Raw genomic sequence first — 212,037 nt, forward strand, 5'->3', positions numbered from 1 at the left:
GAGTGAACTTTGGGATTGTTGCTAGATTGTGATAGGAATGTGCATTTTGCTAATTTAGTTATAATCAGGGTTTCTGGCTTTGATTTCTTTTTGCATGTGACTTTTATTGCAGAAAGCTTCTCTCAGCCTGTTCTCATTAAATCCCAAATTAAGAAAGAATCCCAGCAGGAAGAGAACAGCTCCAGGAGACCAGGCCTCACTCGTTCACACTGTGTGCGCAGTGGGGTGTGTTTATTTGATTTAATCTGTGTGTGTGTGTGTGTGTGTGTGTGTGTCCGTCCGTGTGTCCCCTTTTGAGAAAACTTAAAAATAACTTTCTGCCAAAGATGTGGGTACTCAGGGTTGCGTTGCCGAGCAGACATCCTCCTCCCATCGTGGTCTGCTGCTCTGCTGATGTGGCCAAGCTGACGTGAGCAGTGCATCTGCCTGCAGAAGCCCAGCCCTTCCTTTAATGTGTTTTCCAAGAGGAAAGGCCCAGGAAGCCTTAGGGAGGGAGAGGCTGCCTGGGGGACAGAGCGGGCTGGCTTTGCATAGTTTCACTTGGGAACCCGGGGTGTGGATCCAAGTTGCTCAGGGATGCCTGCAGGAAGCCCAGAGAGCATACCCCAGACAGGGCATCATTATGCCCATTTCACACACAGGAAGACCAAGAAGCAAAGAGTGGAATGGATGGACGAGTTACATTACATGCCAGGTTTAGAGTTAGACTGGCATGTGTCTAGAACCAAATACCTGTGGGCCCCAGTGGGGAGATATTTTATTGTGACCTGTTCACCCACTGCTGTCTCTCCATCCTCTCTCTAACATTTACGAGGCTCCCTATACAATAAAATTAAGTGGGGTCATAGTTTGGGAGTGATTTTTACATGTTTTTTTTAGTCCACATTTCTGTTTATTCATGTATTCCACAAGTATCCATTGAGAACTTATCAGTCTTCTAGGCTCTGGGGATACAGCAGTGAGGAAAGCACCCAGGATCTGGGCCCTGGTGAAGCGTGTGTCCCAGTGGGGGAGACAGGTTAATCACACAACCACACACCTATGTGGCTGCCAGCTACGCTGTGTGGACTTGACACGCTTTCCTAACGTGGGACCTGACCTGACTGCCCTGGGACCAGAGCCTGTGTCGAGTATTTCCAACCAGCCATTTTGTACTTGGCAGTCGTTTAATTTTTGTTTTTGAGCCTGTGTAGGAACTTAAAATTGTTTTTTTTTTTTTTTTATCCTCACCCGAGGACATTTTTCCATTTTTTGCTCAGGTAGAGTGGGAGGGAGAGAGAGGAACAGAGAGAGAGAGAAAAACATCGATGTGAAAGGGACACATCGAGTGGCTGCCACCCGCACAACCGACCAGGGCCGGGGACAAACTGCAACCGAGGTATGCGCCCTTAGCGGGAACCGAACCTGGGTCTCTCAGGACCGCAGGCCGACGCTCTAACCGCTGAGCCAAACCGGCCAGGGCTAAAATTGTTTTTTTAAACGTCCTCTCAAGCTCTGGTCCCCTTTGCTGGTCTTTCAGGGTTGTATTTAACATCCAACATGGTAGCTGTTCCTATTTGCTTAGCATAACCCACAGATTCCACAAACACACCTTCCACAATGTTGTCCAAATCAAATGACTTTCCCGTCCTGTTGTCCATTACCAGAGACCTCCATGTAAGACTTAGATCCGAGTTACCTCCATTCCTCACTGGTGAACAGCATTGTTTTTATTCTTTCTTCCTTCATTAGCCATAAAATATTCAAATAGCTACTATGTTCAAGGTCTTTCAAAATCTGTGTGTATATTTAGTTCTTGGCCAAGAACTTAATTGACTTGAAGGTGCTGTCTTCATCAATGTCTGTTTCAGGCTTCAAATCTCTCTGGTCTATGCTTGTTCTTTGTAAGAAAAGATGGGATCAAATAAGGTATTGATTCACCCTCTTCCCCACCTGTCCCTCAAAGCTGTACATTACTACTCTCAAAAGACCACTTTTCTCTCCCACCTGTGTATTTTCAGGAGAACAGAAGTGAGGCAGATAGTGACCAGGAGAGTGGGGGATAGACTAAAGCAACACTTCTCAAAGTGTGCCCTGGGGACCCTTGGGGGTCCTTAAGACTTTTTCAGAGGCTATGAGGTCCAAATCATTTTTGTAATAAAATATTTGCCTTTTTCACTCACCTTCTCTCTTCAGTATACAGTAGAGTTTTCTAGCAGCTACAGATACTAATACTGTGATATCACAACAGACTGGATACAGAAACAGATATGAAAATTTAGATGTCTTCTATTCAGCCAGACCTTAAAGAATTTGCAAAACTGAACAACTCTTCTTACTTTTTTGTTGTTATAGAAAGTATATTTTTCTTTTTAAATTAACATCTAATGGGCTTATTGATGCTTTTGAGTGGACTAATATTTTTTGTTTTAATTTCTAATACAGTAAATATTGATAGCAATAACTTACAAACAAAAGTTCTTTGGGACTCCCTCCCCCCCCCCAATAATTTTTAGGAGCACAAAGGGGCTCTGAGATCAAGAAGTTTGAGAATGGTTGAGTTAGAGGGTAAGAGGTCACCTAGATGTTATGAGAATTCCAGTTACTCAAGAATCAGACATGAACCAAAAGAGAAGCTTAAATTCATGTCATTGCCAATTCAGATATTCGCAGCCTGTCCCAAGGTGTGAGTTGCATAGGATGAGAGATTCCTCTGGAATTAGGGATGTCCTTCTGTCCCTTGGAGGAGAGGCATTGGGCTAGGCATCCACTTGCTACCACACTTTAGAGGTACCCTCCAAGGACTGCTCCTGACTCCCCAGAGGTCAGGACCAGTGCTGTTGGGTCCTCTGCACAGTGTGAACACAGTCTGTGGAGCTTGGTTGACATCTCAGCCCAGATTCCCTAACCCAGTCAGCCTGGAGTTTCCCTGTCCGTCTGCTCTCTGGGTTTGCCTCCCACTCAAGGGATCATACACCGGGCTTCCTCAGTTTAAGGAGGAAGGAGCTGGGTCTCAGGAGGCAGCTGTCCCATGAGCTCTGGGTAATTCTAGGCCAGATGTGCCAAGGGGTGAGTAGTACTCCAGACCAGATGTAGAATTGGGGGGGTGCCCAGCCTCCTCCAGGGCTCAGCTGTCTGCTTGACAGCATCCTCCCTTTGCTCCACACTCAGACTGGAATCTGCAGCTCTGTGAAAACCCATGAGCTTCCACCCCTGGTTTCCCCAGGACTCCACTGAGAGCGGCTGCTGTTGGCAGCCAGGGGTTTCAAAGGTCGTCCCCGCTGGGCGGATTAGAACAACAGATCTCCCTGACCCGGTGAAGCTCGCTGCCCAGCGGAAGGCAAGTTGCAACATCTTCGAGCAAAGTCAGACTCCTCTGAACTTTTTCAGTCTGGTCCTGGGCTCTGCGGCGTCCCTGGCTCTCCTTCCCTCTCTTCCTTCTCGGACGGACCTTGGACAGGAATCTCTGCAGTACAGTGGTAGAGTGTGGCGTCCCGACTCATGTGAGAGCTGCCCGGGGAAGAGGCCACGGTAAGGCGTGTCCATTCTTCGGTGTGTGGCCCTGCTCCACTGTTTGCTCCCCTGGGTCACAGCAAGTCAGCCCGGACAGCCCACAGCGGAGGGGCGATCCGTTCAGGGATTAGCAGCAATCAGGGAATTTGTCAGGATTTGGGTCCTGCAGAGAGAGGATTAAGAAGGGGAGAGTGGAGCTGTCATTGCCTGGGTGGTTTGCTGCCTCTGACATGTGCTGTGGCCTGTAGGTGGGTTCGCGGCTGACAGTCAGGCTTCCAGTTCAGAGCCTGCCGGCAGCCCTTCCCTACGGAGAGGGCATGGGATTTCCAGGATGCCCTGCTGACTGGCCAGGTGCTTAAAGATCTCGATCATTTCAGATGAGTGCACTTTGGGCAGGAAAGGGGACAGCTGGTTTCTCTAAACCTGTCCTGCCATGGAACTTGATCCCTGATTTTACTGAGTCTTTTTGCCTCAGAGTTGCACTGCTTTGGCCGTAGTTGAAAGTATTCTTTTCTGGGTTCAAGAGACAATTTATAGTGCTTTTGATCAAATTAAAGTCAAATTAAGTTAGTGTTGCTTTGAATGACTAACACATTCTGTTACTTGTGGAAACCTTATTGGGAGGTGAGCTTTGGCCCAAGCATTGTGTGTGTGTGTGTGTGTGTGTGTGTGTGTGTGTGTGTATGCACACATTGTGGGGTAGGGGGCTGCTTCCGGCTCTTAAACCAATGCTCTTTTTGACCCCCTCCATTGTTTTCTCTTCTTCTTTCTCTTTCTTTTAATCATTATTGAATAAAACTCTCTAGTTGGTTTGTTTGATTCTAGCCACTGAGCACTCCTTTGCTGACAGAGAAGATATTACTCGTGTTCTTGTTGGGGATGTGGTCACCAGGCTGGACGAGGGATTAGAAGGGAATGAGAATGGTTTAGTTTGAATTTTATTTTTTATTTTTGTAGAGCATTCCAAATATGTCAGTAGCCATTCATTGGCAGTGTGGACGGAATCTGTTTATGTGTTGATGGCAGTGGGCAGGGCGATGGGCTGAGCAGAGCTGTTTGGTGTATCTGGCCGGCCTGGGACTGGGCTCTGGTCCTGCTTGCACGATAGTTAAACTATCCTTGCAGGGGACTGGATATCTTCTGGCTGTATTGACTTGCCTGTTCTGTTTCTAACCATGAAGCCAAACCTCCCCTAGGGATGGATGGCTTTTGTCTTCTGTGTTCTTGAGGCCAAGTACGTTCCTGTTGATGATAGTCTCTGAGGCCTTCGGGAGGTTCAGGTGGACCTCGGCAGGTCTTGGATCAAGAGGATTTGCAGAGAGGGTCCTGAGCCTGGTGTCACCACTCCTAGTTTTCAGCTCCTCTGAAAGCAGAAGCACAAGAGTTTTGTGTCTTCCAAAGCCAGGCCTGAGAGCAAAGGGGAGGCACATTTCTCTCTACAACTGCCAGTATTCCTCTCTGCCACAGCCTGTGCCAGTTGCATCTCCCGTCTCTGGGAATAGCAGGAAATTCTTCATCTGGGTCGTGGGCTCAGGGTATGACTGCAGTCAGACTTTGGCTTGGTTTCCACTTCTTAGCTATGTGACCTTGGACACGTGTGGTTGGCTTTCTGAGCCTTGGTGTCTTTTATAAAAAGAGCATAGTCAGAACTGCCTTGTAGGACTGTGGGGACTAGAATGGTGCCCAGCACGATGTCGGAGGCACATACCCTGCCCATTAAACGGTGCTATAGAACAGACATGACAGTCCTTCTTCCCCATCTTTTCACAAAGTTCTGCCATCTGCCTCCTGCTACTGTTATGCAGATGCAGTAATCCTAGTCAGCTACCCTTATCCTGAAGACAATCGGGCTGGCCTGGGCATCTTGTTGTCCTTGGTGAAAAGTGTCCTGTAGGCTAGATAAACTGGTGTTCTTTTGGGAGCCGATGATGGTGTCGACAGCTACCACTTATTGAATCCCTTTTATGCGACACTATGTGTTTTACATACACTCTATTCAAATCCTTTCTTAAACCTTGTGAGGTTGACATTATCATTCCCATTTTATAGAAAAGGAGATTGGAGTCAAGAGAGTTTAAATATCTTGCCCAGCTCACAGTTAGAGAGTAGCAGTGCCCGTGGATTGTGGCAGGGTCTGACCCTCGAGATACCTACCCCCAACTCCACCCCACTCCCCCACCCCTCTGGTGCTGACAGCACAGAGTGTATCTGTCATTTCACCTCACTGGCAGTGGGGGAGGGCAGAGGGAGCAGTGTCCCTTCTGGGGTATGGTCCTAGGTAGCTCTGCTGGATACAGGACCCCTTTCGTTCCCTACCCATGTTACTCCATTCACCACAACACATAAGTGTTCATTGCCTGGCACCTAGCTTTGCACGTGGTAGATGTTCAGTAGGTTTTCTAAAAAATGTTTAATTTGTCAATTACAGTTGACATTCAATATTATATTAGTTTCAGGTGTACAGTATAGTAGTTAGGCATTTATATAACTTACAAAGTGATCCCCAATAAGCCTGGTACCTACCTGGCACCATATATATTTATTATAATATTATTGACTATATTCCTTATGCTCTACTTTAATTCCTGTAACTATTTTGTAACTACTACTTAATCCCTTCAACTTTTTCACTCAATCCCCCAACCCACCTCCCCTCTGGCAACTATCAGTTTTGTTCTCTGTATCTGTGAGTTTGTTTCTGTTTTGATTGTTTATTTTGTTCTTTGGATCCCACACGTAAGTGAAGTTATATGGTATTTGTCTTTGTCTGGCTTATTTCACTTAGCGTAATACCTGTAGTCTAGATCCATCTGTGTTGTTGCAAACTGTAAGATTTCGTTCTTTTATGGCTGAGGAATATTCCATTGTATGTATACCACATCTTCTTTATCCAATCATCTATTAATGGACACTTAGGTTGCTTTCATATCTTGGCTACTGTATATGAAATGTCCTTGGTCTCTTGCTATAGTCTTTGTTTAAAGTCTATTTTGTCTGATATAAGTATTGCTATTCAGCTTTTTTCTTTCTTTTCTATCATTCACTTTCAGTCTGTGTGTGTCTTTTGATCTGAAGTAGGTCTCTTGTGGGCAGCATATGTATGGGTCTTGTTTTCTTATCCATTCAGCCACCCTATGTCTTTAGATTGGAGCATTTAATCCATTTACACTTAAAGTAATTATTGATAGGTATGTAGTTTTGGCTATTTTATTATTCATATTTTTTATCTTCTTCTTAAAGAAATCCCTTTAACATTTCTTATAATACTGGTTTGGTGGTGATGGACTCCTTTAGCTTTTTCTTGTCTTGGAATCAATAAATATGCTTTAATTGAGTGAATAAATATATCATGATTCTTGCCATTAAAATGATATCACAGTTATTTTGAAATGGTTCTGCGAACACACAAACACAATGATATAAATATGACAAAATGCTAATGGTTGAATCTAGGAGATGGGTATTTGAGGTACTCATTTTATCATTCTACTTTTATGTATCTGAAATTTTGCATAATAAAACTTATATTTAGTTTAAAATTTCTATCATTATTTTCCTTGTAAGTATATACTCATATAACTGCCTGATAGTCTACTGTATTTAACCTGTCTCACTGTTAGATATTTGATCTTTTTTAAATTTCTATTTAACTGAGTTATTTTTCTGTTTCTTTTGCTAAAAATAATGTGATTAACATTTTTATATATAAATTTTGGGCTGCATCTCTGATTGTTTCTTTTTCTTTTTTTTTTTTTTTTTTTTATCCTCACCCGAGGATATTTTTCCATTTTTTTTTTTTGTACAGATAGAGGGGGAGGGAGAGAGAGAGAGAGAGAGAGAAACATCGACGTGAAGGGACACATCGAGTGGCTGCCACCCGCACAACCAACCAGGGCCGGGGACAAACTGCAACCGAAGTACGTGCCCTTAGCGGGAACCGAACCCGGGTCTCTCCGGACCGCAGGCCGACGCTCTAACCGCTGAGCCAAACTGGCCAGGGCTCTGATTGTTTCTCAATCACACATTTCTAAATGTAGGGTTACTGGGGAATGGAGATAGACATTTTGTTCAGAATCCTTTTGCCAAATTGCTTTCCAGGAAGATCACACCAGTTTATATTCCCCTGGGTGGGTATGAGGATGGCCACCTCACCACAGTCTCACTGGCATTTTGTTATCTTTCCTTTTAAATAGCAGTTGGGTTAGTTTTCTAAGATAATAGCTTGTTCTTAACTTGCACTCTTGGGTTTTTATTGTAGCTAGGCAGTGTCCATGTGTAGTGGTCGTATGTCTATCTTCTATGAACCGTCCATAGCCTCTTCCTACTTATCTGTCAGGCTGTTTTCTTTTCTTTTCTTTTTTTTTATCCTCACCCAAGGACATTTTTCCATTTTTTTGTTCAGATAGAGTGGGAGGGAGAGAGAGAAAGAGAAACATTGACGTGAAAGGGACACATCGAGTGGTTACCATCCGCACGAACCAACCAGGGCCAGGGACAAACTGTAACCGAGGTACCTTCTCTGTGAGGTATGTGCCCCTAGCGGGAACCGAAGACGGGTCTCTCTGCACCGCAGGACAACACTCTAACCGCTGAGCCAAACCGGCCAGGGCTAGACTGTTTTCTTATATGTAAATTGTCCTACTCCTTCATTTAAAAAAACATTTTTATATTGATTTTTTTGAGAGAGAGGAAGGGAGAGGGAGAGATAGAAACATTAATGAGAGACCATCAATCAGCTGCCTCCTGCCCCCTAGTGGGGGTTGAGCTCACAACCCAGCCATGTTCCCTAACAGGGAATCGAACCGGTGACCTCTTGGTACATCAACCCAGGTGTAGTCCTTTATTTTTATTGTAAACGTTTTATCCAAGATTATCATCCATCTTTTAATGTTGTTGGGAGTATGTTTTGACATGCAGAAAACTTAATACTTATGTATGTGTTAGCGGCTTTCAACTTTCTCCCTTGTTATACCAACCTCACACCCCCTTCCCACCAGCCAACTCTGACTGCTTACAAGAGTTGAGGGGCCCAGTGGTTAAGAATAGGGGCTCTGGCTCCAGACTCCCAGGTTCAAATGCCAGTTCTGCCCCCTATTAAATGCCATGACCTTGAAAAAATTTCTTAATCTCTCTGTGCCTTGGTTTCTAGTCCATAAAGTGCGGGTGATGAGATTATCTATCTCATAGTGTTGTGAGGAGCAAATGAGCTATTGTTTATAAAGTGCTTAGAACAGTTCCTGGTGTACACAAAGTACTACATGAGGTTTGCTTTCATCACCTACTGCAGTAAACCTGAGTCTTATCATTTGGAAGGGATTTTGTTTGCAGAGCTAGTAGCTTATTAGTGAAAGAGAAGGTTGACTTTGTCAAGCAGGGATGTACCCTGTTAAACAAATCTAGGTTTTTGTTATTTTAACTTTAACTTCAAAATATTATCTCCATTTTATTTTTGTCAGATGTTATTAAAGTCAAACAAACAAATCACATGCTCACCCCACTCACAGCATGGGGATTTAAATGTGTGGCGAAATATCCCAAGAAAGTGAACAGACAATAAAAACTAGGACTATTGCTCCTTTTCAGTTTAACAGATGTTTGTCAGATGCCTGCAATAGGCAGGAGCCATGGATTCTGTAGAGAATGAGAGGTGGTCCCCAACCTGGAGCCATCCCTGCCTGGTGAGGCTTCCCACCTGGACTTGGAACGTGGAGCAGGGACTTAGGACCTATTCTAGGTAGTGGTTGCGGGCGTCCAGTGACACTGGCAGGGATCTGACCACACAGCTTTGGTCACTGCTATCTGTTTTCCCAGCCTGGTTCTCCAGCCTTTCCTATGGATTTAGGGAGCCCCCCTCCAACTCCATCTTTCAAATAGATCCCTTCTCTCTTTATGAGAGCCAGAGTCAGTTTCTGTAGTTTGCAACCAAGAACTCAGATTCATACCTGTTATTAATCCCACTTCTGGAATCAATCCTTAGTCCCTGTGTTCCAGCTAACTTTGCCAGTCCCACGATAGACATCTGGCCTAGTCCCAGCTAGGCCCTGGACCAGGGGTCAGGACCCTGAAACATTCTTCCCGTGATGCCATCATTTTGCTTTGTCTGTGGACAAGTGACTCACCCTTCTGGGCCTCAGTTATAAATGAAGGAGTTCACCTAGATCATCTTAAAACACTCACTTTTCTGAGGTCCTGTGACCTCTGAGGCTTTTTCACAATCTAGTCCTCAGCAGTAGGATGTCCTCCCTAGTCTGCCTTCCCTTCCTCCAGCCAACCACACACACTCACCGCTCCCAGGATTCTTGTTGTGTTAATCCTGAACTACTTTCTTCCTTGGAGTATGGAGCCCTTTTTTCGTGAACCTGTGAGTTCCCACAGAGCAGGCAAAGCAGCTTTTGCTTTCTGCCCCAAGTGCCTAATGAAGACAGTGGTTCTGAAGGGTCGATGACTAACAGATACTGATTTTAGATACCCATTGAAAAACTCAGAGGACCATTTGGTTTCTCTGTTCTTACCCCAGCTGCCCCTTTCCTGGAAGTTCTCCGTGGAGATTCTCGGAGGCTGGGGCATGACCCTGAGAGCTGGCACCTGGGACCAGCTGGGCCTCACCCTGGGCCTCACACAGCCTTGAGTGTGGAGGACACAGAGCCTCTTGTTCCCAGAGAAGCTCCAGGTGGACCCTGACCTGGGACACACCGGGGCCCGACAAGCACCCGGGGCCTGCTGCTGCCTGAGGGGAAGCAGGGCTGTACTGTGTCTCCTCTGACCTGGCCTTCCTTCCTGTTTGCAGACGATGGGGGATGTGAAGCTGGCGGCCTCGGCACACAGTTCCAGAACATCCCTCAGTGTGGATCACTCGCGAGTCGGCTCCATGCCCCTGACTGAGGCTCCTGCTTTCATTTTGCCCCCTCGGAACCTGTGCATCAAAGAGGGGGCCACCGCCAAATTTGAAGGGAGGGTAAGAAGTGTGGCTGGACGGGAGGCTTGGGGAGCTGGGAGGGGGTCGTCGTTCCTGCTGGAGCACTCTCCTCATCAGGATGGACCTGCTGGAGGACCTGGTTTGCTTTGGACCCACATATAAAGTGAATATATGCCAATTTGCCCTATTAATTTTGTTTATGGTTGACTTTGGTCTGTACTGGAGGACTCAGGGTGGGGGTGGGGAGGGACACCAAGATGTTTTGCTGTTACTATAGGTCACGTCTGGGTATGCGCTGCCTGATTACAGAACACGTAGGCTGGTGGCAGGAGTCATACAGCTTGGGTTTAAATACGTGCCTTGGAATATGAACAAGTAAAAACTGACTATAATTTTTCTTTCACTTCCTCCCTGGAAGGAATGTTCAGTTAACTAACCTTCTCGTGTATCCACTTGGTATCCCCAGTGCAGTGGGATGGGAGGTAGGACCCCTTATCGGTGTGGTTACCTTCTGCTAATGAGTATTGGTTTCTTTCCCTTACTGGGTCTCCATTTCTTCTTCTGCACATGGGCATGAGAATTCCTTGTCCATCCTGTGCTAGAAGGGAGAAGAAGATAGGAACTTTGAAGACTAGCTATCAGAATATCTGGCATGATGCCCAATTGAAGAGACTTTCAGTATGCTGCTAGCTCAGACCACTAGGAAGTCAAATCGTCAACCAGGCATGGAGATGCATGTGGAAGTCAGGGGGTTTGCAGGTAGTAGTTGTCCTGGGATTAAACACGGGGGTCTACCCCAGGAAATGCTTTAGAAGTTAGAGGACTTTGATCTGAGCAAAAGACAACTGAGGTGGTGGGAAATTCGTAAGTTGCATGGTGAATCCCAGTGGACCCTTGAACAACACGGGACTGAACTGCACAGGTCCACTTATACATGTTTTTTTTCAATAAATGTACATTTAGCCTTCCATAGCCCCAGGTTTCTTTCACATTGCGGATTCAACCAACCATTGATTGAAACAGTATTTTTTTTCTTCTTTTTTTGTTAATCCTCACTTGAGGATATTTCTTTCCATTGATTTTTTTCTTTTTTAGAGCAAGTGGAAGGGAGGGAGAGAAGGGAAGAGAGAAACATTGATGTGAGAGAGACGCATCAGTTGGTTGCCTCCTGCACGCACCTGGGGCTGGGGATGGAACCTGCAACCCAGGTATGTGCCCTTGACTGAGATTCGAACCCTCAACCCTTCAGTCTGAGGTCCGACACTCCAACTACTGAGCCACAATGGCCAGAGCTGAAAATAGTATTTTTGATTTGCAGTTGGGAGTCCACGGATCAGAGGGCCAAGTTAAATTACATGCGAATTTCAACTGTCTGGGGGTCAGTGCTCCTGGCCCCCATGTTGTTCAAGGGTCAATAGTACATACAGTTCAGGAGCAGGCCCCCGGAAGCTTGTAAAAAGAAAGGGTTGAGCTCATCACTCTTCCCAGATGACACTGGACCTTGCCCTTGTCCAAGTGCCAGGCTTGGCGGGGTGGCCCTCTGGAGAGTGTGCAGGGGTTGCTGCTTTGAAAATGGGCTGGGGCTGCACTGCACCGTGTGCCCTGCACGGGCCTGTCTAGATAAGACCGTTTGCTGGTGGTGTGCTGTAACAGTCCTTGTTGTATCTGCTACCTGAAGAAGATTGTGGCGAATGATGGGGATGCTGCTGAAGGGTCTGTCTCTGCTCTCTGGGCACTACCAGGATGAGGGCTCTTTTCTGCTGTCCTGACTGTGATCTCCTCACATCCCCACAGCTGGCAGGAAAGAAGCGACAGAAAGAATCCCCGTGGGTTCAGAAATGGCTTAGATAACCATAAAAAGGAAGGAGGTGTTGACACATGCTTCCACATGGATGAACCCTGAAAATATGCTAAGTGAAAGAAGCCAGACACAAAGGCCACATAGTAAATGCTTCCATGTATATGGAACGTCCAGGATAGGCAAGCCTATGGAGATAGAGTAGATTAATGGTTACCAGGGGTGGGGAGGAGTGGAGAGTGACTGCCAGTGGTACAGGGTTTCTTTTTGGGATGATGAAAATGTTCTGCAATCTTATGGTGATGTTGGTTGCACAAGGTTGTGAATATATTATGGAACACTGAATTTTCCTTTAAAAATAAAAAATTAAGCCCTGGCCAGTTTGGCACAGCGGTTAGAGCGTCGGCCTGCGGTCCGGAGAGACCCGGGTTCGGTTCCCGCTAAGGGCACGTACCTCGGTTGCAGTTTGTCCCCGGCCCTGGTTGGTCGTGTGGGTGGCAACCACTCGATGTGTCCCTTTCACGTCGATGTTTCTCTCTCTCTCTCTCTCTCTCTTCCTCTCTCCCTCCAACTCTATCTGAACAAAAAAAATGGAAAAAATATCCTCGGATGAGGATTAAAAAATAATAATAATAAATAAAATTAAAAATTAAAAATTAAAAATGAACTTTAAAAAAAAAATGGCTTTGCAAACTGATTTCATCTCTGTACCCACCCTCCTGCCCTCTGCCTCTGCGAGATGAGCTCCTTCCTCAGATGCAGACAAATGTGGAGAGGAAGAGATGCCTTCGTTTCCTTATAGCATGTTGATGCCCTTGCTTCCTTTACCTTTTACCACCTGCCTGGATTTAACCCAGAACGACACCACAGCAGCATGCTGGTGAACAGTGAAAACAGGAGGAAGACAATCGCAGAGAGATGTTAGATCGAGTGTCTGGCTCCATCTTCAAACTTGTAGAGAAATACAGAGGGAAAGCTGTCATAGAAAGTGTTCTGGCCCAGCTGGTGTGGCTCAGTGGATTGAGCTCATCCCATGCACCAATAGGTCATGGGTTTGATTCCCAGTCAGGGCACATGCCCAGGTTGCGGGCTCAATCCTCAGTAGGGGGCGTACAGGAGGCAACTGATAGATGTTTCTCTTTCATATCAATGATGTTTCTATCTCTCTCTCTCCCTCTTCCTTCCTCTCTGTCTAAACAATCAATTAAAAAACATATTAGAGCCCTGGCCGGTTTGGCTCAGCGGTTAGAGCGTCGGCCTGCGTCACAGAGAGACCCAGGTTCGGTTCCCGCTCAGGGCACGTGCCTCGGTTGCGGTTTGTCCCCAGCCCTGGTTGGTCGTGCGGGTGGCAGCCACTCGATGTGTCCCTTCACATCGATGTTTCTCTCTCTCTCTCTCTCTTCCTCTCTCTCCCTCCCGCTCTATCTGAACAAAAAATGGAAAAATGTCCTCGGGTGAGGATAAAAAAACCAAAACAAAACACTAGAAAGAAAGTGCTGTGTAAACTAGCACGTTGCAAGTGTGTGTTATCACTGTAGCAAAGGACACAAAGGGACATTTTGTATCAGAGAAAGGCCACCTCAAATGATTCCAGAAGGAGGAACCTGGTTATGTTGATACCAGAGATGAAGCTGACCAGGTGTGCTCCTGACCTGGAGCCCTCAGTGAAGGGAAGGATAAGGTGGTGCTAACCTGAAGTGACATGGGCTTTGAGCAGGAGCTGCTAGTTATGGAAGCCTGAGCTCCAAAGGGATCTCCCACTGAGCACGGTCCGTGGTTCTCTGGCTTCATTGCTGTGGCCGCTTGACCCTGCCTGCAGCTGACTCCTCCCTCCAGGCCCTGTTCTAGATGCTTATTCTACACCAGACCAGTCCTGGGTCAGGTTCACAGTGACCTCAGGATCTCAGTTTTTCAGTATCTGGGCGAATCTCTCACAAGTGAGTGACTTTTTAAAATTAAGCCTTCAAGCTACTCTTTAGGCCAGGCTGGTGCCCGCTACAGCGCCAGGAACCCTCTTCCCTGTAGTAGCCCCCAGGGGCTCTGCCTGCTTTCCTCTCCCACCCCGCCCTCCGTGCAGTTGCCACCAACAGCTTGAGCCCTGAAGCTTGGGTATGAAGGGTACTAGGATGTCCCAGCTTCTCTGAAGGGGGCACAGGGACCCTCCCATCACCGTAGAAATACAGCGGGCACCACGGATGTGAGGACGTTACAAAGGTCTCTTTCCTTCCACCTCCTGAGGCTGGTAGTCAGATGTTGGTTCAGACTGTCCTGAAGGAGGTGAAAACGATGCCTGCCCTGCCCCCATTTCCTTTTTAGGCCAAAGATGTAATGAACCCTTTTCTCCAATAAAGCCCTCTTTCAAGCAAGAAGACTTGGGTGGCATTAAGATGGGGCCACAGGTGCCCCTCGTGGTTCATGTCTTTTTCTGAGAAGCCCAGAACTGTGAGATGTTTGGCTCTGTGGGTCTCTGTCCTTCTCATCTACTAGGGTTTTTCTACTTTGTGGCAAATACTGTGGACAGCCATACCCATTACCAACCCTTCGCCCTTGCCCTTTTCCACTGTAGAGGCTGCTGCTGAGGTTTCCCTTGCAGCTAAGGGTGGGCCATTGACACATCCTGGCTGAAGTCTGCCTGGGAGTTTCTCAGGAAGTTCTTGCTTTTCTGATTTTTTTTAAAGAAAAGGTCATCACTGCTGCTCTTGTATTTCACCCCTTCCCAGTTTTCTGCCTTGAATACAGAGGTGATACCTGATGCTCAGGCAGCCACAGTAAAACCATGAGGGAACAAGCCAGATTGCTAAGGATTGGTTGGGGTGGGTGTGGGTGGGGGTTATAGCAGTGGATGGAGCATAAAGACCAGCAGCTAAGAGACAAAAATTTTAGGCTTAAAGACTTTCTCAGATAGGATCTTTGCTATGGTTATTTTTTCTTGTATTAATTAATTTTTGTTACAGATGTTTCTCCTTTTCCCCCGACTGATTCCCCCGTCCCCCTCCCTCCCCGCCCTGTCCCCAGCTTTGTTGTCCATGTCCATTGTTCATGCATACATGCATATAAGTTCTGTGGTTTATCTCTCCCCCACCACCCCTCTTCTGGGATTGTCAGTCTGTACCCCACTTCCATGTCTCTGGGACTACCCCATTCCTCAGACTGTTATGTTCATTATATTCCACAAATAAGTGAGATCATATGATACTTGTCTTTCTCTGTTTGGCTTGTTTCACTTAGGATGATACTTTTCAGGTCCCTCCATGTAGTCTCAAAGGATAAGAGATCTTTCTTTTTTACAGCTGCATAGTACCCCATTGTGTATATGTACCACAGCTTTCTTATCCATTCATCTACTGATGGACACTTGGGCTGTTTCCAGATCTTAGCTATTGTAAATAGTGCTGCTATGAACATGGGGGTACATATATTCTTTCTGATTGGTATTTCAGGCTTCTTAGGGTATATTTCTAGAAGTGGGATCACTGGGTCAAATGGAAGTTCAAGTTTTAATTTTTTGAGGTAACACCATATTGTTTTCCATAGTGACTGCACCAGTCTGCATTCCCACCAGCAGTGTACTAGAGTCCCCTTTTCTCCACACCCTCGCCAACACTTGTTGTTTGATTTGCTATGGTTATTAACACAAGAAATTTTACAAAAAGTATTCCTAACTGATAAACATCTAATAAGTTTCATGTGGAGAAGTTGTCTCTTTAAATGATGAGGATAAATAGGGAAGAAGACATAGCACAGAGAAGAACTAAAAAATGCTTTCAGACCCTTACCAAATCTACCAACAGTGAGGAGAGCGCCTTGTTCTGAGTTGAATATGGCCCTGTAATTCAAGCATTCTAGAATGATCTGTTCCTCCTTGGCTATGGCCATTGGCCAGTAGCAATATCCTCCCCCCATAATTTCTTCTCAGTTCACTTCTAGCTCAGAAGACTCAACCACTCTGAGGAGTTTGAAGGAAGTATCTGATCTGCTTTCTGTCCTCAGGAGTCTTAATGATGTGGTTCTGGAGAAAAACCTGTGCATATAAAACAGTAGGATATGCAGTGTGTAAGTCGGCTCTTGAAATCGTTCAGTAAATAGTTTGTTGTGTTATAGGAATTTAGAGGAGATTAACATGAGGCTTGGAGTGGCTAGAAAAATGGTTTCCTTCTTCCTGACTTCTGTCTGTCCAGTGTGTCCTTTCAACTGCTACGTAAATGATCCTCCTAAAATGCCTGCCTGCCGTGTCACCCCCTGCTTAATATTCTTGGACAGTGGATGGCGTTCTTCGGCACTGCCTCAAAGGCCTTTCCTCTCAGCCCCTGGCGCTCCGGCGTGGTCTGCACAGGCCGAGCCCCACTCACCCAGCCCACTCATACGTGACACAGGGACTTTGTTCTGGTATCACTTTTGTGGAGAAAGAGTAAGCAAGAAAAAATATTTTATTACCCCTATCGATCAATTTGGGGTTAGAAATGGGGGCAGGGTATGATAGGAGGGGAACTAGCATTTGTTGGTGCCCTGTTGGGGCTAGGCAACTAACCTGTCATTTTATCCTCGTGGTAAGGTGGCTTTATCCCCATTTTTATAGAGGAAGAACTTTGGGCCTCAGAATAATTACAAAACTTGCCAAGGTTACATCAGTAAGTGATGGAAGCACTTACTGGGTTTAAACTTTGTATTCCTCAAATTATACGATGCCGTCCCTTTCACACGTCTCATTGGGCTCTTTTTTTTTTTTTTTTTATCCTCACCCAAGGACATTTTTTCTATTTTTTGTTCAGATAGAGTGTGGGAGGGAGAGAGAGAGAGAAACATCGACGTGAAAGGGACACGTCGAGTGGTTGCCACCCACACGACCCAACCAGGGCCGGGGACAAACTGCAACCGAGGTACGTGCCCTTAGTGGGAACCCAACCCGGGTCTCTCAGGACCGCAGGCCGACGCTCTAACCGCTGAGCCAAACCGGCTAGGGCTCATTGGACTTCCTTGTTTATCACAGTGCCTGTCACACGATGGGCACTCAGTAGACGTTTGGTTCCCCCAAGAACCAATGTAGTGGGGTCTAAGACTCCAGATCTCTTGCATGTCAAATTCCTAGGGGTTTGGTCCCAGGCTTCTTATGAGGGTTCTCCCCTTATCCTATCCCTCTCCCTACCTTCACTCTTCCCCACCCACGTGCCTACATCCCTGCTCCCCTCTTCCTCCAGCTATGCCTTAATGTGGGGTGCCCTTCCTTCTCTCTATTCTCTCCTGCCTCAAGGTCCAGTTTAAATTTTACCTCCTTCAGGCTGCTTTCCTTAATTATGTTTTCTTTTTAAAGCATTTTATTAGAGGACAGAAGAGCCATGGTAATAGGATGTGGAATATTCCCAATAATTATATAAGATCATTCATGAGTGATAACCACAGGAAAGAGTTGACTGCTTTGGCCTTTTTAAAATGTATCATTCATTAATCATCTCTGTGCCTATAACTTTGTTATAAAGAAAAAAAAATGACTTAAATGTTAAACTATTTTTAAAACAAAAATGCAAACAATGTAAAAGTGTTCCTTGCCTTGATCCTTACTTCTGTTCTTCACAGGTAGCCACCATCAACAATTTGGGTATCCTTCTAGGAATGTTCTGTACAAAAATAAGCATATATCTATATATGATCTATAAATAGAAATATATGTACATATATATGAAAATGTATACCAGTGGACCCACATACATACGTGCATCTACAGTTCACTCTTTTTACTTAACATTTCTTGGAATTTTTTAAACATCAGAACATAATCTGCCTCAAGGATTTAATCCTGAACTTTCTAACTTTCAGTTGCTCCCTCCATATGAATACTTACATATGTGACTCATTTTGACTTTTTATCAATTTACAATTTTATCAGTTTTTGTTTATTGTCTTTTGTTTCCTCAACGAGAATGAGTTGTTCAGGGTCTAGCGTAGCACTAGCTACAGGTGGCTATTTGAATTTAAGACTAATTAAAATGAACAGTTCAGTTTCTCAACCATGCTAGCCGTGTTTTAAATGCTCAGTGGCCACGTGTAACTAATGGCTACTATGTTGGGCAGCACGGATTACTGAACATCTCTGTCATCCCAGAAAGTTCCGTTGGACAGGGCTGCTAGAAACCACTGTTACATTTAATTCAGTTCCCTCACACCAGAGAGCCCCAGCTAGAAGGTATATTAAAAACTTTTCTATTCACAGCCTTGGACGGCTTTGCTCAGCGGTTAGAGCCTCGGCCCATAGACCAGAGAGACCAGGGTTTGGTTCCCACTAAGGGCACCTACCTCAGTTGCAGTTTGTCCCTGGCCCTGGTTGGGGTCATGTGGGTGGCATCCAGTCGATGTGTCTCTCTCACATTGATGTTTCTCTCTCTCTCTCTTCCTCCCTTTCTCCCTCCCACTCTATCTGAAGATAAATGCAAAAAAATGACCTCGGTGAGGATAAAAAAAATAAAAAATAAAAAAATAATGAAAATTGTTCTATTCACAATAGAAATAAGACATTAACTTCTTGAGAATTTACTTAGGGCATAAGATTCATTCAAAGAAAAATGTAATCTCTTGATGAAAGAACCTTTGTCTTCCATTTTTGGTTGAAGATGGTAATCTTAGTATCCCAGCAAGTTTGAATGTGCTCCCAAAATTTTCACAGATGTCTGTTCCAGAAAGTCTCATGGCAGGAGACTGGTGGTGGGCTGCCCGTGTGTCAGCGTTCCTGAGTATTCCAAGCAAAAGCAGCGGAATGGGAAATGACAGGGCAAGTATTGTTGAAACTGTCGTTGTCAGCAGTTGGCAGCCACATCAGGTTCAAAATGCCGGACTAAACAGACTTATTAACTCCTCCTCCCTGCAAATGTGCCATTGCAATGAACATAAAAGGTTATAAGGAGAATGAATTCAGAGCTGCACTGAGAACAGGGAGGGGACATCAGCAGACGAGAGGTTTTCCTGGGCCGGCATCGAAGGAGGTGCCAGCACTGCCCGCCGCAGCGTGGCAGAGGCAGAGGCGCGCTCCAGCAGAGGCGAGAGCTGCATCTTTGAGATGAAAGGATTTGGAGACTAGGCCTGGGCTGCAGGGCAGAACGCAGGGTCATTGAAGGATGTTTACTTAACATCTGTGTGGAGAAAACAGAAGCTCCCCCTGTGGAATGATTCAGTGCATCTCAGAAGGAAGTCTCTTCACTTTGGCACCAGGCGAAATGTGTTGGGAGAGCTGTCTGTCAGTTGCTGTCTGCCGGAGCACTCTCAGCGAAGCCGGCCCGTAGATGTGTCCCCTGTGGTCCACGGAGCTTGCCGTCAGCCCCTCATGCAGGGAGACAGGACCACAGCCTGGATGGAAAACCCACACCAGCTACCTGCATTTGGAACCTAGTCCTTCAGTCATAGATTGTGAACAGTTAATTCATGGCCACCAGATATTTGAAGAAAATATTTATACAATATAGTATGGCTATCAAGAAAATGTTGTTGTTTTTTTAAATCAACCCATAAGACAAAGCTCAAAAGTGGTATAGTTACAGAACAGAACGTAAACTCTGTAAGCTTTGGCAGGCCAACGTAAAGGGACGGTGTGTGGTAAGGTAGAGAACACGAATGTCTTCATCTTACAGAGTGGGAAGTGAGGAGATGCCATCTAAAACAGATGGATCACATGGCAGACGTTTGAGTATGTGACTTAAAACCATAATGACAGGGGCAGAAATGGTCAGCTCAGTGGCCATATTTGGCACACAGATCTTTTGTGTTTGGCCAGTGGCGTTCCCAAAAGCTTTGAGCTAAGGTTTACAAATGAAAAGCTTACACATACAATTCACTTCTAAATGGCCTTTCACAAAAAATAAGATGTGGCAGTGTTTCCACATGGCAGCAGTTGGTCCATGGGCACTACCCTCTGTATTAAGCATGGCTCTACCAGGTTGCTTCAGTACCCCCTCCCCAGTTCCTAGTCATTGCCTCGCACCTGGACAAGCATCTATTGCCAATTATGCTTTTTGCCTACCCATGCCCATATTAGTAGTGGGAGAGCAGAAAATGGGCAGGAAGGGCATCGTGATACTTCTTGTCCCCGCCCACTTTCTATACTTGATATCATGCCCAGATGCTGTAGGTATCTGAGTTTGTGATCTTGCCAATAATGTCCAATCAAAGATTTTAAAAAAGTCAAAACAGGACTGGTGAAACGGAGACTATGTAAATCAGCAAAATTCCTTTTCATTCAGAGTGGAAATCAGTAAGTGTTGTCTAAATTCTTAAATCAAAAAATAGATACAGAGTATATTATCTGGAATTACTGATTTTAATGCTGAGAATGCAAAGATGATTTCAGTGGTTATATCTGGGAAGTGATACTATTGCAAGAGAGACGAGTAAGAAGGAAAGAAACCATTTTCCATTTAATTATACCCTCAACTTTCCCCTCTTACTTTATACACATTCTTACTGCTTGAATTTTTAACAGTAGATAGGAATTACTTCTGTAGTTTTTAAAAAGCACAATAATATTGCCTGTAAAAAGACTTAGCATGGCTATCTGAGTTCAGTGTCCAGATTCTATTTGATAAATGGTCAGAGATGAATACACAGTTTACATTGAAAAAAATATAGACGAGGTCTGGGTGTGGAAGAATCTATAGCACTGCATTAAGTACATTACACAGCCCTGGCTGGTTTTGCTCAGCGGTTAGAGCGTCGGCCTGCGGACCATTGAATCTCGGGTTTGATTCTTGTCAAGGGCACATACCTCAGTTGCCATTCGTCCCCAGCCCTGGCTGGGGTCATGCGGGAGGCAACCACTCAATGTGTCTCTCTCATGTCAATGTTTCTCTCTCTCTCTCTCTTTCTTTCTCTCTTCCTCTCTCTCCCTCTCACTCTATCTGAACAAAAATGGAAAAATATCCTCAGGTGAAGATTTTAAAAACTAAATAAATAAATACATTACACAACACTGAGAGCAGTTAAATATAAGGAAATTTAAATACCTTGAAAATACCTGAAAAACTAGCAAAATAAAAGATGCCAAGAGGCGCCCAGCTTGTGTGGCTCAGTAGATTGAGTGTGGTCCCATGGACTGAGAGGTCCCAGTTCGATTCCCAGTCAGGGCACATGCCCGGGTGTTGTGGGCTCCATCGCCAGTAGGGGGCATGCCGGGGGCAGCTGATCGATGTTTCTCTCTCACTTTGATGTCTCTCTAGAAAATCAATTGGAAAAAAAAAGAAGATACCAAGAGCCCAGTGTTGGGGCTGAGAGGAAAGAGGCAAAGGTTTTCTTTGCATTGATTGTTGATTCAGCCTTTATGGGGCTCAGACTGGCAGAATGTTACAGAGACAATAAAACCCTTGGTATACTTTGCCAAGAATTCTACCTTCAACACTATAACTCCTAAAGGAGAAGGACAAAGTAGTTGGTACAAAGATGTTCAGAGCACTATGTAAAATAACAAAAAGGGAACTAATTTCTGCTCAAAAGGAAATAATTAAATAGTTCGATATGGCGGTTGTTATATAGTCACATACTTGTCATTTTGGGAGCTACATCCATAAATGGAAATGTGTGGAATAATATGAAGTGGAAACAGAAGCAAAGCAAGAACACTGCACATGGTATGATCACCACCACATGAAAACATTGATGTGTTTGCTACCTAAAATTACAAGAGGATTTGGAACCACGTAAATAGAATGTTTTTGGTTGTGTTGATGTAAATTCTTTAAGTCTTTGTATTTATTAAATTTCACAATGATAGTTCGCCCATCAGGGTAGAGAAGGCTGGTACTATCTAAATAGACTTGTTTTTCTACTAATAAGTCCTTTAGTCTCCAATTATTTTTAATATATTTCAAATCACCTTGACTGTCTGCCTAGAAATGGAAACAAAGTTGTGTGGCAGAATGAGCAATGAGAGACAGAGACACTAGATGAGGCTTTTCTTATTTTAACCGCAGCTCCTGAGGGAAGGTATGAAGTATTAATCAGTGGGCATCTGTATATGCATGAGATATCATTAAGGTCTGGCTTATTATTTATTTATTTATTTTATTTCTCACCTGAGGATATTTTTCTATTTATCATCAGATAGAGTGGGAGGGAGGGAGGGAGAGAGAGACAGAAAGGAATATTGACATGACAGAGGCACATGGACTGGTCGCTTCCTGCATGACCCTACCAGGGCCGGGGCAAAGTGCAACCAAGGCACATGCCCTTGACTGGAATCAAACCCGCGACTCATTGGTTTATGCGCCGATGCTCTAACTGCTAAGCCAAACCGTCCAGGGCAATGTCTGGCTTATTTTTTCACATAGATATAATTTCTGCAGAACTCAAGATGTTCACATTCCTTATAATATGCAACTTCCTTCCAACTTTAAATGAAGTTAGTAGTTAGACTCTCTTTTTTTTTTTTACCTTTTATTTTTGTTACAGATGTTTCTCCTTTTTTACCCCATTGACACCCACCTCCCCCTCTCCCCCTGCCCCGTCCCTGGCTTTGTTGTCTATGTCCATTGGTTATGCATACATGCATATAAGTTCTATGGTTTATCTCTTCCCACCACCCCCCACCACTCCCTCTTCTGAGGGTTGACAGTCTGTACCCTACTTCCGTGTTTCTGGGTCTACCCTATTCCTCAGACTGTTATATTCATTATATTCCATATATAAGTGAGATTATGTGGTATTTGTCTTTTTCTGCTTGGCTTGTTTCACTTAGGGTGATACTTTCCAGGTCCCTCCATGTTGTCTCAAAGGATAAGAGATGTTTCTTTCTTACAGCTGCATAGTACTCCATTGTGTATATGTACCACTGCTTTTTTATCCATTTGTCTACTGATGGACACTTGGGTTGTTTCCAGATCTTAGCTATTGTAAATAGTGCTGCTATGAACATGGGGGTACATATATTCTTTCTGATTGGTGTTTCAGGCTTCTTAGGGTATATTCCTAGAAGTGGGATCACTGGGTCAAATGGAAGTTTAATTTTTAATTTTTTGAGGTAACACCATATTGTTTTCCATAGTGGCTGCACCAGTCTGCATTCCCACCAGCAGTGTACTAGAGTCCCCTTTTCTCCACACCCTCGCCAACACTTGTTTGATGATTTGTTGATGGCGGCCATTCTGACAGGTGTGAGGGGATACCTCATTGTTGTTTTAATTTGCATGTCTCTGATGATTAGTGATGTTGAGCATTTCTTCATATGTCTCTTGGACATTTGTATGTCCTGTTTGGAGAGGTGTCTATTCAGCTCCTCTGCCCATTTTTAGATTGGGTTCTTTGTCTTCCTTTTGTGGAGTTGTATGATTACTCTATATATTTTGGAAATTAACCCCTTATCTGATGTATCATTGGCAATGATGTTCTCCCATACAGTGGGTTGCCTTTCCATTTTGATGGTTGTTTCTTTTGCTGTGCAGAAGCTTTTTAATTTGATGTAGTCCCATGTGTTCATTTTTTCCTTTGTTTCTGTTGCCTTAGGTGATGTATCAGTGAACGTTCTGCTGTGTATGATGTCCAAAATTTTGTTGCCTACATTTTCTTCTAGAATTTTTATGGATTCACGGGTCACACTTAAGTCTTTTATCCATTTTGAGTTTATTTTTGTGTATGGTGTAAGTTAATGGTCTAGTTTCATTTTTCTGCATGTAGCTGTCCAATTTTCCCAACACCATTTATTAAGAGGCTGTCTTTACTCCATTGTATGCTCTTGCCACCTTTGTCAAATATTAATTGAGCATTTTGCCTTGGGTCCATTTCTGGGTTCTCTGTTCTGTTCCACTGCTCTATATGCCTGTTCTTGTGCCAGTACCAGGCTGTTGTGATTAGAGTCGCTTTGTACTATAACCTGATATCTGGTATTGTGATCCCACCTACTTTGTCCTTCTTTTTCAAAATTGCTGTGGCTATTCGGGGTCTTTTTTGGTTCCATATGAACTTTTGAAGTATTTGTTTTAGTTCTGTGAAATATGTCGTTGGTATTATGATGGCATTGAATCTATAGGTTGCTTTGGGTAATATGGACATTTTAATGATGTTAATTCTTCCAATCCATGAGCAAGGTATGTGCTTCCACTTTTTTATATCTTCCTGTATTTCTTTTTTCGATGTTCTGTAGTTTTCTGCAAATAGGTCCTTTACTTCTTGGGTTAAGTTTATTCCTAGGTATCTTAATTTTTTTTTGCAGTGTTGGTAAATGAGATTGTTTTTTCAGTTTCTCTTTCTGTGAGTTCATCATTGGTGTATAAGAATGCCGTCAATTTCTTGACATTAATTATGTATCCTGCTACTTTGCTAAATTCATTTATTAAGTCTAGTAGATTTTTGATGGAGTCTTTAGGGTTTTCTATGTATAATATCATGTCATCTGCAAATAATGACAGTTTCACTTCCTTTTTTTCAATTTGGATCCCTTTTATTTTTTCTTCATGTCTGATTGCTGTGGCTAAGACTTCCAGTACAATGGTAAATAAAAGTGGTGAAAGTGGACATCCCTGTCTTGTTCCTTTTCTTAAGGGAAATGTTTTTAGTTTCTGTCCATTGAGTATGATGTTGGTTGTAAGTCTTTCATATATGGCCTTTATTATGTCGAGATATGATCCCTCTATTCCCACATTGCTGAGTGTTTTCATCAGAAATAGATGCTGGATTTTGGCGAATGCTTTTTCAGCATCATTTGATATGATCATGTGGTTTTTTATTCTTAATTTTGTTTATGTGGTGTATCACATTTATTGATTTGCGAATATTGTACCAGCCTTGCATCCCTGGGATGAATCCCACTTGGTCACGGTGAATAATTTTTTTGATGTATTGCTGGATCCAATTTGCTAGTATTTTGTTCAGGATTTTGGCATCTATGTTCATCAGGGATATTGGCCTGTACTTTTCTTTCTTTGTAGTGTCTTTTTCTGGTTTTGGAATTAGAATTATGCTGGCCTCATAAAACAAGTTGGGAAGTCTTCCTTCTTCTTGAATTTTTTGGAATAGTTTGAGGAGAATGGGTGTTAGTTCTTTTTTGAATGTTTGGTAAAACTCCCCCATGAAGCCATCTGGGCCTGGGCTTTTGTTTGCTGGGAGAGTCTTGATTACCTCTTCAATTTCCTTAGTTGTTATTGGTCTGTTCAAGTTTTCTATCTCTTCCCGGTCCAGTTATGGGAGACTGTGTGTTTCTAGAAATTTGTCGCCATATAATTGTTCATAGTAGCTGTTAACAATCTTTTGTATTTCTGTGGTGTCAGTTGTTACTTCTCCTCTTTCATTTCTGATTTTGTGTATTTCGGTTGTCTCTCTTTGTTTCTTGTTGAGTCTAGCTAAGGGTCCATCAATCTTGTTTATCTTTTCGAAAATCCAGCTCTTTGTTTCATTGATCCTTTAAATTGTTTTTTTTTTTTTTTTTGGTCTCTATGTCATTTATTTCTGCTCTGATCTTTATTATTTCCTTCTTTCTACTTGCTCTGGGGTTTCTTCTTGTTTGCTTTCTAATTCTTTAAGTTGTGAGGTTAGACAGTCAATTAGAAATTTGTCTTGTTTCTTGAGGTAGGCCTGTAGTGCTATGAACTTCCCTTTCAGAACTGCTTTTGCTGCATCCCATAGATTTTGTGTTGTTGTGTGTTCATTTTCATTGGTTTCCAGGAAGTTTTTATTTCTTCCTTGATCTCCTCGGTAACCCATTCATTGTTTAATAATGCTATTTAGCCTCCATGTGTTCAAATGTCTTTGAATATTCTTGTTGCAATTGATTTCTAGTTTCATGCCATTGTGATCTGAGAAGATGCTTGATATGATTTCAATCTTCTTGAACTTGTAGAGATTTAGTTTGTGTCCTACAATGTGGTCTATCTTTGAGAATGTCCCATGTGCACTTGAGAAGAATGTGAATTCTGTAGTTTTGGGGTATAATTCTCTGCAGATATCTATTAAATCCAATTGGTCTAGTGCTTCATTTAGAGTCTCTGTTTCCTTGCTAATTTTTTGTCTACAGTATCTATCCAGTGATGTCAACGGGGTGTTGAAGTCCCCTGCTAGGATTGTATTGCTGTCGATTTCTCCTTTGAAGCCCTCCAGAAGATTTTTAATATATTTTGGTGCTCCTATATTGGGTGCATATATGTTTATCAAGGTTATATCTTCCTGTTGGATAGATCTTTTCAATATTATGTAGTGGCCTTCTTTGTCTCTAGTTATCGTCTTCATTGTGAAATCTATTTTATCAAATATGAGTATTGCTACCCCAGCTTTTTTTTGCTTTCCGTTTGCTTGGAAGATTTTTTTCCATCCCTTCACTTTCAACCTATGTGAGTCTTTTGTTGTGAGGTGGGTCTCTTGTAAACAACGTATAGATGAGTCATGCTTTCTTATCCAATCAGCTACTCTGTGTCTTTTTATAGGAGCATTCAGTCCATTTACATTTAAGGTGATTATTAATATGTACTTATTTATTGCCATTTTTGTTTAGTGTGGTTATATTTTTCTTCCTATTTCTTCTACTAATTACAGCAGTCCTTTTAACATTTCTTGCAGTGCTGGCTTGGTGCTAATGTATTCCTTTTGCTTTTTGTGGTCTGGGAAGCTCTTTATTCGACCTTCTATTTTGAATGACAGCCTTGCTGGGTAGAGTATTCTTGGATTCAGATCCTTGTTTTTATGACCTTGATTACTTCGTGTCATTCCCTTCTGGCCTGTAGTGTTTCTGGGGGGAAGTCAGCTGAGAGCCTATGGCGTTTCCTTTGTAGGTAACCTGTTGCTTATCTCTTGCTGCTTTTAGGATTCTGTCTTTGTCTTTAATTTTTGGCATTTTAATTACTTATCTTGGTGTGGGCCTGTTTAGGTTCTTCTTCCTTGGGGCTCTCTGTGCTTCTTGAACTTGAATGCCTTCTTCCTTCACCAAATTAGGGAAGTTTTCTGTCACTATTTCTTTGAATATATTCTCTAACCCTTGCTCATTTTCTTCTTCTTTGGGGACTCTTATGATGCATATATTATTATGTTTCCAGTTGTCCCACAGTTCTCTTAAGCTGTCTTTCTGTTTTTAATCATTTTTTCCTTTTGGTTTTCTGATTGGTTGATTTTTTTCTACCCTGTCTTCTAATTCACTGATCTGGTCCTCAGCTTCCTCTACTCTGCTCTTTAGACCTTCCAATGTGTTCTTTATTTCTGATATGTCACTCTTGATCTCTTCTTGGTGGTTTTTAATTTCCAGTTGGTTTATTTTCAGCATCTCTATGTCCTTACTCATGCTGTTGCACTTCCTCAAGATCATGGCTCTGAATTCTAGCTCTGTTAACATGCCTAACTGGTCCACATTGATCTCATCTTTGGTGGAGGTCTCTTGTATTTTTTTTTATCCTCACCCGAGGATTTTTTTCCATTTTTTGTACAGATAGAGTGGGAGGGAGAGAGAGGAAGGGAGAGAGAGAGAGAAACATCGACGTGAAGAGACACATCGAGTGGCTGCCACCCACACAACCAACCAGGGCCGGGGACAAATTGCAACCAAAGTACGTGCCCTTAGCGGGAACCGAACCCGGGTCTCTCCAGACCGCAGGCCGACGCTCTAACCGCTGAGCCAAACTGGCCAGGGCAGGTCTCTTGTATTTTCATTTGGCTTTTGTTTCTGTGTTTCACCATTTTGGCTATCACAGTGGGCTTTGGAGCCTGCCTAGTTTTCCCTGTGGGTATTGGTGTTCTGCTGTTTGTGGCTTCCTCTCCTGAGTTTAGATGAGCAAGGGAGGACCCACATTAAACACCACTGTCAAGTCTTACTTTCCTGGTTAGAGTTGCTAGTCAAGGAATTGTACTGTTATCCTCCAGCTTTTTGCCTGAGGCTAGCAGTCCAGGTTACTTGAAGAGTTTTTGGTTGTCAGTTGATTGAAAAACTCCTTCAGGTGCTCAGCATAAGGGGATTTTCTGAGGGTGGGGCAGATGCTGGTTGTTAGTGAGCCTCAATTTGCATTTCAATGGCCCACAGAGTGTGGTTGAGTCTCTGAGGGAGGGGCTGCTGCCTCTCCCCAGAACCCTGGGAAGGAGCAATATGGCCACCGTCCTGTGTGGTTACAACTCAGTAAAAGCTTTGAGTGCCCTCCAGATTCCGAGTGTCCCCACAGAGTTCCAGTCCAGTCTGCCCTCCCTCTGCTGGGTGCCAAGGTGAGTGACTGTGGCTATTTTAGCCTCTGTCCTGGCTCTGGGCTGTGAGGCCGCTTGGGAGTGTAACCCGAGGGCGCTGCTCACAGCTAAGGCTGCTGCTGAGCTGCCGACCGTGGGCTCCCAGCCCCCATCTTGCACCTTCGCAACCCTACCAGGATCGAGTCAGTGTCCCTGGTGATATGGTCCTCACAAGCTGCTTTTCTGTTGCTTTTTCCTGTCGATTCATCTGTGTTTTAGTTGTAATTTCAGTTTGTTACTGGGAGACGGTCTGTATAGCTTCCATTCACTCCGCTGCCATTTTGGAATCCCCAGACTCTCTTAAATGTTGACCAATATGAGTAGCTTTTCCTCTGTGCTCTAGAAACTGGGACAAAAAATAAAAATAAAACGTGATTCTCATCATCAGTGATCTTGCAACTAATGGATTGTCATTTTTGGTAACTGAAAATTAAACTTTTCCTCCTCTCTGAAGCCTTTGCAGCTCTTCCAGTTTATTTTATTCTTTTCCATTGCCACATTGTAGGAGGGGTCTATTTTGCATTGTACATTTTAAAATTTAATTAGGTGATTGACATAATATGTGGAAAGAACACTGGCCTGGGGTTCTAGTTCCTACAAAGTTACCTTAAAACTTTTGACAAACCACTAAACCTCCCTGGATCTCAGCTTCCTTTTTATAAAAATCATGATTTAGATGGCACAAAAGCCCTTTGTGATGTGAGGTTCAGTGGTTTATATTGTAGTGTGTGTTCCCAATTTCATATGTCAAATTTTTATTTAATTTAAAAAAATTAAAAGTTGCATCATTGTTTTTATTGATTTTTTAGAGAGAGAGGAAGGGAGAGAGAAATAGAAACATCAATATGAGAGAGAAACATGGGTCGGCTGCCTCATGCATGCCCCCTACTGGTGAGCAAGCCCACAACCCGGGCATGCGCCCTTTCCAAGAGTCGAACCGGGACCTCTCAGTCCATGGGACTATGCTCAGTCCACTGAGCCACACTGGCCGGGCTCACATGTCAAATTTTTAAAAACACACCTCAGTTCCAACTCCTGGTAGGGGTCCAGTAAAGAGAGATTATTTGTTCAATCTGTGAATTTTCTAAATTTTAATCTCTTGCATCATTAAAAAAAAGTAATGTTCTACTTTTATTTAAGGTAGATTTTGAGTGTTGGATTTGATTCATTCGACCAGTGTTTATTGAGCACTTTACCCATGAGCCAGGTACTGTTAATTTTTTAGAACTAAACATGTTTTTGTTTTTTTAATTAATTAATTTTTTATTAATTAATTTTTGTTACAGATGTTTCTCCTTTTCCCCCCACTGATTCCCCCCTCACCCTCCCTCCCTGCCCTGTCCCCAGTTTGTTGTCCATGTCCACTGTTCATTCATACATGCATATAAGTTCTGTGGTTTGTCTCTCCCCCACCACCCCCTTTTCTGGGGATTGTCAAGGACTAAACATGTTTAAGGAGTGCTGGACCATCATGTATGAGGACTTTAGTATTGGAGATCCATAAATCAGATTGGGAATTGGACAGATTATCTTGATTAGTTGTTTCCATATTTAACATTTTATTATTTTATTCGGTTCCAACATCTTGGTAATGGAGTTTTCTTTGCATTTTGTTTTGATTGCATCTTATTTTAAACAATGTACTATACATTTGTGTAGCAGTTTATAGTGTACAAAGCTTTCTATATTTGTTAGAGGGTCGAAAGTGTCAATTACCTTGTCTCCCGTTTCTAAGCGCTTGGGGAATGATAGGCAGGGTTAAATGGAGTGACATGTATGAATGGAGAGCTGGGGACTCCCAGAGCACAGTGCTCTCAGGGACCAGATTGAAGAATGAGGCTGGACTTCTGGTCACCTTCCCTGAGATAAATCTGCCCATCCACTAGTGGGCAGCACTGCGGAAGAATGGCCTCACCTGGGGGAGTGAGATCCCACCCATGCGGCTGAGCTAACCTGGCAAGGCTCTCTGGAGCTCCTCCCTCAGGTCTTTCCAGGCTTCATCTGCTGCAAGGTTCTTCTTTAAGCAGCTCTTCTCTGCCCAGAAGCCTTCCATGGTTTTGAGTCCAGGCTCCCTGCCTGGCATTTAGTGTTCTTCACAATTTGGGCCAGTCCTCTGGACTAGTGCTCTCCCCAACTGCCCTGCAACCTGGGCCCCGCCATCCATTCCTGAACAGGGCCTGGGCTTTGTCATCTTTCTTCCTGGAGGCTGCACCCTAAAACTACCCAAGCTCTTGCAAATGTCACCTCTATTAGAGACCCCATCCTGCTGCTGCTTCTTGCCAGTTACAGTCTCCGCCCTCTGAATCAGGGCTTGCTTAGTCTGTCTTATCTTTGGCTTTATGCGCCAGTTATTTATGTAGTTGTCACTAGAATGAGAGCCCCTTGAACACAATTTCTTACTCATTCTTGTGTTTTCCTCAGCATCTAGGATGGTGCCCGACCCGTGGTAGATTTTAAGTAAGGCCTGTTTGGGTTGTAGCTGACAAGGATGGGTTTAAATACACTGCTGTCAATTGTGTCCTTTGCAGATGTTTTTGCTTGGCAGTTTGCTCGTTATTATGGGGACCTGGCTGCTCTTAGGGCCAATGGTGTGACCTTAGAAGGAGGGCTGGGCTGGTGGTCGTGTGCCTGGCCTTTGCCTCTAACTCTCTCCGACTTCAGGGCTTTAGTTTCCGCGTCTATAAATTAGGAGGTTGGACCAGATGACTGACGCCTCTTCCTGCTCTAACATTCCACGATTCCATAAAAATCAAATCCAAGCGAGACTTTGGAGTAGAGACCTGGTGGTTTTATTCATGTGCCTACCAGCTGACCCCAGCACTACATGAATGTGTGACAGCCCGGAAGGCTGACTGGAGTGGGTGGTTTACAGGTTAACCCCGTTCCGCAGACATTCGCTAATGCAGGATGTTTGGCACACCTGGAATGAAAAGATGACAGAGGACCCAGAGAGTGTCCCTGAATTCAAGGGATTCACATTCTCAAACAGCTGAGGCGGTGCGTCCTCCCCTTCACACCCATCCACACACCAGCCCTGAGTGCTGAGACGATGTCTGGGAGGTCGGATGTGAGTTCTGAGGCCAAGCGTCCGTCAGACCTGATGGCTCCTTCAGGCTCAGTTCCTGTCCCCTGCCTCTGCTCAGGAACACTTTGCATTGAAAGCGGGTTGGGGGCACAGTGATGGTGAAGAAGATACCCGTGTCCCGACAGAGCTGGCTGAGTGGGGGAGAAGATGAAATAGACGCACTCATTTTCTTTCCTCTGCTGCATGCCGAGCGGCTCCTGAGAGGCAGGTCCGTCCCTCTCAGAACTCCCGCAGGGTTTGGGGCGGTGAGGGCGCTGGGAGCAGGGCGGGAGCCTGTTGAGAGCTGGAGTTTAGGTGGCGGGCACAGGGCCTGGGAGGAGGGTTGTCTGCGAAGTGTGAAGAACTTGGCTCACTTGGCCCCCAAACCCTGGGAAGCTTGACAGGGGAGTGAAAAATGAGCCTGGAAGAGTTGGAGCCAGGAAGGCGAGGAAAAGCAAATCAAATCTGGATCCTGATTTAAAAGGCATTAGGCTGAGGGAGCCAGGCACCTGAGCATTCTTTCCACAGCCTGTCATGCTGGACCTGAGTCACCCGTGAGCACTGAGGGGAAGTTGAGGCCGCTCAGGGGCAGACACCACCCCACTAAATGTCATGCTCTGCTGGGCCAAAGGACAGGGAGACCCGCTGCAGTAAGTCCAGAATGAAGAGGGGAGACACTGGTGTCTGGAAGCGGGGAACACAGTGACCTAGTGCTGGTCAGTCCCACACGCGTATACCGTAAACTGGTGCTTGATTAATGGATTATCTGAGGCAAAGCTTCTTTATAATAAAATCACATCAATCACTACTCCACCCTGGTGCCCGAGTCATCTGTGGAGACACTGTGTAGAGTGTTTCTCATAGTGGGATCCACCAGAATCCACGGGGGCACTTGTAGGTTCCTGCTCCCCCCAGACCCACCGAGGTGAGACCAAGGAATCTGCATTTGAACACATCACTCCTACTCTGGTTATTCTTTAAGCCACGGAAGAGAGACTTGGTTTCAAGAGATGAAAGCAAATGTCATGGCTGCAGGTTCCGCTGCAGCTGGGGGAGGGTGAGAGAATGGTGAGGTGGTGGAGGGGAGGGGGCTGGACCTCTGCGTCTTGTGTCATTTTACTTCTGGGGATGATGTGCCGGAACCTTGTGTCAGGGGAAGGACCGCCAAGCACATGATTGACTCACATTGACCAGTGGTTCTCAAAGATGTGCTTGGTATCTGTTTATGTACTAAATGTATATTTATATGTGTACTTTATACATAACAAGTAAAAGTTATTTTCCTCCTCCTCCTGAGCCAATTTTCACCCCCTTAGGGGTGACATTACCCTGTATTGTTAAATTTTATTAGGCTTAAAATTCTCTGCTGGAGTTGAGGTGAGGGACCAGAAACGAGCAGCATGGGGGGAATAATAGACATGGGGTCAGAACAGCACACAGAAGTGCGTGCTGCACAGTCTTTCTCAGCTGCTAGAGACAGGCTACAAATTTGACTGTAAGCTTCCAGAAAACCATGGCCAGGTACAAGGAGCATTCTGGCCTTAAAAAGGAGATGCAGTCACAAGATACACCCAGTGGGAGCTCTCCAGATGATGTGTACTGTGGAATGTACACATTTCTGTGCTGTCCAGTTAGGAAAGGCAGTGAGAGAAGGATGCTATTGGAAAAGAACAGTGGAGGACCCTGCTCTCTCATTGTCCTCTGCTTTGTGGTCCTCTGCTCTCCAGAACTCAGTCACCACTGTCGTCTGCCCTTCCTTATTACTGGGCTGGCTCAGGCCCCTGCCAGCTTTTCCTCCTCTCATCTCCCTTGTGGCCCTAAGGCTCTCTGTTCCATGCTCGGTCGTGCTCCCTGAGCCTCTCGGTGCCCTCAGCCAGGTGAGAGGCATGATCATTCCAAAGTTTCAGGGATTGGTGGTGGTGTGGGGGGAAGGGATGGGACACTAGCTGTGACAGAATGTGAGTAAACACCTCTGGGAGGCCTAGTTCACCTTGACTTCTTCAGGGAGCAGTGACCAGCCCTGTGCCTATAAACATGTGCTCGTCAGAGCTCAAATGGCTGTAAGCGGTCAGGGCCGGGAGCCAAGAACCTCCATGCAGTGGGATGGTAGGAAGAGTAGAAAGAGCACAAGCTTTGCAGCCAGGAGATCTGGGTTTACATGTCTTCTGCTTAGTTCTCTAAGCTGCATAGCTGAGCTGGGAATAATAATTCCTACCTTACAGCATTACGGGGGGGAAGGGTGAGTTGATGCAATAGCAGAGGTGTGCTAGCACATAGTGGTTGCTTCATAAAATGGTAGGCATTGTATTAGTAATAAGATCAGGATGACTGATCTTTCCATAACACCACTCTAAAAATCTTCCTTTAACAATGTTTTAGCCCTGACCGGTTTGGTTCAGCGGTTAGAGCGTCGGCCTGCGGTCCAGAGAGACCCGGGTTCGGATCCCGCTAAGGGCGCGTACCTCGGTTGCAGTTTGTCCCCGGCCCTGGTCGGTTGTGCGGGTGGCAGCCACTCGATGTGTTCCTTTCACGTCGATGTTTCTCTCTCTCTCTGTTCCTCTCTCTCCCTCCCACTCTACCTGAACAAAAAATGGAAAAATGTCCTCAGGTGAGGATAAAAAAAAAAAAAAAAAAAAAGAATGTTTTAAAGTAAAAATACAATATGCTACTTAAGAAAGCTTAGAAAAGCAAACGTGGAAAGAAGGTTAAACTACCCATGGTTCTTTTTTGCTATATAGTCACTATTATAATTTTGTTTGATAGTTCTGTCTTGTGTTTCTTTGCTAAGCTGGGGGTTTCTTTTGCTGTCAGTGTAGGGATAGTTGTAGTATTTAAAGGGGCAGGTGGCTTGCTGGAGGACGGCAGGCTTGGAGTCTGATTTGATTTGAATTCAGCCACAGCCTTTACTGGCTGTGATCTTGAGTAATTTGCCTACTAATTCTTTAAGTCACTTTCCTGTCTATCAAGTAGATAGATTACCTGCATTATGGCATTGTTTAAATAAATTGTCTCTGCTACATGTGCAATATAAGTGCTTAGTAACTTCTACTCATAATTAAAATAGTTCATACTGTTTTGTATATTTTTTTCACCCAGCATATTTTTTTCAAATTACCGTCAATAATAATTTTAATGGTTAATATTGCATTAAATTTGATATCCTACCATTTACTGAATCACTCTTCCATTTGTAGTTATTTAGGTGGTTTCCAGTATTTCCTTTTATAAATTAAATTCTGATGAACATCTTTATAGGTGAAGCTTTCCATTCCATACTTACTTTTATTTCCTTGGGTTGATTAGTTTACCTAACAGGGATTGCTAGGACGCGGGCTCTGGGCACCTTTGAGCCGGAGCGCGTTCCTCACACTGCCGGCAGTCAGGGACGAGGCGGAGCACCGACTGCCGTGGCCCATGTGCTCCCTGGTCGGTCAGATGCAAACTCATGTCTTGTATCTTGGAGCACCCCTCCACCAGCTCTTCCCGCCTTGGCTTGGCTTCCAGTCTGGTTCTTCCCTGTATCTGCTCTCCGAGCTGAAACCTTTCACTAGACCCCGTCTCTGTCTGCTCTCCAGATGAACTTCCTGGTGCCGGCTTCCTCATCCTGGTGTCAGACACTGACTTTCAAGCTTGGCGACTCCTCTAGTCACTCAGGGTCAAGTCTTGAACAACAATTTGTTCTTCTTTTTCTCTTATCTTCTTCACATGTCAGATCCTGGCCCACATATTCATTAATTTTAATCTTTCCATTGTAATTATATCCTTATCCAGAGTATATTTGTTCATGTGTCTTCATTGGGTACTAGATGAGGAGTCCTTATGGGTGGATGCTGTCTCTCCCAATAGAGAGAAAGCTTCCTAAGGTAGGGGCCATGCCTACTGCACTGACTTTAATATAGGTGTGCAGCAGGTACCCACTGGGCTGGGTCCTAGGAGATGTGAAACACTGAACACTCCGATTTGTTCACTAAGCTCTGATGCAGCCTGATGGAGGTGGTAAAATGCATGCACACACTTCCACCTGACATACTTACTTTATCAGATCTATGTTAACTGTCTTCTCCATCTCCCCCCTAAGAGTAGGTGCTCCCTGCGTGGAGGTTGGTCCTTAATTATCTTTGTATCTCCTACAAATATCTAGCGCAGTACTGGGAAGGGTGCTCTATTAGCCTTGATGGAGTGAGTGAAAGAACAAACACTGATGAACGAGACCCTTTGCTCTATGGTCAGAGACTAAATACTATAAAATGTGCAAGAAGCATTCAGAAGACCTCATGGAGAAGGTGGGATCCATCCTAGGGCATTATAGGTATCATTAATTTATGTAATTACAAAATAAGTACGTGGCACTTAACTGTCCTCTTGAGAATACTCCCTGGTGATGGGTGCACTGCAGTGTCTTGCCAGAAGATAGGTGGTCTTGGAATAGGTTTTTTGATATCTGGAACTTTCTTGCCCATGATTCTAATTTGACTTCCTTATAAGGCTGTAGTGGAAAAAGCATGAATTCAGAGACCTTGTACAAATTACTTAACTTCTTTGAACTTTATTTTTCTTTCCTGTAAAATTAGCATGTTAATGCTGACCTTCTAAGATATTGGGAGGATTTAAATGAAATGAGGTACATAATGTGGCGTGTATGTAATGAGGCCAAATGTCTAACCCCTCTCCCCTGTGTAGCAGGGGGAGGGCCTTGGCGGCCTGTGCTGTGGTCTCTGCTGACCCTGCAGAAGCCTTGTAACCCCAGCCTGACCTGCTTGTAGGTTGCTTAGGAGAGGAGCTGAGAAGTGAAAGGAAAAAGGTTTCATGTGCAGTTCATGAGTTAAGAGAATATTAGTTAAGTGTGGGTTTGATGGAAAACATTATGTGAAGTTGGTTCAGATCTTTCCAGAGGTCTGCCAGCAACCTCAAAAGTGGAGCCTTATTGAAAACAGCTGGGGAGGAGGTTGGCGCCCAGCCTTGCTTTGCTTTTCCATGCCCCAGAGCTGTCTCACTCTGTGGACGGAGCCCAGCCCCAGGACTCTGCCAGGGCCCTGGCAGCCTCAGCTGGGACTAGCGGTGACTCTGCCTAGCTCCAGGCTCCAGTTCAAAGGTTGAAACCAGTTAAACCTGAGAGAGGATTTGGCCAGGACTACCAGTCAGTATTGCTTTCAGGGCTTGGAGTTAACTACTGACATGAGTCCTTGCAGGATGAGTTACCCAATGCACAGCTCTCTAAGCAAGGGTGTGGCTGTCTGCTGGGCAAGTGATGATGGACTTCATTGTCCTTTGAAGTCTTCTCAGCAGTCCTGCTGGCCACCAGCCAGGGCATGAGGACACTGTTCAAAGCACCCACTTAGAAGCCTTACTTACCGCCCCTGCTGCAAAGGACCTTCCATGGAGCACGCTGCTAACTCTGCTGCCACAGAAGCACAGTTAGTCTTGTTTCAAGTGATCATAGGCCATGCCTATTTCAGTCAAAATTTGTTCTTAAAAAACTTTTTCAAAATTTGATTTACTGATTTTCGAGGGGGGGGGGTGTGGGGAGGAGAGAGAGAAAGCGAAATATTGATTTGTTGTTCCACTTATTTATGCATTCACTGGTTGATTCTTGTATGTGCCCTGATCAGGGATTGAACCCGAAACCTTGGTGTATCAGGACGACTCTCTAACCAACTGAGCTACCCAGCCAGGGCTCAGCCAGAATTTCTCACAGACAAGTGTGGTGTCCATTTCCTCAGTCTTCTGTTCTGAGGGGACTTTTAGTCACAGGCATTCTTTTTTAAATTTGCTTTCCTAAAAATGTGCTGGTAACAAATTTACATAATTTTAACTTCAATAAGTTAAGTTTAAAAAAGTAAAATATATTCATTGTAAAAATAATTAGAAATACAGAAAAGAAAATCCCACCACCCAGAGATGACAGCTATTTACTTTTTTATAGGTTTCCTTTGAATTTTTTCTTTTATAACAGGGAGACTATATATAGTTATTAAATATCATATTATAAAATAACTATAGTTTGTCAACTGCCTTTTTACTTAATAGTTAAACATTTTCTCATATGCCTCAAGATTATAATTTTTAATTGTTGTATAGAATGTTATTTTTTTGTTCTACCATAATTATTTTAAATGGACTATGTTTTGGGCATTTGAATTTCTAATATTTGATCTTTTAAATAACTTAAACTTATATCCATCACCATGGACATCTTTAATATTTTCAAAGGCAGATACCAAACTTATTGAATCTTTTTAAGTCTTTTCATAGCTATTTCTAAATTGTTAAGATAGCCATTAAGATCAACATTACTATGCAACCTTATAGGTAAGAAAGATGAAGATTAAATCGCTATTCTTGCATCAGCTTTGTTTAAGAATTTGTAATCACTAGTAATCACTTTACCTATTAAATTAACAAATGTTAATGAAAGACATTACATTTTATTTTAATTTGTTTGATTACTTATAAATGAAACATTTTTATGTGTTTGTCTAGTTTATGATCTTCTTATTCATATCCTTTACGTTTTTATGTGTTCCTTTTATTTAGCCATACAAAGTTTTTATATATTAAGATCTTTCACCTTTGCTTTTGTACATAATTAAAATAGTTTTAGTTTGTTTAACTTTTAATTTTGGTCATAATTTTACTTTTGTACAATGTTTAAAATGTAAGTGGCCACATATCTTTATTGTCTCTGCCACAGTGTCATGTTTGGGATCCTAAGATTATATCTGCATTTCTTCTAGGTTTTTTTTTTTTTTTTTTTTTTACTTTTAACATTTTAATCAAAATGGATGTTTTTGTGTATAATTTAAGATAGAGATTCTAAATGTGACCCCCCCAAAATTAGCTGTACTTACTAAATAATTTATTCTTTCCTCATTTGTTTGAAGTCACTTTTATCATGTACTAAAATCTTATGTATAGGGTTTGTTTTAGGATTTTTATGGGCCATTTTATTAATCAGTATGTATATTTTTGTATGAGAACCAAAATGATTTAATTATAAACTTTTTACCATTGCCATATCTAATAGTAGAATCCCATTGATTACTTTTAATCCAAGGACAAAGTATTCCTCCTCATTTATTCAAGACCTCATGTTATTTAGAAAGTTTTGAAATTTTCATTATATGGGACCTTTGTGCTTTTTAAGTTTCCTCCCAGATAAGGTGCATGTGTGTGTTTGCTTTTTCTAACTGGTAATAGCTACTAGATATGAAAACAATTTTATTTTTTGAGTAGTTTATAAGCGGCTAAAGCCAGTATCAGAGGTATATGCATAGCCTTTCATACTTTTGTTATTGAACAAAAAATATTAAAAATTAATGAACCAAGCATTCACCTCACAAAATCAAAGAGTAGAACAAACTAGTGAAAGCAGGAGCAAGATGTTGACAGAAAAGCAGAAATTAGTCCATTACAAGATAGAGAACAATATTAATGAATAAGTTTAAGGACTAGTCTTGAAATAGTAAAACCCAGCTGGACCAATCATAAAAGATAGAAAATACACTTAAAATTTAGAAATGAGACTCTGACCTCTGATTCGGAGTTGAAAAAATTAGATTTTTATGTTCAATTCTGATAATACATTTGGAAATCTTGAAAGAAAGAAATGTTTTAAAAGAAACTAGGAACTTTCAAAATTGACCAAAAAAGAAGTTGAAAACCTGAAAAGTTTAATGAAAGGAACAGGAAAGGTTGAGGAAATACCTACTGAAAATATGCTGGATCCAGATAGTTTTGTGGGTAGTTCATTAAACCCTTCAAGGAACAGATCATTCCAAGCTCTGATTTCTAGCACAAAGGTTACTTAAAGTATAAATGGAGTACTCCTTTCATGTTCTCTCTCACTTGTAGGCTTTCAGCTCTGATAAATTCTTAGAAAACTAAGATTAGGGTTGGAGGACACTGTACAGGGTCTGAAGTCTTGCCTTGACAACATCCAGCCTCCCTGTGAACACTTCTGAAGGTGGGGATCTACTGTGCTACATTTGGTCCCTTTGCTTAGTTAGGCATTGTTATCCTCCTTGTAGGAGCCTAAATCTGCCTCCTGAGATTTTGGACCCATTCACTCCTGTTCTGTCTTCTGGAGCTACACAACACATAGACTCTTTTATACAAAAGCTCCTCACATACTTGAAGACAGATATATCCTTCTTTTATTGTGTTTTAGTCTAGGCTAAATACACTTACTTCCATAAGTTAGTCTTTCTGTCCTTCAGTAAACATCTTTTGAGCACCTGTAGGGTGCCATTTGGGCAGTGGGCATTGTCATCTCCTCACAGATCATGAGCCCCTTCATCAGTGCCCTATTAACATGTGGCACGTGTGCCTGGAAGCATCCTGTCAGTGGTAGTCAGGCAGAATGGGACGGCCCTCTCCTTGTTCGGACACCATGCTCTGTTAAAACAGCTGAAGACTAAAGTTTAGGAGACTCTTAACCCAGCTCCTTTTATTTTTTATTTTTTTTATCCTCACCTGAGGACATTTTTCCATTTTTTGTTCAGATAGAGTGGGAGGGAGAGAGAGGAAGAGAGAGAAAGAGAAACATCGATGTGAAGGGACACATCGAGTGGCTGCCACCCGCACGACCAACCAGGGCCGGGGACAAACTGCAACCGAGGCACATGCCCTTAGCGGGAACCGAACCCGGGTCTCTCGGGACCGCAGGCCGATGCTCCAACCGCTGAGCCAAACTGGCCAGGGCAACCCAGCTCCTTTTATACATGAGCTGTCCCAACTCCGATTTTGTCCAGGTGGGTTAGAGCCTTCACAGACTTGTTCTTTCCTAAGTTTCTTTTTATTTGGAACTTTGTTTATTTTGACTGTTTATTCGGTTATGCCCTCAATATTGATGCCAACTTTAGTTCTCATGAGCAACCTTGCTGTCTTAATTCAAGTAATTAATAAAAATGTTAATGTAAAGGAGAAATATAGAGTCCTTGGACCTAGTAGAGAGACCACGTAATTAATATAAAAATGCTTATTGATCACCTACTATGTGCCAAGCTGTGTGCTAAGAGCTGGTGATTCATTGGTGAGCCAAACCATTGCAGTTCCTTCTGCAGGCGGTTACAGCCTAGTGCTGTGAGACAGGTGAGAATAACCGTGCATACAGGTGAGTTATAAACTTTGATGAGACCCACTGAAGGACGAATGCAAGGTGCCACAAGAGCAGAACAGCGTGACTTAGTTTGGGAAATCAAGAAAGGTGTCTCTGAAAATACACGAGCTGGGACATAAAGATCGGAGAGGAGAGACATCAGTCAACCATCCACTGAGTAGTGCCTTTAGTAGCCATGCTGGGCATGGAGAGAACTTTAAAATAGGTGTAATGTCTACTTCCCTATCTTGTGTAATTCATAGTCTTATAGGGAGTTGTGCCAATTGTGTCTGAAATAAACAAAAGCATAACTTGTGTTACTGGTATAGAAACTCTCACCTCAGATTGTTGTGAGACATTCTGCTTTAGAATATTCTCATTTTTTCCAGTAAAGTAATCCAAATATCCTTGGACTTCCAATATTTTAATGTTGAGACTTATAGCACCAACTCCTTCTTGCACCTGGAGGCTGCCCATAAATCTCTTGTCAGATAATGTGTCCTGATTTTTTTTTAATGGAAAATATGGTCACTGTGCTCGCTGTAGGGCAGAAAGAAATATGAAAGGTGATGTAATGGTGATTAGTTGCTTCAGATTTTCTGGGACAGGCCTGATTTTAAACAGTCTGCACTGTGATCAGATAAATGTCTGCTGGTTTAAAAATGTGGTCACTTAGACAATGGTGTTGGTGCTGAAAGTGGAGGTAGGAGAGGTCAGAGGGGGCGGAATAATTGCGGAGGCCCTCTGGAAGGGAAGTGAGTAGCCTAGAGAAGTGGGCAGTGAAGGGAAGGGTGTGGCATCTCGGGATTGTTTCTTGCTTGGTTCTGCTAGCCATGCACATTTCTAGGGTGTCTGTCTTGTTCGCCTAACAGTGTATGACGAGCATTTAGAAAAGAACATTAGGAGAGGAAGCCGAGGTACGAAATAGCCTGTGGACAAATAGAAACAGAGCTGCAGTGATCTTCCGCGGCAGGGAGAGAAGTGAGAATTGGTGGTATTGGCATTTAGCCCTGGCTTTGCAATATTTTTTTTCCAGCTTTATTAATAAATACTACCTGCTTAGGAATGGAACTCTCTCCCCAGTACCCAATATGCAGGTATGTTTAGAAACTAGGCCCTCTTGTCGCCAGGAGGCAGGAGCCTGAGCCCTGAGTGGTGGTAGGGTCTTTACCAGAGAGAAGGCCTGGATGAGTCAGATGGGTCAGTGTTGCCCTGTTCCAGGGCTCTTCCCCTCAGGTGACTCAGCTGGACAGTCGAAGCTGAGAATTCTGACTCTGCCATGGCCTGCACTGTGGCTAATATATCTACTCTGGTGGTGGCAGATCCTGCCAGGGGCAGCAAAATCAATTCAGAAGAGGCTGAGGCCTCACACCTGTCAGAATGGCCGCCATCAACAAATCATCAAACAAGTGTTGGCGAGGGTGTGGAGAAAAGGGGACTCTAATACACTGCTGGTGGGAATGCAGACTGGTGCAGCCACTATGGAAAACAATATGGTGTTACCTCAAAAAATTAAAAATTAAACTGTCATTTGACCCAGTGATCCCACTTCTAGGAATATACCCTAAGAAGCCTGAAACACTTCTTAGGGTATATGTACCCCCATGTTCATAGCAGCACTATTTACAATAGCTAAGATCTGGAAACAGCCCAAGTGTCCATCAGTAGACAAATGGATAAAAAAGCTGTGTTACATATGCACAATGGAGTACTATGCAGCTGTAAGAAAGAAAGATCTCTTATCCTTTGAGACTACATGGAGGGACCTGGAAAGTATTATCCTAAGCGAAACAAGCCAAGCAGAAAAAGACAAATACCACATGATCTCACTTATTTGTGCAATATAATGAACATAACAGTCTGAGGAATAAAATAGACCCAGAGACGTGGAAGTAGGGTACAGACTGACAACCCTCAGAAGAGGGGGTGGAGGGAGGAGGGTAGAGATAAACCACAGAACTTATATGCATGTATGCATAACCAATGGACATGGACAACAAAGCCGGGGACGGGGACGGGGCGGGGGTGGGTGGGTGGGTGTCAATGGGATAAAAAAAGAGAAACATCTGTAACTAAAAAAAAAAAGAAGAAGAAGAAGCTAAGGGCTTGTCTGGCTGGTGTGGCTCAGTGGTTGAACATCGACCTATGCACCGAGAGGTCACCGGTTCGGTTCCCAGTCAGGGCACATGCCCAGGTTGTGGGCTCAATCCCCAGTGAGGGGCATGCAGGAGGCAGCCAGTTGATGTTCTCTCTCATTGATGTTTCTATCTCTCTTTCCCTCTCACTTCCTCTTTCTGTAAAATCAATGAAGGAAAAAAACACACACACAAAAAACAAAAGCTGAGAGCTTACCTGGCTGATGTGGCCCAGTGGTTGAGCATCGACCCATCACCAAGAGGTCACCGGTTCAGTTCCCAGTCAGGGCACATGCCCAGGTTGTGGGCCCGATCCTCAGTGGGGGACATGCAGGAGGTGGCCAATCGATGTTCTCTCCCATCGATACTTCTGTCTCTCTTTCTCCCTTCCCCTCTTCTCTCTAAAATCAATAAAGAAAAAAAATTAAATAACAAGAAGAAGCCAAGGGCCAAGCAGCTTTAGTTTTTCCCTCTTTTCCCTGTCCAGCAAGAGGGAGGGAGAAACACCGACATTGCAGATGAGAGCCTGGCCCTGGACCTGACTGCAAGGCTTCTAAGATTTAAAATGACTTTGAAATAGAAATGTGCTCTCACACTGTGTCCTGCCGCTGAGGACGAGGGCTCGTAGGCCCCAGGCAGGCCCATTCTCCTGGGCTGCAGGCGGGCCTGGCTCCCCTTGGCTTCTGTGGGGGCACCAGTGTCAGCGAAGTGGCTCCTGTGCGGAGCTGCTGGCGAGCGGCAGGGGGCGTTCCAGCATTCCGAGTCTAGGGGCTGCTCCCTGAGTGCGGAGTAGTGGTGGTAGATGTTAAGCTCTTCTGGGCTAAGTGGGCTCTCTAAGGTCATAACAGATTTACAGATCCTTCCGATTCCCAGAGTACAAACCAGGCTATTTCCCAGGAGCCACCAGGGCCTCTCCCAGCAGCCCGATCTGCTGAAAGCACCCCACAGGCACCCCACAGCACCACCCCTCACTATGAATAGGTTCTCCCAAGCTGCTTTCTGATACTCCCATGGGACTGACACCCACCCACTCTTCCTCTTCCTCACCCCTCAGGCCTGGAGGTGACAATAGCTGATTTGCTTAATTCAGTAAGACCCTGCTTAGGGTGACCCTGGCGCCGCTGGCACGTCCACTCCTTCTCAACAGCAGCTCAGGCTGCACCTGGAGCTCTGAGCTGGGTGGTCTGAGCAGTTTACCCACGCTGAGGCGGAGGCCGAGCCCCGCCCACGGGCTCCTCAGACCAGATTAGTTACGGAGAGCTTTAATCTCACAGTGGCAATTGTTTAATTTCTTATAGTCTGTGTCTGCAAAAGGAGTGCAGATGCCCAGGCTTTCTGCCTGTTTACCCGCCTTTCACTGGGGATACCCTAGGGGTGGGGGAAGGGCTATTGGGCTGCAAAGCTCCCAACACAAGAAGCCCTAGAGCATCTCTTGTAACTCTGGGGAATTGGCTGGCTCTGAATCCCCCTCTACCAGCCAGGGGTGGTCAGGCTGAGGCTGTGCCCACTAACCTGGTGTTGGGGAGTGGGGAGGCACTGCAGCTGCTGTTTTAGGGCCAGCCCTCTGGGATGAAGATGCTATGTGCCAGCTCAGCTGGGCCCCAGCCCCCTGGATCCCTGAAAGGGACATTGGCAGGAGGGGGAAAGGAAAATTTGAGTTTTGTTTTTACTAAATAACTGGGCAGCTTTTCCCTCCATTTTTCCAGATGCTTCTTCAAAAAAGAAATTTTGATGGCTTACCCTAGAATGTCTAAATCTGCTTTAAATGTGTGTTTTGTTTTGCACTAGGACTCAAACCCCCTTGGGCATTCCCCTGCCCCCAACACACCACCACCAAACATCCAGAGGAGCACCATGCACAGGCTCGCTCATAATAGGATTATTTGAGGGTCATTGCCATTTATTCCTTCTGTCTTTTCTGTGTCACCTGGAGCCCTGCCCTAAAATCCCTGAACAGTAGTTTGTGCAAGAACTGGGACTGGAGTGGCCGGAGCAGTGAGTCAGCAGAAGCGGCTGAAGAGAACTGCTCCAGTGCGCTTGGAACCGGCGGTGGACAGGGGGTGGAGGAGAAGACGAGCCCCAGGGCTCCTCCTGCTGTGCTTGTGGAGTCCTTCCCGGTCCACCTCTCCTGGAGCCCATCCCAGTGTGGGGTCCCTGAGCCGCTGACATAAGGTCGGCAACCTCTTGTCCTCTCAGCCAGGCCTGCCCAGCTCCCCGGGGCAGAGCAAACCCAGTCCTCTCAGCCAGGCCAGCCCAGCTCCCCGGGGCAGAGCAAACCCAGTCCTCTCAGCCAGGCCAGCCCGGCTCCCCGGGGCAGAGCAAACCCAGTCCCCTCAGCCAGGCCTGCCCAGCTCCCCGGGGCAGAGCAAACCCAGTCCTCTCAGCCAGGCCAGCCCAGCTCCCCGGGGCAGAGCAAACCCAGTCCTCTCAGCCAGGCCTGCCCAGCTCCCCGGGGCAGAGCAAACCCAGTCCTCTCAGCCAGGCCTGCCCAGCTCCCCGGGGCAGAGCAAACCCAGTCCTCTCAGCCAGGCCAGCCCAGCTCCCCGGGGCAGAGCACTGTAGTGGGAAGTGGGCTGGGACTCCTGCTCAGCTCTGAACGCACTGAGCTTCTCCCCACCCTGGTCTGTGTGCCGGCAGCACTAACTGTATGTGCTCTGGTTGATGGCATACCCCTGTCATCCAGCAGACTGGCAGCCACTCGGGCGGAGACCCTGCTGTCCTCACCCTATCTCCTGCCCAGAGAGAAGCACCGTGTGGCAGGAGTACGGTGGGCAAGGACAGAGCGAGAGGGAAATAGCAGGGCCAGGTTTCACAGGGCCTTGTGAGCCATGCTAACTGGATTTATTCTTAGTGCATAAAAGCTATTAGAAAATGTTTAAATCAAAGTGACTTTGATTTGTTTTATATTTCTTCAGACTTCTTTATCTTCATTTGAATACTTAACATAAAGCTACAGTACTAAACGCAATGTAGTATATGGCAAATGGAGAAATTACAGACAATTGAGATAAAACAGCATTCAGAAATAGATCCACACATATATATGGTTTATCAATTTCTTTTATTGCATCAAATATCCATAGCATAAAACTGACCATTTTAACTATGTTTAAGTGTACACTTCAGTGGTATTAAATACATTTACATTGTTGTAAAATTATCACCACCACCCATTTCCCAAGCTTTTTTCATCTTACAAAACTGAAACGTTGTACCCATTAAACACTAACTCTCTGTTTCCCTGCTTCTACAGCCCCTGGCAACCACCATTCTATTTTTTGTCTCATGAATTTGACTACTTCAGGTAGCTCATATAAGTGTAGTCATACAGCATTTGTCCTTTTGTGATTGGCTTATTTCACTCCTAATAATGTCTTCAAGGTTCATTTATGTTGTAGCATGTATCAGAAGTTCCTTCTTTTTTAAGGTTGAATAATATTCTATTATATGTGTATGTTACATTCTGTTTATCCATTCATTTGTTGATGGACACTTGGGTTGCTTCCCCCTTATGCTATTGTGACTAATGCTAGTAAGAACGTGGGTGTACATATTCCTTTTCGAGTCTCTGTTTTCCATCCTTTGGGGTATTTACATAGAGGTGAAAATTGCTGGGTCATATGGGAATCCTGTGTTTAATTTTTGAGGAAACATGACACTGGTTTCCATAGCAGCCGCACCATTTCACATTCTCACCCGCAGCGCACAGAGGTTCCAGTTTCTCCACATCCTTGCCAACATGTTATTTTCTGAGGGTTTTTTTTTAAACAATAAACATCCTTAAAATAAGTTTTTATAAAAACGTATAAACCCATGAGGACAGATAGAATGGGAGAGAGACAACAGCAGTTAAGAGATGTCAACAAACTGATGAATGATGGAGAGCTCATAGATGATTGGCTGACTTGGGTTCCAGCTCTCTGTGTTGCACTCTGCCTGTGTTAAGGGAGTGGGCAACAAGAAGAAGGGAGCCTGCGTGTGCCAGGAAATTCCTGAAGAGGCTAGGGAACTGGAGACATCAAGGATTTGCAGAGCCTGGGCTGTGGAGTGAAGCTGGAGGATTGGTGAAAGTGTATGTGCAATAAGCAGCAATCGGGCCCAGATCCCCTTCCAGACCTCGTGTGCCAAGCCACTGCTCCTCCTCTGGCCCGAAAGGATTGAGTTTCTCTGTACTCGACCAGCTCTCAACTCCTGGACACAAGACACAGCGGAGGCAGGGGTGAGGTGTTGTATTCAAAAGGGAGAGGGGCTAAGTGCAAGGCAGCATATTGAAATAAGACCCTGCACCGCCTTCCCTCAGAATCCTCAATGCCGGTGGACAGGCCTTGTGTCCCCACCACCAACACCACAGCAGGAAACTGGAAGAGTACATATCGTTTCTTTGTGGAAACCGATCATCTCAGGGAAGGAGATCCACAGATACCGACAACCAAGGGGTTCTGCCTATTCACTCTGCCAGAGATCTGACAAGTTGACAAGTCCCCACCTGTGTGCATGGAATTTTTAATTTCTTCACTCACATATATGAAAAGTTGATGAAGAGTCATCAGATGTCCAAGGGAAGCCTCGGTTATGAAACAGACAAAAAGAACCAAAAAGGCACTAAGTAGACCAGACTACAGAAAATGGAAAACTTCAAAGAAATGACCTCAGAGGTAAAATGTGGCTTCCACTAAACAAGAAGAGGAGATTATTCAAAATGGTTTTGAAAAACTGAAAAAGAAAGGGTTTTGTTTTAAGTTAATGATAGCCACAATAATAACTAACTTCAAAAGACTGATTGGAAGATAAAATCGAGGAAATCTGGAAAGAACAACAAGATGGGGTGGAAAATAAGTGAGAAAAAAAATGTAGAGGGTCAGTCTAGTGAGTCTAATCTCCAACTCACAGGCGTTCTACAAAGAGAACATAGTAAAAAACAATGGAGAAAAAGTTGTCAAAACACAAAAACTCCTCAAAATGGAATGACATGCAATACTAATAATGAAAAGACCTATTTCCAAGGGTCTAACACAATGAATGAACAAGGACCCACACGAAGGCAAATCATCATGAAATTTTAGACCGTCACGGAGGAATGAGAGATTCTAAAAGTTTGAAAGGAACACACACACACACACACACACACACACACACACACACACACACACACACAGAGGTCAGGATCAGCATGGCATTCATTATACCTCTCAACAGCAACAGCGGATTCCAGGAGCGCTGCCTTCAAATGTCACAAAGTAATGCCTTGCCTTCAAAATTCTGAAGAAAAAAAAAATTTTTCATCTATAATCCCATTCTTAGATAAACTATCAGTTGGGTCTTGAGGTAGGATATCGACACATTCATAAATTCCAGAGTTAAAATTTTAGCTTTCTATTCATTTATTCTTAAGAAACCACTGGAGGAGGAGATGTTCGACCAAAATGGTGTATACACCAAGAAATTCCAAGAGGAGGGTGAAAAAGTCCCTGCATCGAGCCGAGAAAGCATCCAGTGTCTACTGGAGGAGGATAATAGAATGCTTCAGGGATATTTCCAAAGGAGAGAAAAGTAAAAGCCACTAATGAACTCATTATCTGATGCACTGGACCATTGCTGAGAAGAATTTTATAGTTCTCTTGAGAAGTTGGAGTTCTTTAAAAAAAACAAAAAACAAGAAAACTCAAATCATGACTGTTATTAACTCCATGAATAATGAAAAGTTCAAGAAATTTAATTGTTGTGTACTATACAGCTAGTCAGTTAAAATGAAGCAAACACTGACACATTGACACAAATTATGATGTAATTATTGGGGGGTAGTGCAAGGGTTTATGTGGAGGGAGATTTGAGAGTTAAAAGCTCATATCTATGCAGAGAGTTAAGAAATAATGTCTAAAATTTTTAAGATTAAAACAGTAGTTGTGAAAAGCTCTTGTTTAGAAATATGGAAGAGAACAGCAGATCAAGTGGCTTGAAGAGTCGAAGATGATGGTCTCAAGGAAGTAGAAGTTGGGGTGGGGTGGGTGGGACAGAGACCTGCTTTTGTTGTTATTTTATAACTTACTGTATCAGTTGACCATGTATATCTGTTGTCTTGGTGAGAATAAAAACAACTTAAGAAATCCTGTTTGTGCTTCCCAGCCTGGTGGACAGTCAGACACTGACATTGCACAAACAGCAACTGTGGACTCCTTGTCTGGTACGGTTCTCCATGCAGATCAGGGGGCCTTTGGGCAGCTAGGGTCTGGGGAAATCATTCTGCCATAAAGTAATAAACTCACATGGCTGCTTTCTTCCCTTGTGCCAGGTACTTTCTGCCAGCATCCCAGAGATGCTCAAGTAGTGGAAGAGTCCAAGCCCCACCTGCCCACACCCCCTCCGTCTTAGCCTGCCACCTGGGACATTCCAAGCAGAACGCACGCTTTGTGTGGGGATGCACATGTGGAGCAGGTGTTAGGTCAGAGGACAGCCTGGAAAGACCAAAAATCAGAATTTAAGACAAGGGGACCAAGTCGAGATGTTCTTGGATTGTTGGGACCCTTGGGTTACTTATACCCACCTCTACTTTTTAAACAGACTTACCTTCTGGTCTCAGAGAGTCCTCCTAGGACAGGACCTTCCCAGTACAAGCTGTGCCCAGTTTCAGAGTGGTATCTGGACTGTGCTGTGTGAGGGTGAGGAGGCAGGGCCAAATGGTCTGTGTGTTGTTTGGGGAGGAGCCCTCTGCTCCATCCCTCCTGCCTGTGAGGTATGTCTCTCTTTTCAGGTCCAACTATGACTGGCTAGGAATTTCAGATTTATTGCCCCAGATTGATTTCCTCTCCAACACTCACTCACGCCCTTGAAATTCTGTGGCTGCATTAGTCAGTGAGGCAGAAATCAAGGGATAGTCTCTGTCTCAAAGGTGCACATGGTGGTATAGGATTGGAATGATGGTGCCGTCCAAACTACAGACTGAATGTTTGTTTTAAATTGTTCTTTGTGATGTTACATAAAAACAGTGATTACTTTTCAAATGGGGTTTACTCTTTAAATAAAAATAATAAGCCAGTTACTTCTGCTAAAGCAGAAGTTGTTCTCAAAGTGGTTGGTTTTGCCCTGGCCAGTTTGGCTCAGCAGTTAGAGTGTCAGCCCACTAAGGGAATGTACCTTGGTTGCAGTTTGTCCCCAGCCCCAGTTGGGGTCGTGTGGGTGGCGACCAGTTGATGTGTCTGTCTCACATCGATGTTTCTCTCTCTGTCTTCCCCCCTTTCTCCCTCCCGCTCTATCTGAAGATAAATGCAAAAAAAAAAAAAAAAAAGTGGTTGAATTTGATCGAAGAGCGTGGTGTCTTGAAGTCGTCTATAAGAATGTGAGTTGTGTAAGATGAGACTCAGCAAACCCAGAAGTTCACCAGTACTGATATTTCTTAGGGTACCAACAGTTTCACGCTGTTAACAAAGCTGGGAGCTGAATGGATTCTTGGGTACCTGATTTTAAAGTGTTGTTGATTTTGAAGAAAAGAGACACATCTCACCTTTAGAATTTATTAACGTGCAGTTGTACACGTGCTATCTCCTTTGATCATAAACTTTTCCATGGGTATCATACCATCTTACAGTTGTGAAAACTGAGGGCCAGATAGATACGTTAAGTAACTTTCCCAAGGTCAGGCAGTGAGTGATAGTGCAGCCAGGATCCACACGCAAGTCTGACTTCAGAGACCGTATACCTTCCTGAATTAGAACTCTTGTTTGCAAGTGAGAGAAGCCAGCTTCATCTGCGTAAGCAATAGAGATCCGTTGCCTCATGTAACAGAGGATCTGGGGTCCGCCGCGGCTCTGTCAGGCAGTGCCTCCGCCTCTTCTCTTTGTCACTGTGTATGCCGCGTCTTATTTTGTAGATGGCTTCCTCTTCTTGGGTGTGGGCAAGAAAATGGGGGGCAGGGATGGGAGAAGATGGCTGCAGACAGCTTCAGGTTTATGTCTTTCCAGCTTGGGATCCCTGTGAAAATAGACAGTTTGGTTTCTCTTTATTCTCATTTAAAATTGCCAGGGAGAGCTCTGATTAGTCGCCTTGGATCACATGCTCATTTTTGGAGCCCCGGTACTTTGGCCAGAAGGCAGCTGCCCCGGTCACACCCCACCAGACTCACTGTGGTGTAGAGAGGGGCAGGAGCTGCCCCTCAAAGGAGGGTGTGCAGCTTACACTGGGAAAGGTGGGCAGAGGACCCTGAGAGAATTAAAAAGACAAACCAAACCCAAGCCACAGCACTTAATTTATTAAATGTCTGTGATGCCACACACCTCTTATTAATATTTTAATATATTTGAGAGTATATCTCAACTTGGTAGTAGAAATGGGAGAGCGAGCTCCTGGGCCAGCCTTACCAGCTGAGGGTGCTGTGTCCTTGGAAGCATCGGTGAGAGGGTAGAGCCAGAACCCCAGGAATTTGTGCAGAGAGGTTCCTGGTGAGGCTGGAATCCCACCATCGCCCACAGGGACTGGACATCCCAACATAAGGACACTGGTTTCTATATGAAAACTATGAGTTTGGAAGAACTAAGAAAATGTCTATGTGAGACCTTCCCTGTTACACATCGAATTCTGTTTCTCTGTTGGACTGCTTTAAAGGCTTTTAGGTGCTTGTATCATTAAGAATTTAAAAAGTTACATGTGCCCTGGCTGATTTGGCTCAGCAGTTAGAGTGTCAGCCAGTGGACCAGAGAGTCCCGGGTTTGGTTCCTGCTAAGGGCATGTACCTCAGTTGCGGTCTGTCCTGACCCCTATTGGGGTTGTGTGGGTGGCAACCAGTCGATGTGTCTCTCACATTGATGTTTCTCTCTCTCTCTTCCCCCCTCTCTCCTTCCCACTCTATCTGAAGATAAGTGCAAAAATGTCCTTGAGTGAGGATAAAAAAATAAAAATAAATAAAAAGTTATATGCATTGATAAGCTTAATCTAAATAAAAGGAAATAGATCTTTTTAAAAAATTTTTTTTCTTTATTGATTTTAGAGAGAAAGGAAGGGAAAGGGAGAGAGAGAGAGAGAGAAACATCAATGAGAGAGAACATCGATTGGCTGCCTCCTGCATGCCGACCACTGGGGATTTGGCCCACAACCTGGGCATGTGCCCTGACCAGGACCTGAACCGGTGACCTGTTGGTGCATGGGTTGATGCTCAGCCACTGAGCCACACCAGCCAGGCAGTTCTTTTTTGTTTATAACCTGCCTTATGCTCTTAGTGGGAGAAACCAGACGTTCTCAGACTTGCAGATGTCACGGTGTGGGGGTATCTGTGTCTCGAGCCACAGGAAAAGAAAACTTGCCCTAAAAAGTGAGAGTGGCTGATTACAGAGAGACGTCCAGTGTCTGTCCCTGAAGATGTCGGTGGCATTTTAGGCCAGTTGGAGGAATGGGTCTCGATATTCTGAATTTGTTTTCTGTGGAGCCACTTCCGTGCTCACTGTTTCACAAGTTGGACTAGAGGCAGGGAGCATCCAGCAGTTTAAGCCTCTTACTAATTGCTGTTTTTAGCTAGTATGATCTCTTTCTGCTGGATTCTGTGGGTTCATTTAAGGCTTTTGACGGTTGGCAACAGGATTATTCAAAGCCTTGATTAAGTTCCTGCCTGTCCAGTGGGCAGTGTGCCAGCTGCTGACACAGACACCGACCCTAAGCTTGATCATGTCATGCCCATGGCTCACCCTTCACTCTTCGCTCTTCTACTGTATCCGTGATGTAAGTTTTATAGGCATTTTTTTTTTTTTTTGCGATCTAATTTGTTTGGGGCTGTTAATGTTTTAATTCTCCTTTCTGTGCCTCCACGACCATGTATTATGTGGGTGAGCCTATACTCAGACATGGGACTGAGAATTCTTTGTCAGCTAATTCCGCAGCACCACCACTGGTTTATTCCCTATTGTTTTTTAGGTTTTAAATCGCCAGCTCTGTTTGAGTCATTTATCACACAACGCAGTTATCATAGAAGAAGCTGCCTTGAAGCGGGAAGAGTCCAGAGTAAGGTGCTACGGGCAGGCAGGGGCCGTCAGCATGCGGACAGTCATGTTGCAGCATCAGCTTTGTCTAGCTGGGGGGAGACATCTGTCCAACAGGCCTTCTTGTCCCCTCCTCCAGGCTCAGCCTTCCCCAGCATCCATTCAATTACTCAACAAGATTCAAATAAATACTTAACGACAGCCTCTCAGAGTCTGTTGTTCCTGCCTAAGGATTTCTCAGCTCCCTGCTGATACTTTCTTTGTGTAGCTTCCCAACTCCCCAGTGTCCCAGAGAGCCGCCTGTTTTCCCCCCAGCCTCAGCGCAATTCTGCTTTCTCTCCTTTTGGTCTCCCTCCATCCCTCAGTGGCACCTCCTGCCCAGCTGGGCACTGCAGCTGTGTGTGCTTACAGTGTGTACAGGGCAGGCCCACCCAGGAACAAAAGGCACGAAGAGCATGAAAAACAGCATAATCACCCGCTTTTTCCCCTCACCAAGCTCAGAAGATGGCAGCCGTGTTGCTCTGAGCAGGGGCTGTGGAGACAGCCTGGCACTAGCCTGGGCCCCAGTTCTGGTGGCCTGTCCTGAACAACTTGGACCTGGCTGAAAGCCCTTTACACGTGTCAGAGAAATATCAAGAGGCTTAGTGCCCTTAAGAATGTCTCACTTTTAGTCATTAAGTAAACCTCAAGACAGCACCAGGCTCAGAAGAACTGTCCCGCAAGTACGACAGGTAGGTGTAAGGTAGCAACAACAGCTGCCCGCCTGCCTCCCAGCTCCCTCCTCACCATCCACCGCACACAAAACGAGCCCTCATTCCTTTTAAAGGCCTTCTGAGGCCATAAAGGTTTTTGAGGACATTTTATAGAGCTGGAGCACAGCTTTACTATTTTAAATTATTATAAGGGTTATGGTTACTATATCTTTATTTTTATGACAAGTTGTCGGCATGCCCTTGATTTATTTGATCCTGGGCTTTTGTTCAAGAACACAACCTCCAATTAAATGTGGTTACTGTGGCAAAAACATGATTCTCCTTAAAATGACCCTCTTTGGGGCAGTTTCCAAAAACTCATGGTGGTGAAAAGTCAGGGCTGCCTATTCATGCTCACGGGCATTTCTCCTTGTGGTCACTTGGTTTTCCCATATGGAGGATTAGAGGGCACTGAGGCTGTGGGCTGGACCCAGAGGAGTCTGGAAGGAGAGGAAAGAATCTTCCAATGGAAGCTAAGTGGGTCACTATTTAGAACCCTACTACTTCAGAGATGGGAGACCTTAGCCCGAAGAGGCTAGGAAGCCCCTCCAGAGCCCAGGACTCCGGCCCCAGCCCCTCTCTGTACCACACTGGCTCTCCTAAGGGTGTCTTAGGCACACACGTCACGCCAGTCCTGACTGTCTTAGAGCATTTGGGTATTTCTGCTGTAACAGAAATATCATAGAGTGGGTGGCTTAAGCAACAGAAATTTATTTCTCAGTTCTGAGGCTGGAAGTCCAAAATCAAAGCACCAGCAGATGCAGTGTCTGGTGAGGTCCCTCGTCCCGGTTCGCAGAGGGCTGTCTTCTCACTGTGTCCTCACGGGGTAGAAGGGGTAGGGGGCTCTCCAGGGTCCCTTTTACAAGGGCACTAACCCCATTCATAAAGGCTGCGCTGTCAAGATCTGATCCCCTCCTGAAAGTCTCGTCCTAATACATCCTGATTTCAGCACATTGGGGGTTAGGTTTCAACATATAGATTTTGGAGAAACACACACATTCAGTCTATAGCACTGGCCTGTTGCTCTGAGAAACAAGTAAGCGAGTCTATGGCCAAGACTTGCGTGTGTCCTGGCCATATCTTCTGTGAACCCTTTGCTTTTTCCCAAAGTGGGGAGCAGATACTGCTTTAACCAAGAAGAGATTTAGGGTCTGGTAGAGATAGACACTTACCAGTGCTTTGGATTCTACCGTAGTTGTCTCACCAAAAGCATGTACAGTGAGGCCCAGGGAGACAACCACTCAACTTGGAGCCCGATGCTGTTGCCACACTCTGCCACTGAACCTGCCCATGTGAGACCACTGGCAAATCATCTACTTCTCAGGCCTCTGGGGTTAATCATGTGATTGGCTTTGTGTGCTGCCACAGATGCTGCTGGTGCCCCCACCTGACCCCCTCACCAGGCAGGTACACCCATTTCCAGCTGCTGTGATTTTTGGCTAAGGCTTTGCAGTTAGAGTTCCCTGAATCCCACTTTCAGGCTCTGCTTCTGGGGAACCCAATCCAAGACCCCTTTCTCGTGGTGTTCTAAGAAGCAAGGTTCTGTATATGGAGGCCCTGTGAAAACTAAAGCATCAGTGGAATTTTAGTGGGATCGTGAACCAGCCTGTAAAAATACCAGCTGCAGCTTCTTGGCTGAAGGCCTGTGATGAAGGCAGATAAGGCACCCAGGGAGGGCAGGGCTGTTGTCATGCATCCCAGTGATGTGGACCCAGGCTTCTCTTCCTTCCCCACCCAGGAGCCCAGGAGAGTAGGCAGACAGTAAAAATGGGTTTACTGGAAGTTGAATAATTTTTACGTAATGTTAAGTAGTGGTTGAACAAGTATTTTCCATATTGGGAGAATAAGAACTGGAGCTGCAAATCATTCAGACCTTGAAGCAGAGCAAGGTCACAGAAACTCCTGCCTTTGCTTCAGATGCAAAGTGAACAGAAGTCCCAGTGCAAACAACAGCTTTCTGAGAGATGCCAGTTTCAGCATATTTAAAATCCCTAAATATGCATTTTAACAGGACATCTCAGATGTAAACGTGTGCGTGTGTGTGTGACATGAGAGGAAAATTGGAAGGGAAAGAGGGAGCTGTGTCCCTGAGGTCTAGAACACTGATAATGTCCCCGGTTAATCATTGATGCCTCAGGGACTGATGGGCCACTAGAGTTGGCACTGCTGCGGGGCGGGTAGGGCAGAGTACTTGCTAATGGAATGCTAAGGATGCCTTTGGCACAGTTAATGATTTACCTGTGCCCCGTTACAGTGCTCTAGCTCACAGAAGGCTGGGTGATCCTCTTCTGGAGGTTAGGCTGGCCCTGCCTGATGGGGTGGAGGAGATAATGATGATTTGCAAATTCACTACATGACCAGACTCATCAAGGGCTTCCTTCTATAGCTGTTCCCTGTAAATATGCTTTACCAGAAGAGAATTGTGCTTTAACAGAATAATTGTTGTCTGACATTCCTTTGCATGAACATTTGTGCCAAGAGAGTGCCACAAGGTGACATGATAGTATTTAGGTACATGACATTTGTCACCTTCAAACATGCATGTTTATTTGTGTAGTGTTATTTCCATTGCTAGATTTAAGTACCTTGAGGGCCTCCACAAGTTAGTGAATGTTTGTGCTATACATTCATTATGTAGACACACTAATATAAAAGGAGCACATTTTCATTTAAATTATTTTTCTGTTTTACAAAAGTCAGGTGTGTTGTTTGCAGAAATGTCAGAGAATAACAGTTAAGGAAAAGAGAAGAGAAGAGACCCAGAGACAACTATAGTTAGTACTTCGTTTCATATTATAATAGATGTGAGAACTGATGTGCTCCCCTCAGCCTGAGATGGGACACAAGAGCTCTGGTGAGGCTGCAGTGGCTTCCAACAATGCCGTCTGGCCCTGGGGTAGGGGCTTCAGCGTAAGCATCCTCTCACTGGCCGGCGTTCTCCATCGTGAGTGTAGCTTAGATTTGGATGGGAAAGAGACGTTTGCTTATTTCCAGAATTATGAATAAGATGGGTGATAACGATCTGGAGTTTTGTTTTGTTTTGTTTTTCATTGAGGCCTGACTACAGATTAGTGAGGATTGGAGACAGACCTGTGAGATTCGTAAAAAGGCACAGGGCGTGACTGAAAGTAACCAAAGGGGATCGTTTACTTTGGGGATTGTTTACCTCCTTTCCTAGGAAGGCATCTGCATCCTGGCTACTGAGAAATGAGTCTAAGGATGAGTTGGGGGCTGCACACCTGGGAAGGGAAGCGACCACAGCCCAAAGATGACCACTGCTGCGTCTAGCATAGTTGTTCCTTCCTGCGCTGCTTGGGGAACTACCTGTGTTAGGATGCCCAGGCCTGCATGCACACGCCACCTCCCTCTGCCTTTCTTCTGCATGCTGATACAGCATCCGGTCTGGCCTTTCTGGGGCTTGTGTGGAGGGTTATTGCGACAGGTCACTGAGGACTTTCATTGTGAATGCAGTTTGAGGTCATCCAGTGAACTTTGGCTTTGCTTCACCCATAGTCATCCTCTCTCGTCTTGGCGTGGACACATGGATAAAAGCTGTTGCTACCGTATTTTGTAACACAAATGTCGTTTATCTCAAGAGGTTTCTGTGATGTCTTCTGTGCATTTCCACTATTAAAATGCCCCAGTTCTGGGTCCAAGGCAGTGTATCTATGGGCCAGTCTGAGCCCTGCTCCTCTGAAGATTAATCCATTGTGAAGGGCCTGTTGAGTTTCAGGGGTTTGAGGGCCTTTGGGGAACTTCCTCTGAAACTCAAAGTGATTTCTTTCCTTAGAATTTATCTCTCTGTACATTTCTCTCTCTTTGGGAGAATATCCTTTCTCTGAATAAGTCAATATGAGGCTTAGATGCATCAAGTACTTAGAAAAGTGCTTACTTCGAATACGTACTTAGTGCTCACCCTGTCCAGTGCGGCTCAGTGGTTAGAATGTCAGCCCTCAGACTGAAGGGTCAAGGGTTTGATTCCTAGTCAAGAGCACGTACCTGGGTTGAAGGTTTGATCCCTGTGCAGGAGACAACCAATCAATGTCTCTCTCTCTCTCTCTCCCTCCCTCCCTTTCCATTCTATCTAAAAATCAATGGAAACATATTCTTGGGTGAGGATTAACCAAAAAGGTTAGAGGTTAGGTGCTTACTATTATTAGGGAAAGACAGAGGGGTCTAGAGCAACACTGCCCAATGGAAACGCCATGCAAGGCACATATGTAACTTATCTAGGAGCCACATTAAAAAGTAAAAATAAAAATGAGAAACATCTGTAACAAAAACAATAAATAAAAAATTAAAATAAAATAAAATTTTATTCAACATAAAAAATGTAAGAATAAACAGTTGAAATCAATTTTAACAATATATTTTCTTTAACCCAACATGTCAAAAATGCTATCTTTTCACCATGTAATCAATATTTTAAAATTGAGATATTTTACTTTCTTTTTTCATACTAAGTCTGCAAAACGCAGTGTATACTTTATGCTTGCAGTGTAACTCAGGATGAGCCACATTTCGAGTGCTCCTACCCCCCCACCCCCACCCCACCCCCGTGTGGCGAGTGGTGCTGGACTGGGCAGCTCGGGTCTAGAACCTTCTCCTCATCTAGAGCTTGTCTGAGCTGCAGAATCTCAGGTCTCACCCAAGACCTATAGAAGCAGAATCCGCTTTTACAATTTTTTTTTTGTTTTTACTGATTTTAGAGAGAGAGGAAGGGAGAGAAAGAAAGAGAAACATCGATGAGAGAGACCATCAACTGGCTGCCTCCTGCATGTCCCCACTGGGGATTGGGCCCACAACACGGGCCTGTGCCCTGACCAGGAATCGAACTAGTGACCTCTTGGTGCATGGGTCGCCACTCAACCACTGAGCCACACTGGCAGGGCAGAATCTGCATTTTAAAAAGTTTCATTTGCATATTAGAGTGGGAAGCACTGATCCAGATGTCCCATGCTTATGCCGCCCTTTGGGATTCCGATACGGATCCAAGGTAGGGCCTAGGCACTTGTGTTTTTCAGAGCCCCCCAGTCAATTCTAATGTGCAGGCAGGCTTGAGAGTTACTTGTGTAGTGCCTGACTCTGTTACTTTCTACCTTTAAAACCTTGGGAAATCTACCCAAACTCTCTGATCCTCAATTTCCTCATCTCTAAAATGGAGATGAAAATAGTACCTGCCTCAAGGGTTACTGAGAGGATAAATGAGTTAACACATGTAAAGGACTCAGAGCAGCACCGGGCATATAGGAAGTACTCCTTACATATAAGCTCTCACCCTTTCTTCTTTTTCTTGAAGGTCCGGGGCTACCCAGAGCCCCAGGTGACGTGGCACCGAAATGGGCAACCCATCACCGGTGGGGGCCGCTTTCTGCTGGATTGTGGTATCCGGGGGAGTTTCAGCCTTGTGATTCATGCTGTCCGTGAGGAGGACAAGGGGAAGTATACCTGTGAAGCCTCCAATGGTGGTGGTGCCCGCCAGGTGACAGTGGAGTTGACGGTAGAAGGTGAGTCCCAGGAGGTGAGAGGCCCTGTGGGAGCTGTCCGCTTCCCCAAGGCCCACAGCTCCTGCTCCAGCCCTCTCTTGGGGAAGGAACCCACAGGAGGAAGTACCTCCATCCCTGAACTCAGGAGACCTTTTCATCTAATGGGGGAAATGTGGTCCCTGTGAATAAGGGAGGCCTCCCAGGAGACAGTGTTCGTCAGACTGCACATCACCTCACTCTCCCGCTCCAGTCTTCCCATGGCTTCCCCTCACACGGAGACAGGACCAGACTCCTTACAAAGCCCCGCCGGTCTGGCCTCTGCCTGGCTCTGCAGGCCATCTCCCGCCTCCTCGCCTGCTCACCCACTGGGTCACGCTGGCCCTCTCTTCCTGGGCGAGGCCTCCGTGCCTGCACCCTGCACTTCCTGTCTCAAGGAAGAGCTCTTTCCATAGCCCTTCACCCGGCTCCTCACTTCCTTCAGGTCTCTGCGCAGATGTCGCCTTCTTAGAAAACCCTTTCTGACCATCCTAGCCCCAGGACTCTCCATCTTCTCACTCCACCCGACTTTTCCCCTCTAGGACTCACATTCTATGACCTCTTCCATCCTCCACTGCTAAATGGAAGCTCTAGGAGGAAGGGGCCTTTATCTAGTTCCCTGCTGTGTCTCCAGCATCTGGAGCACCTCCTGGCTCATGACAGATGCTGAAATATTGAGAGAATGAGTGAACAGTATTTGTTATCATCATTATAAAGTAATACATGCCCAATATAAAAAAATTTTAAACTAAAAAAAAAAAAAAAAGTGAGATAAACACACCAATGTGCTAACACTGATTTGTTATTTTGTCTTTTTTTTTTTTTTTCCTTCTTTATACTTAAAATTCTATTCACTTTAAAACTTCCAGGGAAAATACATTTGGCTGTGAGTAAAGCTGTTTCTTTTGCTGTTGTGCATCCCCCACGTGCTGAAGGGCCTCATGGTGAGGACATGTCCGGTTCAGGCTGCCGGCTGATGCTCGAAGACCTGGTGTCTGAGGACACGGGCGTTTGTCAGACCCTCAGATGACGACGAGGTTCCCTCAACCCTTCCAGGCCTTTTTAAGGGTTTATACACCAGAGGGTCAGACTCACTTTCTCCTCTCTCAGAAGACATTCCTCCCAACCTAGATTTCAGGGAACATTGTATGTGAGGATTAAGGAAGCCAGGGAAGATTCTAGAAGGTGGCAAGGGGCACCTGAGCTAATAATTTTCCTGTTTCCCTACATCTTAGGAGGACAGACTGTTTCACGGAACAGAACATGCATACTTTGGAGTTTCCCCAAATTCTTTAAATGAGTGACTTGTTCCTTTCAATGACCTTCAAGTGCCTGTGGGCTAGGGCATTCCACATGGAAAGTGGCCCCCGTCAGTCTCTGAGTGGCCCTCGTCTCGGCTCATTCTGGTGTTCTTTCCCCTACACTGTGCACTTTTTAGTGCCCAAACTTTGAGTTGAGGCCCACAAATAAAAGTTACTTCATTACTTCAACCTCTTGAATTAGTCAGCTTGGGCCGCCAGAACAGAATGCATGGCTTAAATAACAACAATTAAGTTTTTCACAGTTGTGGAGGCTAGAAGTCCAAGAGCAAATCATAGGAGGATTTGGTTTCTGGTGAAGACTCTCTTCCTGGTTTGCAGAGAGCTGTGTCTATGATCATTTGCTGTGTAAGGGCACCAGCTCTATTGGATGAGGGCCCTGACTTTATGACCTCATTGAACCTTTATCACCTCCTCACAGGCCCTGTCTCCAAATATAGTCACAGTGGGCGGGGGTTGGGAGATGTTGGTTAGGGCTTCAACATCATGGATTTGGGTGGGACACAAACATTTAGCCTATAACAAACACCCCACTTCTGATATTCTGTTTGGAGCTGGGAAAATGGGTAATTATGAATCAGGGATCCAAGATTCTGGTCCCACCTTTTACCAATCAGATGTGTGACTTTCAACCCCTGGACCTCTGTCTCTGCAGAATAAAGTGTTTTAATCAGTGGTCTCTACAACCTGGGCTAGCCCTGGTTTTCTGTGATCATTTTGAAAGGAGTGGAGTATGTTAGGAGTGCAGGGGAGTATATAAAATCCAGGTAATATGAAACCTTTTTTCCAATTCCCATTGTTGAGGAAGTTAGATCTGATATCTCAACTAAGAAAGAAAAATTTCAGTAGGTCGTGATACTCAGGACAGGGGGCAGAAACGAGGCAGGAGAGGCATAGCAAAATGACAAGGCTGAGGCTCTCAACCCTCCCCCACCCCTTTGATTTTCATTTGGGAAGACTAAGGCCCAGACAATTTCAGATGTTGTGTGTTTTCTAGGAGATAGAGAGAATGGCCTAAAGGCTGCAGCCTCTTTAAACGTGAATGGCCTTGTACACATTCTGCTTCTGTATCAAAGGCCAGTATTTCAGCTGATGTGTGGTTTGGGACCACCCGATAGACCGTAGGCCTAGAAAGGTCCACTCTGGTCCCTTCTTCCATGGACAACTTGTTACAGTGCCAGGCTAGTCCAAACTCTCACAAAGGGAATCTATCAGCCCACCTGCCTTCTTGCCAACTCTCTGCTATGCTTCTTACTTGGAAAGAGCAGAGGTCCTGGAATTAAGAGTATATTTCACTTGCCCAGCCAGTGTGGCTCAGTGGTTAAGCATCGACCTATGCACCAAAGGGTCACTGGTTCAATTCCTGGTCAGGACACACGCCCAGGTTGTGGGCCCAATCCCCAGTGAGGGGCATGCAGGAGGCGGCCAATCGATGTTCTCTCTCATTGATGTTTCTATCTCTCTCTGCCTCTCCCTTCCTCTCTCTCTAAAATCAATAAAGAAAAATAAAAAGAGTATAATTCACATGTGCAGTCTTTTGACCCCCTAGTGATCAACTTTAGAAAGCAGTGTTGTCAAATGGGCTTTGATTTGAGCTCCACAAATTTCTAACCTTTGGAATCTTATTTCCTTTTCTGTAAGCTGGAGCTAATGGCCTACCCCACAGGGTTGTATTAGTATCATTGCAGTCTGACAGAGAGTAGGCACCCAGTAAATGGTAGCCTTGTAATATTTGGACCTGGAATTAACATCCTGAGAACTACTTCCAGTGGGAAATCCTTGCATGGAGAGTAGAGGAGGAAGCTTCCTCATCTGATTTCCAATTTGGTAACCAGGGCCAAGAATCCTGTGATATCCTCCATGAGGACAAGCATCTTAAAGACAGGGCCATTCGTGACCTTATGCAGTGAGATGCTCCCTAGTCTAAACCCTGGAAAGACTCTCTGAAGCCAGTCCTGACACTACCAACCTCCAGAGGATTGGTCGCAGAGAAGGGAGAGACATGGTACCTGCCCTCTGGGAGCTGTCTCTCTAATGAAGGGGCCACAGAACTGTTCTCCAGCACACCATGGTCCATAGAAACATAATGTGAGCTACATATGTAATCTTAAATTTTCTAGTAACCACATTAAAAAACAGGTGAAATCAATTTTAATAAATTTAACCCTATATACCCAAGATGCTATCATTTCAACATATAATAAATATAGAAAGTACTAATGAGATACTATACATTTTTCAACATTTGGGTATATTTTATACTTACTGTCTATGCTTTCTTTTAGGATTTTTATGGTTTCATGACTTACATTTAAGTCTTTAATCCATTTTGAGTTTATTCTTGTGGATGGTGTAAGTTGATGGTCTAGTTTCATTTTTTGGCATGTATCTGTCCAATTTTCCCAACACCATTTATTGAAGACATTGTCTTTACCCCATTGTATGTTCTTGCCTCCTTTGTCAAATATTAATTGACCATAAAGGCATGGGGTTATTTCTGTGCTCTCTATTCTGTTCCATTGATCTATATGCCTGTTCTTATGCCAATATCATGCTGTTTTAGTTACCATGGCCTTGTAGTATAGTTCGATATGAGGTAGTGTGATACTTCCAACGTTGTTCTTCTTTCTTAAGATTTCTGAGGCCATTCGAGGTCTTTTGTGGGTCCATATCAATTTTTGGAATATTTGCTCCAGATTTGTGAGATATGCCATTAGTATTTTAATAGGAATTGCATTGAATTTGTAGATTGCTTTGGGTAGTATGGACATTCAAATTATGTTAATTCTTCCTATCCATGAACATGGCATGTGCTTCTACTTATATGTATCTTTCTCACTTTCTTTCTTCAGTGTCTTATAATTTTTCAAGTACAGGTCTTTTACCTCCTTGGTTAAATTTATTCCTAGTACCTTATTTTTTGTTGTTGCAATAGTAAATGGGATTATTTTAATTTCTCTTTCTGATACTTTATTATTATGTATAAAAATACCACCAATTTCTGAATATTAATTTTGTATCCTGCTACTTTGTCAAATTCATTTATTAGACCTAGTATTTTTTTGGTGGAGTTTTTAGGGTTTTCTGTGTACAATATGATGTCATCTGCGAATAATGTCAGTTTTACATCCTCCTTTCCAATTTGGATGCCTTTATTTCTTCATCTTGTCTTATTGCTGTGGCTAGTATTTCTAGTACTATGTTGAGTAACAATAGTAAAAGAAAACGTTCCTGTCTGGTTCCTGATCTTAAGGGAAACACTTTAATTTAATTTTTTTCCCATTGAGTATGATGTTGGCTGTGGGTTTGTCATATATGGCCTTTATTATATTGAGATATGATCTCTCTGTTCCCACTTTGCTGAGAGTTTTTATTGTAAATGAGCACTGAATTTTATTGAATGTTTTTTCTGCATTTATTGATATGATCATGTGGGGTTTATCCTTCATTTAGTTTATGTGAGGTATCACATTTATTGACTTGTGAATATTGTACCAACCTTGCATCCCAGGAATAAATGCCACTTGATCATGGTATATGATTTTTTTAATGTATTGCTGAATCTTATTTGCTAATATTTTGTTGAGGAGTTTAGCATCTATGTTCATTGGGGATTTTGGCCTATAATTTTTTTCTTTGTAGTGTCTTTATCTAGTTTTGGATTAGGATAATGCTAGCCTCATAAAATGAGTTTAGAAATCTTCCCTCCTCTTAAATTTTTTGGAATAGTTTGAAAAGGATAGATGTTAGTTCTTCTTAGAATGTTTGGTAAAATTTGCCTGTGAAGCCCTCTGGTCCAGGACTTTTGTTTGGTGGGAGTTTTCTTTTTATTACTGCTTCAATTTCATTAGTTGTAATTGGTCTATTCAGATTTTCTAATTCTTCCTGATTCAGGTTTGGAAGATTGTATGTTTAAAGGAACGTATTCATTTCACCCATGTTCTTCAATTTGTTGGCATATAGTTGTTCATAGTATTTTTTTTTACAATCCTCCATATTTCTGTGGTTCAATTGCTACTTCTCCTCTTTCATTTCTGATTTTATTTATTTGTGTCCTCTTTCTTTTTTTCTTGATGAGTCTGATTAAAGGTTTGTCAATCTTCTTTATTTTTTTCAAACAGCCAGCTGTTGGTTTCACTGATCTTTTGTATTGTTTTTATAGTCTCTCTGTCATTTATTCTGCTCTGATCTTTTTTTTTTTATTATTGATTTTAGAGAGGTAGGGAGAGGGAGAGAGAGATAAAAACATTGATGAGAGAGAACATCAATTGGCCACCTCCTACATGCCCCCCACTGGGGATTGGGCCCACAACCTGGGCATGTGCCCAGACCAGGAATGGAACCAACAACCTCTTGGTGCATAAGTCAATGCTTAACCAGTGAGCCACACTGGCTACGCATGCTCTGACCTTTATTATTTCCTTCATTCTATTTACTCTGGTCTTTGTTTGTTGTTCTCTTTCTAGTTCTTTTAGGTGTAGGCTTAGATTGTTTATTTGAGATTTCTTTTGTTTTTTGAGGAAGGCCTATAGTGCTATGAACTTCCATCAGGACTACTTTTACTGTGTCCCATAGATTTGGGGTGTTTTGTGTTCATTTTCATTTGTTTTTAGGTAACTTTTGATTTTTTCCTTGATCTCATTGTTAACCCATTCATTGATTAATAACATGTTATTTAGCCTCCATGTGTTTAAATGTTTTTGAGGTTTTTTTTTAATTTAAATTATTGTAATTGATTTCTAATTTCATACCATTGTGGTCAGAGAGGATGCTTTATATGATTTTAATCTTTTTTAAATTTATTAAGACTTATTTTGTGTCTCATAACATGTGGTCTGTCTTTGAAAATGTTCCATGTATACTTGAGAAAAATATATATTCTGCTGCTTTTGGATGAAATGTTCTGTAAATATTAATTAAATCCATCTGGTCTAGCGTGTCATTTAAGGTCACTCTTGCCTTGTTGATTTTTTTTGTCTGGAAGATCTATCCATTGATGTCAGTAGGGTGTTAAAATCCCCTCCTGGGACTCTATTGTTGTCAATCTCTCCCTTAATTTCCATCAACATTTTCTTTTTAAATTTTTTTTTTCTTTATTGCTTTTAGAGAGAGAGGAAGGGAGAGAGAAATAGAAACATCCATGAGAGAGAACATCGATTGGCCACCTCCTGTATGCCCCCCACTGGGGATTGGGCCCACAACCTGTGCATGTGCCCTGACCTAGAATCAAGCTGGCAACCTCTTGGTGCACAGGTCAATGCTCAACCACTGAGCCACACCGGCCGGGCTCAATATTTTCTTTATACATGTAGGTTCTCCTATGTTGGGTGCATATATGTTTACAAGGGTTATAGCCTCTTGTTGGGTAGATCCTTTTAGTATTATGTAGTGACCTTGTTTGTCTCTTGTTGTAGCCTTTGCTTTGAAGTCTATTTTGTCAGATACAAGTATTGCTACCTCTGCTTTATTATTTTATATGTTTTTATTGATTTTTTTGTTTTAGAGAGAGAGAAAGGGAGAGAGAGAAAGAAACATTGATGTGAGAGAGAAACATCGATTGGCTGCTTCCTGCATGCCCTCTACTGGGGATCAAGCCCACAACCCAGTAATGTGCCCTGCCCAGGAATTAAACTGGGACCTCTCTTGCCCTGGCCGGTTTGGCTCAGCGGTTGGAGCGTCGGCCTGCGGTACAGAGAGACCCGGGTTCGGTTCCCGCTAAGGGCACGTACTTCGGTTGCAGTTTGTCCCCGGCCCTGGTTGGTCGTGCGGGTGGCAGCCACTCGATGTGTCCCTTCACGTCGATGTTTCTCTCTCTCTCTTTCTCTCCCTTCCTCTCTCTCCCTACCACTCTATCTGTACAAAAAATGGAAAAATGTCCTTGGGTGAGGATAAAAAAAACAACTGGGACCTCTCAAGTCCATGGGACAATGCTCAATCCACTGAACCACACCAGCTAGCACCCCTGCTGTTTTGTTGGTTTTTTTTTTTTCCTTTTCATTTGCATGGAAAATTTTTTTTTCCATCCGTTCACTTTCATCCTGTATGAGTCTTTTGTTCTGAGGTAGGTCTCTTGGTACTGCATGTTTTCTTATCCATTCAGCTACCCTATGTCTTTTGATTGGAACATTTAATCCATTTACATTTAAGGTTATTTTTAATAGGTACTTATTTATTGCCATTTTATTCTATATATATTCTTTATTGATTTTAGAGAGAGAGGAAGGGAGAGGGAGAGAGAGATAGAAACATCAATAAGAGAGAACATCAATTGACCACCTCCTGCATGCCCCCTACTGGGGATTTGGCCCACAACCTGGGCATGTGCCCTGACCGGGAATCAAACAAGCAACTTCTTGGTGCATGGGTCGATGCTCAACCTCTGAGCCACACTGGCTGGGCTGCCATTTTATTCTTTATACTTGTGTTCCTCTATTTCTTTTTTTCTTTCTTCTTAAAGAAGGCTCTTTAACATTATTTGCAATACTGGTTTGATGATAGTGAACTCTTAGCTTTTTTTTTTTTTTTGGTCTGGGAAGCTCTTTAATTTGCCTTCAATTTTAAATAAGAGTGGTGAAAGTGGGCATCCTTGTCTTGTTCCTGTTCTTAAGGGAAATGCTTTTAGTTTTTGCCCGTTGAGTATGATGTTGGCTGTAGGTCTTCCATATATGGCCTTTATTATGTCGAGATATGATTCTTCTGTTCCCAGATTGCTGAGTGTTTTTATCAGGAATGGGTGCTGGATTTTGTCAAATGCTTTTTCAGCATCTATTGATATGATCATATGATTTTTATCTTTCATTTTGTTTATGTGGTGTATCACATTTATTGATATGTAAATATTGTACCAGCCTTGCATCCCTGGGATGAAGCCCACTTGGTCATGGTGAATAATTTTTTTGATATTTTGCTGTATTCGATTTGCTAGTATTTTGTTCAGGATTTTGGCATCTGTGTTCATCAGGGATATTGGTCTGTAGTTTTCTTTCTTTGTAGTGTCTTTTTCTGGTTTTGGAATTAGAATTATGCTGACCTCATAAAATGAGTTTGGAAGTCTTCCTTCTTCTTGAATTTTTTAAAATAGTTTGAGGAGAATGGGTACTAGTTCTTCTTTGAATGTTCAGAAAAAATTCCCCCATGAAGCCAAGATGTGGAAGTGGGGTACAGACTGACAATCCCCAGAAGATGGGGTGGTGGGAGAGAGATAAACCACAGAACTTATATTCATGTATGCATGAACTATGGACATGGACAACAAAGCTGGGGACAGGGCGGAGGGGGGGGGGGAAATCAGTGGAGGAAAAAGAAACATCTGTAACAAAAATAAATTAATTAATTTAAAAAAGTTTTAAATGATAGCCTTGCTCGATAAAATAGTCTTGGTTGTAGGTCCTTGCTTTTCATCAGGGGCCCTTGAATATTTATGGTTAGGACTGGTAGCCCTGGGAAGACATAGCTGAAACCTTGACAGGTGACAACACACGTCTCCTTGGGCAGGAGCGCAGCCAAGTCACCTCATTTATCCTCAAGTGCTCCCTTCCCTTCCCCAGTCAGACACCAAATCCTACTGTGCAGTTCTCTTTCGTCCCCCTGCCACCGTCCTGGTCCTGGCTGCCATCATCCTGTCCTGTTGAGTAAATTCCCACCTGGTCTCCTCAGTTCCTCTCATACCCCACTTTAATCTCCACATTGCTGTTCACAATACCTTTTAACTTTTTCAGATGGGATTTTATTACTCTGTCTCTTTCAATCCTCCAGTGATCTGTTGTTGCCTTTAAATTAAAACTCAGAATCTTCAACAGGCCCAGCACCGAGATACCCCTTCTCCCAGCTCGGAAGCACTTTGCCTCTCTCTTAAGGTTCAGATTTTATTATAACTTTTATTATGCACATCAGTCTACTTGTTGGAGCTCTGGCCAGTGCCTTATTTATAATAGGGACCGAATCAGTATTTTAGTACAGATGAGGTCTCAAAGATCCTATGTCACAAAGTAGAAAATTGTTTTGACACCGCACTTACGGTCTTTTTTTTTCTTTTCTTTTTCTTCAGTGGTCTATAACTTGTCTTGCTAAGTTATCTTCTTTTAAGGTTATTTCAGTCTTTCTTTTTTATATAATATGTCTGCTCTGTTATTTATCCCAACAGTACTTACTTTTTTACTATATAATTTTTTCTTTTTTTCTTTTTCTCCCTTTATTGAGATATAATTGACAGATAACATTGCTAACCACTACTTTTTATTTTTTTAGGTGTCCGCCTATATACCTGTGCTCTCTCATTTTCCTGTGCTACATGTTCAGTATGTTTTTTGATCATTCACTTTGAAATCCAAACATCATATTAGTTGGTGCAAACACCTGACCATTTCATTATGTCTTCTAATGTGCCTGAGCATTTACATATTGAAATTGTCATGCTTGAACATTTACATATTGAAATAAATATTATTATAGCTTACTTTCTGTTTATTTCTCTTTAATAGTTTAGGTAGGGCTTTACATTTATTTTCTTTCCATATATGGGTGGTCAGCAGCAAACTTCAGTTCAGGGGGCATTGCTAAATATCTGTTATAAAAGGTGGTCATTTGTTAGGATTAAGTGGAGAACGCTATTTTAAGTAATCCTTAAAATCCATTTTGAATTTTTCTACTAGTGGGATGACCGGTTTGCCTGGAACTGTCTTGGTTTAATCTTATTTCCCTGACAGAATGACTAATGATGTCCCTTCTGTTGCTGAGAGTCCCTGTTTGGATGATAATTTTGTAGAGGCATTTCTTCTCCTTACCATCTTGATTATGTTCTTCCCCTTTTCCGCAGCATTCTCTGTCTCGACTCAGTCTTTCTATGTCCTTTGACAAAAAGTGCTAGGTCCCACTCCTGTTGAACTTTCACTGCTAAAAGCTGCCAGCATTCTTTCTGTTTTACTTGTCCTTGAAAAAAAATCAAAGATGGCCCGGCTCAGTAGTTGAGTGTCGACCCATGCACCAGGAGGTTGCTGGTTTGATTCCCGGTCAGGGCACATGCCCAAGTTGTGGGCCAAATCCCCAGTGGGGAGCATGCAGGAGGCGGCCAATCAGTGTTCTCTCTCTTCTATGTTTCTATCTCTCTCTCCCTCTCCCTTCCTCTCTCCATAAAAATGAAAAAGAAAAAAGAGATTACTGTTTAAATACCTTTAGTGCCTTGGCCTTTTTCCCCTCATTAATTGGATCCTGTATTCACCCATGCTCTTAACTTTTCTATTTTTGGCATTTCTACCTTAATCCCCTTTGCACTTAGTTTTCTACACAGACTTGCTGTTCTGCCAGATTTTCATGCTTTCACAAAATAAATTTTGCCTTATCTGACAATTTGCAACTTCAAATTTTTGCCTATAAATAGACTCCATTAGTTATTTTAGCCCAGAGTCTCTTTTGGTTTTGATGTAAACTCTCTGGTGTTAACTCACATTAAAATAAGCATTCCTCAATTTCATCTTTAGTTGAATGCTTTATGTGTTACCTTTGGATCATACCATTAACTGCTCTTGTTCTGATATGGAAGTACCTCCAAACAGCATTCTTTTGCTATTTTTTGAGGAACTGCCATATTTTTGCTCTATTTTATTTTGTAAGGAATACAGGAATTTTAGCCTTTGGATTAAGATGTTTAGTTCCCAAGAGTTTTAGAGATTCTTAGTCTAATATTTTTTATTTCGGTAAATACATATAACTTAAACTTTACCATTTCAACCACTTTAAAGTATACAGTTCAGTGGCAGTAAGTATATTTACAGTGTTGTGCAATATCCACTATCTAGTTCCAGAACATTTTTTTTATCCTCACCTGAGGACATTTTTGCATTTATCTTCAGATAGAGCAGGAGAGAGAGAGGGAGAAAGAGATAGAAACATTGATGTGAGAGAGACACATCGAGTGGTTACCTCTGGATGTTGGAATCTTCTTCCTTTTTAAATTTTATTTCTCCCCCCACCAACTTTTTTTTTCATGTTTTAAATAACTAGATTGTTTTTGTTTGTTTGTTTTTTAAGAGAGAGAGGAAGGGAGAGAGAAAACATCAATGTGAGAAATATCAAACAGCTGCCTCCTGCACGCCCTCCTACTAGGGATCAAGCCCAAAACCCAGGCATGTGCCCTGACCAGGAATCGAATTGGGACCTCTCAGTCCATGGGACAACACTCAATCCACTGAGCCACACTGGCTGGCCTATGTTTTCTTTACCATTATATTTATAGGTTTTAGAAAATACAACTGAATAAAATTGTTCATAGTTCCACCACTCAAAAGCAACATTTTGATATATTTTCTTCTGGTCATTTTCCTATGTTTGGGTATTTTATTTTTATCTAATTATCACACTGAACAGAAAATTTTGTGTGCTGCTCTTTTTTCATAAAATTTATTTAATAAATATTTGAATATCTACAATGTGTGGGCACTGTTCTGGACACCTCTGATGAATTAGTTAAGAAGTACTGGTGGGCCCTGGCTGGGTTGGCTCAGCGGTTAGAGCTTCGGCCTGCGGACCAAAGAGTCCTGGGTTTGATTCCGGCCAAGGGCACATATCTCGGTTGCGGTTCATCCCCAGCCCCATTTGGGGTCATGCAAATGGCAACCAATCGATGTTTCTTTCTCTCTCTCTCTCTCTCTCCTTCCCACTGTCTGAAGATAAATGTAAAAATATCCTTAAGGTGAGGATTTAAAAAAAAAAGAAGAAGTACTGTTGGGATGTGGCTTGGGAGTCATCAGCTTATAGATGATATGTAAAGTCGTGGGACTGTCTAAGACCTCCTGGGGAAGAGCCAGCGGTGCTGAGGAGAGGACCCCGGATCAGCCTGGGCATGTCCACTGCGGAGGTCGAGAGAGAAGGAGATCAAGAAGGAAGGGCTGCCTGGAGAGTCTGAAAGCAGGAGATTCTGGAGGAGAGAGGCCTTTGAAGGGAGAGGCCCCTCGTGGCAGGTGGAAGAGGATTACTTGTTGGGTTTAGCAAGATGGTGGTCCAGATGGAGCTCATAGGTGGAGAGGACCACAGGCCAGGAGTGTGCTGAGGAGCAAACGATAGAATATTTTAACGTACTTCTATGTTTCACATATTCTTAAACATAATTTGATGGCAGAATAAGAGGCCAATTGTACATTTTACTTAACCACTTAGTGTCTTCCTACTGTGTGACATTTACATTGTTTCCAACTTTCACTATTACAAACAGGACCAAAGTGAACAGCTTTGTAAACTTGCTTTTCTACATGTAGCATCATTTCCTTTGACTGGAGGCACAGAAAGAAAAGCGCTGGTCTAAGAGGACAGTAATTTTAAAGCTTATGATTCTCATGTGCTCATGTCCTTTCTGAAAGGACTGGCTGGTCTCCAGCCGTGTCTGAGGGGCCCCTGCACCTCGACTACAATTGTAGTGGGGTTTTCCCAGAGCAGGTCTCTTCTATCAAGGTTCTTTTAACCTTGAAGGTAATTGAATGACAAGAACAAAGCCCACATTATGGAATGAAAACTATACACAGCTCATAGTTATGTTAAAAAGGGTGCATATACAGTAATTGCCAGTCCATATGGAGCCACACTTAAATGTGATGCTGGTGTTGTTATTAATAATTTTTCACTAAGGTTCTGGTGAGACCTTAGACCAGATATGGCCAAGGGAAATACTCAACCATGATCTTCATCTTCGGTTCCTATGGATTCCTATAGATGTGATCAATGCTAGAATTTAAGGGAATTTCCCTTTTTCATTGCAGCCGCCGACTGATAATGGAATGACATCTGCCCTTTCCATGTGTGCCTTCGGTGGGGTTTCACAAACATTCCCAGCTTGTGGCCAAGAGAACCACTTCCAGGCGGATCACTATCTCAAAAATGCCCTCCCCTCCTCCTCCTATTCCTTAAAAACACCTCACCACTTTATAGTCATCCGTGCTCACGTTATACAGTGTCCCCACAGTAGCCGCTGGATTAAAGGAGCTGACCCCAGCTGCCTTGCTCGGTTTGCTGTTTAACTGCTGGCTCCACAGTAGCTCATCTCTAGTCATGGGCTTCATTCCAGCAGGATGGGCATTGCCATTTGCTGGGCCTTAAGTGGGAAGATGGAGTGTTGTGTCCAATGAATAGATGTGGTAAGAGAGGTGCCCGTGCCTCTCCCTCCCTCCCACTGCGTCATTTCCTGGAGCAGTCATGGCTCACCATAGATGATGCTCAAAGCGGAAGCTCCAGCGACAGACACAGATCAGAGCTGGTTGGGTGTTCTAGGACAGGCAGACCTGGATGCATGCCTGAACTCTTACTGGCTCTGAGGCTTGAGTGGGCGACTTCTCTAACTCTCATTTTTCTCATCTGTTTAAAAACTAGATCGAGAGTTGTCCACTCTGGCCGGTGTGGTTCAGTGGTTGGGGCACTGGCCCGAGCACCGGGGGGTCGCAGGTGCATGCCTGAGTTGCAGATCTGATCCCCATGTGTTGGGGCAGCCGGTCGATGTATCCCTCTTGCACTGATGTTGCTCTCTTTCTCTCCCTCCCTCCATCCCTTTCACTCTCTCTAAAAATCAATGGAAGAAATACCCTTGGGTAAGGATTAACAACAACAACAAAAAGCAAACTAGAAGGATGATGTAATACCAGCCACTTTAATTATTGCAGGGAATCATGCGATGGTATGTAAGGTACCCACCATAGTGCCTGACCCATAGGGGCTCAGTCAGGGTGAATTGTTTTCTTTATTATCCCATCCACCCTTGTTGACTCTCTCTGACTCATTGCTCCAAATTGGTGGCTTCGACTCGACTCCTCAGGCCTCTTTTTCTGTTTCCTACTTGCAGGGGGCTTTGTGAAGAAGCATGGCCAGCCTGTTTCCAAAACCTTGGGGTAAGTTCTGAGATGTTCAAGCCAGGGTAAGGGCTGAATTAGCTTTTCCGGCTGACTTGACAGAACAGATCTAGGCAGCACATCTTCTTGGGCATCCTGGGTCATGATAACTGAGGTGGGAGCCTATTGTGATGTGATGGGTCATTCACGCAGTGCCTCCTGACCTGGCCTCCTCTGTGGATAGCCCCCCTTAACTGGTCCAGCTGCTAAATGCTGAGGAAGGGGGCTATGTGGCCATATAGTCTGCAGGGATGTCTAACAATCAAGGCAATATTTGAAAGACTTAAGCAGACTTAGAAGAGGCAATCTATGTGACACTTCTTATGGAAAGTGAACCTATAGTGGTAAGGGTAACAGTAGCTGCTGTAACAAACAAGCCCCCTAATTGCAATGGCTTAACACAAGAAAAGTTTATTTCTTACTTAAGCAAAACCAATTCAGATATTCTTGAACAGGGAGAGAACCTTCCTATTATTTTTCAGGGATCCAGCTTCTTTACATTCTGTGGCTCCATTATCTCCTAGTCCTTGGAGCCTCTGCTGTGCATGTAGCCAGAAGAGTGGGCAAGAGAGAGTGTGGAGAATCTCACTGGAGGTTTCATGGGTCCTGCCAGAAGTGGCAGAAGCACTTCTGCTTGCAGTGTGTTAGCCCAGCCCACGCTCTTGGCCAGAGCTCAGTAGAATTCAGTTGTACCCTCCTTAAAGGGAGCCTAGTAAATGAGGTCTAGCCACATGCCAAGACGTAGAGGAAATAGGTTTTGGTGCCACAGATTTTTCCAGGGGCTGCATCAGAAGTGTGTTTGAGGATTAGAGTTGGGAAGGCTGCCCTTTACTGGTTCCTGGCCCCAACTTAAGTGATTTGAGGGGGTCAGAGAGAAGACCTGAATTGCTGCAGGGCCTGGGGCTCGAGTCTCTGCTGATTTCTTTCCAGGGGCAGATTCACTTCCCCTGCAGTGGAGACCCGTCCTGGCATCTGGGGAGAGTGCCCACCAAAGTTTGCTACCAAGCTGGGCCGTGCGGTGGTCAGAGAAGGACAGATGGGACGATTCTCCTGCAAGATCACTGGCCGGCCCCAGCCACAGGTCACCTGGCTGAAGGTGAGCTTTCTGTCTGCCCCGACTCTGGCCACGCCTGGGGACCCTGAAAGTTTAGGGTTAGACCCCTGGACTGGGGGAGTGTCTTTCTGATCAGTCCCTTCTGTCTCCTGCATAGGTGGCTCTCGGGGTTTCTCTGTGTGTCCCCTCGCCGCGCTTGCTCTTGGCCTCTTTGCATGCTCTCCCTCTGTCCCTCAGTCCACGGTGTCCTCAAATCCACACGCAAAACAGCATGACTTCTGAGCCACACAGACCTGGCCGTCTCCAGAGAGTAGATTTGAAATCACAGGACTAGGTTTGAAGCCACAGCTCCCTGGTTCACAAAGTATGTGATAGTAGGAAGTCACTTAATCTCTGAGAACCCTGATTTTCTCATCTGTGAGGCGGAGCTATCCTGTCTACCTCGAAACACTCAACATGGAAGTGCCTTATAAGCCCTTCAGGTCTGGGTGACACGAAGGCAGAGGTGGAGGAGGAGGCGGAAGGGGAAGAGGAGTGGATGTTAAACAGGGCACTGAGGAGCTGTGGGGAGAACGTGGGGTCAAGGCCAGGGAGAGCAGGTTTTCCACAGATGGAACTCATGGGTTAAAATGAGCGATGGAGCCCTGGCCGGTTTGGCTCAGCGGTTAGAGAGTCGGCCCACGGACCAATGAGTCTTGAGTTCGATTCTGACCAAGGGCAAGTACTTCGGTTGTGGTTTGTCCCGGCCCTGGTTGGGTCATGCGGGAGGCAACCAGTTGATGTATCTCTCTCACATCGATGTTTCTCTCCCTCTCTCTCCCCCTCCCTCCTTCCCACTCTATCTGATGATAAATAGGAAAATATCCTCGGGTGAGGAATAAAAATAAAATAAAACAAAATGAGCGATAGATGATGTTTCACCTATTTCCAGTTTCTCCTGAACTGACCCTGAGGAAAGAATAAAAGGAAAGAGGAGGCAAAGGAGAACTACAATGAGGAACATAGGATTTCCCACCTCAAACTAGGGCTCCACTGAAACATGTTCCATACGTCTGCTCTGCTCAGTCAGACACCGCGCTGCGTACCCAGACCTCAGGTCAGGGCAGCGGGCAGTTCAGAGACTGAGCGGGCACAGCATGGGGCGTGCAGTCAGTACTGCAGAAAGCATGCACGATGCCAGACGGGTGCCAGACCTCCTGGGGTGAGCACTTTGCAAGGCACATAAATGTTTAATCTCTATGTTATACACTTGAAACTACTATTATAGTGTATGTCAACTGTAATTGAAAAATAATTTTTTAAAGCTTGTTTTCTAAGCATATTGACAGAGCCAGAAGCAGAGGGCTCTGCGGCCCGTGCCTCGTGCCTGTCCCACTGGGGCCGGCTGGAGGGAGGACACAGAGCCAGCAGGTGAGCAGGTTCCTCTGACTACGCTACCCTGTTGCCGTCCCAGGGAGATGTCCCCCTGCAGCCGAGTGCCCGTGTGTCTATGTCTGAGAAGAACGGGATGCAGGTTCTGGAGATCCATGAGGTCAGCCAAGACGACGTGGCAGTGTACACGTGCCTGGTGGAGAACGGGTCAGGGAAGGCCTCCATGTCGGCTGAGCTCTCCATCCAAGGTGGGGCTGGCGGGGGCTGGTGTGCACCATCCCCCTGGTGCCCGTGCTCTCCTAGCTAGTTCCTTACGATCTGTGTGTCACTCAGAGGCAGGGTCTTGAACCTGAGGAAGGAGTGGGAGGGCAGCACAGACACGGCCACGGAGGGAGATGCTTCGCTTGTGTCCTCCCCTCCGCCCCACCGCTGTGTCCTCAGCCTTTCCTTTTTTATGTCTCTACGTGCCAATTGGAAGAGTGGACGTTGCTAATGTCTTGCCGTCATCACAAATATAACCTGCCTAAAATTGAACTTGTCATCCGCTCTTCACTCTGTCCCTCAGATCAGCTTAAGTCTGTCTATCCAGGATCCTCCTTCTCCCTCTGCCCAGACTGGACATTCCGGCCTCACCTTTCACCCGGCCTGCTCCTTGCTGTCGTCATCAGCCCCTGTCAGTTCTTCCTCTGAAGTACCTTTGAATGTCTCCTTCCTGTATTCTCCTTGTCCATCAAGTCCAGCCTGGGAAAGTCAGAGTGTGGAGCAGGAACCTTGAGCAAGGTGGGATTTGGGGGTTCAAGGAAGAAAATAACCTTCACCTCTCTTCCTCCTTCCTTACCTCCTTTCTGCTGTGATTTTTCTTTTCACATTTCCTTCCTTCCCCAGAAACCATTCCTCCTTACTCTCTCTACCATTTTTGGCCCAAGCACTTATCACAACCCACAGAAAGAAACGTATTCTGCATTACAACCCAGGACATACACCTGTATATAAACACTGAGCCGAAACAAGTTTCATGGAACAGCCCTGAGTTGTGCTGGTCAGTACATGCTGGTCTGTTCTGTTCCGTTCTCCGCCGTCCGTCCTGACCACAGCGTGGCGGCACCGCTCCCCAGGTCAGGACCTGCTGCCAGGCATGAAGAGGGCTGTTTCGGTCACTCACCCGTCACTGGCCGTAGCATTCAGTTCAAGACCTGTTTCCTTCAGAAATACTTAGTGACACAATGCTTTCATCTGGGATTTGTTTTAAAACACTCCCAGCCCGGCCGGTGTGGCTCAGTGGTTGAGCATCGACCCATGCACCGCAAGGTCGCCGGTTCGATTCCCAGTCAGGGCACATGGCCAGGTTGTGGGCCCGGTCCCCATTGGGGGCATGCAGGAGGCGGCCAGTAAATGTTCTCTCTCATCGATGTTTCTCTCTCTCTCTCTCTCTCCCTCTCTCTCCCTCTTTCTCTCTCTCTCTAAAATCAATAAAGAGAAAAAAAGTTTTTTAAAAACCACAACACTGTAAAAAATAAAACACTCCCAGAAAAAGCTCCATGAAACAACACAAAGGGATAGATAAGACTGGCAAAATATTGATATTTCCTTCATCTGGGTGATGGCTTATGGCTTTGAGGATTTGTTATGTCCTTCCCTCTTCTATTTTAGATTTTAAATTTTCCCATGATAAATTTTTAAAACATAATGTGGCAGGAAAAAAAATTTTTTTCCTTTGAGTAACTAATTAAAAATACACTTTCCCTTAACAGTTTATAGCAGGTGTTTGTCAAAAACGACTGTTGGGGGCTATATGTAAGTTGAACTGTGTGGGTTTGAAACATTCAGTGTTTGTTTATTTTTTGTTCCTCTGTTGGTTTGGTGCCTGCAGGGGCAGGAGAGCAGACAGGTGCCCAGCGGCAGGGTGCTGGCAGAGGCCACCGGCAGCCAGGCACCGTGGGAGTGCTGGCAGGGTCCCAGAGCGCGGAGGAGCTGGTCAGGGTCACCCAGGAAGTTCAGGCCCAGGGAAGCTGAAGGAGTGAGGCAGGGGGGACCGTGGGTGGGGGGACCATGGGTGCGGGGACAGTGGGCGCTTAGGAAGCAAAGACTCTGAAACAAATGGAAGAGATTGTCGTCTCATCACATTCTCCTCTTGATGTATAAAGTGTCCCACTAACCGTGTTTCTGTCCTCTCCCCTTTTCCAGGTTTGGACAGTGCCAACAGGTATGTCTGGGCTTTGTGATTATCATGTTTCCATCTTGAATTGCCCTGATTTCTGAGTCATCGGGGGAGGGAGAACTGCGTGTGGGGTGCTGTTTTATTTGGGGCGTTTGGTTTTGTTCTGTTGTAATCTGCCGTCCGGGTTCTGTGTCAGACGTGCGTCAGTAGTGAGACTCACGAAGACAGCGCCGTCGCTCTCCGTGTCTGCTCAGTACTCTCCAGTCAGCGGCATTAGGAAGGGCTCTCCGCTGTGAAGAGGATGCCTTCCATGTGCCAGGCCAGCCCGCTGCTCCTCTGCCTCCTCTTCCTCGGGGCTTCCTCCCGTGCGAGGCTCAGCGGCTCTGGGTGTGCGGAGTGGGCCCATGTCTAGTGTTGAGAAGGGCTTTAAACAGAGCCGCACAGACACACAGCTACCGACTGTGATCAGTCTGAGAGGAGTAACAGAGACACGCTCTGGGTTAGAGGGTCGGAGACACCCTTCCCGAAACGTGATGTCTGAGCCCAGGCCTGTGAAGAGTAACATTAGCTGGTGAAGGAAAGCTCAGGAGGAAGTGTTCCAAACGGAGGGGTAGTGCGTGTGGAAGCCGTGAGGTGAGGTGAGCGCCGGGGTCACCCGTGGGGCTGCAGCCTGGGAGGCAATGTAGATGGTGTCTTGCAAGGTCTTAGAGGCAGCCAGAGCCAGTGCACAAAGGGGCACCCTGGTAGGCCATCTCGGGAGCTCAGTTTTTTTTTTGTTTTTTTTGGTGTTTTTTTTTATCCTCACCCGAGGACATTTTTCCACTTTTTGTTCAGGTAGAGTGGGAGGGAGAGAGAGGAACAGAGAGAGAGAGAGAGAAACATCGATGTGAAGGGAACACATCGAGTGGCTGCCACCCGCACAACCGACCAGGGCCGGGGACAAACTGCAACCAAGGTACATGCCCTTAGCGGGAACCGAACCCGGGTCTCTCCGGACCGCAGGCCGACGCTCTAACCGCTGAGCCAAACCGGCCAGGGCACTCAGTTTTGTTCTTAATATCACAGAAAATCTTTAAGCTTGACATGACATGATGCAGTTTCTGTTTTTGAAAGATTGACTAGCTATATGGGACGTGGATTAGAGAGGGCCGGCGTGGACAAGGGGAAATGGTGTGGTTGGAACTGGGGAGGTTCTCATGGAGGAGAGAAAACAGGCAGACTTAATAAGAGTGGAAAGAATAGGCTCTGGACGGGGGACGAGGGACAGGGAAGTGTTGAGAGTCACTGCTTGTTTTCTGGCTTGGGAAATTGAGAAAACTGTAGAGACTTTTGTTCTCACTTTCTCTTAATTTGTGGGCTTCTGTGATCCCTGGAATCTGTGCGTGTGATGAGTAATGCTTGTGAGTAAACACACGATCATGCTGTTCCTTCTCCCCACCCGCCCACCCCCACCAACAGGTCATTTTTGAGGGGAGCAAAGGCAGCCAACTCAGATATCAGGAAGGAGGCGGCCAATGGACTCATGCCGGTGCCAAGACTGGACATCCCGCAAAGTGCAGCCGAAAGTAGCGGCTGCTCCAGCACCCAGAGAGGCGGCTCCCCAGCCTGGGCCACAGGTAGCCAGCCTCAGCCCCTGAGGGAGGCCAAGCTGGAGCTGTCTGGGGACTCACCCAGGAAGACCCCGAGGGCCCCCGTCCTGCAGAAGACTTCCAGCACCATCACCCTGCAGGCCACCAGGGTCCAGCCGGGACCTAGAGCACCAGGGTCGGGCGCCCTCTTGCCTTCCGGAGAAGAGCAGGCGAGGCCCGCTGCTACCCCTCCGGCCACGCTCCCCACCAGGCCGTCTGGCCTGGGAGCCCAGGAAGCTGTGAGCAAGGTTGCTACCAGGAAAATCCCCATGGAGAGCCAGAGGGATTCAACATTCCCCAAGTTCAAGAGCAAGCCCCAGAGCCAGGAAGTCTGTGAAGATCAAACAGTCAAGTTCAGATGTGAGGGTGAGTAGAACTGAGGTCACTGGCCCCCACCCCCCATGGAGCCCTGGGTGGGCACTCCCTTCTTTCAGCACAGTGGTCTGAGCCTCCTGAACCTACCCTTCTCCTTGGAAACTGCACCCCAGAAACCACTTTACAGGGGTCTTCCTCAGGAATGACTCAGTCTGGTAATGCCCAGCAGTGTCCCGATGCTCACCATTGGGTAGAGCATCACCGTGTACCTCCAGGGTAAGAACCACCCTGGAGGGCAGAACTGATCATCGCCATCACCAACAAAAACCAGCCACAGGGTCTCCTCTTCCTCCTTCTGCTGGCTTTGGCTCACCGGAGACTTAGCTGTCCCCCTGCCCCCTCCCCCACAAGAACCCTGCCTCTGTCTCGGCTTGTTTACGTTTGTGACATGGAGGGCTGAGGGGTAAGAAAGTGGACTCAAGCAGGAGGCAGCACACACCAGACTGAGCTCTTCCCTCGGCTTCAGCCTGCCACCCCCAGCTCAGTGTGCTCTCCGGGACCTCACAGCCTTCACCTGTCCCTGTAGTTTCAGGGATCCCGAAGCCCCAAGTGACCTGGTTTCTGGAAGGTGCCCCTGTGAGGAGACGAGAAGGCACCAACGAGATGTATGAGAACGGCGGGGTCCACTACCTCTGCCTGCTGAGAGCCCGGCTGAGGGACAGCGGGAACTACAGCTGTACCGCCTCCAATGTCCGAGGCCAGGTGTCCTGCGCCTGGACCCTCCTGGTGAAAAGTGAGTGCCTTGCTCCAGGTCACCCTGCGTTCTTGGTGGGGAGGCTTCGTACACTGCACACCGTCATCGCCCACGCCCCCCCCCCCCCAGGGAGGACCACCCCACAGAAGCGTTGTCCCCACACACATACCCAGGCCAAAGCCATGGCTCCAGGACAGTGGTTCCCCATCAGGAGTTCATCAGAATCACCCCAAAGTAAACACGCCCAGGCCCCGAGACCAGCCCAGCTGCCAGCTGCCTTGTTTAGGTTCCTCAGCTGTCTGAGGAGCGCCATGACTCAGCATTGCAACCACAAGGAACCGACTAAACACACGTGTTTCAAGTAACGTGAGATGATGTGGCTCCCTCGTCTTTTGTGTTGATGTAGTATCTGTTTATAAAAGGAGTGCGTGTCCCCCGTGGGGAATTTAAACAATATATGATCTTATGACTCAAATAAGTGAGATTTTAATTTTTTAAAACATAATCAACATTGTGCTGTTCGTATACTGCTTTCTGTTCTGATTTGCTCATGTTACATGAGCATCTTTCTACACTATGTCTTTCTAGATTATCTACTAGTATTTGAAAACAATGTTTAATGGCCACATGATGTTCCATAGACTAATGTGCCTAATTTAGGCATGGTCTTGTTATCCAGTTTTTAGATTGCTTCGTGTTTTCACTCGTCACAAAACTGTGATAATGCGTGTGTCCATCTATCTTTCTGTAAGATTTCCACCTCTTTCTCTTTCTGTCAATGCAGATAAGCTGTCTGTTTCCCTCAGGGAGACTTCTCTTTCCATCATTTCCCTCTCCACAAAGATTATAACCAATAGTGACCGACTTTCCCACCGATCTCTCTCCCCTCCCTGTATCTCTAGGCCTCTGTCCTTGTCCTGCAGGCATGCTCTGGTCTTCCCTGTTCTGGAAAGGAAAGGTCTTCTGCCTGACTGCCCCTTTAGCTCCTACTGTCTGTCTCCACTCTCTCTCATCCTTCAACTTGCTGCCAAGTATAGAGTCTCTATGCACAGCTTCTACTTGATTATAACAGCTAACACGCCAGTGAAGGCCTGTCTAGTGTATCAGGGTTGGTGTTCATGTTTCACTTACATTGTTCCATTTACTTATCCCGACCATCTTACAAACCAAGTCTAGTGACACCCAGTACTGAGTTGGAGAGAGGTTAAGTGACTTGTCCAAGGTCAGATGCTTTGTAAAAGTAGCCTACTTCTAGCCCACATTGGTCAGACATGGAAGACCATGTTGTTCTCAGTGGCTCACAGAGTAATTGAGAATTTGATGCTGATGGGGAAGAAGTGGAGGGGTGCCTCCCCACACCCCTTGCAGCGGTCTGTCTACCCCTCCCTCGGGACCATCACCAGATGCCCACCACCGGCCCCCGTTGCTCTCCCACTGCCTACCTTCCCCGTCAGGGAGCTCTGCTCGAGTGGAGGAAGTGTGGATGTCGGGCCAGAGAGCTGGGCAGGAAGCCGCACTTCGCCATCGGGCCCGGCTGTGGGAAATGATGGCCGGCATCTGCAAAGTGAGCTCAAAACAGCAAACGCACGGCCTTGTCACGGTCACTCTGGAAAAGTGCCTGGCACGTAGTAAGCCCTCAAATGTTAGTTTTTGCCCTTAAACCCTGCGCTATAGTAACACGTCTAGCCTTTCATCACTGGACTGAATAGCAGCTCTTGAAAAGCACAGGTGAAATATGTTCTAATCATCAAGTCCAGTTACCTTTTCTCAGCTGTCCGCCACCTTGGCATTTCTGCAGCGTGTTCTGATTGTTACAGAAGAGGTTATCTATCCCTATTGCTCTTAATTAAGGTCCCCAAAGGCTTCTTGGAAGCGCAGCTGGGTGGCCCTCCACCAGAATGTACATCAGCATCACGAGGGAGCATAGTCACGCACAGTCCAGCCCCAGTGGCTCTGAGCCATTGGCCTGGGGTGGAAAACTAGATCACATGAGTTTGTCACTTGATTCAGTCTTGGAATTGGGAAGAATAATTCTAATAATATTATAATAATTAAATGTCCTTACCAGTGGTCTCTCCATGTAAAAAGACATTCACAAGACTGTGCAGTCACCAGTGGGACACAAAGGAGATAAGAGACGCCAGAAAGTCAAGTAGGACCAAGAAGGGCAGGAAGCAGGAGCTCTGGGGATGCTCCTGGATAGCAGAGGTCAAGACAAGACAGGAGGTGCTGAGACCCAGGGGAGAGGAGGCTGGGCCTGAGCACGCCGAGACCCCCGGGTGTTAGTGACGGTAGACGGCCCTGCCAGTTACCGTGCCTCAGGCTCCAGGTCTCTGCACTGGAAGTGTGCCCGCTTCCAAGTGTGAGGCCTCCAAGGAAGCCCTGGGTGCCCAGGGCAGTGAGGCGTCTGCCTGCAAGACTTGGGATGACTGTAGTCAGTCACCAGAATGGGCCAGCTGTGATCTGAGATGGCCCGTCTGTTCTTTGCCCTTGCAGGACTGGCCACGATGGAGGTGGCCCCCTCGTTCTCCAGGGTCCTGAGGGACTGCACCGTCATCGAGGGCCAGGACTTCATGCTGCAGTGCTCGGTGCAGGGGACCCCAGTGCCCCGAATCACGTGGCTGCTAAATGGTGAGCCCCCGTCCCAGTGCCCAACCCCACTGCCCTGCCCCAGCCTGCTGGCCCCTTGGCCCTGCTTGCATTCTCACTGGGCTCCCCATTTATCACTCTGAACCACATATGCATAAGAAGGAAGCACGGGGTACAGAGAGGGACTGCCCTGAGAGTGCTCCCGCCTGGCGGGGGGCTGGGCAAGTCTCCTGTGAGCCTCGAGGTCCTCACCTGCAGGGCAGAAACAATGCGGCTGCCCTGGAGCCGCTGTGAAATCATCGCAGATCCTTCACATCAAACAGTTAACGAGGTGCCTGGCCCGCGGGTGCACAGCCGTCTAGTTCCTCTTTATGTGGCCAGACTCATAACAGGCCCGCAATAAGTATTTGTGGAGTCAGTGAGTGAACAAGTACACCAAATTAATGAACCATGCTAGAAGTTACTCAGAAGACCTCGTCTTTTATATAGAGGCAGGTGGTTTGGGTGTTCATAGACCAGTAATTCTTTTTAATGTTATAGTCCTACGGAGACATGCCAACTTTTAAAAAATTTTATATATTGATTTTTAGAGAGTGATGAGAAGGGGGAGAGAGGGAGAGAAATACTGACTTGTTGTTCCAATTATTTGTGCACTTATTGGTTGATTCTTGTATGTGCCCTGACCAGGGGTGGAACCTACAACCTTGGCATATGGGGACAGCGCTCTAACCAACTGAGCTACCCAGCCAGAGCACTGACTTTTTATTCTCTTTTTTCTTTTTTTAATCCTCACCTGAGGATACTTTTTCAAATATCTTCAGATAGAGTGGGAGGGGGAGAGAGAGAGAGAAACATTGACATGAGAGAGACACATCAACTGGTCACCTCCTGCACGACCCCGACCAGGGCCAGGAGCAGACTACAACTGAGGGACATGCCCTTGGTCAGAATCAAACTCATGACTCTTTGGTCTGCAGGCCAACACTCTAACTGCTGAGCCAGACCGGCCAGGGCAGCACCAACTTTTTTGTGTGTCAAGTAATGTGCTTTGAAAAAATTATCATATGTTATCACCCCTCTCTTTTAAAAAGGCCTGTAAATCCAAAAGTATGGAAGAACTCTAATTTTAGAACTGAGAATAGTTCATAAAACTGATGAAATTGAGGAAGGTCTGCTTTGGAGATCAATAGGGGAGGAAGGAACAGTCGCCAAGAGTCAGGAGACGAGGCATGTGTCCTTCTCTGCCATCAGTCATGGGTTGGGTGACCTTGGACACCCACTCTGCCTCTCTGGGCATCAGCTTCTTCGTCTGTGAGGAGACAGGCTGGAACAGAAGGTTCGGGGTAGCAGCCAGCTCTCGTGACTGATGGGATAGGTTCCTGAAGGGAGCAGCGGCACCGTCTCCTGTGCACCAAATAGTCCACAGCGTTTCTGCACCACTGATGTATTTGTTACCTTGAACCTTCCTAGTTGTGTAGTTTGTTAGGCTTTGATAGAAGTCGTTTTCGGTCCATGAGAGAAGGTTCCATGGAGTTCTCCTGTGTGTTATCTACTTGGTAGATAAATGAGCTCTCCCTTCCCTCCACCCTCAGTAAGAACAGAGCTTCTGGCCCTGGCCAGTTTGGCTCAGCAGTTGAAGTGTCAGCCTGCAGACCAGAGAGACTGGGATTCTGTTCCCACTAAGGGCATATACTTTGGTTGCAGTTTGTCCCCGGCTCCATTTGGGGTCATGTGGGTGGCAACCAGCCGATATCTCTCTCTCTCTCTGTCTTCCTCCTTCTCTCCCTCCCACTCTATCTGGAGATGAATGCAAAAATGTCCTCGGGTGAGGATTAAAAAAAAAAGAAGAAAAGAACAGAGCTTCAGCCCAGCCGGTGTGGCTTGGTGGTTGAGCGTCAACCCGTGCACCAAGAGGTCACCGGTTCCATTCCTGGTCAGGGCACATGCCTGGGTTGTGGGCCAAATCCCCAGAGAAGGACATGCAGGAGGTGGCCAATCGATGTTCTCTCTCCCTCTCTCTTCCTTTCCCTCTAAAATCAATTTTTTTTAAAAATTAAAAGAAAAAGAACAAAGCTTCTGTTGGATCCCGTGATTAACTGCAAGGAGGCGGCCTCCTTGTGGCTGGAACAGAACATGGACACTGAGGACTAGTGATGGATCTGAGTAAGACAGTTTCACTTCCATCTGGCTCGCAGTCCAAGCCAGAGGGCAAGAAAGTTCTATGAAGGGCCGGCTAGCATTTTCAGCTTTGTGGGCGATATCGTCTCTGTCCCAACTACTGAACACTGCTGTTGTGGCACAAAAGCAGCCAAAGATAATATGTAAATGAGCAAGTGTGTCCATGTTGCAGTAAAACTTTATTTATGGGCACTGAAATGTGTATCTCATGGGATTTTCATGTCATGAGATAGTTTTCCTTTAATTTTTTTCAACCATTTAAAATATGTAAACACTATTCTTAGGTTTCAGGCTGCACAAAAGCAGGCTGCAGGTCAGATCTGGCCCATGAGGGGTAGTTTGCTGACCCTGATCTACACCCCTCGGGACTGAAAAGCAACCCCCACCTTCTTATTCCTGGTGCGCCTCAGCATTTCCACACTAGCACCACCAGAGGGCAATCGTGCTCAACGTGGGTTCTGTTGGCAGCTAACTGGGTCTTACTTAACCTTGGAGCTGGGAGAGTTCTGTCTCCCACTCCTGAGCGCCTCTTTCCTGGGGCCACCATTTCACCCCATCCTGTGAGGACAAGACGAGTGATGCTCCAGTAAAAGGAGAGCTCTCAAGCACCTTGTCAGCTCATGTTTTGACAGCAGAGGCCCTTTGATGGCAGTCAGTCACGGGATGTACTGGTAAACTCAAAAAAGAGAGATTTTAAGGTGTCATTTTCACAAAAAATAAAAACCAAGAGCAGCGTTCAATCCTCTCGGTAGCAGGACGCTGGCCCCTGCCTTTCCCAGCCCATTTTTATGCAGTGCAGTGAGTTGGGCAGAACTTCCTCCCTCAGGTCCTGTGGCACATTGGCAGCCTCTGCCAGGCTGTTGTAGAGACACAGTGTTGTGTGCAGAAGAAAACACGGCATGGCAGGGACAGCGCTTCTCCCTGTACTCCCTCCCTCCCTCCCCAACCACCCACCCTTAGTTTTATGAAGTGCAACCCAGGACCCTGCGGCCTGGCAAGGAGAGAAACTGACAGTTGCTTCCTATACGGTGAAGGGACACATTCCTGCTCTAAAGCCAGAGTCTTCAGTCATGAGATTTCTTTTTTCCTGAAATGAAAGCTCACATCCTGGGATGATAAAGTCCCAGGAACATATAGCATTAAGGAACCGACTGATGTTCATATGCAGGATTTCATTGTGGAAGCATCTCTGGGAAGAAGGAGCCAGAATAGTTTTTCGTTCCCCATGTTCCTTTTCATGAACCCTAAAATGCACCTAATCATGTAGAAGAAATGCACCCATTAGGTGGAGATTTCTGATACGTGCTTGCAATGGAACATGCAATCATTGTTTCTGGGGCCTTCTGAAAGCAGCCAGGAGCCCCTGTTCGGTCTGGGCGAGGTCTGTTCTGCCTAAGACCAGGCTATGGGCCAGATGACGCCAGAGGATTCTCTCTAGGCTCAGAATTCTGTGAAGTCCGAGATGTGGACTGGGGGACTCTTTATCTAAGCAGAGTGCACAGAACTCTGTCCCTTTCCCCCCTCATTCTAATTGGCTCCAGAAGCTCTCCCCCAGTCCTTCCGGCCTCAGTCTCGCTCCTCCACCGCACAGTTACTCCTCTCCTTCTCCCCAGCCCCTGCCTCTCTCCCCACCCAGAACCTCTGCCCAGGTGGCTGGGGTGGGCCTGACACGGCATGCGCTCTCAGCGACCTGAGCAGCCATGGTGAGTGTCAGTCACCCAGCAGCCCTGCTGAGGACAGGGCTCAGGTCCCCGCCGTGCTCCCTGGCCCGAGCCTTCCTGTGTTTCCCTCCACAGAGCAGCCCATCCAGTATGCTCACTCCACCTGTGAGGCTGGCGTGGCCGAGCTGCACATCCAGGACGCCCTGCCGGAAGATGATGGCACCTACACCTGTCTGGCTGAGAACCCCTTGGGGCAAGTGTCCTGCAGCGCCCAGGTCACTGTCCATGGTAGGAGCCTCTGCAAACTCATCTGCTTGGGGAAAAGGGCACTGCACCTGAGAGCAGGCAGGTGGAGGAGATGGCCTCCAGGAGTTCACAATGACAAGGGTCTGCCATGGGAGATGGACCTTCATGCCAGCCAGTCCCCACCCCCCACCCCACCAGAGCTGAGGGAAGACACAGGGGAGAGGCAAAGACTCCTTTGGCTCCGGCAGCTCCTGATCTGGTAGGAATAAACCGTGCACTGAAAGATGACCTCGGAGGAGTAACCCTACCCCTTTCAGACTTAGGGCTCTCACAAAGGGCCCCTCACATGCTGGGGAACACTAGGGAACAGAATGTCAGTATTGAGGCTTCTAAAGGGTCTGTTTCTGCTGCTCCCCGCCAACCCAGGCTTGTTTTTATACATCACCTGCGTGGTGCACAGTAATCTGATTATCATAGTCATCTAGTGATCCCCAGGTGCTTAGTCTCAGGAAGTGACAGGGCAGCTACAGAGCTGAAGACAGAGCCTGTGGGCTATGTGACCGGCGGTGGTGACTGCCAGGGAAGGGCTTCTTGGGTCTAGAGTTCAGGTAAGCCTGACTCCCCACCCTTACCCTGGCCTGGGCCCCGGCTCCGTGCATCACCAGGGCCTTGGTACTTGAACTGGGCGCTCTGTCCTCTGCCTTCCCCGTAGACCAGCAGGAGGACCATGACTTCTCCGTCCCCCAGGGCTCAAGCCTTCCAGGAGAATGTCCCTGTAACATGCGCAGCCACCTTCTGGAAGGTCGTGGGAGAGCGTTTCACTGAAAAGGGCAGGGGGAATCATGTGCGGTCACTGCATTGAATACTTCTGCCTCAGCTGTACTTCCTCATCTGGCCTCACCGGCCCTGGGCTGGGGTGCTCTCCCTGTTCTACAGAGCGTCTGGGGAAGCTAATGTGATGGCCCCAGTACACCAAGTTAGTGAGTCAAGCTCATTGCTCAAACCCAGCTTCTCATGACTCCAGTCCTGAGCCCATTTCTGTGCCTGCCTTTCCCCGAGTATGTGTCCCCTGGCCCAAAGCAGGAGGCTGTCCCCGGGGCTGGGCAGTGCCAGCCCCTTAGGGGTAAAGGAACCAGCAGTGACCAATAATGTGGCCAACACCGGCTCCCCAAGGCTCCTTGCCAAGAGGAACACGCTCCCTTGTCTCTCCATTCTCTCTGAGGTGCCTCGGCGTGGGGTCATCACCCGTGACCTGGTCTCTGTTCCTTCAGGAGACCCTCTGTGCTCTGGTCAGAGCCTGGTGCTGGCCCCTGGGCATTCGGGTTCACAGTTACCCCTGTTTCCTCACAGATCTTTCATGGCTCGCGGAGGGGCCTGGGGAAATAGTGGTAATGAGATTTAAGAGGAAACAACAATCTGAGCCTCATCTCCTTGGACCAGGGCAGCAGCTCGCCCCTTCCCACCGGGAAGCTCTCCCTGGAGGTCTGCACAGCCTGCCCCAAAGTCTGGAGATGGGAGAGAGCCAGAGTGGTGTTCAGTGGGCATGTCATTGAGATGCTCCCTCATTAGCTTCAGCCAGTGGCCCCACTAATCCAGTGCCTGCCGGGGGTTGCCATCGTTAAGATGGGATTAGGGAGACCCAGCTGAGCTGATAGTCCAGCCATAGGTGAGGGCCCCAGATAAGGATCGAGACGCCTTGAGCCATCCTCCTTGTCTCCAGGTCGGTGGCAGGAGTGGGGCCTGTGTGACGTCCATCCAAGCGTGTTTTAAAGCAGAAACAGAGCGGTCCAGGCAAGAACTCTGCCAGGCCGTTTGGACTTGCTCTGAGAGAGCCCTGTGTGAGAGAGAGCCCCCTCCCCGTGTGGGGACTTGCTGACCTGTGAAGGCCAAACAGAGGCTCAGATACCATAAATGGTGAAGGAGGCTGAGACGCAGCCACGCACTGAGGCCGGCCGCGTTGGCTGTCTGCACAGGGTTGGGGCCGGCCGGGCCTGGCACAGCGACACCCTGGCTCCATGCCCCAAGGCTCTTGGGGACCTCAAGTCCACATCCTGCACCATCCTCACTCCACAAACTGTGGAGTTTTTCTTACTTTGTTGGCAGCTCCTTTGAGGGCCACTTAGGGGATGGGAGATGACTGCAGTGGAGCACGTGTCCCCACTGTGTCTGCCGCTGTCCTGTCCTTGACCTGAGCTGCCCAGGCCGGGCCTTTCTGCTGCCCTCGGCATGGCGCTGAGCCAAGCGGGCGCGCGGATGTGGAGCCGGCTGCCTGGCGCATCCTGCTCCACCACTCACCCCCTGCAGCCCTTCAGGCCTCACCTTCCTCTTCTGTGAAATGGGGACACTGAGAGTCACCCAGTACTGTGAGGGTTGAATGAATACACATCATGTCCCCAGGACATAGGAATTGCTCAGTAAGTGTGTACTGTTATGACAATTGTCCAGCAGGGCCCTGACCTTTAAACAAAGTGAAAGTTTAAAATCTAAGGAGCCGTCTTTCCAAAGGATCAACTTTGCCACAGTGAATAATTGTCTATCTATAGGTCTGTTTTGGGTAAAGGGAAGAGAAAATCAGCATTAGAGAAGGGAGGCCAGACACTAAAGCCATGGTCTCAGGCACCCCATTCTAGGGGCTCTGACCACAAGAGGGCGCCATGCAGCAATGTATCTCCCTCCGGTTGTCTGGGTTCCAAGGGGGACTTTCTGAGGGCAGCTTCGCTTTCCCTGTAGACCAGCAGGAGGACCATGGCTCAGTGGGAGAGGTCAGCAGATACTCCACTGAAGACCAGATGTGGGGACTCTTTCTCACCTCTTTAGCCTTTTGCCAAGGTTTTGCAATCATCCAGATGTTGCTGGCCCAGCATTCTGGCATGATTTCTGCAGCCACTTTTTCCTGCTTTCTCTGCTTCTGTATCCCTTCCTCCAAAAATCCAGCTAACTCCCTTTCACATATGTCACTTCCTCTGGGAGGCCTTCTCTGATACCCCAGAATGGGTTCTCTTACCAGCTGTACCTCCCTTATTATCATTGTGCTTATATATCAGCAAGTCTTTATTGAGCATCTACTTTGTGCTCAGCTTGTTCTGGGGAAACTTCAGGGAACAGGACAGACAAGCTTGTCTGACCTTCATGGAGTTTATATGTTGATGGGGAGACGGGTAATACTCAACAGCTGGTTTAAGCAAACACTGACAAGCGCTATTAAGAAAATAAGAATAGAAGCGGGTGGAAGGCATCCTCTTTTATTTGGGTGATGAAGGAAATCTCTACAAGGAGGTGACTTTTGAGCAGAGACTTTGGAGAACTGGAGAAAGGTGCTCCAGGCAGGCAGTCCAGCAAGTGCAAAGGCCCTGAGTCAGGAACAAGATCAGCCCACTCGGAACAGTGAGGCGGCCAGTGTGGCTGGAGCACAGTGAGTGGGTGGCCAGGTGTCAGAGGGTGAGTTTCGTGACAGAGGCAGGAGCCCATCATGCGCAGGGCATCCAGGGGTAAGGCCAAAGCATTGTATTCAGTCAAATGTTACTCTAATTGCTATTTGTCTTCCCCGCTAGACTGTAAGCTGCCTCTAGGCAGAGACCGTGTTCCATTCACTATTGCAGGTAAAGCAGGGCCTGCCATGTGGGCATGTGTTCGGTGAATGAATGAAAGAGCAAAATGAGGTCCTGAGTCTCTCCAGCAGTGCAAGGCGTGGGTAGGCATACTGTCCACCTCCTCACTTGCCTGGGGAGCTCAGTCAGTGCTCACTGGAGGGGGCAGGAAATCTACAAACTAGCTCTTAAGTCATCGCCAAATATTCCTTCTTTCCTTCCCCCCAACTCAAGGGGAAAAAATCCCTAGTAGTTAACCAGGCAATGAAAGCCTTCCCTCCTGACCCAGGATGGAGCCTAAAGGATGATTAACCCAAATTCCTGCAGAGCCCAGGAAGATCTGAGGGAGAATAAATTTTCAGTGCATACGGACTGTGTCTTTGGTGGGGGCTTCCTTAGGCTAGAATATTTTAATTTATCTCCTTCTGGGCTAGAATATTTTAATTTATCTACATCTGGAGTATCTTTGTCAAGGCTAAAATTCTTAAGTGACTAGATTTATTAACCTACTAATTGCACCCATTTTGACATGGTTTTTTCAGCCTAATGGTTTATTTATTTAACTGAAGGTCTGCTGGGCTTTTTAAAGATGCCTAAGGACATAAAATGTGGGTAAGTTTTTTAAAAATGACCTCTAGAAAAAAATGAAACTTAATAACCATATTTATTAGAGTATTTGTTTTAACACAAGCGTCTAATGAAAACAAAGGGCACCCGGCGAAGTCAGCCATTCACAATGACAGCATCAGTAAAGCCCAGCTTTTCAGATGACAGACAGCCACTCAGAGTGGCAGCTTTGAGCGCTGACAGCCTCCGTAACTGGAAGACACTGGCTGCCACCTCCTCTCCTAAACCATGCTTGGGCACTTTGTCCACTCTGTGACCGTCCAGTGGGTGTCGGGTATGGACCCTACCCACCCTGAGTTTAAAAGCACTGAAAACTTCTAAAATACTTAGGTTAGCTAAAGAGAAATGTATTGAAGGAGAAGGATAAATATCGGTTTAAACTGGTCTCTTTTTTTTTAAGGACATCAAAACACATATGTCCAAAAGTTATTTAAATTCTAAGAAGGCAAGCAATTAAATGTGAAAGTACTTTAGACCAGCATTTCAGTTTTACATAGGTCGGCTATGACAGAGTTGAGACATGTGGGTCCTTCACGTCACCGAGGGACTTCCAAGTGTGTATTTGTACATTTGTGTCCATATCACAGAGCTTGAGCCTGGCGTCACTAATTAGAGATGTATACTGCACAGCACACTGTGGATCCCAGCTACCATTTACTCACTTGGAGTCGTCGGTCAGGAACGCCATCCAGAATTACGGCGTTGTGTTCCTAGTGGCAGAATGTGATCCGTGCTGTGACAGTGTGGTGAAGTGTGGTTTCCAGACACTCACTGGGACGGGACATTGGGAGGTTTGGATGCTGTGTCGTGACGTTTAGAGTTTGATGATGCTTCTCAGGCAGTAAGAAGGCCGTGGTTGCAATGATCCCAGCTTCCTATCTAGCAACCCTATCATTACTGGTCAGAGATCTCTTTCAGGATGTCATACGTCATTGTTTCCCTTCCTTCTTCTCCTGGTACACTTCTCTTCCCATTTGCTTCTTAGGCTCTGGAGCAGTCAGTGGGGGAAGGAGAGCCACAAGAGAGCAAGGCCGCGGGGGAGAATCTGTGTGCCGCAGATGTAGCTGTTCTGCTGAGTCTCCAAGTAGGTTTATTTGGTTAGGACTCCGGTTAGCAGAGAGGTCAGAGAGCTCCCTGGGACTTAGCAGCTTGCATAGAGGCCCTGCAGATGGACGGGCCTGGCCCCACGTCGGCTGGGTGACAGGGCTTTCCTCTGATGGGCCTCTGGAGCCAGCCCCGGGATTCAGGGAAGGAGGAGGCTGGTCCTGCACCCCTCAACCAGGCTGGACTGTGAGCACCAGATAAAGGATGGAGAGCGGACTGTGCTTCCAGATCTCTTTTCAGTTGGCGATTTACTGAATTTTCACAGTATAGTAGTGTTTGCAGCCAATCAGATTTGCTGTGAAATGGTATCTTGCATTCTCACAACTAAGCAAAATAGCTCAGGTTCAAAGCTTGAGGAAACTCCTTCGGAGATCTGAGAAAAAGGCAATCATTTTCCCTTCCCCTACCTTTCCAAGGGGTCTGTGCGGCTTCCTGCCTGACAAGTGTTGGGAGAGGGGGTGTGAGGACGTAGAGGAGGGCCGTTCCGAGTCCCTTTTCATTTGGTGGCCGCCTCTGAATCCAGAATGCTCTTAAGTTGCTGATGGACAGGAACTGGGACTAAGTCAATGGCCATGACAGCAGTAGGTGAAGGTCCTCTGTAGGGGTGACCCCTGGGGAGCTCCTTAGACGGTGGAGTGTTTCTTGCCAATATGCTGTCTGTTCTATATTTCTGTGTCATCTATTTGAGCACTTTAAATGTAACATTCCATAATTTTTTGTTGTAATCCAAAACAAGTTTTAAATGAGCTGGGAGACTGCAGTGGACCATTTTGAAAGGAAAACTCACTGTTCACGTGAGAACATGCGCATTGAATGCAAACTCGGATCCATAAGAAGGGGCCAGAGAGCAGCATGGAGGCCAGTGGGAGCTGGCAGCGAGCACACATCTAAGGAGAACTTCAGAGTTGTTTTTCCTGCGAAAGCCATAGAACGGAAAGGAAGGACTCCAAAGGGCAGGGCAGGAGAAGGGCTGTGGTGTAGAGGGAGACACCGAGACCACAGCCAGGCACTGGGTTCTTCATTTCAGCCCAGAAGTGCAGGTCCTTGTTCGCATCTCCAGCTCGAGGAACGGGTTTTGCAGGTCACTGTGTAATGAGAAAAGTAAAGCATACCTGCTGTGTGGGTATTTAACTCTTGCTCCAAATGAGCTTTTATAAAAAAATAAAACATCGGGTTAATACCAATTCATGTGAGTCTTTTTAACGAAGGCTACTGTGTATTAGTGTTTTTAACGGGGAACATTGTTTTGACAGAAAAGTCTAGTACGTTAAAAAGCTGGTTTAATTCCTGTAACAATTCTACTTTCCACTCTCGAACTAACTCCACTTTGTGGATGCAGGAGCGATGCTCAGAGGTTGAGTCCGCTGCCCAGCGACCAGCTCAGGCTGGCCCTGCCACTGCCCCAGCCCTGGGCCTTCCGCTCTGCTGCCCTGCGGCCCCGAGGGCCACTGCTCTGATGCTTTTGCTTCAGCAAGAATTTAATGTTTCAGTTCACGTCTAGGAAATGTCTTCAAAAAGTTTCTGATAAGTCAAAACAGAGCAAAACTGGCCAAGGAGGAAGTCAGAGGGTCAGTGGGAATAGAAAGTGATGTCTCTCTCCCTCTCCTTCCTTTCCCCCTCCATCCCTCTCCCACATTCCTTCTCTCTTCTTCCCTTTCTTATCTCCCTTTCCCTGTTCTCCCCTGTCTCCTACTGGTTCTCTTTCCTCAAGTCCTGTTGGCAGCTTTAGTCTACATGGCATCATTTTTACTTGTCAGTAAACTGCTTATACATATTCTTAATCTTAGTTAAATTCCCCGTTGGAGGACAGGCCTGATCCCTTTCCTGTCTCTCGGAATGGAACAGCACGCCAATAGCTAGCCACTCAGGTGGTGACAGAGCGAGCCAGGAAGGGAATGGAGAAGCCTTGGCCAGCTAACCAAGTACCAGGATTGCAAGAGCAACAGGTCTGTCCACGTTCAGCGTCAGGCTCGGTCCTTCCTGGAATGGAAAGGACCGGCAGGGAGAAGGCCGCCTGTGGCCGAGGTCTCAGCAGGACAGTAGGAAGCACAGCGGTGGGAAAAACCAGGGGTATATGTAGTCTGGCCCCACTTGAGCTGGGCAGCCAGCCAGTCACCGGATCCCAGGGACCCATCCCTTGCTGTCTGAGTGCCACAGCCAGGATGGTGACAGATGACAGCTGAAGTGCAACCCCAGAAGCACACATCTCTCGTAACCAGTGACCCTGGGCATGAATACAATGGTAGAAACTCCCGTGGAACCGAGCAGCTGGCCTTTGTTCTCCGGACAGCGGCGGGAGAGAGCCCAGACCAGGGCGCCACTGGCCATGTCAGCCCTGGGGTCTTAGGACAGGCCAGCTTCCTCCTCTGAGCCCCAGCTCCCTCCACTGTGAATGGGGACACAATCTCTCCCGCTTGAGAGGAAGTTAAGGATAACACTCCACAGAGTCTTAAACACCCATCCTTTCAAATCACGAAGTGCTGAACTTCGTAAGGAATTGGTACAATGTTGTCTCAGTGACAGCTGTCAACACCCTTCAGATCTCTGCCTGATTAACTGTGAATGTCCTGGATTGGGGACTTTCCTCGTGTTCTTGTCAGTTTGAGCTTCCCCACCAAAAAGGTCAGTTGGGTTATGAAAGGCACAATACATGTAATTTTATACTTGTTACCTTCCAGATGTTCTAGCTGCTTTACATGTTACTGTTTTTAATCATCTAACAATGCCGGCATTATCATGCACAATACTGATGATGTATACAGTACACTTATCATACAGTATTATCGCTGAGAATTGATGGTAGCTGCGTGATCAGCGTTTAGAGGAGCGACCACTGAGGCTTGGCTGAGGAACTTCTTTCAGCCCTCACAGCTAGAGCTACAAGTTCAGAGCGCCAGCGTCCGTCTGTCTGATTTTATCTGTGCACTGGGTGCGTGGGCAATGGCGGTCTGCAGGCCACGGAGGAGCCAGATCATGTTTGGCTCTGGGGTTACATGAAATACGGGCATGCTGCCCTTTTTACCTGGCTTGGCCCTGCTCTGCTTGAGCATGTCTACCCTGTCAAGGGTCTAGGACATGGGTCCGCAGATAATACATTTGTCCTCGTGGGGGTTCACCTTGGGCACCACTGGAGAAGGCTGGTTTCCTGGGGAGAGGCAGTCTCCAGAACATCTTGGCCTTGCTGGCAGAGGCCTGGGTACAAGCTCGAGGACTGCTTTTGCAGGCTTTGTGACCTTGGGCAAGTCATCTCACCCGAGCATGTCTCGGCCTCGCAGTCAGTAAGGCGGGGTGGTGGGGTTTCAGGGTTCTGTTAGGGCTGCTTCTCTCGTACCTCCTAAAGGAAGCTGCTTGCCCCCAAATGGAGGTCTTCCCTGGTTCCTTCATCTCAGTGCCGAGGGGTTTGTAGGGAGGGTTGGTTGGTTTTCTCACCCCGTGAAGACTTTGAAGTGGTTGAATGCTGGGGAGGACTCAGCCATTCACTAGCCTAGATTCACAGTCACTCTCATCCCATGTGACCCCAGACTGCAGGTCTGAGAACAGGTTCATGCCGCACATTTACTCCCAATCATGTCCCTGTTTCCTCTGTTCTTGTTGTGTGGCCTTGGGCTAGAAAGAGGGTCTGGTTCCCAGTTACTTTCATCCCTCTCCTGGAGGGAGTACAGTGAAAGTTTGTTCTCAATTTACTTTAGATTTATCTCAAGATATATGTATTTCCCTCACCCGAGGATATTTTTCCATTGATTTGTAGATAGAGTGGAAGTGTGTGTGTGTGGGGGGGGGAGATCAATTGTTTACCTCTCAAATGATCCTGGCCAGGGCCAGGGATTAAACCTGTAACCCAGGTACGTGGCCCTTGACTGGAATCAAATCCGTGACCCTTCAGTCTGCGGGCCAACGCTCTAACTGCTGAGCCAAACCAGCCAGGGCTCTCATGATATTTTTAAGCCGGCATTTATAGTCCTAAATAGTATTTGCTTCAGGTTGCATAAAACTGAGTCTGTAATCCTTGGGTGAGGGCCCAGCCTCCGTTTGTTCGGCTGCTGGTGGTAAACCCACCACGAAATTGAGCCTGAGTGGATAGGTGTGAGCCAGCTCCCAGCCAGCCTCACACAAGTGTTATCACTGATGGTGAGTAGTCATACACAGGATTTTCACGTTATCTCTGAAAACTCCTGAAATCCTCTGATGATACCATTACTACCATCATATACAGAATGAGGAAGGTGAGCTTCAGAAAGAGGCAGTGATTTGCCTGAGGCCAAGACCAGCTCAGATCCTAGATTTCCGGTGGCTTTCAGAGAATCAGTGAGCTGCCATGGGGGGCGGGTGTGCCCAGGCCACCTCTCAGGAGAGAGAGGCACAGATATGCTTCTAGTCTAGTCCCCACTTGTCAGCCCCAGGCCAGGACACTGGGCAGTGGGAAGACCCCAGAGAGGATGGGGGTAAGAGGGGCCACCACTGGCCTGAAGGAGAGGAAGCTGGAGTTTTGGGTGTCCCCGCAGCACGGAGGAATAGGGTATATCTGCACAGAGCTCGGTGGAGCTGGGGACTCTGGCCGAGACAGCAGAGAGGCAGGAACAGGCAGGACTCCGGACAGGCAAAAACATTTTGTCCTCAAGCCTTCTCCGTCTGTGCGTGGCAGGAAATTCCTCAACTCTCCCGAGGCAGCCTGCTTTCCTGGCCACTGAGGCCGGTCAGAGAAAGGAGATCTGGGATCCTAGGACAGGCCAGCTTCCTTCAGAGAAGGGAGAACTCTGCATTTCCAGTGCTGGCCCGGCCACCCCCGGCCGCGGCCGAGGCCGCCTGGCTGCCCGCTGTCAACGGCAGCAATGCCGCACCTGGGCAGGCGAGCGGGGTCCTGAGAGCCGTCCTCTGGTCCCGGGCCATGGCGTTACCCCTCGGCTACCGTTGCACTTCAGCTCCATGCCCTTCACGCACCTGACTTGGGGGTTTTCCTCCCAGGCCCCCCGGGCTCCTCCGTCCGCCTCCCGAGGCTGCCGGGAGAGCTCTGCAGTAGGCGGCATTGTGCTTTCCGTGCCGACAGAAAATAGTTCATGAAAAATAAGGAGCTAGGCCTTCCTCAGGTATGTAAAGCAGCCTGGAAAGGTATCCCCGTGGCTGCAAGGTTCCTGGAGACCTGTTATCTGCAGCCCTGTTTGAATAAGAACCCCAAATACCAGAGTCCCTTTTCCCCTGAGCTCAGAGTTTAAGTTAAAGATATCACAGCCCTCTCTGACCCCACCCCTGCCCCCACCAAAAGGCAAAAATAAAAACACTAACAAAAAGAATTCCTGAAGGTCAAGCCACCTGGCTGGCAGGACAGGGCGCGGTCAGAGACTGGGCAGCTGTGAGCTCCGGGGCACCCGGCTGTCCTGGTGGGAAATAGACTCGGGCTCAGCCCCTTTGCCGCCCTTCCCCTTCGGCTCCATGAGCAGGTCACAGCCCGGCTTGGGGAGGGTTCCGAGAATCATGGAAAACCCGGTTGTTAACCGATCTCCCCAGAAATCTGAATAGGGGTGAGTTGGCCAGCCCCGAACCCAAAGCGTTGTCGGAGTTGACGTCCTTGCCTAGCGGGTGCGTTCCCTCCGTCTCACAGAGAGACTCCCCCGCTGGTTTTCACTGAGGTGATATTGGCGTACCATAAACTGCATACATTTATGGTATTTAATTGAAAACCTTCACCACCCCCAAATGCTTCCTCGTGCCCCTTTACAGCCCATCCCCCAACCACTGCGTCAGGCAACCACTGATCTGCTTCTTGTCACTATTTTTACATTTTCTAGACTTTTCTGTAAATGGAATCATCCAGCATGCGCTCTTCCTTCGTCTGGGTCCCCTCTGTGTAATTTCTGTGAGATTGTCCCTGCTGTAGTGTTAAGGTCTATCCACAATCCATTCCTTTTCGCTGTGTGGTATTCCACTGTATGGCTGAATCAGCGTTTGTGTGTTGATTCACTTGCTGATAGGTGGTTTTCAGTTTGGGGCCATTAGGAATAAAGCTGTTATGAATGTTTGTGGACAAGTCTTTGAATAGGTACGTGCTTTCGTTCCTCTTGTGTAAATACCCAAGAGCAGAATCACTGGATCGTATGGTAAAGGTATGTTTAACTTTTTAAGAAACTGCCAAACTGCTTTCAGAAGGGTGTGGACCAGTTTACATCCCCACAGCGTGTGAGAGTTCCCATTGCTCCGCAGCCTCACCCACCAGGGCGCAGGATGAGCAGACGTCTCAATTTCAGCCTTTCTAATGCACGTTGTGCCTTTGGCCCCTCGGGTGCTTAGCAGCCCACGAAATGGCGATGGAGCATCACACGGCGGAGCAAAGCAATGCAGAAGCTTCAGTTCTGTTTTACCAGGGGCAGCAAGAGGTACTGCTAAGTGAAACAGCAAGACGCCAGTCCTTGTATGTACTGTGCTATCGTTGTTTTAAGAGAAGAAAATGAAAGAGTTGCCTGTTTATGTGCCTGTGTGTTATGCACATAGATCACCTCTGGCAAGATGAACAAGAAACTGAAAATGGGTTGCCTCTGGGGAGAGATACCTTTGATGGCTGGAGGACAGGGGTGGGCTGGAGACATTACATGTACTCTTTGGTACCTTTTGAATTTTGTGCCATTTGAGGGCATCACTTGTTTAGAAGAGTAAATACATTTAAGAAAAAAAACAATCTCGTAAGATGCCAAGCCCTGGCTCCCTACCACCCCTTGCCGTTCCCCTGAGGAGCCAGAGCCTGGCGTGGGCATGGCCCTGCAGAAGCCCCGTTCTTCCCCACTACCCAGCAAGAGCGCCCACCTCAGGCTGAGAAACAGGTAGCTTCATTCCCAGTGAGCTCCAGCGCCTCCCCAAACTCAGCTCTTCGGGGCCCGTTTCTGGTGGGAACCAGAACCTGGCAGTCCCGCGCCAGGGGTCATTCAGTCTGTTTGCCCAGTGAATGAATGTTCACCCCGTGTTCTGTTGTCTGCCACCCAGAAAAGAAGAGTGACGGGAAGAGTGAGTACCTTCTGCCCACGGCTCCCAGCAAGCCCGTCGCACCCCGTTTCCTGCAGGGCCTCTCGGATCTCAAGGTCATGGACGGAAGCCAGGTCACCATGACTGTCCAGGTGTCAGGTCTGCCTCTGCCTCTCTTTCCTTGGAGGGGTGTGTGTGTGTGTGTGTGTGTGTGTGTGAATGCAGGCATGTTTGCAACACGGGCATCTCTCCCTGACGCCCCACACAGATCACTGGTCCGCCAGGAAACCACATGGACTGCCCGTCAGTGGACCTAGGGATGCAGAGCCTCTTGGTCCCTCTTTCTGCTTTCTCTGGACAGGACTTTCTGAATTTAAAGTTAAGTGGTCCAGGGAAGAAGACAACCACAGCCAGAGGGCTGAGGGGTCAGTGTGAAGACGTAGCATGGCCAGTGAGGATGGGAGGTTTGGACCGTGAGCCGGAGGGTGTGAGAGCTTCCCAGCTCTCGGAAGATGTTGTCAGTCGCTCTGTTCAAATTTTAGGTGAGAAGGAGGAGCAGAGGTTCTTCTGAAAAAGGGGCTGGTGACGAGCAGCCCAGTATGAGCTGTCACCGCCCTGCTCGAGGCCAGCAAGAGGAGCAAGTGCCCCCTTCGTGCTAGAAATGGTTGCTGGCCACTGTTCAGTCCCTTTGACACTCTGGAGGTTGCCCTCCTGGGTTGTTATTTATTTTATCACAACATACATAATTGCTAGAAAAATGGGTATTACTATTTTATAAAAGGATTTTATTTATGTGTGTGTTATCTCTTTCTTTATTACAGTTTGCACGCAGTATTATTTTGTATTCGTTTCAGGTACACAGCACAGTGATCAGACAATCGTACACTTCACAGTGACCCCCCCTCACCCCCCCAGTATTTCCAAGATCCGCCTGACACTCTACAGAGTTACTACAGTAGCATATCCTATGCTGTACTTTACATCCCGTGACTGTTTTGTAACTAGCTGTCGTACTGAATTCCTTTACCTTTCTTGTCCAGCTCCCACTCCTCTCCTATCTGGCGACCATCAGTCTGTTCTCTGTGTCTGTGAGTCTGTTTCCGTTGTTTTTGTTTAGATTTTGCATATAAGTGAAATCATATATTTGTCTTTTTCTGTCTGTTTCACTTGGCCCTCCTGGGTTTCTAGTTCCTTTCAAACTGCAGAAGCACTGAAGACGGGCCGTGAGCAAACCCCTGGGCTCACCATGTTAAAGCTCCCTGCCCTGCCGGCTGGAGGTCCCAGACAGTCCGGGTGGAGGGATGCGCCCCCTCCCCTGTCTGCACTCCTCAAGTTTGCAGAAACGAGAGGTGCTGTGCTCCCAGCCTGCAGACAGGTGCTAGCGGACCCATGGGGGACAGCTGTGGTCTCCTGTCTCCTGTCTCCAGAGCCTGACACCACCCAGCCACTCGCAGCCGTCCCGCAGCCTCGCTCCTCCTGAAGCAGAGCACAGTGGCTCAGCTCTTACCCAGAGGAAACCTCGCAGACGGGCCTTGTTTTATGCCCCCCAAAATTGCTAGAAATCACCCAGGAAAGTAGACTAGTGGAATCTGAAAATGCTGTCCTGCATGAGCCATGTTTAGACATCCTGTGTGAGCTGGTGCCCTTCCTCACCCTCAGACAGCATTGCAGGGTAACAGCACGAAGCGCAATGGAGCTGCCCTCTGGGGGAAGTGGGGAGGGAGCGACCCCTGTGCGGACCTGCGGTGTGTCAGCGGCCCGGCGGGTTCACCTCACACCAGCCACCCAGTGCCATTCAGGCAGCTTGAATTCTGATTTTGAAAACCATTCTTCCTGGGTTTTCTTTTTCATTTGTGAAATCGTATTTTTTCACTTCTGGGTTCTTCTTCGTTTCCGCAAACCCTGGTGAAGTATTTAGAGGAGTGCGCATCGGATGCTTTCTGTGCTTAATGCGGTTGCAGTCTGCTGTTCCCTGGGCTGGGGGCTGGACCTCCTCCTCCCAAGGCACCCGTGAGGCCGTCAGCTAGGACGGTCCGGATAGGGACTCTGAGGCCTGGTTCAGTCACGTGTTTACTACCGTGTCCCGGGGCTGTGTGCAGAGTTGCCACACGGCTCTGGGAAGCACCTCCTTGACCAGTGCCTGACCCTCCTCCCTGTGCAGGGATTCCACCCCCTGAGGTCATCTGGCTTCACAACGGGAATGAGATCCAGGAGTCGGAGGACTTCCACTTCGAGCAGAGAGGCACTCGGCACAGCCTGTGTATCCAGGAGGTGTTCCCAGAGGACACGGGCACGTACACCTGTGAGGCCTGGAATAGCACTGGAGAGGTCCGCACCCAGGCCGTGCTCACCGTGCAAGGTGAGGCTGAGCAGCGCCAGGGCGGGGTGGGGCGGGTGCTGCCGTGGGCTCTCCAAAAGCGGTCTGGAGGTGAGGAGCCCATGTGGGCCTGCTCTGTTTCCAGCATGGACCCCGCCAGGCTGCGCTTTCCTGCCTTCTTTTTTTTTCCTATCCTCACCCAAGGACATTTTTCCATTTTCTGTTCAGACAGAGTGGGGGGGAGAGAGAGAGAGAAACATTGACGTGAAAGGTACACATTGAGTGGCTGCCACCCCCACGACCCAACCAGGGCCGGGGACAAACTGCAACCGAGATATGTGCCCTCAGCGGGAACTGATCCCGGGTCTCTCTGGACCGCAGGCCGACGCTCTAACCGCTGAGCCAAACCGGCCAGGGCTGTTTCCTGCCTTCTGGAGTCCCTGCGCTCTCTGGTCTCTGGTGACAGTAGCATAGAGTGCTAGGAGGGAAATCTCATAACACATGCCACAGGCTGGCGCTTTTGACATGGCTGCAGCTCACTGGGGTTCCTGCCTTTAGAGAGCCTCCATGTAAGCACACAGAAGGCACTCAGTCATCACATCTGATGTAGACCATTGGTGCCCAGCCCAGGGCCCCTGCACACACTGGGCTGCCTCCCCTTGCTTTGGATATACAATTTATGTTAACATTATCTTCTGAGAATGTAGCCAAGACAGATTGGCCGTGAGAAGGATATGCTGTATCAGTGTATCCAATAAAAATGATTTCCGGACAAGCTGTTATCTGGGATACATTCTGTCTTCCAACTTTCACCTCTATGGGAAGGAGTGGACCCTCTCTCCTGGAAGGCCTCCCTCTCTAACTCAACCCTTTGCCAACTTCCAGAGCCTCAGGATGGCACCCAGCCCTGGTTCATCAGCAAGCCTCGCTCGGTGACAGCCTCCCTGGGCCAGAGTGTCCTCATCTCCTGTGCCATAGCTGGTGACCCCTTCCCCACTGTGCACTGGCTTCGCGATGGCAAAGCCCTCTCCAGAGACACCGGCCACTTCGAGGTGCTGCAGAATGAGGACGTGTTCACCCTGGTTCTAAAGGATGTGCAGCCCTGGCATGCCGGCCAGTATGAAATCCTGCTCAAGTGAGTTACATGTCCTGCCCCCAAATTCCTGCCTCCTGTCCAAGTTCCCACCTGCGACGAGCCAGAGGAAGCACGATGACGTGGGGCTGGGCTCCACGGGGAAGAAGGGCAGACGCAGTGCTGCTGCCGTGCTCTCGCTTCTTCCACCACAATACAGCAGACGTCCCTGGGGACCTTCCCTCTGGGCTCCCTTCTTCACAGTCTTCTGTCTTCACAACCTGCTTCTGTCCCCACCATCTGGTGTATGGAGAACGTGAAGGAGGGAAGAATGGATTAAAATGGGAAAAACGAGGTAGACGGAATGTATCAGTTATCTCTTGCTGTGTAACAAATCGCCCCAATACTTAGCGTCTGAAACAGTAATTGTCACATAGTTTCTATGGCTCTGTAATTTGGAACAGCTTAGCTAGGTGATTTTTGGCCCAAGGTTTTGTATGAGGTTGCATCGAAGATGCGGAGGGGCTGCAGTGTCTGAAGGCTTGCCTGAGGCTGGAGAATTCACTTCCGAGATGGCTCACTCACGGGCTGTTGGCAGCAGGCTCCTGGCCGTGCAGACCTCACCAGGTGGCTGTTTGCGTGTCTTCATGACATGGCAGCTGGCTTCCCCAGAGCTAGTGATCCGAGAGAAGACGCACTGGGATCTGCGGTGTCTTTTATGACCTACCCTCAGAAGTCTCACACCATCACTTCTGCCACACTTTATGTTGGTTAGAAGTGGGTCACTAAGTACAGTTCATGCTCAAGAGGAGTAGAATTAAGTTCCTCATTTGGAGAGAGGAGTGTTGAAGGAGTCACAGACATGTTTAAAGCACAGCAGGGAAGTTAACTCTCCGCATTCCTTTTCTTGTGTTTCAAGGTCTTTCTAGGTTGCATGGGAAGGGAAGCTCCAGGAAGGCACACTGCCCCCTTGCCAATGCCTGCTCCATGTCTGGCCTGTGGCCGGCATGTGGTAGCGGTCTGTTAAATGAATGCGATCCAGAAACGTTCTTCTTCTGCTTTTAAAATGATCTCTTAAAACACCATGCCAACCCCGGGCTGATGGAGACACGCCAGCCCCTGGTTGGTGTAAGCACTGACGAAGGGCGCCTGTCTGCACCTTGACTCTGCAGACAGGATGCTGGGCCACGTCCCAGGGATGGCTGGGCCTGCCCTGGCTCAGGTGCTTGGCCACTTTGTAAGGGGCTTGCTCTCCTGAATACAGTGTTTCCCTGTGCTGAGCCCATCGTGTTTGAGGCTCTGAGCTACGACATGCCACGGCTACTGCCATGATACAGCATTGTTCCTACAATCATCACAAAACCTGGTAGGCGCCCCCTCCACGGGGGTCCTTTCTGCGCATGTGCTTTATACTCTGCTCAGCTGGCTTTCGCTGCGTAACAAACCACCCCCATACTTAGTGGCTTTGAAAAATAGCCATTATTATTTCTTAGGAGTCTGCGTATCTGCTAGGAAGTCCTGCTGAGCAGGAAGGTCTCAACAAATCTCAGCTGAGCTCATGACACATCTGTGGTCGGCTGATAAGATGGTTGTGGGCTGGCTAGTCATGCCGCTCCAAGCAGTAGTAGTATGCTCAGAGCCCACCAGTGGTCTTTGCCTCGCGCCCGAACCAGTTATTCTGAGGAAGGCCAATCTTCATCCAAAATAGGAAGAAGATATACTCTTCCTCTCTCCCAGGCCAGTACAAATTATGGAAACATTATATGTGAGAACAGCGCTGGTCTGTGTGGAAGGAGTAGTGCTTTGAGACAGTTACATCAGTCAAACCAGACATCCTAAAAGAGAGGAGCTTTGGGGGCATTTTGAGGGAAACAGGCTGAGGCTTAGCAACTACAGAACGGCTGGACGGCGGAGGGCCTGTGGGGCAGGCTGGGCAGGAGAGCGGAGGGAAGGGCACAGCACAGCTGTGGGAAGGCGGCCAGGCCAGCGCGGAGGGCTGGACCGAGGTCGGCAGGCAGACTGTCTGGGCCCAGCTGGGGACAGTCATAAAACTGAGACCGTCCCAGTTGGAAGGGACTTCAGATGTTATCTAGCCGCCTCTTCATTTAATAATGGGGGAAACTGAGGTCTCAGGGTCACGGGCTTGCTGTTGGCCACCCAAAGGCCAGCAGCAGAGCCCAGATCAGAATCCTCATCTCTGTCATTAAATCAGATGTTCTTTCATTCCTGGTTTCTCCCAGGCGCACTGGGAACTCAGGGAACCTGGGAAATCGCACTCGAGTCCCCACCCCCGCAGCCCTTGCCCCTCTTCCCGCCCCAAAGTCCAGTCTTTTCATTCCTTTGGGAGGCTGGTGCCTTGGCCTTGGCTTTGTCCCCAGCTGAGAAGGAGCAAGTCAGTGGAAAGTTCTGGGGAACGTGTGCCAGGCCTGCCGGGGCCTCGCTCCCCTCTTGCTTTTCTCATCCTGACAGAACTCGGGCCTGGAGCAGGACAGAACGCCCTTCGAAGAGGCCGGCGGGCGGGGGGCTGGGAGGAGGCAGGTGGAGGGCTGGGGCAGGGGTAACTGTGGTGGGCGCTTTCTACCTCCCCTTCTCTTCCCTAGCTCTTGTCTGCAGAACCAAAAGGGGACACATCAAGAAGTGTCCTCCATGTTCCAGCTGAAATATTTGAAAGATTTTAGCTTCCCAGGAAATTAAATCTTTAAACAAATTTTGCATATGAACTCGATTCCAGCGGTGGGTGGTTTAGAGTAGAACGGGATCTAAGGCCTTGTACCCACGGAGGGGGCTTCTTATTTGGGGGTTAGGAGGTGGCACCAAAGGGCTCTGTTGGTTTATGAAAGGTGCGGCTTACAGGGTGCCGGCCCCACATCCTCGGGGCAGCCCTGGGCCGGGCAAGGGGCGGGCCTCAGCCTCAGCCCCTGCACAGACTGAAACTGAGAATATGAAGATACCAACGTGGCCCCCAAGCCTGTTCCAGCTGCTTAGGTATCTGGTGTGTAGGTCCCAGGCAGTAGGCCTCTCTAACCTTTGCAAGCTGTGAACGAACCAGGATTTGCCTCAAAGGCCCTGCAGAGATTTAAGTTCGTGGCTGCAGAAGGCATGACCCCGAGACCACCCGTAGGGATGATTCACTTAGGGGGCCAGCCATGGAATCCCAAGTTCTCCACCTCCCATCTGCCTCGGACTGCCCGGGGGCTCTGGGTGAGGCCTGGGAGGGGCTGAGGGCAGGGAGTGGAAAATAACAGAAGCCCTCACCTGTGTCCCCCCCAGGGAGGTAGAGCTTACTCGGCCCAGGAGTCAGGACGCCCCACCATTTAAAGCTTCTGCGGAACTTGGCTGGGGTAGAGCAGGACCATCTGGTCAGTGTCTGCTCCTGGTTTCTGCCTCTGGGCTGTGTTCTGCTGGTGACAGGAGGAAACCCGGTTAAGGAGATGCTGAAAACCTGGCCCCTGGGCACCCTGTGCCCTTGCTTCACGCCAGCCCTGCGCGCCGCTCCCTGCGCCCGAGAGAAAGTGGGGAAGACTGGCCTGTTTCTGGGTGCCAGGGGCTGGGCCTCTCCCCCAAATCACCTCCCGTGCTTACTCTACAAGTGGACCCCAGTGCCATGGCCTTCTGTGTCGAGTGTTCAGGGCGTCATGAGGGCCTCTCAGCCTTCCCAGGGCCTGGCACCGAGGAGGTGCCTAACTGCTGCTGGTTGAGCAAAGGAGCACTGTGGGCTGTTGACTTTCCAGGCATGAGGCTCCCTGAACCTTGAATCTGTGCCCCCCTGAGACTCGAGCACTGAGGGAGGTGGCCAAGAGGGGACCCCACAGATTAGAGGAGGGATGGGGCAGCATAGACCAACCTCTCCTCCCTTCAAATGGTGCTAGGACCGGGGAATGAGCAGCAGCACAGAGCCCCGAGAATCATATGCGGGGCCATGGGCTGCCAGTGTCTGACCCAGGGTCGGCCCTCCACGGGGAGCAGAGCTCCATGAACGCGTGCTCAGATGTCTGTTCATGTGGGGTGACAACCACGGACCTGCAGGTGCAGGTGCCCCCAGGTCAACCTCACATACATGGGAATGCGTGCATGTGGTTGAGCTGACATACACACATAGACAGGCACAAGCACATGTCCCAGAACAGATTTGTACTGATGAGCACTGTAGGGTGGGGTAGGAAGGTCACAGGTGTTGGATTCAGGGAGACGCATGTCCCAGCCTCTTTCCCTGCTAGTTAGCTCTGTGAGTTTAGGCAAATTATTTTACCATTATAAGCCTCATTTTTCCTACCTATAAAAATGGTGCTGACCCAGCCTCCCAGAGCTGTCATATATCAACGAGATGGATTTTGTAAGGAAGCTGTCACAGAGCTTGGCACATCTGTGCTAGGAGGTAAGGCGTGCCTCAGCCCCCGGAGCGCCGGTAAGAGGGCTGTGTGCAGCGGAACGACTGGGAGACGCCACAACCCCAGCATGGCCTTGGATAAGCCCCTGAGCCTTTCCTTACCTTTCACATGGGCATAATGGTTCTCTATACCTCACTGGGCTGTTTGGGAACAAGAAAAACAACGGATGGGAAAATCTTGAAGGCTGGAGGGTGCTGTATAAAGTGGGTGGTTATCAGCATGAAGAGTTGCCCTGGGCTCTCAGACCTACTCCCTTTCCCCGTCAGAGCAGGACCTCTTGGCTGGTCAGAGCTCAGAAACACCAGCAGAGGGCAGCCTTGGGCCCCAGGGCTGCGCTGCTGCCCTATGTCCACAGCGCCCACGCTTGGAATAGCCACTCCGCTGAGCAGAGGGGCCTCAGCTGGCCAACCACCAGCTCAGGGAGACTGAACAGTGTTAACAGTGGGTTGAAGAGTCCAGAGCCTCCCCCATCTGAAGGAAGAAGAGAAAGGACCATCCTTTAGGGAGACACCTGCTAGGTTTCAATACAAAAAGTTCTGATCTGAGGGCACTAGCCAATGGGTAGGATTAGAGGTGCTTTCATTTCAGGAGGAGGCTGAGGGGAAGTAGCGGATGGGGGACCCTGTGAGGAGACTGTAGTAACCAGCCCTGTGTTAAGGGAGCACAGCGTCAAACCCAAGGTGCTGGGCAGGCTGACCGAGGCCGCACAGTCTAGACGAGCAGCTCCACCACAGCCCCATCAGGTGTGGTCGTCACTCTTCTTTCAGTGACTGAGCGACCGGTTGATTAGATTTTGTGATGTGCTTACAGAAAAGTATTTCTACTTCTGGATGCCTATCTTAGCTGTTGTCCAGAAGATTCTGGCGAGCTAAGGGGGAGGGGAGGGCGGGAGCCTGCCCTGAATCTAGATCTGCAGTGGGCATGTTGGGGGCACCGTCAGAGCAGGACCCATCTTTCCTGGAGCCAGCAGCCAGCCGGTGGTCAAGCTCCTGCTTGCCCTGCCCTCATCACAGCCCTCGGCCTAAGGAGCCCTCAGCTTGGAGAGACTCTTGATCTGAACTGATCCTTGATCTTTAGGAACCGGGTTGGCGAATGCAGTTGCCAGGTGTCACTGATGCTGCAGAGCAGCCCTACCCGAGCCCCCCTGCGGTGAGTGCCCCCCAGGAGTTGACTGGCAGGCCCCATGCCACCACCCACTAGCTTCTTCCTGGCCCCTGCAGGCCCAGCCCAGCAGCCCAGCTTGTTTGTGTCCTCCAGCTGAGGCTGACCAAGCCAAGAGGGAGCGATTGGAAGGCAAACGAGGGAGGGAAAGCTGGGGAGGAGAGAAGGGTGAATTTTTTTTTTTTTTTTGCACACACCCTTATAAGGCTACTGAAGTCATTACCGATGTAACAAACCAGCTAAGCAAGCAAGCGCCTCTCACCAATGTTCCCTTCTATAAACACAGCTTGGCCAGCCCCCACCATGCCTTCCCCCTCCCCTCTGCCCTCCCTCCCTCAGGGATTTGCTCTCCCCTGATGTTTCTTTTTCACCCGGCCCCTTTTCCTCCTGCTACTTTCCTTTTTTCCCTCACTGGCTGCAGGGGGAGGGAGCCTGCCAGCTGTGAGGGCCTTTGTGGCCGAGGAGTTGGTGCTGATGGTGCTGATGGTGGATGCTATGGGACCCTGAGGCCTAGCTGGCCAGCAAGAGGGCACGGTTGGCCAGAGGAGGAAGACGGCGAAGGGGTGCGAGGGGTGCTGAAGAGGCGTGTGGAGACCCGGCAGCACACGGAGGAGGCCATCCGCCAGCAGGAGGTGGAGCAGCTGGACTTCCGTGACCTCCTGGGGAAGAAGGTGAGTACCAAGACCGTGTTGGAAGAAGACCTGAAGGAGATCCCAGCTGAGCAGATGGATTTCCGCGCCAACCTGCAGCGGCAAGTGAAGCCAAAGACGGTGTCCGAGGAAGAGAGGAAGGTACACAGTCCCCAGCAGGTCGACTTCCGCTCCGTCTTGGCCAAGAAGGGGACTCCCAAGACCCCAGTGCCTGAGAAGGTACCGCCTGCCAAACCTGCTACCCCAGATTTTCGCTCGGTGCTGGGCAGCAAGAAAAAATTGCCAGCAGAGAATGGCAGCAACAATGCTGAGACTTTGAATGCCAAGGTGGCAGAAAGTCCCAAGGCCGTGGGCAATGCCCAACCTCTAGTGTCCTTGAAACCTGTGGGCAACACCAAGTCTGCCGAGACCCCAAAACCCATGGGCAATGCCAAGCCTGCTGAGACCCCAAAACCTGTGGGCAACGCCAAACCAGCTGAGACTGCAAAATCCATGGGCAATGCCAAGCCAGCTGAGATCCCGAAACCGTTGGGCAATGCCAAACCGGCTGAGACCCTGAAGCCTGTGGGCAATGCCAAGCCAGCTGAGATCCCAAAACCGTTGGGCAACGCCAAACTGGCCGAGACCCTGAAGCCTGTGGGCAATGCCAAGCCAGCTGAGATCCCAAAATCCTTGGGCAACGCCAAACCGGCCGAGACCCTGAAACCTGTGGGCAACGCCAAGCCAGCTGAGACCCCAAAACCAGCCGGGAAAGAAGAACTCAAGAAGGAGGTTAAGAATGATGTGAACTGCAAGAGGGGGCATTCAGGAGACACAGATATTGGGAAAAGGTCCGAGAGCCCAGGGGCAGCCCCAGTCTTCACGGAGAGACTGCGAGACGTGCATGTGGCAGAGGGCGAGAAGCTGCTGCTCCAGTGCCAGGTGTCCTCTGACCCCCCGGCCACCATCACCTGGACGCTGAATGGAAAGACACTCAAGACCACCAAGTTCATCATCCTCTCCCAAGAAGGTAATGAGGGCAGGGGCTGGAGGGCAGGGGCTTTTGCATGAGGGTCACTGTCAGCTCATGGAGGCTTGGTCTTACTGAGCACACTCATAGCCCAGAGCCTCTGTGTTCCCCTCACTCACAGGACAGGTGCCCCCCTCGGGGGATGTGGGTACCCACTCCATTCCCGGGGGTGTGGGTAGGAGTCTGGCTCTGTGGCACATGCCCAGGTCTCAGCATCAGCCCAGCAGAGCCCTCCCAGCCCTCCCAGCCCTCCCAGCAGCGGCTTCCTCGGGGCACATGGGGGCCTGCACGAACACCCCACAGCTCCAGCTTGGAGAAGACAGCTCCCCGGCTTGGAAATGGAGGCCCGGGAGCTGGAGCCCACCCAGGGTTCTGAGCTCGCAGCTGCTTCTGCAGCAACATTTTGTGTTTGGGGAAGGCTGTGAGTGATGGGATGGCACAGGACTGATTTGGGGTCAGCAACTGAAGTCTTGATAACATTGTGGGTCTGAAGGGACCTGTGGGGGAGCCCATACTCCTAACATCCCCTATGGCTCACACTCACCGCCGACAGAGCAGCTCGCTTCCTAATTTGGATGAGACTTCTGTTTGCTGCTATTTCACATTCTTGGGTGGTGGGGAGGAGAGGGGGGGTGCCCTAAGGCCTGCCATCTGGGGCCTTTCGGGGTCTGGAGTTCTGGAGAAGCGGTGGGGATAAGAGGGGTATTTTCCATAGACCCTCAATTTGGTTTGAAATGTTTTTGTGAAGCCCAAGCCTGGGAGAGAGCTCCGAGACCAGCAGCAGACTCCCTCACCCACTCTGGTGCTAGCGTGGGAGCAGTCTGGCCTGAGCTGGAGGCTGCCGCGGGGCAGGGCAGGTGCGCAGCTCCCCGGGAAGTGGCACTCCCCTTGGGGCAGCCAGCTGCCACAGCAAAGGCCCAGGAGGACAGGCCCCGTCAAAGCCAGATCAGCTGGGGTGTCAGAAGCACCCCCACACTGTGCGGCTCTCCTTCCAGTCCTACGACTGCACTTCTCCTCTCTGTCCCCGGCCCCTGGACCTGTGTCCGTCCTTCCTCCTGAAAGCCAGCCTGAAGCTTGAAGTTAGCAGCAGCCCCTCCGCTCACGGTGCAGCTCCTCTTTTCCCTCTGCATCTTAGACAGCAGACCTGGAACAGCAGAGTATTTTAATGAATCTAAATGCTGAAGCAGTAGAGGGGAAATTGGCCAGGAGAAAAAAAATGTTTTCTTTTCTGCTACTGTGTTGACAGGACGACTTTCCCACATGGATAGAGCCATACTGGTAGGGCCCTCCAGAAGTCATCTCATTCCTCCCCCTGCCGCTGCCTGGCCAGCCTGCCACACCTAGGTGGGCGTGAGGTTACCATGGTGGGCAAGGTGTCCAGGGCAGTGGATGCCACAGCCTCCGTCACCCCCATGGGCCCCTCCCAACTGGAACGTCTTTGGTAAAACCGATCCACAGCTTTGATCGGGAGCATTTCCCAGGCAGGTCGGAGGGTGGGCAGCTACCGTCCTTGGGGCATGTGTGGCACACACAGGCCTGCACGACGTGATGTCCATGGCAGCACCAGCCTCAGGGAGACTGACATTCAGATAGCTGCTCGGAGACCTGCAGGGAACCTGCAGAGCCACCAGCAGCCACTTACAAATAATCCACTCAGCTGAGCAACACAAGCAGACCTCAGCCCTGGCCTAGACACACCTGAGCCCTCAGATGTGGGCTGCTATCGCCCCGAGCGCCTGGAGTCCGTTCCGTCTCTGGCTGCTGAGAGGTACAGGGCCCAGAGGCCTGGCTCGCCAGCGTCACCTCGCCCAGAAACTCTCAGAGGGACAGTTTCGGCCCAAAGCAGAGGAAGAAGAAATGAAAAGAAGGCCAGCATAAGAAGATAGAGACTGGGAAGGGGGTGGGAGGGGATTATGGAGACAGCAAATCCAACTTTAAAAAATACTCCGAATATTTGCAATTCTCCTTTGAAAAATAAGAATAGCTGGCATTTACTGAACACTGTGTGCCCAACACTGTCCTAGACATCTTACGCTCTTCACTCATTTAACCCTCGTAACCACTGCACTGCCCATCTAACAGAGGAGGTCAGCACCTTGCTCAGGGTTGCACAGCTGGTTAGTGGCAGGGCTGCGGTTTGAATGCAGGCAGTTCTGAGACCTAAACCACCAGGACACGTTACCTCTGAGGTCATTCTCGTTAGCATATCAGCATCCTGGTGCAGCTGAGAAACCTTTCGTGATCGATCAGCTCACCTAGAGAATGGTCTCTCAAAGAAAAATACTAACGGCTCTTCCTCAGCACTGCCCACGGTGGTCAAGAGGCTGAAAGACGGGTGGTGCCCTAGGGCTTGCCAGATTTCTGGTATTTCCACTGTAATGGAAGAAGCCTGCCCTGAGACAGGCCTGTCTGTCTGGCCACGGTGGAGAGCGCCTTGTCTCAGAGTGTCAGCCCACTTCCTCCTGTCCACCACTCCCTCTGCAGCGCTTCCCTCTCCAAGTCTTCAGATCCTCGGTTGAACAGGGCGCAGCAGAAAGCCTCTCCTAGTGCGTTATCAGGGGCCACTCCAGCAGGCCCCGCCGTGGGAGTCGGGCCCTTGGAGAGATGTCAGTCAATAGAAAGAGAGGACACACTCACTGATTAAACTGTCTGTCGAGTGGCTCTGGTGAGCTTCTGGGTGCAGGAGGAGAGGGCGCCGAGTGGGGGGCCACCAGTGGAGAGAGCTGAGCCGAGATCGGAAGGCGGACGGTAGGCCAGGACCCCCAGCCCGGAAGATTGGTGTGGGTTCGCGGGCAGGGGCCCAGCAGCACCAAGCGCAGGCCTGCTCACAGCACGGTCTGGGCTGCAGAGGAGACGTGGCCGCATTCCACCTGGTGTCACACTGAGGAACAGGGAGCCATGAAAGAGTTTGAATGAGGTGCAGTGCACCCAAAGCTGGGGCTTAGGGGGCCTGATTGACTCTGTGCCCAAAGACAAGGAGCCTGCTGAGGAGGTTCGGGAGAAAGGCGGCGAGGCCTGAGCTAACACGGTAGGCCTGGGCACCACAGGACACAGCCAGTGCAGGAAGCAGGGACAGTTCACAGAACCTCGGCGTGGAAGGATGGGGTAGAGGTGTAGAGAAGAGGAGGGAGTGGAAGACCACTGAGTGTCATGTCTGGGTGACGGTCGCAGTGACGGCGTCAGTGGACATAGGAAGCTGTGGTTTGAGGTGCTTTGTAGGGAAGATGGACGGGGCGGCTCTGTGGGTCTCCCAGCCCTTTGCCCTCCACAGCATCCTCTCTGCCCCACCTCCTGACTTGGAACTTGTCTTGTTCCACTACACCGAACCCTGTGCTGTCTCCTCTCCTAAGACCAAGATTCACTTTCTCCAGGATGCCTTCCGAGACTTGTCACCACCTTCGGCCACAAGAGACTCCTGTGCTCTCCTCCCCCCACATCAACAATAGAGCAACCTGCTAGTGGATGCTCTATTTACAGGTTTCAGGGGGCTTCTCTGAACCTGTAACTTGGATAGGGCTTGTGGCCCACAGGCCCCATGAAACAGGATTATGTCCACCCCATTTAGTGCCAAGAAGAGCAGAAGAATTGTGACAGCAGCCCGGTCAGTTGGAGTGTCCATTAATTCTCAGAGGGCCATGTGGAGGTGTCCTCCTTCCTGCATCTCCCAGAGCGGCAGGACGCCTGGTGTTCTCATACAGTGCTGGGCCTGCCCCCCAGACCCAAGGGGTGGCCCGCCAGGCCCTCCTGGACCTGCAGCCTCAGCCCAGGAGTGGGAGCTCATGAGCCCAGGGGGCTTGTGCTGCCGAGAGGGACTTTCATCCTTGTGCCTTGTTCCCTGTCCCCAGGCCAGACTTCTTTCCTGGCAAACATGTCTCCCAGTCTAATAACACGGATTCATTTTTGTTGCTGTTGTCAACCAGTGATTCATTTTTAATTGCCTTCAGTGTGAGATCTTGCAAAAGCTTTCTCAAAGCCTCTGTACATTCATCCTACAAAACACAGGAATGTATGTAGCACCTTCTAGGTATGAGGCAGCATTCTGTCCCTTTTCATTGGAGGCACAATCCACTCAAGAGCTCTGAGTTAGGAAGGATTCTTTTCCTTTAAAAAACTACAGGTATGCCTTGGATGTATTGCGGGTTTGGTTCCAAAGCACTGCGAATAAGCAAGTCGTAATGCAATAAAACGAGTTGTAATCTGCTGGTGAAAGGTTGCTACCTTCAGTTTTTTTTTTAAAACATGGTGGCTCCGAAGCATGGTGAACTGGATATGCCTGTATGTTATCTTCTTCCAAGTAGGTTGTAGTTGATTCAATGCTCATGACTTCCTTTTGCATAAATCTTACCAGGTTACCTGCTGCAGAAATGTGCTTTTGTCATTCTCCGAATGGCAAATATTTTTTTTTTTTACTGTGATTGCATTCCAGGCCCAGGAAAAACATTCATAAAGTGTGGGAGACAGGCATCGGTTTCAGCAGCGGTCTTGAGAAACATGTTTTGATTAAGATGAGCTCAGGGCACGAGGTCCATCTATGGCTGAGAGAGCTTAGGAGTGACCTGGATGGCACCGTCCCTGAGGAGGTGACCTGGAGCTGAGGTGCCCTGTCCAGACATGCCAGGGGAGCCAGGGCCTGCTGGCTGAGGGCAGCCTCGGAGCAGTGTCCAGGGCTCCAGGCCGCTCCCTCTCACCGTGCACACCCCGTCCTCTCCATACCCCACACACTCGGAAAGGAGCCAGGTCGGGGTCCTCGGCTCCAGGACCATGAGAGGCTCTCCCCAAGACAGTTTAGCTGAGCCATTCATTGGTTTCCTTGTTCTGTGGTAACCATTCCCATCCCCCTCACCTCCTTCTCAAAATTCCCCGCCAGGCTGAGGCTTCTCAAAAAAAACTCTGGGAAACTGTTTGCTTCTGGAGGTCAGGAATAAACTGTCCCACAGGAAATACCAGATTCTTCAATCTGCACCAGCGGAGGCTCCAAGCCTGCCTGGGGGCCTCCCCCAGCCCAGCATGTGGCCAGGGGTCCAAGCTGCCTGTCTGCCGCTTTCCCTGGTGAGGGGCGAGGGCTGTGGTCTGAATGCTCCTCTTGTCCTGTGGTCTCACCACTGTCTTGGTTTAGGGCCGAAGACAGCTGGGGGCTGAAACCGAAAGGCAATCAAGGATTTGAGCAGGATGTGCACCGGGAGTGGGAGTCTCGGCTCCCAGAGCCTCAGTCTCCGACGGAGGGGGAATTGCACGATGGGGTCTGTTTCCTCTAAGCCTCGAGTTTGGGGGCCAGAGGTCATCTCAGCCTCTACTACCCTTCCAAATAAATGGAAATTTCTCTCCCTAGAAGAGAGTTAGCGTCATTCCTCCATTCTTGTGCCTCTGGTGAGAGTCGGGGGGTAGAAGGCCCTCTCCACCTCTCTCTGAGGTGACGAAAGACCGGCTCTGAAGGGAGGCAGGTCCAGAGTGCCCCTCTCCCAGCCCACGTTCTCAACTCAGATGCCTTTCCTGAAACACCAGCTCCAGGGGCCCAGGCCACGGTCACCTTCTCCCGACAGATCCCACAGGCCAGTGCCCCTGCTGGACAGGGATCCCACCCTCGCCACCCACCTCTTTGCTCAGAGCTCCTTTGTCTAAGATGCTTCGCAGAATCACGGCTATAAGCCGAGCAGAGCCGAGTGGCCACCGCTCCTAAAGCCGCCTGCCTCCTGCCGTCGCGCTTGGCGACGTCCCAGTGTGCACGGCCTGTGTGCCTCTGCTCTGGCCCTGTGTTAATGGCAGAGCCCATTTCTTTCCCTTCTTTGTACCTCTTCTCTGTAACGTCCTCATGAGAGAACTCTCTGGAAGGGGGTTGGGGAATAGGAGGGAGTATGTTTGCAGATCAATTATTTTGGACCTGGGTTTTCAGCAGAAAGTGCCCCAGCTTTCGTGGGGAGGCGGGTTGGTTCCCACTCCAGGGCAGGCAGTGGACCCATACCTGGTCGCTCAGCAGTTCTCCCTCTTCCTCTCCAGGCTCCCTCTGCTCCGTCTCCATCGAGAAGGCACTGCCAGAGGACAGAGGCTTATACAAGTGTGTAGCCAAGAATGGCGCCGGCCAGGCTGAGTGCTCCTGCCAAGTCACTGTGGACGGTAGGTCGTGCCCCCCATCGCCATCACACCCTCCCTTTGCACCATACCTGAAGAGAACTGCGCCCAAGGCTGCCGTCCCTACCCAAGGCATTCCTTTCGTGGGTGTCAAGCCATCTTCTCCAGAAACACAACAAGAAGGAAAGCGGGAGCCCTATTTGATGGTCCTAGTGGCCTTGCCCCACTCCTGGCTAGGGGGAGGAGGAGGGGCTCACCTTGTCGCCACCTCTCCCTAGTCCTGGCCCCGCCCTAGATCCTTGCTGAACGGGGAAGCTGGGCACAGGGCAAGAGGAAAAAAGACACACCCACAGGAAAATGCCTGCAGGGCAGAGTTTTCTACAAGCCTCAGGGAACAAGTGCCAGTGCTGGCAGGACGGCCCTGGGAGGGGCAGAAGGGGGTCTGTGTGGAGGCTTCCTGGAGGAGTGAGTTGGGCCCGTGCCTTCCAAGAGGGGACAGGCTGCGGCTGCAGGAAGGACCGCGTAAGAGTGGCGCAGCAGGGGGAGGGGAGGAGGCCTGGGCACAGGGGGCCGCCTGGTCTGCGGGAGTCTCTGGGTGATGAAGGAGCAAGACCACGCTGTGAGGGGTGGGGGTGTGTCCGGAGGAAAAGAGGTGGTGTATTTGTGGCTCCTTTCTCCCGTGTGTGCAGCTCATGGTTAGAGACTCAGAAATGGAATAAACCTGTGATGGGTCAGGCTACCGCCCTCGTTCTACAGACTAGAAAACTGAGGCCATCAGGGGGGCGTACATCCGGATGAGGTTCCCTGGCCCACTTGGGCCACACACCAGGGCCAGAATCCCAAATCAGTCCGGTACCCTTTCTTTTTATACTATTTGCTTAGAACTCGTTAAAGACATAGTTTGGGGAAAACAATGTCTTGCCCTTGAAGCGCTCGTTAGTAACCTTTAGTGATACTATTTAAAAACGTGTCCAAAGAAGGCATCTTGAAGACCAGCTCTGCGGCTCTGACTGCTGGGTATGGTCACTTGGGCTCTTAAATTCTAACCTAGTTCTTTGTCGGTCCATAAGGCGTAGAACCTCCGTCCCCATTCTGGGTGTTATCATCTGGTCACAAAAGCTGAGATCTATGACATACAATGAATGGGAGAGAAGAAAAGAGAGTCTTACAAAGAAAAGTCTTTTTAAAAAGTACCCACTATGACAACACACATCAAATTGCCACAGCCAACAGGGAAGCTGGGGCTGTCAGACTGCGCATCTCCCTAGAGTTCTGCCAGCGAACTTGCCACGGGGCTCCCAGGTTAGGAGCAGGTTTGACGGGCCAGGTGTGTGGTCAGTTCCGAGGGGGGCTTGAAACATGTTTTGAGGCTCTGAGTAGGGGCCGCTGCTGCTGCTGGTTGGCTCCTCCTGTGTGTGACACTCACCCAGGTGGATCCTGCTTCTTTTTAGATGGGTGCTGTGGTTTAAAAAAATAGTGTTTCTGGGACGTTGACCCCAGAAGCTTATCTCCGACAGCCCCACTCCTCATGTGGGACCCATGCCGGTTCCAGCCAACCTGTAAGGAAGCTGGGCTGCTCACGAGGAGCTGTGCCCTTGGACGACCCCTCTGGGAGGGCCGCTTACACTGCGAGCCGGAGGCAGGGCCGCCATTCATTCTCGTATCTGCACGGAGTCAGCACCTTTTCGAGAAACAGCGAATGGTTTGTTTTTAAAACCAGACTTTGTTTTCTAAGTAAAATTTCCTTTTCTTCTACAGAATACACTTGGGGATGCCTTTCTTTTTAAAAAGTTTTGGGGAATCCATTCTGCAATTTATGGCCCCCCCCCCCCCAAATTGGTCTCTTTCCAGTTCATTTTCTTGCTCTCTCCATTAATCTTGATGACCTTCATTATTTATCTATAGTTTCTGCAGAGAGGTCTCTGCAGGGTTTGGCCTCAGGCTGTGGGTTGGGAGCAGGGTCTTTGGAGAGGGCAGGGAAAGGGATCTAAGGTAGACCAGCTGAGCTAACAGGACTGACTCTCCATTCGTTGGGCTTTGTTTTGTTTTTATAGAGACAAAGGGTAAGCCCCTGGACAGCACTCTTTTCCCTGCTGCTGCACTTGGAGACATGTGAGTGTCCTCCATGCAGTGGGCTTCTTGCTTTATCTCTCCGTCAAGTGCCACCTCTGGGCACACGGTAAAAGACTGCCGTCTTCTGACAGCCGACCGTCCTTGGCCTGTCTCCTGCTCTGCTCAGCTCTCCCCTCTTCCCAGGGCCACAGCACCCAACTTGGAGATCCTAGCGGGGCCGTGTGCCCTTTGAAATTATGGGCACAATTTTGTGTTTGAGGATGAGAGCGATTTTGTGAAGAGAGGACCCAGAGTTTTAAATCACATTCTGAAAATGAGTCATGAATTAAGATACATTGGAGAACTGCTTGCCATATGATGTAACCATGACTAAACTTCAAGCCCAGGCTCTGTGGGGCCTTCCAGTCTCTCTCCATCTGCAGCTGCCTGCCTGGTCTCTGGAAGGGACCCGTCCTGCATTCCCCCAAGGCGCAGTGAGGTCCCTCTCCATGAGGGGTGGGGAAGGCAGCTGTTGCTGGGTCCGGCGGGCTTCCCCCGCCCAGCAGGGCCCTGCTCCCTGACAGCACTGTCACTCACAGCCTGTGCCAAACACCATTAAGACTATACATCTGTGGCCAGTGTAATGATATAGTTACTGTTTCCCTCTCATAGTGAAGTCAAGGGAGGCAGCCTTTGTGCTACAGCAGGTCTGGCTGTTTTAGTCGTGCTGTTCGAGTCTCTTCCCGGGAGAAGGGATCCTCCTGTGCACTTTCTTGGTGATGGTCACACTGCCTTTCCTCCTAAGTGTGACAGGAGGCAGTGTCAACAGGAAACTGAAGCCTAGAGCAGCTGAGGACTTGCCAGAAAACTCACTCAGGAAGAGAAAAAACTAACCTCCAAGGCCTGACTCGTGCATCTTTAGTTTATGCACTAGTTCTGCAGTGTGTCTTTCTCACTGAGGAAACTGAGGCTCAGTGAGCGTCGACAGCCTTCCCAGGTCGCGAAGATGGTGTATGCAGGACATGCAGTGTCTCGGTCTCTCTGGTCTCGACGCTCACCCTCCGAGCCACCCTGCACAGGGAGTCACAGATGAGTTACCCTGGCAGGACTTGACCCTGAGTGCGCCTGGTATGGCCTCCTGTCCAGTGAATAACATGGCAGTGTCCACTCTCCAAGAATGCCAGGTCTCCCTTAGTAACAGCCCTTCCTGCTGGGCAGTCCTTCGCATATGTGGCCTGAGTCACCCACTCCCTCTTACTCTGACCCAGCTGAGAAGTGAGGAAACAAAGCCCTTTGTAGGAATCAGAAGACACTCAGTGCCCTCACTGGCTCCTCCAGGCCTTCCGGCTCCGGCTGCCCTTCCCCAGCCAGCCTGGCCCCGGGCGTCTGGCCTCAGCTGCTGGTGAGAGCAGGGGCTTCGTGCCCGTGAGGGCGGTGCACGTGTGGTAGGAGGTAAGGTTCCGTGGGCACCCGCCCCCTCCCTGTGCCAGGTCCTGTTCCAGGATCGGGGGCTGAAAGCAGTGAAGGAAACAGAAGTTTCTACTCTCGGGCTTTACATTCTGGTGAGGGGGACAGTCATGCGATGGGCAGGAGAGTCTCAGCAATGCCACGTGTTTGAAAAAGGCAAAGTGGGGTGATGGGCGAGGGAAGGCTGCTTGGAGAGGACGGCTGTGAGGCCTCTCGGGTGACGTCTGCACAGACCCCTGGAGGAAGTGAGGGAAGAAGTCCGACGTCAGAGGAAGAGGTGCTGGTGAGAGCCGGGCCTGAGGCAAGGCCAGGCCTGAGGCATCCCCAGAAGCAGAGGAAAGGAGGAAGGGTGCTGAGCCTGAAAAGGGGCAGACTAGTGGGACACGAGGCTGACGAAGACCAGTGACCAGATCTGCCGGGCCATGTGGGCCGAACAAGGACACTGGATTTTATTCTCAGCCTGATGGGACAGCACTGAACATCTGAAGGATCACTCAGGTGGCCGTGTGGCGACCAGACCCGAGGTGTAAGGGGGGGCGTCAGGAGGACCCTCTGGGAGGTCGCTGCGATAGTCCAGCTTAGCTCCAAGGGAGAGGTGGAAGATGAGCAGATTCACAATCTATTTTGATAGTAGGGCTGATAGGATGGGCTAATGAATTGGAAATGGAAAGAAAGGGAAGTCAAAGGCAACTCTTCGTGTCTGTGGGGAGTGCCTGTGGACCAGTGGTGGTGCCACCCACTAAGATTAGAATGCAAGCGTGGGGGGAACAAGCGAGAGTCCATGCATGTGGGGTAAGATGCCTGTGAGACATCCAGGTGGGCATGTCTCATAGGCATTTAGATGGATCTGGGTTGAGGGCGGAGGCCAGGACTGGAGACAGGATATGGAGAACCGTGCACTCTGAGGCCATCGGATGCCCTGGGATCGAAGGAGGCCCCAAGGAGTGGCTGCGGCAGGAGCAGGGGAGGAGGCAGAGTCCAACACTGATAAGAAGGGCAGGACAGAGCCTGCGCAGGAGACCAGATGGAATGGTCCCGATGAGGCAGGAAGAAATCCAGGAGGGGTATCCCAGAAGCCAGTGGTGACCAGTTTGGACAAGAAAGGAATGAAGGAGATCAGTACGTCAGATGCTGCTGCCCAGGGGAATAAGAGGAGCCTGGCTTTGGCCATTGGACCTGGCAAGCGGGAGAGCGCCAGTAACCACGCAGGGCAGCGAGAGCAGACAAGCCTGATCAGAGGCACACAGAGGCCGAGTCTTTGCTGAGGGCCACACAGCTAATAACTACTGGGTGGGACTTAAACCCAGGTGTTGGCTCCTGAACACTGAGACCCCACTGCTCCTGGTGGCCTCGGTCTTGCGGATTCATAAGTCTACTCTTTTCACATTTATTCTTAATATCATCCCGGGCAACTGACGTGTATTAGTGTAACTAAATAAAATCGGTGTTTTAGTAGGTCAGAAACACTTGAATATTGGTGAATTGTATGGTTTAACATGAAACAAGCGTATAAAGCATGTGGCATGGTGCCAGGCACAGATAAGCATCCAATAAATGCCAGTTATGACTGTACGCCTCATTCACTCCTCAGCTGAGGTGGTGTTATTCCCATTTTCCTGGAGGAAAGGTCAGACTCAGAAAAGTGCAGAAACTTGCCTAAGGACTCAGTCACCAAGTGGCACAGCCAGGAAGGGGCTGCTTCCTAACTAGACCCTGGGTTTTGCCAGCATGCTGCTTGCTCTCAGGCAAAGTGAGAGGCCAGCCCCTCTGCCCCGCCCCGTCATGGGGCTTCTGGAAACTCAGACGCCTTCCCAAAAGCCTCCCTACACCTCCTTTCCCTACCTGGGGTTAGAGCTCAGGGAACCGACCTCTTGGGGGAGAGAAGCAAATATGTGCCTCTGGAGGACTGAGTCCAGAGCCAGCCTGGGAGTGGGAGGGGGGAGCAATGTCCATATAAGGACACGTTTTCCTCTCTACATGGAGGGCCCCATGCCCCCTCTGCCATCTTCGCCCCCATGCTTCTTTGGGGCACAACCAGATCAGCAGAGGACACCAGCCCTGGGGCCCAGTCCTAGAAATGGGGTTCAAGTTCATCACCAACTGATTAAAATAGACAGAAAATGCAAGCTGCTCTTAAACTTTTATTACTATTATTTTTATCCCCTGGGCAGCTGTGTGAGCCCAAAGCTGGTTTTGATTAAGCACGTGGTCCTCCCAGCCCACTCCTTGCTGCGTTCTCACGGAGCTAGTGGCTCGTGGGGCAGGCACTGCTCCCGTGGGTTGAGGGCAGGGAGCTGCAGAGGAAAGAAGGGTCCAAGTCAGGGTTGGGCCTGGTTTGAAAGGGAAAACGAGCCCCTTTCCTCATGGCCAGATAGGAAAACAAGGTGCACAGAACTTCTGAAAACAAGGCTCGGAGCACAGGACAGGGAAGTGCACTCGCTGGCCAGTGGAAAGCCAGCACCCAAGAGCTGAGGACGGACACGGAGGCTGGAAACAGGCGGTGGGGCGGGTCAGGGAGGGCTTCCTGAAGGTGGAGAGTTCTAAAGCAGATTTGAAGGAGGAGAGGAAAGGTGGACAGGAGGGATGGATTAGCAGTGAACGATCATTGCTCGCTCTCCAGAGCTCTGTTGCATGCGTTCTGTCCTTTGAGCCTCTAACACCTTCCCAGGATGCTGTCTGCTCCTCCATGGACCCTGGTGTGTGGGCCATCCACTGGGGAGACAGGACACCCGCAGTGTCAGGGACCCCCAACCCACCCTCTGGGGCTCTTCTGCTCTTGTGGAAGGTGGTAGTGAAGCAGGGAGGGGCCTGGTTGTCAGGTGTTCTCCCAGCCCCACCCCCTGTCGTATGTTTTGCTCAAAGTTCTTAGCCATTCCTGTGTTTTCATGTGCACAGCTCTGGGCTGACTCCCTGGAGACCTGTGCGCCTCGCTGCTGCTGTGAGCCTGGACAATGCCTACCTCAGGCCTCCACCCCTGCGTTTCCCAGCCAATAGGGAGGGGACGGGCATTAGTGTGGGAAGGAAGCCTGGCCAGTGTGGAGGGGCTTCTATGGGCAGATCCCGATTCTGGACCAGGAAAGAGACCAGTTCCCTCTAGAAGGAGCAGTGTATCCAGATGGGAGCACCAAGGCTCTGGGTGCCGCCCCCAGCCCTGCGCTCTCATGCCCACCCACAGCCCTCAGGAGAGCGCATGTGTGAGAGCCAGGGCTGCCCATCTGGGAGACAGGACTAATGGCCCTTCCTCCCCAGCCAAGCCACAGGAATGTGGCTACAGCCTCGCTGGAAAGTCCCACCCCTCCTTTCTTTCTCTGAGCTTCCTCTCTTCAGGAGCAGGAAAAGGATGGACAGGAAGGGGCTCTGAGGGGAGGCTCCCTTCCCAGCACGGGCCCTGAAGAGAGTTCCTAGTGGGAAAATGCTGCAGCGTAGTGATAGCCCCGGGCCGGCCGCTGTTTATCTGAGTCCCTGGGTGGTTTCCCCTCAGCTTCCTGAAGTGCAGTCCCCTCAGGGCCCAGGGAGGGCCTCTGCCCAGCCCAGCACCATGTTGCCCTCAGCCCTGACAAAGGAGGGTTTCCCTGGCCTTAACCACAGGCGTTTCCGCGCAGGAGAGGCCTGAGCGTTGGTGCTCTCACCCACGCACATTTCAGCTCCGCCCGGAAGGCTGCCACGGGATTTCATGCGTCCTCTTTGGGGAGGACAGCAGAAGCCCCACTGTGGGCTCGAGGCTCAGTCCAGAGTGGGTGAGGCATGCTGGCCGCCTGCTCAGAGATCTTCGTCTGGTTTGGAGTTGGACTCTCAGCGTCCACCTGTAGAAGGAAGTCCAAGAAATCAGAGGCTACTGTGAGCCCGAGGACAGGACCCTGCTCCCTCCTTCCTCTGGACGGGAGACCTCTCGGCACAGAGCAGACTTCTGGAAATCCAGAATGTTTACTGAGAGTCAAGGCCCAGTGAAGGGAAAGGTGGGGCGAGGGGAGCTGAGGGCGCAGTGGCTGCTGGGGAGGGGAGAGCGCTAACTTGCTCGCGGGGTAGCCTGTCCATCCATCTTGCCAGGGGACTGCCCTCTCCACCTGATTTATAAGGCCCAGAGCGGCCGCACTCCTTCTTTGGTGCTCTTGTGGAAGAAGGTCCCAGGAGCAGGCCCTGCAGGCCCTCAGAGAGGACGGGGCGGGGGAGGGGCTATCGTTTTGGTTGGGGAGGGTTTTATTGAGATGCCTCCTCTGCTCGTTTTCTTGGGCAGCTGCCAACTAATGTTTGTTGTCACCTGTTTTGTTCCAGATGCTCCTGCCGGTGAGAATACCAAGGCCCCTGAGCTGAAAGCCCGGAGGCCCAAGAGCTCTCTTCCCCCTGTGCTAGGAACAGAGAGTAAGTACGAGATGAGCTTCCCTGGGCAGCTGTGGGGCTGAGGGCCACGGAGACCCTGCCTGCCCTGCCTGCCCTCCTGCCCATGAGCTCCTGAGCCCGAGCCAGTGGCCTCTTCTCAGGCCGGGCCATCTCCCAGCCTCCCCGCAGGCGGGGGTGGTACACGTCCACGTCTACCTCAGCCTCACTCAGGTCCTCTCAGGTCCTCTCTGCTCCTCACCAGACTCCTGACAGCTCCTCCTCCTCTCTCCTAGGCGAGTCTTTCCTGCTGGTGGGTAGATCTTTGGAAACTGTGGCTCTGACCTTGTCACTCCTGCTTGGAGTGCCCAGCAGACCCCAAGCCTATGAGTGTCATAAACTGAACCTCTCACCCCTTGCTGCCCCGGTACACTGGCTGCACATGGACACACGCACGTTCTGACCTTGACCTCAGCCTGCTTTCCAAGTGCTGCCCCCCGACTCCTTTACTCCTGTTTTACACTCAGCCAAACTGTGCTCCTCAGTGTGGACATCCCTGTGTTCCTTCCTTTACTTTTGATCTGACACCTCTCTCATAGGACAGGCTCCCATGGAAAAGCCACCTCACCCCCGAGTCCGTCCTTGCTCCAACTGGAAGTAACTCTCTCCTCCTGTGAGCTCCCGCAGCCCTCCGCGCTCCCTTCTGCCACTGACTGGGTCATGGTGATGGGTGGGGTCTCCTTCGCCCTCCTCTACTGCAAGTTCCTGGAGGCCCACAGCTGGGCCTCCCGCAGCCATGCCCCTTCAGGACGACTGCTGTCCTTGCTCACAGAAGGCCCACGTCAGCCTCTGAGAATCTAGTGTAGCGGTGCTGTAAGTGGCCAAGAGAAGGAGCTTATCCTCGGACCGTATACGGCTCTCTCCCTCTCTCTGGGTCTCAGCCCCCTTCCCCCCCCCCCCTTATCTCCAGGTATAAAGCGGAGGGTCCGCAGGGCTGTCTCAGGCCCACAAAACTATCCTAACATCTTATAAAATTAGAAGAAAAAAATAAGCTGCAGGTCAAAGAAAATGTCTTAATTCATATTATGAATATATTCATCTTTAACCAATGCAGTTGGAAATATACTTTGGATGAATATATACTTATTTATATTATCTTTAATGGAGGAAAGGGCCAATGAAGGCAAAAGTGTCTAGAGTCACAAAAGTCATTATGCAGGAGCCCTGGCTTCCCTACTAATTAATTATTGGCCTAATTTTGTTAGAACTATCCTTTGAATCCTCCCATTTTACCAAAGAGTGTGAAATTGCTTGAACATCCCTAACACACACTCCCTCAGTCTAGAAACCAAACAAGATAAGCTCTTAATGCCCATGCTAAGAGAGGGAAGTGACTGAGCTTGACTGATTCAAAGGCTGTTTCTCTCTTTCCATGACAACACAGGGTTCTGTGACTTAGTTTTACTCTTTTCTTTTGAAAGCAACACATTCCCCTTCCTAAGGACGAGCTTGAGTGCCTTGCACATATACCGGCAGGCCGTCACGATGCTCAGCCTTCAGTACATTGGGCTGCCAAGTTGGAATTATTATTTCTTATGGGTATTTAACCGCAGCGGGGAGCCTCAGGTTATCAAGAGTGGGCCTTTAAATAAGTTGTTGGAAGTACATAGACAATTCTAAGAAAAACCTAGTAAAAATGGGTTAATGATTTTACCTTGCAAAAGGATTTCTTATACCCGTGCTCTATTCATTATGGGAAATGTGAGCGGAGGAGAAGCCGGATTTTAGAAGAGCACCGAGTACTTGTGACATAGGGGATCTGGCCGGTCATTCCCCAGCCCTGGGGGCACAGCAGGAGTGTGTGGAGTCAGAGCTGGGAGCTCAGCGCCTCCTGTCCTCAGCTCGGGTCCATCCATTCCAGTGAGGTCCTGGGGAGGTGAGGTCAAAGGAGAGCTGGGAAAGAGAAAAACAAGCTGGAGACGGTGAACAGACCGCCCGGGCTCCTTGCCATGAGAAGGGCGGGCTATGGAAAACGCTAATCAAGTTGTCATCATCCACTTCTAGGGCAGGGGCTCTCCACCCTGGCTGCGTGTCAGATTCACCTGGGAGGCTTCCAGTGCACCGATGACTGGGCTGCACCCCACAGTCATTAACTTAGAGTCTCTGGGAGTGGGACCCAGGCCTTAACATTTGTTCAGGCTCCCGGGCCATCCCAGTGTGCGGTCGGTCAGCTGGAAACCAGCTGCTCTGGAGGAGAGCCCGGGCCCTGCACTGTGGGTCTGGAGAAGCAGAGGGGCCTCTGTTAAGTGCGAACACCTCCGGGCCCCTCATGCCCAGGTCCTCAGAGTATCTCAGTCGCCCGCCCCAGTCTCCACCCTTTAGGGCGGGAGCAAGATGTTCCGCTCTGCTCTGCGGTGTGGAGGCTGGACACCTGGGTTCTTGCCCCTCCAGAGGGAGCAGGAAAGGGGCTCCGTCTGAAGTGCTACTCAGTGGGAGGGGCAGGGCTGGCAGAAAGTGCTTCACCTCTATAGAGAAGGAACACATTCACCACTGGATCAAGTCCAGGCACACCTTGTCTGCTGAAGGGGAACTACACCCCGCGTGGAGCGCCCGCATATTAGAATTACAGACGTACGTGTGTCTCCAGGTACAGCGGTGGCCCATCCACCCAGACTCCCATCACCCCAACCTGCACTCCCTGGAGCTGCTGGGGAAGGCAGCTGCCCAGAGATAAGACTTGAGGAGGGTGTGTTTTAGGTCTGCACTGCAGTTCTTTACTCACTGGGGGATCATTTGTGAGGCGAACGTGATAACCATACACTATGGAAACATACACTTGGGATCGTTTATATTACTTATTCATTGCATAAGTTAAGTGCATTCTTGTTTAAACACTTTATCTTTGTAAATATGTTTTTATTAATATTTTAGAGAGAGAGAAACCTTGATGTGAGAAACATCAGTCGGCTGCCTCCTGCACACCCCACGCTGGGGATCGAGCCCACAGCCAGGGCATGTGCCCTGACCGGGAATCGAACCAGGACCTATCAGTCCATGGGTCGCTCAGTCCACTGAGCCACACCGGCCAGGCTTGTTTAAACATTTTAAACCATATCGAAATATACCAGTAGAGTGTGAAAGGCTTCTTTCATCTAACCCCAATTTCACTCACCTCAAATATATTCAGCTACTTTATTCTGTGCATTTGTATTTACATATGCAACTATATCACACAGTCTGTGCGCTCTGCAGCTTCCTTCTCTTCTCTCGGCCTTGCCATCTCCAGCCCCAGATAGCTCTGTTCCATGAGAAAGCCCAGAGACGCATGTCCCTGTGTGGCCTGGCTGGGCGTGTGTTCATTTCTGTCGAGGGCTGAGAAGCACCTGAGCTAACCAGGAAATCCGTCTTTCCTGCCGGTGACTGAGGACAGACTGATGGTTTGTGGCCAGATCCCTCTCTGCATGCCCTCCCCCCCTCAGCTCCCACATTCAGTTCTGTAAGTGAGCTGCCAGGCGTGAAGGTGGACAGCACTCATCCACACTGCGGCCTGAGAGCCCCTGGGAGCCCTACCGCCGCTGAGCCAGCCTGCCCCAACCGCAGGACCAGGGAGAGAGAAAACCGACAGAAGTACGAGTTAACTTGCCAGCCACCCACCCACAGGAACAGGAGTGAGGAGGGGTCCTGTGGGAGGATCTAGGGGTAAAGGAGACTCTGGGCCAGGTTATGAAGGAGGAGAATGTGGTTGGTTGAAGAGGAATGATAATAGCGTTAGAGGGAGAAACTGCACAGATGCCGGATGAATGTTGTGAGGACACCTGACTTGGAGGACCATCTGCTCAGCATACAGAACAAGTGCTTACTGAGCACATGTGCCACAGGCATCTTCTTAGGCGCTCAGTCTGTGTCACTTTGGGCAAGTCTCACCCTACTGAGCTGCTCCAGTTTTACAGATGTGCAAAGCTGAGCCTTAGAAAACAAAATGTTCCTGCCCAGGGTCTCACAGCTGGTAAGGTGTGGAGCTGGAGGCCAGTCCTGTCTGCGTCCCTGCCCCAGCAAACACCCTGTGCCTTGCCATGGTCTCAGAGCCACACTGCGGTCCACACAAGCCCGGGCAGGGCTTCTGCCTGCCCACTTGGGGAGCGGAGGTCTGACTGTCATCGGAGCTGGGGGAGGGGGGCACCCGGCACGCTTCCTCGCATCCTGAGACCTGTCAGGGTGTTTGCTGCAGGCCTCTCAATGAGAATTTTTAAAATAACTTTATTTGGTATAATTTCAAATTTGCAGAAAAGTTGCAAGAATAGTACAAGAAACTTTTGTATGTGCTTTACTTAGATTCACCAATGATTTACATTTGTTTCATTGTTTTATCATTCTATGTGTATATATTCATATATGTATTTGCCATTCATCATATATTCATAGATATATATTTACACTATATCTTAAAGATCATATACATATATATGCATATGTTCATACATAGATTCCCTGTTCATCATGTAGCTGTGTATACCATTTATGGACTGGTCCTTGACCTCTAAATATCTCATTGTATATCTCCCAGGAACATAACCACATGCAGTTGTTAAACTCAGGAAATTTAACATTGAACCAATACTGCTATCTAATCCACATCTGCATTCAGTTTTTCTCAATTGTCCGAATGTCTTTCATGGCTGTTTTCCCCCCCTTGATGGGTATTTAATGGCAGCATTCCTGGAACTTCATCGACTCCTGCAGCCCAGAGTTGGCTCTCTCCGCCTTTGGAGGAAGAACAGGAGAGAAGTGCAGGGCGGGGAGGAGCATCCAAGACTCCTCCCGAGCTGAGTGGGTGTGGGGCAGCAGCGCGCCCAGGCACAGGGCAGAGCCAGATAGTCACGAGAGAGCAGGGGACAAAGTCTTGGTTCTGTCCCTAATTGAACACGTGGCCTTGCTGGAAGCCCTTTGTCCCTCTGGACCTTGGCTTCCTTATGTGTCAAATGGGACCTTTCTCTGACTGATCCCAGGCTTTTCCAGCTCTGAAATCAGCCATTCAATGGAATGCTTTTTTTAAAGGAACATAGTTCAGGTGAGGTCAGTGAACTCCCCATGGTACCATCTGATGTGTGAAGACCCAGAGCTACAGCCAACGTGGGTTGTGTTACACAGCAGCAGAAACAGCCTGACAGGAAGGAGGCCGCAAGCATGAGGCCCAGGCTTAGGGTGGTCTAGCTGGAAGGAATCGGAATGGGATTTTATGTGCAGGAGACATCAGTGGGGCTTAAGAAACGGTTTCAGAAAAGACAGCAGAGGCCATGCCGGTGCAATAGCGGACTCAGGATTTTTCCTGTCAGTCTGCAGAGCTGGTGGTCTTTTAGAAAAGAGGTAGATGGGCATCCACAGGCACTTCTGCAACTTGAGGACAGACACCAGGGCCTGTCTATCTCTGAGTCTTCAGTGCCTGATCTGAAGCAGGGAGATAGTAAGTATTTGATTTTTCAAGTCAGTTCATGAATTTTCATGCTTTAAGGGTCCTTGCCTCCACCATGGCTCTGAGATTTGGGGAGATGCAGGTGGAACACCCCTTTGTATTCCTTGCCTAGGCTTCGCCTGGGCTGCACCTCTGGCATTGGTCACTTTGGCTTCAGTCACCATGGTGGACCATCCAGATCATGATGCCTGTGGATAGCTTTGCTTTGGCCTCCCACGTGTGTCTCTCTGAGACCAAAAGTCATGTCAATTTGAAAGCGTCTGAATATCAAAAGCAGTGTCCAGTTTTCTTAAATGGTTTCCTCAGAATCAAATCTTTCTCTTATATAGTCTCTCCAGGTTATGGAGGATGTTAAAGCCCCCAGGACTAGAAGGAAAGGCTGGAAAGGTTGACACTTGGCATTAAGACTCGCTTGACAAGAGGTCCAGAGGTGGGACCCTGGGAGAGAAGCTGGTGCCAACTCCCAGTTACTCCCACCCAGGGAGTGATGGTGCCCACCATCACCCGCCCAGCCATGCATGTGCCCCTGTGGCCCATCCTGGGCTGTTGCTTCAGCTCCTTCCAGCTCTTCCACTGTCTCCTACAAGCCAGTTAAATGGCAGGATGGGTTCTCCCAGGGAGGGTCTGAGGACGCCAGTCAGGCAACCCTGGCACTGCTGTCTCAGGCATGCCCGGCTGCCTCCTCCACAACCATCCTGACCTTCTGTGTCCTGGAGGCTTGGGATGGGTGCTCGCAGTAACGGAGGAGCAGTGTTCTTCTGGAATCTTGTTATGTGGCAGCTTTTGCTATGAGGGGATGTGTCCAGGAAATTTGCCTAGAGATGTTAATTCTGGGAAAAGGATCGATATTTCTGCACAAATCTTTAAGGAGCTGGAAGGGGCCTGGCGTGTGTAGGGGAGGGGAGGGGGCTGTCAGGTTGCCCAGAGCCCTGAGCTTACCCCAGTGCAGGGCAGCAGGATTCAGCCTTCCATGCCCAGGTCCTTGCTGCCACCCTCCTGCTCGGACACAGCCTGGAGTGTGGGTGCTCCCTCCACCCTCCATGCAGGAGCCTCGACAGAAAGTTAATGCTGATTTGGGGACTTGTAAAGATTTTAATGTCTATTTTTAGTTAACTGCCTAAAAAGGGCAATGTCCCCAGAGAGGCAGAGATCCAGGGACCTCCTTGTACCCAAAGCCGTTCAGGCTACCTCCCTAATTCTCCTTTGCTTTTTGTTATCTCGGAACCTGTTGACTCTGTGAGACCCACCTTCAAGCTCTGTGTATATCTCCCAAATGCTTGCTCTGGTCTTTCAGCCCTTGAGTCACTGGAGAGATGCACTCAGATGCCTCCAGACTGAGCAGTCTGGAAACTTCTGTGGCATGCTGACCTCCTCCCTGCCAGGACAGAGGTTCATGAAGCCAGGACTAGGTTCAGACTTGGGCAGGCGGAGTCAGAAACAAAGGATGGCTTGTGCAGACATTGGGAGGCTGACCTCCCCAGCCCTGCCCCAGGTTTCTCTGGAGACATCCAAATTCAAAGCTTTGATCCATGATGTTTTTATTGGGCTGCTTCGCTTCTTCCAGCCTCTGTCTCTTTCTAGAGTAGAAAGCTTAGCACCAGGCAGATTTCATGTAGTTGATAAGCCAGGAGGCTTCTCCCTTTCATGGAAAGTTGCACAAGGGTTCAAGCCCCAGGATTTATGTCTCAGCATCAGAGCCCAGGAGTGTTCTTAGAATTTCCAGGTTAGCAGAGATGCTCAGGTCCACTCGTGTCTTTAACAGCTATTTTTCAAGCATGTGCCAGGTACTGTGCTAGGCACTGGAGATACAGAAGGTAAGCAAGATGGGTCTTATTCCTGTCCCCAGGGAGCTTGCTGTCGTGTATGCATGCCGAGGCAGGTTTCTGCAGTTGTGATGCCTTGTGGTGGGTGCTGAGGTAGAACCACCTCAGAGCGGCATGGCACCGAGCCTGGTGGTAGTGACCCATGAGCTGAGACCTGCCTGAAGAATGTGCAACTGTCAGCAAAGAGCTGATGGCAAAGGACTGGTATTGCAGAAACTGAAAGGCATTCAGTGTAGGGAGCAGTGCCCCCAGAAGCGGTGTGGGGACCAGCGACAGCAGTATCCCAGGAAGGCCGGGAATCTGTGCTTTCAACAGTTTCCCAGGTGACCATAAGGCACACTAGATTTTGAGAACCACTGATAGCATCAGCGGCATGGGTGAGGGTGTCCCTAAGAGGGAACAGTAAGAGCACAGGCTGGCCTCGCCAGGGTGGCTTAGTGGTTGACCCACGGACTGAGAAGTCACCAGTTCGATTCCCAGTCAGGGCACATGCCTGGGTTGCAGGCTCGATCCCCAATAGGGGGCGTGCAGGAGGCAACCTATTGATGGCTCTCTCTCACATCGATGTTTCTGTCTCTTTCTCCTTCTCTCTCCTCTCTGTCTAAAAATCAATAAAAATATATTTTATAAAAAAGAAAGAAAGAAAGAACGCGGGCTGGAGATGAAAGCCAGGGACCTATCTCCAAGGCCCTGGTAAGATGAATTGGACTTGATCCCGGGTGGCAGTGGGCAGTGGAGAGGTTTAAGCAGTGGAGTGACATCAAATCTGCACTTGAGAAAGAGCTTTGGCCACAGAGTGATGGGTGTGTCAGGGCGGGGCCTAAGGGGTGGTATAGTTAGGACCAGAGTGGTGACAGTGGGGTGTGGAAGGTGGCAGACCGAAGAGCGTTTTAGTTGATGGACTTGGCATATACTGGTGGCTGGATATGGGCGGGGAGGGGGCCTTGGGAGAAAGGGGCACAGCAGCCGAGTGGGGAGAGGATCCTGATTTTGGTTTTAGACGTATTTCTACTCAGCCACATCTGCTTTTATGAACCCAGCAAGTCATCTGACTATTATGCAAACCCATCTCCTTTTTCATGAGATGGAAACAGTGTGAGGTGCCCTGCTTGTGTTTGGTTGGGGAAGAATCAAATGAGAAAAAGGATGACATGACCATGGGGTGGAAACTGTGTCAAATCCAGCTCTGTGAGAAGCCAAGCGGAACCAGGGGACTGCTTTCCAGTCTGAGTTATGTTCTTCTAAGCCCAGGTACAATGAATGGATTGCAGCAGATGGTCATATGAAATATGTATAGAATAGGATACAGGGCATTGTTAACATTTAAAATGGCTTTTACTGATAGGAACCCACCAGTTCCAAATGCTAACCAATTCAAACAGCAGAAGCTCCCAATTTAAAGAGCAAACAAACATAAAATTTTTGCCTTCAATTCCATTTGACTGTAACAAGGAAAGGCGAGTATTAGTTCAGCCTCTACTTCTGGCTCATAGCTTTACCCAGGACTGCTGCGGACAGTGAGTATGGGGCGGGACCTCGCGCCAGCTGATTGATGCTGTGCTGCTGCCCCTCCTCACCAGCTCCTGGCCCACCGCTGGCTCCCGGGGCTGCCAGCCTCCTCCTGGCCCCAGGGCCCATCCACAGCTGCCTTCCTTCGTCCTGTCGTCCTGACGGAGTACCACGGACCGGGTGGTTCTGGAGGCTAGAAGTCTAAGATCAAAGTGTCGGCAGGTTTGGTCTCCTGAGGTGTCTCTCCTTGGCTTCAGGTGGCTGCCTTCTCACTCTGCCTTGCACGGCCTTGCCTGTGTCCAGACTTCCGCTTCTTATGACACCAGTCAAATTGGGTTAGGACCTACCCTGACAGTCTCTTTTAACTCCATTACCTCTTCTTCTTCTTTTCTTTTTTCTTTCTTTATTGATTTGAGAAAGAGAGGAAAGGGAGGGAGAGAGAGAGAGAGAAATATTGATGAGAGAGAACATTGATTGGCCACCTCTTGCAGGCCCCCTTCTGGGGATCGGGCCCATAACTTGGGCACGTGCCCTGACCCGGAATTGAACCAGTGACCTCTTCTTGGTGCATGGGTCGACACTCAACCTGTGAGCCACACCAGCTGGGCATTTAATTACCTCTTTGAAGGCCCTATCTTGTAGTCAGATTCTGAGGTATTAGGTCTTCAACATATGAATTTGGGGGAACACAGCTAAGTCCACAGCAGCCCTCCACAAAGTTCCTCTGATCAGATGGTTTTCCCCTCTCTACACAGGAGATCCTGGCCATGGCCGAAGCCTTTCTTTTTCCCTTGAGGGCCTCTCCCTTTTAGCTGGGCCCTTTCCCTTCCCAACAGCCCTGGATGAAGAGGGCAGGGGCTTCCTGGCTCAGCCAGTCGTGGGCACTTCCTGTTCCTCCCAGCATCCACTCGCAAGGGGTTTGGCTTTCCCGTGTTCTTCCTATCTAGCATCTTTGAGCTCTCCCTTTCCTAGCCTCCATTCTCTTCTCTGGCACCTTGGGAGAAACCTTAGCTTGACATTCCTCCTCTGTCTTCCTGTTTCTCTCTGTCCCTTTCCCCTCCGGAACTCTGGTGGATTAGTTGACTCCCTGTTTCCTTGAGAATCTCCTCTGGAGTGACTTCTGACACCCCTGCCCCACTCACCTGCCCTCTCCAGCACCATCCATCACTCAGTGCTGGTCATACCTAAAGCCCACTTCCCGTGCCCGCTGTCTCCCACCCTTGTACAGTGATCCTCCTCCGCCTGCCTCTCGGAGTCCTCCCAGAGCCCCTCTCCTCCATCCCAGCTCCGCACTGTGGACACCACCTGGGATCAGACCCTGGCCCTCCTCATCCTTCACTGCATTCTCTCCCCCAAAGAGCTGACCATCCTGTTTCCATTATGAATTGCATTTTTGATCCTGAAATCTTTCGCTTCCAGTCTCCATCTACCTCTCTCTGATCTCTGAGTTCTGAGCCTGGGCTTTTGCCTACATACAGATTAAATTCTTTCATCCACTACTTCCACTTGGACCAAGCCAAACTCATCTTTTACCCTCAAATTCCATAATACAGCAATATAACTCCCTGTTTATCCAAGCAAGAATTCTCTAAGGCTTCTTTATACCTCCCTCTTGTTTAGCCCTATTTTTTTTTTTTTACTTTTCCTCTGTGTCTTATTCATATTTTCTTTTCTGCTGCCATTACCAAAGCTGGGCCTGGATGACCAGTTCCTTCCAAAAGTATGGCAATAGCCTCCTAATTGGGTGTCCTTGTCCCCCAGGAATTATAGAGACCTCAGATGTCCTCTGGCCCAGTCAGACGGCTGTTTGTGTGAGGACTCCCTGACCACTGAGGACAGAGACCTAACTCAGTACTGCCCCGTGGAACTTTCTGTGATGACGGCAGTGTTCTATGTCCGCACGGTGTCATAGCCACTAACCACATGTGCTACTGAGCACTTGAAAAGTGACTACTGTGACTGAGGAACTGAATTTTTAACTTTCTGTCATTTAAACTACCATACATACTGTCTCCACACACCGCTCTCTAATCCAGCCCCGTGCTCTGGCCGACCTCCACCGACGCTCACCCTGATCCTCAGCCCTGAGCCGCCCCGTCCCTGACCTGTGGGCGGTTCTTCTGCCTTCGCTGGTTCAGATCCTCTCTAGTCCTCAGGTCCATCCTGTGTCCCACCTACCCCTTCCTAACCATCTCCTACCCCACAGTGGACAACCATGTCATGTCAGCTAGGTACATCTATTTTTTTAAACTTTCTATGTAACTTTCAATTTTGAAATAATTTCAGACTTATAGGGAAGTTGCAAAAATAGTAGAAATAAATCTTGAATACCCTTCACTCAGATTCTTCAAATATCATTTTATCATGTTTGCTTTATCATATCTTGTCTCTCCCTCTCTTTTTCCATCTCTTTCCTGCTACCTCTCCACACAAGTGCACACGCGCGCACACACACACTTTATGAGCAGTTGGAAAGTAAGTTGCATATGTTATCCTCTACACTTAAATTCTTCAGTGTGTATTTTCTAAAAACACAGTCTCTTATAAAAGTGCAATTGGGAGACCAAAACGCAAAATCAACATTGATACAATACTATCTGTCATTAATTGGACTTAGTCGAATGTTCCCAGTTGCCCTATATGGCAAAAGAAAAAGACCACGTGAGGACAAGCCCTGAGTTCTACATTCGGTTGTCTTTTCCCTCAGCACCCAGGCTAGTAGTCTGTACTGATTGGCATGTGCCTGGCACATGGCAGGCCCTCAGTAAGTTTTTATGAGTTGGATGGGTACATCAATAATGGTGTCAAACCAGGGTGAACTTGAGGGAAGCAGGCCTCACCCTGGGCTCAGCCATGTAACCGGTGGTCCTCAGCTCTCTGCCCTCAGCGTGCTGCCGTCAGGGGTCAGCCGTCAGGGGTCAGCTGTGTATAGGATCCTCTTGGGGCTCTCAGGGCAGCGGCGCTCTTCCCATTTTACTGATACACAGCTCACAGTCCAACGTCAGCTGACGTGTCTGTGGCCACAGAGCAGCTTGGTGTCTGAGCCAGGACACAGCGCTGCCTCTCTGGAACCCGCAGAGGCAAAGCTTTGTGGATGAGTAACTGTTAACATAACCCCACTTGTTCATTCAATAAGTAGTTATCAAGTGCCTACTGTGTGGTGGGCACATTGGGTATACAGCTTATACTTTCGGGGGAGGCAAAGGGCAAACAATAGCTAGATAGCTAGCTAGATAGTTAGTTTGTTATATGGTGGTAAGTGCCCTGGAGGAAAATAAAGTGGGGTAAGCATGATAAGGAGTGCTGGGGTGGAGGGTTGATATTTGATATAGAGTGGTTAGAGATCTCATTGGCTATGTGACTTTTCCCCAGTTTTTGTGCTAGGGTATAATTTGCATACAGTAAAATTCACCATTCTAGTGCAGTGCTGTGTACCTTGACTACCACCACAATAAAATATGGTTTCATTGCCTCAAAACATGTCCCTTCCCTCACCCTGGCCTGGTGGCTCAGTTGGCCAGAGCATCGTCCCACACACCAACTCTTATACATACACACATCATCAGGTGAGAATTTTTTAAAAATTATGTCCCTGTGCCTCTTAGTTGCCAACTCTTCCCCCACCAACCTCTGGCAAACACTAACCTAGTCTCTGTTCCTGTAGCTTTGCCTTTTCTAAAATGTCATGGAAATAGAATTATACAGAATGTAGCCTTTGATTCTGGCTTCTCTTAGCAGAAGAGATGAATTACCAATGAGATTCATCCGTGTTATGTATCTGTAGTTTGTTTCTTTTTATTGATGAGTAGTATTTCATTGTTTGGAGGTTCCACAGTCATCCATTCTCCAGTTGAGGATATATGGATAACTTTTAGTTTGGGGCAATTATAAATAAAGCCACTGCAAACATTCACATTCAGGTATTTGTTTGCATGTAGATTTCATTTCACTTGGGTAATAGGTTAGATAGCTTTTGAGTATGAAAGAATATGAAAACAGGTCATGAAGATTGCTGAGGATATTTTTGCATATTTTCCATTGTGATTTAGCCAAATGAATAGGTTTGTGCTGCAAAACTGGTCTGTTTGGGTCATTTTTTTTTTTTTAAATCCTCACTCAAAGATATTTTCCATTTATCTTCAGACAGAATGTGATGGAGAGAGAGAGAGAGAAACATTGATGGAGAGAGACACATCGATTTGTTGCCTCCCAGACGATCCCAACCAAAGCTGGGACCAAACTGCAACTGGGGTACGTGCCCTTGACTGGAATCAAACCCGAGCCTCTTTAGTCCACCAGCCAATGCTCTAACCACTGAGCAACAGGCCAGTGCTGGGTCATGTTTTTTATATATAAGTTGTTTGGAGGTAGAAATGGAGGAGACCATTGGTTAGTTCATTCATTCATTGATCCATTCAACAAAGATTAGACAAATGAAAGCCACTAGTGCAGTCTGTGACTCAAAGGCAGCCTGGGACCCTTGGTTTCACACCAAAGGCTAATTTTAGTTGGTTTATCTGACAGTTTCCTTTCTGAGTTTCCTGAAAGTTAGGGTGAGAGAATAGTGAGTTGGGTCATCATCACTGACATGGGTAATGGAGGCTGAAGCGTTTTTGAGTTTTTCTCTCAGTGGAGGCTTCGGGGGCCCCTCCAGAGGCCTCCTGAGAGCTGATACCCATTCCGTTGTTAGGTCGTCGGTGCGAGATTGCCAAATCCCCAGAAAGACACGGGAGTGAGGGCTGTGTCTGGACCGAGGGCCAGTGGGCAAGCCTGCATCCTCCTAGGATTCAGGACCTTCGTGAAAAAACAGAACAGACAGAAAGCAACCTATGAACTTCTTTGTTTCAGGTGATGCAACTGTGAAAAAGAAACCAGCCCCCAAGACACCTCAAAAAGCAGGTAATTGGCCATAGTGATGTGTGGGGGCAAGGGAGCCATCTGCCACGAAGGGGTTTTCTTTCCCCTGCTAGACTGACCCCTGGTATGTGGTCCCAGGAGGCCAACCCCTCCCTAGTCCAAGCTCTGCAATATTCAGGCGGAAGTTCTCCCTGAGCCTCTGCACAGCTTGGTCCCCAGCCTCTTTCTCTCCTACTTGTCTCTTCTCCTGGCCCCCACCCCCCGTAAGGACAGCGGCACACAGTGGTAGTGACTCTCCCATCCCTTCTGCAGTCTGCTTAACCCTGCACTCTGCCCGAAGGAGGTGATCCACTTTGTGCTGTTCAGTGCTCGGCTCTGTGTGTACTTGTCATAAGGAACCTTGTCTGTTTCCTTCAAAAGACATTGGGGGGCATGAGTCATATTGAGCCTCTCAGCCAGGGTGACCTGGAGGTTAAAAGGCAAGGTGCTGTTTAATTAATAAAGGAGTTAAGATATAGATTCAAAAAATTAGGGTAAGATACAAATTGTAGAGCTACCAATAAATGTGGAGAGTTATGCCATGTAAATAGTGCGGGCCACTCTGAGGGAATCAGAATAAAGAGACCAACAAGCCCAGCAGATCCATCAGCCCAGACGTCCTGAAGCAGTGATCACTGCCCTCAGTGTTACCCTGAAGCTTCCAGACAGAGAAGAGCAGCAGACCAGGGTGGACAGCAGCGTCAAGGAGGCCCCTCCTCCTCACTTTCTCCCTGTCCTCCCCAGCCATGCCCCCTCAGATCATTCAGTTTCCCGAGGACCAAAAGGTGCGTGCGGGAGAGTCTGTGGAGCTGTTTGGTAAAGTGACAGGCACCCAGCCCATCACCTGCACCTGGATGAAGTTCCGAAAACAGGTCAGTAAAAGGGGAGCAGCCTGAGAACCAGCCACACAGCCTCTAGGCTGAAAGGGATGAGCACAGCATCACTCTTTGTTGTAGGGGCCTTAGAAATGGGGAACCCTCACCTTCATCACCCACCCATCTCATCTGAGTTCTTAAAGTAACCTTCTCCTCCAAATCTACTAACTCCTCCTGCTTTACAATTTGTATAATAAAGTATGAAGGAAGAAATAGAAACCACCCTCGGTTCCCACCTGATTCTGATATCTCAGGCTGGAATTCTCCTCAGAGTCAGGGAAATGGAACCACTAACCTAAATGGCTTCTCAGACCCTGTAAGCTTTCTGTGATTCTGTGCCAGCCCCATGAACCCAGTCTGGTTAAACTTACCACATGCTGAAGGGATACAAGTGAATCTGAGTATTTGGATAGATAAGTTGTTGTTAAATAGAATTTTGGCTTGCTGGCCCAGAAATCAAGTACCATTCATAATCATGGTCCTATGGGAAAATGTTTGAAACTCCAAACAACCAGCTCTTTATTTTTTTATTTTTTAAATCCTCACTGGAGGATATTTTCCCATTTATTTTCAGACAGAGTGAGAGGGAGAGAGAGAGGAAAAATAGAAAGAGAGAGGGAGAGGAACATTGATGTGAGAGAGACACATCGATTGGTTGCCTTCCACATGACCCAGACCAGGGTCCGAATGAAGTACATGCCCAGAATCCAACCTGTGACTCTGGTCCTCGGGCTGACGCTCTAACCACTGGGCCGAGCCGGTCAGGGCTGGAACAGCCAGCTCTCGAAGGAACTTGCAGATCCCACATTGGCAGCGTGTGTCCATACGCACGATCCACAGAGGCTGGAACAGTGGGCTGGCACCGGATTGGAAACTACAGAAGTGTGAAGGTTTCTTCTAAGCCCTCTGTTGCCCAATTTCCAAACCATTCAAGTTGTTTTGAGGCCTAGAAATGGGAGGCTGGTACCAGGAAGGAAAGGAGGGTTGGTCTCAAGAAATGAAGAAGAGAAGCTGGCCTCCAGCATCCTAAAGCATGTTAGCTCTGGGCACGGTCCGGGCCAGTGTTGTCTGAAGTAAGGTGGAACTCATCCCTTTTCCGAGACCTGTGGCCGGGTCTCAGCTCTGTCTCTTTCTGTAGTGATGGAAATGTCTGGATCTGTTATCCAATATGTAGCCACTAACCACATGTAGCTATTAAGCACTTGAACTGTGACTGGCGTAACTGAGGAACTGAATTTTAAATTTTAACTAATTAAAAGTTATTATAATCGCTTTGTTGAAATAGAATTAACACCCCATAAAATTCACTCTTTTAAACTCACACTTTGAAGTGTTTTTTAGTATACTCACAAGGTTGTGTGACCATAACAATAATCTAATTCCAGAACATTATCATCAGCCTAAAAAGCAAGCCCAGACTCATTGCAGTCATTCCCTCTCTTCCCCTGGACTCTGGCAGCCATTCACTTACTTGTGAGTGGCTTGCAGAGTTCCTTCCCCCAGCCCTGCTTAGCACCCCCATGCCTGCCTATTCTGGGCATTTCATGTAAATGGAATCCTATAATATGTTTTCTTTTGTGTCTGTTTTTTTTCACTTAGCATAATGTTTTTGAAGCTCATTCATATTGTAGCATGAATCAGTATTTCATTCTTTTTTTTTTTTCTTTAGTGATTTTTTTTAGAGAGAAAGGAAGGGTGAGGGAGAGTGAGAGAAAGACAAACATTGATTGGCTGCCTCCTGCATGCCCCCCACTGGGGATCAGGCCCACAACCTGGGCATGTGTCCTAACCAGGAATCTAACTGGCGACCTCTTGGTGCATGGGTCAACACTCAACCAGTGAGCCCCATTGGCCGGGCACTACTTCATTCATTTTTATGGCCAAATAATATTACATTGTCTGGATATACCACATTTGTTTATTCATGCATTATTTGATGGATGTTTGGGTTGTTTCCACTTAATTAATTTAAATTTAAATAGCCACGTGTGGCTAGCGGCTGTGCTTTCAACAGCATAGAAGAGGTCAGAACCCATATGGCTGGGCTTTATGAGTGACTTTGCTCAGCGCGCTCTCCCACCATCTCATCCCAGAGCGGTGGAGGGAGCCTAGGACACTCCCGGACTCCTGTCCAGAGCAGCACTGCAGAGTTCCTTCTGCCAGCCCTGCTCAGCACCCCCAGGCCTGCCCCAGACCTGCACCCCTCTGGGTGGCTTGGCACAGAGGCAGCAGAGGAGGGGTCTTGGGGGAAACCCCACATCCCTTTGGGAGTGGGGGTCGGTTCCCCGTTCCGCTGCCGGCCCACGTCCCCAGCGCCTGCACCCTCTGCCCGCAGATCCAGGAGAGCGAGCACATCAAGGTGGAGAACAGCGAGAATGGCAGCAAGCTCACCATCCTGGCGGCGCGCCAGGAGCACTGCGGCTGCTACACGCTGCTGGTGGAGAACAAGCTGGGCAGCAGGCAGGCGCAGGTCAACCTCACTGTGGTCGGTGAGTCGGGAATGGGAGCCCTGGAAGTGGGGGTACAGGAAGGCAGAGAGGCCCAGGCAGGATGGTGGACTGCAGGGTCTCATCTCCCAGGGCACCTGCTCCTCTGTACCCATCATCTCTGCCTACAGCCTTCCATACTCCCACTTCATTTCTCTCTCCTCGGTCTCCCACTGCTGGTCTGCTTCATGCTCACTGGGACCTCCAGACCCCATGCACACACCTCACAGCGTTTTCCTCTTCCTGTGACTCCCCTCCTGGCTTCTCTTTCTTTCTACCCTTTGGAGACCCTGAGCTCTGCCCCTCCCAGCTCTCCCCGCCTGCTCTACCGCCTCCCCGCAGCTCAGTCCCCTTGAAATCTTCACCTCGAGTCAGTGCTGCCTTCCGACTCCACTGCCCCACACCTGAGTTTAGGGGTATTGTAAGAAGATCACATCGACCCACCGACTCAGTCTGGACTCTCACAAGATCCAGGCTTGGCCAAGGCATCGGCGCTGGTCAGTGCCTTCTCCCATTCTGAGATAGCTTGTCACCCTGCAGGCCTTGGCCTCCAGCTTCTCTGAGCATGACAGGCATCAGGCATGACCTGCATGGGCCCCACACCTGACTTCACGCTCCAGGCTCTGGGTGTGGCCCAGCTTTCTCTCCCTGAGGCTTGCTTTTCCTGCTCTCTGAATCCCAGCTTCTTGGGGTTCCACCCTCCGCCTTCTCTCTTCTCTGAAACTCCGCTTCTACTTCTCCCACAAATGTTGCCAGGGCTCTCCCGTCTCAGCCAACCACACAGGCTGCGTGACTCCTGCAACGCTGTCTGGCTCTCGCCACCCTGCCGCCTCTTCCCGCTCTCTCTTCATGGCGGCCTGATTTTGCTTCCTCTGATTTTGCTTCCTCACCACCAGGTACTCTTCAGCTCCCTGCAGCCTCCCCACACCCCAGGAGTCTGCTGGGATCACCCTTCTGAAGTCACTAAATCCACTCCTTTTTCTTATCCCCTATGTCCCAATATTGAGTTCAGTCTGTCTCCAGGCTGACTCTCAGGTTCACCTTTTCCTCTTCATCCCAGTTACTACGGTGTTCATGCCATTGTCAACTCTTTCCTGAAATACCCAGCGAGCTTGGTCTCCCACCGTCGTCAGGCTCAGGTCCTCATCCCACCATGTGGCAGGTGCTCTGGACAGAAAAGGGACAGCAGACAGAGCAGACTGATGGACAGTAGGCCACGTCCTTGCACATTATGGGCCTTCATACATTGTGATGTGAAGCCTTTGACCTGGTGTTTACAGGTCTGATCTTTCTTTTGTTTCCTTAGGTCAGGAGTTTTAAATCTGGGAAGCCGGTGTACCGGGGTCAGGAATAGGTTTCTCTTCTGCAAAAGACAGAAAGGGCCCTTTCTCCCTCTTGTTGTCTTTGGTGACTCCGGACGCTTACTTCAGTAGTTTCCTGTGGAGTGAGGAACATTTGGGGCGGGGGTTGGGGGTGTGTTGTAGGAACCCAGTCTGCCTTTACATTAAGACCTGTATCTGCAGAATTGACTTGGCCCCACGCCCTCACCTGTCAGCAAGCATTGGTTCCCAGTTTTTCTTGGTGTTCTCTCTCATGTGCCCTGCTTGAGGAACTTTGGGGTCCACGTTCTTGAACTGCTTCTCTGTGACCAGTGCCCCCTGCACTTGGCCAGCTCCTCTCGGTGCCATGCACTCCCCTCCCCCATCACCCCTGCCCGAGCTGCAGTTCTGGCCTTTTATGGTTTAGTTTCTTCTTCTCCTCAGCCAGCACTGACAGGCCCGCGGCGTGGCTGCCGGCCAGCTGGCAGGAGCAGCATGTTCAATGCCGTCCTGGGAGGGAATGGAATGGAGGGGAACGGGCTCTCTGTCTGCCCCCCTCGCAGAGCTAAGAATAGAATTGCTCAATAAAATGAGGACTTGCATTGATGCACACAGCAAAGCCACATTCATTCAGAGCCCGTGGATTTAGGGTTAGTGCAGAGTAAAATTGGATTAAGCTCAGATTTACCTGTGCGTCTCTAAGGACATCTGTGTCTTATCTGATCAGGGCTGAGATACTCGATGTAAAATGTAAATGAGATGGAAGAGGAATTGTTTGGCTTACTCTGGGCAGTTTTCAAGCCCTTTGGAAATATCCATTTACGGGCCCGCTAAGTAAGGCTGGCTTAGTACAGCTTCTGCTCGTCAGCAGTAGACGTGTCTTCTTGTACATTCTTTAAAGCACCACTCTCTTCTCAGAGAGTCTATGACTCCTGCTTCATAAACAGTAATAAACATTGGCCTTTCCCTCCGTTAGTTTAAATGAGTAATGTTCAGCTGTTTTAAAGGCTTATGATTAGTGTATGTTAAAAGGCAGTGAAGGGATTTGCAAAGCTCAGAGGGCCTCTGCCTGTGCCTGCGCCTCTAGTCACAACCTCAGAGGGGTGGGGGTTGCCGCTCGGCAAGAGAGAGCAGCCTGACCCAGGTGAATTCCTTTCTGTAACTTGTCCAGCAAGAGAAGTCACTTTGCATATCTTTAAAGGAGAAAAATATCCCTGGCCAGTTTGGTTCAGTGGTTAGAGCGTCGGCCAGTGCGCAGAAGGGTTGAGGGTTTGATTCCCCGTCAAGGCCACGTACCTGGGTTTCAGGTTCAATCCTGGGCCCGGTTTGGGTCATGTGGGAGGCAGCCAATGGATGTGTCTCTCTCACATCAATGTTTCTCTTTCTCTCCCTCCCCCCCTTCCACTCTATCTAAAAATCAATAGAAAAATATCTTCAGCTGAAGATTAACAAAACAAAAGGAGAAAAACCAAGTAGAGAGAACCCCAAATACCCAGTAATCACCAAATATTGTCTGAGCCTGGAACTTGTGTGATTTTTAATTGCAGCCCCTGCCATTCTGTGAAAGATGCAGGTGCCATTGATAGGAGGGCCACAGGTCCTCTTCAAGTGAGACACATCAGCCTTGAGATTGTTCAGGAGTGCGAACATTTGCTGAACAGAGAATCCTGGAGCTGGGTGCCATCAGAGACCTGTCCCTTGGGCTCAGCGTTCCCCCTTCTGTCCGTCAGGTCTCCAGGGAGCCATGGGAGAATTCCCAGGAACCTGGCACGCCGGGCCCCAGACACTGAGCCTGCCTCCCTTACCAGGCCGTGCCCGGGTCTCCTTCCCAGACGAAATACGGCTGTATCTTTAGCATGGAGGGCTGGCTCACAGGCTCTGCTCTGAGGGTTTTCACCCCTGGCTAGTCTGCCTCTGCCGGGCTCTGGAGGCTGTAAAAACTAGAAAGCATCAGACACAGCCCATGGCCCTGAAGGTGGGGGGCTTCCAGTCTCAGACCACTGCAGACTTGGGTCTTTTCTGAACCCCTTAATTCAAATCCCTTGAAAGCACGGAAGTTTCCCTTGGAATTAAAGCCCCTCTCTCCAAATGTTGCATCTTGTATCACAGGGGGTAACATATGTCATAATGTCAGTTCTTTCACTTTCAGCCCAGAGACTCTGAACAGGGCGGGGTACACATAGCACCTCTTTCACAGGACACATTTCTCAGTTTCCTCTGCTTGGCCAGCGCAGAAGGGGAGCAAGTCAGTCTGTGGAGTGCACTGCACTCATTATGTGAACCCACGTGACTGAATGTGTTTGATCTGACGTTCCAGGCAGTGTCTCTGGGGGAAGCAATGAGTGTGTCTTTCATCCTTCTTTAGGCTTTTTTACTTCTTTAGCTGGGTCTTGAGAGGACTTGATCCACTTGCCTCTAAGAGTATAGAGTAATAAACATCTTAGCCAACACCAGAAATATTTCTCAAAAGACCAATATATCTTTCAGAACAAACAGTTTTTCTAAGAGAACACACTTAGCAACCAGTGAAAGTGGTTCCATCACAGGAGGCGTCCAGAGTGGCCGCAGAAAGCAGCTCTGTCACAGGCCCAGAATCACCAGCGGACGAGGCCCAGGCGTGCGGCGCAGGGGATGGATGGATTCTGGGCAGAGCGTCCTCAGCGGGAATGTAGAAGCAGCAGGGCTCAGGGGCGGGGGAGAGAATGATGTGCATGTGTATGTGTATGTGTATATGTGTGTGTGTGTGTGTGTGTGTGTATGTGTATGTGTATGTATATGTATACGTGTATGTATATGTATACGTGTGTGTATATGTGTATGTGTGTGTATATGTGTATGTGTGTGTATATGTGTATGTGTATGTGTGTGTATGTGTATGTGTATGTATATGTGTATGTGTATGTGTGTGTATGTGTGTGTATGTATATGTGTATGTGTGTATGTGTATGTGTGTGTGTATGTATATGTGTGTGTGTATGTGTTTATATATGTGTGTGTGTATGTATATGTATATGTGTATGTGTATGTGTACGCACACACACAGGCGGAATGTTTTCCCCATGTGCACAGGGACGCCTGCAGGAGCGCTCTGGGTTTCCTGCCTTGCTGAGGAGCGGGAGAGTAGAAGTCCAGTACTTTACCTGGGTTTGCCTACTTGATGTTTGCAAAACCTCTAGAAGGAATATACATTTTAGCACCATGTTTTCAAATGAAAAAGACATAGTAGTCTTAGGAGTTAAGGAATTCACTGGCGTTCACATAGCTTATACATTCGCACAGCACAAAGGCATGGTTTTCATGGCTGGTTGGGGAGCCCTGCACCTGGAACTGCCCGGGAGGGATGAAGGCTGACTAAATACTGTAACCGAACCAGCGGCCTGCAGAAACCGAGTCTGAAAGGAGAGGAAAACTTTGTTCAGATGAGCAACTGACAAAATGAGCAAAGCTCAAGCACCTGGTTAGCGCAGCGGCTGCCGTGCTTGGCCTGAAGCTGGCAGCTCGCTGTCCTTGGCATGACTGGTGTGAACGGGAAGGCAGCCAGCCAGAGCGGCCAAGGCCCGCTGTCCTCGGCTCCTCCGCCGGCCCTTAGTCAGGGTGGTTGTGATAGGCTACTGTGGCCTGCCTTTGAAATTCTTTACCTCATTGTATGCCAGTCCTGTGAGGATGGAAGAGGTAGTGTGGGAGTAACTTTTAACATACGTTAAGTCAGGAATAAACACAGTAATGATGACAGTAATGGTTACTCAACCAGCCACTTTTCTAAGAACTTTTTATAATCACCTTGTGGTCCAAGGGCTCTTATTATCCACATTTTACAGATGAGGAAACTGAGGCACAGTAACAAATAGTGGATGGGGTCAGAGCTGTGTGCAAACCCGGATCTGTCTGCTTCAGAGTTCACCATGTTATACTGCCTCTCAGTGAGCAAGCGTTTCTCCAGTCTCAAAGAAAGGAGTCTGACCCCTCGTCATGTCACAGGTCACTGTCCTGGGGCCTGAAGAACACACACACACACTGAACTCTCTTTCAAAACATATTTTTGATAGGAAGCAGTCCACGCCTGCTGGTCAGCTTCCTAGATCTGTTTACTCTGAGAAATGTGTTTATGGCTGGGACAAAGTACAGGAAATCGTAACTTGTAGACTGGAAAACTAGTAAAAAAAAAAAAAAAAGGGAGTTTTCGCCCAGCTGGTGTGGCTCACTGGTTGAGTGTCAACCCATGCACCAAGAGGTTGCGGGTTCGATTCCCGATCAGGCACATGCCCAGGTTGTGGGCCTGATCCCCAGTGGGGGGCATGCAGGAGGCAGCCGTCCATGTTCTCGCTCATCAATGTTTCTATTTCTCTCTCCCTCTCCCTTCCTCTCTCTAAATATCAATAAAGAAAAAATATTTTTTTAAAAAAATGTTCTTCGAGCAAATAGGTATTTATAGGGCTTTCTTGCAGACCCGTTTGGGTGTGGGTGGGAATGTGGAGGAGGGAACCAGAGCCAGGACCAGGGATGTCAGCTTGAGTTCTCTAGGCTCCTCCCCCACAACAGACGTAATTCTAAAACTTCCTCTGACATTCTGAAGAGCTGGGTGATATCGTGCTCCTCTCTCCCCAGACAAGCCAGACCCCCCCGCCGGCACACCCTGCGCCTCTGACATCCGGAGCTCCTCGTTGACCCTGTCCTGGTACGGCTCCTCGTACGACGGGGGCAGTGCTGTACAGTCCTACAGTGTCGAGATCTGGGACTCTGTGAACAAGACGTGGAAGGAGCTCGCCACGTGCCGCAGCACCTCATTTCACGTCCAGGACCTGCTGCCTGACCGAGACTATAAATTCCGTGTGCGTGCAATCAACGTGTATGGGACCAGTGAGCCAAGCCAGGAGTCTGAACTCACGGTGGTGGGAGAGAAACCTGAGGGTAAGCTGCCTTCTCTTCATCACTGGCTTGAAGTAAATGTGCATGAACTACCTTGTGCAGGTAGAAATCTGGACTGAGGGGGTGCAGTGGACCTGGGAAGACACCTATGGTCACAGGCAGTCTTTTGGGATCTTGATTTTCAAGGTTGTGATACTAATCCATACTTTAAAAGAAGCATGTGTAGCCCTGGCCGGTTTGACCCAGTGGTCCAGAGAGACCCAGGTTCAGTTCCCGCTAAGGGCACATACCTCAGTTGCGGTTTGTGTCCAGCCCTGGTTGGGTCGTGCAGGAGGCAGCCACTAGATGTGTTCCTTTCATGTTGATGTTTCTCTCTCTCTCTCTTCCACTCCATTCGAACAAAAAATGGAATAATGTTTTCAGGTGAGGATAAAAAAAAATTTAATAAGTAAATAAATAGCCGTGGCTGGTTTGGCTCAACAGTTAGAGCAGCAGCCCGCAGTCCCAGGTTTGGTTCCCGCTAAGGGCACGTACCTCGGTTGCAGTTTGTCCCCAGCCCCGATTGGGGTTGTGTGGGTGGCAGCCAGTTGATGTGTCTCTCTCACATCGATGTTTCTCTTTCTTCCTCCCTCTCTCCCTCCTGCTCTATTTGAAGATAAATGCAAAAGTGTCCTCGGGTGAGGATTAAAAACAACAACAACAACAACAACAGCAAAGTAAATAAATAAAAGAAGCACATGTAACCTTTCAAAAACTATTGAACCAGCAATTTTGGCACACTGCCACCAGGGGGCAATGGTGTGTTCATCAGGAGCATAGTCCTGGAAGGCAGGAGCTCGGCAGACCTAAAGTTTCAATGTCCCTCCTTCCCCTCCTTCTCTTGCACTCAGATTTCAGTGTCTACTCGGTGTCAGGTTCTTGGGACACAAAGATAAGACAAGTTGCTTAAAATCTAACTAGGGGGACAGCCTTGTACACAGCTAACTATAGCGAGATGGGCTACGTCCTGTTCCAGCGGTATAAACACATTGCGAGGGAAACGTCAGAAAGCATGAATAATCTTGCCGTGGAAGTTGAGGAAAGCTTCCTGGAGGAAGTGACACTTACGCCGAGTCTTGGAGAAATGAATGGGCTTCCAAGAGACAGGGAAGATAGGAGAGACATTTTTCACAGAGGAGAATGCGTGAGCGAAGGTACAAAGGGATGGAAAGGCGTGGCATCTTGAGAAGCCTGTGAGTGGCCCCGGCATCTGCTGTGTGAGTCAGGACAGGAGGAAGCAGCCCTGCAAGGGCAGTCTAGAGCAAATTGTGAAGGTCACCAAAGATCTAGGGCAGGGGATTGATGTGATTGGATCTGTGTTGTCGTTTTTTATGCAACCTAGTATTTATTTCAAGTAGCATACGGAGTCCAGCTAGACAGACCAATGTGTTCCTAAGACTTTTGAAATGTCTCCTTTTTTGGGAGATTAGATATTTTTTAATTCTTTTACCATGTGCAGCATTATAATTCAACATCTGTATACACTACAAAGTGATCACCACCATGCGTCTAGTTTTTTAGGAAGAGTAGAGCTTTGCTACTCGAAGTGTAGCAGCAGTCTTGGGATCCGGGGAGTTTGTTGGAAATGCAGACTCTTAGCACCCCACCCCCAACTCTAGTCTCTGCTGAACCTTCAGCATTCACCCCCTACTGCCACCCCACCTGGCTTTAGTTTTTGTTTTTGTTTTTTAAATCCTCACCCTATGGATATGAGAGAGAGAAAAACATTGATGTGGGAGAGACACATTGATTGGTTGCCTCCTGCACAGCCCCAACCAGGGCTGAGGATCAAACCTACAACCCAGGTGCGACGTGCCCTTGACTGGGAATCAAACCAGAAACCCTTTGTTCATGGGCCAGCGCTCTAACCACTGAGCAACACCAGCCAGGGCCCCCTCCCCTGGATCTGTATCATATGAAAGCTTGAGAAGCTCTAGAGTGGAGGAGGGAATGAGAGTGGAGTCAGTGAGACACCAGCTGGTTCTCGGTGGTGTAGTCCGGAAGGTGGTAAGGGTATGAACTAAAGTCATGAGGTAGAATTGACCATTCTTGATGGCTTTTTGAGTAGGAAGTTGAAGGAAAAAATTAGAAGAGTTTAAGATGACTCCCAGTTCCTGGCTTGGGTAACTGAACACAAATTCAAGAGCCATTAGAAGTTTATGGTTATGACTCATGGTGGCTTACATATATTACGCACTTGCTACACGCGAACAGTATGTTAAGCATTTTATATGAATCGAATGGTTTCATGCATCTAGTCAGGGAAGCAGGTACTGTCATTACCCCGTTTTGTAGGTGGGGGTGAGGGTCAGAGGAGTGAAGCTGCTTGCCCAAGGCCACAGAGCTTGCAAAGAGTGAGCTGGAGCTCGAACCCAGAGCTGGCTGACCCAGAGACTGGGCTTCTTTGGTTGGACTGATGGAGGCGGTCAGGCTGCCTCCCGGTGACGTGGAGCTTAGATAGGAGGGAGTCCAGGAGAGTGGGGAGCAGGCAGGTTAGAAGGGGGTGTCGGGAGGGGCAACCAAATTGCAATCTGTGTGTTGTTAGCATATGTCTTCAAGAAGAGGACTCCCTCCCTCTTGGGAAAGTGCCAGGGAAAAGGGTACAGCAGTGAGAAGGCCTTTGTCAGCTGGAAAGGAAAGCTTCCAGGTCCTTCGGCACAGACCAGGAGAAACCTGAAGCCCTGATGAGCCCACACGGGGAACCAGAGGCCACTGCGGTGAGGTGCAGGCGGCCAGGACGGCAGCTTCCAGGGCTGTAGGGAGAGCCCACGGGGAGGGGTGGCTGGGACCGTCTGGCTCCAGGCAGGTGGTCTCTCCATTCTTCCCTGCGGCCAGCTAAATCCCTTCTGTGATCCTCAGACGCCCCCTGGGGCCCCTCCTGGCTAGGAGCAGACAAAAGGAAATGTTGAAACTGCCTGCAATCCAGAGAAATGGTCCAGGCCACCCAGGGCTTTCAGTCTGGAAGCTGCTCCCATCCCCATGCCCAGCTGGATTATGGGGGGAGGGGGCAGAACAGTTGGCCCAAGGGGCAGAGGCTAGAGGATGGGTGGGAGGGTGGGGTAGGGGGCAAGGGTCCCAAGCGAATCCCTCTGGACTGCTCAGATGCTCGTTAGTGGTACCTGGGGAGATCACCTCTCATACTCTGGAAGGGAAATGACTCGCAGAGAAGTGAGGTGTCGTGTGTGCGTGTTAGGGAGGGATGGGCTGGGTGGTTATGGTAGGTCATTCTGTGGAGCCAGTGGGGATGGTGGTCATCACAGTGCAGTGCAGCTAACCCTCCCTCCAGGGGTCCAGCTGATAGCAGCGGGCTGTCCCTTCCCCACGGCCCCCACTGCCCCCCGCCTCTGCCTGTACACTTCTGTTCTCTGCGTCACCTGGACCTCTTCATTCCGCCTGCGGCACCCAGGCCTCACCTCCATTCACTCGCCCAGTGAGGCATCCCCTCCGTTCCAGGCGCTGCTGGGGGCACTGGTGGAGGACAAAGCACAGGGACCCCGCCCCGCTCCGGTGGCCTCCTTGTGCCAGAGCTATTTCTCCAACTAGGATCCCTAACCCAGTAGCTCCCCTCCCTGTCTCCCCAAACTGAGTAAACAGAGCCCCTGCTTCAACACAGCTGCCCTCCCAGCCCAGCCCGGTCTAGTCTAGATCTTCCCTCCCTCCCTGCTCAGCTCTAACTCTTAATCCACCCTGTTCTTGCTCCAGACTGTAATTTGTTCCGGTGCATAACAGTCATGAGCAAACAGCTGTGATATGGCTTCTTGCAGAGTTGGAACCTCCTTGCAGCCCTGAGGACAGTTAGAGATGCAGGACCTGAAAGGCCCCACGGCCAGAGCTCAGCCTCACCCAGTGCTGCTGACTCTGCCCCAGGCGGCAGCTGCGCTGGCCCGCAGAGCCCTCTCTGGCCATGGGGTGCCCTCTAGTGACCGATGGGCATAAAATAGCCCTCGGCTTCAAGGTCACCGCTCTGTCCCAGGGCTGCCTGCAGTGCCCTGGGAGGGTCTTGAGTGCTCATCTGGTCCTCTCCTAAACACCTGCCTAGGGCAGTGAGGCTCGTGTGCCTGCAGAGATAGCTGAGAGCCGTCGTCCAAATAGTTTTCCACGGAGCTCTTGGATTTCATAGCTCTTTTGGAATAGATGTTTTTAAATGTTTTACTATAAGTCCCACCTACTGCAGTTTCGCTCTTTCCTGAGTGGAGAGGTGGAGGTGGCGTGGTCACCTCTCCTTACCACAGCCCTCCACGCTTGAAGAACGTGGCTAATTGAACTGTGGCCTTTGCCCAGCTCCTCTCCTGCTCTCCCGGCGCCATTCCCCCCTCAGGGCGGCAGCAGGACGAGAGGAGAAGGAAGGGAACCGTCTCAGCTGGAGCCTGGGTCTGGGAGTCACACAGGAAAGACTGCAGCGTGACAGTGAGCCAGAAAGAGGGGTGTGAACTCCCCGAGAATGACCTCGGTCCTCACAGCTGACGTACCGGGAAGGCCTCCTGCATCTCGACTGCCCGTGAGAGGTGGGAGGTGAGGGCAGGGGTGGTGTTTGTGACGAGGTCAGGACGGCTAGCTCTTTGGCTTCTATCTGCAGTCGGTGTGCTGGGAGGCCCGTTCTCCAGTGGCTCTCCCTGTTCAGGGCTCACTGGGCCCCGGCGACAGGTCTTCAGAACCCCCCCCCCCCCCCGGGGCTCACAGCCGGGTGCTGCTCCTTCGCGAAGTAGGAAAGGACAGGGGCTCCTGTGAAAGATGCCAGGCCCGGCGAGCCCGTTTTCTTCCTTCTCTAGTCCTGCTGCTCCTTCCACACCAGAGCACGTGGGACGGGAAGGAGCCAGACAGGCATCTTCAGCAGACTCCTGTCCCAGATGGGGTCAGGACGACGGCCCTCCCTGCAGTGGAGAGTTGTTGTTAGCTTTATTTGGTGCGTAAGGCCCAGCGCGGCGACTGGCACCCAGGGTGCTCACCGAAGGATTGCCGAATCGATTTGAATCTCTTGCGGGCTGAAGAGTCCTATTTGAAATTACTGTTGTTGACCCTGTTTGTTGTTCTGAGACATGGGTTCCACATACCCGCAGCCTTCTTCCTATGGGAGGTATAACACTCACTTGTTCTCTCAGGTTATAGTATTCATTTGTTAATAAAAGTCTGTAATCCTAATCTCACCCTTAGCAATTGTGACTTTTAAAAAAAATCATGTCTGCTTTAAGCACTATTTACAATAGCTAAGATCTGGAAACAGCCCAAATGCCCATCAGTAGACAAATGGATAAAAAAGCTGTGGTACATATACACAATGGGGTACTATGCAGCTGTAAGAAAGATAGATCTCTTATCCTTTGAGACGACATGGAAGGACCTGGAAAATATCATCCTAAGTGAAACAAGCCAAACAGAGAAAGACAAGTATCATATGATCTCACTTATTTGTGGAATATAATGAACATAACAGTCTGAGGAATGGGGTAGTTCCAAAGACGTGGAGGTGGGGTATAGACTGATAATCCCCAGAAGAGGGGGTAGTGGGGGAGAGAGATAAACCACAGAACTTGCCCTGGCCGGTTTGGCTCAGCGGTTAGAGTGTCCGCCTGTGGTCCGGAGAGGCCCGGGTTCGGTTCCCGCTAAGGGCATGTACCTCGGTTGCAGTTTGTCCCCGGCCCTGGTTGGTCGTGCGGGTGGCAGCCACTCGATGTGTCCCTTTCACGTCGATGTTTCCCTCTCTCTCTCTTCCTCTCTCTCCCTCCCACTCTGTCTGTACAAAAAATGGAAAAATGTCCTCGGATGAGGATTAAAAAAACAACAACAAAAAAAAACAAAAACCCCAGAACTTATATGCATGTATGCATGAACAGTGGACATGGACAACAAAGCTGGGGACAGGGTGGGGAGGGGGGGGAATCAGTGGGGGGAAAAGGAGAAACATCTGTAACAAAAATAAATTAATTAATTAAAAAAGAAAAGAAAAGAAAATCATAAGGAAAGGAAAAAAAAAAAATCATGTCTGCTTTAGACTTCTTTCCCTGCCAGAGAGACCTAACCTTCCTGATCGTGCTCACATGGTAGCTCTTCCTTTCAATGCCCTCCATGCCTCCTCCTGCTCCATCTTGACTGTCTAAGTGCCAACAGCCAAAGCTCCAGACGCAGAGGACCCCATGCCCACCAAGGGCAGAGTCATAAAGCCTGTGTGTGGCCAGTGCACGTTTGCCCATGACTGCCTCCTGCTGGCCATGGCAGTAGGTAGGGGCAGGGGGCTCTCGTGCCTGGTTTAACTAGAGACCCCTGAAAGGCTGACCAGTTACATTCTCACTGAGCACAGGGCTCCATTACCGCCTTCCGGGTGTGTGGCTCCTGGGTGCATCCTGGTTGTCTCTGAATTTGACAGCGTGACTCTCAACTCTCAGGTGGGGGATTCAGAAGACTTGATCAGTTAGGCTAACATCCTAACAATGTTTGTGAAACCTCTCATCTGAGAGTCCCATCTCTCTTACACTTTTAATTCTTCTTCTTTTTTTTTAATCCCCACCTGAGGATATTTTTTTATTTATCATCAGATAGAGGAGGGAAGGAGAGAGAGAAACATCTATGTGAGGGGGACACATTGACCGGTTGCCTCCCACATGACCCGACCAGGGCCAGGGATCAAACTGCAACCAAGGTACGTGCCCTTGACCAGAATTGAACCCACGACCGACTCATTGGTCAGCAAGCCCGACGCTCTAACTGCTAAGCCACGGGCATATCCTTTTTATTCTTTCATGGCATTTTCCTCTCTGGGACAAAATATTCCTCCTAAACTTGTTCATGGTTGGTTTTTTTAAACTATAGTTCATCAAGAGTGTTTTAAGAACTCTGAACAAATTATAGCCTCTCTTTCTCCTGGTCACATATTTATAAACCCCCCCACATTCCTGTTTCACAGTGAGGGGCACTTATTTTGTATAAGGAACCGTGTCACTTTTCTTTAGATTGTTTGCTTAAGTTTCAGTGATTTGTTCTGCCCTCAGCCTGATGGAGAGGCTCACGGTCCACATCTGAGCTGCCCCCTCTGCCCAGCCCACACCCCACCGCAGACATGCAGCCTGCAGGGCACGTGGAGCTCGGCACATTCGCACATACTCCTCCCGGCCGGGCGGTGTCTGAACAGCCCTCCGCCCCCCGCCCAGGAGACCGTCCACGTGCGGTGTCCTTCCTGTCCTCAGCTGCTCTGCAGAGAGCTTCAGCAGATCGTACCCTTTCCCCGTCTTGTTCACACGCACACACACATCTACACCTCACTCTTTCACTTCTCTTGAGTCTTCGTCTGTCTCCCCGGGAAGGTCCCTTGGCTTCGCCTGTCAGCCAGGACACAGCCCACATCACGGCTGAGGGACACAAAGCACATTACGGAGCATGGTGTCTAGAGCTAGCCAGTGACCCCAGAAATCCCCTAAAAACACAACTCCTTCCTCTTACAGATGAGAAAATAGAGGGAGGCCCAGAAAGGGAGGGCACATAGCCAAGGTCAAGAAGCCAGAGTGGCCCTGGGGCACAAACCTAGGCCAAGGCCAAGGCCAAGGAACTGGAGTGGGAGGTGGATGTGTCCTGCCGGACCTGCCTGACTCCTCCACCCTCTCACTCACCCCTGGACGCCATGTGGAGCCAGCATGGGCTGGCTGTGTCCCCCCTCATCACACCCCACAAACACCCGTCGGTTCCGTTGTGATGTCTCCCACCTCCTCACTGTGTTTGTCACTTCCTTTCAGTCACAACCCAAGGGCTACTTTTCAGAATCATCGCTCTGACTATAACTGCCCCGGCGGTGCCACCTGCTTCCCTGTGCACTGTGACAACACGCGCTTGACTGTATGACACTCGTCATGGGCGTGCCAAGCAAATGTGTTTTTGCTTCTCCAAATAAGTTATAAGTGCCAAGAAAGAAGGAAATATTGTGCTTCTGTGTATGTTGTTTTGTATACCCAAAATAAGTGGCCAGGTACTTGGTACATGCTGAAACTCCTTAAAAACCAGTTCAGTACGTGGCTAAATGGATTTGGTGTGAGCAGCCATCATCAGTGCTGGCTTTGGGGCCAGAGCAGGAAGGACTGTCAGGTTCGGAAGTCAGCGGGACGGGAAGAGAGGTGAAGAAGGGGGTGTCCAGGGGACCGTGAGGGTAGAGAGGAAGGGATGGAGGCGGGAGGTAGGGATCGGGCTGGGGGGGGGGGCAGTATCTGCCAGTGTGAACATGGCCTTGTTGCATCAGGAACTGACTGACCACATGGCAGTGCCCAGGACGCTGGGCTTAGTGGTCTCACAGGCCCCAGCAGGTTTTGCTGTCAAGAACCTTCAGTACTGATCACCCGTGTCCTCTCTGCCCCTCCTTGTCTCCCCCTCAGAGCCAAAGGATGAAGTGGAGGTGTCAGATGACGGTGAGTGCTGGCCACCTGTCCTCGGGTCGGCTCTAGGGGGGCAGGGGGTGAGCAAGGCATCTGAGGGCTCACTCCCACCCGTCCCCCACTCTGCAGATGAGAAGGAGCCTGAAGTCGATTATCGGACGGTGACGGTCAATACCGAGCAAAAAGTGTCTGACTTCTACGACATCGAAGAGAGACTAGGATCGTAAGTGGAGTGGGAAGTGCCCTTCGGGCCCCCAGCGTGAGGGTGGCCCGGACCCCGCAGTGGAATTCCGTGCCTTGTCTTCCTGCTCTTTCCCGGGTTTGCCAACTGCGCAGACTGACGGCCGCAGAGGCAGGAGGGTGACGGTGCTGCTCGGAGCATGCCCACCGGGCCCTCCTGGGAGCCGCCGGCGCTCTGTGCTGCCCAGCTCCGTGGGGCTTGGGCAAGTCCTTCCTTTGCTGTGCCTCTGTTCCCCGCCCAGGCCTACCCCGAGGACACCGGGTCTGGATCGGACTGCCTCCAGCATCCTTCCAATGATCCCCAAAGGTAGTCAGGCCTGACCCAGCGAGCCTGGCTTTCGGGCTTCAGTAAAACGCACACCCTGGAGACGCACAGCTGGCCGCCATGGCTCCTCCAAGTCCTCCCCGGGGTTGAACCCCAACCCTGAGCTCTCATCACAGCCAAGCTGTGCCCTCCAGCAGCTGCACCCCAGCTGTCAAGCTGTCCGCCTGCCACCGATACTATTCCTGGAGGAGGAGTGCGAGGGGGAAGTAAAGGGCGGGGCTCCGCTCTCAGTCCCGCCCCCCGCAGTCCATTGGGGCTGTGTCAGAGGACCACACAGCCCCTGTCCCCCGGTGGGCCGCGGGCCCTCCTGGGCTGTCCCGGGACAGTGCTGAAGAGTGGAGTGGAAGGAAGGTAGCCGCTCGGACATTCTCTGTGTTTGGGGAAGACTTCCTCAACTCGACTTCATGGGTCCCTCTGGGGGGAAGGGGAGAGAAGTCCATCAGCCAAGCCTGAGGCCTCACCGAGGAGGTGACAGTCCTGAGAAAGCAGCACAACTGGCCATGTTCGGTGGGGGTACGGGGCCGGCGTGGCTGAGGCTGACGTGATAGAGAGAGTAGGTCTGCAGTGTTAGAAATGCATTTCGTTGAGCTTGAGCAGGACTGGCAACCCTCTTCTGTAAAGGGTCAAATAAGGGACATTTTAGGTTTTGCAGGCCATGCAGTGTGTGTTGCAACTACTCTGCACATTGGAGCACGAAAGCGCGTAGACAGTAGGCACACACACGGGCATGCCTGTGTCCTCGTAGGACTTCATCAAATCAGGCCGGATTTGCCCCACAGGCCATAGTGGCTATCCCCCGTGTAGTGGAAAGCTTGGCTGAAATTGCCTTTTCTCTCCTTCCATTTGCAGTGGGAAATTTGGACAGGTCTTTCGACTGGTAGAAAAGAAAACTGGAAAAATCTGGGCAGGGAAATTCTTCAAAGCATATTCAGCAAAAGAGAAAGAGAATATCCGGCAGGAGATCAGCATCATGAACTGCCTCCACCACCCCAAGCTGGTCCAGTGCGTGGACGCCTTCGAAGAAAAGGCCAACATCGTCATGGTCCTGGAGATGTGCGTAGCCCGCTGCCCAACAGCCAGGAGCTGTGAGCCTGGGAGGCCCCCAGTTTGTCCCTCACAATCCACCACAGCCCCTCTGCTGCAGGCAGGGCTGAGATATGCAGGACACTCCCAGCCCATATGGCCAGGTGCTGAGCACTCAGCACAGCCCTGTGCACAGCCCTGGGCCTGCCCACCGCAGCCCCTGCTCATTTCCATAACAGTGGGCAGCTCTCTGAGGGCCCTGTCCCTTTGCACCCTCAGCTCCCTGTGAAAGGGCTCCTCAGTTTCCTTCTGGGGCATTCGGATCTGGAGGCGGCTTTAGAGGGGGAGGGGAGGAACAGTGCAGCGTCCAGACGAGCCTGTGAAAGAGAAGGGGCCCAGGGCTGAGGGCTCAGGATGTGGGAGTGTAACCCTCGCCCCCGTCCTCTTGCACCCTGCGCGCCCGGTACGCCTGTGTGTACCTTCCTGACTTCACAGTCACCAAAGAACAGCGCCTTCTGTGCTGGGTGTACAAGGCAGGGGGTGGATCTCATGACCTGTAGCCAAGGCTTTGCTTTTCCAGTCTCTCCGCTAGTCCCATTTCTCCACCTCTCTCACCTCTGAGTGGCTGGCAAGCACACACGTGCACACACACGTGCACACACACACATATACACACAGACGCACATACTGGTGTCAGTAAGTCAGGTGGCCTCTACAGTGTCTGCATTTTTTTTTTTTTTATCCTCACCCGAGGACATTTTTCCATTTTTTGTTCAGGTAGAGTAGGAGGGGGAGAGAGGAACAGAGAGAGGGAGAAACATCGACGTGAAGGGACACATCGAGTGGCTGCCACCCACACGACTGACCAGAGCCGGGGACAAACTGCAACCGAGGTACATGCCCTTAGCGGGAACCGAACCCGGGTCTCTCGGGACCGCAGGCCGACGCTCTAACCGCTGAGCCAAACCGGCCAGGGCCAGTGTCTGCATTTTTAAAGAATTTTTTTTCCTTTTTCTAATATGACTATTTCTAATATATGATACTATCTCATCAAAATATAAGACATAGGCAATGAAAAATCTCATGCCCACCCTGCCCCCATCGACCCTGTTCCTCCTCCCCCACCAGAAACCAAATTTATTGGTTTTGTCTGTATCTTTCCAGTTTCTTTATGAAAATATAAGCATATATGATAGTTCGTATTTTCCCACCTTTTAATACAAAGGTAACTCGTACTTATGATTCTGTACTTTGCTTTATGCGTTGCTTCTTCTCATTTAACAGCTTGTCTTGGAAATAGTCTCCTATCGGTAGCCAGTGAGCCTCCTCAGTCTCCCTGCTCCCCGGGACGTCTTCGCATGCACGTACCACAGTCTGTTGTCCTCTTTGGACAGAAGGTGGGACGGTGTATAGGTGTTTGCTCTTAGAAGCAGGCAGTTTTTGTAACCTGGTCCATCCACCTTTTCACGCATGCCTGTGTACACCTGTAGGATACATTCCCAGAAGTGTGGGGGCCTCTGGAGCTTTGAGAGAGGTTGTGCAATTGCTGGCAGCATCCTTGACTCGATCCTTCCCAGGATCAAGTGCGACTCCCTCCCCTCATTCTGAAAACATTGTGATGTGTTCCTTTCAGTTTATGGTTAATAGCACAGACTTGAATCCCATCAACCTCACCTCAGTCCCAACTCTGCTTCTTACTTGTTGTACGGCCTTGACTAGATTATTCAACGATGCCAACCTTGGTTTTATTATCTGTGAAGGGAGGACATAAACCGCCTGGTGGACAATGCGGGGCAAATGGAATAGCGTGTGGTAGGCACGCTGCTCTCTGACCGAGCGTTAGTAGTAAGTAGTAGGAGCACTGGCCTTTGCTGTATCCTGGTCTTTTTTTCCACTCAAGTTATTTTGTAAGCATTTTAGCACCCAACCAGGTATTGTAGAACATGCCCTGCTGTTCTGTTTCTATTACTGCTTAGCAGAGATTTTGTAATTATTAAATCCTTCTAGTAGGAGCGGTATTTGGGTTAGACTCCCGTTTGTTCTAAAATTCTGTGGAACTGTAGAAGATTCAAAGGAAATCTTTATTCATTTCTTAAAATCCTATTTCAGCCCCAAACTGAAACTTACGTCTCACTTCCAGGAAAGCTGTAGCCATGTCTGCGGCCTCGCCCTCACAACAGCCCGTGGGCTGCAGCCCTGCACATTTATTCCCGAGCAGGTTGCTTGGTCCGAGCAGTGTGGGCATGCGGGGACATGCGAACAAATGTCTTATCTTTAGAAGTTAGACCTTGAGCAAATCCATGAGGGCAGGCAGGGAGGGGTGGGAGGCGCCCAGCCTGGGTAAGCCGGGCAGCAGCGCCAGTGGGCAGAATACCATACTTAGCTTGGAATCGGAGTTGGCAAGCTGGATGGAAAATGTTGGGAGAAAATGTACGAAGGCTTCAGTCGGTCTGGGTTTCATCCCTCTACCCCACGCCTCCCCCAAGGACAGGAGCAAGTCTTCCATGCACAGATGCCAGAGGATTCGCCTGCACTTGGGGTAAGGAGCGAGCCCCCAGTAGGAACTCAACCCAAGCAGAGGGAGTAGCTTCATACTCACTCTGCTCTTCCTTCCCACTCAAACAGCCTCAGCCTCGGAGAGTACAAAGGCTGGTGTTCGGCAGCACAGTTTGCTGTTCTCCTTGTTTGGTGGAGGAACTGGGATTAAGAGAAGAGCAGTGTGTGGTAGTATAGAAAATTAAAATGTATTTCAGGGTCCCAGCCCTTGGTCCAGCAGCCCCAGAGACAGTGACAAATCAGAACTGATGTTTTCAGCCTTTCTGACCTCTGGTTACAGGACAGGCCCCATCACTACAGCAGTGTTGCTCTGAGACTGGGGCTCCTCCAGGCTTCTGGCCTGGACTCTGGGCTTGTCTGGGGAGTACTTGCGACATTGCGAGTGGCGGTGGGACCTGACAACTGGAGTGGATGTGCAGTGTCGGCCGAGTCATCTATGGCCCATCTCACTTTACGCTACCATTGGTGAAATGTATCAGGAACATCCAGCCGGCCTCCATGAGACTGGAGTCGGTCTGGTACTGAGTTTCCTGAAATGCTGTTCCTTTTAGCCACCGGTGAGGGCTGGTGAGGTCTGCAGTTCGGGGATAAATCCGATCCCTTGGGAGTAGGTAGCCTTGGTAGTGGGTGTGCATTCATTCACCGCTCACTCACTCACTTCCTCGCTGTTCGTTTATGAAGCACACATTTCTTCTGGCCCAGCCTTGGCCTTGGCATTATCCCATCTCTGTGGGTACTGGCTTCTCTCCAGCCAGTGCTTTCCAACCATAGCCTTGAGTGTGTTGAATGGAAACCTATGGAACATAAATCCTATTTTGTAACCCCTTTCATCCTTAAAAAAAAAATGGAACACAGGAATAGTTTTTAAAATGTTTTAGATATATTTGAATAGATTTCAGTCTGTCTGGACATATACTTACTAGGTTAGTTCTAGAAATGCAGCAGTAATGATCTCAGTGGCTCTGGTTTCTTCTACTCTTTGCCGCATATGTTCCCAAGGGCACTACAGAGGATGTCTGCTTGCTTTTCGGAATATTTTAAATTTAAAAGCAAACATTTTGGGAATTTGGTCTGTGCCAGACATTGCCAGGTATAAATAAGGGTCTAGATGTGAGCCGGACCTTGCTCAGACATGTTCACAGACAACTTCAAGGAAAGGCAGAGTTGACATAGAAAGTGCAGAGACCAGGCTGCGGAAACCCCGGGAGGGAGAGGTCATTGCAGACGGGACAGCTGGGGGAGCTCTACCAAGAGGAAGGGAGTTTCCACTGGCCTCTCAGAAGCAGAAATCAAGCCAGCATTTCCCACACTTGTCTGATCAGAGAATAAGATGGGGTACTTATTAAAAGTATGGATCCTCAAATCCCTCCCAAGATTTAAAAAAAATTTTTTTTTTCTTTATTAATTTTTAGAGAGAGAAGAAGGGAGAGGGAGAGAGAGATAGAAACATCGATGAGAGAGAACATCGACTGGCCGCCTCCTGCATCCCCCCACTCGGGATTGGGCCCACAACCTGGGCATGTGCCCTGAACGGAAATCGAACCAGCGACCTTTTGGTGCGTGGGTCAGTGCTCAACCACTGAGGCACACCAGCCAGGCATCCCTACTAAGATTTTTTTAAATCAGAATCTCCAGGAGTGGAGCTTGGGAGTCTGTATTTTCAACAAAACCCCCAACTAGTTCTTAAAAATAATAATAATAATTAATAATAATAGTAATAATTAACATTATTGAGTACTTATTATGTGCCAGGCACTCTTCTAAGCACTTTAGGTGTATTAACTCAGTCTTCACAGCAACCCCATGAGGTGGTGCTATTTTTATCTGCCTCTTTGAGGCACAGAGATGTTAAAAATCACCTGTGACCTAAGAGCAGAGATTAGTTTGACAAGAGATGGAGGGCTTGAAGACAGATGCGCCACCTGCTGGTCGCCCAGGGACCTCCTTCTTGGGTGGTTCTAAAAGGGTCGGTTCCAGCGCCCCCCAGTGGCCATTCGCACAGATGCTCTTTCCCAGTTCAGCAGGTCCAGACTTGAAAGTGGTTGTCACGTGGTGACAGAGGCCAGCCTGACAGGCTGTGGTGTGCTGGGCCTTATGATGCATCCCTGTCTATCTCTCCCTCTGGGGTCAGTGACAAGATCTACTTGGTGATAATACGTGCTAAGCACCTACTGTGTTAGGCTTGATGCTTTACAAGGGTTCCTTCAGTCCTAGCAATTCTATGAGGTAGGGACAGATAAGGAAACGAGGCTCAGAAAGATTAACTTACCTAAGGTCACGCAGCTTGTGAAAGGCAGAGACAGGATTCAAACTCGGCTCTTTCCCTTCTTCATGATGGTGCCCTTGGAAGAGAGAGGCCTTTGAAGAGGGCCAGCCTAGAATGAAGCCCACCCAGCCTTGTTCAGCTGGAGGACCTATGAGTCACTGTAGAAAAGAGCTTACTGATGTCTAAATGCTACATAAGTTACCAAGAAGATGCTTTAAACTCCCTGAGCAGTGAGCAGGGAAGGTGGGTGAGGGGTGTGAGAGGGAAGAGAGAGGGCCCGTGCGGCTCAGGAAGGGAAGCCGTGCATTCGCCCCGAAGGGCAATATGCTGGCCGACTGCAGCCTCTCGGGCAGTGGGCCCCAGAAACACCGTGGCCAGGCCCCAGAGTCTATCCAAGCTGGAAGGACGTGCTGCACTTCCAGCCTGGGTACCAGGCATGCGAGAACAGTTCGTTACGGCTGGAACGAGTAAGCTGACAGACAGGCCTAGCGAGAGGGAGCAAATCGAGCACAGCTGTAAGTGTAGTGGGTTCCAGCCGACGAATTTGCTGGGCTCATTATTGCACATACCTTTCTGTTCCTGTGACTATTATTTTCAGCTTCAATCCTCTGCGACTAACAGACGTAGCTGGAGTACAAGAATGGTCCCCTGTACATCCATAGTCACTTGGGGAACAAAGCTGCCCAGCAGTTAACCTTTTGCTGAGGAGATCATGTCTGGATCTCTCAGCTCATGACCACCCCTGAGACTGTCCAGCTTAGGTGCTCCCCTGAATCCCCCAACAGCTTAGTGGGCGCAGGCAGAGTCCCCCAAGCAGGAAACCGCGAGGCCTGGGCCCTCCTCACACAGTGGGAGACTGGGACCAGTGTAACGGGGTAGTGGCCTGGGACTCAGGAAGCTGCAGAAAGTGCCCAGCATCCCAATACCCTGGGCTGTCCTGTGGTCTGACGGCCCCCTTCTCTCCTGCAGCGTGTCAGGGGGTGAGCTGTTCGAGCGCATCATCGATGAGGACTTCGAGCTGACGGAGAGGGAGTGCATCAAGTACATGAGGCAGATCTCGGAGGGGGTGGAGTACATCCACAAGCAGGGCATCGTCCACCTGGACCTCAAGCCCGAGAACATCATGTGTGTCAACAAGACGGGCACCAGGATCAAGCTTATTGACTTCGGTCTGGCCAGAAGGCTGGGTAAGGCCAATCCACCTCTCCTGTTGTCCCCAATGTGTAGTGGCAGCATTGGAGTTAAAATCAGAGACTGTGGAGACGGCCAGGTTCAAATCCTGCCCCTACCACTAACTGGCTGTATGACTCAGATTCCGCGTCTGCAAAGCAGGAGGGTAGTCGTTAGTACCCGCCTCGCAGAGTGGGTAGGGGTCAGAGGGTTAACATAGGCACAGTGAAAGAGCAGTGCCTTGCGCAGTCAGTAAGCTCTGTGTTGGTGTTAACAATGTGTTGTTGTTGTTGTTGTCCCTTCTTATACAGGGTGGGGCAAAAGTGGGTCTACAGTTGTGAGTACATGAAACACAGAGTTTATTTTGCATTATTATTTATTAATTATTGGGCTATTTTCCCATACGAACAACTGTAAGCCTGTATTTTTCACTCTGGTGCCTTCAGCAGTAAAACTCACTTCCTTGCATTGCCCCGCTGAGCGCTTCAGCGCACCTTACCCATCGGTGTTCCGGGTTCGCAGCAGCCCTGGGAGGTAGGCAGGGTGGGTTTGTGAGCCCAGGGTATGGACTAGGAAGCGAGGTTCACGGTAGCTTTGCCCAGCAGGTCCCACCCAGCGCCAGGGGAGGTGCTGGGGCCGGAATAAGGACCCCAGACCCACTTGGGGTTTCCGAAGCACTGTGTCATTCCCGCACAGTGTGGCGAGGTGGCAGGAGGTGGGCGGGCCTTCGTACCCAGCCCTGAGGTCCTGGTGGTGGGTGACTGTCCGCTTCACACACCACCTCCACCTACCCTGCCTGCGCAGCTCTTGGATGTCTCGGGAGCTGAGGAAACAGCTCGCCCCTCCTGAACACTCCTTGTCAGCAGGGATCTGGGCTGGCATGGGCTGGCCTTCCTCCCACCGCCCTGCAAGGAGCTAATGCCACCGGTAGGTCTTCTCCCAGGATGCACAGCCCTGGTTGGGGCCATGTGGATAATGAAGAGGACAGTGAGGGAGTGACGTCCTGCCAGCCTGTAACTCGCTGGTGATCAGTGCCCCAGGGTTGGGCGAGTGCACTGCTGAAGGCACAGTGTGGGGCTACCACCCGGGTCCGGGGCCTGCTCCAGGCAGGAACTGCTGGCAGCGTAGACAAACGGCACACTGGCCGGGGCAGCCAGCTTGTCAGAGCCCCAAAACACAATGTGCAGGCTCCCTCGGAAAGGGGGTATGTGGGGACAGGGCGCCCATCAAGGACCAGAGAACTGGGGAGATTGAAATGTAGCAGGAAGGGTTCAGGTTGGAGCTGGAGCAGAACTTCCATGTCTGAGGGCCATTCAGAGCTTTGTTTGAGAACACATATTGCAGGCTCTGCAGTTAAACAAGAGCAGGGGCAGCCCAGGGGGCAGAGGTGCGCCACCCCCCATGGCTGATGCATTTGTTTCGTGGGAGACCAAGGAGAGAGCGGCTGGGAGCGGGTCTTGTCTGTGTCCCTCCTGGGCACACAGATCAGGGCATCCGTGTCCTATGGGTTGACTCCACAATGTTCTGGCAATTGATCCCTCTCCATCCTGGTTGCAGAGAATGCAGGGTCTCTGAAGGTCCTCTTTGGCACCCCGGAGTTTGTGGCACCTGAAGTAATCAACTATGAGCCCATTGGCTACGCAACGGACATGTGGAGCATCGGGGTCATCTGCTATATCCTGTGAGTCTCGGTGTCCAGGGGGCCAGGGTGGCTCTGAGGGGAGCTGCCCAGGCGGGAGGGTGGCAGGCTCCCACCGTACCTCCTGGCCCGCCTTTCGTACGCTGCCAGGAGTCAGCAGCCCCCTGCGCGCTCCTGTGGGAGCATCTAGTCATACACCGGGGCCTGCTGTCCAGGCCCCTCGCCACCCTGATACTGGCCAGCCGGGGGCCTTTGCTCAGGAGGCAGGTCCCGTGTAATTTACCTTCACTTATGCAGGTGGGTATGCAGAGAAGGAGGGAGGGAGCCGAGGTGCATATCTCCTGTGGGCAGCACCCCATCCTCACCGCAGAGGGACCCCAGCTGCCACTGTCATCTCTGAGTCTTGTATATGGACCGATGAATAAACACTTTTGATGGTAGAGCCTGCAGTGTGGCCAACAGACAACAGAAAGCCAACAGTCATTGGGATTGGGAAGTCAGGTGGGGAACACAAAGCCATTTCAGTTAATGCTGGAGGAAAAGAGGGAGGTCAGTAGTCTGGACCCGTGCTTCACAAACAGTAACATGCATGAGTCACCTAGGCCTGCTTTCAGATTGCAGGGTCTGATTCAGAAGGTCCGGGGTACCTGAGAGTCTACATTTCTAGGAGGGTCCGTGTTGCCCGTGGTGCAGGTCCAAGAACCGCACTCTGAGTCCCAGGCTCTAGGACACGCCTGCTTGGTGGGATCCTGCAGGTTCAATCTCCGGAGCCCCAGGCTGCAGTCACTGGACCAGAGGAGGCCCCTGGACCTGTGTGGCAACACGTTATGGGATGGTTACCCAGAAGGCATCGATGGGCATGCATTCATTTTGAAAAAATATTTTTTGTTGTTAAAGCAAAAGGAAAAATGAAGTGTTTTCATAGAAAATATGAGGACAGAACCCTGGGGTCTTCAGACCCCATATGAGAAATGGCTCTGGGTGACCCCACTCCACAGCCAGGCTTAGGAACCACTGTTACCAAAGCTCCGCCAAAGACGGAGTGGTTTTCGGGCACTGTGGCTCTGTCACGCGCTCAGGAGTTTCACACTCGCTGTGGCCTCTTCGGACGCCCGCCCTCGGTTGAACCCGTATCACAGATTCTGTACCCCAGAGTCGTCCTCCCCTACCCAGTGGCACCCCCACCACCATGGCTTCCCCAGAGCAGCAGAGAAGCCCCCTGGCCAGGAGTGCATTTCCCCGCCTCCCCGCCTCCCCGCCACCAGACCCCTCCAGGAGAAAGGTAGCTGACAAGTAAGGGAAACCACACCGACTCTGGAGCCACGCGGGCTCCTTGGTAATAAGGAATAGCAGGGCCGTCGGCCCAGCCTGCCCCTTCCAGGCTGGGCAGTGCTCACACTGAGCTTGAGAGCTGCGTGCAGACCCGGCTGTTGGGGGCCTGGCTTGGTCCCTGCGACCCTCTGCAGCCGTCACTGTCTCCTCGGCTTTCCCGCTGCTGTGGAACTGAGTCCATCTGCAGCCACGGATGTTCACGGGCTCTTGTCTAACCCTCAGAACAAACCTGGGAGTCGACCATGGCAGGAATCGGTCTTCCTTTGGCATTGAGATGACCAGGGCCAAGGACTCCCACATGGCTGTCCACGCCCACAGTCCTAGAGGGTGACCAGCATCCCTGTCTACCCAAGACTGACGAGTTTCCCAGGATACAGGACTTTTGGTGCTAAAGTGAGGATAGTCCTGGGCAAACTAGGGCCTTTGGTCTCTCTGCTGGTCAGGGACAGAGCAGCAACTAGACTGCTCAGTAAATGTTCACAGTGAAGACACCCATGTAACCTCTACCCAGACCATAAACCAAACACTGCCAGGGCCCCGCGGTCCTCCTAGTGACCCTCCCAGTCACTGTCCCCCCAGGTGTAACTATAATCCTGTCTAACGTCATGCATTAGTTTTGCCTTTTCTTGAACTTGATAGAAACGAAATCATACAGAAAGACATGTCTGGCTATTTTTGCTCAACACTGACCGAGACCCATTCATACGAGTGTGTGCAGTTGTCCACTCGTTCTTGGTGCTGTGTAAGGTCCACTGTGGACATCATCCCACCTGTTTCCATTCTACACTGATGGGCTTTTGAATTGGTTCCAGTGGAGGGTGTTGCAAGCATCCTGGTAACGTGTGTCAGCGCATCTATTTATGTAGTTCTCTTGGGTTTATAAAATCTACAGCTAGAATTACTAGGTCTTTTTTTTTATCCTCACCCAAGGACATTTTTCCATTTTTTGTTCAGATAGAGTGGGAGGGAGGGAGGGAGAGAGAGAGAGAGAGAGAGAGAGAGAGAGAGAGAGAGACATCGACGTGAAAGGGACACATCGAGTGGTTGCCACCTGCACGACCTACCAGGGCCAGGAACAAACTGCAACTGAGGTACACGCCCTTGGCGGGAACCGAACCCGGGTCTCTCTGGACCGCAGGCCGACGCTCTAACCGACGAGCCAAACTGTCCAGGGCGAATTACTAGGTCTTAAGAGCACTTTAAAATAAAAATCCTTGCCCTGGTTTGGTTCAGCAGTTAGAGTGTCGGCCCACGGACCAAAGAGCCCGGGTTCAATCCCCGGCCCTGGTTTGGGTCATGTGGGAAGCAACCAATTGATGTGTCTCTCTTACATCAAAGTTTCTCTCTTTCTTCCTCCCTCCCTCTCTCCCTCCCACTCTATCTGAAGATAAATGGAAAAATATCCTTGGGTGAGGATTTAAAAAACCAATAATAATAAAATGAAAATCCTTTTAAGTGGAGGTGCATAGTAATTTGGATAATATGTTATATTGTTTACTAGATTATTTTTAAAGCTAAGACCAAGAAATAGGAAAGAGCTTTTGAAATGAGGAAAAAATGATTTTGCTGAGTTGGGGCACCAGCCTGAAGCCGTTCGGGGAGGAGCCTTGGGGAGGGCAGAGGGGTGTACGCGGTGGTACGGAAGGCGGCCCCGCACAGCCTCCCCAGGCGCTGGCCCCAGCACCCATCGCCGTGGGCTGCTCTGTCCTCTGGGGCCTTCTCCCACTGCTTCAGAGCTAGGACGAGGTCTGGCCGCTCTCCTCTTGAGCTGGGCTCTCAGAGCACTTGATGCCAAAACCACAGTTGGAAGCAGCCAGACTGTTCCTTTCAGTCCCTGCTATGGAAACCTGTAGCCGCTGCTGGAGCACCCAGAAGAGGTTCTCTGGTGCCCCCGTGCACCCCTGTCCCTCTTGTTGGAGCTGGCGGTCCCTGTCAGGGCCACCTTCCGCGTTAGTATCAGAGAACCCCTCCCCACCCCTCTTCTCCTTCCTGGGGCCAGTGGGAGATGCGGCAGCCAGGGAGCTGGGGGACAGGTGACAACTCATTTATTATTCAACACATGTTCGGCGGGCGCCTCTTAAGCGACCAGAGCCGGCTGCCGTCTCCGTAGAGTGCTCTGGCTCTGTTGGAGGAACTGCTTCTCAAACCCGGGCGAGGTCGGGGCACAGCCTGCCCTGGCACGGTTTCCGGGCAGAGCAGAGATGCAGAGATTCCGAGGAGAGAGGCGGTTTCGTGACTCTCATGAAGACTCTCCCCGTGTTGGGAATACCATTTGGCTTCTGGAAGGAGAGAGCGGAGAGGCTCCGGGCCGCACCAGGGAGCACAGAATTCTAAGCCCTGCCTTTTCTCTAAGACCCTCCCTCTCCTACCTCCCTCTCCTCTGCTTCCTGAGGACTTGCTGTTCCCTCACAGCCCTGGGGACCCCAGAACCCTTCTCTGTGTCTTGCCCTCACCCTTCTCCAGAATTCCTCTCTCCCTTCCCCCAACCAAGGTAAAGAGCAGTTACTGCTCTGCTTTCTCCTCCCAACCAAATTCCCGACTGGGCTCAGAGACAGACTTCCCATTTCTGCTCGTTTGTCGAGCTCCCACCACGAGAGAGCCAGAGTCGTCCCCGTCAGAGTCTGCTTCTAGAGGCAGCAGCCGGCGAATGGGGAGAAGCCCCAGGGCCCAAGCCTCAGGAACCTGCTCCGACTTGGGTTTGAAAGCAGAGCTCTCCGGGGGGTCCAGGAGCCTCCTCTGCACCGGTGAGCCAGACAGGCTCCCCCATTCCAGCTCCTGCGACCTCCAGGTGCCCGTGCCCGCCTCGGGCCCAGTCTCCGCCTGCAGGTTCTCGGACTGCTGTCCAGCTTCTTGGGTTGTGGTTAGCATGACTAAGCCCGGCCCTCTGCGTCCTAGGCCACTGCCTAGGACACCCAGCTCTTCCTGTGGGGCCTGCCCACCCTCTCAAATCTCCCACCACACTGCAGCATGTGAAGGCTAACATGGGGTCAAAGACAAACTCTGCCTAAGCACCCAGTAGTTCTGCTAGCAGAGGTGTGGTCTCCTCAGCTGGCAGGCCGCCCGTTTGCTGCTTGAGAAACACCGTGGAGAAAGTGTAGCCCAGGAGGCATCCTGTTACCCTGCTCTCTCCTGCCATTCTGCCCCGGGAGCAAAACAGGCCTCTGCATCGACCCCCTGGGCGAAGTTTTGCTGCCGTGAGGCGCTAAGAAATTAGAACAGCCTGCGGTCATGACTGTTGTGTCTCATCGGCACAAAGACTAATATTTGACCACTGAAAATGAACATGAAGACTCTGGATACACTGGTGAAAGACCATGTCAAGCGAAGAAAAAGAGCATCCAAGAATTTGCCCACACTGATTCCATTTTGTGAAAACCAGATAAATCTGTTGACATTGGGGAGGAAAAAATGTCCTCTGCCCTTTAAGGTTCAGTAGTGGGGGCCTGCAAGTCAGGCTGACAAAAGACAGAAGAACAAGAGAGGAAAAAAAACAAAACAGATTTAGTTATGTACACATGCATAAGATTTAAAGAAATGTGACTCAAGGAGGCATTTAGAATGTGAAGCTTATGTACTATTTTAACAGAGAGCAATAAATTGTAGAGAAGTAACTAGACCAAGGAAGGGTCTTGGGGCTTCTAGAGGGGGTAAGTTGTGAGGAGGTCCTCAGGAATGTGTGGTGAGTAAGGGTTGTTAGCAAGTTTGTTATGCATAGAAGAGTCTCCTCCTCTACCACTGGAAATTTCTATCACCTTAAAGAGGAATGTATGTCCTGCTTTTAGACAGAAAGGGGAAGGACAGAGAGCTAATTGCCTTCAGCTCAACACAATCCTTACGCCATGTTTTGGAGTGGGCATACCCTGTTCCCCTTCAGTTAAAAACTAGGCGAGGCTAGCAAGAGAGATGAGTGGTTGAGTTTTTAATGCTAAGGCTATTCTGTGATTGGGTTAATCTTTAAATGAAAAGACGCATGATCCTTAGATAAATACTGGCAATAAAGTGAAAGTTCAAAGAAGAAAGTAAAAAAAAAAAAAATCCGTAAAATCCCACCACCCAGAAACAGCATTACTAAAATTAGAACACTCTCTTTGTTATCACGCTCTGCATGTATTCCAAGTTCTATTTTAGAGACATGCTCTTTTGTAGGGGCGATGCTGGGGAGCTCAGGCGGGCGAGGAGCCAGCGGGCTCGGGAATGTCGGGTGGATGGGCTGCCGGGGAGGAGGCGCTCCCTGGCTGTGAGCATCCAGAGATCGGCCGTCTGTGGTGGATTCCAGCTCCTAATTAGGAAAGGAGGTTTACAGAGGGGGCCTTGCAGCATTCCGCGGCAGCCTGTTGCTTTCTCTGCAACCCTTCGCAGCGCTGGAGGACTCCCCTCGCTCAGGTTTCAAATGGAAAACGGAGAGACAGAAGGAAGCAGGTGACTGACCTTCTGGTCAGGCTGCTTCTTAGTGGGGCCGACTTACAGAAGAACAAAAATTCAGCGACGTAAATGTGAAGGTGGAGTTGACTTTATTGAACGATTCACACATCGGGCAGCATCCCCCCTGGTAAAGAGAGATGTTGCCAGCAGCTGTACAGAATGGGCGAGCTGCATAGGCGGGAGTCAGAGTACAAGAAAAGGAAGGGTTATTTCAGGCCAGGTGCTCTCTTTTAGGGGGTCAGAGCAGCAGGGGTTCTATTGTGCAGGTCACCTCACTAGGGCTAATCAGAACATTTCAGCTTGTTTAAAGATCGCGTTTCTGGAAGAGGTTGAAGTTGCAATGAAGTCTTAGTGTGGTGTTGTGAGAGCAAAGGACTCCATTTTGGGCTTATTACTCCTTTTTTTTAACAGGTCACACAGGGTCGCAGAGATGGGGAAGCTGGGAACCCCTTTGTGTACAAAAGGGGAACTGGGGGCCCAGAGCAGGGAAGGGGGTAGCATGTGACAGTGTAGACTCAGGGCTCGTGAACCCCCGGCCTCCCCCCACTGTACTGTGATCAACAGATCGGCATCTAAGACACTTTAACACCATTTGTAAAAATCTGTTATTCAAAAACACAACTCTGTTATGAGATCATGCACATTACCAAAGCTTTCTTCTTTCTACACGAGGTTTTGCCAGGGGCCCCTTCCGTGTCAAGGCTTTCTCACGGTATTTCAGTGGGTTTTGTTTTACAAAACTTCATCTTCAGGTACTGGTGTATTTCGTAATCCGAGGCCTCTTGAATGCCAAAGCAACGCCAAGTTACTGTTATGATGATGGTTCATGAGGATTTGGGAGAAGGGACGTTAGTGAAGCGTGAACTTGGGAGGTCAATGGTGTGAATGCCTCAGATTCCTCTCATGGGGTTCAGGTGGGGTCAGGGCAGAGCCAGCTACATAATTTGTGGGGTCCGGTGCAAAATAAAAAGAGGAGGTGAGTTGTTCAAACTTTAAGAATTTCAAGACGACGGCAGCAGAACATTAAGCCTAGAGTGGGTCCATCCGAGGGTGGCCCTCGGTCAGGGCACCCAGGGTGGGCGCTTGCTGTGAAGTTGGAGCCCGAGGTGAGAGGTGAGTCCAGTAAACCGTAAAGCTGTTCTGTTCATCTTGAGACGCTTTACCACCTGAATTTTATTGGGCTTAAGCGATGAGTAAATGAGTCATTCCTGAGATCACAGATTGCTGAGACAGTGGGGATGAACCGTGTGCAGAAGGGTAGTATCCGTGGTCGCGGACCCGGACCCTCCTGCAGACCAGGCCTGGTGCAGGTCTGTGCACTGCAACGTACTCCATGTTCATCGAAATGTTCATGTGAAGTGGCAGTTGAGATTCAGGCCCTATTAATGTATTACTAAGTAAAGTTCATTTACATCAGACTTCACGCTTTGTGTTGTTCTTTTTTTTTTTTAATCCTCACCCGAGGATATTTTTCCATTTTTTGTTCAGATAGAGTGGGAGGGAGAGAGAGGAAGAGAGAGAGAAACATCGACGTGAAGGGACACATCGAGTGGCTGCCACCCGCACGACCAACCAGGGCCGGGGACTAACTGCAACCGAGGTACGTGCCCTTAGCGGGAACCGAACCCGGGTCTCTCTGTACCGCAGGCCGACGCTCCAACCGCTGAGCCAAACCGGCCAGGGCTGTGTTGTACATTTTATAGTTGTTTTTTTAATTGTGGTGAAACACATAGAACATTACATTTATCATCTTAACCATTTAAAAAACAAAACAAAAATGGGTTCAGGCTCTAGAGACAGATGCTGTCACCAAACCCAAGTTTGTGTGCCCGATGCTTTGAAAAGCCAAAACTCAAAACGTCAGAGCTTGGAAGATGCTTCGCTTCTGAAAAGGTCCCAGCATTTAAGTTCCGGTTCTGACCTAGTCCATTGGTTCCCACGTCTGGGGGATGGGGGAGATTTTGGTTCCAACTGCAGCTGGAGGTCAAAGTTCTCTGTGCATGCTTCGGGTGCAGGGCATGGAGATTTGGTTTGTTGTCTCTGAAAAGCAACTCAGTACTTGTTGAACAGGATAGGATTATTCTGAGCTGGTTCTGCAGTTACAACACCACCGGAGTTCAAATCTCACTGGCTGTGAATCTTTGGGCAAGTTACTTAACCCCACTTTGTGTTTCATTTTCTACATCTGTCAAACAAACTAGTGAGTTACCTGCATTACAGGGTGATGTTAAGATTGAATGTGTTCATGTAGTCTAATCTCTTTGTCCAGTGCCTGGCACATAGTACCTGTTTGACAGTGGTTGCTGCCGTGATGGTGATGATGGAGGAGGAGGAGGGGTGAGAAGTAGAAGGGGTGACCACTCTGTGGTTGGGTAGTAGGTGCTCCTTTTTACAGAGTGCTGGGGGAATTGTCCAAGGCACCCAGTGAACACACAGGCTGTGCTCCCTCCACCCCGGTACCTCGTATGGAAGCTTTCGGTTTGGCCTAAACACACTGAACTGGAGTGTAGATGGATCACCAAACCAGTACTGCTGCGTCAGAGTTCCCCCTTCTTCTATCCACGCAACCTTGCTGAGCGCCCGTGTGTGCTGGCTGGGCCCCGGGTGCCGACGGGAGCAGGGACTGACAAGTGCAGGGATGGTGCCGTATCCCACGTGACCATCGTGGTGGGGGACAGGAGCACAGGGACCCTAGAGAAGGTTCCGTGGACGAAGTTCTAGCCTGGGCTTTGGGGAAGAATAGAAGACAGGGAGGAGGGTCTTGCACTGTGTCAACGGAAGTAAATTCCTTCAGCCTCAGCCTCACAGGCAGGAAATGTCGAGAGGCAGGCGACACCCCAGAAGAACTGTGGGCACTGAGAAGAGGCTGGGCCATAAAAGCCTGGGGACCACATCCTGTCCTCTTTCCCCAGGGGGGAGAAGACGTAGGCACACGGGCGTTTGGGGTGCAGGGCTTTGCCGGCCCTCACCTTTGACCTCAGTTAGCACTCACTTGGGGAGATTGTCCCACCCTGCCCCCCCAAATTCACCTGCTCTCCTGCTCTTTTCCCCCAGGGTCAGTGGACTTTCCCCCTTCATGGGTGACAACGACAATGAAACCTTAGCCAACGTTACCTCAGCCACCTGGGACTTCGACGACGAGGCTTTCGATGAGATCTCCGATGACGCCAAGGATTTTATCAGCAACTTGCTGAAGAAAGATATGAAGTAATGAGTTGAGATTTCAGTCTTTTTGGCTTTCACCCCCTGGTCTGGTGTCTGGAGGCAGGGGTTGCCTTCGCCTGTCGTGGGTCCCTCCTCACCCAAGGAGGGGAGGGTGGGCATTGTGAGTGTGCTCCCTGCGCCAGGCACTCTGCTTGGTTCCAGAAGCACCGAAACCTCACTTGAGAAGCAGCACTTCTCCAGGTGTGGCGGGGACAGGGGATGCTGTGCACGGACAGTGACCCCTCCATCGTCCGCACGGTGCAGCCTGTGGGGGCCCTGCTGGAACCTGGGCCCCGCAGGGCTGCACAGGAAGTGCCTGCGTGTGGGTCCCGATCGCATCTCCAGACTGTTCTGTCTGGTGTGTCTCGTGTCTAAATGATCTAAGAACTACCTGCCTGGATAGGGCCAGATGCCTTCTCCTGCTGGCCAGAGCAGGCTGTGATCCCAGACCAGGGCTCCGCCCCCCAGCTGCATCTCTGTCCCCCCCTAACAGTGCGGACTGGGAGGTTCCCACCTCGTCCTCCTGGGGCGCCCAGTGGTCTGCGGTGAATATGTAGAGCAGCGGTGGAAAGGGGAGGCCGGCGTGGGCAGGGGACAGGAAAAGGCCGTGAGAAGGGCAGGCACTCGGGAAGTATGTCACTGCAAGAAGAATGGAGGTTGAAGGTGCAGAGGACACCAGAGCAGAGGCCTTGAGGTCGCAGGAAGCCTGGGGCTCGGTAGACAGAAGTCACTGTGAGGACTCACCTGGGCAGGGGAACCAGCTAAGTTAAATCAGGAAGGCGAGAGGGCTGTGTAGTAGGAGAGCTGGCTCGCCCCTGGGGGAGGGAGTAGTGGGGATGTCGGGTGAGGGCAGCTGGCCTCTTGGGCTCCCGCTCACTCTGTAAACAGGTGGTCACACAAGGCAGGGCCTGGCTCCAGGGTTCCAGGGAGTGGTGTTTGGCAATAAGAAGCAGGTGTAAGCTTGACCCATGAAGGGCAGCACTGAAGTAGGTGACAGAGCATGAGAAAGGGAGGGGCCGCCCCATTCCAGAGGTAGGCAGGAGGCTCTGCCCTCTCCAGGTGACTCAGTGGCTTGGCTTGGCCCTGGACCCAGGACACCCCCAGGTCATCAGCCATCTTGCTCCCCTCTGTGGAAACCCTGCCTGGGCAGGAGCACAGCTGGGAAGGGGCAGGCCGGAGGGTCTCCTTTTAGCGATCTCGGGGGCAGCCCTCCAGAGGCTGCACCCCACTCTCCTCCGCCGCGAAGTCTCCAGTGTTTCTCTGTCCGAGTCTTTGCATCAGAGGAGACATGACCTACGGAGAATCTGGATGTCGGGAGGAGCCTAGAAGCCCTTCCAGTACGAGGACTCTCCACTCCCAAGGTGCCTCCGGGAACTGCAAACCCCTCCTGATGCTCTGGTCCAAGGTGTTCCACTCACCAAGGATTTGGTAAACGAGGTGTTATGTATATGCCCTATTTTCTCATCTGACCTCGAGTTAATTCAGAGAGCTGTGCGGGACCCTGTGAGGTGCTCATCAAATGCCCTCACCAAAGAACTGATTTCAAATAGACCAAGACACTCCATTCCCATAAATTTTCAAACTTAGCAAGTCTCTTCAACCAGAAATCTTCATCTCTCAGCATCTTTACAATGTTTTCCTATTATAAAAGTAAGTCATGTAAATTATATAACATTTAAATATAAGAAAATTAAAATGATTCATACTCCCTTCATCTGAGGATCACTACAATTTGCTATACTTATCCTCATTTTTCTACACGTTCACATCTGGTTCTCTGGGATCTATTAGTCCTGTTACAGTGAAGGTGGTGGGCCCTGAAATGTGTCTAGAGTCCCAGAACTCCCAGGAAGATTAAATGCGTCTCAGTGTGGTGCTGAGGTTGTCATGATGCATAGGTTGTACGGAGGACATAACTCTGAGTTTTAACAGGGAGAACCGGATACTCAATCTTAACGTAAGACATGAGTTTAGGGATTCTCCGAGGTCTGGGCCTGATCTCTGCGACAGAGAGGCGGAAGGGTGAGGCCTCCGTAGCCGCCAACTCCATGTGACCGGCAGAATGCGCCCACTCCGGAATACGGCGCCAGCCAATGCCAGACATGTCTGCCCTCCAGCACGTACCTCCCCAGACCCAAGAGCAGGTCATGAGACTCCAGTTGCTTACTTGGTGGCTAGGCCTTCTTAACACTAGCCTACCTGTGCCTGATCTGTAACCCAGACTGCACGATGACCCTGGTCATAGTGGACGGACCGGGAACAGAGAGCCCTGGGCTGTGCCCTGTGTGCCTGGGGACAGGTGACCTCCATTTCTGATCTGACCAACAGTCTCTGAGGTCCCCTCCTGCTTAGCAATCTTCTGATCTCTGCCTCTGTCAGAAACCGCCTGAACTGCACCCAGTGCCTCCAGCATCCGTGGCTGATGAAGGACACCAAGAACATGGAGGCCAAGAAGCTCTCCAAGGACCGGATGAAGAAGTACATGGCAAGGAGGAAATGGCAGGTAACGAGGGGTCACTTTGGACTAGAATGTTGCTTCTCGTATTTGCTTTCTTCAAGCCACCCACGTTCTCACCTGGCCCTGGCCTCATTCCAAAAATGTTTAAATCTGCTTCTGAAATAGTCTGGGACCGAGACTGACATTTCATGTGTTCAAGGCTAGGGATGAGCCAGTGTCACCTTTGGGACTGTTTGGCAACTCTGGACAATGTGATCGTAAAGGTGGTGTGACGGTCTGACGTGTCTTTGCGATGAAGGAGGATGGAGCACAATCTACAAGGAGAGACATGGTCCCACCCTCTCGGGAGGTTGCGTGTTACTAGCTACCTGTCTTAGGCAAGTGACTTAAGCTGGCTGTGCCTTTGTTTTCTCATCTGTAAAGTGGGGATAATGTCAGTGTCACATCATGGTTGTGAGAATTATTGGAGATCATCTTCGTGTGGCCTTTAGCACGATGCCTGGCATGTAGTATGTGTCCACATGACACCTGTAGCTAGCAGGTGTGGAGGGCTGGCCATGTGCCAGAGGACATTCAGAGCCCTTTCAGTGCATTAAGCCTTTTAACCCGTCAGGTCGGTACCACGCTATCTCCACTCTTCAAACAAACTGAGGCAGAGAAAGGTGAGGGAAGTCACCCAGGACCACTTAGCTGGTAAGTGGAAAAGGCAGGATTCAAACCCAGAGCCTGGCTCCAAAGCACACAGTCTTAACAGTGAAACAAAATTGCCTTTAATTGTTAGCAAATAGATACAATGGTACCCGAAACCAGACAGAAGTTATCATCTCCTGTATTACTGTACGCTCACTATTAGTGTTATAACATCCTTGGGCTACTGGAGGGCACATGGTTTCTATACTCAAGGAATGTATAATGTAGCGGAGGAACTGAAGCAATAGACATAAAAGGACATAACACCCACCAAGAATTATAAACAATCAGTATAGCTCTCCATACCCATATATGAGTGTGGACGCGGATGGGCCAGTGCGCCAGGCTTGGCTGCGGTTGTGAGGAAGTGCTGCCTGGACAGGAGTTTGAAACTGGTCCTGGGACCCGGGCTAGAGCGCAGGAGAGGGGTGACCCCCAGACGGAGGAAACGGCCAGAGGTGGGAGCTGAGCCGCGCCCGGCTCCGCTGACCTGAAAGGAGCCGAGTCTTTGCGCTGGGCAGCCAGACCTGGGGCATCTAGACCGTCTGTGCGGCAGACACAAAGGAACTCATTGTTTCAGGGGCAACTGGGACACTGGTGGTTTGCCACACAGGGTGACTAAACCACGCTTGCCTCAGGCTGAGCGGAGTGGAGGCGGATGAGGGGCTTCGCGTGGGTGGGTAAAGGGACTGCCATTCGTGTTCAGGAACCCCACCGTGGGAGTCAGTTCTTCATTCCCACGCCCACCACACCCTGCGAGAAGGTTCTGCAGATCTCCTGGCCGCCCTCAAGGGCCAGGCGAGTTGAAATACCTGTGCGGCTTGCCTTATCCTCTGGTGCCATTAGGATCCAGTAAAACCAAAGTAGCAAATACTCTTACAAACAAAATAAAGCACAACAGGGCCCATAGAAATCAAAGGTTTACTTTATTAATGACCCTGCGGCCAACAGGTCTCAAAGAAGTACCGGTATTTCTGCAGCGGGCAGGGCGGCCGGGCTGGGGTGGGGGCATCCTCGGAGGGAGTCTCACTGGGTTCTGCCGGGGCGGGGCTGTGGGTGGAGGGCAGCCTGGTTCCTCAGGCCCTCTGGGAACACGGTCACCCCTGCTGGGGAGCCAGCCCCGCGGTGGGCGTGGAGAAGAGATAAGGAAATGGGAGAGGAAGCACATGGAATTTTTTAGTCAACGAGGTCAGGGAACCATCATTTGTGCCGGCATTTTAATCACTTAAATTTTTTCTTGTTGTTTACACTGCTATTAGTCAGAGGGTTTTCTGGAAGTGAGGGGCAGGATTCAGAGGAGGAATTTTAAAGACATATTTTAATATAGGTGGCAGCATTTGGAAACGAGTTCCACACAGACAGTGGTTGGGTTTCACAAAATCCCACTTGACCCACATTGCCCAGGACAGTTTCACTGGGAACAGTCTGCCGCACCTACCATCCGGTGTCTCGTGACTCCTCAGGAGAATGTTCCCCGCGTTTCTAACTCCAGGCACCAGCACCTCCGCTGTCCTGGGGCAGCAACCAGTGGTGCAGCCAGGGCCTGGGAGGCGGCGGGCGGTGGAGCGAGCGGGCGGCCCGCAGCCCAGCTGTCCCTGCCCCTTGCTGTCGCGGGGTGTGGTGCTCCTGAAAGGCCCGGGAGGGAGCCGGTAACCGAAACAAATCTCTATGCACCAGGCAACCAAGAGATGACTGATCCTGTTATTGACCTTAGAATAGAATGGGGTTACTCTGAAAGAGGGTATGTTCTTTCATATATCAAAAGAATTTTTAAAACCTATGGTGGTGAGTAGAGAGCATTGAGGGTGGCGAGTTGAGCAAGATAGTAGGGCTTCTGCATTCAAAACTCGAAGAAGGGATAGGAATTTGGAGGCCTGTGGACAACCATTTTTATTGTCTGGGAACCACAAAGACCCCAGCACTGTGGATCAAAGGGCCAAGGGAGGCAGCTTTGGCTCAGTACAGCACAGAGGACGCCTGACCATCCCATTTGGACATTATGCACTGCTCACAGGAAAGCCCAATCTGGGGCTGTTGGTGTGTACAGGGTCTGGGACGGCTGCTCACAGGAAAGCCCGATCTGGGGCTGTGGGTGTGCACAGGGTCTGTGACGGGCTCACAGGAAAGCCCGATCTGGGGCTGTGGGTGTGCACAGGGTCTGTGACGGGCTCACAGGAAAGCCCGATCTGGGGCTGTGGGTGTGCACAGGGTCTGTGACGGCTGCTCACAGGAAAGCCCGATCTGGGGCTGTCGGTGTGTATAGGGTCTGTGACGGGCTCACAGGAAAGCCCGATCTGGGGCCATCGGTGTGTACAGGGTCTGTGACGGGCTCACAGGAAAGCCCGATCTGGGGCTGTGGGTGTGCACAGGGTCTGTGACGGCTGCTCACAGGAAAGCCCGATCTGGGGCTGTGGGTGTACACAGGGTCTGTGACGGGCTCACAGGAAAGCCCGATCTGGGGCTGTGGGTGTGCACAGGGTCTGTGACGGGCTCACAGGAAAGCCCGATCTGGGGCTGTCGGTGTGCACAGGGTCTGTGACGGGCTCACAGGAAAGCCCGATCTGGGGCTGTCGGTGTGTATAGGGTCTGTGACGGGCTCACAGGAAAGTCTGATCTGGGGCCGTCGGTGTGTACAGGGTCTGTGACGGGCTCACAGGAAAGCCCGATCTGGGGCCGTCGGTGTGTACAGGGTCTGTGACGGGCTCACAGGAAAGCCCGATCTGGGGCCGTCGGTGTGTACAGGGTCTGTGACGGGCTCACAGGAAAGCCCGATCTGGGGCTGTGGGTGTGCACAGGGTCTGTGACGGGCTCACAGGAAAGCCCGATCTGGGGCTGTCGGTGTGTACAGGGTCTGTGACGGGCTCACAGGAAAGCCCGATCTGGGGCTGTGGGTGTGCACAGGGTCTGTGACGGGCTCACAGGAAAGCCCGATCTGGGGCTGTCGGTGTGTACAGGGTCTGTGACGGCTGCTCGCAGGAAATTCCGATCTGGGGCTGTCGGTGTGTACAGGGTCTGTGACGGCTGCTCGCAGGAAAGCCCGATCTGGGGCCGTCGGTGTGTACAGGGTCTGTGACGGGCTCACAGGAAAGCCCGATCTGGGGCTGTCGGTGTGTACAGGGTCTGTGACGGGCTCACAGGAAAGCCCGATCTGGGGCCGTTGGTGTGCACAGGGTCTGTGACGGGCTCACAGGAAAGTCTGATCTGGGGCCGTCGGTGTGCACAGGGTCTATGAGCTGGCTGGCTCTTAGGTAACCATCTTGCCCTGTTTGCCAGGGACTGTCTCAGCTTCAGCACAGAAGGACCCTTGTCCTGGACACACGGGGTGATCAGTCCCTGTTGCTGGCTCTCCCAGGGAGGGGGCTGCTGCCCGAGAGAGGCCATTGCCCGCAAGAGGATAAAGGCTTCCTCCAAACAAGGGTGGAACAGGGAGTTGAAACTTTGCTGCTTCATGTTCCAGAAACTTCCAAGGTCTTCATCAAGTAAAACAGCAACCAATTTTCAGCTCGAAGGCATGAAACTAGAAGATGAAAAGACATAAATGTATTTCTTTTTCAGTTCTGACAAATAACTTCCCTACCAATTATTTATTTTCCTAAATCAGTTCCAACAGTTGAATTCTGTCATAGATTATTTTTAAAATTTTCCCTTATTAAGCCCATCTTAATGTTTCTCCTTGTTGCAGAAATTATGTGCTATATCCCTCCATCTGCTGGAAAATTTCCCTCTACATATGTCTATTTGTTCATGTGAATTTGCTGCTTCCGCAGAAACACTGTAACTCTTGTTTGTCTTGTTCTGGTAAATGCATATTAGTCTGTTTGTTAATGGAAGAGGAAGGGCCTCATTGTTCCACACCAGGAGCGCAGACGGCCCTGGCCGGCCCCAGTCCAGGAGTTTGGGGTGCGGTCGCCCAGGGGCTCAGGGCAGGTGTTCCCTGCTGCCTGTGGACAGCAGGAGTCCTAGTCTCTGTGGGAGACCAGAGCCCCAGGGAGATTTGAATCTTCTGGTCCAACGACATTAGGCCTAGAGAAGGGAACTGACTTGCACAACAAGGTCACACAGTAATCAGTGGTTCAAGAGCTACCTTGTCCCTTGCTGGGAATGAACTCTTGGTTCGGAGACTCTAGGCCAGGGCAGACCCATCTGCACTGGAGAAGGGAAAGAGAGAGAAGGGCAGACTCTGAGAGTTGGCCAGTTAGGAAGTAGCCTTGTCTGACGTTGACTCCATATGGACAGCTGCCTCTCAGACACCTCTTGCCCTTTCCTGAGGTCAGGATGGGTTCCCACAGGAAGGGTAGGTTCTCTCCACACTCCAGCTGACACGACAAACAGATAAGTGTGGCCGCCCCCACCAGAAGAGCACGCAAGATTGCCCAGTGGTCTCAGCCTCTGCAAGCACAGGCTTCTGCACCGAGGGAAGTTGGTCCATCACCCTCTTCCTCCGTTCGGCACCTCCACCGGGGGCTTCCTGGGTCCTGTTCAGAGGGACCGAGTTTCGCTGGTGATAGAGGGCCAGATGCATACCCACACCACACAGGGTGGTATTTGGGAGGGTGGATGGCCAGAGGACAGAGCAAGATGGAATGTCTGTCCAAAGTGCATGAAAACACAAAGTGATCTCGGTCACAGCAGTAGGTCACCGCTTGAACCACACACACACACACACACACACACACTCCGCCCCCTTTTCTGTATGATTTTTTAGTGGCCTGAAATTCTTTTCTTTTTGCTGAAGCATACTGGCTTTCCAGCTAGTGCAGAATTGTGAGACTTTACTGAAGTGCTTGAATGCATGGAGTCAGCCCAGGAGGGAAACCGCTCTGGCACAGTTGGCGGGCCAGTGGGCGGGTGCGAGCCGTTGGCGGTGCCCTCCTCTCTCTCCGCCAGTCTGCACGGCATCTGCTCTCCGGACGCACAGCATCTGGCTGCCTGAAGAGATGCTTTGGGTGGAAAGGGTTGCTTACACTTCACTTTCTTCTCCTAGCCACTCCGTTTATCTTAAAAAGGCGTGAGAACCTTTCATTAAAGCTAAGAAACATAGACGCGTTGTATATTATTGGGGATTTCTTGACCTAAATCCAATGCTTGGTAGAATTTTCACACTGCAAAGAAATTTTCATCTCAAGTTCTGGCTTCCTCTTCAGCAGAAATTCTGTCCACTCCCTAGGCGGCTTGACTCAGAAAAGCAAAGTGCCATTGCTTTGCATTTCTCCGGGTGCTTCTCTGGGCCGCCTGGGTGTCCATCGGGGAAGAGCACCCTCCAGAGCGTCACTGTGCATCCGGCACTGGTGCTGAGGCCAGCCAGGCGGCTCCTCAAAATCTCTTAAGTATCTGACTCACACACAGAACTAAATGAGACTTGCCCAACCCCCCCTCATGCAGAGAAGGAAACCGAAGCCCAGAGAGGTTAAACGACTTGCACAAGGTCAATAGCATGCTTTTTCCCACTTGCGTGAGGACTTGTGGAATCTGTAGTAACTGTTCTCTTGACCAATTAAAATCCTATCACTGGCATTGTTTTACGAGAAACAGCCCCGCTGAGCCGGTCAGCAATATGTCTTTGGAGCTGTCTCAGCCTGCAGTTGCTTTATATAAACTATCCCTTTTATGGGAGTTGAAGCACAGCATGAAAAGGGTTTTTGTCTCATGTTGACCTTGTTTAGTCACATTAAGGCACACGTCGGTTCCAGGCCCCATCCCATTCTCCGAGCATCTTCTGGCGCTGATAGTGCTGAGCAGAGCAAGGTCGGGCTCACTTCTCTGGGACCTCGGCACTCGGGAGGCCTTCGTCCCAAGGACAGCTGCTTCCCTTGGGCTGGGCTTTTCTCCCTGCGCCCCACTGCCCAGCGGGAACCAGGGTGCGGCCTGAGTCCAACCCCGGTGTCTATTTTCCAGAAAACGGGCAATGCTGTGAGAGCCATTGGAAGACTGTCCTCTATGGCAATGATCTCAGGGCTCAGTGGCAGGAAGTCCTCAACAGGGTCACCAACCAGTCCTCTCAACGCAGAAAAACTAGAATCTGAAGGTAAGGAGCCCCGGGGAGGTTTCCTCCAGCCAGCTGGTGAGAAAGGAGGGGCTGGGGATAGAAGGGCATTTTGAGGAGGCTTTTTTGGAAGGGGGTGTTTTTTGATAATACAATCTATAAGGATTAAATTCAGAACTACTTTTAGGTTGCTTTGACAACAGTCTAGTAAGAAGTAATTTTTTATCATATTTTCTTTTATTTTTAAATTTAGTAATTATTCTTTAATAGTTTTAACTTAGGTTTAGCTATTTTCAGAGGGAAAGTTATTGTTTGTCTAATAGAACTCAGTGATCTCTGCTATTCTTTCCCCTGTGTTCTACATAAGACTTAGCAAAGCTTCATTAAAAGCTTCCTTTTTTCTCATTACAAAAGTGATACTTACATATTGATAGCAAACACTTAAATCACATATACTAGTGTATTTTTTTAAAAAAATCCTGTTTTAGTCGTGTTTTTCTTTTAAAGAAAAAACAACTCCTGTAGTCCATATTCGTGTGGCATTTTTCATGATGCTGACACGTGTCATTCGCACTGGGCAGACTGTGATTGGAAGGGCCGCTCCTGGAGGCAGGAGGGCTAGTCACTCGCCCACTGTCTGTGAGATGCTGCCCTGTCCATCTCCTCAGTGAATGCCTCGGCCTCTCCCTGCATCAGGTGCATGCAGGGACTGCCCTTACCTTCTCGAGGTGCCTCGTTTGGCCAGAGACACCCCTCCACCCCTGCTGCCTGGCGCTGTTGGTACCCAAAGGTGAGAAGCCGAGTGGAGACCCCTTTGTGCACGAAGGCACCGGCACTGGCGCGGCCGCTTGCCGGGTGTGCTCGTGCAGCAGGGACAGACCTTCTCCTGCCACCCCCAGATGACCCACAGAGAGCCTGAAGGGGAGGAAGAGGATACAGGAGCCCCCCCAAGTTCCAGCTTTCCCCTGGCCCAGTCCCAAGCCCTGGTCTGCTGTCATACAACGTGAAGGCAGTATACGCGAGATCCGAAGTGTGGCAGGTGGAGGATGCCCCTAGGCTGGCCCCTCCCTCCTCAGGAGCAGGGAAGGGCCTGCTGCTACAGGCGGAGGGCACGGGGTACAGAGCCAGAGGCTGGTGCCACTCCGTCCTTCTTAGATACCCTCGGCTGAATCCTGAAACAGCACGAAATGCAGCCAAAAATCCTTTTTGAAGATTATTTCTTTTCTTAATGTGTCAGCGTAAGGGAAGGGGGAGTCCAAACATTTCCCCAGTTTGGTCACAGTTTTCTCTTCTGCCAAAACCATCTGGCAGTTGGCCAACCTATCCCCAGGAGAAAGGTGTCCTGATGACTCAGTCCTCTAAGCTGCATTATTTGCTAAATTAGAGCTACTTTTTTTTTTTTTATCCTCACCCGAGGACATTTTTCCATTTTTTGTTCAGATAGAGTGGGAGGGAGAGAGAGGGAGAGACAGAGAGAGAGAAACATTGACATGAAAGGGACACATCGAGTGGCTGCCACCCGCACAACCAAACAGGACTGGGGACAAACCGCAACCGAGGTACGTGCCCTTAGCGGGAACCGAACCCGGGTCTCTCCGGACCGCAGGCCGATGCTCCAACCACTGAGCCAAACCGGCCAGGGCTAAATTAGAGCTTCTTTAAAAAATTTTTAAGTTGGCTTTTCTAAACTAGAAAGCATAAGGAATAAAGGAATGACCACGTCCTCTCCCGTCTTCTAGAAGATGTCTCCCAAGCTTTCCTGGAGGCTGTGGCTGAGGAAAAGCCCCATGTAAAACCCTATTTCTCTAAGACCATCCGTGACTTAGAAGTTGTGGAGGGAAGTGCTGCTAGATTTGACTGCAAGATTGAAGGTGAGTTGTAGCTGTAACTACAGAAGGTGGTTGGTGGGCCCCAACTGTGTGCCCCGGGCAAGGTGTCAGTTCTGGGAGCAACTGGGGACAGCCAGGCTATGAGGGAAACTGGGTCTAGAGGAACTTGGCCCATTGACCCCACTCCACCTCTTGAAGGTTAGTGCCATTCAGTGACTTACCCAGGGGCACATTTGATATTTCACTTACTTACATCAGCCACTAGACCCAGGTTAAAAGTGGTTTATCACGGACAGTCGCATGTGGCGATGGAATGTGCTTGATGAAATGAAGTTTCAAGTTTCGGGGAAGCATGTGCCCACAAGCGGCTCTCAAAGGAGGTGGCCCAGAGCGTAAGACGTGGCTTCAGCGGGCTGTGTGACCTCACGTGGGGGTCTGACTGCTCTGAGCCAGAGGCCCTTACCTATGAGATGACGTCTAATGTCCTGAGTGGCTCTGGGAGTCTTAGATGACATATGTGAAAAGAGAAACCTTTTACGTCCTTTCGAGATATGGGGGAAGTTGTGGGATTGACAAGTGCAGAGAGCACACAGTGGGACTTCAAGCTGAGGGCGGTCCAGGCACCTGTGCCACCTTCCCCTGCGTCCCTGCTGGCCAGAATCGTGTGGCTGTGGACTCGTGAGCTGAAGGGATCTTAGCATAGCACACAAGAGCTTAGCAGTTCTTTGTGGTGGTGACACAACGCATATCAGTTTCCATAGTCTGCAACTTTCTAGAAAGGCAAAGGGCAAGATAAGCCAGGCTTCACGTTGGTGACTGTCGTATGTCAACCAGAGTGGAAGGTTATTTCCCATTTCAGTCTGATCAAATAAAGCACAAGTGTTCATTAGGCAGCTTTTCCAAGACTGCACAGCACAGGACAGCAGTCAGAACAAAGCACGCCTCCCACTCTGTAGGATTCTCACGCAGTGACTACATAACGCCTGTTGGGTAAAGTAACCCAAAGTTAGGGATGAAAAAACAATTTTTCACCTGTGTCGTTATATCATCAAAATGCCTTCTAAATGCCTTGCCTACTATCATCTTTCTTTCCGTTCGATTTTGAAAATGTGATGTGCTCAGGTTGGGAGTTCTGCTGAGAGCTTGTAACTCACCATCACCATTGTCTGCGTCTTCAAAAGTTCTTTCCTTTTTCTGTTTTTAAAAAATGATTAGAACATAATGACTATCTTTGCACTTTTTTCTTTGGAATTATTTCTTTGGTAAATGCATAACTTCTGCTGGAGCACTGCGGAGAAATGAAAGCACGTGGATGCTGTTTTAATGGAAACAAAATTCTACTTGAAAAGAATGTTAGAATTCTGAAGTTCTAATATATACTATTTATTCTCATTGGGGCTACAATTTTTTTTCCTGTAAAAATACTCCAAAATTTAAGAACAAGTCAGATAGAATTATTATATACAGAATGTGGCAAAAGTAGGTTTACAGCTGTAGGTGAAAGTTCATTCCTATATTATTTATTAATTACTGTATTATTTTCTATAGAACAACTGTAAACCTACTTTTGTTCCACCCTGTATTTTAAAGGCGCTCTAGATAGATAGATAGATAGATAGATAGATAGATAGATAGATAGATATAGATACTTTTTTTAATGCTGAATTTTGCAGAAACATGATTAATTCGTAAAATGAGGCTAATCAGTGTGGTCCAATTTCCAGTTATCCAGAAGCGGATTATGTCTTTGGATTAGACTAAGACAAATACTGCTTTTTTTTCTTAGCAATATTACCAACTTCTCTAACTTACGTTTTATAGAGCTGTTATCAGCTTTAAGTTATAATTTACATACCATATAGTTCACCCATATTGTGTACAATTCAATTATTTTTAATAAATTTACAGAATTGTGCAGTCATCACCACAATCCAATTTTAGAACATTTCTACACACACACCCCAAAAGATCCCTTGTGCCTATTTGTTTTGAATCTTACTTTTTATTTTTTTATTTTTATTTATTTTTTTATTATCCTCGCCCGAGGACATTTTTTCATTTTTTGTTTAGATAGAGTGTGGGAGGGAGGGAGAGAGAGAGAGAGAAACATCGACGTGAAAGGGACACATTGAGTGGCTGCCACCCACACGACCCAACCAGGGCCGGGGACAAACTGCAACCGAGGTACATGCCCTTAGCGGGAACCGAACCCGGGTCTCTCTGGACCGCAGGCCGACGCTCTAACCACTGAGCCAAACCGGCCAGGGCTGAATCTTACTTTTTAAAAAAATGTATTTAAGTTCAACGCTTATACAAAATATTTTCCCTTCATCCCAGAAGACAGTTGGCTCTCACATGTTGCTGGAGTTGGGACGGTGTTCCCGGCAGTACTCTGCGTCTGTATAAAGTTGGAGGGGGGCACACCCCACATGATGGGAAATGGATGACCACAAAACACCTCATGTGGGGTTGCAGATACTAGTATTTATAGTACGTGCTTATTCAAATGCAAATATCAAAACAGCTGCTAAAAGGCAACGTCATAGTTTTTTCCCCCTTTACTACATTAATCAATAGAGGTAGCTTGGGAGTTGCTGGCATGAACTGGTAAGGAATGCTGAATGACGGTGTTTGCTACTTGTGTTCCCTCCCTGTGATGCAGGATACCCAGACCCTGAGGTCGTCTGGTTCAAAGACGACCAGTCCATCAGGGAGTCCCGCCACTTCCAGATAGACTACGATGAGGATGGGAACTGCTCTTTAATCATTAGCGACGTGTGCGGCGATGATGATGCCAAGTACACCTGCAAGGCTGTCAACAGCCTTGGAGAGGCCACCTGCACAGCGGAACTCATTGTGGAAACCATGGAGGAAGGAGAAGGAGAAGGGGAAGAGGAAGAAGAGGAAGAGTGAAACAAAGCTAGAGAGAAGCAGTTTCTAAGTCATATTACAGACTTTTTCTAAAGCTCAAAAAATCCAAGATAGTAAAACACCTAGTGTGATAGATTACCTAGTTTTAGGTCATTGGGGGGTCAGTTCTTCGTAACAGCAGTTCATACCCAGCAGCGTTATCGATGGGCATTAATCTCAGTTAGCTGGCACCTTAAGATACTCGTGCAGCTAGATTTGATTTTGGGAGATCAGCAGTAACCGGCCCGACCAGTTGATTTTAGAAAGTAACCAAAAGAAGTCTTTTTCTGGGCAAAGTCACAAGTTCCCCAGCCGAAAGCACTCATGAAAGATAAGGCCCTGCTCCCACAGGTCAGCCCAGAGGCCCTGCAGGTAGTGGCCTGTCTCCCAGCTCCTAACTCCGGAGAACTGGGTCTTCTCCAGACTGCAGCACTTCATCTGAAAGCTGAGCCGCTTTACCTGACAAGGCACGTTTCACTCCGAAGTGTACTGCAGACATCCAGACTTCCATCTTCCCCGTCCTACCTGCCGGTGTCTCTGGACCGAACTTGCCATGAGCTTAAGCACGAAGGACGTGACACTTAGATTCTGGAAGCAGGTCCCCTGCTCATGGATGGCTGGCTCCCTTAGGAAAATGAAACCTTTCTTCCAAAATCAGTAGGCAATCTAAACGTGTCCCCTCTTTGCAGATGTCTAGCCACTTCAGACATTTTTATAAGAACCTGTGGACAAGGGGGGAATCCTTGCTAATGTGCTTTTCTTCTGAAACCAGGATTCATATTTGTGCTGTCATAGAACATCAGCTCTGCATGTACGGGAAAGATTTTTCTGTTTGTATGAAAAAAACCAGCTTGCTGAAAAGTTAGTCGTAGTTATTTATTGGCCATTGTGAAACAGATTTCAACTGATGAAGAGCTGTAGGAGTCTCCTTCAGGATAGCCTGAGTTTAACACGCCTTCGTTCTAACCAACCTCCAGAGAACCCTACCTACCCCGTGGCTTCCAGGATGGATTTTTTCTTGAATTTGCATCAGTCATGCCCTGCCCCAACCGTGAAATATATTCTTAGACCTGATAAATGCACTCAGATTTGCATCTTTAGGAATTTTCAACTTTCTTTCACTACATTGGCACTTAAATTTTTCTTTATAAAACTTTTTGAAGGTCTTAAACAAAGACCATAAACTGATATGCCTAATACATTTCCTCTGTGTGTGTGTGTGTGTGTAACATTCCAAATACTTTATTCTTTTCCACTATTTGTAAAGTGCAGCGTTTTAGTATTTCAAGAGATATTTTAATAGTTCAAGAACCAACTTTAAATTACTTCAGTGCAATCCTACACAGTATCAACATTAGAATTTGCTATTACTTAGTCTTATGTTATTTTCCATTCTATCTTACCTGCTTTTTACTGCTAGTTTCAAATTGCCAGTATTTTTTTTTTTTGCTTTTTAAACAGTTACAATATTTTTCATAATAGCCACAGTATTGCCACAATTTATTATAACAAAGGGTTTTTAATTTGATTGAGAGCATTCAGAGCTTTTCTTCATCACCTTTGTGTTTAGACTATAATCTGTGTGTGTGTGTGTGTGTGTGTGTGTGCGTGTTGTATGTGTGCGCGCATGTACGGTGTTTACGTTTGTTTACAGGTTTTTGATGCCTTCTTGAAATTGTGTTAATGTTCTCCCAGTTTATTATGCCATCAAATTGGTAAATGAGAACACTACAACTGTAGTTAGCTCACAATTTTTAAATAAAGGATACCACAGTGCATACTTTTGTTTGGTCTTTGCAGCCTTCTCTGTCTTCCCAATTGTAGACTTGCCCCAGTTGTAGACTACCCAGATAGACCTTGGACACGAAAATGCTGCATAAACAGCTTATATGGTTGTGTTTCACTAAGGAGCAGGACGACTTAGGTAGTTCTTGTATACTAGGTAGCCTAATTTGCACGCTTAGTTCAGAATTTCTCTCGAGCATCAGTTTGGTTCAATTACACTCCAGATATCCATAGTATCCTCACAATGCTAAAACCTATATGCATTTTCAGCATGTAGCAAAATTGTCATCACCATTAATACTATTTACCAGGACTTGGTTTGCATTTGTAACTTTGGTGAAACATATTATTAGTAGCCAGGTACCATCTTTCCATGTCTTGATATTGAAGCATTTGTTACCCGGAAACTCACTCCTGCTTTACAGGAAGTCTGTGGTCAGATATCAGATGGTGACTCCCCCATGTCTAGAGGTCCAAACAATACTGTAGATATTCTAGAGAGAATCAAGGCATACCATTAAATGTTAGACTAGGTAATTCCATGATTCTACAGCATGGCCTGGAAAGAAACAGTCTATTTGTCCAGTTAATAGATATTTAAACTTTTTCATCTTTTTTAGGCAACCACAATCTACAGATGTTTCTAGTGAGAAAATTATTATTTTTAAAGAAAAGCCTTGCCCTGGCCAGTTTGACTCAGTGGTTGGAGCACTGGCCTGCGGACCAGAGAGTCCCGGGTTCGGTTCCCACTAGGGGCACGTACCAAAAAAAGAAAGAAAGAAAGAAAAGCCTTTTTATTCCTTGCAGTGAAAAATGTACCATATATATTCTGTACCATGAAAAAAATAACAAATACATTTTCTTCCATTTTCATCCCATACATATAAAGAATAATCCATTGGTGGTTCCTCACATTGCAGAGCTTCATATTCAATGATATTTTCAGGTGTAACTAAAAAGACATGCTGACTGTTCTCAGCTCTAACTTAATTTATATAAAGTCTCTTTCTTTTTATCAAATATTTGAGTTTTACTTTTCACATTTTACCTGCTTTTAATAAATCTGTGCAGTGAGTATCCGGGAGGCGAAGGATAACTGAATTCTAAACAAACTCAATCTCTACTTTTCAAGAAAACAAATACGATTACTCCTTACCCCCTGGGAACTCTTCTGTATTCGAGAGGGAGGCTGACCTCTGTGGCAGTCACGGCTGAGGCCGTCTGCCCCTGGCACACTGAGGGCTGCCTCCGGCTCGCGGGCTCGCTGGGGCTGCGTCCTGGTCCTGGTCGGGAGCTGGGAGCTGAGCCAGGCGCCTCCCCTCTGGGACGGAGCCTTTTCGTTCTGGGGCAAAACCCCCCACACGACTGCCAGCAAGTGAGATGAGACTGCTTTACCCACCTGGCTCCCCTGGCAACCCCAGATATGTACAGAACACAAGAAATAAACCTTTGTTCTTATAAATCACCAAGAATTTAGCGTTCTTTGTGGCTGCGACATAACCTAGGCTGTTACAAGGTCATCACCGTATTCTAGATCTGTTCTGACCAGTGTGGTAACCATGAGGCACAAGTGGCTATTTAATTTAATTAAAATAAATGAAATTTAAAATTCAGTTCCTCAGTTACACCAGCCACATTCATTTCAAATGTTTAGTAGTCATATGTGACTAACGTGGCTACCTTATTGGACAGTACAGATTAGAACTTTCTATAAAGTTCTCGCAGGCAGCATTGTTTAAGATAGATTAAAAGAAGAGGAAAAGAGAAACCCCAAATTTTACCATAACTGTGCATATCCCTTTTCAAATTACTGTGAAATCAAAACTCAAAAGTTTCTGTGCAGTCAGTCCCGGGAATGTGGTCCAGAGTTTCATCAATTGTATTGGATAATACAGACTAATACTTAGGTTATTGCTCTTCATTAATTATATTCATATATATTTTTCACTTTTTAAGACATTTTTAAAGTACCAATTCTGTCCTCCTCACCACAAAATCTAAATATACATGCAATTCACAAACAATGACCAGATTATTTGCGATATGAAACCAGCTAGGCCAAAAATCTCCTGTTGTTTGGAACTTGGTGCTACTTGCGGGAGGGGAATGCCCAATACAGACATCTGAGATAGACAGGTGCAGAGAAGGGGACAGGGTCGCTGGGGCAGAATTTCCTTGACAGTGAACCAAAAGGAAGGGGGAGGGTCCATCCTTAAAGCCACATTCATTTTAACTTCAGTGGCTTTGATCCTAATTCCTTTCCCACTGGAACTGGAAATATCCAGGAGAGTTATAGTGCTTGGAGACAACATTAGATTTCTAACTGCTGGTTGCTTGAAACTTTAGTCCACAGGCCTTGCCACTGTTCCAAAGCTCACGTTTCAGGGATGGGTTCACGTCAGAGACTATAGCCCCAATAGCGACCACACAGAGGTGTATAATAAATCTTCACATTATCTGACTTTTTGGGACTAAATTTCTTCCAGCTGGAAATAACTAAGGAAGAAGAAGGTTACAAATTAACCTAAGTCACTTTGGTCATTCACATTTATTAGCTTCTTCTGGGCAGACATTAGTAGCCTCCAATAGTCAAGAGATAGGTTGAGCCATAGGGCTTCTTCACAGCCTTGTTCTAGACGGTATGTTACAGAGAAAGGTAGCCTCAGCCAAACTCATCAAACATTTATTAGCAAGCAGTCATACAACCTATTCGGTAAGGTCCATGAAGTCCTAGATCTGTCTCTCCAGAAAGCTCTTTACCTGTTCATTAAAGGTAAATGCTACTGGATACTAGGGTAGGATCTAGCTAACCTGGTTAATCAGCCAAGTAGAGTCAGTTCCAACCATACCTCCTGGAGCTGTGTAGCCTGTGCTTTAGTTTCCTCACCTATAAAATTAGAACAATAATAGTTCCTACCTCACAGGTTGATATAAAAATTAAATGAGCTCATCCAGCTGGTGCGGCTCTGGTTGAGCGTTGACCCATGCACCAAGAGGTCACCAGTTCAATTCCCGGTCAGGGCACATGCCCAGGTTGTGGGCCTGATCCCCAGGGGGGCATGCAGGAGGCAGCCAATCCATGTTCTCTTTCATCGATATTTCTATCTCTCTCTCCCTCTCACGTCTACTCTCTCTAAAATCAATACAGAAAAAATAAAAAATAAAAAAATAAACAATTAAATGAGCTCATGCGTACTACCTCATCCTTATGGTGAGCCCCAGAGATGCTAAGGTGTCAAACATCCTCTGACATCCGTGTTCAAGGAACTGATTATACTTCTGCAGCAACAAAACAAATATGTGAAAAAGTTGCATACTTTTAAATAATGAAAGATGAAAAGAATTATTTAAATTCCACCCACTGCCCAATAAAGGATCTTTGAAACAGAAAGTGCCCATGCAGTTGCCCCAAAAAGAACTGCTGTGAGTTTAGGGAAGGCAACAACTGCCTCTTGTTCTAAGGAAACTAACTCCCGGCTCCTAAATACTCTTCTTCATACCCGAAGGGGGAAAGCTCACCTGACCTTACGAGTCTTATTTTCCAGTCAAGAGGAAAATTCTCAGGTAAGCTGGACCTTGTTTTTCCTCTGAAATTTTTAATTTGTTCTGACAATAAAACTACCTCGGCGTACGGACGTAAGCCCCTGGCTAGGCAAGACATATGGCCCGTGAGAAAGCACCACGGCAGCGCAGGAGGCAGCGAGGCGGACTCGGGGGGGGGGGGGGCGGGGGACGCACTTCACGGATGAACTGTGGCGAAGTTTTAGGTGTCAGGGCCCAAGTGATAACAAGGATCAGGACGGAGTGCCCCAACCTTAACCTGGTGCTTAAAAATAAACCAAAAAAAAAGGGGGGGGGAGGGAACCCTTCCCTCCAGTGATTAGGGAGAGGTCAGAGGGAAGGGGGCAGGTTGCTCACTGCTTGCCTCTCCACGGACCTTCAGGATCTGAGACACTGGAAAAGAATGGCATTTCGCTGGTAAGAGAGCGTGAGTGGGAAGAGGAAGTCGCACAGTTCCGTGAGTCAATGAGTCAAACCCTGGGCTTAAACTTCAGCCCCCAGCGACCGGATAGTATCTCTTCCTTCTGAAGAGGTTGTTGAGCACCCAGGGCTGGGAATGTCAGCTTTTTGGTCCGTCTGGATCCCTAGCGTTGGGATTCCCTTGTGTCTCGGAGCCTCGAAGCAGTAAAGTTTCTCTCCAGGAATTTCCCCGTCAGCAAGCAGACAACTCTCCTGGAGAAATGTCCTTTCTACCCAACCTGCACCCAGAAGGGTGGGTATGCGGCCAGCCCTCAGGAAGGGGCCCGGAGGCTCACGCATCCGTCATGTGTTGGAAAATGTGCACCTTCCTCGAGGCTCAGAACTCCCACCCTTCCACCTCCCACTCCTCCAGGTTTGTTACTAGGCTGACGATCTTACTGTGACCTTGAGACTCGCTGCCCCTCTAAACTGGTGATGAGGGTGACAGGACGGAGTAACTCAGGCCTCTGAGGCGCGTCGCTTGATCTGCTTGAAAAAAGAATGGTTCCGGAGGGTGCTGGCGTTTGGTCTCACGTGGGGTTGCGCTGAAGGCACCGCTCCACAAAGTGGTGGGAGTGGGGGGAAAGGTGCAGTGAGGGGGCGGGATATCGAGTCCCCACTGGAGGTCCTGGGGGTGCTGGTGGCCAGGCTCTCACTCAGGCCAGAGTTGGCCGCTGAGCGTGAGGTGCTCATGGTCAGCTCCTCAGCGGGGATGGTGCCGTTCAGTTTCTCCAGCAGCATCTGGGTGGCAGGCATGTCCTTAAAGGGCACATGGCCACTGGCCAGCTCACAGGCTGTGATTCCCACACTGCAGATGTCAGACTTGGCATCATAACCCTGCAGATTCTGCTGGAGGACCTCTGGGCTGAGCCAAGGCAGAACCCTGACACTGTACTTGGGAAAATCATGGACCATACGCTGCCATGGCTGATCATGCTGAGGTTGCTGCGTAAACCAGACAGGTAGACCTTCCCATCCACGGAGATGAGAATGTGACTGGCTCTGACACTCCTGTGTACATAGCCCATGTGGTGGATGTAGTCAAGGGCCTTGAGCACCCCCTGCAAGATGTAAGCAATCGCCAGTTCGTGCATGCCATCCATGAAGTGTGTACAGATGAGATCCTTTGCAGAACCATATGCCATGAATGGCGTGACAACCCACAGCTCATGTCTGCAATAAAGGTGGCTCGATATGGCAGGATGTTGGGATGGCTGAAGAGTTTAGAGACATGAAGTTCCCCCTGCAGGAACATCACTATCTCGGAACAAGCTTCTAGGTTAATCCTTCGCACCATCACATACTCGCCCGTTGATTTGCTAGATTCACTGTCATCAGGTCCTCAAATCCTTTGCCTATAATGGTGAGTAGCTCGTAACACCCTCCCTCCGGCAGAAAGCTACTCACAATCTCCTGAGCTCACCTCATTGGTCTCCAAATAGTTCCAAATCTCTTAAGCCCTCAACAATGAACTTTTCTGAGACCAACTGCCTAATTCGCTCTGGTTTATTTACAAGAAAAGACATAAGTTCCTAATGCGTAGACCTATTTCAATTTCAAAAATTTAAACCTGGTCCTGGAGTTAGCAAGCAGTCAGGACCGCGTCTCAGCTCCACCTCTTGACTTTTTTTTTTCAATCCTCACCTGAAGATATTTTTACATTTATCTTCAGAGAGGGAGGAAGAGAGAGAGAGAGAAACATCGATGCAAGAGAGACACATTGGTTGGTTGCCACCCAAACAACCCCCATTTGGGGCCGGGGACAAACTGCAACCGAGGCACATACCTTTGGCAGGAATAGAACTCGAGACTCTTTGGTCTGCGGGCTGACGCTCTAACCACTGAGCAAAAACAGCCAGGGTGGTAAGCTTGACCTTAATTGCACTTAACCTTTACCCGCAAAAGTTCCCTGATTTTTAATTGATATATACAAAGCAAATTTACATTGACTTGTTTCTGGCTGCATATTAACCACAGATCAAATAGGGCTCTGCTATACAGTCTCAGGAAAAGGATAGATATCTTTTATAAAGTATCTAGAAAGCTAAAAAATGGAGGTTCCTTTAGCAGGGCTAAAATCAGAGCCAGTGTCCAGAGCTTCTGTTCCCTGTTGGAGCGTCCCATCCAGCATCAGACTAGCTTGGCTGTGTTCCTAGTTGCAATCCATCAGTCCATGGCATGTGGGGACCGCAGGGCCACACGGCTACGGAGGAAACATGGGTGAATGCAAGGAAGCAGGAATGAGAGAGCCCCACAGCCAAGAGCCAGGAGTGCCAAGAGAAATAAGAGAGTGAGCTCCTTTGTTTAGGGGATTATGCAGTCCCAATTTTTTTTTTTTTTTTTGGTACACCCCTAGCGGGAACCGAACCTGGGACTCTGGTCCGCAGGCCGACGCTCCAATCGCTGAGCCAAACTGGCCAGGGCTCAGTCCTAATTTTTTTCTGCTTGCAGTAGCCATGCCCATTCTGGCCAATGATGTCTGTTCCCAGGTGTGACTGATAGGCATCTCCCCTAGTCACCCTAACATCACTGCTCATGCGTCCATCTCCCCTTTGCTGGACACTTTTCCCCAATGATCTGCAGGGAATGGGCGGTTCCCTGGTGAAGCTGCCCAAATGACATGCCGATCATGTCTGGCCTTCCCTTTGCTCCTGTCCTATTACTAATTACAATGATTTCAAAAGCAGGTCAAAAGTCCAACTAGGAGCTCACGACAGAGCTAGGATGGGATCATTGGGAGTTAGGAAAGACAAGGGTCCAGAGTCTAGGAGGTCATCTGAACACACCAATAGTATCCATGGTCAAAAGGCAGAAAAGAGCCTGACCCTAGAAAAGCATTTGCTTGTTCTAGTTTTTAAAGACAGACAAGCTTCTTTTAAGTTAAATTGGTTGTCCAAGGAGACAAATTGTTTGACTTTCAATAATGCACCCTCCTTACAAATGTCTTATATTCAATTATTTAAAGCAGAAGCTCTCCATTTAATTCAACTTGCCCAACTTAACCACAATTTTCATTTCCTTTGTAAAGTAAATTAACTGATACCCACACACTTTTGTTCCCACTGAGTTGTATATTTACCAAGCAAGTGTCAATTGGGTTTGTTCTTAAATTTATTTATGCTAGTTCTACTTGTAATTATAATTACATAATTTAACTTAAGTATTATATAAACCATCAAAAGTGGGTACAAAAAAAAAAGACTAGTTGTTTCTATGGAAACTCAATTGAGACTAGTGGTCATACATAGCAGATTGAACACTTAACATTTATCTCATGTCTCCCAAAACCTCACTAAAATGAAACTAAGGAACAAAAGGCATAAACCCACAAGGACACAGAATAAAAGAAGTACTACAGTAGACTTGAGTTGCTGACGAAATTTGGCAATAGAATAATTGGTCATTAATTTCTTTTTTCAATTTTTTCCACTTCGTAAGTGTTCACAGAGAAGAAAGCTTCAAAAAGCAAGCTAAGTCCTGCCACAGAATTAGGCAAAAGTAGGGGAATTAGACAACCTCCCTTCACCTCCTTCCCTAGTCCACATGGCCTCTAAGAGGCCCTCCCCAGCCTGGCAGAAAAGGAGATCTTTTAAATTAATACTAGAGAGGTGGTGGGCTAGTGGAAACAGGTACAACTGAGGATGGAAAGCGGGCAACTCAGAAAACACAAAGATGCAGCGGACAGGGAAGCTACAGAAAGAACCTTGAGTCTGGCCGGTGTGGCTCAGTGGTTGAGTGTCAACCCGTGCAACAAGAGGTCGCCGGTTCAATTCCTGGTCAGGACACATGCCCAGGTTGTGGGCCTGATCCTGAGTGTGGGGCATGCAGAAGGTGGCCAGTCCATGTTCTCTCTAATCAATGTTTCTATCTCTCTCTCTTTTTCCCTTCCTCTCTCTCTAAAATCAATACAGGGAAAAATTAATAAAGAAAGAAAGAACCTTGAAATTCCAGCCCTCTCCCACTGTGTGACTGCCAGGCAGGACCAGCTACATAATCTGCAGAGCAAGTGCAGAAGGAAAACATGGAGTACCATGTTTTAAAAAGTATTAAAAATTTCAAGTGAGCCCAGCTGGTGTGGCTCAGTGGATTGAGCATCATTCCATGGACAGAGAGGTCCCATTAGATTCCCAGTCAAGGCACATGCCTGGGTTGCGGGCTCAATCACTAGTAGGGGGCATGCAGGAGGCAGCCGATCCATGTTTCTCTCTCACATCAATGTTTCTATCTCTCTCTCTAAAAAAATCAATAAAAACATTTTTAAAAATTTCCAGTGACAGCAGAAATTAAAGCAAATGTGAGTTCCCTCTAAGTGTGACTGTACAAGTTATGCACCCATGCAGCCAGCCCTGATGTTGCAGATTATTTCAGCACATGCAAGAGTTTGGAGGACACTTTTTTTCTTGGAAAATTAGCCCAGAGAAATGACTCACATGTGCAGGAATTTCTCAATAAAACAATCTGAGTCTCATAAACTTGTCAATAAGGCTATTTTATGCATTTCGGGGCAATTTTTGTGCACATAAAAGATTACTCAGAAACTATTCTTGGTTTTTTAGATTACTATTTTACCTTTTATTGAAATTTTAAATCTCTTACTTAAACATTTCAATTCAATTTTCAGATCTGATTTGTAAATTTGCAAATTTACCAAGATGTAATATTCATCTCTAAGAGGGTTTTATTTTGTTGCTCTAATTAATTCCCTTAAACATTTTAAAACTGCCTTCATAAATGTAATAAACACATTTCATTTCTTCAATTATAACAAAACTTTCCAAGAAAAGTCCCTAGCAAATACATTCTCAAGTAAAATAAGTCTCATAAATAAATTTATAAACACAATGGGACTTAATTTCTTTTAAAGGGTCCAACACTGTTTATAAGTTTAGAAAGAGTTAAACTTTGAATCTCAAGTCTAAATCAGTTACACAATTTACACTTTTTTTTTTCAGATTATGAGAAAGTTTATTTAGAAAGGCACAGGGGTAGAAAAAGTGAGCCAGCTGGGCTGTGTGGGCTCAGGGGGAGAAAAGGCAGAGAGAATGCGGCTGGGTGAAGTAGAGAAGAAAAGACTCAGGCAGGAAGGTTTCAGAAAAAGAGAGCTCCCCCAGGGGAAAGAGGTGGGGAAGGGCACAGGCATACTCAAGAGAGAGCATGTCACAATTTATACTTTAGATTAACCTGTTTTCTAGTATGCCTAAATCTCTTCAACATTAGAAATATGGATAATATCAAATAGTTCTAACCCACATAAATAAAAGCTGTTTATGGTCCTCAATACAAAAATTTTTAAGAGTTTGAGAACCTGTATTCTAGGCAATGATTTAATTCTAAATATAGCTAGGCAGTGCACTTTAGTTTGAAAATCTCAGGTGGCACCCAAAACGTTACCCACATTATTGTTGCCTCCTCTTCCTTTTCTTTGAGCTTCCCACCAGAAATACCATTCATACAAAAACATCAAAGAATTTACTGATTTTGTAAGGAAGGTAAATAAAGGAGTTTATATTGATCAGCATTTCGCTTGAAAAACCCTCTAGACCTGTCTTAAATACCTATTCTCACTAGAATAAAGACAAAAAGGAATTCTCATTTTTGATAAGGTTAAAGAAAATTTTTTTACTCACAAAACCACTCATAAAAGAAAATGCAAAACACATAGGCAAAAAGAACATTAAAAAAAAAAAAAATCACTCTTAACCAAAGATAAACACTAATAATAGAAAAACCCTTCTAGGTTTTCTTTTACCTGTAGATATACATACCTATACCTAACTGTTATAAAAATAAGGTCTTGCCCTGGCTGGCTAGGCTCAGTGGTTAGAGCGTCAGCCTGCAGTGCAGAGAGACCTGGGTTCGGTTCCTGCTAAGGGCACATACCTCAATTGTAGTTTGCCCCTGGCCCTGGTTGGGTCGTGCGGGTGGCAACCACTCGATGTGTCCCTTTCGCGTCAATGTTTCTCTCTCTCTCTCTCTCCCTCCCACTCTATCTGAACAAAAAATGGAAAAATGTCCTTGGGTGAATATAATAAATAAATAAAAATAAGGTCTTACTATACACCATGTATAATCTACTTTTCTACTTAATATAGTCTAAACAATTTCCATGTCTAATACATCTCTAGATTATTATTTCTCCACTTTTTTATTTTATTTACATTTTTATTATTTTTTATGTTTTTTACTTATCTTTTTATATTATTTTTGTTATCAATGTTTCTCCTTTTTTATCCCATTGACACCCTCTTCCCCATCCCCCCCACCCCATCCCCGGCTTTGTTGTCCAAGTCCATCGGTTATGCATACATGCATATAAGTTCTGTGGTTTATCTTTTCCCTCCCTCCACCACCCCCTCTTCTGAGGGTTGTCAGTCTGTACCCTACTTCCACGTCTCTGAGTCTACCCTATTCCTCAGACTGTTATGTTCATTATATTCCACAAATAAGTGAGATCATGTGGTATTTGTCTTTTTCTGCTTGGCTTGTTTTGCCTAGAATAATACTTCCCAGGTCCCTCCATGTGATCTCAAAGGATAAGAGATCTTTCTTTCTTACAGCTGCATAGTTCTCCATTGTGTATATGTACCACCGCTTTTTTATCCATTCATCTAATGATGGACACTTGGGCTGTTTCCAGATCTTAGCTATTGTAAATAGTGCTGTTATGAACATGGGGGTATATTTATTTTTTCTGATTGGTGTTTCAAGCTTCTTAGGATATATTCCTAGAAGTGGGATCACTGGGTCAAATGGCAATTCAATTTTTAATTTTTTGAGTTAACACCATAGTGTTTTCCATAGTGGATACACAAGTCTGCATTCCCACCAGCAGTGTAATAGAGTCCCCTTTTCTCCATACCCTCACCAGCACTTGATGATTTGTTGATGGTGGCCATTGTGACAGGTGTGAGGTGATACCTCATTGTTGTTTTAATTTGCATCTCTCTGATAATTAGTGATGATAAGCATTTCTTCATATGTCTCTTGGCCATTTGTATGTCTTGTTTGGAGAGGTGTCTCTTCAGCTCCTCTGCCCATTTTTAAATTGGGTTCTTTGTCTTCCTTTTGTTGAGTTGTAAGAGTACTCTATATATTTTGGAAATTAACCCCTTATCTGATGTATCATTGGCAATGATGTTCTCCCATATAGTGGGTTGCCTTGCCATTTTCATGGTTGTTTCTTTTACTGTGCAGAAGCTTTTTAGTTTGATGTAGTCCTAGGTGTTCAATTTCTCCTTTGTTTCTGTTGCCCTAGGTAATGTATCAGTGAAAATTCTGCTGCATATGGCGTCTGAAATTTTGTTGCCTACATTTTCTTCTAGGATTTTTATGGATTCACGGGTCACATTTAAGTCTTTTATCCATTTTGAGTTTATTTTTGTGTATGGTGTAAGTTGATGGTCTAGTTTCATTTTTTCGCATGTAGCTGTCCAATTTTCCCAACACCATTTATTGAAGAGGCTGTCTTTACTCCATTGTATGCTCTTGCCACCTTTGTCAAATATTAATTGAGCATAGTGTCTTGGTCCATTTCTGGGTTCTCAGTTCTGTTCCACTGGTCTATATGCCTGTTCTTGTGCTAGTACCAGGCTGTTGTGATTACAGTAGTTTTGTAGAATCACCTGATATCTGGTATTCTGACCCCACCTACTTTGTCCTTTTTTTTCAAGATTGCTGTGGCTATTTGGGGTCTTTTTTGGTTCCATATGAACTTTTGAAGTATTTGTTCTAGTTCGGTGAAATATGCCGTTGGTATTTTGATGGGAATTGCATTGAATCTATAGATTGCTTTGGGTAATACGGACATTTTAATGATGTTAATTCTTCCGATCCATGAACAAGGTACACGCTTCCACTATTTTATATCTTCCTCTATTTCTTTTTTCAATGTCCTGTAGTATTTTGCAAATAGGTCCTTTACTTCTCGGGTTAAGTTTATTCCTAGGTATATTAATTTTTTTGAGGCGATGGTAAATGGGATTGTTTTTTCAGTTTCTCTTTCTGTCAGTTCATCATTGGTGTATAAGAATGCCATCGATTTCTTGACATTAACTTTGTATCCTGCTACTTTGCCAAATTTATTTATTAAGTCTAGTAGATTTTTGATAGAGTCTTTAGGGTTTTCTATGTATAATATCATGTCGTCTGCAAATAATGACAGTTTCACTTCCTCTTTTCCAATTTGGATCCCTTTTATTTTTTCTTCATATCTGATTGCTGTGGCTAAGACTTCCAGTACTATGTTAAATAAGAATGGTGAAAGTGGGCATCCCTGTCTTATTCCTGTTCTTAAGGGAAAAGCTTTTTGCCCACTGAGTATGATGTTGGCTATAGGTGTTTCATATATGGCCTTTATTATGTCAAGATATGATCCCTCTATTCCCAGATTGCTGATCGTTTTTATCAGAAATGGATGCTGGATTTTATCGAATGCTTTTTCAGCATCTATTGATATGATCATGTGGTTTTTATTCTTCATTTTACTTATGTGGTGTATCACATTTATTGATTGCGAATATTGTACCAGCCTTGCATCCCTGGGATGAACCCCACTTGGTCATGGTGAGTAATTTTTTTAATGTATTGCTGGATCCAATTTGCTAGTATTTTGTTCAGGATTTTGACGTCTATGTTCATCAGGGATATTGGCCTGTAGTTTTCTTTCTTTGTAGTGTCTTTTTCTGGTTTTGGAATTAGAAGAATGCTGGCCTCATAAAATGAGTTTGGAAGTCTTCCTTCTTCTTGAATTTTTTGAAATAGTTTGAGGATAATGGGTGTTAGTTCTTTTTTGAATGTTCGGTAAAACTCCCCGGTGAAGTCATCCAGGCCTGAGCTTTTGTTTGCTGGTAGAGTCTTGATTACATCTTCAATTTCCTTAGTCCTTATTGGTCTGTTCAAGTTTTCTATCTCTTCCGGGTCCAGTTTTGGGAGACCATGTGTTTCTAAAAATTTGTCCTATTTGCTTAGATTGTTGAATTTGTTGCAATATAATTGTTAATAGCAGTTGTTAATGATCCTTTGTATTTCTGTGATGTCAGTTGTTACTTCTCCTCTTTCATTTCTGATTTTGTGAATTTGGGTTCTCTCTCTTTGCTACTTGGTGAGTCTAGGTAAGGGTCCATCAATCTTGTTTATCTTTTCGAAAAACCAGCTCTTTGTTTCATTGTTCCTTAGAATTGTTTTTTTGCTCTCTATGTCATGTATTTCTGCTCTGATCTTTACTATTTCCTTCTTTCTACTTGCTCTGGGGTTTTCTTTTTGTTTGTTTTCTAGTTCTTTAAGTTGTAAGGTTAGATAATCTATTAGAAATTTTTCTTGTTTCTTGAGGTAGGCCGGTAGTGCTATGAACTTCCCTCTCAGAACTGCTTTTGCTGCATCCCATAGATTTTGTGTTGTGTGTTCATTTTCATTGGTTTCCAGGAAGTTTTTAATTTCTTCCTTGATCTCCTAGGGAACCCATTCATTGTTTAATAACATGCTATTTAGCCTCCATGGATTCAAATGTTTTTGCATGTTCTTGTTGCAATTGATTTCTAGTTGCATGCCATTGTGATCTGAGAAGATGCTTGATATGATTTCAATCTTGAACTTGTAGAGATTTACTTTGTGTTCTAACATGTGGTCTATCTTTGAGAATCCCATGTGGTCTATCCCATGTGCACTTGAGAAAAATGTGAATTCTGCAGTTTTGGGGTGCATTTCTCTGTAGATATCTATTAAATCCATTTGGTCTAGTGCTTCATTTAAAGTCTGTTTCCACACTAATTTTTTGTCTAGAAGATCTATCCAGTGATGTCAGCAGGGTGTTGAAGTCCCCTGCTATGATTGTATTGCTGTCAATTTCTCCTTTGAAGTCCTTCAGAAGATTTTTAATATATTTTGGTGCTCCTATATTGGGTGCACATATGTTTATCAAGGTTATATCTTCCTGTTGGATAGATCCTTTCAATATTATGTAGTGGCCTTCTATGTCTCTAGTTATGGTCTTCATTTTGAAATCTATTTTATCAGATATGAGTATTGCTAACCCAGCTTTTTTTTTTTTTTTTTTTTGCTTTCCATTTGCTTGAAAGATTTTTTTTCCATACCTTCACTTTCAACCTATGTGAGTCTTCTGTTGTGAGGTGGGTCTCTTGGAAACAACATATATATGAGTCATGCTTTCTTATCCAATCAGCTACTCTGTGTCTTTTTATGGGAGTATTCAATCCATTTACATTTAAGGTGATTATTGATATGTACTTATTTACTGCCATTTTTGTTTAGTGTGGTTATATTTTTCTTCCTATTTCTTCTACTAATTACGACAGTCCTTTTAACATTTCTTGCAGTGCTGGTTTGGTGCTTATGTATTCCCTTCGCCTTTTTTTGTTTGGGAAGCTCTTTATTTGACCTTCTATTTTGAATGACAGCCTTGCTGGGTACAGTAGTCTTGGATTCAGATCCTTGTTTTTAATGACCTTGATTAACTCATGCCATTTCCTTCTGGCCTGTAAGTCTTTGGTTTATTTCTTTCCACCCCCCACACACCTTCCCTTTGAGGTTTGTCAGTCTAGCAACCAATTTGTACTTCTTAATCCCTTCACCTTTTGTAACCATTCCCCAACCCCCCTCCCATCTGGCAACCAACAAAATGTTCTCTATATCTATGAGAATGTTTCTGTTCTGCTTATTCATTTTGTTTGTAGATTCAATTGTTGATAGATATGTATTCATTGCCATTTTGTTTGTTCATGTTTTTTATCTTTTCTTCAAAAAGACCCTTCAACATTTCATATAATAATGGTTTGGTGGTGATGAATTCCTTTAGCTTTTCCTTGTCTGGGAAACTATTTATATGGCCATCAATTCTAAATGACAGCTTTGCAGAATAGAGTAATCTTGGTTTAGGTTCTTGCTTTTCATCACTCTGAATATTTCTTGCCACTCCCTTCTGGCCTGCAAAGTTTCTTTTGAGAAATCAGCTGACAGTCTTATGGGAACTTCCTTATAGGTTACTAACTGCTTTTCTCTTGCCATTTTTAAGATTCTCTCTTTGTCTTGAACCTTTTGCATTTTGATGATGATGTGTCTTGGTGTGGGCCTCTTGGGGTTCATCTTGTTTGGGACTCTCAGTGCTTCCTGAACATATATGTCTGTTTCCTTCACCAAGTTAGGGAAGTTTTCTGCCGTTATTGTTCCAAATAGGTTTTCGATTTCTTGTTCTCTCTCTTCTCCTTCTGGCACCCCCAAGATGTGAATGTTGGCACGCTTGAAGTTGTCCCAGAGGCTCCTTACACTATCCTCATTTTTGTGGATTCTTTTTTCTTTTTGCTGTTCTGATTGGGTGTTTTTTGCTTCCTTATATTCCAAATCGATGGTTTGGTTCTTGGCTTTACCTACTCTACTATTGAATCTGTGTAAATTATTCTTTATTTCAGTTAGTGCCTCCTTCATTTCTGACTGTGAATCCTTCATTTCTGACTGGTCCTTTTTTATGCTCTTGAGGCCCTTACTAAGTTCGCTGAGATTCTCACTAAGTTCATTGAGCATCCTTATAAGCAGTATTTTGAACTCAGCATCTGTTAGGTTGCTTATCTCCATTTTGCTTAGTTCTTTTCCTGGGGTTTTGTTCTGTTCTTTCATTTAGGACCTGTTTCTTTGTTTCATTTTGGCTGCCTCCCTGTGTTTGTTTCTATGTATTGCTTAATGAGAGATATGAGGCTATCTGAGACCAGATGCTGCTTGTTTGAAAGAATTTAGGAAAACCTGAAGCAGGATCCAAGACAGGCCAATCCTATGGTAAAGCAACTGGCAATAGCTTGGGTGGGGCTGGAAGTTGGGTGGGGCAGGGCAACCAGTCAGGTGCTGGAGTCCCAGATATGGTGGCTGTCTGCCAGCCTCATGAGGGAAGGGCTCACCAAAGGAACAAAGGCCTCTGATAGCACATCTGTCCTGGAGAAAGCCCCCTCTCCAGCTCTTGCTCCAATGCCAAACAGCTCAGTTCTTCCCTGTATGTCTCTGGCGTCCTTCGAGCTGCCTCCCCTCCAAGCTTAGAGGGAGAGAGTCTGATAAGTCCGTGCGCGGGCCCGTTAAGAGGAGCTGCCTGGGTCACCAGCCGCCTCTGCTTTCCTGAGCCTCAGTTCCCTCTGGTTTTTCCAGACAGAAGTTATGGGGATTCTCTTCCTGGCACTGGAACCCTGAGTGAGGCACCTGGTGTGGGACGGGGACCCCTCAGTCCTCAGGCAGGACCTTCCCAGCCGAGGTGTCCTCCTGATTTTTATCCGCCACACGTGGGTGTGGGACCAGCCCGTCCGCCTCCGCCCCTCCTACCAGTCTCGATGTGGCTGCTTCTTTAATTCCGAAGTTGTAGTATTTCCGTTCAGCTTGATTTCAGGCGGTTTAGAATGGTGGTTGTTCTGCAGTTTAGTCGTAACTTTGATGTAGTTGTGGGAGGACACAATACCACATTTATCTACGCTGCCATCTTGACCGGAAGTGCTCCAATTTTTTAATTTAAATTGTGTTCAAACTTAAAGAAAACCTGATAGAACAGTTCAGTGAAGACCCTTAAATCCTCCATCTATTTTTTTTTTTTTTATCCTCACTCGAGCACATTTTTCAATATTTTGTTCAGATAGAGTGGGAGAGAGAGAGAGAGAGAAACATCGATGTGAAAGGGACACATGGAGTGGTTGCCACCCACATGACCAAACCAGGGCCCGGGACAAACTGCAACGAAGGTACATGCCCTTAGCGGGAACCGAACCCAGGTCTCTCCAGACCACAGGCCAACACTCTAACCACTGAGCCAAACCCGCCAGCGCTAAACCCTCCATCTAGAATTACTATTGGGAGATGATTCACACTTAAAATTTCACTTTCCACACAGTTCAGGTCTCTGAATAAAACCATTTAAAGCGACAGCTGGTGTGGTTGAGTGACATCCCATGCATAAAGAGGTCGTAGGTTTGATCCCCGGTCAGGGCACAGATGCACAGGGTTGTGGGCTTGATCCCCAGTAGGGGGCATGCAGGAGGCAGCTAATCGATGTTTCTCTCTTGATCGCCTTCTCCCTTCCTCTCCCTCTAAATTCAATAAAAACATATATATTTATATATATATATATTAAAAGCATGTAAAGCCAATTCAAGAATGTTTGTATAAGGAGCTGAAGGGGATCGGAATGTGCCACCCTAAAATATGCCACTTTGGAGTAAGGACTATTTTAAGCTGAAGGCAACTGAGAAACAGCAGATGCAGAAAAAGCTCTTTATCCTCCCCCTATTTGCCTAAAAGCAGGACATAAATTTCCCTTGGTAAATGTATTTCCCATCTTTCTCTAATACCAGGAAGAAGAGAACAACTTTTTTTTTTATCCTCACCCGAGGACATTTTTGGATATTTTTGTTCAGATGGGGGGGGGGAGAGAACATCAATCTGAAAGGGACACATTGAGAGGGACACATCGAGTGCCTGCCACCCGCACAACCCAACCAGGGCTGGGGACAAACTGCAACTGACTACGTGCCCTTAGCGGGAACCGAACCCGGGTCTCTCGGGACCGCAGGCCGACGCTCTAACCGCTGAGCCAAACCGGCCAGGGCGAAGAGAACAACTTTTAATCACCAGACATGATGCTTAAACTTCTCAGCCCAGAGAGGCCACCCAGATATCATAAACTTTACTGAAACAACACTTATCTATCATTAGTTTTCTCCATATATTTATCTTTCCACAATTTTCTACTCATAAAAGCCTAACCCCCTTTCCTTTGTCTTGTCATTTCTTGACAAATTTATTGCTCTTTTTTAAAATGATATATAATCCTCCAGGTATGGCCACCTCTTTGGAACTTTCATTTCATTTCTATGACCCTCTCATCCCCCACAGAATGAATGTGAACTAAAACTTATTCTCCTATTAATCTGTGTTTGCCATTTTAATTTGCAGGGCCCCAGCTGCCATACCTAAGAAGATAGAGGAAAGGTTTCTTCCTCCCCTACAGAGCCATTCCAGAGTAGTAAAGCTTAGACATATTTCCCTCCCTGAAAATGTCCAGGATAATAAAGATAAAGACCTCTCCTTCCTTTCTTGGAGAGGACTTGCTTACATTTTAGAATAAAGATAAAGTTTCTTTCTCTCTGGAAAGGAGGATAGGCATCACCAATAGCCATATATAAGATCAAAGTTTCCTAATTTCAGGATACCTCTGCTGTAATGTACCCCACTGCATGGTGTAGGTATCATCTGGTATGTTACCCTGTGTATGGGGCTTCGAAACCAACATAAGATGTTGCTCTGGAAGCTGCTTTTGCCATCCCGACTCAGACTTACACACACACACACACACACACACGCACACATGCACACATTCACAAAGACAAAATTGCAAAGTGCACCTTCAAGGTTCCAGCTGTGCCCTGCTTTGCTTCTTGGGAAACTCCACACTCCATCCACCTGTCAGCCTAGACTTGAGCTTATCCATCTCCCATGCTGTTCAAAAGAGAACATTTCCTGATTGAGGGGCTTGGGTGTAGAAGGAGCCAGCTCTCCAGTGACTGGCACTTGGGCTGGATCAGAGAGAACAACACCCTGAGGCTGTTTGTCAGAAGGAAGAATTGACAGTTATGGTCTCATGAAACAAAATCTGGACCCCTTCCTGCTGCCAAAAAATGTGTGTGAGGAGGTGGGATGGGGGGGTGAGCAGGCTAACTTGTTAGCTTGCAAGTAAAAATCTCAGACCTTTCCATTTCTATCTCATCACTTTGCCAAATCTGCTCTTCGCTCATGCTTGTGTTCTCTATCACACACACACCACACACTTCTTTTTGCTGAATCATTTGAAAGTAAGTTTCTGCAAAATCATTTTAATGTCTGAATAGTATCCTATTTTAAGCCTTATCATAATTTAACCTGTCTGTACTACTGGACATTTAGATCATTTCCAACAGTTTTATATTATAAATAACATTGTGATGAGCGAGCTTTTATAATTATTTTTTTTTCCTTGTCCTAAATTCTTCTTTTTAAAACAGAGAGATCAATGAGAGAGAGAGAAATATCAATCAGTTGCCTCTCATACCTGGAATCAAACCCGCAAACTTTTGGTGTATGAGACGATGCTCCAACCAACTGAGCCACCCAGCCAGGGCTACACTGAGTTTTAAGTTGATTTCCAACTGACAGAACTTTATGTATTCCTGCCTCCTACTTTCTCAGATTATATTGGGGAAAAAAATTAGTTAAATGAATCAAAAAACCTTTTAGATGAGTGATTATTTGCCCTGCAAAATGACTCACTTCTTTATTTCTTTTGCAATTTTTTTTCCTCCACTGATCACTATCTGCAATTTGAGTACACCCACTTGCTCTTTAAAGAAGTCAGGAAGACCACCCGGTGTAGCTCAGTGGGTGAATGTCAACCCATGCACCATGAGGTTGTCGGTTCAACTCCCAGGCAGGACACATGCCTGGGTTGTGGACCAAATCCCTAATGGGGGAAACAGACTGTTGTGGCGTGACAGAGTCAAAGAAAGACCACTAGAGAATTAAAGTCCAAATAAGAGCCATTTATTAGCTGGCCGGAGTCTGATTCCGAACACCCCTGTGACAGAGTCTTCGGAGATCAGCCCCGATAAGCTTTATTACATGCCTTTTATACCTTATGGAAAATAGAATCTTCTTGATATAATGCCCAGGGCCACAGCAATGCTGTATAGAATTAGTTTGCCTTATGGATAACAGGAACACCAAGGGACACCCAGGTATTTCAGGTATTTCAAGGTACATTGAGTCACACTTAGTCACGAGCTGCACAAACACAATGCAAGCCTGATTCCTTGAGATTGTGGGGAGGTCGAGTCTCTCACTCAAGACCTCCAGGCTCTGTGGACTCTGTCAGACACGTAGCTGGCTCCCAACAATTTCTTGGTTCGGGGAGTATGCCAATTTACTGAGGTTATTTTGACTAAACAGGTTCAGCTAGAGGGCACTTTCCCAATCATCAATTATGGAGCAGCACAATAATTTACCAATCATCAATTATGGGGTTATAAACATGCCAGCACAACAGGAGGTGGCCAATTGATGTTCTCTCTCATCAATGTTTCTATCTTTCTCTCATTTCCTCTCTCTAAAAAAAAAAAAAAAAAAAAAATTTAATGAATAAATAAAGAAGTCAGGAAAATAAGGCAACAGGATCTCTACACAGTCTATGAGGGTTTAAAGGAAGAGACCGTGACAAGTATTTAGTCCCTGTGTCTCAATCTCTAAGATGTTTTATGGCTCTAAATACCATCATCCCCCTGATGACTCTCAAATTTATATCTTTGGTCCACACTTCTTCCCTGAACCTCAGTGTCAAAATCTAATTGTCTATGCAACCTCTCCACTTGGATAGCCAATAAAGATTTCAGATGCAACACATAAAACCCCAAATTCCTTCTTCAAAATCTTTCCTTCTACAACTCAATTCTTCCAAGGTGCTCACAATGTCTCTTTTACTTCACACTCCACTTCTAATATATTCACAAATCTTATCATCTCTACTTTTAAAATATGTCCAGAATTCAACTCAATTTTCATCGCCTCAATCACTACAACTCTAGCCCAAAGCACTATCACTATGGCTTGGATTATTGCAGTAACTTCCTAATATCACGTTTCACCACCTAATACATGTTCATTTTCATCTGGCTCCCTCTCTATATAACTTCTGGGAGACCCAGGACTTGTCTCTTTCATTTAGTGCCATGAACCCCACTGCAACCTCTCAGACACTCCATAAATACTTGCTGGAATGAATGAATGTTTTATACCACTACACATGCATTCATTCATTCAATGGGGTGTTAGAGTGTGCGACACTTCATGGTAGTGATCTGGGCCCCGAGGCTAAGGTGACTAGATTCCATGCTAAGGCAACTAGATGACTCCATTTTTATCATCAATGGATATTCCTCAATATTTTTCTTTTTTTTTATCCTCACCCGAGGACACTTTTCCATTTTTTGTTCAGGTAGAGTGGGAGGGAGGAACAGAGAGAGAGAGAGAAACATCGATGTGAAAGGAACACATCGAGTGGCTGCCACCCGCACAACCGACCAGGGCCGGGGACAAACTGCAACCGAGGTACGTGCCCTTAGCGGGAACCGAACCCGGGTCTCTCAGGACCGCAGGCCGACGCTCTAACCGCTGAGCCAAACCGGCCAGGGCTCCTCAATATTTTTCCAATAATAGGTTAATTACCCATGAAGTAAAGAAATTTTGCCTGAGATTATAGTTCCCCACGTGTTGGGAGGCATTTGCAGTTTCAGTATCGGTATTTGCAGGCATTTGCAGGTACTTGTGCGCCAACTAATAATGCTAATTTTGACTTCGGTAGTGGCTGTCACTCCCACTATTGTACTGGTCCCCTGAGGGGGGGGAAAAAGGGGGATGGGGCTTCTGTCTGTAAAATCAGAGGAGCAAGAATTGGGTCTGAGGATCTGGGGAAGCCGTACCCCCGAGCCCGCCGGTGTAATGAAGTGCTCCTTTACATGTGTCTCGCTGACACATCATAACATTTGGAGGCCCCAGTGAGATTCCCTGGTGTTTTGCTACACCAAGGGCTAGACGCCTAGGATGGGCAGCCTCTCCTGATCTGGCTGCCAGACCCCTATAGATCTGAGGGGAGGCGCCCCCTGAGTTCAAGGGCCCCGAAGATTCTACTTGGGTTTCCGACTAGCGGCTGGGAGACGCCAAGACGGCCCTAAAAAGATTAAAGAAGACCTGGTAGAAGCCTCTGGAGGTGAGTTCTGGGTGACCCATCTATCTGGATGAGAGTGAGAGGGCCGGACGTGGCTCAGCCTTTCCTCTCCTGGGAATCCCCCTAAGACATTAGGTGGGGTTCAAATCTGGCAAATTGTTCATTCAGACCCGCCACTGGGGCGGAAAGGGAGACTGATCACCTCCCAAGCAGCATAGGGGCCACTCAGGATAGGAAATTTCTGGAAAGAAATTCAAATGGTGTGTGAGTGTGACTGTGTGAATGTAATTGCATGTTAGTGACTATGCTCCACGACGTTTGTAACGGAGCCTGTGTGAGTCCTAACCTGTGCGGGGAGTGGCCAGGCAGATGAAGCGAAAGTTTCTGCCTTGTGTGTCTTCCCTTGTTTTCGTCCTTGTCTGCCTCCCTACTGTGTCTCCCTCAACTTTGTTGCCATTAGTCCAATCATAGATAGCAGCCCTAGTGCCCAGAAGACCTCACTGGATTGCATAGTAAACATTCTTAGGGAAGGATTTGAGGAAGGTTCTGATTAGGGCACAAATACTGGTAATGGACCCCAAATTAGGCCCCAAGAAAAACCTGGGCAAAGGTAGGGAAGTGCCTGCGAGGCAGAGATACAGCAAAGCCCTGGCCGGTGCAGCTCAATGGTTGAGTGTCGACCCATGCACCAAGAGGTCACTGGTTCGATTCCCAGTCAGGGCACATGCCCAGGTTGTGGGCCAAATGCCCAGTGAGGGGCATGCAGGGGGCTAATCAGGTGGGGAAGCAAGGAGTAGTGAAAGACTCTAGGAAAGTTAAGAAAGGCTATGAGTCCTTAAAAACTCCCCCACTAACTTCCACTACAGCTGTGATTAATATTTGTGCTTTGAAGGCCTACAAAGAGCTCCCAACAAAAGGGGAAAATTCTCTAGATCTGACATCCATCAGACAAGGACCTAAAGAGCCATATCAAGATTTTGTAGCTCGGTTGCTATAGGCAGTGAACAGAGTAATATGTGATTCAGGGGCCGC

General features: G+C 48.2%; 1 protein-coding gene, 1 long non-coding RNA gene and 1 pseudogene across 3 annotated transcripts; 1 reads left to right on the forward strand and 2 right to left on the reverse strand.

Annotated features, from left to right (window-relative positions):
* The first annotated feature begins 10,282 nt into the window (after positions 1–10,282).
* MYLK (myosin light chain kinase) lies at positions 10,283–188,873 on the forward strand. Of its 2 annotated transcripts, none has more exons than XM_036242952.1 (31): positions 10,283–10,447; positions 58,668–58,875; positions 73,030–73,075; positions 74,006–74,171; positions 75,583–75,748; positions 77,685–77,703; positions 79,117–79,652; positions 80,188–80,394; positions 82,852–82,986; positions 86,919–87,071; positions 99,317–99,454; positions 101,457–101,654; positions 102,498–102,747; positions 108,150–108,221; positions 108,655–109,892; positions 115,887–116,003; positions 123,750–123,836; positions 137,442–137,492; positions 138,234–138,361; positions 140,700–140,853; positions 146,775–147,077; positions 155,426–155,458; positions 155,555–155,648; positions 156,840–157,043; positions 162,805–163,022; positions 164,563–164,686; positions 173,453–173,605; positions 175,982–176,105; positions 182,646–182,775; positions 184,473–184,604; positions 187,225–188,873. In XM_036242952.1, the coding sequence occupies exons 1-31, from the start codon at positions 10,283–10,285 to the stop codon at positions 187,473–187,475; spliced, it is 6,000 nt and encodes a 1,999-aa protein (XP_036098845.1). In that variant the 3' UTR covers positions 187,476–188,873. The 2 variants fall into 2 exon arrangements, with proteins under 2 accessions (XP_036098845.1, XP_036098846.1); XM_036242953.1 differs by having other exon boundaries at positions 184,476–184,604; positions 187,225–187,595.
* Positions 123,115–124,627, reverse strand: LOC118617213. The gene is made up of 3 exons (XR_004956809.1): positions 124,420–124,627; positions 123,736–123,818; positions 123,115–123,280 (listed from the first exon to the last, which is right to left on the reverse strand). It is a non-coding gene; the product is annotated as an uncharacterized LOC118617213 (long non-coding RNA).
* A 4,741-nt stretch (positions 188,874–193,614) lies between the features above and the next one.
* On the reverse strand, positions 193,615–194,803 carry LOC118617691 (annotated as a pseudogene).
* Positions 194,804–212,037: the final 17,234 nt, after the last annotated feature.

This window comes from Molossus molossus, unplaced genomic scaffold, assembly GCF_014108415.1.
Source record: "Molossus molossus isolate mMolMol1 unplaced genomic scaffold, mMolMol1.p scaffold_m16_p_5, whole genome shotgun sequence".
Lineage (NCBI taxonomy): Eukaryota > Metazoa > Chordata > Mammalia > Chiroptera > Molossidae > Molossus > Molossus molossus.

Coding starts and splice junctions, on each gene's coding strand:
- MYLK (XM_036242952.1), top strand. CDS start 10,283: ATGGGGGATGTGAAGCTGGCGGCCTCGGCACACAGTTCCAGAACATCC. Junction 79,653..80,187: donor AGTCAAGTTCAGATGTGAGG/GTGAGTAGAACT, acceptor CTGTCCCTGTAG/TTTCAGGGATCCCGAAGCCC. Junction 147,078..155,425: donor GGTGGGAGAGAAACCTGAGG/GTAAGCTGCCTT, acceptor TCTCCCCCTCAG/AGCCAAAGGATGAAGTGGAG.